Source organism: Dromaius novaehollandiae, chromosome 13 (genome assembly GCF_036370855.1).
Source record: "Dromaius novaehollandiae isolate bDroNov1 chromosome 13, bDroNov1.hap1, whole genome shotgun sequence".
Classification (NCBI taxonomy): domain Eukaryota; kingdom Metazoa; phylum Chordata; class Aves; order Casuariiformes; family Dromaiidae; genus Dromaius; species Dromaius novaehollandiae.
The window spans coordinates 16,603,308-16,891,665 of NC_088110.1; the positions used below are offsets into that span (position 1 = coordinate 16,603,308).

At 36.6% G+C, this 288,358-nt stretch overlaps 1 protein-coding gene across 1 annotated transcript; it reads left to right on the plus strand.

Annotated features, from left to right (window-relative positions):
• The first annotated feature begins 63,999 nt into the window (after nucleotides 1-63,999).
• CDH8 (cadherin 8) lies at nucleotides 64,000-216,075 on the plus strand. The gene is made up of 13 exons (XM_064519721.1): nucleotides 64,000-64,423; nucleotides 79,064-79,154; nucleotides 79,248-79,510; nucleotides 119,234-119,528; nucleotides 133,208-133,327; nucleotides 148,245-148,412; nucleotides 152,603-152,790; nucleotides 155,560-155,813; nucleotides 163,046-163,182; nucleotides 181,139-181,260; nucleotides 188,075-188,192; nucleotides 212,651-212,902; nucleotides 214,107-216,075. Exons 2-13 carry the CDS (start codon nucleotides 79,073-79,075, stop codon nucleotides 214,598-214,600), a joined length of 2,493 nt encoding a protein of 830 aa, XP_064375791.1. The 5' UTR covers nucleotides 64,000-64,423; nucleotides 79,064-79,072; the 3' UTR covers nucleotides 214,601-216,075.
• Nucleotides 216,076-288,358: the final 72,283 nt, after the last annotated feature.

A 288,358-nucleotide genomic window follows, 5' to 3' on the forward strand; every position in this document is an offset into this window, starting at 1 on the left:
GCTGCCGTTTGTTATGGAAATATTCAAGAAGCTAGTTCTTTTATTATTCAGTGAAGTAAAGTCTTGGAGTCAGCATCAGAGAAGATTTTTCCTGTTTTTTTTGTACTCTTGCAATTTCCAGATAAGAAATTACTGCAGTGCTATCTGTCTCCAGTAAGGTGAACTATTAACATGTAAGAGACAGCTTGCTTTTGTGCCCTGTTAAACTGGTCTTAGCTTCATTAAGAAGAGATACGGTGTGGAAAACACTATTCTGGATAAGACAATTTTGTAAGGAATGACTAGGGTGTCAAGACTTTTGCTTGTTTGCTTTTTTTAAAACGCAGTACTGTAGCTTCAATGAAAAACAACAGCACAGCATTACAGAAATTTATACTCATGTTGCATTCAAGTTTTACAAAATAAGATTGATTATATTATCTAGTGATTGCTATTGCAGATGTAAATTTTGCCATTGGCGTGCATCTGAAGCAGCATTTTGTTAACATCTCTTAGAAGAATATCAGAAACCCAGAGGGTATTCCTGACCAGCCTTATCTGGCCTGCACAAGCCTATGGGCACAGCATATTCTCAGGTGTCTTGTTCCCCGTTAGATCAGGGAAGCGTCTGGAGCATGTTATTACTCCTGTCCCTGGGGTAAGGGGACAGAGTGAGGGTGCAGCTGGCATCTGCATCTTGATCCAGGAACTGGTTCTCAGAGTTCAGAATAGCTCTGAAATGCAGTGCGTCTCACTGGCCCTTATTATACTCTGCAAAGGAGTACTCTGCCACTGACCCTGCCTGCAGATGGACTGGCAGTAGGAAAGGAAAGTCATTACAATCTCTCTGGGCTCAGTAGTAGGGCCTCAAAGGAGGAGCCACATTCTTTATTTGAATACAGGATCTGTTTTCCCTAGCACTGGCCCTTCAACTTTCTGGCTTCAGCTGCCAGTAGGATTTCTTCATTTTATATATATATCTGTACACACACACACACACACACACACACACACACACACACACACACAGAAATATTGCCTGATATGCATGCATTGAAGACCACAGAGAGAATTCATGGCTTCACTCACCCCCTGGCAGACCTCCCATTGGCTTTGAGGAGCTGGGATGTCACCCCAGAAATGTAGAGGTCCCACCCTGTAGTTTATTTTTACTTGTGTGTTTTGCCTCATTAATCAATAATAAGAAATGCTGTAGCATCAAAGGTGGAACACCAAAAAACACCCTTTGCTCTCAGATCAGAGCCTCAGACATTTTGTTCAAATGTGTAACAAAGAGCAATGCAAAGTAGTCTGCTTCCGATTTTTATAGACGGCCTTAGAAGAAGCATGCAAAATGCCTTTGAGCCTATCCACACTTTTCAGGCTGAGCTGGCCATGGTAAAATATACAGCATGAAGAATATTCATCTGAAACAGACTCCATTAAGATTACCTATTTGTCTGAAATACATGCTGTTAATGTTATCCCCCAGTGCTGTACACAGCTGTTTTGTATTTTTAATCAGAGAATATAAGATTATGATAGTAATTATGACATTAAACCTTTAAAATTAATGTATTTATTTCAGCTTGTATAATAAAATAAATAGATGTTTTCTTTAATTCACAGCAGAATCAAAACTTACTGTGTAAACAATCTGGGATACACCCTTATGCTTTGGGTCTTCCTCCTCCTCCCCCCCACCCGCTTACTTTAGTATAAAAAATACCAAGCTTTAATGTTCTTCTTTGGGATCTGTCAACCTCCATTCCACCCACACATCCAGCAGAAGCTCAAAACAGCAAACAAATTAGATTTGGGTTTAAAAAAAAAAGCTTTAAAAGCCCCACTGGAGTGCAGCACAGCTATGGAATAATTTATGGAGGAGGGAGGAGATATAATGCTCTTCAGACGTATTCGAGTAGCTAATTATTAGTTGTCCATAAAACTCAAAAACACTTTTCATTTGAAGTTATTTTGTTTTATGAAGTTATATATTTAAATAATATCAAAAGTAGCACTTAACATTTTTTTCTTGACAGTATTTAATATCTTAATGTTTGTGTACTAATCAAAAGTTAGAAATAGTGAAACTGCACTAGTTCCCTACAGAATAACATTACCACCATCAGACATTTATCTATACTTAATGCTGGACAAATAGAGAAGGGCTGCTATGTTTCTATTTCTTCCCTAAAGGACAGCCATTTTAAACATTTATTCTCCACCACCCACTCATTTCCTTGCTGTATTCATAGCAAAAAACATTTCCTGCTTCCTATCATCCCTATGTTCAAACTAATTAGCACCAATAGGCTGCATACCATAAGCCCTCAAAAGAAGTAAAAAATACAGTATCTCTTACATCTCAGCTAAAAGAATATCAAACCATAATTATTTAAGAGAAGAAGGTAGGGAAAAACACCTTTTTGTTTTTATCTAAGTAGCCATCCCAGAAGAACCTCATAAACGGTAAAAAACAGGTTTCCTGGGAAATGGATGTGTAATTTTTGTGACCTGTTCTTAATTCCCACTTAGCAATTGCTCTCACAAATACTAATTAGTCACCTTATTAGTGCAATTGTCTGCCTTCTTCATAAAGTTATGGTAAGTGTACCTGTTAACTAGGCACATAAACAACTGTATTTTTGTCATATCATATACAATTCAAAGAATATTTTACTTAAATCTTAGTATGTAGCTAGTTATATGTGCATTAGTTGGGTATGTACTTCAGCTGAGGTGAGACTCACAGCTGGTGTAGATTAATAGAGCTGCATTAAGTTATGCCAGCCTGCACTTGCAGGGGTTTTGCTGTTGTGAGGGATGAAAGTGGTGTGGTGGGCTTTGGTTCCAGATAGATCGTTTGGTTTTACTGGGTGCTTTTCTCAGTCAAGCTACCTTCTGAGCACAGGTATGTTTAAAGTAATCTTTATTTGTTTATTTAGTAATGATGTGCTAGAGATAGCAGCACAATGTTATTTCTCATGGAAGCATTTGATGTCTTGGAATAATATGGGGAAGCTGAAAGTTCCTCTGGTTTTTGATATGTGAAATCTAAGTGTTTAGAGCTTACAGGCTTTAGTGATTACAGCTTGTGGGCTAAAGAGGAAAAAAAATGTCTTTCAGCCATATGCAACTGCAGTAATTTCAGTCTGTGTTGAAGCTGGTCTTTATTGGTGAAAATCGGATTAATTGGGAGAATAGGGTTTGTTTCATATGAAATACTTCATGCTTTTGTAAACTGGCAGATTTTTAAATTAAGAGGTGCTTGAAAGCAATATTTTATTGCTGTGGTTTTTAAGGGCTCTTTCCTTGGTAATGTTTTAAAATGAATGCTGACTTCACCTTGATACCCAAAGGTAGAAAGAGCATCTGGGTTTCAGAAGTAAGTAGCTGTGGCAAAACTCTATTACATAATTTTTCACTCGAGGAGGTGTCATGGTTGGCCTTAGAATGCTATGATTTAAATTTATATTTGCTTGTTTTCAGACTAGAACTTACTTTTTTGAAGATTTTTGGGGGACTAAAATGATCTCCATATGATTCTTTCATTTAGCAGTCTTTAATTTTGATTAATAATGCTGTTCTCCACAAAGCATGTGTCGCCTTCTCCCCTCTCCCATTTTCTTATCAGTGACCTTAGTTGTGTCACAACATCACTATGTTGTTGTTGTGGACTTCCACACACACTTATATACAGCATGGCACATAAAGGTTAATGAGAGTAAGTTCATTAAATTAATCTCAGTAATTAGCAGACTCACTGCTTACTTCTCAGATGTCTCATTTGTGACACAATCTTGGCAACAGGCTTCCATTAGAAGCAACACTCGCATTGAAAAAGCCCATTTAAGAGAAAAGCAGCCTTATCTTCATTAGAACTAAATTGTTGAATTTAAAATCTATTGATGATACTTACTGACATAGAAACACTTTTTCACTTAGAAAAATTAACTAATAAGAAGAAAGTATATTAAAATACCTTTTATTTCTACGCACGTGTGTCTAAAATGATTTTTGGACCCATGATTCATAAGAATACATCTGTCAATTTTACAGCAAAAATTGAGAGCATGGCTTGATAGCTACATTCTAAAAATCCAAAAGCAAATGCTTAACAGGCCTTTTGATGCCATCCTGATCTTAGTTTAATATTTGTGTTCAGTATAAAATAAAAACATCAGTAAGAACAAGGTGAAACTCTTAGAGGCATATGCAAAGAAGAGATGATGGCTCTATTACACTAGCATGCTAATCTTAACAGTTAAGGACTGATTGGGAAGATTTTGAATATGCTTCTGTTTTTATTTGTATCTCATTGACTTTAGCAAAGTTATTTGATTTCTTTATATTGCTATATCTGAAAGTTGAATTGGGGCTATTGAGGTTTTATTGCTGTTTTATTATTATACCTAAAAGGTTTTATGCCTGAGATAGGTTTTATTCTTTGTTAGAATTAACTGTGTACTGATGCAGAAGGAAAGAAAAAAAAATCAGCCCCTCTTTTCTTTCTCTTACTAAAAATTAAAGTACAGAATTTAGATTTTTGAAATGAGCAAGTTTTGCAATGGACAACTAGTTCTCAGTTTTTATTTAAAACAGTAAAGAGAATGTGTGCCAAGAGGAAAGTATGCTATTTCCACTCTGTGCAGGACAAGAGAACCAAAACCTTCACACAATGTTTGGCTAGTTTTAGTTCCTATAATCCCTGGAGGCAGTAGTTCAGATAAGCTTTCACCATTAGGAACTCAAATCCCACGTCAGCATTGGAGCTCAGTTTTGTGGGAGGGTGTTATGACGTTTGGCTTTGGAAGCTGCGGTAACAGCGCTGGGTTAGGAGCCTGGCTCCCTGCACCAGGCCCAGGGGCAGTTAGCTGCTTCCTAAGGACAGTCCGTAAACGCTAGGCACGGAGCACAAAGCAGTCGCTAGCCGAGGGCAGCAGCAATATGAGCTCTGTCTTCCGGAGCCTGAATTAGACTCAAACAAGAGCTGCAGCTTTCTACCAAAAGCCTAAAAAACACCTGAAAGAAGTGAGTGCCATTAAATGTGTGTATATATATACACCTCTATGTGTGTGTGTATATATATGTACATACTTACATACACATGTATATATACACGTATATATAATTTTAATTAGAGATATCTCATCTTTTATACAATACCGTATTTTATGTAATATTGTATTGGTTAGTCCAATTGCTGATAAGGTGGAATTCTTGCTGCTAAATTTTAATTCCTTGCACTGAAGACATTCAAATACATGTTTTCTAACCTATAGGCCCTGTATGTAACTGCCTGGGCTACCCTTAACATCTCTTTTTGAAAATGCGTGACTGTAGCAATTACACAAGTTCATGGAAGAAGAAAGCAGTAGGGATTATGTGTATGTGAACTGTGGTAGCACTCTTGGAGGAGTTAATCATGCAGAGGCGTAGGGTGCCCTTTCCAGGGCCTCAGGCATGAAGAGCTGTTGTGATCACAGTTTAAAAAGTTTAAAACTTTGCATTGTTAAAAAGAATTAATCTTCAGTTTAAAATAACCTTTTCAAAAATTAGATTTCTAAATATAAGCTGTTTGACCAATTGCCCAGTTTCAAAATGAGTGCTACTTTAATTGCAGAGTCTGCAAGAGTGAGAATGTTTGTCTGGTTTTTTTTTAGAATGGCAGAGAAGAAAGTGATGACGATATCTATTGCACATGTGAATTTATTTTTAATTTTGCTGATGGGTGACTGATTAAGTGTTTTGATTGTCCTAGCATTCTTGTAATTAGTTCTTTTTATACAGGCATTTGTCCATTGACTAGATTCACAGCTCTTTTAGGCAGGTGACCTAGGCAGACATCTTCAGAAGTGACTGTATCTGTCTGGATTTTCAACAGTTTTATGGGTTCACAAGTCAGTGGAGTGTATCTGAAGGGAAATAATATTTTTCTTTTTTCTTTAATCCTGATTTAATTCAACCTTGCCACAGATGCTGCTGCTTATGATGATCTAATTCAAACTAGGATGCTTGGTTCTAATACAGGCTATTTTTCCATTTAAAGATCCACAGGAGGAGATGCTCTGAGGCAGGGAAAGTAACAGTAAGATTAGGCTGAAAGCATATTTCAGGCTATTTAAAAAAAAAAAAAAATTGTCTGGGGAAAGATTGTCTCCTGAGATAGATTAAAATTATCTCAATAAAAAATAACAAAAGCATTTAGCTAGAATGTCGTCTTTCTTCCCAAACAAAAGCCTGTTGGTAAGAACGTTCCAGTGTGTAGAGCATCCCAACCTGAATTGCTCTTGCTCCCTGGAGCCGTTACTCTGTGAGAATTCTGAATATGGTGAAAGCTGATGTGTTACGAGATCTTCTGATACTCACATCTGTTTGCCTCTTTCTATGGTTTTTGATATCACTAGTTGAGAAGTGTCATACTATGCTGATTTTCCTCGTTTAGCAGCAATTAGAATGTTCTGAATGTGTTTGTATTTGTAATTTTACATCATTGACTTCGGGGAAAATTGTTTATTTTTTATGTTTGAGTAACTGAGATGAAACCTGTGTTCTTGGGGGGGGGGGGGGGTTTAGCCAGTTCTAGGCAGAATCTAGAGATGAGAAAATGCTTGTAAGTTCCTGATTTCTAGTTGAAGTAAAAAATAGTTAACATGAATAAGCCTAGAAAAAAAATCAGGAAAAGTCAGTAGTATCTGAAGTCTTATCACTCCAGTACTAGAAATTTAATATGAGGTTTACGCAGAAGATTTCCAGGTGACTTTTCAGACTGAAGAGATGTAGAATTGAACTTGAACATTCTTAGAATAATAAATGAGTATGTATCAAAAGCTAGATTGTTAAAATAAATATGTTTCGTTCTCAGTGTTAAGTGAGGAAGTAGCCTAAGGGACAATAGAAAGCATAATACTTAGGGTTTTTTTGAAATATTTTTTTGTACCAAATTTGAATTGAATGTTGGAAAAGAATAAAAGAGACTATAGTACTTCTAGGAAAAGTGAAAAGTACCTACTGTGGGTAGTTGAATTCTTTTTTGAAAGGACTGCTTGTGGATTAAGATATGAAGTGTTGTAAGCGGAGTCCTTAGTGCTTTGCATTAACAACCTACAGCTGCATTTACCATTAACTGGATTATTGTCAAAGGAATAAAGAAAAATTAGCTATGCACAAAGGCAATACAAGGTGAACCTTGCTGCCAACAAGTAAAGCTAGGTAGAAGTATAAACTTGCCAAAATACTTCTGTAATTAAAATGCAAGAATTATTTGTCAGTATATAGGCCATATGGAATTCTGCAGTTAATGACACTGTTTATACTGAAATAAAAGAATGGGTTTAAGAGGCTAGTATTTAAGAAAGCAGAACAATTCTGCACTTAATATTGTATGTATTCAGGAAACCTGCTCTGAGAAGGGAATACTTTGCGTTTCCCTTTTTACCATATTTGTTGTGAACATTATGTCCATAGAACTGGTATTAGTAAATGTTGATAACTTTCTTTTAAATAGAAGAATGAAATTAAGAACAGCCTTTTAATCTAGATGATCAGTAAAGAATAAGTAATAAAATCATATTTAGAATAGGCCATTTATTCTATAATGATTCTGCAACAAATAAAAGAATGCTTTTTTGTGAGGTCATACTTTTCTTGAGTGAAATTTGGGAAACTGTTTAAATCCACATCTTTCCACTTAGAAATCTGCATCATCACTTTTCATAGTGGTTATCCTTCTGTGAAGTTCATACTTTATGTAAGGTTCCCAAGCAGTTTTGCAACTCTCACCCACAGTCAAGTGGCAGTTCTTGTAGTCTATATGAAAGGTAGCAAATGTAGAGACTACAGAATAACTTTTTTGATAATCAGTCATAATTCTGAACAAAGTTAAAAAAAAAAAAAAAAAAAAAAAAGATCTTAATGTGATTCATTTTCTGCTATAAAGAAAAAATGAAATGCATTTTCAGGACAAAACCATTATTTACTGAAATAATTGTGCCCTGTCAGCTGAAGTATTATTCATCATCATTATTCATCCAAAATAAGCATGTGTTTAATAAACCTGAAATACAACTTTTTTTTTTTAAACACATGCATTATTACTGGACTTCAGAGAGACTTTGGAACACAGCTAAGTGTTCTCTGAAGGTTCCACTATAGTATAGATTAGGTAGTAACTGTCAGCATTGATGTAATAACCTAAAGCATCTTTATATAAAGTTTTTCAGTGGCATTAAAACAATTTTGATACTGAGGCAAAAGAAAGAATGAAACTGTACAAATGATAGCGTTTTCTCAGTAAATTGTCAGGTAGTTTTTAACTTTTCCATTAGCAGAGTCATAAATATTCCTGGAAGTTGCTTAAGATGTGAAGAAAAATATTCAGCAAAGTCTGTGTCCTGTTTTATTGAAACAAACAAACAATTTTTCCATTACTTTCCCAAGAGATCTTAAGCTTCTAGATTCTGAAGTCTTTCTGTGAAGTGGGAGTTATGGCTCATGGGCACATGTTGAGCAGAGATAGTTGTCCCTGCCATGCTTGGTACTTGCCCGCTGGTAGCAAATGCAAAAAAAACTTGATGTGGATCAAGTCTTTCACTTCAGACGAAGCTAATTTGATTTGCTGTATACTTGATACAGGCTAAGAGCATATACGCGGACAGTTATTATACCTGAGATGATGCAGAATAACTTACTCAGATACCTTGAGCGCTTCTCAGTGCTGTATGATCTGGCTTTTCTTTTATCATGTGATCCACTAGTCTCCAAATTTTAAGTCATTTCATTGATGGCTAAATGGAAAGAAAGTAGATGACAGATCTTGATGGGACTTTATATTTCTTATGGGAAAGTTCTGAGTACTAGCTCAGTGTGCAGTACTGGTCAAAAAAGTCTTTAGGAAAGAAATGGAGAACCTGTTTTGGGTATAGTGTAGAGTTAAACTTTTGGAATAAGTCATGAAGCTTTCATACACTCATCTTGGAAAGAAAAGGTCCAGAACAAAGAGTAGGCATGGTGAAAAGTATTGGATGGTCTCCCTGCACAGAGTTTCTGGAGAGACACCCATTACTGGGACTGCAGAGTTTCTTTCTAAGGAATAAATTCCTGCTCATCAACTGCTCTTACGCTGTTTGTTTTCCAAAATATGCCTCCATACTTCTTGCATTTTTCACAGTGCCACAAATCCTAAATCCTCATGCTTTTTGTGCAGTGACAAAGTCGCACAAATCTACAGGGAGTTCTACTTTTCTTAAGTTAATACTACAAAGCAAAATCCTTGTGCTTCCAAAAGTAATGCAATCGAAAAGTTCATTATTTACATCATTCTGCAATTGTCCTTGCTCCTTTAAAGGAAGAAAATGTTTATAACACCACTGAAGTGTCTTCCTGGCCTTTGTATGTTCTGTTGTCTCTTGAATCCTCAGATTCTCAGCTGCCTACAAGATAGAATAATGTTGCAATGTTTCGCAGCTGAACTTTGAAAAATATTAATTCATGATTCAGATTGTATGTGTGTGTGGATACTGAAACCATGATGATCAAACCATTTTGTTTACTTACTGTTATCCTGGAACATATGTTGAGACAAGTCTAGTTGTTGGTTTAGTCTTCTGTTCCCCTGGTCCCCAACAGATTCAGATAAAACATGAAAGGCGAAATAGTGCCAAAGAGAAAATGATGAAAAGCCTGAATTTCTCCTGATTTTTGTAATTTCTTTCTGTGCTGAATTTCAGGTTGAGCGATGTTGTAATAACCTTTCATCCTTTCTGAGTGCTGAAACAAGATCACCATTTTATGCTGTCATAAAGCCTTTTTTTTTTTTTTTAAAAGGCAAATCTTTCAACACATTTGAGAAAGGGGAGCAGAACAAAACATACAAACTATTGCCAGAGTTATAAATGGATTTACCTGCCAAAACAAATCTGATGACAAAATTGAAGTAGTCAAAGAGACAAGAAGCATAAGAAACAGTGCAAAGCTGTCTCAAATGTAGTTTGAGTTATATTTAGTGGGAGGTGGGAGAAGGAGAAAGCTGTTGGTTTCTGATATTTTGGTAAATTTCCCATGAATGGAACAGTTTCCACTAAGTATCATAATGGGCTGTTGATGAGATGGGGACAAAATGAGCAGACTGTTTTTTCTATGCGTATTTTCAAATTTGTGGTTTTTTTAATCTACTTAGGAGTGATTGAGTTCATGGTTTTGATTTCCACCCTCTGTACAGGCTTTGAATCTCAAAACAATTTTCTGTAGATATTATGAGGAATTCAGAGTAATTTACCTTGTGGCTCAGCCTTGAAATAAGAATGCTCCTGTGATTTACTGACCTTTACCTTACACCTCAGTACTGCAGCAGTCCCCTCCCCTGCCCCCCATCTTGCTTCATGTCTCTTTTGGCAAGGTGAAGAGGGTTCCACAGTGCTTCTACAAAGACACTTAGATTGTAGCATATTTTCTTTTTCCAATAATGTATCATGTATGTTTATATTTTTATAGGAGATAAGATGTGTAGAGAAAATATTGTTTATTTCTGGAATTAGAGCATGGACAAACTGAATGACTGAAAAGAAACTGAGATATCATATCAAAGTACTGTCAATTCCTTCTCTTTTTGACTGAATTGTTTGCTTTGAGAGATGATGCTTCCCTGCAGAGTGCAGTGCCTTTCTCCAGGTCTGAATTTTTTGAGGAAAACATGGAGTGGTTTTTTGCCTTTACCTTATTATACATGAACACACAGGTGATAACTAGTTTTTCCTTGAATTCAGTTTAAGTATGGTATCTTTTGTAAGGAGCCTTGAGTGGATGTTTTTTGGTGCATTTGGGATGTTAGAAGTTGTATAATGTCGAAGACGCGTTGTTGCGGTGGCATTGCTTGTATCTTTGCCTGGTGACTGCACTTCTCCCTGCAGAAGGCATTTCAGTTCCAGGTGCTTCAGCACCCTGATACTTCAGGTTTGTTTCAAAGTCGGCTCGCACTGTTTGCACACTTCTGCCTTCTTTGGCTGGCAGTTGTTTAAAAATTAATGTTTGGTCAGTTTGTCTGTGATGTTCCCATAGTTGCATGTTGACAGTCTCAAGTAGTTTCTTCATCCTAACCAAAATGCTTACTGCTTGCATGTGAAAGGAATTGACTGTTCTTCCCCAGTAGGGGAGAAGAGTAAATGGAGAAATTGAGGCTAACTTTTATTCATCAGACAAGTATTACAGAAGTTTCCTGCGTTCTTTACAGTACTTTACTGCCACGTTGCACTGTGTAAAATAGGAGCCCCTGATAGTTATCACAGTGGAAACTGTCAGCACAGTGATTTTGCCAAAAAAGAATGGTTATTTATATATAAGTTTTGCATCAGAAAACAAAGTTAGCTCGGTGCAGAAGAATGAATTATCTGCTGCTTGGAAATACCTATTTTTGGAGGATACCTGTATGTACATCTCTAATAGTATATGTGAAGCTGATTAGTTGGACATTGCAAATTTTTAATAATGGTAAAGCTGTTCATGGGTGAAATTCTCTTTCTTCAAGGTGTTTCTCTGCCAAGGAATTAATGGTTTCACTTTGCTGGAATATGATTCCTCTAGCCTCTTATGAAATGGATGAATGTGAGGAGGGACGTTCAAACAAGTGCATTCCTGACCTGCCAAAATGTGAGCTTTAAGCAAAGCATGCCTGTTTACTGACAGGCAAAGCAGAAGCTTTCATCTAGAATCTTGCACCTCCTTTACTCAGTACAACTGTACAAACTCTGCAAGTTATTTTTAAGTCTGCATAGGAAACAGGTGGGACAAGTTCACCATAGTTTTGATAAACTCAAATTTAAAAAAGATGCATGTGAAATGGTATTCTGTCTGATACAGTAGGAGACAAGTCTGGGAAATGGAAAACAAGCATTAGTAGGTGCAGAAGCTTCCGGTGTGTTGTTTTATTTTATTTCATTTTTAAATGCAACATGTCTGTTTTTCTGATGATTTTATCACTTGGCTCTTGAATACAGTAATTCTCAAAGGACTAATCTTTCCTCCTACACTGCTGATGTAAGGATGTGCTGTATTCGATGATCAACAATAGTATACTCCAGAAAGTCTTTTAAGCCAGAAGTGCTTGGAGGAAACGGATCTTGTAACAGTAGGAAATAAATACATTTTTTCATATTAGTGGAACATATATATTTGTGTTAGATAAATACACCACTACACAGCTTTTGTTTAGTTTGCTTACCTGTATGACTTCAGGGATCATATCTGTATTTTTATACCAGTCGAAGCTTTGAAGTCTATTCAAAACAGATAGTTACAATATTAACAGGAAAAAAAATCAAATAATATTAACATTCATATTTGTTTGTTGAAAGTAGATATGATCTGGAGAATACTTCCTGGATGATTGCTTTAAGCAGGAAGAACAAGAAAGCAGAAAGTTGAAATGCCACGTAACACTGATTTGGAGCACTGTAACATAGTTAAAGTGAATAGAAATGCAACAAATGAAAATGAAGTGGCATAATTAACAGGTGCAAATTGTATATACAGTTTCACAAGCTTTGATAAAGACAATATTTTGACCGAGTTTGGATATATTTACAGCAGTGTGCAAGGCAATTTACAGAAGCAAAGAGAGAGGGTTGAGTTCCATAACAGTCCAGCAGCAGTCTCCTATCAGTCCAACAGCAACGATAAATCAAATTTGCTGAAAGTTAGGGGCTACTGCAACAAATTTTTAGGAGTCTGAAACCAAAGACTGCAGTCTGGGAACTGCTCATTAGATGGGTGATGTTTCGAGGATTGGGCACCTTGACATGGGATATGTTGTGTGGATATGCAACAACCAGGTAGACAGAGCAGCAGGCAGCTGGATGAACTGGCCAAGAAGGGTTGCTGAGCACAGAGATGCAGGCAGACCATGTTTCAAATTGTGTTTTAGGACTGAAGGTGGCATCATGGGCTACAGGGAAGATAAGAGGCATTTTGGTTGTGCAACATAGTGGTTGTCTTTTACTGTGTTCCATTCTCCATTTTTGGGGCAGTGTCAATATTCCACAAAAAGGCCCTGGGATCCAGGACTCTATCTCAAGTTATTGCTTGTGCTGTCTAGGAAAGTGGAGACTTCTGAAGTTTAGCATAAAACAAAGGGGAGATGGCGCACACAGCTTATTTGCACTGCAAAAAAATACATGGGGGGTGGAATTTGCAGATTTTAAGTGCTTAAATCCTACCAATGTCCCGCTTTCGATATTAATGATGCCTGTGCAAATGTTTGAGATAGCACTGTAATTCCTAGGATGCAAATGGTAGTCTCAAGGAATAGGTTTCATAAAGCACTGGGAAATTGCTTTGCATATGTTCAGCAGAGTAGTACGTAACAGAAGCATCACTTTAGGAATCGTGTACTTTCAACTTGAGATGGCGAAATACCTCATACATAACAGGTCTTCATTGTCTATAATAGTTGATGCTTGAAAATTCCGTATGTATTCTCTTAGATCTTGTCATAAATATTATCTTTTTATTAATCTGTCATAGAAATGTTACAATGTAAACTGTATTGAATTTACAGTATTGTCAGTCTGGATTCTGTAAGTGGGTTGCATTAAAAATAGGTAGATTCTGGCTCTGTCTAAGCTTGAGAAAAAGGAGGGTGTATAGTCCTCTTCTGAAATAAGGCCTCAGTAATATTCTCTTAATTTAGCTGAGCTTGATCAAATGTCTCACCGTCAGACTTAGCTGCTCTCAAGTAAATGCCTGCTTATGATGCCTTCATGGGATTTTATAGGAAGTTGACATCAAAAAGCACAGGCTTTTAGCAAGACAACTTCACCTCTCCTCTGTAGTACATAAGTAATCACACTGTTCACATCCATGAAAAGTAATTAAATATGAAAACATGAGAGGTTCCAGTCACTACTGATAAAATTGTCTTTCATAATTCTGATGATTATGGCTGAAATTTTTATTCTTGGGTAGTTAATTTTAATGTTTCTGAAGTGGATAGCAAAACACTGTTAAATGTGCATACCAGGCTGCATTCTTGTTCCTTAGAAAAGAAACAAAATCTAAAGGACAGTAAAATGAAACAAAATATCTGTACATTGTTGTTGGATTATATTGTAAGAATTCAATATGCCAATGAGTGATACTCAAGTCCTATATTCCCAGTTAAGGTTAGATATAGCAAGGCAACTGTTAAAATGTATAAAAATGCATAAGAAATTATCTTTGAATTTTTACTTATTATATGTGCCAGCAAATGAAGTAGAGAAGTGCTGCCATTAGTATCCAATTCCGCTGAAGTTTAGAACGAGAACCATTTTTTTAAAGAGTAAATACACACAGAAGATCTAGAGAGGATTTGTTTTGCTAAGAAGGTAAGAGGCATGAGAGACGAGATGTAGTCCAGAAAGGGAATGGGCTTGGAACTGATGTAAAGTAATAAGACTGATATGAAAGTCTAAGGAAAATCTTTCATTTTGGAAGATAAAAAAGCATTACGAAGATTTCAAAGACCTAGAGTGCTACTGAACTAGGATCTGGTGAAAGAGTATTGTGAAGTATTAAGCATTTGAAATGTTTTGTTCATATGGGAATTCATTTGAAATTATTGTTGATTTTTATTATGCAGTTCATGTTAATGGATATTTGACTCTAAGGTTGATTATTAATGAAGGACAAATGAAATCTATGCTTAATGTTATGCCATAGCATATCACCTTGAAACTTTTTTTAATTGTAAAAATTCAGTAGGGTCAGACTTGATCTGTGTTTTGATTGAAAGCTGTGAGATGCATGAAGTAGTGCTGGTGACAGGCCCCAGGACAGTGTAATAACAGTTCATGTCACCTTTAGAGAGCCTAAACTACTGCAGCCTTTTATGATCTCTTATTATTTTAAGATGGAAAAAAAATCGGAAGGTGTGGTGACAGGCCAGGCGATAAAACCTGCATAATGCTTTCCATAACTAAACGGTTTCTCACAGTCTTACTAGGTGGAGTGTGTGTGGGGTGTGTGTGTGTTTGGTGTGGTGGTGGTGGTTTTTGTTTTTGTGTGTGTTTTTTTAAACTATTCTATAAATGCTAAATTACTGTTTTCTCTCTTCCCATGACCTTCAAATGGAAATTTCCTTCAGGGTTAAAGGCCTGTTTCTGAATTATTTTAGAATGGTCCAGAAATACTCATTGGAGGTGGTGAGGAATTTTGTGTGTCACATGTCTATGTGGAGGGTGGAGTTCCTTGTTAGGTTTTTTTCAGTAGAAAAACACTGATTTGTCAAAATTGAAGTATTTCACTAAACGTGAAACTTTAGATCAGATCTAGGGGTGGACTTTTGTCATCAGAACCAAATTAAAAAAAAAAAAGCCTTCTGTATTTCCTTCCCCACTCCCAAAACATTGACCTTGATAGCTGTTGTCAGTAACCTAGCAGTCAGGGTTGCTCCTGGGCTTTCGCAAGCGTTCATGCAAAATGGGATCCCAGCAGGCTCCAGAATGGGTGTCTGGCCATGTCTGCAGCTGGTACAGTAATGTGGACTGATGGAAGTAAACCTGTAGAGCCTGAGAGTTGTAGCCGAGGAGGAGGACCTGACATCCACCGTATGTGCTTTTCAGGCTTTTTTTATTAGCAGTAGTCTGGCTCCATAGAAGAGTATGTTTGCCGTTGGAGTGCCACACTGCCACGCTGTGGTTATTTGGGAGATAGTTGACAAGTGAGGAAACTCATCTGTGGACCCCTAAAACTAGAGTATGGGGCTTTCATCCCAGTTAATGCCTCACCAAGGTGAAGCGGGTTTGCATAAGGCTGATAGTCATGCTGACACCCCCACAGGCATTTGTCTTTTCTCTTTGGCTGTGTTATGCTTCATTGACTCCAGCACTCATCTTTGAAATACTTTCATGTTCTTATGAGTAACATGCTTTGAAGTAACTGGAGAGGGCTATCATGGGAACCAATGTAAATATTCAGTCATTTTGCTTTTTGTCCTTGTTCTCAAAATTTTCCAAAACAAAATGAAGTTCAATATCCTTCTTTTTTAATTCAGGATTCAGGTGTAACCTGTATGTTCAGTATTATCTGATATTTGTTAAAAAGGCTTTAAGCTCGTTGTTCAAAAGCATATCAGCCATCAAGGCTGAATAGATTCCCTTAGGGGACCTTCATAGCTCTCTTACTCTAAAAAGTCCCTCTTGGATCTCAGCTGTCTCTTCAGTTGAGGTGCTTGAGAGATGAAAAACCTACATGTAATCAATGAAATAAGCGGAAAAGAATTTTTTGTTTGTTTTAAAGGGTCTCCCTCAAGTATCTGTGGCCCAACACAGGGAGTAGTCAGCCTGTGGGTGTTAAGCAGCATGTAGGTGGTGACCAGCTCCAGGGGAGTCTGGAGGCCGTGCCCCGTCCCCGGCGGGCAGTGGGCGCCGAGGCAGGCATGGCCCTGTCGCCGCTGCGGCTGGGCACCCCGCGCAGCCTCAGCTTTCGTGGCATGGCGCAGTCGGCACGGAGACCACCTTCGGCACCACCTGCACGGAGACCACCTTCCGCACCACCTGAGCGCAGGGATCCCTGGCTCCGGGGCTGTGTCATGCAGGGGGCGGGCACTGGCCCTAGGAGGATGTTTTTCTGCAACGTGGCTAGTGGATGAAGAAGCCTCGTCACATCTGAGCCAAAACAAAACAAAAGGAGCAAACTTTTGAAACGTACCCTTTAGCGAGGGCACTGTAATTAGTCTTTAGTCCCATTTGAATCTGGGAGGGGTTCTCTTGAGCATGTCTTAACTGCTGATTTATCTCATCAGCAGGAAAAGTACTCAAGCAATTATCAATCTATTTAAGCTTCTGTATCTCAAAACCGATTTCTTCAACTACAGCTCGGAAGTAGTGCCAAGCAAGTACAGACCATTAAATTGTTATATTATTTAGCTCTGTCTTACAGGGCTGAGGGATGCTAATCATATAAATTGCAAATCTTTTGAATGCAGGCAATTTGCAGCTGGCTAAAGGCATAGAGAACAAAAGGAACAGGCAGGGTAATGCAGTGGCTATAGCGGAACTAGAAGGAGAAATCGTGAGGCCTAATTCACTCTTCTCCACTTTAAAGCACATTAGAACATATTCGTTAATGGTACCAGGTCTCAATATCAATCTTGCAGGAATCGGGGAGATCGGTTTAAATGCTCAAATTCATTGGAAACTTAAAAATTTTTAATTAACAAATGAATGTTCTTTTCTATGATGGGATACTACTGAAGCCTGTAGAGATGAGACATGTAGATTAAGCACCTTGAGTGTAATGAAGATTATAGGGATCTTGTGCAGTTACCATTACACATCAGTGTTTTTACATGGTGTCATCTTTTTCCTGTTCCTTGCTAGCAGCAGCACATACGTGATCTGACACTTTAACCATGTGCATTGTTCACATTATATCACATTAATAAGGTCAGCACACCTGAGGTAGAACTAGCTACTGCTCAGCTTTTCCCCTCTCTGCTCTAGCATGTGTCATCACTGAGGCTCTGCAGGTCACTGTGCTGATATCTCTGGGCTTTCCGCTGGCAGATGGTTGGGTTGCAAGTGTGAGGTCTCAATCTCATTTCTTTTTTATTTTTTTTCTTCCTTTGGTATATCTTTAGTTCTGAAGAGTTTGTTAAATCTGAGTACAGCATGTATAATTTTCTCATTAAATCAATGGACAAGGTCATTATATGTTAAAAGGAGGAAATAACTAGTTCACACATGTTATCTTCACAAAAATATGAGCTGAGCAATTCTGCACTGACCTTTCAATATCATTCAAAATTAAATTCCGTATGTACTCTACTACTATATTCCATTCTGATGCTACTATGTTGTTAGAATAGCTTTTGGAGGAAAAACAACTAAAAATAGCTATTCCTTTGTAGCTGTTGGATTGTGTTTGCTTGTCACACTTTTTTTTTGGCCTGTATTTAGCTGCTTAATTAAATGATCATATGATGTTTTTAACCATATTGACATCAAATAGTTGCTTATTGGAATTAAAGTTGCTGTGGATTTTGTGTGTATTGCTGTCTCCATAAATGCAGGCCTTGATATGCTTAAGAGTAAAAATGGAAGGACTTGCATCTTTACGTGCTGTAGAAAAGACATTAATATAGATTTATAATTAAAAAATGAATTGGTCTGTTTCAGTGGCAGGAAGAGACATCTGCAGGATGTAATTCAGAACACAAAACCTTGCTACAGAGGTTCTGTAGGGATACAAACTACGAGTATACATGTATTAGAGAAATTAATATTAGAGTGATTTAAGCATGGAGAAACAGAATAATAACTTTATTTTAGGGCCTCAGTTTTCACATCTGTGAGTGTGCTTAATTGTTTTATTGTAATGCTTTAAGTGTAGTGGATGACAAATACAAATCTCTAGAATATTTCCTTATTAGAGTTTCACCTGAAGCTGTCACAGAAGCATTTATCTTTGCTACTGGCAATGTTCTGTACTAGCTAACTTCTTATGAAAATGCATGTATATACTACAAAGAAAAATGAGTACTTCGAGGAAAGCCTTGTCTGTTGTTCTGTGTTCAGGACCTAGCACCGCTGGCTTTTAATCTTTGCTATGGCTTTGGAAGTCATTAGAGCATAGTTGATTGATAAGATTGAAAGGTAGAGCAAGAGTTATTTGATGGAAAGTAATATTTTCAATGCTGGCTATTGCCTTCTGTAACTGAATTTGGAATCCCTTAAGTTTGTCATTTTACAACATGTACATGTTTGATCACAGCAAATTCTTTCCCAAGAGCAAGAATTGTGTGAGAATTATAACTACTTTCTGATGTAAAATTATGATCTGAATAGGTGTGTAGAGTTTTCTAAGCTTTCTTTTGTAAGTTTTCAATATTGAAGAGGAGGGAATTCTAATAAAATATAATTTTCTAGTCATGAAAATGAAGTATTGAGGCTGGGGACTCTGAACAAATGGATGTTATTTTATTGAAGCATCCGATTTGTATTGGCTGAGGCCTGATCTGATGATAAAATTGGATCTGGATAAAGTGTTTCATCTTAATGCAGGTTGTCTTTCAAACTCAGGTTTGCACAGGAGGAAAATAAAACTTTTCCAAGGTTGAGGACAAAATATTAAACAGCAATAGCCAGAACATTCAAAAGCCAAGGGTGCCTCTGCCGAGATGTAGAAGCTCTCATGTTCAGTCAGTTCTGCTCTGTACATGATTAATGTCCTGACCTTCCTATTTATTAGTCTAGGGTATCTCCATATCTTTTGGGTTTTGACCAGAGAACTTTTCCAGTCTATTGCCGAAACCGGTCTCTTCTCAGTCTTTCATGTGTTCCGACTAAAAATAACTTAGTTGAGCTAGTCAGGAATTTGGCTGTTTCAAATATAGCCCAATAGGGTGACTTGCCAGAGGAGAAGGAGCACAATGGAATCGTTTCCGTTTGAAGTCGAGTTCATCCCGTTGCTTTTAAGATAAGAAATTCCTGAACTGAGAAGGCAAATACAACTTCCACTTTAAGAAAGGACACTGGGAAAGGTCAAAACAATTTAAAAGAGATTTGCCTCTTCAAATAAGGCAAGTAGTTATGTTGTTTTAAAAAAGGAAATGAAATCTTCATTGTGGAGGACTTATTCATGTAAAACAGATTAAAATATGCATTCATAATATGTAAATATAGAGTCAATTAACATGAGGTTTTTTTACAGTATAAATGATTGTAACCTGCCAGTGTCCTCTGGGACGACTTTGAAACTGAAATGCTGCTTCTCTATAGTCCCAGTTAACAGAAATCAAAAAACAGTAAACATAGAGCAGTGTGTTGCCAAGTGAGCAATGTCTGAACAGGACAGTGTAATTTTCAGCAGATGAGCAGAATTTACCAGGAATAGATAGGCTTGAGAGTCCACAAAGCACTGTATGCTTTCCCGGACCAATTCCAGTAGGCAACAGAAAGTGTAAAATTCAGGAAGAGGATTAAAATCTGTGTGCATCTGGACTCTCTCCTGTCTGTTTTGCCTCTTATTTAGTCAGCTGCGCTTGTATAGAGTCAGGACAAGGCAGGTAGAAAAATATGGAGGCACTTGCTCCCACTTTCAGTTTCATCTTTTCTTTGGCCCTTGAAAGGCTTCATCAAAGGACGGTTTGAGTCTGTCGGGAGCTGAAGGAGGTCTTGGTGTGCCCGTTCAGGCCAGGCGGCAGCTTCGCCCCCCAGGGCTCTGCCAGGGCCCTGCCAAGGGGCAGAGGGACAAGGGGTCAAGTTCTTACTAGCTCTCGCCATTGCTGCAGTTCTCTATAGACCTGATGATGTCGGGAGTAATCAAGTCATAATAAACAGATAGCAGGTTATTTATACATCACATCATGCGGGTGGAAGTCTGACTTTTTTTTCTTTTCTTCCTTTAACAGTTTGAATAATTATTCTGTAACTAAATTATACCATGTAATATAAGCATTTAAGTGGCCATGCTTTGCTCCCATCTTTAGAATTTAGCCTTCTGGAAATCTCCATATATGACAACTGAGTCTTTACCACACATATAGATATATAATACAACTAAGGCATCTGACCATTTTTACATGATGTATGCTCGTATACAACTTTCTGTTCATATGCAAAATGAAAATTAGAGATTATGATCTTTGAAATATTCATCACTGCATCTTTAATTGCATTAATTCAAGGTGCAAATAGCTTGCATGTTTCTGGTACTACAGAGGCTGGCTCAACTGAATATGAAACTCTTAAAATTAAGTAGATTGCTGAGGGTTTTGCGCATTTGCAATATTCAGCATTTGAAAGCAGTTTCTGCTGAAAGTCTGTCTACTTAAAATTCAAGCACTCTGCAACTAAGGAACTCCAAAAAGAGGTAATGAACCATAAATTATTGCCGTTAGATATTTAATACTCAATCAGTATGTGCTCTCTCATGCATATCCCACTGGCATTGCATTTATTCTGACAGTGTGGTACTGGTTCAATTACTTTGCTCATTTACAATAAAAGATTAATGAAAAGAGGTATATTTTAGTTCACAGAGATTAATTGCATCCCTTACTTTCCCTACACTGGAAATATTCAACCCATAATCCTGATAGCTTTTTCGTCAACAAGTACATGGAAAATTAATAGACTTTCTTCTGCTGGAATCCTCAGTGGGCTTGCAGATACAAACATCCAGGGAAAAGCTGACTGAAAGTTGGCTTTCTGGTACGGAGGAATTAATTTACCTTCTCTCCCTCTCTCTCTTTCTCTTTCCTTCTGTCTTTAATCCACTGTGATGACACTTTGAATTAGCCAGAATAAAAATGCCTGTGCGGTAAGGATTTGAGACCAGCATGCTTTTTGTCTGGTGTAGTCCAGCTGATAAACCGTGTATTCTCTACTGAGGTGCAGCCAAAGGCTGCTGGTCATTGTGAGGGTGGCTAGACCTTTCAAGCACTTCCTAGTGTGTTACTGCCTTACAAATTTAACAGCTTTTGTATCTGCAGAGTATATGCTAAGGTTGCTAATAAAGATTTATCGTTAATCTTGCTACTAATATAGTTTATATTTGTTTAAAATTGTGAAGAAGTGGGTTTTCACATGGTTAATGACTGAACAGCCTCTTAGGCATTTTAGTTTGGAGTTCTTACTCCACTGAGCAAAGATGACAGGAAAAAAAAATCAGCAGAAAGGCTCATCATATTTCTTGTTGACATGTGGGCAGAAGGAAGAAGGCCTTATACTGCTTTATTTTGTAGGAGTTTTATCTACCTTAACAAGTAAGCTAATCTAAGAAAAAGGCAATAAAAGGGCAGTAATTACAATATCGGGACAAAACTAACCAGTGGCAGTGGGCTTATATAAGTATGAAGCTAGAGGCATACAGTCGACAAAACCTTACTGCAGATGTTGAGCACTGGATGTTTGCAGCTGGAGTTGGCTTTGGCTTTGCCTCTACAGCCCATTTGTGATCTCTGGGATCCCAGTAGAGCCAGGCTGATCTCCTGCTGTGGCTTTGGGTTCAGCTTAGATCAGCCTCCAGAAGTTCAGAATTTATCCCAGCTTTCCAGACCTGGTGAGCCTACAAAACCAGAAGGGAAATCTGATGAAAATAATCTTTCTGGCAATATTTTGACAGTTCTGGTTCTGTTCCCTACTGGAAACTATTAGTGAAAAAAGAAATCACATTTCAATATTTTAGACCTTACACGTTTGCTTTGGGCATAAAAATAGATGAAAGCTTTGCGTATGTGTCTGGTAGATGCACTTATCTTACGTAACTTGTTTGCCTCTTCATGATCACACAGTTAAAGCTCTTAGAACTAGCTTTGAAAATGTATCCTGGATATTCTTCCCCAAATCTACTGTAAAACATGTAACAGCTGTCTTAAACTTTATATCCAGCTCAACCTAAAAATGCAATTTTAAGTATTAAGATTTTTTTAAAATCTACTGTTTTCCATCTCATTAAGGACTGATGCCTCATTATTAATTCAGGGTGAGCCTTGCTGACTTTGAAAGCAGAATGAAAACTGAACTGCCTTATGACTAGGTGAACTATTTATGGGCAGTTCAGACCTTAGTCTGGAGAAGCTTGACTTCAGGGAGTCTCCAGGTCCTCTGTGGTAGTTATACGAGCGAGATTTCTCTCTTGTGGGCTAAACAAAGACTTGGATAAAATACTTAGGCTTGATTGCTTGTATCTGAGAAATGAAGACTTTAGAGGCCTGTTTAATCCATCTGTCTGTGTCTTTTTCTTCAAGTCACTTTCACAAGTCACTACTGTGACTTCAAGCCACAGTAAAATAGCACAGTATGAGGGATTCTGAGCTCCAAGCTTGAGAAAGAGGGCATATATCAAAACCATCTGCACAAATTTTGAGGAACTGTTTGGACAGGATTGCTTAATGTACTAAGCTCTCACTGTGTGATGCTGCTGTTCATTTTACTTATCTTAGGTTTTAGATGTTGGAAATGGTTTCACTGGGCAAAACTGGATTTCTCTGGCAGCTCTTCAGGATAAACAAGATTTACCTCTTAACTTGTTTTTAGTTAGTGTTTGCTGGTAGCTACCTCTGACTTAAAAAAAACCAAAAAAAACAAAAAAACAAAAAAACCAAAAAAAACCAAAACAAAACAAACAAAAAAAAACCCTGCAGCAAAACACTATTGCTGTGTATAATTCATTTCTGTGTGAAACTTGCACTCCGGTTACTTCTGTCTGCCTAATTTCTTTGAATGCTGGATGATTCTATATTTGATTTGATTGGATTTTTTTTATTTGATAATACAGTAACATACTTTAGAGCTTCCTATAATTACTTGGAAGATATAACTTCTTTCTATGTAAATTATATGCCTGTAATTAAAAGAAGATCAGGGGTATCTGTCCATAGCCTGAGTTGCTCTGTGTGTAGCCTGTAAGACTGTGAAACAGGTGGGTTTAAATTCCCCGCAGCACAGACCAGAGCTGAGCTTCGGTACTGTTGATAAGGGGCGAGGTGTGAGCTACTGAGTCCCGTGTGACAGCAGACACTGCAGGAAGGAAAGGGGTTCATGGTAGGTTTTTTCATGACATTTTTAATTTTCTTGAAAAATGGATCGGAAATAGTCTCCTACCTCTTGGTCTGTAGGACAGTCTGAGGAAATGTCCCGATCAAACTCTCTTTTTGTGGGCTTCTCTGATATCAACCAGTGATGAGATTACCCACAGCAATATCCTCTCAGTGAAAGTTCAGTTTGTTCAGCTGTCACTGCTTGCTGGCAGCGGGGTGGCTGCAACGCTTACAGGGCATAGGGATCGTGTGTCTCTGCCCATAACTCTTCCATTTTTGTTCTTCTACTGGATCTTCCTCAGTCTAATTGCCCAGCTTGTTATTAAACTTATGGATGAATATTTGTAAACTTACGCTTGTTTCACACCACAGAAGGACTTGATGTTGGTCTGTAACTCCAAAATGAAATTACTGTTCACAAAAAGTGCTGCTGAGAGAGACCACTTTAAGTATTGCAATTCAGTAATGCTTCTCCAGGTACCCCAGGTTCTGAACCAATTCATTTAGTGTGGTATTAAAAGATGAGAGCAAAGAACTTGAGGGTGAAATATTCTTTTTTTGGTGTGTAATTGCATTTAGTAGTCCTTATGTCACTTCGTCTGCATTTTTTCTGCCTCATCTCAGAGAACACATCATAAAGTCTAATATTTTAAATCTCTGAGCATCTCTTCAAACAAAACTCTACTGTAAAACTATTATTCCTTCATACTTAATCCTAACTAACCCTTAATCTAAAATTTGAGACAAATAGTTTTCTACAAGGCTCATTGTCTAAATCAGAGCATTTCTTTAAAGAGTGGTTTCCCCCTGCCCCGTCCCAGTCAGAGCAGGACCTACCAAGGGAGATAAGAGGAACACTGGTCCCTGTTCTGCTTCACTGAAATAAGATATGTGGTCATTTTGCTTCCAGGACCTGTATACACACATAGGTGTGTATGTATGCATAGGTGTGTATGTAGAGAGCATCGGCTTGTTGTTTAGTTAAAAATCAGATTATACAGATATTGATACTTTATCTCAGCAATAACACGAACAAAAACAAAGCAAAGAGACAAATGATGATGAATCTTGGGGGGGTGGGGGGAATCTGCCAGCATATCTTAAATCAAGCAAGTTAAAAGTAATACGGGTGAAGAAACATGGCCTGATCTGTTGAATACTTGTGACCTGCAGTGCTGACTCAGACTATACAGGCTTGTATAATCCTTCTCTTTTGCGGGGGAAGAAAATCACACTATTTCTTAACAATGCAATCAAATATCCAGTGCAACTGCTCGTCCTTTAGGAAGGTAAGATGAGATTCATTTTAGTCATTTTACTTCTTAACTAAACCTTACCGAAGCTTAGTGTTTTAAATAACCTTATTTATTAATGTACTATTTTAAGAAAGAGCAACTCTGTGAAAGACTGCTTGTTAGGAGTAAAAGGCAGAAAACCATCACTGTGAATTAAGAACCACCCTTAGATACAAATATTAATGTATTCTCAGAACCATGATTCTTTAACAACAATCTCTCCCTGGAGCCAAATAGGGAAGGTAGAAGAAAAAGGCTGCTTGAATGTATCTATATTGAATATATTCTGATATTCTTCTGAGTCAATCAGTTACTCATTTTTCTCCCTCCCTATCTTGATACTGCTTAACTCCATTACAATACAAGGACTATTTAAGTTTATAGAAGGGTTTATATGATTGAGTGAACTGAATTGGATGCTCAGGAAATTGGATGCTCAGGAAATTCCCTCTACCTCTGTATACTGTGAGTCAAGAGGGAACAGCAGTCAGTTTGAGTTCTAAAGCTTAAAATTACATATGCATTATGAATTATATAGGGAGGAAAAAAGGCCTAGAAGCATAAAATACAATGTAGGTGAAGTTAGGTGTCTATTGAAAACCTTATTGCATGTCTTTGATTAGCTTCTACTTGGAGTTCTCAATTACTCAGAATTGTTGTTGCTTTATAGGAGTTTTCCAAGTTTTTGCAAAGACCTGAAAATGCTTTCAGGCTTGCTCAAAAAAAAAAAAAAAAAAAAAAAAAGCTTCAATATGTGAGAAGGGCTTGTTTCTAAGCTAGTTCTCGTTTAATTCCAGATATTGACGATAGGAGATAGGTGGTATTCTGCCAACTGGTTATGATCTATCGGGCATGCTCAGAGAATGATGGTCATCCTAACTGAATCATATTCTTCACAAAATACAACTCCTTCTTAAAATGTCTGTCTTCAGTTTTCCTACTGTCCTTATCTACTCACTTTATAAAGTCTGTTTGAATTTTGTCTCTGGATATGTGCTTGTGGGATGCTAAGTAATAGAGTTCCCTTATGCGTGACTGTAATATGAACAATGAGCTTCCTCAAACTCAATGATCTCCAGAGCAGTACAAGATTTTTAGTCACATCACCCAGTAAATGTAGTGGACTAAAAGTCAGTCAATAATGAAAGATATATGGAGTACTACATATAGCACAGAGATTTCCTCATTGCATCTTGGCAGCCAGTACTATAGCTTTTTATAGTAAAATTGATTAGTATTCAGAAGATTCATAGATGTACAAGTCGCATCATTAAATTGATTCCCTTTTGCATGTTTTCAAATCCAATACATTCAAATCTTTTTATCTTCAGAGATTTTCTTGTGTTCAGTTTCTTCTTTCTGAAGCAAAAGATGGAGTTTCATTACCTGAATCTTCTGTATCAAAAATGCTACTGGCAAAACAATATCTACTGAAATTGGGGTATTACACTCTATTTTGTGCATTGCCTGTTAATGGTGAAGCTGTGGAAAAAATGATTTGAAAAAGCTAACACAAGCCAAAAAAAAAAAAAATCTGCCCAGTAATGTTTGTAGATGAGCTACATTACTATAAAAAATATCACCAAACAAGTTTTTATTGGTAATTAGCTTGAAAAGTATGGAGTATATGGGGGAAGAAGGAAGATTAGGGATCAATCATTTTTGCCTTTTAGCACAAATCATTTCATATTCGACAGCCTATTTGAAGAAGTGAACAAAGCTCAGGAGCGTTTATTAGCTGAACTCTCTGAAAAAAATGACCACTGAGTTCATATAGCTGGGACATACTGTTCACGATAGTAGTAATTCTGTTTTGTGGTATATGTTTGATCTCATCAAAAGAGATATCATTATTTAGGTCTAATGAACTACTTTTCCTCCTTACAAGTACCGCAGTAGCATTCTTGAAGAACTTGTTTAGAAACTATCTGTTGTCAAAGGAGGAAGAGGCAGGTGGTTTATTCATCCTTCATGATGAAGCTAGGACAGTATGTTTTAAAGGGTAACGGTATCGCTACTGACGCATGGCTCTCTTAAGCAAATGAAGGGTCAGAAGCCTTCAGAGTACTGCTGTGATTCTAATCAAGAATCCAAGATTTGTGACTAACCTTAACAGTAACTGTTACACTTGCTAATTTGTTCAAACTTTACTTTTACTATTAGAAAAACAGGCAAGAAATCAAGTTGAAAGAAAACATTGCACAAATGCTATTTGAGCAGTATTTACACATTCACAAATAATGTGTTTCTTCATAATGAAATGCATCTCAGTTAGTCTTGAATTCTTGTTGTGTGCTACAGCTGGTGCAGTTCCATTCAGTACTGTGCATCTGCCTCAAAACCACAAAGCCTGGGTGGGGGTAAAAAGTAAACAGCTGTATTAGAAATGGGAAAGGAGATGCAGCTGACCCATCTGAGGCAAGAGTGACAAGTCAAAATTTAGTTTCAGTAAATGAATGTGGATCATAGTTTTCATCATCCAGCTAGATTTATATTGTATTTTCTTTAAATCAAACTCTCTCAAAGATGAAAATAACCAAGCTGGTATAAATTAATGCAACTTTGTCAGTCTTTGAGACATCACAGTTTGTATGTCAGAGGTGTGGTGCACAATGCTTGAATCCTTTTTAACTGCAGGATTATAGTAGCTGATTTTTGGACTTTGAAGTGATTGAGTAGGTGTCCATGAATATATTTGTATCTGGGAAGGAAATAGAGACTGATGGTAGTCTGCACTGGTGAAACATGGGATAGGACAAGTAGAAAAGAGGGATGATGACTTCAAGGAGGCTACCTCACATTACGTGTCTACATTACTGTGTAGGCTTCCTCACTCTATGGGGGATTATATCAGTTTGTTTCTTCCAGGAGGGAAGAGCACCAAAATACATAAAGACCCTAAAAGTAGATCCTCACTTCTAGCATACTTTATGCTGATACTGTTCTTACTGTGTCTGACAATCTGAAGCACAGAAGATACACTCATGAGCATAACTGATATATCAATGTCGTCAATAGTTTGTTGTTGGAATAAAAAAAAAAAAAAGGGAAAAGGGAGGGGTGGGGGAGCCTGTTTGTGTTTTACGTGTTTTGCTTTTGCAGTTAAGACCAATGTTGGTCTGCTGCAAAGCTGACTTGAATAATATTATCTTTGAAAGAAATATAGACTAAATGAAACAGTTTACTGTAAATCCATGGATTTTGTGACATTTATTTCAATATTGTTATAAGGGGTTCTGGTGGGTGAACAGGACAGGAAAGCAAAAATGTTAGGGCTTTTTCTGTTTGGTCTTTGATGGAACATTATTTCATTTAATATCAGACTTTTAAATACACATCAGGTCTTTGCACTTGGTCTCATTTCACAGGAATTCTCCCAATTTAGTTTTTCCCCCACACTGAACATTTTGTTGATTGATCTTGTCATCACCTAAGTGTGGAAAGGAGAAGCTTTTAGAAGGTTCCTCATTTCTTCCTCCGGAGGAGATCTGCACCATGCCTTCTGCTCCTTGAGATGACTCCTATGGGGAAAAAAAAAGAATTCGCCAAAGTAGGACCCATGCCCATTTGCTTTGATGTGACTTTGAGAAGGAGTTAACTGCCAAAGATTCAAAAGGTTCCTATATGAAAGAGGAGGAGGAAAAACTCCCAGGAGATCTAGTATTTTTCTAGAAAAGCAAAAAATGTAAACCAGAGAGGTGGGTCATTGGTGTGGAATGGATGGTGTGCATCTGACAAAATGCATCAATAGGACATAGCAGCCAGATTCAGACCCAGAGAGAAGCAAAAAAAAATCTGTGAAAGCTAATGACATTATTGACAAACTTAGCAAATGTATTTCGGAATAAGTCTTGGTGTGAATACAACTGAAATGACCGATTGATGCATTTGTAATCCTTGAACCTGTCTGTTTTATTCTCTTCCAAGCACTCTAGCAATTTGTGTTCTCTGAATTGTTTTTTCTTCTCTGTCTCACTATAGGGTTCTCTATTCAGAGTAGAAAATGAAAGAGGGGAAAAAGAAAACTGAACAATTTCACAAGAAATTTATTGCAGATAGCAATTTAGAGGACTCATTATCCCAGCGTGAGGATAATACAGTAGGATCCTAAGACAGCCAATATAATACAAATGCAGCAAATATATTCAGCGATTGAATGCACAATATCATGTTTCTCTGTTCAGATTAATAAAGATCCTAACTCATTTTGCTGTAATAGACTGTATTAAGTAAATATTAAGTTATAACTGCTAATTAGTATCCAGCTATTGAAAACGCAGCAAATATAGTGTGCACACACAGAAGATTAGTTCCAACTGGTAGAAATTCTTAAGTTGCTGGTTAGTGGTGAATGGTATAAGTAATGTATGGGGAGAAGTCTCTGAATACCAAAAAGGTGAAAAATGCTTGTAAGAACTTTCCATACAAGTCCAGTTATAAAAGAAAAATACCCTGCTGGGTTGGTGAAGGTCATTTTTAAAGTTTTAGTATTTTTAAGACTGGTGCAAACCAAAGAAGTAGGCTGTTTCAGCATGGTCAGTTCTATTCCCACTGTTTTCTTATGATTGCAGTGGCTTTAACATATGCTGTTTTCTGATAGATTCTTCCTTTCCTCTCCACTAAACCTTTTTTTGAAATGCAAAGACAGTCTTATAAATTGAGTTAACAGAGCTGGTCAAAACCCAGTAAAAACAGCAATTTTGCTGAAAGTATTCTGACTGGCTATAAAAATCAATAATACTTCAGGCACTGCATTTAGATATATGTTCATCTCTGTGGTATATCTCAGCTTCAGCTTTTGACTCTGTAGGAGGTATGTGCTGTGGAGGTGAAAGTCATGCAATAAACTCCGGTGTCATGAAATAAATTCTATTGATCAACCAGCTTTGACAGTCTAACCTTTGCTCTGCCCATGAATGCAGGAGCAGTGATTTTAATTTGTAAGGGTGAAGTGATATAAATAAGGGTGTGGGAGAGGCCCTGAGGAGGCTGCTCAGGGCTGTTAAGGCCTGTTGGTGCACTCACTTGGGCCCCGACAGTAGCTGAATTAAACGTACCGGTTTTGTGTATGAAACCATTTCTTCCCTCTTAGTTCTATTCTGGAAGTATTTAAGACTTTTACTCCTTGCCAATTCCTGTACAGCACAACTCCGGTTGTAAAATGCTCAGGTCCTACAATAAAAGCTTAGCAGCTTTGCTCGGTTTCATTTTCTGCATCAGAATAAGAAGTGAAGGGGCACTGGCAGTTGGAGCATGGGAATGCTTCAGAGAGCTGGTTGCTGCTTTGCCTCCAGCTGGGCGTTAGCCAGAAGTTCTGGCTCTGGCCTGCATGTTACAGTGGTATCATTGCGTCAGAGTTTGGACTTTCCAGAGTTGTGGTTAAACCCAGATGTTGCATGCCTATCTCAAAAGATCAGTAAGTTCATTTTTGCCCAAGAGGCCAAGTACAGTCAGGTATGTCACTACCTGTTCTGTTCTTCGGTAAAATGTTCTCAGAAACGTAATACTTGTCCTGTTTACTGTACTGAGCAGTATATTAAAAAGAGCTCACGTTCCTTTCTGTGCTCTATTTTTTATGTATTCTAATTTCAACTGGACTTGAGATACAGAATCCATAAATCACTTTCATCTCTTAATTGTATATTCACTTCAACCATTATAATATAAAATGTTTTTCCTGTTGCAGTTGCATCTTTTGTAGTGTTATTTTCCCTTCCTTCCCTGCCAACCCAGCTTTGGCACCAGGTGTCCTTCGTGCAACTTTGCTGTCTTTGCTGCCTCTTAAATCTACCTTCTTACCTTGGGGGTACTCTAGCAAGCAAAGCAAATCTCTTCATCTCTAGGTTCCATGACTCACTGTGCTGCAGCTAGGCATGCCTGGTATTCCTTTTCTGAACCCTTTCTTGTTTCTTAACCACGCTAATAGCACAAAAACATGGGCATTTACTGCCTCCTAAGCAAGGGGGGGGGGAGGGGGGGACCGCCTACATATCTAATTTTAGGCTTCTGGTGAACAATGGCTATAAAAACTGCTACTGCTCACTCAAGGATTTTACCTCCGTTCTCTTAAAAGCTATATCCATGTAACTGTTTTCTTAAACTTGCTTTTTGACTGACCTTTTCCAGTCTGTGAATGGCCTGGAGTGGATAAGAATGGATGCGTTAGCAACACAGAGCAGAACTGTAGAAATGCAGTCTGACATCACGTACTACTGCACTGAATAATTTAAAACTGACAAGGTAGACAAAAAAGAGTATGTTCTTATTCAGTAATAGATGGGCTTAATCTTTCTTCTGTCTAGACAACAAACTGTGTCTCATAATTAGTTATGTTAACTACTTGCCAGAGTCACTTTGTGCCATGCAAAGACCCTGTAAACCTTTACTAAATGGAGCTATTGCGATACGCTGTTAGAGAGAATTCCTGGAATGCATTTACTGTTGTGCTGCCAACACATTCAAGAAAAGTCGTTCAATACTTCTGTGCCTCTCTTTACCCATTCATAAAACTAGTGTCCATAGAAAGCGTTCTCCAGCGCTAACCCTATTTTGTATGAATATATTTTTATAAATTCACTGAAATGACTTGTCATGTGAATGGAGCTATGTGGAGTTGCATCCAAGAGACCAGCTCTCTTCTCTACTATCAAAATGCAAAGTTAAGCTTTTTGGATGAAATTAAAAAAAAAAAAAAAAAAAAAAAAAAAAAAAAAGCCTTGTGTTTCAGAACAACAGGGAAAGAAAAAATGCAGTGCATACTGCAGTGCACTGGACTTGCTAAGTCCTTTTCCTGAAACCACAGTATGTGCTAAGTAAAGAAGGAAAACTTATAACTGGTACCAAGTCAGGCGCTTCAACATGCGTGTTGGACCTCTTTGTGCATAACACAAATATTGGAAAACTTGCTGTTGTTACTACACTGTTGCAAAATTGAGCATCCGACTTTCATTGAATTTCCACATAGTGATGACTTCAGGAGTAATTTACTAACTTTAAAATATTTTCCAGGTAGTCTTTGGACATCATCCCTTTAATTACAAAAGACAGCTGTTATTAATAGCCTTGGAGACTGCCTTATTTGCTTTCAAATCTAGGTACATGTACAATTAAACTTCTGCTGTGTTTCACTGTATTCTGGATAGGATCAGTGACCATTATGCGTTACAAGGCTTACAGAGCTGTGATAATGAAGCACATTTGTGCTGAAAATCCATACTTCAAGGGAGTATTAAAGCTCATTAATTTCATTAGCTGAATGTATCTTTTTAACGTAACCTTAAATCTTGTAGCACCATGGAAGAGTATTGTAACACTGCAGCGTGGACCAATTTGTTTAATAACTGTGACTTCATAGCAAATAAACATTTTCACATGATTAGTCTAATAGTATGCTAAGGCAGGATTTTCTTTCGAAGTTTAGCATTTTCTCTTTTGCATATTTCTTAACTGCATTTGGTGGTGACACATTATATATTCCACATCATTAGGAACTAGCAGAGTCTCAAGAAATGTCATTGCTTGGTACAGAACCAGTGAAGCCAGGAGTTATTCAGAACAGGCTCAAAGCACAAGCAAAATAGGTTGCAGTTTAGGATGGGAGACAGTATTTGCTCATGTATGAAGAGGTTGGAGTTGGCTGCTTCCAGCTCAGCTCTTCCACTGTTACTGCTCCTCCCAGCATCCGCTGTTGCCTCCACCACAGTTATGAATTAGAAAAAATCAGTCTTTTGGGGCTGCTGCTCTGATCGTACATCTTTCTTCCAAGGTCTCTTCCTTTTACTGTCTGAACGGAGAGGAGGCCATAGCTCTTGCCACTTCTCCCTTTGGGAGCTGGGAAGGATACACAGTGTGAGGGGGAGACGAAAGAAAAGCTGTTTCTTTTGCAGAGGTGGTGGTAGGGACTTGAAGGTGGACAGCTGTAGGATAGAAAGCAAAGGGATAGACATGCTGACATGGCTGAAACTGCCAACAGTCAGGATCTGAGAAAGGGTCAGTCCTCTTTACTAAGATCTGATAAGCTGCATAAAATCCTGTTTGCCCACTTCATTCAAAATCCCCATTGAATTTGTTGAAGCTTAGAAACAAACAAAAGCCCCCATTCTTATTCACCTCTACCTTGAATTATATCTTTTTAAATATCTCAGCTGGGATATTAAGGCAGCCTTCTCGTTATGCCGGTAGCAGGGGCCATTTATACAAGACCTGGTGGGGCTGGCAGGTGACATGCAAGTCCTTCCTGTTTGGGTCAGCTTTAACTGTGCCCCGATGGCTGTTCTAAAATTATGTAAGTCCTTCCTCTTGGCAATGCCCCCCTTCAGCTTGTGTGTGGCGGGTTTTGGGGTTTTTTGGGGTTTTTTTGTTTTTTATTGACCCACTTCCAAGCTGGTACAATAGACATGTAACCGGATTGCGGTGGTAAAGCCCCTGCGCGGTTTGCTAGGGTGTCTGACTGGCTGTGCAGCGACCAGGCTGTAACACCTCCGAGTCACAGCAGCACGGCAGTTGGCACTCCTGCAGCGTGTTGTCTCCGTGGTTAGGCGGTTGCCTGTTAGGCTTTGATTATCTTTTCAAGTGTTTCATGGCAACGGGGAAGGATAGTAACAAAGCACTCTGGAGAAAGAGGTGCTGGTGTCCCCTCCAGAAAGAACTGGGGCCCTCGCTTCAGGCCTGTGCTGTGTGAGCTCCGGCGTTTGCTTCAGCATCCCACTGGAACTAGTATTATCGTCAAAAAAAAATAAGTAAATGATATTACGATTTAAGCCAAGTCAATCTCCTAGAGATTTTATGGCTTTGGCCAGATAAACATTTCTATTACTTCACCGCCATTCCAAAAATAATCATTTTTTCTAAAATAACATGCTGTTGGTAGTATTAAATGCTGTTACTAAGGACCGAAAATGGTCAAATATCCGTTCTTAGACAATGTGCTGTGTTGTAACCCCATTTTCCTGACTCTGTTTTTGCTCTTCTTTAATGCAAATAAGATTAGTGTTGTCCGCCTTCAATTTAAGGGATCTAAAACCAACTACATAGCTACCAGTATTTATTAGGATTTGCTGTCTTTGTTGCTTCCATTAGTAATTGATCTTTATCTATGTTAAGAGTTGGAGGGGGGGGAACCTGCTGAAGTCATAACAGATTAGTTGGAACATAATGTAATGCATATCTTAAAATGATAGCATAGTGGAAAGGATTAGTGCTTTGCTTGTTAGTCAGAGAGCTCTACTGTATCCCCTTAATCAGAATTACTAAAATTGTACATCTCCAAGTAAACATACTGTCTATTAACCCATTACTTTTCTAGAATTCCCTAATTTGTTTTCACATTTAAGAAAGCAATTTGAATAAAGATTTGATTATTATAATGATCATAAAATCATTCATCATAAAATTGGTTTGGCTAGTGTTCATTATAAACCTCATTCCAAAGCTCCCATTTGTCTGCACTGGTACTTTTCTTTACAGTCTAAATTTTGGTTCACTTAAGATTTTTGTTCACCCAGGACTTGCCTGGCCTTATCACTGTGTACTGATATCTCTAACTGATCATTCTCTCTGTTAACTTGGCTGTTGAGTGCAGTGCGTTTCCATAGGTGTCCCTTTCCTGTGTTGCATAGTCATTATTTTTTCTTCATAGGCCGAAGATGCCTTAGGAAAATCAGGGGAGCTTGGATGTTGCAGCTGTTCCTGAAGCAGGATAAAGCTTTTTGTGATGGGGGAGGAGAAGTTTAAAGCAGGATTCCAAACTTAAGCCAAAAGACTTTCAAATAATGGCAATATGTTTTTCCATGTAAAACTGTTGTTTATTCTGTCCGAAGAGAGCAAGTGAGCAACTAATAGTGAAACTGCTGCATATATTTTTTTCCTGAGTGCTGATTGCTCCCAGCTCTCTGCATTTGCTCTACACACAGCTCAGCATCAGTTGCAGAAAGGGCAGAGATCTCGACACGCGCGTAAGAATGCAGTAAGTGGAAGCCAGAATTGTGATCGGTGAGGGGAGACTTGATACAAAACTAGAATACTAACTGCTGGAGATAACTTGCTGTTCTGAAATTCAGTTTCCTTCCCTAATTGCTACAATGTGGCATAAAATGTTTTGTCTAAAAATTGTCTCCTGGATGAGCAAGGTCTGTACTTCAGTACTTTTTACTTGAACTGAATTGTTTACCAGCCTTTAGTTCTTTTTTTCCCCTCGCTTCCCCCCCCCCCCCCCACCCCAAAACCATATCTGGCTGAATTTGTCTGTTGCTCAAAATGCAGCGTCTTCCCTGATTTACAGCCAAGAGAAATCCTCAACCAGAAAGCAATTGTTGTTAATTAGTATCACAATGTCTTAAAGACAAGAGTTGAGTCTTTTAATTTTGCAAAGTTGATTTTATTTTAATGTCCTTGCAGACTGCTTCCTCAGTGAAGTTTAGTAATGTTAATGACAGTAAAGTCATTTGCAATTACTGAGACACAGCTTTGGTTAAGACAAGCTTACAGGAGAACTGAGTTAGAAACTAGTGATCCTCTCTTTACTTAGTTGTTTTCAGTAATGTGATTTAGTTGGAGGGTGTGTATATGAGACATTTGAGTGGCATGTTCAGATGTTTACCTGTTATGAAATCAATCATCTCAATTTTCTGTCATAGTTATACTTGTGTTACGAACTCTTGGGCTGGGCTCTCTGCTAGAGTTAACTTGCTTTTACCTCATTGGACCTGGGAAATGCATACTAGTTATACCCCTTCCAAAGTGACTTTCAAGGATCACTACTCTGAAGAGAATTTCTCCTGAAAGTCTTGATGTGTTTTGGACACCCACTTGGTAGAAGAGGGATCATGCACCACCTGCCCCCGTGTGTTTTCTAAATTTCTTATTTTTTTGTGAGAATGTAGCAGCAGTTCCATTAAAATGTTTCCAGTTCCAGAATTTTTGTTCTGAGTAGACTGCGTTTTTTTAAGAGGAAAAAAAAGTTAGTTTAAAACACAATGCAGCATATGCTGCATTGGATTATTATTATTTTTAAAATGCATAAACCTTTCCCAACTGCAGAATGAAAAGATAGGTTTCAGAACACTGTAGATATTTCAAAATAACATACTGTTAACTTGGTGGAAAATGCTAGAAGTAATGTCTGTATTCATTAGGGTGGGGGACCAAATAAAAACCACTGGAAAAAAGAGGGAGGTATTGGCAACCTTAATGCAAGGTGTTGCTAACATGCTACCCATGATTACACTGTTTGCCTTATGATGCTGAAATGAAAACAATGTGTAGTTGCATAATATCTTGCTGACTTGCTAATCGCTTTGTGTCTTCAATTAAGTGTTACTTATTAGATCCTACTTTTGGTCTTTTCAGTATTATCTGTTTAAACAAACCGTCCTAAATATAATTCTTTATTTCAAGACTGTGAAGCAGAAGCAGGCTGGATTATTTTATTAAGGCTTAATTGTTGCACCATGTTCCTGCAGCTGGCCACAAGTGTGCATGCAATCATATGATAACATGCATTGTATGATAAATTACTTATCATTGGTTTCTGAATGCTGCAGTTGCTCTCTGTCTAAACCCAAATCACTACTTAGCCATGGTGTCATGTAAGATAGGAGATTAAACAGTGATGTTGATGTGAAAAGCTAAAGGGCTCATGCGATTTTAAAGAAATCTAATTTTTTTTTTGTCTGTTTCTGACCTATGACTCTGTGTTCTGCAATAGTGACCTTATTCTTCAGTTTGAGGAATAAAAAGATTGTCCTTAGTGGTACTTCCAGAGGTTAAGGTACATCTAGAGGTTAAGGTACTATGAGTATCACGCATGTACTGAAAGTTAATTCATCACCTGAGGTGTCTTACCCCTTCTCTAGCAATGCTTTGGCTTCTACTCTGGCTCATTGCTCACTTTTAGAAGTCTGTTTCCTATCTGTTTCCCCTAACCACTGGCTGGGGGGGGGGGGGGGGGGGCACTTCTCCTTTGCCTTAAGCAGCATTTGGTACTTTGTAGCTCTACAGTAACTTCTTTCTTAGTAACGCTTATTTAAAAATTAGCAATACCAGCTGCCCTGAGACAGCGTATAGTCCTCCTTCTTTCCCCTTGTAATCTGAGAAGTCAAATAAAATAAAATGGCTGTGTTTCAAGGGCATTATCATTTGAGGAATAGTATGTAATTTAGTGGGGTTTTTTAAATGTTGTTAGATGTCAAGGCAGCTTGTATTTATAATTTAGTTAATTAACAAAGATTTCCATGTTGTAACAGTATGACACCCACTAAGCAGCAGTAAACATATTGCAATTTGAAACTTAATGTTTTCTGTTAAGGTTCTGTACAATTCCTCAAAATTAACAGAAATACAGAGAAAAATGAAAAGATGAATTGAGGGTAATCTTCAAAGTTACTAATATAGATATATTTAATAGCTTGCATGAGTCTTTTGTTTGTAAAATAAATTTGCGTAAATTTATTGCTAAATTCAACATTGATCCTGAAGCCATAAAGCTGCATATGGCCCTGCATATGCATATGGAGCCTGTGCTCCCATTGGTAAATTTAAGCACTTTTGGTGAAGTTGGTTTAATCCGTACTGGAGCAAGGAACTCGTAGTCAGGTCGAGGTGGCGTTGAACAGCTATCCCGAGAAGACCGATGCTTCTTTCTTTAGTACCCTGCCTGTATCCTTGTTGCAGAAGCCTGTCTTGTTTGCAGAGCCTTGGGAAAGGTAAACACGCTACATTGTATCTCAAAAAATAAATGATTTCCTTTTGTTTTTGTTACTATGTAGGGTTTGGAGCACAGTGCATTGTCTTTCTATAGTTCAGTAGTATTTTACACTGTATACCTCAGCCATCCTGCTGCTGCCATTAAAAAACAAACCCCAGAACCCCACACTGTGTTGTCTCTGAATGCTGCGCTGATACCAGATCATAGCAGTTGGGTACGTTGGCCTTAATTACTACATTCTGGAACAGGTATTTATAGGATGGAGCCCTAAAGCAGGAAAAGCAAGTTCTGGACACTGGACACAGGTCATGCAAAGTGATAAGAGGTCACTGGATATTAAAACAAAAATGGACGGGCTCTTAAGAGGGAAAAAAAGTCCAAAAGCTTAATGATTAAAAAAAGTAGTATGAAGAGATTTCAAGGTTATCATGATCTCTCAAGCATCTTGAAACAATATTGTTTTATGGGTTTTTTTCTTTGAATTAGTTGCTGATCAGATCCCTTCTCTTTTTATCTTTCCAAAGGTCTAGCAAGGCCTTTAAAATCATTTGGTCTCAACTATTCTGTATTGTATAAATATTTGAAGACATGAAATCCTGTGGGCACTGCAATAATTATACAAATTATAATGCTAATCCTTGGTATCAATAGTGCCTTTGGAGAAAATAGCATTATATACTTTATTCCCAGAGAATAATAACAATATTAATGCAGCACTGACACTTGGCAGCACTGCTTCCCCAGCCTATGTTCACTTGGCAATTGGAATTGCAAAGAAGCGTAGAAAGCACATATTTCTGGCTGTGGTTCTGCTTCTAGAGTGGCAGAAAGAATTTGGCATTTAATGATATGCAAAGTGTTGTTCCTGTTTGATTGTAGTATACTATATATGCCTTGGAGCGTGACTTAAAGTAATTTAACAACTGGAATAACAGGCATTTGGGAAGAAACTAATTTCATATGAAGGCAGATCACAGGCACTAGGCTTGTTCATAAAAATGTTACCTTGTCATGCTATATGAAGTCGGATATCAAGCTAGCAAGATGATGATGTGAGGGGCAACATTCCTCAGTGCAGACTGGATGAGATCCACTTGACAAAATAACATAATTAGTGAAATGTAAATATTGTAGCTAACCTGCTTTACAGACCCATAAAGATGGGTGAAATAACTTTCTTAAACCTTTTGAGGCTTTTACATTATGCAAAGGAGTCCACACTGACACACTTAAACAAAAAAAAAAAAGCCCCCCCAAAAAAAAACAAAAAAAAAAACCCAGGAAAACAAGAAAACTTTACTCATAAGCCCAATATAACAAGATCATTGGCCTTAATATGGTGTTACAATGCATGGTACAGGTTCTGCACTACTACATGGCTGCCCATCATTGTATGTTTGCTCTATGTTTTATTGACTTGGAGAAGGAAATATATCATTTGAAGTGAGAAATGATTTTGGTTTTGGAGTCTAGTTGCTTCTCAGCCATTTTGCTGGTAGACTTGTCAAATTGAATAAGCATCAATAACTGTCGTCCACAGCTACTGGAAGCTTAGCTGAAGCTGTCGTTGTGTTCAAGTAGTTCAGAGTGAATCTGGAAGGGCGGAAATAAAGAAAAGGGGGGAAGGGGGGGGAGTAGTAGCAGCTTCTGTTACTGTCTCTCAACTGCTCTGTGCCACAGCTGAATGCAGAGAGCTGAAGCCCTGCTGTTTAGCTTCCATCTCTACATTAGCTGAATGGAGGATTGAGTGTGGAGGAGATCTGGGTTTTGGGAAGGTCACAGATTTTCTTTGCTTTCCAGTCTTCCTTCAACTATCCTGACTAATTTTTCTGCCAGTAAGAGAACGAGGAGGAAACGGGAAGTGGTACAGTGTGTGCCACAGAAGAGCTGGGCAAAAAGGGGTGACTGTGTGGGTAAGAGCGTGGAAGTGCTGTCCTTGATGTTGTCATGAATGTGGCTATGGGCTAAAATATGTGGTGGTTTTTGACACTTTCAGCACTAATTACAGGAGATCCCAAATTTCCCTTTAGGTAGGGGGTGTGAACCCCAATTCTCAATCTGTCGTATTCCACAAGGTTGTCACAAGACCTTTTTGAAGTAAAACTGAGGTTAAAATTATTTTTAGAATAGAAATGATTTGCGCTTCTGTAGTAGCTTTCATCCAGGACAGTATTGCTTTACCAGCTGTAATGTAGTAAGCCTCATGACAGAGTTGCGCAGTAAGGAAAGGATATAGTTTTTTCTCTTTGTACTGTGATGGAAATGACGTAGCAAAAATTGCAAAGTCAAACCTTCCGAAGAAGGGAAAACCAATTTTTTTCTTCACTACATTTTTTTTAATTCTTCCTCTTGTTCATGTGTCTTATGATATAGCTCTAAATAATTATATAAAATACATTTCTGAAGTTTCATGTGCATCCTTATTGAATGCATAGGATAATATAAAATAAGGTAGAAATATTTTAGGAAAAATCAGTATAACACAGCCTTCAGTCTCTTGGACTTTACAATTCTTTGGTATGTTATATGTTTATATGCAATATGAGTGTTGTATGACTGCTGTATGTGGAGACGTGGAGATGCTTTTACTGTAGCACAAGAAAAAAGACTTGACATGACATGCAGTCATGAAGTGTCAACTCATTATACCCTTAAGCTGGATCTCAGGAAGTCACATCCCATTTCTGTGTCCAGGTAATAGCTGCTATTTCTCTCTTGCTATGATTATTGTATGGTAGAATGTCTTGCTTCTGGGGGAAAAAAAAAAACAAATAAAAAACCCTAAGAATACTATTTGAGTCAATGGAGAAATGCAGAATTCAGACTGAAAGTGATATCTCTTGCCATTTCTGTTACATTTAAGACTCTAAAGTATTTGACATGGCAATCTGACGGATGCAGTAAGAGCCGGACATTATATGCTATTCTGAATTTTGTTACAGTTGCCATTTTTGGTGACTATTAACTAAGTTGTGTGTGTGACACCTCTCCTGGAGCATTAGAATTCAATAGCATAATGAAATTCATGGTAGAACATGCCAATGCTCATTTGAGACCTGTTTATCATATTCCCTTCAGTTAAATAAAAAAGATAATTTAGGAAATGTTTTAGGTGAAATTATAGATTAGTGTTCTACTCATTCATGCTTAAAATAGAGTTCCGTTTCAGCTGTAGTGACCAATACATTTTTATATTTTAGTTTTTCTTTTTTCCCTTATTCTTGAAGATTATTGTATATCAGTAAACGATCCTTTTTTCTGCATTTTACCAGCTAATTTCTGATCAAAGGAATATGAAAACCTAAACATCAAAGGTGCTTCTTAAGGATTTACAAATCTCTCCTTTCTTCAGTGTCAGAAAATGGGGCTGCTGTTTTGAGGATACTGCATTGTATCTGTCTGGAAAAATAATCTTCAGTCACTTAAACAATATCAGATCTACTGGTAATTTTCATCCTTGTATATTATATTAGCTTTTCCATTTCTTCAGCAGAGCCATCTGGATGATAGGCTGCAATAAAGGAGTGCATTGAATATAATTATAGTAATTCAGACAAAAAAAAAGTGTTATTTCACCAAAAATTAACATTGTTAAGAATTCTAGTATGACTTTGAATTACCAAAAGAAGCAGTGAAATGGACTAGACTAAAAGCATATCGGAACAAGTGCAGCAGAAAAATCCATAAAAAGAAGGAAATGAATAGAATTCAAGCACTGATGTTTGACTTCTTTGTTCATCTCCCCTCTTACTAGCAATAACTGAGCATGTTAGCATCCATGTTTTTGTAGCAAAATTTTGCAGGATACTTTTGTTTTTAACTTGAGCTGCAGGCCTTTTGTGTACACTACTGCTCCTTTGTTCAGAAACTCTACTGTTGTGGGAAAATCTGGACATACAGTTTTGATAAATGTACCAGTATTTGTGTAAACCTGAAGGAGAGAGTATGGCAAGAGAGTATGACTCTGTGTGCAGTTCGACTCTTAAAGGAAGCCTGCAGTTGTGCATGTATGTTAAAATAATAAATAGGTGAAGTTCTCAAAACTGACATGGTCCTACTAAGGAAAAAGCTAAATGAGAAAACAGCCTGCCTGAATCCTAGGGTTAGTGTCTGTGGTATATATGTGCAGTCTTTATTAGAGTCTCAGAAGGATCTCAATAATGTTTTCAGGCAGCTGGTTTTCAAGAGAGATTCTTCTCTCAAGGTGAAAAATCCCCTAAATCCTGTGCTCTCTGCCAAACGTATTGTGTTGTGATGCTTTGCTAGCACGTTTTGCCACAGCACTGCATCTCTGAGTGCATATCTGATCAAAAATCTACCATCCATGTAACAAAGATGGGTATAAAACGGGGGGGTCTACCATCCATGTAACAAAGATGGGTATAAAACGGGGGGGGGGGGGGGGGGGCAGAATTCCACCTATTTCACAGGTCAGGTAAGATCTTGAAGTCTGTAAAAACTCTCCAAAGGCTTCTGATCTCATCTCTCTTTCTTTTAAAGCTTAAGGGTGGCCTATAGACTAGCTTTGACTTTTCTGCTCTTTTTGAACTCTCTCCTTGCTCACTTTCCACTGGATCCAGCCTGTCCTCTTTCCTCTGTTATTAACTATTACTGTTCTTTTCTATGATTCTTCCTCTCTCACCTAATCCATGGAATTTCCACTTCTCCTTCCCCTTTGACTTTTCCTCAAGGGATTCTTTCTTCCTCTCTCCTGCCGTGGTAGGATGTGACAAATACCTTTACACTGGCATGGGAAAGAGTGAAGTTAGCCCCTGGCATTTTGGCGTAGCTTGGTGCTTGTATACTTACGGCTGTTAGGCAGTAGTACATTTGTGCTGCCTGTACATGCAGTAGTTAAGATAACGTTCTCCTGAATGGAGCTAAACCGAAATTATGACAGGTCATCACTCTGTACTCATGGAAGAATAAATAATAAAGGAGGATAAAGCAGTAATGGGAAGTGGCCAGGAAGATGATCTGCAGCCAGCGCAAACTGGGTAGGGACTTGGGATGGATTGTGATCCAGCTGTGTCAGATGCTGGCAAAGAGTTTGTAGTTCCTGGGTTTCTGAATGAAAGCACAGGCTGACTTAACTGTGCCAGGTACAGATTTTTAGGAGTGCTAGGGCCTCCCCCTTATCACCCCGTGGAACAGCACTGACTTCTGCATGAAGGGGCTACATAGCTCTACTGTTATGATTGGTATTGCTGTAGAAATTGGTGTCAAAAGCCCCCCATTGATCTGTATGGGAAATCAGCTGGACTTGCTCCAAGTGCTTTTGAAGCTCCTACTGTTTTTCCCTGAGATACAGTATGATGATTTATCCACTCTATTCTAAAGGGCAATTTCAATCGCTAATGGATGCCATCGGTATTTTTAAATGAGGCACATTTTAAAATGTAGAAATAGCTTTGAGAATAATTCCTGGTAAAGTAAACATGAGCGTTGGCTTTTTGTTGCTGTGCAGAAAAATAGTTTTGCTTGGGGTCGATACGAGATTGAAAAGTGTGGTTAATAATAAAAGCTGAAGTGGGAGTTGCTTTAATAATGGGATTGTCATGTGCAAGCCTATAAAATAAATAGTAATTATCACATTTGAGAAACTACTCTGTTAGAATTTGTGTTGCTCTTGACAGCTTCATCTGTACATCAAGCCTTTCTAGTTTATGAACTTTCTAGTTCTTAATGAGCAAAAAAGTGAAACAGAATTTCTTACTCTGATAGAAGGTGTTGATTTCAACAGAACCTAAATAAATACAGATAATAGAGCCAGTATAGAAGACTGCAGAATTATTTTTTTCATGAATGTGTTTTGATGTTACAAAACAAGATAAAAAACATATGAGTATAATTCTATTTAAATTTTTCTTCCACCTTAATATCATATATGCTGAAGGAGGTGGATTTTACATATAGTCCAAATTGAAGCAGTATTATGAACAGGACTGAATTCAGAATAAAATTCAGTGGTTTTGTGAAGAAATGTCAATGTCCTGTGTTTGTGAATCCAGAAATTTTAACATATCAAATCTTGAGGAGATGGTGTTTCTGGTGGTTTTTTTCATTGGCTGTCCCTCCCTTGTTTCCATGTAAAAGCCAAATTCAGAAGTAAACAGCAGAAAATAAGTTGCGCTGCAATCATGCTACACTGTCCCTTGAAAGAGTTCTGTCATGTTTTTCTTTTTGTTCTCTTATGTAGGGCAATAAATTAGTTACTGTAAGCAAGACTATTTTGTGATATTGTGGGGCAATGTGTAAAATGGGTGTAGGGCTTCTGATTTTCATTGGTTAGCAAATCCAAGTCAGTATGTCAGTGTTGAGGAAATATATTTTCAGTAAAAGTAACTTATTTCAGTGTGCTGACTTCATTCACAGTGATGTTAATGGCAAAGCTATTGATTTCGACATGAGCAGGACTTCAGACCTCTTTACAGTTCTATCTGGATTTGGCCTTGTGTTCATAGGCAAGATTTGATGCAGAGGAAGGAAGGGAGACATCAGGGCAAATAATGTTCTCATTTAAAAAAAAAAAAAAAAAAAAAAAAAAAAAAAAAAAAAAAAAAAACCTCAAGGGAGTAGCACTAATCAGTAGAAGTGGTACTAATTCACTGTTTTAACTTAGAATAATTCTTCAGTCTGAACCCACTTCGGTCTGCAGTAAACCGGGGAATTTTGGATGGGAAATGTGGGATTTCTATGAGGAACATCCCTGGCCTGGTGGCTGTGCAGTCTTTGTAGACTCCCACCCACGAGGGGGCAGGACGATCTCAATTTACTGCTCAGATTATTATGTAAAGTGGAAGCAGCAGGGTTTCATTCCAAAATCTGTTTGTCATCCAGCTTCAGCACAAATTTAAGTAACCTAATCACAGCAACACCCCAGCAATCATGACGTTGGTACTGCCTGCAAGAGTTGCTGAAATGCTGCATGTCACCATCTAGCTTCAAGCGTGTCTGAGTCTCTGACAGGGCCTGGAGTTGCTTGGGCAGTGCTTGGGTAATAGTATTGCAAAAGACACTTTGCAGTTCCTTAGCAATCTCATTACAGCCCAAGGTGCTGCTGCAGCAGCGATCCTTTCTGGATAAGGATAATGTTTGAGCTAAACTTCTAGTGGAGACCTGAAAAGTGAGAGACGCTTTATTTAAGCAGCCAGGGTGTAAGCTGCCAGTATGTCAGGGCTGTGGCACTATGCACCTGTAATCTGCTACACCCCAGCCATCCCTTTGCTACCACGATATGGCTGCTGGCTCCTGCTTCAAAGCCAGTGAGGTGTTGTCAGGCATGTACATGCCTGGGAACACGGCACTGCATGTTAACCATGCTGAGAAGGGAGGGGTCGGTGTAGATGGCACGAGGATCTTTAAAACCTCAGGTACACGTTGTAGGCACAGTAGTCAAGCAGTAGATTTCTATAGAAAGTATTTCTGTTTGAAGTATACAATCCACTAGATAGAAGCTAGGGAATCTACTCCACGCAGTTGTGCTTTGCTGTTCGGAGAGCAATCGGGTGCCTGTCCGCCTTTTGGTACCTGATCCCCATGGCCACTGGCTTGTTTTGTCTTCTTCTTGGCCCCGCTGTGCCTGTCCTGCACTGGAACGTAGTCTCACTTCCAAGGTGCATTTCACAGTCCGTGATACAACTGGCTTATCCCACACAGGCAAGGAGTGAAGGGCTGGTGCCTTCAGGAAGCATTTCTTTCTTTGTGGTGGAAGTTGTCCTTGTGATGACAATACCCAAGAAAAAGCAGGAGGGTAAAGGTAGCGCAGGTTACACATAAGGAATAACTGTAGGAGACTGCACCGTGCAAGCTTGGAAGAGACAATGATGTGGGACAAATAACTTCACCAATGGACTGATTTAATGGGATTGTTTTGGCTTTTCGTCTTCATGGCCCTTTCCAATTGCAAGCTTATTAACATTATAGGGAGCTAAGTATAAAGGTAGAAATGCAAAGGGAAAAAAGGAGAACTCAACTGTGTTTTGAAAAGGAAAAACAAGATAACAGAATGAATGCTAGGCAAATACTCCAAGTGAATTATAGTGTTCTGGCTTTTGTCTGAGTTCAACTCTTGCTTTCAGAAAATCTTCATAAATGCAGAATTCTCACTTAATTGTGGGGTGTGAGAAGGCCAGAATTTGTGTTCATTTTGTGCTGGTTCATGGCTGCACACAAGTCCCTACCTCTTAGTCATTCAATAAAATCTCTGCAACTGGATCACAAAATGGGGAAACTTGGGCACAGGCAGTAGCAAATATTGTGCTAAAGGAAGAGAGGGGCTTGTATTTGAACTATGCAACTACAGGTAGCATGGATGCATCTTAATTTGGATGCAAAAGATACACTTGAGCTATAAAAATATTTTTTTAAAAAAAAAAGGCCCGCTCACAAAGCGCAGATTTGTTCCAACACAGATTGTTGTCTTTAACAACATGAATGCTCAGTGGGTGATCTTCCTGTAAAACTCAAAATAGAGCAAATGCTTTAAAGAGTGAGTTTAGCTTCTCCCATATTACAGTGGTGTTCAGTGTCTCCGAACAGTCACTGCTCTCTCTGCCGAGATCTCTGTTCTGAAGGACAGAGTCTGATAGCCCTAATTACAGTGAGAAGACACTTGCTTTCCAAATGTCTTTTCAGCTGTTCCAAATCATGAAAATAGTGTTTGCGTTTGTTTTCAGTTAATGTAGTGACTACTCTTTGCTTTACTTTTTAGATAAGAAATGATCGTCAGTTATGTTATAGTTCTACAGTAAATTTCAGCAGAACTCGAACAGAGGAGACATCTGATAGTTTGCATTTGAAGTAGAAATGCTAGTTTTTGCATTTAAAATTAATATTCATAGATGTAAGTCTTATTTACCAATATCCTGCTGTGATGAGAATAACATTAATATACTACATAACTTCAACTTTGCTAGATTTCCATTTTGTAATTACATTTTTTTTTTCCACCTGAATTTTTCTGTCCCTCAATGAGAGAATGCTTTATATTATACAGTGGAGTTTAAAAAGCCCAAACTGATCTGGATTTGTGATGCATAATTTCTAGTCATTTTTATGTATATTAATGCTAAATCATTTTCTTCATTTCCATAAATGACCCACACAACATGCCAAACTTTCCACAGTTTAAACAGTCCTAGATTTCGATGAATAAAATTGATAGGTATGGGATGAACAAAAGAATACTGTTGACACATAATATAAGGCTTGATCAAAAGTTATGAACTTGTCAGATGTTCTGCCAAAAATGGATTATTTTTTAAAAGTTTGAAATATGGCTGAAATGTATGCTAGGCATTATTCAAAGCCTTTAATTTTTAATATTGATGCCTTTAGGCAAGTGATAATCATAGGTTTTAGTTTCCTGTAGAATTGGACAGAAGTAAAAAATGCTTTGTATAATTTAATATGAAAAAAACATCAGAGAAATTACAGATAAATTTATTTCCTTGTGAGTATAGGTTGTCTAATCTGACATAAATTGATATTAATGCATTACGTAAAATCAGATTTTTCCTAGACCTGTGCTATTTTGCCATTTCCTTGAAGTTCACATTTTTAGAAATACCTACATGCAATTTTTGGTAATACACAAACTAGTATTTTTGTGTAGTTAAACCTTCTCCCATAATTTTTTGTTGACTTCTTAATAGAGTTTTGTTATCCTGTATTCACTTGAGCTTGTTGAGATCACTCTGGATTTTGCATAGATTTTAGGCATGTTGTCTATACTACTTTTGTTCTTCCAGTTAACAGTAAAACTCGGCACCTGTTACATGTGTCCCGTCTGTGATACAGATCATTTTGCTACATGTATTTTTGGTATAGCTTTTTGAGTTCTTTGCAGTATGTGTATATTCTAGTTTCCTTTATCAAGGGATAATAAAGTACAAGTCAGTAAAACCCTCCTGCAAAAATCCTCAGATGTCTTCCATCGTATTCACTTCCTAACAAACCTGAATTCGTCAGAAGAAAGCTGTCCAGCTTTTCCCTGTCCAGCAAAGACAACCTTCGCCATAATGCGTCCAGCGGGCCTCACTGAGTGACAGTGAGCGTCTGATTTCCTGGTGGTTGGCTGAGTAATCTCTGCTTGCTCTGATGTGTTCTGCAGACAGGTGGCCTTAAGGTGTCGTGGATCTGAGCTTAGGGGTCTTGGTCAGCAATAGATTATTCTGGAGACTAAATCCCTAAGCATGAGGATTCATAGGTTCAGGGAGGCCCTTGCATGTCAGGGTTTTTGTTCTCCTAGTCACACTCCCTACAGCTAGGCATGTCAGGACTTCTATGCTCCGGAAGCTGTGAATTGTCCCAAAGAGGTCATCTTCCAGTAGCCTTGGAGAAGCCCTACTGGAGCAGGGATTTGTAGGTGTAGGACTCCTCAAATTTTGCAAGGGGTCTGGAATGCCCAAATACTCCAGTCAAAGTTCAGGCTCTCAACTTTGTTTTTGTGTTGTGGCTCAGGAACTTGGTAGCGCTCAGACTGGCTTTTGGAGCATAGCGCAAACAAGTCATGCGGACTGACCCAGGATGGAAACATCAGAGTATATAAACTTTCTGGTTCACTGGCACAGGGCTGATCAGGCGGCAGAAAAAAATAACTGACAAGAGACTCTGGAAGACCTGAGGCCCCTGGTGCATGCCTCCACAGGGCCTTAGGAATGCCAGAGCAGCTAAATGAAGCTGATCTTTGGGACTTAACAAAATACTAATTTCACTCAACAGCTTGAAGGGTTCCAGAAACACTAAATTCCAAAGACATATAATGAAACTTTTCATAAAAAATATTTTCTGTAGAATAAGTTTGGCCAGCTTGACTCTGCCTTACCTCAGAGCAGCTTATTCTCTCTGCAGCTGCCCAGAAGTCTTAGTATTTTCTGACTTTTTTGTTAATTGTTCTTTTAATAATTGTGAAAGCATGTTTAGAATGCTTAAGTGTCAATCATAATAGCTCTATGGACTTTAACTTACATTATTTGATAATCTGACACAGATTTCTACCAAGCGAAACATCTTCCTGTTAAATATTTCTTTGGTTGGACTAAGAGCATATAAGGATCCGGCTACCTCCCTGGTGTAGAGGCAGCAAAGAACAGGTTATGTCTAGTTGTAAGTAAAAGCTAATGTTTTGCATTTTAACAGGGAAGGAAATGAACAGTGGCAGTAAAAACACATCTGCCAGAGCAGAGCCTAGTGGCAAAAGCTACCTCTTGTTAGTGTGATGACAGTGTCCAGATGTCACACAGTTAGGGGTATTTGCTATAATCTTTTTGAAGTAGGAACACCTGTGACCGTCAAAAGTAATAAATATTAGATAATAAAATGCATTCCTGGTAGGTGTACTGTATAACCGACATAGTCACTGATAGATCAATCAACTTTCTCACACTTTCCTTCAAGGCACTTGCTTCTCTCTGCGTATTCCTACTTATACAGTACTTTTCCCAGGCTGAAACTCTTGCTCTATTTCCCCCCCCCCCTCAGCTATTACTACATATAATGTATGTTATATCTTGGTTTTCCATTTCTTCTGGCTTTCAAAATTTTAGACTGAGATTTTGCAGGCCTGAAATTTAAGTGTCTCAGACTTGAGATTTAACTGCTGGGAATTTGAGGTCTTTTTCTAGTGCTGCACATGACTTGGTGTCTGCTGGGTGTTGCTCCATTATAAATGAGGAGATTATATACAGTGGACACATTGCCATGAACTATGCTTAAGCATAAAAATTTGAAGTATCATCCTGTGGTCTTTATTTTCCTCAGTTTCAGTGAATTTGAAAGAGCTGTATGCTTCTGAGGAAAAACAGATTCTGTGACATGCTTGAGTTTATTAATTTGAACTCAAAATATTGATTCATCTAAAGCAAAAACAGGCAGCACCCCTACCACCAACACTGCCAACCCAAAGTCATTTGTTTGCAATGGAACATAAAAGCTGACCACTTATGTTATCCCTCCTTCTAGGCAGTCTTTGGGTGCCACTCCTAACTTCAGTATGGCTTGCGTCCTCTGTACAACTTTCAAGGTGCTGGCAACTCCTCTTTCTGTAAACAACACAGAGGGATGGTAGACGATTATCGTATCGACATGGAATAAGAAAGTTGTCTTCTGTAACTGCCCTGCTTTCAAATGCACAAATGTGTTTGTGCATTTCAAAGTCCAAAAGGATATTAAAATATCCTCTGAGTATCTGCTTTAAAAAAGACAGATGCAATTCTGCATTTCAGGAAAAAAATGATTACACTTGCTTTTAGTTTTTTGGATAAATCAAATTGCATAGGCAAGTCCTTGCTATATCAAAATCCACTGTTTCTATTCAATGCATCAGTACTGACCTCTGTAGTTTGTGTGTGATTTGTTTTTTGTTGTTTCTTAGTCTTACTTCTCAAGGGGATTCTGCCTCCACTACTTTGGCTGTATTCCAAGTTTGGATGACAATTCCAAGGTTAAAATTTGGGTTTTTTGCATGCAGAGACAGGGAAGATCAATCCTAATCTATAGAGAGACTGAATCACAAATGCCAAAGTGCAAAGGCTTGACCCTCAGAAGTGCTGAGCACTCTATGCTCGTAGACTACTGTGTGGTATTCAGCATCTTGAGGGATTACTATACTTTGCCCTGAGAACTGATTTTAGTCCTTTATTCTGCTTTTGTACCAGAGGATCTTCCAGTTTAAAGTGGCTAGTGGCATTCCCTAACTCTTTTGCTCCTGCAAGTTAAAATATTCAAGGCTTACAAATCATCATCTTTTTTCTTTTTTCCTTAGATTGTTTTCTACAGATCCTTTTCTCCCTTGCACTCTGTGATCCTTTGTTTTCAATGTTTGCTCAGAAATGTAAGAAACCAGGCTACCTGAATGATTAGTTCAGTCAGCAGCATCCATTCTTTAGGAACTAACCTTTGATCTTTGCTGATAGACTTAAGATAAAGCTGAATAATGAAAGGCACTGGTGTCTTACTGTTGGCAACAACAGCAAAGAGAAACAAAAAGATTGTTTCAGGTCTTTCTTCTTCCACATTAAACCTGAGGATCTCTTCTTATCGTCATGAAAATAGAGGTATTCCCCCTGATGCTTTGTGACCTTTAGCAGTACCAAAAGGAAGCTCAGTACCAGTGACGGGGAGGGGGGAGATGTCTGCAGACTTCAGAGCCTGACTGAAAACATCCAAGCACAGCACTCCTCCGGGATGACTGAAATCCTATTTTTGGAGAAGATAACATCATAACCTTTTAATTTTCTTTTCTATTTTTTTCATGGTGACAGATTGACAAGCCTTGAGAATGAAGTTCTCTATTCATAGCACAGGTTCAGCATGGGCAGCAGCAGGGATTTTCTCATGTTGCCCTGCCAGTGTTTCTCAAACCTGACCTCAAGAGGCTGCTCCTGAGACTGAGGAGTTCAGCCATCAGTCCAGTCTAGTCCTTGCTGTCTTTACTGAGACTGTCAAGATGACTGATGCTCAGCGCTAGTGCAAAAGTGGTTTTGCAAAGTGAATGGCTCTCCACCAGAAATTGCACTGATCACATTGATCACTATGCAGCTGACTTGTTTATAGTTTTCAGTTCCTAACAACCATCATATTTCCTATCCCCCCATGAAATCTTTCCCCTTTGTCTCCAACCTCTTGTGCTCTTAACCACTGCTCACACTTCAGATGGTGTAGTTAAAAGCTTGAGTCTGCTCTTGTGAAAAATTATTTTAACTGTTACTAGTATGGTAAAAGAAACAGACAAGGAAATGTGGAATTAGATTGGAAGCTGTGTTGTTTATGTAACATATATTTACTGCATACAGCAGTCTGTAACACAGGTTAAGAGAAAGACATGCCAAAGATTAATCTTTGAGTTTATCTTTTTCCCTTTGATAGATAATTCCCCTTTCCTAAATCCTTTTGCACAGAGTGTTGCTGTTAGTATCACCTGTATTTGCTGTGCGTGTAAGATGTCCCTTTATTTTGTGCCATGAAGATTAGTCATGCATTTACCAGAATTGCTGCTTCTGAGTGACAATAAATGAATTTTGGGCCCTTGCAGCAGGTGTATAAGAGAATGTACTAAAAGAAGATGATTTTGCTGCCCCTACTGCTACTTGCATGGATTTTTACCCACTAACTCTGAGAATGAATAGCAATAAAGAATCTCCTGAACTAAGCTAGGATAATATCTAATAATTTCCTGAATGGGCAAAGAAAGTTTAGGGTGACCTTAGAGGGTCTTACTATCTCAACTTTAATGATATTATGAAATATTATTTTATATTAATTTAGAACTCACAACTTCAGAATATTCTAGGGGCCTCCACTCTCTGCACACGCAAACCTGCTAAGACAGAGTACCTTTCTAGGCTAGAAAGAGCCATCGTTCAGTAATGCACAGTACTTATCAAAGACATCACAGTTCCAAAGGTATCATTAATGCTAATATGGAATAGAGTGCACTGCAGCTTTTAATACCTCATCTGAAAGAAAACCACACAGTAAATCGCACTTTGTCTAGCTGAGGAGGAGGAAGGGATGCATCCACTGTAAGATTTCTCAAGGATGAGCACAATTTATATCTGTTCAGACAGTGTTACTTGAGTTTATATTTGCTTATGGATCACTCCAGTTATTCCTTTAGGAAATAAAGCATTATACTGTCAGTCTTCAAAAATATGTATTGTTAACATTAGCTTTACTTTGCATTAAACATTTAAATTATATATGAGACAAGTCAGGGTGAGGGTGTGCACTGAACTGTATCTTGGAGACTAAAAGTCTGTCTGAAGGCACTTTAACAGAGAGCTTTGTGTGAAAAACCATACGCCCATCCAAACACGTCTGGACTGAACTAGTAAGCAAGTGATATATCCTGTCTTCCTCCCAGTGACGGCAGTGCAAGCAGACTTTTCAGAAGTGATCCTACAACATACTGAGCATGTGCAAACCTCTACAATATAAGCAGTCCATATATACATGTGTATACTTCCCCCTATATACTTGTGCCTACGTATATTAGTTATGAGGCTAGTTTTGGGGAGGAAAGAGCACTTAAGGCATGTTGCTGACAACTTTCCATGTACCTTGAGGTCAAATAGAAAGGCAGCATTGCCATGGAAAAGTACTTTTGACTCAGGGGTTCCAGCATTGCTTTGTGTGCTGGCAGGATGTTCCCATTTTCTTTGTCAGCTTAACCACCGTAGGGAGATATGGCAGTGGACACTTCTAGACTATACATACCACCAGATATCATGAAAATTTCACCTGGGAGTGTGTTTCAGCAGCCACACAGCTGATATGCAGTTGGCCTGGAATTTTCAGCCTTCTCAACTGTGCTGGTTCGCATGCGTGCTTGGGAAAGCTGCTTTACCTTGTGCTTCACAGATTGTTTGGCCCATAACATATATTTTATTTGTTGTTTGTTTTACAGATTAGGCTTTTTAATTGTAGGCTTACCGTCGTCACTCTCACTCTTCTGTACCTTGTCAGGTGGTAACAAATGCTTTATTCTGGAAAATTTTAAGGTTTGTTAAAAATATAACACTAGTGGAGGTTCACTTGGTATTTCTGCTGCCTCTTGAGCCTTAGCTAGATGAGGTAGCAGTATATGATGCTGCTGAAAAACTTACTTTTCTGCAACTATTCCAAATAATTTGATACGATATTTCCAGGAAGCAGTTTACTATAGAAAGGTACTAAAGTTAAAGCTCAGTGCTTGTTTGCTTTTTACCATTATGTTTTACTTGCACGCTCAAAGGAGAAGAACACTTTAACAGTGTGACTGTTGGGTATACATAATGGAATGTGTTTGTACCTGTTTATATTGGCAGTATCATGCATTTTAATTAGAAGACTTTACATCTCCACTGCACTCTTAGCTGCCAAACAAAAATCTTAGTTTCAGGTGACAGTTGTCCAATGTGTAACCAAGCAAACCAGACTCAGTCCAATCTTTCTGTCGATAACTCAGGAATATTCTTTTACTAACAGTTGATTCATATGATTCTTTAATATTCTGCACAGTATTTGCACTGCATAATGGCAGTACTTCTGCAAGCAACCTTATACATCTGTCTACTAGAGAATAACATTTCTGTAATTACAGTATGGGTGATGACGGATAGATGAGTGGAAAATGGTGAGGGATAGTGGGAAGACAATCATAGCAACAAAACAATCTACAGAAGACAAGTGAAAAGAATATTACAAAAATGAAGAAACAAAGGATTTTTAAGGAAGAAATCAAAAACAGTATTACTGTGGTAAACAGAAAGAATGACTTAGCTGAAAGCATAATAGCTATGTGGATAGGGCATCATATTTATGTACTTGCAAAGGAAGAGAAATTCCACTAAAGGATCATTAAATTGTAGCCCCTCTGTGCTAACTCTGAAATGCTGATGAGTTAGATTTGTTGGTGTTTGCAGCTGATTTTAATCAGTGTTTCTGCAAGTATACGAAACAATTTTTCAGTGAAAAGTGGAGACATGCAGGCTATCTGGGTGTATGGTATACAGCAAAGGCAGAAAGAACAGTCACAGTATGCTGAAGAGACATGCATTTTATTTTGAGGTGCCATAGGTATAAGGAGACATCAAAAGCTTCGGAAATTTCTTCCTGGCTGAAGTGTATTGTGAGTTGAATTTTTGGCTGGCATTTGGCTTGAGTCAGAGGCTTTCCACCCTACCTCTCTGATTTCTCTCCTTGTAGAACAGCAGTACAAATCTACAGAAAATAAGCTGAGATAAATCAAGGCAAAGAAAAGAATTTGTGATATGGCCAAGGGATGATCGGGTGGACAGGCATTCTTTGCAAAGCTTGTACCCACCGGTCCTTTGTAAGTAAACTGACCCTTTCTCTTGCTAGCAAGATACTGACTTTCCTGAAGATTTCCTGATAGCTTTGAATTGTTCTTGCACCCATGTTCTGTCAGTCACAGAAGGGAGGACTGGTCAGTGCAGGAACAGAAGCCGATGATTGAACCCTGTCCCCTACCGTTTGCATAGGGTTAGATGTTAAATGGTGTGCTAGAAACGTGGATGGCAAAGAGCTTTATTCATTGTAGCCTAACTTACGTCATTACCATGATGTAGCCAAGCTAGTCCTAGAGAAAGGAAGGAGTAACTGAATAAAGAATTTCAGCAAAGATACAGCCCTTGCAGGCAGGGAGTTGAGGCTCATGGAAGCACGGCTTGTTCTGTCCTGAAGGTTGACCTTGACTTGAAGAGGTAACATATGGCTCCCTTCTCACTTTATCTGTAATTGCATGGCTATCAAAAAGGTTGCTAAGAGGGTTGCTAACCCTTTGCTGTTTTTTGTTCATATCTTAAAGGGTTTTTACGAAAGCAATAAATAAAAAAGAAATATGTTAAACAAAAACAACATTTATTAGAAGACATAGTTTTAAATATTTAATGATATAATTAAGTCTTATTAATGTAATGGTCTTTATTCTTCAGCTTAAAAATTCACAAGGTTAATTTCTCTTTCATCTTTATTATGCAATGTTGCCACAGTTATTTTTTATATATTCATATAAATATTTGATGAATATTAGAGAATTTAATTTAAATAAAAATATGGGCCGCCTTTTACCACAGTGTTACTCCTATCTTAAGCTGAAATTAGTGAAATAGTACAATAGTGAATCAGGCCCTACTATTTCTTTAGTTATGCCACAGTTGGCTCTTAGACATCAGCAGTTTGTGATGAACACTGCTTTTACTATTGTCTTTTTACTTCAAAGGGCTTACAAGAATCTGAGAATCAACAAAAATAAAAGAACCAGTGGTCAGATCATTTTCATGTTTCCTGTGGAGGGACATATTTGCAGCTCCTCATTCTCAGATACTTGTTGTTTTATTTACTTGGTTTTACTATTATTTAACAATAAATGCCACCTTTCAAAGTTCTAAAATGACTGTAGAATACCTATTTCAGGAAGTATTTACTTGATCTACTAAATTACTGGCATTAAAACTAGCTCTTTTCAGTAAAATGATTCTTTCTCTGTGCTTTGCAGTTTTAGCTACTTACTGAAAAAGAAAAGTACTTCAGTCCAGGGGATTTAAATGATTTATATTCTCCTTCATTAGTGATATTTGTTACACATGCACTAGAAAATATTTTTTTCCGGGAAATGGATGTTTTATTTTACCACAGCATTATCTCTTAATCTTTTTAAGATCAGTCTGCCAAACAATGATGTCAGCAGTCATTGGAAAAAAAAATCATTTTATGGGCAATAATTGACTTACCTTCTTAATTCTATAAAGAAACAAAACAAAATCTCTGGAGAAAATACTTGATAAAATAAGTATGTGCTTCTAATCTGTGACCATGTACAGAATGGAAAAATCAAATACTATATGGACTAGCAGCCAAATTTGGACTTGTATTGTCATTAGATTTGGGTTCATGTGGCATGCAAAATTACTCTTCTGGGAGTTTCTTCAGGTGGTATATGCTGAAACTTGAAGCTTGTGCTACTTTTTTCCTTTTGCTGCTATCAATAACTGTAGCTACCTTTTAGTTTGTGTACCTGCCATCATTGACTCCTCCTCATGGACCTAAGATACACTATTCCTACTCTAGTTAAGGCACCTCCATGAAGAGTTGATCTAAACTTAGAGATTTCCCATTTCGAAAGGAAGTAACACAAAATACTGTCAATTTTTAAAACCTATCCAATTTATGGTAAGGAAATACATCCTTGCCACTGAATGGCTTTTTATGGCTATTTCCTTTCCTTATGGTATGCAAGTAGTAGGTGTTGCAGGTAGATTATACTACTGCTGTAGTAGCAGTTTACCTATATATTTCCATGTTGTAATGATGAGGGCTGAATACAGCCTGGATAGGTTTACTCAAGTCTGATGTAATGAATTCAGTTCACAGAATGGTTGAGGTTGGAAGGGACCTCTGGAGATCATCTGCCTCCCCTTCCGTAAGCAGGGTCATCCAGAGCAGGTTGCCCAAGACTGTGTCCAGTCAGGTTTTGAATACTTCCAAGGATGGAGACTCCACCACCTCCCTGGGCAACCTGTTCCAGGGCTTAGGCACCCTTACACCCTAAAAAGTTTTGGTTTTGTTCCGTTTTTTTTCTTCCTTGCATTCAGAGGAATTTCCCATGTTTCAGTCTGTGCCCATTGACTCTTGTCCTGTCACTGGGCACCACTGAGAAGAATCTGGTTTCAAATTCTTTTCCACCCTGCTGTCAGATATTTATACACGTTGATAAGATTTCCCCCGCCCAGGCCTTCTCTTCTCCAGGCTGAATGATTCCACCTCTCTCCGCCTTTCTTCATATGAGAGATGTTCCATGCCTTCAGTGGGAAGGGACTCCCAGTTTATTTTCCCAGACCACCATAAGACCCATCTAGCCCCTAAAGACAAGTACAGGCCTAGCATACATGCTAAAGTTTGAGACCATCTTTTCTGGTACTGTTGCTGGAATACATCTAGTTGCTTGCTGTGTCACTGCCATCAATGCTGCCCAGGTGCAGTGTCGCTATTAAGATAGATTAAAAGAGGCTCTAAGTGTTTAAAAACTGAGTACTGTGTTGCTTAGCCTTCTAGTCATTTAGCCTTGTATGCATGTCAAAACCGTGTTGATAGGTGCTCCCTATGGAATGCATGAAGAATAGTTACTAAAAATGATATTCAAAAGCGCCAGCGTGCTAAGCAGGGAACAGTCTGAGCTAGCACACAGGAAACAGTGGGGGCAGCTCCTCTCAGCACTTTGAAACCACAGCCCCAGAACTTTAACTCAGATGCAGGGAAGATAACTCCTTCCCCTTATAGGAAGCTCTACTGATGCTACAACTTACAAGATTCAATTCCCTCACCTTGTGGCATATCCCTATTACATGTGAGTGTTACATCTCTCCTGGGATCCACCCATCCTTTTTACATTAGCTCTCAGTTAGAAGTCCATTAAAAATTTGTTTTATTTGGAGAGTATGCTTAAGCTTGCTGTTATCATGGAATTTTGTGGTAAATCCTGCTTGAAAGTGAGTATTTGGCACGGAAGTAAAACCACAGCAAAATGAGGAATGAAAGAGAAAAGTCTTACTTGGTTCTCCCTAAATCTTAACTCATTTGTGTAGTGGAGAACTCAAGTGCTAGTCTGCTTTTTAAATACAGGTGATCCATTTAGAAATACCTTTAAACAATGTACTCTTGCAAGTAAACTCTGTTTTTTGTTCTTGCTGCAAGTACCAGCTGCACCTGGTAACTTTTCCCTTCCAGACTCTCATCTCCCAACTTCTGCTCTCTCCTGTTCCCCCCCTTCTTCACCTCTTGTCAGGCATCCTTCTCTGTCCTGCTGATGTGGCAGTTAAACAGCTAAAACTGGCTACATGCATTGTTTTCTGCAGTGAAAAAGAATTGTACATACTTCCTGTCACTGACTGACATGACACAACTTGTCCAGCCAAGTAACTTCAGTATTTTGAGCAAGCACATCAGCGTAACAGAAGGACAGAGCAATGCTGCTGTTAAGGAGAGATGAGAGCATATAGAACTTTTGTTACATATGTGCATCAGTAACTTTTTGTTTAGATTCATATAGAATTACTTATATTCTAACCTGGTAATAAAAATACTTCAGTTATGGCATTATTCAACCACTTGCTAATAAAAGTGGGATACATGTATCTATGTAAAAGACTATTTCTATTTTTCACAAATCACAGGGTATTAGAGAATGCCTTTTGCCTGGGACACCTAAAAATAACTTTCAAAGCTAGGATTATTGGTGAATGCTCACCACTTTAAAAAAAAAAAAAAAAAGAAAAAAAAGAAAAAAAAAGAAATCTCTCTATCTATATATATCATAGAACCTGACTTTAGGTGTTTGTGTGTTAAATCTTGCTCTAGGGTTGTATTTTGCTGATTAGTAAGTTAATTTCCTTTTGGAGATAGCGAGGACTTAAGTTGTTTTGATTCTGATAATGCTGTAAACTGGGCAGAATGGTCAAGAAATTATTGGGCTGTATTTCACAAATATCTGTGAGAATAAAAACTTGACAGCAAAGGGAATGATTTGATTTTATGTAGAGCAGAGAATTCATTTATATGTGCACAATTAATGCAGTGAACATTGAGTTTCTCTTTCCTCTGAGAAGAAAAGCAGTGTTATACATTACTTTGGGATTTAGAGAGGCTGTTAAGAAAAAAAAAATTTTAAGATTTTTAACTTGCTTAGTTACTGCACACTAGAGGGCACTTGAAGTAGAGCAAAAAATATTTCCATTGCTACTACAACTGATCCAGTCACCTGTATATGCAAGGCATATTGGAAACTAAGTGCAAAAGATTAGCTTTTCAAATTATATCCAGAACATTAGTGTACAAAAAAATAACTGTTGATTGCCTTGCTTGATATAACTTTCTTTTGTCTTTATCTTTGCATTTGTACAAAACAAATATCTGTTTTCCTAATAGTCAACATGACAGCAACTAATCAAAATTGCAAACAGTACCTAAGGTATAATAAAACTTGATAATGTGGTGTTATTTTTATGCACTTTGTAATATCATTGGCGCATATGGTGCACAAATTAGTAGTTGGGGTTTTTATACTTTAAAATCTCTAGACAGTGAAGGGGGCCCAGAACTAGTTATGTTTTATTTTACTAAATGGAGTAATTTGGGGAAGGGAAAAGTGTTTGAGGGCTCCAAGGCCCCAGTGCTGCTATTATATTAAACCTTTGCTTCTATTTGACATTCCATGGGCTGGAAATGGAATTCACATGGATATAAGGATGTGACTGTCCAATCAAGGCAAAAGTAACTTAGTCAAAATCAATGCATTCTTTCTTCTCATGTGTTCAGTAACAAGGGAATGGATTTTGATTAGAAGCCTTTGACAGAAGGCCATACTGCCAAAAGAATACCTTTAGGTTACTGAGAATCACTTTTGTTACTTATGGATGCTGTTGTTCTATGGTCTGTTCTTTGAGGCTTTTCAGGCTTTCTGTTGTAGTGTTGGATATTGAATTTGAACCATTTTTTGATCTCTATAAAAACAGAAAATACCTGGCCATCTTGAAAATACAGTTCTCTGCAAACTTCTCACCTAAGTTTCTTGGACTGTTTTTAGCTTTGCTTGTTTAAATGAAGCCATGAATTTCTATCAGTACCAAAAAAACCCCCCAAAAAACAAAAGAAACAACCCCACAAACCATATACCTTACCTCATGAGCCATTTGTGTCTTTTCTTTTGTTTCAATCTATAGTATCAGTTGTAAGCATTATGTAATGGAACTTTTCAAAGTTACAGATGTCTTCAGCAACTTCCCAAACCCTAGGGAACATTGCTTCTCATGATAACCAACTTGTGATAGCTGTATACAAGCAGGTTTTAAAGGTTTTAAGAAGGTGATAAGAAACTTTGTTCTAAAGGTAATTATGTTTTTGTACTGGCCTAGTGAACTGACAAAAGCACATATTTTATTCAGAAACATTCTGGACTTGTTTCTTCTTGGTTTATAGAGTGTAAATTCTGGTCTTTCAAAGCAAATGAAACTTGGGAAAAATCCCTCACACAACTTGAGCAGAAAGTACAGACTAGGTAGAGCATTCTGATATTGCCTGAGAAAATAGTCTCTATGTAAGACTAACAGAATAATGGTAGGATGCGCCACTATTCTGTATACTTGCTTTAGTAGCTTTCAGATCAGTTACTAATTTTATATTATTGTTATTACTTTGAAGTGGCACACTAGTAGAAATTTGTGTAAGTTGTTGCTTGCAGTAATTTCAAAATCTACCTTAATGAAGTAATTCACATTGGACTCATTAACTTCAGAAATTGTGTCCTACATAGTATACTAAAACCTACACTTCACTACTGATACTTTGAGGGAAGTATCTTGCTACTAGATGATCTGATGGAATAAAATCTGAATATATGAAATTAACACATTGGTTTCTTTCCCAAGCATGCTTCCTTTCACTCTGCTCTGCTCACCCTCTTCAAGTTCCTGACTTTTGAATTGTTATTTAAATGAGATGATGCTAAGTATTTAGATCAACAGCAGCCCTTGTAAGCCTCTGTTGTGATCGAGTTGCCCCTTAAAAGCTCATTTCAAGTCATTTTTAATTTTTAAGTGGTAAGGGCTGAGTGCTCTGTCTCCAGAAAACGGTTTATTACACTGCTTGTAATACTGAGAAACAAAGAATGTATGATAGATAATCATATATGATAATTGTTTTTGCAAAAATAGAAAAGGGTGAGAAGATGCTTGTACTCCATTACATTCCACATGGTTTTAGAAGGTAGCCAGATATTTCCTGTCTGTATGTGAAAAGTCCTATTAGGTTTGCAACCTTTCTCACTCCTAAGAGCAAAATAGTACAAAACCAGATTACCAGTTTCTCTTCCAAGCAGAGGTAGGGTGGTGGAGTGGTTTTTGGGCCCCCCCCCCCATTAGTCACAGTCAGTCAAAACTCTGGATTTCTATAAGTTTCTATGTGAAATTTTCTGGTACAAAGATGCAATAAAAATTACAGTAGTTTATTCATGATGCACTTGGTCACATTTTGCACCTGACTTTTTTTCTTCCTTCACTACAGTTATTAAACTAAAAATCTTTGTCCCATTTCAACTGGAATTAGAGCTTTTTGCTTACAAAATGAAATGGCCGTTCAGGAGATAAACACATATATTATGAGGAAGATGGTTCCTTTTAAAATACTTGAGAGGAAACAATTTTTAGCCAGCATACTCAACAGCGCTATATGATATTAATAGGAATGAATTAGTTTGGATAGGATGTAGAAAACTGGAAATATTCCTCTGCTGTTCCAAGATTATTTTTAAATTAAATATGAAGCCACAGTCTTTCCTGTAGAGACTTGCTCCATCTGAAAGGCTCTCCAGAAAGGGAATCCATGGGTGACATAATCCATTTTAACAAGACAGATACCCTCCTCTCACACCAGTTTTTGAAGATCAAAGAGCAGAGCATTGGCCCCATTAATTCCCAACTGCAACACAGGTCACTTATCACAATTGGCAGAAGGCAAAGGCTAAAATCAAAACTAAAACTAAAACTAAACTTTTAAGTTGTACTTGGAGATACACCTCTAAACATCATTAACACCAGGTTCAGGGCAGCACAACATAACTTTAAAGGTACCATTAGCTTTCCTGCTACACACAACTTTACTACCTGTTTAAAGCACAGACAAAAGGGGTCTAACCCACTCTCATTAGTCAAAATTTTTATTTGTGGTTGCTTCCTTCAGTTATTTTTCAATAGAAATGAAAACATATGGTGTGCAAGTACTTTTATGTAAGCTTACAAAATTAATACCCAGGAGCTGTCATTAATACCCAGGAGTAAAGACAGACTAAACATCCTCATCTTTCATTGTGACACCATCTATGTTCTCATAGTGTCGTTCAGTTGGTGGAAGGCTGGGGGAGAAAAATACCCTTTGTGTCAATGCAACTCCACATAAAGGGAAGCCACGTTTCTGATGTTATCTATTGCACTGCAAAGTGTTTTGTATTTCCCTTGAGGCTCTCTGCCTGCTTCGTCAAATAAATATTGTATAAAATATCCATACTTCTTCAAGGGATCACCCTGGGCTCACAGCTTGGAAACTAAATGTTAAGGCTGAGGGAAGCAAAGGAATACGATATTTAGGTGTCCCTTCATTGCCCTTGAAAAAGTCAAAATTCCAGGTGTGTTTTTCTACCTGCTGATGAGGTTGAGGCTTTTCAGAATGAAACACTTGTGCAAGGAGGAATGCACCTGTACCTGAAATCACTTGCTAGGGAATATTGCATTTTATTAAAACAAAAACTGACGCACATCAAACTTGCAAAGCTCCAGAAGAGCACATCTGCATTCTCTTGTGCACACACACGCTATCAGTATGGAAGAGAAGACTAACAATCATGAAACTACATTATCTATTCCTTCTGTACAGACAAATATCAGGGTCCATTATCTTTCTTCTATAATTGTAGACAGGTCTTGAAGACATCTTACTTTTTGCTTAAGGTTAAACTCAGTCCTAAGATCTGAAAAATCTTTTAAGATGACCAGCCATTAAGAACAGTTAATGCAGAACTAGAAGGCAACAAACCAGCATTAGTGATACAAAACCACTCTGTCTTAAACGTGACAAAAGATACCTGGCCAGGAAAAGTCACAGAACTGTACTGGAGTTCAGTGTACTTGCTTCCCAAACAGTATCAGTTAAGTATTGAAATGACCTCTGTTTTAAGAGTCACAGTCTGTATCTGTATTTTGAGCGCTCTGCACAATTCTTAGTAAATGTTGAAGGACTTGAAAAAAATAGGCCGTGTCAACATTTAGAACCATGATATATGTAATTATTAAATGGAAAGCACTTCATGTGTTAACAGATAATACATACATGCAGTATAGAAAGGAAAACCAAAACTCCATTGAGATCCATAAGAGATCACTTTCATTTTCCTAGCCTTTGGTATACTGCTGGCGGAGGAACGGGGGAGACCTCGAGGCAGGTGCTGCGCTGTTGGCCCTACCTCCCTCAAAAGGGATGAGCCACCTTCAGCTCTTTAAAGCAGCAGCTGCTGAGGATGCTCAATGCGCGCTGCCTCTTAGCCCCTTTCCAGCACCTTAGGAGACAGGGCTTTGTACGGCACCATCACAGTCAGTCACAAAAAGGAATTGCAAACTACGCGTTGGACATCAACTTACTGTAGCACACTTGCCCTTCAGCCATCTCTTGCTGCGCAGAGAGGTCCTGGCTGTGCTTTGCGTCTGTCCTAGTTCAGGCTTTTACTCTAACCCTTGGTTGCCACCCCCGGCTTGGAGGGGTGCAGGAGGGACCCGCAGTGCCTGCAGTTACCCGCATCCTTTCCTGGGGGTGGGGAAAGATTTTTTAAATCATTCTCTCCCAGGGTCCGGCTGTCTCTCCTGAAGGGTTTCTTCACGGAGATGAGTAGCCGCTTATTAGTTTTCCCCCCCCCCCCCCCGCCCGCTCCATCTTGCCCGCCCGCCCCGCTCCGCGCGCCGCCATCCCGCGGCGCTCCCCGTGCCGCACCCCGACCCCTGCTGCCCGCCTCCCCCTGCGGCAGGAGTCGCCTGAGGGGCTCCCCCACCCCAGGGGCAACGGCCGCCGCGCCCGCGCGCCCTTCCCGCCTCAGCCCTGCTGCCCGCGCGCCCTTCCCGCCTCAGCCCTGCTGCCCTCCGCGCCCTTCCCGCCTCAGCCCTGCTGCCCTCCGCGCCCCTCCGGGCACCCGCCAGCCCCGCGGTGCTGCTCGGCCGCCCCAGCCGCCGCCTCCCTGGTGGCCCCTCGCCTCGCGGCTCCCCTCCGCCCGCCCCCCGGGTGCCGCCTCGGCGCCCGCCCCCGCGGCCTCCCCGCGCGCCCGAGGGAAATGCCCCGGCCCGGAGTTGGCGGTGCGGGCGCCCGCCGCGGCTCCCGGGCAGCGAGCGGCTCCGCCGTCTGTGGAAAAGTTGTGTGCTTACCGGGCTGGAGCGGGGGGAGGGAGGTGGGAAGGGGGGGGACCCAAAACTGCTTACATGAATTTCCAAGCGCTAGACCTGCCTCCGAGATCAGCCCAATAAGAGCTGTCAGGGGAGGCTCCCGGCTCACTTTTCCACATCACTTCACAGTTACATTTGGCAGGCAGGCACGTTGGAGCGCTCAGACCCGGAATTAGTGGATTTATTTGGAATATCCCTGCTTTCCTGGAGATGTGCTGCTGCCGATGATATGTGCAAAGGGAGAAATTAGTAACTACACTTTAGCATGCAGGCACAGAAACCTGAGAAGCTAAATAACCAGCATCTCCTCTAGCATCAGCAGCCTGAAAAAGCATGAAAAGAAAATCTGGAGAATCCTGTCTATTCACAGGGACTGGCTAATATTTTTTACCTCACCCTCTTAATCCGTTTGTGAAGTGGCTGTTAGCAAGCTGTTTCCTTGGTCCTTGGAAGAGTGAGTATTCATTTTATTCATATTATTTATGTCTCACTAGTAGAGGCTTTCTGTAGGTTTCTTTTTGACTTAGTGTCTGTCTGTTTTTTGCAAGGTGCACTGTGTGAGTGGCTTCCTTATTAATAGATAAGCTATGAGGCTGAACTGTAGTGGCTCATTAAGTCAGATCTTTTGAAATTTCTGATAATGAAAATGTCATGGGATGGTAGTTAGGATCTTTTTCTTTTTTCTTTTTTTCCCCTTGGGAGGAGGGGTGGTGCTGTGGCTATTTCCCCCCTCCCCCCCCCCCCCCCCCGATCTTTTTTCTTTCGTTTTAAAGGATTAGAAGGACTTTGAATCACAGAGGACTGCTTCTGAGGCTGGAGAATCTGTTTCTTCTCCTTGTTTTCCTATTTAGTACAATAAATCTCTGGGCTATTTCACTGTGTTGAATAGATGCAGGGCTGCATTCATGCATTGAAATAGATTGCAGTTTTCGTGCTGAGAATAAAAATCACCCACCAGCCAGATATGTAGATGAGGGAGGAGGAGGCTGGAAGAGCCACGAGGGGGGTGAATCCCCCCCAATCTATCACCACCGTTCCCCCCACCTCCCAAAGCTTTGCGCCTCCAAATAAATAAATAAATGGAAATGGTACGATAGCTTCCTTGCCTACTTTCAGAAGGGAAAGTATCCCAGAAATGCTGCTCTTTCTCTTAGAGCTGAGATCAGAATGATTCTTTAACTGTGAGTAGCCAAGAGTCCTCCCTGTCCCACAAGTTGCTTTCCTTCCCTTTCCTTGGTTGACTAAATAGATAACGCAGCCAGCTAAAACTTCCAAGAAGGAGAAAGCCCTTTGGCTCCAGTTGCATGTTACTTGCATCATTACCAAGGCTCCTAGACGAGAAAGGCAGGAGTCTGTCGACCCCTAAAGCTGGCTGTTCCATGAAACGCTTCAACTCCTGTTGGAGGAAGGCTAGAGGAATAACATGTCCTTACGTTCTGCTTGGTGGTAGTATCTGCTGGGTAGGAGCATGCCAGGCGGGAGACCCGAGCTGTCAGACAGCATCCCTGCTAGACAGTATCAGACCGGTAAGGATACTGTGCTTGCCTGGGGAGCTGGGGAGGCACTGGATCAGTGTACAGCCCTGCAAAGCTTCAGAGCAGAAAAGCTATGGCAGTTTCTCTGTGGATATTATAGAAGAGATTCACTCAAATCCTTATTTAGGCACTGCCTACCGCCATGGAGGTGACACCACTTAACATACACAGGAATTCCTTTGTGGTTTGTTGCTGCTCAGTCGTGTCGTGAATCTCTCCCAGTTTAAACAGTGTGCATTTAGTACCAGACCAAATGGAATGGAATCTATCCAAACTGGCAGATAACTTCCATTATACGAACCTGTTCTTGTTGCCAACAGGTATCAAACTCCATATCCTCACTTCTCCCTCCCTCTTCCTCTCTTTCACACATGCAGAAACGCACACACTGTCTTTCACACAAGCAGCTCTGTCTTCCCTTCCTCTGAGTGTGGGAATAAATACTTGTACAACTTTCATAAAGGCTGACACTTTTAAACAGCCAACTTGATGAGCACATAAACCGCTAGCCATTTGTCTCTGAGTATCACAGCCAGATGTTTTTTGGGGCTGCTGATTGTAAGAAATCAAGTAACATTAACTGTTTATTGTTTCAAATCTACCACATTAGTGCTTAATAGAAGGGAAGTTAACAGCTGCTCACTTCAGTTTCAATTAAAGAATATAGCTGATAACTACCAAAGCTATAGATAAAGAATCCTCTCAACTTCACTCATCTTTTGTAAGTTCTTGAAGAGTTTCTTTGCAATAAGGATAAAGAGAAATATGCAATACTTTTGTATGACTGCTATCATTCTCTACATTCAATGCCAGATTGTTATGAACAAAAGGATATTTCAGAGTTGAATTCTCAGTAAATAAATAAAGAATACATTCAGAAGACTGAAAAAATACCCAGTGTATGTTTTATCTGTCTGAAATAAAATGATAAAGTGGCTGAAAGCAGTTAGTATTTTGCATACTTGTGAAATTATCAAACTTACACTCATAAGATATGATAATATCAAAAAACAAAAGCTCTCTGTAGCATCACCTCCTGGCCTAATTGTATGAGCATTTGCAACAGAAAAACTCTAGGAAGGGAACTGATTATTATGTAATATTCTAGTCTAAGGTTTTCATCCATTCAGCCTTATTGTTCTACCTTGCTGAAAGCAGAATGAGCACAACCTTCTGCTATCTTCTTACTAGGGTTGCTGTTTATTAACTCTCCATTCTTTTTGTAGAACTTGCAATATCTTGGCTTTAAAGAACTTCAGTTCATGTGACCATTTGTAAGCTGAGGGCCTTCAGTGTCCTCGGAGGTTCAGGCATTTCCTGAAAGTAATTTCTTAAGATATGTAGATGAATAATTTGTTAACTGAATAGGCTGCTAGCCAAAAAAGTAACTTTGGACATTTTTTACATTATTAAATAATTTCGAAAAAGTATATGTGCTTTTTAATAAATACAGCTGGTTTTAATAAGAAGTATCCTTATATAGGACTTCTACTTTTTTTCTACTTCCAAAAAAAAAGAAAGGCTTTTCATTTCCGAGATGGAACCCTCCTTCGACAGTCACTTCGTACTTTTTAAGTATACTCGTTCCCATCAACTTCTGTTACTGAAGCCCAAAACAGAGTTGTAAATGGGGCAGTGGTCCCACAGTCAGCTTTAAATTGACTTACTGTGTCATTTGTAACATCTGAAATTTTTCCAGTGATATTCCACCTTTACCAAATTAATAGATTAAATTACTTCTGGATATTTTATTGGTATTACTGTCAGTATATGCAGCAATATTCTTAGACTGGAAAAAGTATATTTAAACTCTGATCTCCAGTACATGGAAATACTACAAGTATGGAGATGTAGTTTTTTTAGGTCTATTGCCCCTAGAAGTACTTTCTCACTTTTTTTATTTTATTTTTTTTTTATCATGCATTTGCAGATTTCATCTTTTAAAATGTTGTTTCCACAAGACCTGAGTGCCCTACAGAGTTTAGCTGGGACTTTCTCAGCCAGTTATTGGAATTAGGGGCCCGGCCCCTACCCACTTGACCCTTGATACATACAGATAATTTCATTTCCAAAAACTGAGAGACTTTGAAGGAAAAAAATACTGAGCTCTAAATTTCTGTGAACAGGAAAGAGATGTAAATGCATATCGTAAGCTCTTGATGCTGCAGATCTCTAAGTGATTATGAATACTCTGTAACTGAAAACAACTGCTGATGCTACATAATATAAACAGGTATTTTTTTACAGCATATCCAACAATCATTAAGATATTGTATACATCAGCAATATTCCTTTTGTGATCTGTTTTCCATTATGACAGCACTAGAGCCTGGCCTTTTGGTTATACTATTAATAATGACAATTGTGTGTTTACAGTATAGACCTGGTTTACATCTTCATTCCTGAAAATTATGAAAGAATCCTTGAACCCTGAGTTTAAAATAATACAAACCAAATTCCATCAGTGGGAGGGAAATGCTAAGGCATTTTGAGCTTGGAACATTTTAAGCATCGTTGCTACCATAAGATCGCATCAATAGAATTAAATTAGATGATAGAAACTCAACATTTTTCTTAGTGTTGTTGCCATAGAAAAGGTGGTTCACTTTATAGCTTTCTGAACATAACTGTTTGAGCAGTAGATAGAAATAGAACAAAATAAAATACATTTCAGTGAGAGATTTCAAATATTTATTTATTTTCCCTCAGATAGACCCCATATGCCTTTTGTTCTGGAATCTCTTCAGCATGTTTCAGCATTTTGCCAACCAAGTAAATAACATCAACACAGTGGCATTTCAACTATTAATACAATTTTGTTCCCAAAACATACTGGGGAGTGGTAGTATCTGGAGTGGTACATTTAATGGAAAAGAGATGGAAAGATGAGTTCTGAACCAGTTTAGTACCAGTAGATAGAATTTAAAGCATCTGACACTAGACAAGAGACTGATTGCTGCTTGCCTTAATCGTGAGAGTAGTCTTTATCCATCATTTGCAGTGATAATACTCACAGCATTGATTCTCCAAGGTTTTGAGTATGGTATGTCTTGTGGAATTGAGGATGATCGGCACCTTGGCTTGGACTTTGAATTAGTAATGTGAACCGATCTTAGACCAGAATATGCAAAACCTTCCCTGAGAAGTGTCTACTGTACCCTGTGGTGCCTAAATCATAGACGAGCTAAGAAAGCTGTTTCTCAGTGTGTCTTGCTCAGGTCTCTGCAGCCAGATGTGGGAGCTTAAAATATTATGAAAGCAGTCACTCTTGGCTGTCATTAGTTCACAGCTTCAACTTTCTAATTTGATGTACATTCATTCCAAATACCTTACTCACAGGAATCAATGTTAACCAAATTTAAGGAACTCAGATAACCATTTAAGTCCATTTCCTTTACAGTCACTGATTAATCATATTTATAAAAATCACTATACTATCAAAACCATATACATGTACACACACTAAATGTATATTAATTCAGAGGTAGTGCTATTCATTATTTGGGTTTTGCAAACGAGCAATATTTCACACATGAATCCCTCTTACGGACTGAAGATAGCAGCCATTCTTCTCTTTTAAACAACAAGATCATCAGAACTTTTCATGTCATTGAAATTTAGATTAAATTCTATATTGCAGTATGTGGGCTTTGTTTTTTGTGCTTTTCCAAAAGTCAGTTAAAAAAAAGCACTTGGCAACTGCAAAAGTAGTAAGTTTCAGGACATGTTGCAGGTTCCCAGTTCTTTTCAAACAACTCGTTAAATTTGATGACAAAACTGCTATTAACTTCAGTGATGCAAAATTAGAGATCTTCTTTTCCAATTTCATATATTTCATCAAAAACTTGAGTAGGCTTACTGCAGCAGTAGTGTATGAAGCTGGAAAAGTCCAGTTATGTTCACTTTTTTCCCTTTGTAAAGGTGTTTTTATCTACACACACATTTATGTCTATGGCTGGAAAATTTATACAGCTTTCATTAAGTTATGATCAGTCATGGCTTTATATTTTTAGTTTAATCAGATTGCATGTCAGGAAGTTTGTGTGCTTTTCCCGAATTACTGTATTTTGCTTAATTATGTAAAGGATATCTGACATTCTTTAAAAAAAAAAAAAGAAAGAGAATGGAAGATCTGTTGTATATCAAAAAAAGACTGAGAAAGAAGCCCAGAAAGCAAGATATTTATGTCCTCCATTAATATTTAAACATTTTTCAGCAAGTACAGGATAAGCACATCCCAGCTGCTGAAACTCTCATGATAAACGATGCCCTAGGCAGAGCATGGTTAACACCTAATTCTCAGTCACAGGCCAATCTGTTTGCCTTTTTATGAGCTCTCTTCATGTTGTGCACAACTTGCTTTTTTCTCTTCCCTTTAAAAGTGATATAGGTCTTCAAATTATGTAATACACCCTCATAAAAATGAGCATTGGTTTGAGAGATGAGATTGGCGTGAGCTGAAGCTATTAAATCTGTAGGTGATGCAGTTCTATTTTAGTCAAAGGGAAATCGCTTTAATCAGTGGACTGTAGAGAATAAAAATGACTTCAGTTAATTTCTTCCTCTTACTGTAGAATGAAAACAATGCAGATCTGACTGGTTTTGTCATATTTAAGGCTTTGGATCACCTTGTGTGTTCAAACTTATTTTGACTTTCTTCCCTCTCCGTTTTGAGCTGGAATCATGAGTTTCTCAGCAAGACCGTGTGAAGTGAACTGATATTCTGGGACGGATCAATGGGGTATCTGACTCCCGTACACGCAAAACCAACCCTTTTTCTTTTTTCTTAAGTACAACAATTTGAAAGAGAAGATTGTAGGTATCTTTCGCTCTACTTTAGATCTGTAATGGTTGTATTGTCATTTTAATGCCAATTTTTGGTATCAGCTGTCATGAGAAAACTATTATAAAAACTCATTTCATTGGAGAGGAAATGCAATGAAACAAGTCATATTACTTCAGTGCAAACTATCTGGAAGTGCTAAGAGCAATACAATTGTTTTTAGTTTTTGTTTTTTTTAATAAACTCTGGTCCTGTGAAGTATTGAGCACTTCTGCAAAGAGTGATACTTTTATATATTGAGTGATACCAAGTATCGGAGCCTTGGCAGCTTTAAAGTTGCTCACATTGATTTTGCTATCAAAATATAATAAAAATATCCCCAAATATCCCCAATAATAAATTTTATATATATTCTTACACGGCTTAAACAAATATAACTTAGTCAATAACCATGACATCACAAGGCTGTGATAATCTCTTATTAAAAAAAAAAAAAAAACAGGATTTCCTAAAGGTAAATATTTGACAGAAAAGTATAAACAAGTTTTAGATAGTCACTAACATAAAACAGACTTTGTAGATAGGGTATCATATTAAGCAATCAAATAAAGAGTAACGGACAACTTGTTACAATATTATTGTTTGGTTAAAGAAGATGTTCTTAAATGTGATAGGCATATCATTTTCTCGTTATCTGAAAGCATTATTCAAGTTGTGAAATGACCTGTTTCCTGTAGCAGTCTCATCTCTACTTCAGAACACCAGTCATAGTGTTTTGTAGGTAAGGGAGAAGAGTAAGGAAACTGAGGAAGAGGAATTTGTATCTGAAAAAGCTTTTCTAACCCTTCCTTCACTTTTCTGTCTAAAACATACCCCAAAACTGAAGTAACTCACTTTTGCTAAAGATAATCTTAGAGGTGGCTGAATAAATCCCCCATTCAATAGTAAGGTCTCTATACTGAAGAGACTACTGCAGTTCTGTATGTGCCTGTGTGTATCTACATGTCTGTATTACCTGGGCCTAAATGTGTGAATTCCAGCTGCTGTGTGTCAAATGCAATGACTGATGAACACTGTGCTTAAAACACCCTCTTAGCATTTTACACAAGCACAAGAGCGCACATAACCTAAAGAACTGTTCAGATGTCTTTAACTATAAAGAGCTGCAATGCATGACTAAGCTTAAAAATTAAGGTGCCATATCTTTGCTCGTTGAATTGCTGTTAGGACAGAACACCTAAGACAAAAAAAAAAAAAAGAAGAAAAAAAAGGCAGCATCTGTTGCCATTGTTGCTGAAACAAGTATTCTTTAGATAAGTGCCTTTGACTCTCCAAGCAATCATAAGCAAATGGCCACGCACGATATATAACAATAAACTTGGACAATTGGTTTTCACTTGTATTGGCAGGATTTTCCTATGCACATTTCTGACACCACCAAGTATCCCTCAAGTTTATGTTGCCCTGCTGCAATAGCACAGAGTTAGCGTAACATTTCCTATCTTATTTTCCTTCCTTTGAAGTTTTAGGTGCTTAGCCAAAGGAAAGACTGTGTGGATAATGCTTTTCTGTGTTACGGTAACTCCAGGTGACATAACAGTCCCTTAAAATCACTGTTAGCCAGTGGAATTTAGAGCAGCTACAAAGTATAATTACGATTTGAGGCCATGACTAGAAGGTGCGTGGCCCAGAATCTGGCTTGCTGACTCTCTGCCATTTTCAACCCCTTTCCACTGTGCTGTGGCGTGCGCTGCTCACAGTCAGGATCATTAAATGTTCCCTTTCTGACTGAGAACACGCTCAGAAAAACATATCTGACTGCAGCCTGGCTGCAGCTGAGCCAGTGGAAGAGGTTTCCGTCCCTAAAATCTCCCAGCATCAATGAACATAGCTGCATCAGAGAGCTGTGGTTATACGTTAGCATTCCATCAGAGTTTTATTAAGTAATTTCTCCATCCCTAATTGCTTGCTCCCCCTTCTTTTCCAGAAGTTAGTCTCCACTCAGTTTTGTTGATTCAGCTGTTTGTGTGGCTGCTCTCTAAAGCAGATAGCCAAACTTCATATGTTCTTTGGCAGCACAGCTGTTTTCAAAACTTTCTGTCCCTGCCCTCTAGTTTATGGGCTCTTCAGTTGTGCTGATGCAACTGCTTGTGTGGCTGTGGTGTAAACTGGATCAGTGAAATGAACTTTGCTAAAAAATTAAAGAAAAAGACTTCTTGAAACTGTTTTTTGTTGTAATTTAAGCCACCACGTTTCACTGGTCTGGCTCACAATGCTGCCTCACAAATAGCACAACTGAGGGGTCAGTAAACAGTAGTGAAGAAAGGAATTGGGAAGGGAGAAGAATGACTGGAAACATGCAGCTGGGATGTTGGGGGTGGGAGCAAGAACCTCTTAAATTAAATTTGTTGTTGATGGAAGAATAACATGAGCAATGGCCTAACCCAGCTCTGTCAAAATGATTTGGTTTAAAAAACACCTTACTATTAAAAGAGTTTAAGTTAACGAGATCATTTTGACAGAACTGGGTTAGGGAGTGACTACACATACAGTTATGCTGGCAGATAAGAGAGGCAGTAAAGTCTAGCCAGGGCATGCGATGAGTTAGCAGTGGGCACTGTAAAGACGATCTTAACTACTGCCATAACAGTACATCTGATTGCAGCCTCAGCGTTTACTCATCTCACAGTAAGATGGAGAATTGTTTTTTTTTTTTATTATTATTTGCATATGAGGGTAGTTTTCACACAGACGAGTAATCCACTGAAAAATAATTGTTATTGTTTATGTCAAGAAGTACTCATTCCTTTACAGCAGAAGCACGCTGATGTAGCTTTATCCAAATCAAGTACAGGTACAATGTAATGAATACATGGAAACAGGATGAGTATGTAGCAAAGTTGGGGGGGGGTGAAGAAGACATGGTTATTTGTTAGTTATGGTGTCTTGATAGTTCTATTCTGATGGACTTTTGCTTTTGTTCTGCTTTAATGGCAAATTAAAATTCTTATTGCAGTTCTCTTATGAATAAGAATTATTCCTACAAGTAAGACTGGAGTGCTAAGGCCTTATGTTTTTACTGTTGAAAACTTAAGGCTTTGCTGTGCTGCCAAAAGAGGATCAATGAAGGAAAGATAATTGTGCTTCCCACGGTGGGAAGGCTTTGCATCATGTCGCTGCTATTGATGGAAAAGGACCCTGTCTGAATCCTTGAGAAATGGGACTAGGAAGCGTAAGTGGTAATGCAGCCAATACCTGCAGTGGTAAAAGTAAACCTAAAGAAAAATTGAGCTTAAAGAACAGGAAGAGCAGTGTGAAGCCAAAAAAACAAGAATGATATTCTAGCTACTGTGGGGGAAAAAAAGCAGGAAGGAAAGAAATGCTAAGAAGAAGAAGAAGAAAAACCTAATATGAACAATAACGCAGAATACACTTAGATGTTAACAAAGGAGATACTGAGGTACAAAATACCTGCATAGGCCATAAAAATGAATCCCAGGTTTGTAGCACTTTAGACAGGGGAAATCCAATACCTGATCATGAGCTGCGGTAAACTTGTGATAGTGTAAAGAGAAAACCAAGTGTTGCTTGGTACATTTTAAATGAAGGAAGTTAGAGGATATAAATTTTTGTTGAGGGCACCTGATTAAGCTTCTTCTTGTATTCTCTTAACCTATACGAAAATCATTATCCACAGCTCTAACTGCTTTGCAGGAATAAAAATCTTTATTTCTGTCAGAAATTAAATTAAATTCATTCTTCTGGACACAAAAGCCCATGTGGATCCGATGGAATTTCAAGGGTCCAAAGCATGCAAAAGGCAAAGGCTATGTTCCTCATGCTGTACGGTGCTAGCTGGAACTCTCTAGTTAATTGATAAATAAACACCTTTCATCAATTATTCTAGGCTGCTTCTGTTGTAAGGTGTATTTGCTTATAATAAATCAGCATGCTAAAGGTAGAGATTATGAACAAAACGATCTGAAAGATTTTTAATGGAACTCCATTGCCCTTATATCACATTTACCTCATCATATTGTTGCAGTTTGAAATCAGCCTTCTGAATGCATTTAATGTCCAGAAATGATGCAAAAACTCATTTTAGATGAAGATGTCTAACATTTGTCTGGCATCTCTAGTGTAGTTTATTTAAGTAAATCAATGCTTCAAGTTTTTTTTTTTTTTTTTTTTTTTAACATAATTAACAACAGTTGTCTAGGAACTGTTAAAATCACCCCAATGAAATAGTGATGCCAGAAAGGTTTAGCTATTGTTTGTGATCACTATGAATGATAAGGTAAATGCAAAATGAAATAAAGAATTAGTTGTCTTCAAAATCTTAAGAGAACCCTGTATATGTTGCTTATGTGAAGAAACACTAGACTGGCTGTAAAATCTCTTAAACTGAGATCGTGGTGTAAATCAATGCACCAGCACTGTAATAAAGTAGTTTACTTCACCAGATAGATATTCTGTGGTTTGAAATCTAAAAATAAATTGATTTTTAAAGCTTTTTATGATCTTACTTTGCTGCTTTTCAGCAAGCAGTTTATATATTAAGCTACTTTTATACATTTTATTAATCTTTATAAGAAATCTACTGCATTGTAGTGTCCATCTTTAAAGCTACAAGATGATTCTAAAATTACTGTAATGAAATTAATTAAGATATGCTAGCCACTATAAAGCTGTCAAGAATAGGTTATGCAAAATGAGAACTACTGTCATCATTTAGTATACCTTTTGTAACTAACTACTGGCATGCTTAATTGCCTGCACAAAGCAGAGTCAACTTGTACAAGTAACCTACATAGATTTTGATTCCAAAAGAAGTTGCAATGTGTATTATATTAATTTCTGAAGTTGGTATGTCAGAGCATTATTTGTTATGTGTTATATATGTTAGGTCATAAACTTCTACTTCATTGTAGTCTCTTTTTTGGCTTGTACTTGTACAAAGCCTCTCTAACACTAGGCAACGAAGTTCATGAGTGATACTCCAAGATGCATTCTTCTGTTACAGTAGTAGAATAATATCTGTCCAAAAGTGTATCACTGCATACAGTAAGTGGAAAAAGGACTGCTTAGCTTTATCTGTACTTCTCTGTGGGTTATATATGGAGGACCAAATTTACAAAAACAGCCTTATGTTTCTGAAATGTAATTATCTAAATCTCTGCTATCTGCAGCAGTGTCACATTTTCTTTCATCTATTTTTTACATGAAAAAAGTCTTCATATTTCAAATATCACTTTCCCCGCTCAGGGTTACATAGAGAACGAATGCTGTTTTGTAAACCTATGCCTGAGGAAAAGCTTTTCTAGATTAGAGTTGTATGTATAGTCATATATATCATACACTATATAGGGAAATCACTTAGAAGAACAGTGTGGTTTTGTTAAAGAAAACAACCCAGAGACATTTGAACACCTGAAAATTCAAAGTCAAAATTATGCTTTTATCAGCACAACCAAATCCTTGTGAAAGATGGAAATACAGTCTTTAAGGGCCATGTGCTGATCCTCTCCTGGTTGCTTAGCAAAAGACAATTCTGGCTTTACTGGAATAACTTTTCTGTCATTCCATGCTCACCACCCACTTAGGCCCTTGCATAATGTAAGAAAGGAGAATGCACTGTGCCTCACCTGCTAGTCTTTCTTGACTGACAAATGTCACTTTACACATAGCTATTTTAGTGCAGTTATAGTAGCCTTATTCAGGAACTGTATCAGTTGCTCCTGGACACTTAATCCAGAGGATTATAATTTGACTAGCAGGAATTTTTTGATTTTTGTATTAGTCAATGTGAAAATTGCAGGGCCAAGCATTTTACAATGCTGTCTTTTGGTTCCCGATCACATACATGGTGTTTTCAACCCAGGAATGGGGAAGAAAATTCATTTATACATTTGGTAAAAGACCTTGGGACAGTGCAATCTCCATGCATTGCACAAAATAATGGCCAGCGTTCAGTGATAGAGCAGTGAATCCCAAATGAGACTCTCTTTCTCAAATAAATCTTAAAGGGCTCCAGCAGTCTGTTTTTAACTGTAGAAATACTTATCCAGCTCTACTGTTATTCACTCATCATATTCCCCTGAAGTACATGGATACATGCAAAAGCCCAGTCAGATTTTTTCTTTACTGCGCATTGCCTAACACTTGCCTCACTTTTCTATTGGTACTAGAGAATCTCTTGCACATTTATGTTCATGGTCCTTGCATTACTGTCAGATTTACTGGATTATTTCCTTGAGCAAGGTTTAATGACATGTGGTTTGTGCGTTAATATTATTTTTTGTGTGCTTTTGGCTTTTGTTTGCCTGAAAGTATTGCAAATAGGAAGCTACTATGAGGATGGTCCAATCAGTGTGATTCATGATACGTTAGTGGTAGTGGATCGGAACTAAATTTGATTGCAGTAAGTGAAGAGTGATGGGTAGGAAGTTTGGAGGAGGAACTGGGGAGGGATACACTGAAATGAACTTAATGCTTGCCAAGGATTCAGAGGGGCGGTCTGAAAAACAAATATCCTGTTCTTACTTCAAACAAAAATGTTTCTGTGAGCATCATAGTGTGTTATTTCATATGTTTCCTCTCTTCTAGAAGAGAGTCTGTGTAGGTTAATTAGGAGTTGTTTTCAAATAGACTTTTGAATGTGAAAAGTGTTTTGCTTTATTATTATCATTTGGTCCTGAAAGTAACAAAAACTACCAATTTGAGCTCAAAGAGTAAGAAAATCAATCATGGCCTACTTGGAGTCATTTTAAGACTTTTTTTGGACAAAGATATAACTCACTGGTCAGTGTTTAGGCCTCCGCTGTGATCCAAGATCACTTTGGATATAAACACTGAAAACTCTGTTTATGCCCCCAGTTTTGAATATAATTCTCAGTATTGAGTGAAGATGGTAGTAATTAATCTGTTTTGTTTGCTTTTTGCTCCATTTAAGGAGTCAGAAAAATCTCCCAGACAGACAGACAGACCCGTGTGCACACACACAAAATCCATATGCACATATAAACTGATCCCATACAAACAGTTTATTGTTTTCATTTAAAGTTTGTCTGCTTCTCTCTCTTGATACCTTCTGCCTCCACACATGCCCTGGGAAATTTAGCTTTTTAACACTTGCCAGAAAATGTCAGCAGTAGCTTCCTTGTAATTTCCTCCCTGGACCAAAGAGGGTTTGCAGAGTCTGACTTGGCAGACCCTTCCCATTGAGCAATTTGATGGTTTCCTCTTGCTCCTTTTCTCTTCTCTGGGATTGAGAGAATGGTGAGAGACTGAAGACCTCCCTTGCTTCCCTCACATTTCTCCCAAAATCTCATTGCAAGACCGCATTGTATTCTGATTTCTTTCTTTCTCTCTCACTCAGCAGTGGGACCTAAGCCGCATTTCCAAGCCACACAGTTAGTTCTTTAATGGGTATTCACTCCATTCTTGATGCATTGTCAAAGCATTGCGCTATTAGCTTACTGTTCTTCCATGCTACCTGAGAGATTGAGGTTTAGTTTGGTAACAGCTCTTTTCCACTTTTAACAAGACAAGTTTCTCCGTTTCAGATTTTAATGCAACAGATTTCACAGCTGCTTTGGCAATTACTGAAGTTTAAAAAGAATTGGCTTTTTTTACATTGTTTGCTTTTAAAAGAAACAGCTGGCTTATTGGTCTTATTCGCATTTTCAAATATTTCTGTCTGCGATTGTGTCTGAAACTTAAAGAAAAAGTGAACAACAAGATTTACATGCAACACTAGGAACTCATTTTAAAGGGGGAAAAAGAAAAGCCTAATACACAGTGTAAGTCTGTAGGTAGGCAATTCTACCTATCTTCCATATAGTGGTTTCTCACAAGATTGTTTGGATGTGAATCAGTCAATGAAAATGTATCAGGAACCTTTTTACAAAACTCCAGTCTCATTAGAGTATCTGCATTGTAGCCCTCCTCCTTGAGTTATGTCCCATTTGTCTTTTTAAGTAATCTATGGCCGCATTTTTGCCAATCAGTGTGGCATTAGCAAGTCCTACTATATTAACTTGTCCCTTTCAGAGAATATTTATGTTGAGATGAAACCTGATGTGGATCTAATGCATGAAAGGGTGGGTGGAGAAAGGAAGACAAAATGCTCTTAAAATGTCCACCAGGGAAAACATCACTGAAATCAGATCTGACTGTGTGTTTTCTCTGGAAGCGGGAGAGTGGTCTGGTAGGGGATTGTGGATTTCAGGGAGGACCTACCAGCCCTGCTGCTCTGGTGGGTTTTGAAGGTTTTGCTGAGCTCTATGCTGCTGCAGCTAGGTGATTGCTGATACAAGGAAGTACTACTGGAGCTTTATAAATTTACTAAGAGTTAATCTATCTTTCTTATGGAGGAAAGGAGGGTATGTCTGTATGCAAGAACATTATTTTATTTGACTTTTCATTATTTGATATGCTAAGCATTTGTAGTTGATTGGCATAGAAAGTATAGGCTAGAAAGAAGGCCAAGAGCTTCGTCAGGCCCCAGGACAAACTACAAATAAAATCTTTTCCTGGAGAGTGCATAATCATTTATCTGGGTCTTCCCTGCTCCTCACTATTGCGGGCCTTGAAGGAATTCACAGAATCACTTAATTTTTGTTTTTAAACCCAAATAACGTACACTAAGATTACATAATACAAATAGAAAACATAATGTGGCTTGTTTATGATGTAAAAGTAAATAAGATCTTTCAGCACACTTTTCCAAGCTCTGTACTCGCTAACGTGACCTTTTTTTTTTTCACCTCACCAGGAATCTTTAATGACTGGAAAACTCAATGGATCATGTTTTTATAATCTAAGCTATTTTTATGTTGACTGTGCTGTAAACACATGGAGGAGCTGTAAGTAAATGTTCTGTACTGCATGATGAATTGGATTGCTACAGTCTGGAGGAAAGCAAAATAATAATTTCATTTCTGTGGTGATTTGCATAGCTTGTGGTACAATGCCAGAAAGACTAACGGAAATGCTTATGGATACATGGACTCCATTAATAATATTATGGATTACTCTCCTTCCTTCCATTTATATGGCTCCGATGAATCAATCTCAAATACTACCAAGTGGATCCAGTACAGAACTAAAGAGGCTAACTGAAGAACAGAGAGTTTTGAACCGTTCCAAGAGAGGCTGGGTTTGGAATCAAATGTTTGTATTAGAAGAATTTTCTGGACCTGAACCAATACTAGTTGGCCGGGTAAGGCAAGATATGTTTTTTCTCTGAATGCAAATTTATAGCATGTGAAGGTCTTCAGTCATTTGGATTCTTCTAAGATGTTCAAATTTGAGATGCTGTGTTATTCTGAAGTTCCTCTCTAATGTCCATAAATCTGTGCTTTAAATACATATCATTCTAAGGATTTGATTTTCTAGTTAAGTACAGTGGAAAACTATTGGAAAGGCTGGGGACTTCAGGGAATGAGATAATCTGTCTAAACTTGCTATTTACTAAAATTACCCATATTCCATTTTTACAACAAAAATATAGGAGCATGTACACATCCACATTCTAATATCATTAGTCACCACACTTTTTCAGCTGAAGACTCCTCACCAAAGTAGCTCTTGTAAAATGTTCCTGTTAACTTTCATTCAAAATGGTTGTTATGCTTATAGGTCATTTTCCATCTCCAGTCTGATTGCGCATAAATTTTTTATGCTCCAAGAATTTGTAAAAATAAATAAATAAATGAAAATACATTGATGGAAAGTGTGGTGCATTTACAGCAAATTTCAAGTTGCTAGTCTGTTTATTTTTAGGGAGGTCCTGATATATATGCATGTAAATAACATTATTGCCAGAGTATTTTGTAGTCTACTTTCAAAGTTAGGAAGATGAAAAGAGCACAGGGAAAATTATCATGTTTTTACATGTGTTCTAGCTTGTCTTTTGCCTTACCCTTTGATTCTTGCCAGGCATTAGCTTATTTTGTAGCTCTGTATTACCCTGAACCGGTGAATCAGACTTGTACTTTCTCTGAAAAGAGATCATTTGTCATCTGCATTCATCAGGAAACCTGCTTAGTAAAGAAGTAACTTCTTCTAAATGTATGTTTGACCTAAAGTGAGTAGTCAGAAATACAATGCATGTTCATCACTGGATTTCAGTTCCCTCTGAGTAATCAGGTATGTTATTGTCATATTTCTTAGGTATTAAAATTGTGTAAAAAAATTGAGAACAGATACCATGGATGTCATTTCGTCTCATGATAACTTTGGAAATTCCCTGGGTAAATGAATAGTATATAGTATAATGGCAGGAGTGGCAATGACTATACCTGTTACTGAAGAGAATGCAGATATAGTGTAAGTTTGATCATTTTAATAGATTAATGTAAAAACAGTTTTCCCCAGATTCTTTCCTAAATTTTCCTTAATTTAACCACTTTCCAATCTTCAGGATCAGATGGTATAATGAGTTTTAGATCCAGTGACTTTTGGGAGCTATGTTAATTTCCATTTATATCAGATATTATATATCTGTTTACATTTTTTTTTCTGTGGTCAGTAACATGTCTCAGTTTCAGAGGGATAGCAACAAGCTTGTTTCAGATCTTAAAATACTTTCTCCGATCTGCTATTTTCTGCATGTTTTGGTCAAATCTTTAAAATGATTTTTAGCTGCTTTTGGCTGGGGCCTTGTAGTTGGTACTTTGTAGTGCTTTGATTTTCCGAGTGAATTCAAGTCTTAATATTTCTACAATATCCATTTGTTTGTGGGTATAATATGCTGAATTCTTCAAATCATTAGTGAATGGAAAGGGATGGGTTAAACTAAGACAAATCAATGAAGACATTACCCCATCTTCTGCTGACATTTTGAACAGAATTAGCTAGTGTAAAATGCTGTGACAATCTATTTGCTGAGACTGCTGCATAATTAAAACACTGTATGATATAGATGGAAAAGAGTGAAAACTAAAATTTGCTCCCACAGAGAGAAATCTTTGGTTTATTCCTGAACTCGGGCTTAAAGTATTCCCGTAACTCTTGTCTGTGTTTATCACTGTCCCCAGAAAATCATCCTTATTTTTGACTTATTTTCCTTTTCTGAGGTTCCTGAGTACTATGGGTGCTTTCAAACTCTGCTGTAGTCATCAGGAATAGAGGTGCTCCACATCTTTCAGAGCTGCTCCTAATCCTTCCTGACTTTAAAGCAGCAACTCCCTCTTTTATGGTTCTTGGCAATCCTTACTCTCAAAACATCAAGGTGTGCAGAATGTCACAAGGAAAATGCTCTCCTCCTTCACAAAGCTGGGATAAGACATTTTTGTTCTCTGTCATCCTCATTGGTTTCTTATCCATTGCAATTTAAAAATAACCTCCTTTTCAGAACTCACAGTAGATTTGCACTATCTCTTAGCTAGTTCCTCCTCATCTCTTTTCTACTTGAATTCTTCCTCCAACCTTTCCATTTTGCCCCCTGCCAATGGCTTTTGCACAGCTGGGGTATCTCCTACATTCTGTGGCTTTATCAAGTATTTTTCTGCCATATGACATATGACTTACCCTGATTTTTTTTTTCCTGGCCATACTTTGGGTGAATGGCACTCTGTAAAATATCTTATAGCAAATTACTGTAGAGAGGCTTAATATAGTGGAGAGAATGACAGCACACACGTATGCCACTTGATTTGCTGCATTTTCTGGGTACAGATGTTCTTTTGTGTCATGGGCAGTGTGGTTCCTACGTTCTTTTTACATGTTTAAAGTAGAAGCATAATCTCCAAACGAATACAGTATTTGACAGCTCAATGACTTCAAAGGGAATGTTCTTGAAACAAATCTAATTACATGGATTTTGGTTCTGTTTTTTGTCTGTTTTTACACTGTTGTAGGGTGTACGCTGTACTTTTCTCAGAGTAGTATATAATTTGTACAAACATAATTAGGCGCTCTAGTTAGTAAATACAAAAATAAGTTTTTGCACTAGCAAAAATAAAGCAGAAGTTGATGTGTGTTTTGAAATATACTGTTAAAGCCCACTGAAAACTCAGCCCCAAAGAATTGCTCAGGATAATATTGATTCTTAAATAATGTTTCATGTTAGTGGGTGGAAAGGCACTAAACAGCAGCATGTAATTCTAATGGCATTCAAAAATGTATAGCAGCAAAATAAAGCTGAAAGACAAAATTAGTTAAAATATGTACCAACAGAATACCAATAAAAACCTAAATATAGAGACTTCACATTTTTCCTGTTAGAAAGATCTCATAACAAAGTTTCCAAAATGCTGAAAAAACTTTAGCAGGGCAGAATTTGCAGGGACAGGTAATATTTTTTTAGGCTAACCAGTATTTTCAGGGGAAACAGCTTCTAGGTGTAAAAATCCTTCTTCAGAAGTGTTACGGTACAACTGCACAGTCTTCAAAGACACTTACTCACTTCTGTTCTGCACCAATATATGTTAATAGCTTCATGCCCAGTGTATTCTTTCTAGCAAATGAAATAATCTGGGATGAGACTAATAGGAGGATTTAATGTGACTTCTTTCATAAAGCAAAGTGGTTTTCTTCAATGTCTTGAGTAAAGGATGAGAGAAAATCTTCTGCTTTTAATCTTGGACTTCTTTCAATGAATTTGAACAAGATGCGCTTTTAATGTCAATTTTGTCATTAGATTCAGTAGGAGCAAGCTCAAACTATTAAAATAAGCAGCTCTGAATTCACACATCTGCAAAAAAAAGTATGAGTACGTATCTCAGGATGATTTCAGGATAAATGAGGTTTGTCTATAAAATGCTACAAAAATTCTTGTTTTCCTTTTTTTGTCCATGATATTTTTATTGTATTTTGGCTCATGATCTCATAATAAATTCCATATTGTTTTAAGCTGTACATGTAGAAATATGTATGTACTTTTCTAGAAACCTACAAAGTATCCTTTTTCATGTTCATGTGACATACTAAATGAGCCTAGTTTTGTTCACAATACAGAAATGTAGATTTACAAATATCCTTTTATATTTTTATTTTTTGCTTCATCCATAATAATAGGTGGTAGGTACCTTCCAAAGCTGCTGTATCTACTTTAGAAGACCCTATATACTGCATATTGCTGTCAGCAGTTTGCAGGCCTCTCAGTGGCTGACAACCTCATTCAACTGTAGAGCGGTATGTCTTGTGACACTGCACGTTGTCCCTGTGGACTTGATTAGTTAGAGAGAACTTTTACTTGATATACACTGCTGCATGTTCTTAGTCTCCTCGGCATGTGTTTGCAGCACCATGGCAGATGTGCTATGAAATCTGTGGTGAAGCAAATGCCACTGTACTTTCACTGGAGACAGCAGCCGAATTCACAATGAAATAGACAATATAGTTAAGAAACATTAGGAAACTGGATTTGGGGCATATAAGGAGACTCCTTTTTAATGTAACCTATAAAGTGCTATTTCTGATGTGTTAAATGGGATAGGACCCGGTCTAATATACATTTTCAGTAAAAAACTGGGATAGTTAATATGTTGTCATTTATAAATGCAGTGCACAGAGAGAACATAAAAGAGCATGAAGATGACAAAATTTTTCAATTTTTCTTATTCTCTGACTGACCGCTACATGAATCGGTAATTAAGCCCAGACACAAAAGAACACTAACAGTCCTTCAGATTGGTGCTTTTTGGTGGTATCACTCCTCCTGGAGTACCCTCCCACTTCTCCCAGAAACTTCTCCAGACTTTTTTCAAGTTACCTCTTCCCAGTCCCAAAGTCGTATTTTGCTGTGACATTCTCTGTGATGAGAGATCTGTAAAACGGGCTCACCAGGGAGGAGCAGCCCTTGTGTCGCCTGCACCTCGTGAGCAGGTTGCACAGGGCTGCTGTGCCAGGCCTGGTGGCGTGTGGCTGGTGGAAGGGCTGCAGCAGTTGCTCTGAAAATCCAGGAAGGGGGAGGAAGCAAACCAGAGGGAGTTACTGAGCCTTGGAAGGAATGTGGCCAGTTCAACGTTCTCCTGCCTTGCAGTCCCAGGTAGTCATTTTTTATTTGTGACCATGGAGCTCTTCTTCCTTTCTTCTGTCTTACGTGGTATGCATCTTTTGACTCTTACATGCAAATTCTTATAGGCGGCTTCTGGGATCAAGGAGCTTGGCAACTCCTGCCCTAGAGACTGATGAGGATTTTTGCCTTGCTAAGTGGGGCTTAGGATCAGGCCTTTAGAGGATAAGTAATTTTCCTGTAGGAGGAGCAGTAGAGAGCTATGATGTTTTCACAGTTTGGTGCTTCAGGCTGCGCTACTGTAAAAACTGAACCTGCAAATGCAGAGAGCGCTTATAAATAGCTTCAAGCTGTATGTTCTGCAAAATACATGCTTTATGCAGTCTTTGATTTCACTGCCAACATACATTTTATCTCTTAACAAGGAAATGGTAGAATCTTACGGGTTTAGATTTACAAATAGTTCTGTGAAGTCTGAGGGATACATATATGCAAACTAAACAAGGTTTTCATTAAACAAATACTTTCCGCATGTTTTCTTTATTCCTGTATCGAGCTTGTGACTATAATGGCTGCCTGAAAATATTGTTCTACTCAGTGATAAAAACAGAATCGTATGTAATTCTAAGGATCTCATTACTTTAGGGATGAATTGTGTACTGTTTCCCTAAATAGAAGAAATCATTGTGAAATACAGGTGTAGTAAAGCCATTTTTCAGTTTTCATAGAATGTTATATCATCCTATGTTCATGCATTGTTAAAGTTTTCACACTGAAAACTATAGACCTGAGAATTCCATGTTACACACTTTCCTTCTATTTTCCTTCTGTTTTTTACCATCTATGATTTAAATATGTGCCATAAAATACTCAAGATTTGAAATATTGCAAAGTCAACATTGCTTTCTGAACCCTAGATTTTTGTTGTTGTTTTGTAACTGTAATTATATACTATTTTTCCTACTTATGTTTAATAAACTCCCAGAAGCTGATATGTATCATTCATTTTCCTATTGTATTTTTAACAGAAATTACTAATTGCCCCTGCCTTTTGCATGCTTCTGAAGGAGAAGAGATGACTGTGTACTTCACAGAGTGTCCCTGTTTGCATGGCCTAAATCCTGCTTTGTCAGCAGGAGTATAAGTAGCTCTGAAAAAAGCTCTTCATAATTAAGTATTGCTGAAAAGCCAATAAATATAGTATACAACATTTTATATAGGCTTGATAAAAGTAGTGTTTTTAAATAAATATTCCCAAGTCTGCACAGGTTTCATTTGTTTCTTTTAACTAGGTACAAGCTCAAAGAAGTTTTTTTCCTGGAATGCAGCAAATTTAAACAAGTACAAACAGTTTGATTAAAGTGAGCTAACAGCATTTGTATTTTTTTAATACAATGTAAAAATCATTTAACTGATAGCTTATTCTGCTAATAAACAAGAGTATACCTATCTTCAGAATCTCAGATTACATTTCTGTGTGTTTCTGGGAGTATCACTGAGAAGGTTTGAATACTTTCATGATCCCTCATCTCCAGTCTGGGGATATGATATAAACATAATTTAAGTAGGGTTACAATATAGAACATCTGCATATCAGCTATTAGAACTGGCCTGATGATAACTTTAAAGAGACATTTCGTCAGATAGGAGAATTGATGGTGCTTGCCTTCTCCATTTCTGCTTCATGCTGTTAAGCAGTAGACTAAGAATGTGGCACATACTAGTATGGGCCACTACTGTGAAAACCCTGAAGATAATGCATTATAATGCCAGGTTGCTTATGAAGCCTGCATAGGAAAGTTTCAAGCCACAAAACACCAGCCGCCTTCTGAGCCATCTGTATTTTCTTTACTGAAGTGGGAACACTTCTCTGATGTGACTGGCATCTTAAATTTTAGATTGCTTAAACAATAAGTGTGGAATAACATACAAGAGTTTTAAAAAAAGAATGGTATATACAATGGATATGATTACACTCTGTCTGCTTAGGCATTTGTATCTCTTGATGCTACTTTAACATTATTGTAATTCAGGTTTCCTTGTAACATTTTTCTAAAGCCACATGGATTTCTACTCTTCTGAAAAAAAAAGTAGATAAAATTGAGAATTCTTTTTCTTCGTGAAGAATTAGAAGTTTGCGTACTTTTTCTCAGTATGTTGATCTAAACAGTTTGTTTTTCTCTCAATGAGTTGAAATGTTTTCCGAGTATGCATGCAAAATATCAAAGTGACAGTATGAAAAATTAAGTAGAGCCTTCTACGTGATCATCTACAGATGCACGAAGTTTGTTTGGGCTTCTGAACATTGCTTTTGCAAATGGCTTTCAGTTTTTACCAGTAGGGACCGTCTGGTGCTGTCAGGGTGCCTGAATTCCATTTGTCCATGTAGCTACGAACTAGCGCCTGTTGCGATGGTGTGTTTCTTTCCTAAAAGCGCCTGTCCTTTCTGAATGTGACAAACACTTTCTGTAGGCCACTGAGAAGCCATCAGATGGTAGTGACCTTCCGTAAGTGACAGGACACAGATTTTAGACCAGTAAGGTGGAAGGGTGTGTGTATTGTTATCAGGTCCTGATACTATGTTCTTCAATTTGCGGAGATTCATGTGTAGGATGCATGTAATCAAGGCCTTAAGAAACGATTTATCCATTAAAATGAGAAATACTTTGGGACTAATTCCCTTAATATGTGCAGACTTCCAGATAAAACTCTGGAGCTGAAGGGGTGATACCTCTTGAGCTGAATTACTTTTGAGAAAGGCCAGCTTTTTAGCTCATGCACAATTCTGCATTTTTTGGATGCAGTAAATACACATTCACAGTAATCGCAAGAAAAATCAGTCTGCATGTGAAAATAACAGGAAATGGTTTGCATAGATTTAATTTCTTGAAAGTTCTGTTTACAAAGTTTTTCTCTAGTAAAGAGAGAGAAGAAGAAGAGGAGGAGGAATGCCTTTTGCGTGCAACAGACCCAAGGACTTCACAGCTGAGGGTTTTGTTTGTTTTTGACGAAGCCAGGGATGCTGAGGCTGTGCAGGTTAATCTTTGGATGCGACGCAGTCAGCTTCATTACAGAAATAACTTACTGCAGCAAGTATTTTAAGCAGTGTTTAAAGGTAACTGTTACTTAAAAACAATGTGGGGCGCATGGCACTGAAAATAAATATAGACCCATTTCCTAAAGATATTTATGCAAATATTTATGTATCTGAGTAGCCTCTTTATGACCCCTGAGGAACACCTGTAGTAATACAGAGTAATATATAACTTTTTCCTGAGCACTATTAGTGTAAAGCTTCCCCTTCCATAATTTCTTTCAAAGCCTTTGTTTTACAGCAGTCATGCCAGCAGCTAAGAAAAAGTAAGCGTAGCCCTCCCTGGAGACTATCAATGCCATTCCTGAATTAGCAGGAGGAATCATTAGGAGCAACATAAGAAGTCCCTTTTCTTGTTTCAGGGTCTGAGCTCGATAACTGTCACACACCCAGCCCCTGGTGAATAGAAGCAAAGCTGAGAGTGAGCGTTTCGACTTGATATGCTGTGCGTTGCTGTTAGATCGCCTCAATGAGGGGAAAGGTAGTGAAATAAAAGACTGACTCAGAGAGGATCATTGGAGGCAGGGAGCCCAGTTGTAGGCAGAACCAGCCAAAATTATTTCTTAGCCGTTCGGAGTGCCCTGGTCATCTGCTGGTTTAAATCCAGAAACTATTTCATCTAATTTTCTTTTCCCTTGCTGAGAGAGCTACTTACATAGAATAGGGGTATTGTTACCAAATGAGGAGAGAGAAATTTTAGTATACTGGTGGTGGGTATCCACAATTGAAATACACTGAGGATTAGGGAAGCCTGCTACGGATGCCGGGAGTGGGGAATTAGACCAAACCATAGTGGTTTATATCACCTTGTTTTCTGAGATTGGCAGGCTACAAGCATCATTAAGAACTGTGAAATGTTATACACTTGATCTAAGAAATCAGGGTATTAAACTGAATGGGGAAAAATATTTTTGGATTAATTTGGGTTAATCTGCAACATAAAGCATGCTGATCCTGTATGCTAGAGCATGATGCAAAATGCCCAAAACCTGATATTTCTCAGCTAAGAACTTGATGAAAATCTAACATTGTTGCAGAATAAGTTTTCTAAATATAATTACCAACATATTTACTATTCCCTTTTCACTTTCTCTCCTTTTTTTTGGAAGCATCTGTTTTGTAGGCAACCTGCTGTCTAATTATTATGCAGTATGATGCATTTAATGCAGACCATTGGCACAGTCTGCAATTTCTATTGTTGTCTTGTCATACGGACAAGAAAATACAATGTCCAGAGGCAAAATGTTTGTGTTTCTTCCTTCATACAACATCATCTGAAACAAGACTTAATACCAACACAATATTTCAAATTTATTAGTTTATTTCTGCTAATTAATTGGTCTTGATTATTTTATTGGATATCCCACATGCTTGCTAGAAGATGAGGTGAACTGAGAGCAGGTGTTGATCTAAATATACAAGGACTTAAACTTACTTTTTATTGAGTTTTCATATGAATAAACAGATGTTACCTAAATCATTTAAAGCATATACCAAGATTTCAGCTGGCAGGAAAAGGTGCACAAACAGAATTGAGCTTTAAGCCAGGGGGATTTTTTAGGGAATCTTAGCATGGACTTTGTTCTTGTTTTATGGATTCTTACAAACATTGTACATACCCCCAAAGCACTTGTGGGGGCATTTCTGTAAAGTGAGCTACAGCATATGAGAAATGGTACACCTAGTGTAACAATAAATATGAAAGCTGTTATTGCTGCCGTTTATATAACAGAAGCCCTGGCTGAATTTTTTGTTCTACAGACGTTTTGTAGGAGACAATGCCTGCCTCAGAGATGTTACTGTCTAAATAGGATATACAGGCTGCAACCGAGGAAGAAAACACAAACGCAGAAAGTGTAGGGAGGTGATTTAAAATGTCTGCAATCATGCCTCAAGTCCATGGCAGAGCTGTGGGTAGAACCTAAGCTTTGTAATTCTCTAACTAGTACTTTCAGTAGACTGTGCTGTCTCCCACTAACCAATAATGGTATCACAGTGTGTCAAGGCCTAATATTATTCAGAAGTCTAAGAAACCATGTAATTACTTTTCATGTGCATGGCACATCCATGTGAGATGTGTACTATACAATTTATTAACAATTCAAATGCAATATAATAACAAATATGCGTACACTTAAATGTATTGCACATAAGGTTTACTGTCACTGTGGAATTATCATATCTTAAAAATAAAGAAAAAAATGTCTGAAACCCTAAAATGTTAGGCAGAATTAGGCTTCTAGCTCCCCATGAAAGGCAACTGCACTGATCATCCCATTAAATAATCATTCTGTAATTGATCTAAATTCTGCCCCTCCAGAAGACCAGCACCTAGTTACTGCAAATTCCTGATAAGCAAGAGGAATGCTAGAAATTCAGTAGTACATATGCTTAAAGAAAAATTTGGAGCTTTTTGTGAGTAAATGTTTCTGTCTCAATCAAATACATTGTGCGTAAAAACTGTAATATGCAGTTCTCTGTGGGACAAAGTCTGACAGAAAATAAAGCAAAATTTTGCTCCGGTGCTCAGGCTGGAAGTCCAGCCCTGAGCCAACAGGTTTACTACAGTGCTTGGAATGAGTTATTTAAATTTTTGTTTTATACTTAATATATTCTTTTCTCTGCCACTTAACTTTTAAGTTCCTTGTCCTTATTATGTCCTGTAATATGTTATGTTATAGAGCCTGAATTTCTGCTTTGTTGAAGTTTTGTTGAAGCTTTAGGATACTGCTTTAGGATACTGCTTTTAGATGATAATTTTGGGGGGGGGTCCAGCCTTCCAAATAACTTATGTTGCTTCAGATGCAATAGGTCAAATTCAATTCAAATTCTGTTAGGAAAGTCACTAGGGACTAGGTCTGTATTTCTCAATCCAGTTAATGCAGAGCCTTATATACAGTTTATACCGTGTCTGCGAGGGCAGGGAGATGAAAGAAAAAGCAAAGATGACTCTACTGAGATAAAACCTGATGTGCATGTGTTGTGTGTATGCCCAAGTTGGCATGTGTATCTAAGAGAGTGTTAGGAGGATTGCTGTTAAAAAGAGGGAATGACAATAATCAGTAGTGCATGTGTTTCATTAGTGAAACTGCTGCTCTTTCTTTACTAAAGTGAGCATAGGAGGGTAAGAAAACCATAGCACTCACACAGCTTTCTGTCCATATAGATTCACCCCTGTAATTTTGATGCCCTTTGTCATTCTTTTAGGAATACTGTTAACCTCTTCTGTGCTGACTGTAATGTCATACTTGATGCAGCAGTATTGTGAGTTGAAATTGCAGAAGAAATGCACCAAAGATAATTTTGCATGGCATGTAAAGTTCTGCTTTGTAGCAGGAAAAGAGCTGCAGCTACGTAAAATCCTCTTTTTTTTTAATCTTCCCTGTTGCTCATGCCTGTATTGTATTTTATGTGGGAGCTTAAATAGTCATTGCTAGGACTTCTCAGAAATAATTGAGTTATCATTTCTTTCATAGGAGAATCAAAAAGTGATAATGAGACATACTTTAATTTCTAGAAGCGAAGGGTTTTTTTTTTTTTTTTTTATCATTCTCTACCTTACCTACCTAGCATTAGTATGGGTTCTTGTGGATATGCAGCTCTGCTCACTAGGAATGTGTGAAATGAAATAATTTAAATGAAGGAATGTCTATCCGGTGTATTTCTAAATCTCTGTTCTTTTCAATTGACTCTTAATAGGAAAAATGTCTTATTAAGCTTGTTTTTAGAGGCATAAAGTTTTTTGGCTGTCCAATAAAAGCTGATATACTTTCATTTACAGGAATTAATGATGGACTATTTAAGTAGGAAAGATATTCTTGAATGTATCACACATATGATGTATCACAAAATCATGCGCAGCTTTGTCCTTGATACTCTTCTGGCCTTTTATTATGAAGAGCAGGAAGAACAGTCAATAATCACGTATTAATGTTTTTCTCTTTCCTTTATTGTGGCTTTAGGTACATTACACTCTCAGTAATTATCTCATTCATAATCCTCTAACACAAGTAATATTTTCTGCATCTCGTGAAGCGTAATTGGAAAATATTTTCTTTGTATGCAGACTATTTCTATTCCCTCTTTAATATAACTTTACCCAAGAGTACCTTGCCTAGGAAAAATGAGCAAGCATAATTTTATACAGGTAATCAAATCTCTCAAATGTTGGCACATTTTCCTTAATCTCCATGGGACCAAAAGTTAACCTTCAAATAGACCTAGGCATTAAGAGAAAATTTCAGGACACAATTAGAACTCAAATAAGCTTGTAGGAGGAAACTTGAACAGAAATGCTACTTTGAGTTATTAGTACTGTATTTCTTCTGCAGCATATTCTATTCGATTAATACAGAACTGCAAGGGAATATATATATGTAAGTCTGAGTGTATGCGTGTATGATTGTGTGTGTGTGTGTGTGTATATTTATATATGCAGATAAAGAAATGTCTAATATTATTTAAACACTGGCTCATAGCAGGAGCTAACTGACTTTTAAAATAATTCTTTATTTTTTCAATATTTTTCACTTAAGGCTCAAAACCACATCTTGATAGAGGTTTTTATCTTATTATGTTGAGCAAAAGTAATGTATAGGAAAAGAAAGAAATCAGCACATTTTTAGAATCATCTTGGTTGCAATACACTGTAGAACAGTTAATTTATTCTAAGCCTTCTGACATAAATCTTGTTGAAGTGGGAGACAATGAAAGCCATGCTGACTTGTAGATTGGAAACTAAGGACTGGTTTTAGGCAAAGCATATCTGTTAAAGAGACAATTTCAAGACTAGCATACGCTAGACCCACAAAGAAACCTTCCAGTCTCCTTTTTTTTTTTTTTTTTTTCGTGGAGTTGAACATTCTCATTTCTATTTTCACTCATTTCAATATCAAAGACTCTTGTGAATACTGAACCCAGAGAAAGAGTGAAGAGGTGTGAATATGACCCTCAAGCTGTAAACAAATTACCAGGGTGCTCTGGTGGTGTGGGACCCACCAAAGTAGCTGACATTTTCACCATATTCATTTTAAAGGAGCCACTAGATCTTTCACAATGAATAAGACTATTTTTTCTGTTGCAGTTTAAAAGCTGGCTTGACCTCAGTTGTATCTTTGAAGGTAATACTGGGTTTATGTTAGTCATTAAGAATTGCATAGGGTGAATATGCTTGTTGTCCAAGACCAATTTGAGGATTATTTTTAATCCCATTTTCAGATGACTGGATTATTCCATCGCTATCATCTGATAACTGAGGTCAGAATTTGGCTTTCTATGTTGTTATGCCAAGATCTTCTTTTGCAATCCTATGAAAATAACCACTGAGTTCTCACAATTATAATACTTGAGTTATAAGATTATTTGCTTAGTGAGCTGTTTGCTAACCATTCTTTCGATTCACTGTGGAAACATTGTTAAAAATGGGATATTCAGCAATATGCTTTTAAAATTTGGTCCAAGTATTATTAAAAAAAAAAAGGGACCAGCATAAAAAGCCCTAAAAAAGATCTCAATACAAAAGTTACATTTTTAGCCTGAGTTTAAAGAGTGATGGAGATGAGGTAATTTAATCGTTTTGATAATCTGTTAAATTCAGTTGCTAGCTGATCAAACTCAAATCACTTGTGTCTGTCTGGAATTTCATCCCACACGGGAAGTATCTCTAATTTACAGTCAATGTGGGTCCTTTCCTGAAATTAGACTAATAGCTCAGGCCAATATTTCTTTTCTGGAAGTGAAAGCCTTCATTCAAGAGGCTTTGATATTCTGAGGTGGGCTATTCTTGAAGTTCTGCACTTCGCACACAAAATTATTTATCATCAGACAAAATAAAGAACAGGGATAAAGAGAAGTGATATAAATTAGAGTGAGGGAATTAAGAGGGCTGAAAGCCACTGTTCAGTTCTCTGATCTTGTGGGGAGAAGATTTTCGAATTCCTGCCTAGCCTATGTGAGTAAAATGTGGGATAAGGAAATTTTCATCGTTTTCTGTGTTCTGTGAAAGTTAGCTTTATGACTCCATAAATTAGGCCCTCTGTGAGAGGGTTTGTATATTTTTTCACCTAAGTGAGGTACAAGGCTAAAATATATGCAGACAGAGGGCTGTCAGCTTTTGCAGCCACCTGGGAAAAAGCATTTAGTTGTTTCAGGGCTAGAGATACAGTTTAGGTTGTGTTGTCTAAAACTGCTGCTAGATATCCAAGTCGCTTTGTGAGTCAGAAACCTTGGGCTGGTGTCTCTATTAGCGCTAGATAATTGACCTGAAATTGACCTGGCGGGTAATTGACCTGAGAGCTGCTTAAGAAATAAAATTTTCTAATCCTCTGATACCACTTCTTCTTTATAGGTGATACGACCTCTAACATTCCTTACTTTTCTCTCCATGTTCTTTAAACCACACTTCAGTCTATTTTATGTCGAGTTCTTTTGAATATTGTTCAGTGTTTCATTTGCTCTTGTGAAGCTTTGAGCATGCCTGCAAATCAGGCCCTCCAGGCGAGAGAGAGTGTATTTGTACATCTTGTCAAGTCTTAGGGCTTGATAATACATTTAGTTTTAAAAATAGAATTTAAAGAATAATGAAAAACCAGCCTTAGAGTACAGACGTTCTGGATGCTACAGCAGTAAAGTCAGAGGTGTGGAGTGCTCACTTACGTGTGTGAGAATATATGCCATGCCATCTTTCTCAAGAGATTCCCTACAAACTTGTACAAACACACTGTATGATTTGCTGATACAGAAATGGTACTATCGGTCTTTTTCTAGTTATTTCCTGCTTCACTCCTACCCAAAATAAACTTCTTCAAACTTCATTTTAATATATTTGACATTTTTATTGTGTTTGGGTCTTTTTCCTGTTAACGAGTATCTTTCTGAGCTTCCTCTTATTCACTGGGTCAGCTTCAAAAGATTCATGAAATTAATGGCAGTATTTCTACTGTAAAAATATGCACCCTTCTTCCTTATCTTTGCTTATTTTTCTCTATCTTTTTTTTCCTTTATGCCGATAAGGAATCTGAAGTCTCAGAGATGTTTAAAGATTCTTCTCCTTATATTTACTTTTGATTTGTCCAAGTATAGTATATCTATGCTAATCTCATGTGGAATAGTATTATCATTAGAAATGGTTGGGCAGTGATAAGAAAGGGTGTGGGAACAACAAAAAAGAAGAGTTCAAAGAAATTAATTTTTATTTTTTACTGAAAGCTATTTTGAACAAATTGTCCAGCTGGTCATTGTTACCGTTTAAGATACTAATCAACCTTACAAGTTTATGGGACTTGTACTGTTGGGAATAAGAATTTCTGAAAATTTCTTTCTTTCTAAATTTAAGAGAATAGCATTTGAGATGAATAGAGGCTACGTGCTATTTTATTTATTTTGCTTGAAAAGATCTCTTGTTCTTGAAATGCTGTCTGAGTTTGGTGAAGCATTTGCATTACAACACATTTTTTTATAAAGTACTTTTACTTAGCCATGCATGTCTGTAGCAGGGAACTTGCTGCTTCTGTTTCTCTTAGAGTTCATCTTAATTCATTATGTTGAACTCATGTAGCATAAAAATGCGATGCACTTCACTGAAAAACTGGGAATATATACTCAGAAATACACAGTTGTATGTACTCTGAGATGAGACAGTCACTCTCAGTATCTGTATTGGCTTTTCAAACAGCAATAAAGGAAACACTGTAATAGTAACTGAACACTTGTGACTTGGCAAACTCCCTCCTGCAGTTTGAAACTGGAATATGAATGGACACCATGGGAGACTGGCCCATTTCTGATGAAAACAGTTTTTAACAGCATGAATTTATGAATCTACTCAGTGCAAATGAGAGTTTATTATGCTGAGAGTCTAAAAATGATGCTTCATTTATTAAATTAATACAAAAATTGTATTCAGATACTGTTAGAGAGTCTTGTTAGAACTTCTTGAATCTCAGAGCTGAGGCGAAACCCATTGACTTTGATTATGGGAGGCAGCAGTGAAAACAGAGGACAAGCAGCCAAAGATTTCCCATTCTTTCTTTTCATGATTGAAAGGAATGTGTATTTAAACAGTGCCTATCAAAATTTTCCAATTCATGCACTGGAGAAGAAGATACTTGCCCATCTTTGAAAATACTGAGCTCATTTAATGAAAGCTTTTTGTAATTATTTTGCCCTATGAAATTCTTTTGGCCTTTCAAGACTGTTCTTCCACAGCATAGGTCAGCTACACCCGGTTGCTACAAAATTGGAAACAATGGCTTGTACTGAAGTAGAATCTGAAGTACCTTTGAATTTACACTGGTACAGTAGAGATAAATTTGCCTGAAATTGGTGTTATGATACCTCGTCACGCATAATTCTAAGGCTTATTGCCAGATTTTGATATCCACTCTGCCAGCTGTACTGTGCACTGCCCAACTCATTCAAACCATATGTCTTGAGCAAACAATCAGCAAAGTGTTTTTAAAGCTCTGAAAAGTACCACATTAGCAGTAAGTCAACCAGATGCATGAACTGCAGTATTAATTTGGATAAAAACTTACCCCTCCAAAACTGATGTTTTGACTATTTTGTTCTAAAAATATGTCTTAAATATAATGTGTGCATTTGCATTTAGGGTTATAGCAACAATTTTATACTATCTGCAAAATATTACTGACATTCTATTTAGACTTTTAAAGTTTCCCTGGAGACAGAGAAGTCCATTACTGGTCTCTCTGTAGCTTGAAAGGAAACTGTCATTCATAGAGCCACCCTAAAGCCTTTGGAGCACATTTTCTATGTATTCTCGAAAGAGTCATGGTCAGAGTAGACTGTTCGTTCTCGTGCCATTAACAAAACGAAAAATGTATGTATTGTTTTTTCTTCTGTGGAGGGATTTGGCTGATGCTCAGCCTGTCTGAATCACTATCCTCTGGCTATTTGCGAGATCATGTCGAGAATTCAGTGGCAATGATAGTCATATAAACTTGAAGCTGTGTGAGCTGTATGAGTTCTGAGTTCTGTGAAGCTCTGCCTTGTCTCTACACCTTCTGTACCTTTTTTTTTTCACATGTCCTTAGGAAAATACGTTCTCTCATGCTTACATTCATGCAGCTATGGATCATTATTATCTGCATATTAATAATAACAGGTGAATATGAAAATAAGGAGATAACTGCCATTATGACTGGTAGAAAAACACACCTTCTCAACTATGATCATATTTTAGAATCCAGATGATTATTATTTTGGATTCAATTTTTGGAAGATTTAAAAAGAAGAAGCAAGGCATATTCATAACATTTTTATCAGTATCTCTGAGTTAAAATGAAATATTTTGCCCCAAGCAGTCTTAGCTAAATAAAAAGGGGTGGCAAGGATATTGTGAATGAAGCATTTTCATTGCCTCTTCCTACCTACATAGCTTTCTGCTGTCCAGCCTTTGAAATATGCTATCAAAAGAAACTAGTGTTACAATAGCATAGAATGGTAATTCATCCTACTGGGGTTAGTTGCAAGTTCTTTATATACAGTTAGGCCAAGGTAAGGCATAATTAGGCAAGGAAATTCAATCTACTTCTGCATTAGTCAGACTAATATTACTATTATTAATATCATGCTGCAATGTTAGAAACAATATTTCAATATTAGGGTAGTAAAAAGCCTGACAGGCTGTTGTTGTTATCTTAATCTGTTGACTAATGGGCAAGAAGTCCCACTGCACATACAAACAAATGACAAGAAGATAGTTACCACCCAGAAATGCTTAGAGCGTATGCAACAGATGTAACGTACCATTATCCATCCTTTGTCGCTGTAGGTCTGTATCACATCACAGACCTATAATTTCTTTATAAATAGTGATATGGTTCAAGTCCATTGACTCAGATTCCAGTTTTCTTTGACCTTCCATTCCAGGTCAGCCCAGATGGAATGTGCCCCGGGTCAGTGCAAGATGTTCTAAATAACTGTTCTGCACTGTTCCGAACTGCACTGTTCTAAATAACTAAAAAATACTAATGTTCCTTCTCACCCTTGCAGAAGTTTTGGCTAATTGCTGTCCTTCAAATTCTGGTCCTCAGGATTAATGATTCCAAGCATGTAGTTTAAGACAATGGCGGAAACCTGGAGCTTTACACTTTCCACTTGCTGTGGAAGTGGCTGAAAATCGAAAGATGTTTTGCAAGATCTTAGCTGTAGGTATGGAGTCTTAGGACTTTAGGTCTCTGGAAAAATACTAACTGATATGAATATGAGTTCACAAAGTTCACTTCAAAGTTGGGATACGTATGTTGTGGAAGTATTCCTCCAGTGTTAAACTGATACTACTCTGGATGAGAGCCAACAGGCCCTCAACTTGCTTTTAAAAAACTGACTCTGGAAAGCTTTTCAGAGACTACATCTGTATTTCTAATTTGCACCTTGAAGGATGAAATTGACTGGAGAGATGGTGAGAATGAATAAATTGATTCACAGTAGGTTGACAACTCCCTGTGTCTCGCTTTCTGTGAAACATCTGCGGGTGATACCACCACAAAATTTGACTGCTGGCTTGCAAGCTGGCCTACTAGCAATACATGATTAAAAACCTGTTATTCAGATACGTGCAACTGAATTCATGGCACTGTTTTCCAGATTACTTTGTGTGACTTTGAATAGGTGATAGCAGGGCTGGAGCAGAGCAAGGGAAGACCTGCTTCTTCAACAAATGTCATCTCTGCTCTGCTGCTTCTTATTGATATGCAAGTGGAACAATGCAGCAGAAACTCATGCCCAGGACTTAAAAGTAATAATTTATTCAGAAAATATTTTTCTTATTTAAAAGTAATTCTCTTGTGAATTTTTTTACAGCTTTAAGGGGAAAAATAATGAGGACTAAGTTCTAGCAACTGTTACAGGATAAAATTTCTACAAGCAAATCGTTAGATGCATTCATTTGTAAATATCAGTGGTGACAATGACAAGTTATATAGACTGCAGTTCTTCTCTTTTTGTCATGTGCAGTAATAATTTATTATTTGATTAATCATATAAGACAGTACAGAATTTAAGTTCACCAAGAAAAAGATTCTCAGTGTTTATGAATGTGCTGTAATTTTATCAGCTGTAAAAATTATAAACTCAGTAGAAATCTTCAGTTTCTAAAATGCAATGCATATACACTGAATATAGCTGATGTATAAAATAGAATGGTAGACCTGTGAATCAAATGCTCTTGCACATCATATATTAACTAAAGATTTTCCTAATTTGTTTATATTATAGACGAAGCATATTCACCTTCATGCCTTTTTATTCTATGATGAAGATGCATAATGTACTCTCTCAGAAAGCATCCCTATGTTGAGCACACTTAATAAGTAGAACTGTACTATTTGGCTTTCATCCTGAGAATTGTCCAATTTCATGCAAAGATGAAATGAGACAAGAGACTCAGATGTCCTGGCAGTCTATGCTTAGTGCTTAAGAATGAAATAATTAAATATATGAAACTCTTAACTACTATCTCTTTACAAAGGAAAACATAAAATTATGTAATTATGCAATATTGGGATTTAAATTTATTCAGCCCTTGTAGAATCTGCCTGTGGGTTTTTTTGATTCTTTTGTTTGTTTGCTTTGGGCTTTTTTAGCCCAAATGGACTTTGTTGTAGATTTATTATGAGGAACAATTTGCTGTATCACAGCTGGCCATCAGTGAGACATTGTAGACTTAATTCCATAGATGGCCTTCAGTCAGGCCTTGTCTGATTCATTCTTAGATAAACAGTGCCAGAACACATACTTGCTTACTGAAACAATGCATTTTATATGTATTTGTATTTGTGTGTGAGAGCATGCTGTAGGTTTATTTTTTCAGGGTAAAGGGAAGGACTATTAACCACAAACTCTAGAGCCTCTGATTTTATAATTAGAAATCAATTGGGCAAAGCCTAGTTTTGCATATGTGACCTCTTCCCATAACTGTATCTCAGTATGGCTTTTTGCTGAAATGATTTGCTTAACAATTTTACATTAACAGCTAATCTGTTTGCAAAATCAGTTTGAAATACTAAATTACCTGTGTGCTTCTGGTGGCCACATAGAAAAAGTTTAACCAACATGGAATTATGTGATTTGTAATTTCCATTTTAATCCCATTGTTTATTAGTTTTAATTAAAAGCTGTCACAAAACTTGTTGCCACTGCAGAATAGCATTGACTTTGGTAAGGGCACAGCAGGGCCAATTACATTTGGAGTTTATATTCTTCATTTGTGTCCACAAGGAAGGTAAAATGAAGCTGAACTATGATATGGTAGCCAGATTGCTAAAAGACATTTGCTTAACTGATCTGGCCACTATGGGCCATTATGATGGTGTAGATTCATTTCTGTCCTGATTTCCCTGGTATTTGGGACTCCTCAGGTGGCACAGATGTAGTACTTCCTATTCTACTTATTTTCTGGTATTGCGCACAGAAAGCATCTCTTAAAAGAAGGTATCTGACCAGTGTGTCTCATTCTAATGTGTTGACCATTCAAACAACAAATGATGTCTTCCCGGATAATAAACTACTATTTGTAGCATTTCACATTTGGTATTGCTTTTAGGTTGCTACAATAGGGAGGATTTAACACAGGGTAATGCCACTGTTACTCTTACTCCAGCAAGACAGCCAAACTACCTTAGACAAATAAATGTAACAATGAGGTAATGTATGAAATACGTTGCTCTTCTGTTCGGGTTAATTTTGTGTTAGGAATAGAAAGCTCTTTCCATGTTAGAGATAAAATTTCTAGTGAATAACTCAATAAAATTGTTCAGGATTTTTAAGTCAATAATAGTTTTATTTTGGTTGTAACAACATATATTCTGGAGGAGAGGGAGCAAAGAAATACTTGTTCTAGTTTTCTTGTGTCTTTTTAGCTGGTACCTAATTATCTATGCCAGCTGATTGTTTACTATCCTTCAATAATACCATCTTAAACTGTGCAAGCCTAGCTGAGATTTGTGGTGTCATAGGGCTGAACTGAACTGGATCTAAGTAACTGCAGATGTGGATGATTTCATCTTTATCAGCTTATCTAAGCTTTTGCACTTAAAGGCTTCTGTCAGTTCAAAGCACAGATGTTGCTTGGTTGAAGAGAGTCAAAATATGGTTGCACTCCTTGGCCTTTCAAAAATAATGCTGACTTAATTCAGACTCATATACTACAGATCTTGTAGAAGTTTAGATAAGCATCAAGTAAAAATTCCATTCCATTTTTAGAATACAAGAAATGCCAGAAAGAAAAATGAAACATATCAAAGCTCTTGAAGCTTAACTTTGTTTTTAGAAAATAGGCTTTTTCTTTCCATGTGAATAAATTTACTTTGAGTTCTTCCCACATCCCCTTGCTTAAAATAAAGAAATTGCTAAATTTTGGTTGGTATTTTGGTATCAGAGAGCAACTTTGTCAATAAAGGCATTCATGAAGATTCTTAGAATGGAACGAGGGATTTGTGTTCAGTGCAGGCATAGCCAAAAATTTACTACTGCATAACAGAATGAGGTATCTAAGTACATTTTCTGCATTTGAAGCGATGGGAGAGCCTACTAATGTAGCACATTTGAAAACTGCTTTTTTTTCTTTGGGCTTTGTTCTGGTTTTATCTCAGGTTTTGATATTTTGTAATTCAGCAAGGCATCACAGTGAATTCAGAGTAGAGCTGGTATCCTTTCTTCATTGCACCTTTGGAAGGGCAGAAAAATGGAATGTTTCACAAATGTTTTGATTCAGATTGTTTCAGAAAGAGCCTCAAAAATTAAGACCTTTTTATTCTGACTTTTTGCAGAAAATATTTTCATATATATTTACATTTAACATTTAACTTAATTTTTAAAGAAAGAAGTTACTGAAATCATTCCAAATTGAAATGAAAATAGGAACTTGGAATTTCACAGGGTATATGTGCTCAAGGAAATTTAAAATGAAACAAACCATTTGATCTCAAGTATTTTTCTTTTGACTCTTGAACAACATTAATTTGATATCTAAATATTTTTTTCTCCATTTTCTGAAGCTACCAGGGACACAAAGCAATTCATAATAATGTACTTCTCATCAATCTTTTACTTTTCACTGTTCTTCAGTGAACAAAATAACCATCTGAAATCATGTTAGATTAAAACAATTCATAAATGTCTTTAACACCCTGTTTCACTGTTTGTTCCCCTTTTGTCACTTTGTTTTTCTCAGAGGTGCTTTTTCATTATTTATTTTTCTCCCTAAGGCATGAGATTACTACGATGCTTATATAATAAACACGTGGGACTTCGTTAATATAATGGTGGGAGTGACTTGCTTTGCTACCTGCAGCTTCAGTGTACCCTAGTAAAGACTGGAGATTTCCAGAAGCCAGAGCAAACTCAGTCTGATTCATTTTCTAGCAAAATATATTCAGAGCACTAACAGGATGGAGTGTGCACAAGAATGATTGGGTTTGAGCGTCAAAACTGTTATTCCAAAGTCCTTTGGCCAAGTTAGGAACTCTGTAGAATAAGCAGGAAGAAATCAGTAAGAAGAGACTATGTGGAACAACTAAGAGGAGATCTGATCTAATCATATCCCAGTCCATCAGCTTTCAGACATACTTACGTGTTGACTTTTTGCCTTGGGTCAAGGCTACCAGGCTCCTGTTTGATATTTGCTATTTATGAAAAACTGGCCTTCCTCATAGCAATATCCTAAAAAAGTTGAGGGCAAGTTTTGAAAATATTATTTCCTGATCCCTGCTAAAGTAAGCAGTTGGATCCCCTGTAGTATATGTGGATTCTCGGACTGTGCTGATCAGAGCAGATGAAAAAGGCCAAGTCCAAGGGACTGCCTGTGGGGCCTTATAGCTCAATCAAACGGCACCAGTGGTGACCCTGTCTGAGAGATCATTCATCTAGAATGGCCCCTGTCATCTTTTCCGCTGGTGCAGATAGTTTGCACGTCCTAGTCAACTGAGTAGTTGTTAAAAATTTTAGATGGCTACTAGACAAAGCAGCAGGATATTCCTTTATGCACAGCACCCCAAATAAAGTAAAGAAAAGGCAAAGTATGCTAGGAGAAAAAGGGGGAGAAAGAGTGAACATGGAGAGGGAGGTTTGATTGAACATCTGAGGCTTTGACACAGTGGGATGACCCTGTCACTTCTCTGTGTCGGAGTACCGTCATTTGTGCTAGTAGCAAGAATTAATTGGGACTGGCCGTTTCAGAGGTAGATATCTGCAGTGCCTTGCACCTCCATCTTCTTGTGGACCACAGCAGCATGGGTATGTGATTAGTGGAGATTGTTTATTGAGGGAAAAGTATTGTCTTTGCATGTGAGACTCCTTTGTGTTTTATGTGGAATATAATATAATATAATATAATATTAGGAATATAATGTTCCCAATTAGGAATATAATAATAATTGGGAATATAATATTCCCAATGGGAATGAGAGGAAACTAATTTAGGAGAATGTAGTGTGTGGATATTTATCATCCTCTAATATAGTTCAATGACGTTCATTACAAACTACTAAAAAGTTTAAATAATCTTAAAGGTCCTTCTAAATCCTATGCAAGTTAAGAAGTACTCTCCGTGGGTATTATAAAAATGGATTTTACTCCAGTCTTAGCTTACCCTGCTGTGGTTACTTATTCAAAATGTACTGGCAGCTCAGTAGCTGAGAGAGATAGCTGATAGAGATGATCGCACCCTTTATCACTGAAGAACAATCCCTACTTTTGTTGGTTGAGATATACTAATCAGAAATATCTTGATCTATGTGATTCTAAAGCACAACCTAAGATCTAATTTTACGTATATTCATATGTACTAGATGAAGGCCAACAACAGCTGCTTAGCCCTTGTTAATTTGAAGTATTTAAAGCATTCAATAAAATGGGTGTTTGCTGTCCATCCCTGAGCAGAACGTCAATTCTTGTTTATAACATTATAAAGTTAAAAACAAAGGCCAATAATTGTTTCCAGCAGGCTTGTTTGCATTATTTCTGCATAGTAATTACATGAACAATAGAGATTCTATACCTAAGAGCAAAATATATGTTGATCTGTATATGCTGAAGTATAATCGCAGCAAATACATTTTAATGTATGTTTGTGATGCTAGTGAAGTTAAGGCACAACGGAAAGCCATCTTAGTATCTACAGAATGAGTGATAGCATAAAACACCATAACATTAAGATATACCTGGTTCTAATAAGGGAAATAAAGTATGATAAAGGGAATTAAATTGCATCATTTTTGCTGGAAGAAAAGGTTTAATTGGAGGATTTGTGTGGTTTTGCTTTTAAAGCAGATAAGAATTGAATTCTCCTAGATCTCCTAAAACTTTTATTTTTATTCAAAAAATATAGATAAAAGACATATGCATATTTTGGGTCTGGCTTCTTAGTGGTCTTGAGCAGCTGTCCATAGGACCTTTGGAAACTCAGTTTATTTTGAAAATTTTGCCTCCTTATTTCTGTGACTCTATTTCCCCATAAGTAGAATGGGAAGAAAAACTCATTTTTGCTTCTCAAAGGTGTGGCGGGACTAATTTAACTACTGTTGTAATATGCTCAGATTGTGAAGTAATGTACATGATCTGAGTGTATTAATATTCAGATGATGGTAACAATACCTTAATTGTGGAATGACAATTAAAGGGTTATGTCTGTTTTGTGCAAGGCTCCAAATGAATTGCTGGTGTCTGGGATGCGTGATCAGTCTCAGCAGTGTGCCCTGGGGCTGAATGACATGGCCGGTTTGATGATGACTCTTTGCTATCAATATAAAGTGCCAGTTCTAGAAGAGAATCAGGCCAGAAGAGAGCTTTAGCCATAGGGAGTGAGAAGAAATGAGCTTGGCAGTAAGATACCAGGCAGAATAAATCAGGTTTGGGAGTATTCTTAGCAAAGAAATACACTTGCTTTTGGACATAACAAGATCCAAATCAGGTATTACTTAAGAAAAAAAACAAACTCAGAGGCTTTCTATTGTTCTCATGTTCTGTATCTATTCATTTAGTTCTCATCTGCGACCAAAGAACCTATTGAAATCTATGTTATCTTTGGAAACAACTTGTGGCCCACCTTTCAGGAATGTTTTCCTTGCTTTCAACCAGTTGCTGTGCTTTAATTTTTTCTCATGCAGATTGCTTGGAAGAGCTTCTTCCCTTCAAGCAACTCCCTCATCCTTTTTGATGGTGAGAGACTGTTTCTCCAGTGCTTCTCCACACAGGCTTAAAATTTCAGTTACTGTCAAATCACATCTATTCTGCCTTGTCACCCCACCTCCCTTTATATTTGTAAATGAACAGTGGAGGAAAGAAAAAGTCTTTAGCAAATTTAAAACTCTCCAGGTAACCCTTAAAGTGAATATTATCACAAGCATACATGGATCATTGGGTTTTTTTTTTCCTCCTTGCTTTATATATTCATAAGGCTGTGGTTTGTTTGTCTTACATGATAAAAAAAAAAATCTTGTAATCAATAAACTGGCATCTGGAAATTAAATATTTCCAGCTTTGTTTTCTGTGTGAGGTTTAAATTGCCTAACATTCATGTAACTTTACTTGGTTTTTAGGAGCCTTATGCTGGGTATTTACATCCTGTTTCTTCCCTGCTTTCTTTTATTTACTGTAGGTATTCCTATTTCTTGGTTGTTTTCATCCTCCACACTGGCTGATATTTGGTTTTTGTCTTTCACTATTTCTGTCCTTTTGGAACTGTATCTCAGCAGATGAAGGAAAGCAGAAATAGGTGGATTTTTTTTTCTTGTGACAATACAGCATGCTTTAGATGGAGGCTTTTTTCAGCCTTTTCGCATTTTCTCTGTTATCTGTAACCTTTTCTGCACAACCTCATTCTTTTTTATTGGTGAAGGGCAGTTGTCAGACTTTTAACTAGTTAGCTCATATTGTTTTTTGTTCTTTTGGTTTTTTTTTAAATATAATACGTAAAGTATAAGTACACTCTATATGTACAACTTCTCCACTACCTTCCATTCTGTCTTAAGAATATACATTCTGCTCAGGTCTAGAAGATGGTATTGATGTTAACTGTTAGAATTGAAGTGAGCAGGAACTGACCATGTTGACAAACAGTCTGTAAAGATTTAAAGTTACAGGTGAAGTGTAAGAAATCCATGTTTTTCAAAGATCAAGAAATAGAGCTCTATCTTTAAATGCAAGTTTTAATTACAGTCCCCGTGAATGGTGACTCATCTTTAAAGGACTGTTCATGAGCTATTCATAACTGTTGACAAACATAAGGATTTTTCAGTCCTTCTGGATTCTTTCACAGACCTGAAACTGTTTGTTAAACCTGTATATCAATAATATATGAAACAAAAGAAGAATCTATAGCTCTCTCAGGGACGCTGCTTTCTATTCTATCATAGGAAATGTGAGTGTTGCATTCTCTTGAAATTGCTGTGTATTTTATCTTTGTCAGGAAGAGATTGCTTGGGTTCTGTGCTGGTAAGAAGGACAGGGTTATATTCAGGCTAATTATTCTTTCTTGAAAATAATATTTGAGCCACTGTATCATACTTTCTCATAGTACATAGTGAAAAAGAAAAGGAGACTGGAGAACCCATGGGGTTTCCCTGTTTAGCTGCCTTGCTAACATGTTGCTGTATAATCAGAAGCAGTTATGCACCACATTGAAGAAGATTATGGCTTCCAGCGTTCTCCTCTTGTGGGCTTCTGTCTTTTTCTGAGAAAAGCTACCTATTAGTGGAGCTGGCACAGCTGAGACAGGGAACTATGGTACAGCTGATAAGCACATACAAACTCAGAAACCATTTGTGGTCAGTAATGAGACATCTAATGTGGCTGCAAATTCTAGGTATGGGGGGGAAAAAAAAAAGGTTTGGTTTAATCATGCTGTGATTGTGATTTTGACTGCCTGTGATCCCAATTTGTGTCAAAAAAGAAGAGCTGTATTTGATAAGCCAAGACACGTTTGTTATCTGTATCATTTTTTTGTGTCAGAATATCTGTAACAGAACTGAGTAAGAGTGCATTTATGCTGCTAATATTTTGCTGAAGAACATCGTGCAGCAGAATGTCTTTTCAGTTAACTTTGCCATCAATGTCCATTTACATACCCAATGATCCCATCTCCCTAGGCAAACAGAATAGTCTATTTCCTATATTCTGAGTAAATGTGAAAAGGCAGCTTTACTGACTTGATAAATAATCTCAAATATTTTACTTTACTTCAAGGTCCTGCTATTTTCAAGACTTTATTATCTCATAGTCAGATAATTGTTAATCTCATTATTTATCCAGTTTGTATTAAAGTCAGTTACAACTGTTTTATTAGTATTAGAAAAGTATAAATAATAAACTTGTAGGCTAGTGATAATTATGAATTTAATTGAACTTCCAATAAATGATGGAGTCATAAAATGAATAAATAGTTAGACAGCAGATATAACATGCCATGAAATCTCACCTGCTGAAAATACAGCATATGTTATTTAAAGGTGGCCAGGTAAATTCAGATTAATTTTTATTGGAATTTGTTGATTTGCAAAATCAGAATATTGGGCAGTGATTTAATTGAAGTTCTTGTAGAATATCACCAACCTGCAGGAGATGAGGGTTTTGGTGTCTTTGGTGCTCGAATGTCAAGCCAAGAAACGTGTCTCAGGCACTGGTCAAGCAGTGCTTCCCAGCTGTGTAATTTCTGGATCAACCACTGGGAAGACTGCCCCAAAACTAGGACTCAGTTCCCTTTTGTAGAAAGTTTAGAAACATTTAGTTCTCATTGTTATTTAGAATACAACCTGTTTTGGGTATGAAAATACAACAGTGTTCCCTCATCTTTCACTGTGCAGAGTTCATGGCATTGTCTGTTATTAAGAATCCTCAGTACTTGAAATAATATAAATTTGGTTTTAGTTGCAACTTCTGATCCGTGACAGTTAAGGTCAGCCTTCTTCATGTCAAGTGTCTGCCTCAGACTTTCATTGTATGTAAGCCTTATGGCTCTGCAGCTAGTAGTAGATATGGACAGATCTGGAGAAAGAGCTTGAGACTAACAAGGGAAAGACAAGGGTGTGAGCTAATTGGGAATAGGGACTTTGGAGAAGAACCCACCGTGAGGAAGGTGAGATTGAGACACCGTGGGGATGGGCAATCCGAATGTTTACACAGGAGAAACAAGTGAAGGAAACAATGAAAAAAGGAGTGGAATTGGCTGGAAAAGAAGGCTGAAGACAAAAAACTAAGATACTGGGAACTTGGGAAGCTAATCAAATGACTGAGGATGAGTGTGGCAGTCACTGGGAGCTGGATGGAAAGGATGAAGGTGAGGTAGGTGGAGTGGACACCCCACTAGGAGGTTCTGGACATTGTAGACAGGACTGAATGAAGAGGGTGAATAGCAGAGGTTACACCCATTTAGCGTGAGATGAAATTGTGCAATGGAGGCAGCACTGAGATAGAAAGAGGAGTGGGACGTGGAGACAAAGATGAGGGTGAGAAAATGATAGGGAAAGGCAATTCTTGTGATATCACTCTCTGTTGTGTAGCATGGAAAGTGACCTGAGTTACCAGAACTTTGTCAGTCTGATGCTGACAGGGAGCACTGCTGGCCACATGTTTAGCTGTGGTCCACTGAGAGGAAGATGATATTTCTAGTCTAATAACATTCCTTGCCACTGGCTCGACAGTAGCTTCATAATGTAAAAATCAAGTTTTACAAATTGAAATTATTCAGCTGAAATTATTAAATAATATTGCTAATAGTAAGCATCCTTTTAATTTCCTTGTCTGAGTTCCTAGTACATAAAACAAGGATAATCATACTCATCTCTGCCATATAGTTAACATTGTGAAAAAGAATGTGTCCATGTCTATAGCATGTTCTGACACCAGAGTAATGAGCACCAGAGAAAATCCACAAGGATATTAACAATTCTGTCTTGGAGCAAGGCTTGTGTTTTAGGTAGTAAAAGTACAGGGCCATGCTTTGACCAATGAGGAGAAAAAAAATATTGAAAAGCTGCCTATTAAATGAGAACTCTATTCTGTGTGCAGGAAGACCTAGAGGTGTCTTTCTTTTTATATCTCTATATATGTTCGGGTACAGAGTCCAGTGTGCCTTGAAATTTGAGAGAGAAAGAGAGTGCTATTGAGTTCCTGGGTTGTAAATCGGTTCCTGAAACCATTCGTATGCAAATAAATAATTTCCTTTTAGGACTAGAAATTTATTTGAGAATTCACCTTATTTTACCATGTGTTTAAGCCGTACTGAATCTGAAGGTAGTAATTGTAGGAATTAGGCCGTGTCTGAGAAGCTGGTTACTAAAATGATGTATTCTGGATTCATCCTTCCTTGTCTGTCTTTCTGAGGCAGGGAGGAGGAGCAAGCCCGTTGACGTTCTGCCCTCAGCAGAGGACAGTGGAATAAACTCAGTGAAGGTTAGGTCTGTATGCAGCACAGTACAACGGAGGCCTAGTGTCAACAAGGACCTGTATGTGTTATTGTAATACAAGTAATTAGTAATCATTATTTATAGATGAATACTGACTCTGCTGTTATCAGCTGCCCAGGTAAGCAGCTGTCGTGGGCCTCTGGATTTTGTTAAGTATTTTCAGATGAATTTTGGGAATATACATAAGATGGTCAGATTTTGAGCCATTCTTTTATCTTTGTATCATTTGGATCATTTAAAAGCTTCAGTTCTACATTTTGTACCTCTTTCTCAGCTTTTTAAAGTTTTTTTTTCCTTCTACTGTGCCCTTTTAAGAGGTACCTGAACCTGTTTTCTTAGACAAACTTCAGTGCAGATCTTGGAGATCTTCAGAGATCTCCCTTACACAGCTGTGTCTCTCCTTTGGTTTGCCTTTTGTGGGCATTGTGTTCTCGGGTGGGCTGCGTGACAGCCAATTCCTTGAAGCTGGGGAATCCATATATGATTTGGAAAGAGCTCCTGAGAAACCATGATATGCTCCTTTGCCTCTTAACTTCAGTCTGTGGTATACTGCAAGTCTTTGGCATTCACAACACCAAAAGAGAGGAGTGCAGGATAGCTGGTCACCTGTCCTTCTAGCAAGAATGCCCCTTTAGGGAGACTTAAAGGACAGCTGAGTGAGGAGAGGACCATATGGCTTTTTGGCTGTTCTGTGCGCATAGAGTGATATAAGCACTACCAAGCTTGTGTGGGTAGAGAAATCCAACAGTGATTCAACCATCATTAAATTAGTACAGATGTCTCCTGCAGCCTCCCACAGTAGTCTTCACCATGAGCTCAGACAATTTGGATAAAGGTCTAGACTAAATCATTGCTAAGTCTATATTGATTCTGGCTGTTTTGAGATTGACATATGTTACACACAGCTTTTGTGATACTGATTTGTACAAAATTTGTCTGTATTTGAGTTGGGCAAAAGTTTCTTTTGTGAGGATATATGGGACAGTGACCTCTGATTTTGGATGTTTTGAATTACAGACAGGCTAGCTTCTTACAGTAAATGGCATAAATACTCCAAACAGTGTCCACACTTACAATCAGAGCATTGCTATTTTTTATGCGGGGAAAACAGGTCAGGTATCTGATGTGCCAAAAAAGTGGTAACTGTCACAGAGACTTTTGTCTCCATATGTATTGAGAAGGGGACTGCAGGACTCGATACTACTTCCTAGAGAATCAGGATTAACGTATTAGTGAATATCAAACCCTGCCAGACTGGGCACACTTGTTTATTCCTGCATGTTTAATATTGTGTTTTTGGAAGGGTTTGTGTTCTTCCCCTCTCTGTCAGTTCTTCCAGAAAAGCATTAGTAATTACAGAAGCTATGATCTATCTCTGTTGGTTTGCAAAATATTTCAAATGTAATGGTATTGCAAAATGATTGTATTATGAGAGACATAACCTTTGCAAGTCAGTCTGTAAGAAATTCACAGGAATGCATGGCTTAGTAAAAATGCATGGGAAATTACATTAGGAAGCTTTGAAAGCCACACAAATGATGTGGCTAATAATTTCTTGTGAAACTGCATGAAATCATAATAACTGATTTCAGCCAGGTTCTCCTGAATAACATAAAATTCTGCACCAGTTATCCGTGATAAACATCTAACTGCAAGAAAATGGGGAAAAATAATGAAATTATCCTCATGTTATATCTATTTAGTTCTGATGTATGATGTTGTGATGTTAGTATCTAACTACAAATGTGCATCTTCAAAGAACTTATGTTTAGTTTATTAATTTGCTTTATTATAGCATTTCTTTGTGTTTATTTTCACATTTCAGTTAAATTGATAATTGTTTTTTATACGAAAAAAATTATTTACTGTACCCATTTGCGCAGTTCACAGTTTAGTGTAAATACGCTCAAAAATCAGTTATACTGTCACACGCAAGCAGAGTTTGTATGAGAATCAATATTTAAGTATTCGCTGTTTAATTTTTCAGTTCTATTCTTTTCCCTGATGAAGCAGGTACCTTCCCAACAGTTTTCAATTTTAGCTCAAAGCTGGCTGGCTGCATAGCTGATGTTTATGTTTTTAAACTCTTGATGTGTTTGACAGCCAATTGCTAGAAAAGAGCTTCTATTTGGACTGCCAGCTTTATACATTATGTGGTTTTAGACAGAGCACTCTCTTTCTTATGTTCAGACGCTGAAGTATGCAGAGCAGTCACCTGAAGTTTGAAAAATTGCCTGCATAAAACTGCACCTTTATGCTTTCAGGTTTTGTAATGTTATTCTGTGTAATGGAGTACATTCTACATGGATTGGAAATTCTGGGATTAAGAAGGAAAACAGGTTAAATATACTATCTCTGGGATACTCCTAATCTTTGTGTGCAAAGCATGTTCAGAAGCCAGGGTGGTGAAAGCAGCTGAAAGCAGAGCATTTAAGAATTGTAAAATCATGACAGCTTAAATATGTTTAAATAAATAGAAACATCCTGGCACCTTTGACCAAGCTGGCCTATTGTATTTTTTTCTGCTTCTGCTGATCTAGGCTATAGCTTGTCTAGTTTGACAGATTTAGTAAGCAGCCTTCAAATTACTGCTGTGGGTATGCAATGATTAACTTTTTTATTCCTCTTCTGCAATCCTAAAAGTATGTATTATGAGATATTGCTCTGACATTCACTTGAGAAAATCATTTGAAAAACACAAAGAGGTCTTAGCGCTCAAGTACCATGTACTGTGTGCCTGAGAATGAAGCCTAGCAAGTTATAATAAGCTTTTAAAGAGGAAAGGAAAAATACAGCTCCAACAACACAGAAGAAAAGCTCAGAACAGTGTGAATAACAAGATGATGATTAAGGGAACAAAAGGGAAGGATGTGGTATATAGGAACTGCCCAGCTTCTAGCTAGCACCTTGAATGGGATGTTCCCACCGCTTAGGTTGGTTCCCACCATTTTTTTGCTACAGCCTTCCCCATCTTTTGTCTGTATTGAGGAAGGAGGAGCAAGATAGGCTCTGCTGCCGGTAGGAATTGTCAACCAGAATGGGAACAGCCTTCTGAAGCTGTGTTTGGAGATCTCGCACAATCTTAAAGATACCAGAAACTGGTTCATTTCCAGGACTGACAAGGTTGGGAAGGAAGTAAATGGCTCTACTGCTATTGCATTGAGATGGGAAGAGAGAGAGGTGTGCAGGAGGCACTGTTAATTAGAATGCATGAAGCTTGACCCCGAACAGTGGGAGATTAGAGAGAGAGCTTATTTTTTCCCATAAAGACACAAAAGAGGGAATATGTTTTACATGACTGAAAACTCTGGCTTTGCATGCAATTTTTGAGGCTCTCTATACCCACTTTTTAGCCCCCCTGTGGTGAACCACAGTGCACTGTAGATGAAATAATAGAGAAGTAAACGAGAGAGGAAAGGATGGCTATCAGGCAGTGTGACACAACTGCACCGAACACTTGCAACTATTAGAAATGTTGGGTTAAAAAATTAAGACCCTTTTACAGGAGGGGTGTCTGCTGCAACACAAGAAAGGAACAGCAGACAGGGCTCAGAAATAGTTGCATGAACTCCAAGCTAGGCAGAAAGCCAGCTACAAAAAGGTGCCAACCATCTGAGGCCACTTTACACAGGACAGTCGGGCATTAAATAGCTGCAGAAAGCAATGGCAAAAGGCAGTAGTGGAACTGCACTGGGACGCAGGTCATATGTGGTGGCTGCGTTCTCAGGACAGAAGGGGAGACAGATGGTATCCCCAAATGGAAAGGGCCAAGGCTAGAATTAGGAATACAGAAAGCCTCAGCTATCATCTGGCCTAACGTAAGGATTCAGAAGAAATAAGGTGTGTGAGAAATACAGAAAAATCAACCCAAAACCATGTGCTGAAATGATGATAGCAAAGAGTAGAAACAAACTACCCTGTGTTTGTTGCTGCCACAGACCCTGAAGGTGAACACATGGCTGTGGATTTGGGGAAGAGTTTGCATGCCAAGCAAATGTGAATCAGCACCTCTCTGTATAACTATTCTAACTATTATAAGTATTAAAAATGGAATACTGTGATTAGCTGGAGATAACTGTAGAGAGCTTTTTTGGAATATTTTAGGTAGTCCTACAGTCTGGATATTTTTTCCTACTTCAGATCTATTTGAGACTGAAATTGGGCTTATCTGTTCCTTCGTTCTCCCATCTGTAAAAACGAGGATAACTTTCTTTTTCCTCCCAAGGTGCTGGGTGAATATATACATTAGCAGCAAGAAATTCAGATAAGCTGGTGATGCAGGTGATACGTGAGAGAAGTGCAGAAAGGACCAGTGGTGGTCTCACTAGGCAGGACTTCGATCAAGATTCAGCCAGTTTCCTGATCTATTTTCTTGAATCAGTAGGTCATCATCAGTAAACTAGAACAAAGAGATTCTTAGATCCCAATCTTGTCTCCACTTTTTAAACAACAGTTCACTCTGTTGTATTATACAATGAAACTGAAAGGTAAGCAATGAAAAGCAGTTTGTGCGCAGTTGTAGTGTAAATATAAACAGAGACAAAACTAGCAAATCAAGTAAAATAAAAAGACAGTGGCAAAGAATAAACCAGAAAACAAAAGAAGCCATCTGGAATCAAAAATAGTGAAAACGACACGGTAGGAAACTGAGGCAAGCAAAAGCAGAGGTTACACTCTTAAATGAAAGTATTAGGGATATTATTGCTTTAATTCTCTTTTGAATATGGTTATGAAACTGCAGCTGAAAAGCATCAACAGTAATGTCTTTTGACAGTTACTCTAGAGGCTTCAAGTTACATGATCCTCATATCTTAAATGAGACCTTTGTCATCCATGGACATGTCTCTGTTCTTTCTGAAAGTGTTCAGAATACTGACATTATGTCAGGTATATCAAGTGTGCGCCCCGGTTTGTTATTACCCTGAATAATAATGCAGTATTTCTGGTTTTCCTCTACCTCGTTTTGCAACTATAATTCTCATTACCAAAGATGGGATCAGCCTATCCATGAAGAAAATGATGGATTCTATTAAACTGAAATTATGCTCACTTTATTAATTCCACATTGTGTACAAATGAATTGAACCTATCTATAATAGTTTAATTATGAATGATTTTTTATACTCTGGGTCATCAATGAATGTGCTCATTTTCTGTTGTGTGTCACAGCTCATCAACAACAAACACAAAAACCTTCCATAAAACGTAATGATTTTTGTATCATTTAGGGAAGGAAACAAAAAAGACCAAAAGGTTACCTGCAGAAAGGAACACATGATGAGTAAGGTGCATTACAGTTATTAAAAGCAGTTATGTATATAAATGATTGCAAAAGCCACTGAAATCTTTCCAAACTCTTACAGAATGAGCTAGAGCTTCTTAGAACCTATGGGATTTAGAAAAGAGTTCTAAAAGCTAAAACTCATGTCTCTAAGTTCATTAAATGGGGTCTGCCTCATAAATAAGGAATTTCTGTTGCATAGGAAAAAAATAGGAAAAGTCGAAGCATTAGGGTAGCGTATGTATGTGTGTGTTGTGTGTGTGTCTGTGTAACATCAGGTGAAAATGTCAGTGGTTCACTAGTTAATCCTTTAAGAAAGATTCCAAAGTTAAGAACATTCCTTCATAGAAGAATGATACAAAGTTTTAAAGGCATGTTATGGCTTTTCCCTTGAAACAAGTAAGGGGTAATTCTCTTGTAATTATACAAGGATGAATTAATTACTTTCCAACTAACTCAAATAAAAACTTGAATACATAATGCCTTTTGTTCTCTTCTTAATTAGAAATGTCTGTGAGTATTTTCATGATACATAGATTTTCCTCCTCTTGTGAGTTATTGGTAAATTTATACTTTTTGACTAAATATCAGGAAATCGGGGTTACAAATCCTCCCTCTGATAATCTAACTCATTATGGGCTAATCTGTATCAAGTTGTACATCAACAACACAGTTGGAGAGGGAGGAAAGTGCCCAATCCTACTACAAAGGCCAGTCAACAAGTTTCTGCTAATTCTGGATGTGGACCAGACCTGGAGTGCGTTGTGCACTTTTTCCCTGATGGTGAGCCTCTGGCTTGAATTTGCAAGTCAGTGTGCTGAGCGCATCATCATTTTGCCCATCGTTTGGCGAGGTAGCTGGTTGAGAGCAGGTGAGACAGTCACCATCTGCAGAAGAAACTCATATATTTCTCTGTGCACCAGGAATTACTTAAGAGCTTCGTAAACCTAGCTTGGAACTTGTGCTGTGTTGGTCTATACATGAAGTCCTTGGCTACATACATACAACCAAGTATCTTTGAAGAAAACATAGTTAAAAATGTAAAGAATGAGCATCTGTAGAGTAGAAGAATTTAATATGAATAACATGCTCATGTATTTGTTTTTTATTGCAGAGTAGTGCTTTTAAATCTGCAGAACAGAGAGGTTCTTTGAATAAGTTTCATCTCTGCAGTTTCTCTTGCATTGATTGTAATTATGCATGTTTGTAATGTATGTACGTGGGAGACTATAAATATATGCTATATATTTGAATAGTGTGTTGGCAACACTTCTAGATATGCATTCATTATTACTGAAAATAATGTTAGTTTTGTGGTAGTACACTGTGTGCTATTAGCATTAATCCTGGCTTTGTTGATCATCATCTGTATTATAACACAGAATAGCCAGGGAATTAATAATGATTAGAAAGTCCGGTGTTTTGAGAGTTCATTTTGCGTGAAGTTCATTTTTTTTAGGAGAGGGCCTGTGCTGAGGCTACAGGAGAGCTGTTAGTAGGGTATTAATACAGAGCATCTGCATCACCATTAAAACTAGGAGAAGATCCAGAGCCTCTCTTGTTGCCATAAATCCATGCACAAATTGGGTGATGGGGTTGCATCTGCTACTTTAAGGGAGGGGGATGTTTGTGTGTCCCACAGGGAAGGCATTGATGGAGGAAGAAGATGATTTCACTTCCTTCGAAGTCTCGTTAACTGAATCTCATGTAAAAGAATTGAGTCTGACTCACTGAACATAAGTTTTCTAGTAAATGTGCATTCCTCTTAGTTCTGGTACCATATCAAGTACTAGGACATATGGACTAGCTATTGATGTTTCCTCTGTTAAATAGAAATTCCTGTTATATTTCTAAATATCATTCCGAAAAATAGGTCATCTTTCAAACACAGACGCAATGAATAAAGCTACAGGTGTGGAAAGCAGTTTCACATTTGCAACATTTGTGAGGCGTTTTCAGCAGAAACTGATATTCATTTATCATATTCATTATGGCTCTCTATCATTCACCTAGACCCTATATAATTATGTGTTTAATGATCTTTAACCTTCACATGAACACAGCTTGCTGAAGCTTGACGATTGCTTCAAATTATCATTCACATCTTGTAGAAGAGAGTAAATGTTACTTGGAAAAAAATACTGTGCTTTCTGGCTTAGAATTTCACTTCAGTTCTGTGATTTGTCATTGTAAGTAGATGTGGGTGTTTTAATCCTAAATCAAAATAATGAAATGATTTCAAAAAATTGACTCTTCCATAGGTCATTTATTATAATATTTTGATATTAAAGTGTAAGAACTTTGATGTCTAGAAAAGACATCTTAATATATCACTGTAAAGAGTACATATGATTTCAGTAAATGCCATAGTTATAGTTTGTTTTTATTAAACAGCTAAGATTACTATCATTTTTGGCACCATTAATCTTGGGGTAAAAAATTGGTCTTCTACAAATCATACTCAGTTTCAACTTTAAGGTTATAAAATGCTTCTGGCACTTCCACTTTTTGTTTAATATTTAGTCTGTCATTTTATAGTGTTTCAAATAGCAATGTCTTTTTTTTTTTTTTCTGTTGATACATAGGAGTTTAACCATTTCTTCTGGTAAGTTAATACTAATCACAGACTCATTTTCATTCTAACTGTTAGCAAAGCAATGCAGAGATTTTATAGGTCTCCCTTCATTTATCCCACTTCTGATTTAGGGACCGTAACTTTTTGTTGTGTAATACAAATAAGTCTTACGCTGGAGAGTATACTGATAGCCTCTCCTACTTATTACCACATAGCAAGTTGGAGAGTCTTTGTACATTCTTAAACCGATGTGCAGAATCTCCAGTTTATCCAGCCAGTGCCCACTTAGAAATTCAGAATATACTTTTTCACCGTAAGTGTTTGTGTACTTCAGTGAACTGGAGATGTTCCCAATTGCTTTGTTGAGCTGTGAGTGTCCAGACAATGTTATGATACGACATCATTGTAATTCAACTAAGAATATTCTGCCAAAACACTCATGTGCAGTGTTAATAGCATATATATTTTATTCAGGGATCAAACAGATGCTTAAAGTATAAGCAATCTGTTTAAAACAGACAGATTCTGGACTGATCTTGACAGGTTCTGGGACCCTGGAAATAAATGTTTACACTACGGATACATCCTGACACTTAGACAAAGTAGAAACCTACTCTGAAAGAGAATAATCTTTAAGACAAAAGAAAAGTTGTGTTAATAATACTTTGCAGACAAAACTGCAGGATCAACCAACATGAGAGTGCTGTCAAACTTAAATTATGGAGATTATTCTCAGGTAAAAGCTAATGGCAACTACAAAAGGAAAAGAAATAGCAGACCAAGGTTTTGGGAAGAGGACTCAGATGTCACTTGAAGTCTATGTGTGCGTTTATGTGAGTTAGGCAGGAAGAGTGAACTGGTTTGAGTCCATTTGTATTCACATGCAATTAAACTGCTTTTTTAAAAATGTTAAAATGATGGTGTGGTAATAATGTGTTGCCCAGCAAAACACAGGGGATGAAGTCACATGTCTTATAGGCAGTGGGAGTGCCAGTATTACTGCAGAGCAGAGAATGCACTGATGACCCTGGGTTTTGTTCAGTGCCTTTTTGTGTCCAAAGCACTTGGAAAGAAAATAATATCTGCGAAAGTCTCTTGTTGCCCAAATCCAAAACACTGGGTAAATACTGGATCGACTGGAAAATCAGACCTAACTACAGTTGTCCATTGTGCTCATTGCAGTAATTTGAGATTCCTTTTCATAAGGTGCTGTTAAAGAGTTGTCTAAGCTCTTACTTCTGAACAGTTAATTTGCAGATACAACTGTATATGACCAGTTATCTGTGAAAGAACCTGCACAGCCTTCCTATGGTAGGACATAAAACCTACTTGGGACATGGCTGTAGCTAGTGCTATGAGACTTTTTTCCCCACCTGTTTTAATATACTAACACTAGTTCTTGTATCAAAGGACAATGCTGCCAGGCCTTAGCACCGCTGCTATGAATCAAAGCACAAAATGCATAACCAGCAACAATGTCTGTTGAGCTGTATGCACAAAAATCAGCAAACAGGACCAAGTCTAGTAGTAGTTGTTGCAAGGCAAACAGGTTGTACATGTCCATCTTTCGTGAGGTAAAGATAAATAATAAAAAATGCAAGTTGCAATTTTAATGATGTTCTCATTGAATGGGTTAGACATAGTAATAAATATACTGCACTTACTGTTATTACTGTATGCTTAATCTTTGATTATCCTATATTTTTGAATGTATTGACATCAATGCATTTTGTCCACCAATTGGTGCACTTGCCCTTGCAAATTAAAAGTTATTGGAGAAAACCTGGTATTTAGGAGGTGGCTCTGAGCCCACAGAAAATCAATGGAAGTCTTTTGTTTGCCTCCAGTGTTCTTCAGTTCAGGTTTTTAATTAACAACAACAAAAAAAAGTAAAGAAAACCTGTTTTTCCTACACTGTTTCAGGTTATTATAATCCTATATTGTTATTTTTAGAAGAACCAAGTACCATCTAGATATTATATTTTCTAATGCAGGATGGAGAAATTGGGAAGATTTGTGTAAGGGTTTTTCTCATCCATTTGGAAGCTCACTTTAACAAAGTATCCATTCAGGGGTAATACTTTTAGAATAGAGATCATACAACCTTTTAAGTTCAGTTAACAGTGGAGTTGTGATACAGTTCTAAAATTTTGGGAATGCTGTCAGTTAAAACTTTTATATAGATGCTAGTGTTCAGTCATTTTCAGTCACCTGAAAAGGAGTTGAAAGTAATACCTAAGTATAAGCAACTAGATTAGAATATATATTATTGTTAATCCTCCATTTACCCTTTGATCTAATAGGTTAAGGACATTTTGTGCTCATTCACTTTGATTGATAATAGTTCTGAAGACACATTTCAGAACAGGGATTTAAAATATATATAACAGCTGCTTTTTAAATAGAAAGTCTAATTATGCCTATGATTACATTCACTTTTGATTAGTATGCATACAAATCTCTACTCTCCTTGTGTATTCAAGCTGAGATATGGATCACTGGAGCTAAAATTCAAGTACAAAAGAACAGCTCGAGAGGATGTATGGTTAGACCAATGGAAAAAAAATCTGGGTTTAATTTCTGTCTCTAAAATGCTTATTTTTTCTTTTAGCTACACACGGACTTGGATCCTGGCAGCAGCAAAATCAAGTATATCCTATCAGGAGATGGAGCTGGAACAATCTTTGTGATCAATGACAAGACTGGAGACATTCATGCAATGAAAAGGCTTGACCGTGAGGAAAAAGCTGAGTACACTCTAACTGCTCAAGCAGTCGATAGGGACACAAATAAACCTCTGGAGCCTCCTTCAGAATTCATTATTAAGGTTCAAGACATCAATGACAACGCCCCCGAGTTTGTTGATGGTCCATATCATGCCACAGTTCCAGAAATGTCTGTTGTAGGTATGTATGTCTAAACATACAACAAACTTTTCATTACTTATCCTTTAAAATAGGCCAGTATGCCACTGAGTTGTTGATGAATAATAAGATATTTATTATGTTGTTAGTGCTAATTTGCATATTTTCAAATCTCTTCTTGGGCAAGGCTTTCATCTGTAGCACAATAGTAGAGTCCCTTAGTAGTAAGAAAATGACTAACAGATATACTAATGTGTCTTTCTTTGTCCAACAACACTTTAATGGGCTAAATTTATATTCCCCTTATGATGCTGTAGTTAGAGAATTGTTATTCAGAAGGATTTATCAAGATTTGTTCCAACATGACACTCTAATCCTATTGATATTTTGTTGATGTTTAATTATCTGTGTATTTTCATACACAGATGTAGCACTTTGCAGTATGTTGATACATACTTATTTATTTTCCTCTAACTGCAACTGTAATAAGGAAGAACCATTGAAATGAAAGATGCTGTGTCTAGGAATTGATGGTTATACTCTAGAGTGGACTTAACCAATTACCCATGTGATTTGCAGGGAAGATGGAAGGTGAAAAGAGAGAAAACTACGGTGAAAGATGATAAAAAGGGAAATTAAGTGTCTGACAGGGGAAGAAAGAAAGACAGTGTTAGGAAATAGTCTTTTTAATAAATTTTACTTATACTTATTCATTTTGTTGGATCATCGTGAGTCCATTTCCTGATGGACTAATACATTGGTTTCATTTTTGCAGTTAGTTCCTTGTTCTGTATTTGCAAATGTGCAGGTATGTACCTATACTGGTACATATTTATGTACACAGCCCCTCATCCCCTACAGATACGTATCTATTTAGTGCAGATCTTTAGCTATCACTAAAGTAGAAGGGAAGTAAACCCATCAAACCAATAGAATCAATTTCTCATAAACATTCAGTATAAGCAAAAACATCAAAATCTGGCCATAAAATGTAGAATAAATTCTGGTGTTTTCTAGTATTAAGTTGAACATGTGTTTTTCAGCAATTTGTCTACATCTGTCAAAGCAAGATAATTGGAGCAGTGCCAAGCCACTTAGCTTACTTGGCAACAAAGCAGCACCCTATCAAAAAGTTTCAAAAATGCTCTTATTGTAGCTAAGAAGAGGAGGAATATGAGGAGCAGAACCATTCTCTTACTGATATTCAGTGCCAGGTCCCTTTCAGATGTAAACATGGTGTGTCGACTAGACCGTGATAGTTGAGGTTGCATTTTTTTTTAATCAACTCTTCTCCTCCAGATTTTTGTATCTTGGTTGCATTGAATTCTTGTGCTGAAACTGATATGTGAATTTACAAGCCTGCATGTCGGTTCTTTTACCAAAATACAGGTTTAATACATTAAGTTGCTTTTAATTATACAGCAGCACGAACATAATGTGGACCTGGTTTTAGATGATATTTTTGCCAAGCTCTAGGCAAGAAAATGGCTTAATTAAGTTAGAAAGAAGGAGGGAGTAGGAAAAGAAAGGAGGGAAATCCTTGAACCACTTGTGAAATGATGCAGTTCTTTACTTTTACGTATTCCTATGCTGCCTGGAAAAATTTGGTCCAAAATCAGTTTATTTTAACACCACAAAAATGGGTAGAAATATGTCATACGTTACTTCAGAGGCCTTCTATTTAGTACCTTTATTACCAAAACTGTACAAGTTTTGTACCTCTGTGTCTTATGATCCCTAATCCTTGCATGTTTTTTATATGGTATTCTTGGAGGCTTAGGTTTTCAAGTTATTTCTCTGAAGAAGTGCAAGCATATACTACTGTTCTTTCCTTGCAAAACAAAACCTAATTCTGAGCTACCACCCCAAAAGTCATAGCATGTATCCCATTGCATTACCTGTGTAATGAATGACCGTAAAATCAGTGCAGCATGTACAATCAAGTCTCCCTCTTAATCTCTGATGGAACAAAAATTCAAGGCTGACAAGCTGACGATGCGAATGTTACCTCTTTACCCACTTTGCTCTTACTATTTTCTTCTGCCTTCCTTCTTTAACCCACTGGTAGCAACATCAAGAACTGTGCTAAATGATGAATTGTGAATGATTTCAACTTTTTTTAGGTTTCATTAGTCCTCTTAAAATTACTTTAACTCCTCTTTAAGGTTTATAAGGAAGCCTTTCCTCCTTTCAGAGTTCAAGGAATTTCCTTGCCACACTATATGTATGCCACTTCCATTATCCACTTACTTAATTCCCCCTAAAGAGATCTCCACCTACTGCTAATTTCAGCCTTGACATTTCTGCAACACAGTCATTAATAGGCAGTGTTCTTATTCAGGATAACACAAAGTTCTGCTAAACCTCATCTTTCCTCAAAATGCTGTAACAATTCTGAATGCTCTGAAACAGAAGGGGAACTTGTATGCTATATATATAATACTTATGTAATGAGGATGCAGTACAAGGCATTTTATTTTTGGACCTCTCTGGAAAGCAGCACATAAAATACAGATGAACGCATTAACCTTTCAGAATCCTGTAACATAACTGTTGAGGTTCTTGCACAATGCAGTTTTTCTAATAGATGATACATTCTACATAATATAGCACATACTGGTCTTACATTTCTTGCTGCAGGAGATGTATTATATAAATATGTGGGTGATACTTTTGCATCACTGTCTAGAACATGAATGATACACCATGGGGATGTGAAAACCGCAGTGTACATGCAAACCTTCTGTGTGCAGCATGTATGTATGTGGGCATAAGGAGATTATCACACACATACATGGCCATAAGCCAACTTGTTTGATTTTTATGTTATATATCAGTGATATCTGGAAAATCCTACTTCCCTAGTAAGATAATAGAGAAGGATTTAAAGGGCTTTCCTCCCACTGCTTGGTGCAAAGACGATTAGCATTACAGTGTGTTATCTCTGGTAGGAATGCTGTTCACTTTTCAGCTGTCTTCACAGAACACACACCCACGCACGTACTGAGTGGTGTGTATAGTTACTGTGTTCAGAGTTATTTTGAAATAATGTATTTTTCTCTTTGAGGAGAGAAGACCACATTGCAGAAAAAGTTTTGAGGCTTAACTTGAATTTTCCCTTATTTCATCTCCATTTTTCCTTTCTTCTTTTTTTATAGTAATTTCTATATAACGTACATTAGTAAGCCTTGTCCCGCAACTCCAAAATGATGAATTTGGTTGTGAAAGCTGATGATGCATATGAGGAATGTCCTCTTTGCAGAAATGGAACATTTTAATCTTTTAATTCTGATCCTAATTTTCTTAAGGAATCAAAGATCAAAACATGGAATTTCTGGAATCACTTAATTGTAGTGGTACTGCATTTCACAAATGGAAAATAATTTGTCTGTAAAAGCTTGGTTTTAGATGTAAAGGAACATGCTGGCAATGAAACTCAGTTAAAAACCTTCTTAGGAAGAGATTCAGCTAAGCTTCTAGGAAAAAGAACCCAGTGACTCATTTCTTTTAAATTTTTTCAATGAATTCTGTATATATGCCTGTAATGATGATAGCATAACATATGGATGAATGAGTAATTTTGAAAAATAAGATCCACTAGGGTAAATGGAACTGGTCCTGAAGCTTGTTTTTTAAAAATAGCTGAGTGTGTTCAGTTTCTGTGTTGCCTTCTCAGCTACTCACAGGTTCATGAATTCCCTGGAAGCAGGCTGTAGAGGTGGCAATGCAAGCAAAAGTGGGTATCATCTCCCAACAGTATATATTCAGGATTTTTTTTTTCAGGAGAGGAATGAGGAGCTGGATTTCTTCATTCTGTTCTCAGTGCAGCCCAGAGTGTTTAGACAGCTAGCGTCATGTTGAAAGACAGAGGAAGACAGAAGTAGAGTGACAAACATGATGAAATAAAAAAGGGCACAGATGGAAAAAGAACAAAAGCAGTAGGGGAAGAGAATTCTCTCATAGTTGGCCTGGATTCAGATAAGCAGCCAAACTTTATATCAATTTTCAGAAGTAATCTCCAGATATTAAAATTTCCCTGTTGCCTAGTCATAACCACTGTTTCCCCCCAGGAAAATACGTGGAGTGGAATTCGATCTGCCATTGCTCTAGAAGTGCTTTGCCTTTAGTATCTTATAATATTAACAAAGTGAAAAAGCTCAGAATAATGCTTTGGTTTTTAAACACTTCCATGAAAACTATTTATGGGGGAAAAGGTCTACATTGGAAAAGGTTTAGGCTTTCAGTTGAGTCAGAATATCAGTTTTCAATTTTGGCACAAAAAGCATCTACAAAAGCAATGTCTTCCTTTGGAGCAAAATTTGCCCTTGGTTGCACCACTGTAAATAAGAAGTCATTCAGTCATTTGCTTTTTCCACAACAACATAACAGCCTTATAAATACAGCCACGTATATTGAAGCACACCATACACAGTGCAGTTTTTCTTTCCAGTGCTCGCAAAGATACTAATTCTCCTCCATTGACAAATTGTTTGCAAAAGGACAAAATCTGCTGGATATGAAATCAACATGCAATGTCTGATATAAATAATGATAAAATAAGTTGATAAATTGGAAAGTTGTAATAAAAAGCTGAGATGAAGCGTTATCAAAATCCACCACACTCATGCTCTTTTTCTTCTTTATATTCATTGATTTTTAAGGCACTGTGCATGACTGTTAAATCAATGATAGTTTGTCACAAAATTGTAGAGTAAAAGGAGTATGTTACTGGGGTCAAATACAAATTAGCCCAAAGGGTAAATGCAAAGGGAGTGCAAAAGCTAAGGAAAGAAGTAGCAGATGTTGTAAAATATGGCAACAATGTAACAGCTGTTAGAAAATGTATATCATAATGTTGTCTTGTTCCTCTACTTGTTCATCTTGTGCATAATCAACTTCATGAACTGTGGTGCCGAAGAGCGTTCTACATGAGGAATTTATTTAGGGAGCTCGTGTGTGTTTAAATCTTTTCTGTACGTTCTGTGTGACTGAGAGAAGGTTCCAAAAGCAAAGTCGTAAGTAACCTTCAGTAATTGATTAGGATATATTCACTACCAAGACAGTGTTGTCCCTAATTTGACTTGTTATTGAGGCTTGGGAGAATATGTTGCTAAGTTTGTTTTTATTTTTGCCCTTTCCATTTCTCATGAGATCTGATTGAATATGTCATTAGCTTTTTATTGTTTTTAAATGATCATTATGAGCTTGAGGACCACAGATGTAGTTATGCTATTGTTCTTTAGAGATTTATAATCTGACCCTTTAGTTTTACCAACCATGATTTCTTAGACAACCTTTTTTCTGTCTGTTAATGGTCATGAATTTGTCACAATTTTTTTTTCTGCACTTACATATTTCCTTGTCTTGAAAGGTACATCGTGCAAACGACACGTAGTGAACGTAAGGCCATTTGGATCAGAATTGAAGTCATAGTTCTTTCTGGAGTCCCATATAGAGGAATACTTCTTTGTATGGTGGTCCTGATTCATAGGATGAGGAAAGAAAGAAAGACAGAGCTGTATGTTGATCATACGACGCCAAAGCAGAGAGAATTTTGACAGTCTTAGTTGCATGCTTCTCTAGTCCTATATAATTTCCAAGAATCTGTCCCATAATCATTTTTTCAGGCGATTCTTGTCTCCAGATAGTCACAAACAGTTTGTTCCCAGTATTCTGATTCTGAAATTCTGTTTTTGTGGTTGCTTGCATTTGTACCTATCAATCACATGGTAGTATTTCTGTGCCATGACTATATGAAAATCAGTCTTTGACTCAGGTTTCTGATATGTTCCCTTTTGGCTGTAAATTTAAGGCCACTCTTAAGAAAGCTTTTTCACAATTTCCCCAAATTTCAAATTATGAAAAAAAAAAAAAAAAGGTTTAAAATGGTGGGGGTTTTTTTATTATTTTGTATTCTTGAAGACATGCCATTTCATTTTTCCAGCAGCTGTGCTTGTGATACGTGCCATTTTCTGGCCAGTGGATAATACCTAGCTGGAAACCAGACAGATGGGCTGAAGTAGACCAGTAGAGATTTCTGCCAGACGGAGGCTCTGTGAAATGCCCCAGCACTACAGACTGGAACGTAGTCTCTGTTTTCCAGTTGTGGGAAATGTAGACAAGCTCTAATCATGAGAGACATTGTTCTAGGTCAGAAAATTAAATTCACTGTGGTAATACATACTCATAGGAACTTACATTAGTATAATTTGTATCATTCTATTAACACAAAAGATGTAGGCTTAGAAGGCTGGGGACCAGTGCTCTTCAAACTCTGTTAATTGACATGGGTCTGTGTTAGATGTCTTTTTGAGGGACACATTTGACATTTGGGAAAGTGAGATTCAGATCCAATTCAGAATACATTTTTTTCTGGCACTGGTCATTTCCCCCTCCCGCCCCCCAAATTGGTACCTCTGTGTTTGTTTAGTTGCCGAATCTGCAGCTCTTACTGTTTCTTCATGAATACAGACAAGCAGTTGCCTGGGGAGCTGATGTCAATACGGCTTTCTCGTGAATCAGCCTATAGGGTACTGACGGGCATCTGATCCAACTGTACCCTCTCCCTGGGGCCCAAATGCTCTCTGCAGCCGTATGCTTGCTCCACAGAGGCCTGCGGGGGCAATATTTCAGAGTCTACTCTCACAATCTGGATTACAGTTGCTGGCATTATTGGCTTCCCTCTACCAAACAAAGCAAGCAGATCATCAAAGCTGCAAGATTATACCAACTGTCTTCTGTTTTCATAACAGAGAGTTATAAATGAAAGATTTTCTTCTGTACAGGGCTACTTTATTACTCGCTTATATTTTTATAATATCTACCTGAGCATAACCTGAAACTTCCTTTGAAGTCAACAAGCATTACGGTATTTTTTTTCTCTGCTTGGAAATATATTGTACAGTGATCATCCAATTTTACTGTCTTTGCCTGGGGACCTCACAGAATGAATGCTGATGAAATAGTCAATTGATTAGAGACAAGCAGTCTTTCAAAGAGTCCTGAACAAAAGAACAGCTATTTCCCACATCTCTCACAAATATCAATTAATATTCCATAGTGAAGGTGATATCTAAAGGGAGAATTAAAAAAAACATGGAAAGAAAACATAACTCTTTAAGGCAAACATAAAATCTGTTTTACCCTTCTACTGTTGCCTGTGATGTTCCAGACTGTATTCTAATCCTAACAAACAGTCACCCAGGGGAATTTATAAAGGAATACCTGCAGGCTCTCTAATGGCACCATTTTATAAGTTGTAGCAAGAAAGAACTGCCAACCTTAAAACTGAAAAGACAGTGCCCTTCTTATTACATTCGCATGAACTAAATCCAAGCAGTAGGTAATATTGGCAAGGACGATTGCTGAAGAGCTACCTGTATCACTAGATCTACATATATATTTTCTGTGTTGAACATTTTTTGTTTCCAAGAGATCGTATTAAAAAGGAAGTATCAGAGTTCTGAAACAATTAGTTTATGCACAAAAAATTATAAAATATGCAGCTTATTATGTTTCACAGCCACACTTCCTATGGTCCTCATTATACAGTTGTAACATGCCAAAGGCTGCCAGCTTGCTCCATTGTCTGTGTGCTGCACAGAAGGCAGCTTTCTCCTGTGCATAGCAAGCACCTTGCAAAGTTCTGCAGTAATACATTCGCATACAATGTATTTTTTCCATTTGCCACACATGACAAAAAGTCCTTAGAATGACACGTGAACAATTTAAAAACAGTGTTGTGTTACACGTTGTAGGATATTCAATGGTTCAAAGACTTTGACTCATACACACGTTGCATGATATTAACATTTTTGAAACATTTCATTTGTTTTCTAAACCATCTACTCTAAAAATTGTATTAGGATATTTGTAACATTTGGAAGAAGCAACTCAGATTCCTCTCCTACTTATATGGAGCTACACCTGAGGTTTGTATCCCAGAGGTATGTGCATGAAAAGTGTAAGGTTTCCTGACGGAAACTATTTCTTGCATTTTCCTGCATGGTAGTTCATACTTTATCTTAGTGGTAATTTCCTACTGTTGACTAAACTGCTGCTGTTTGATTCTTTGAGACCCCTTCCAAAAATCAGATTTTTCAGATGTTAAAGCTTTTTTTTTTTTTTTAAAGACTTACCAGTTCTTTGGGGCAGCATCTGTTATTTTCTGTGGGCCTGTAGAATCAGAGGGTTCTCAAATCTCTGTTTTTTGGTGCATTTCAGTGATATGAAATATTACTACTATACTATACTACTACTATATAAAACAAATAAACAAAACAAAAGCAAGTAATGCTTTATTACTCAAATTTTTTAGATTTGTTTTGAAATGAGTGAATATGAAATATATCAATTCCAGAGTGATTCTTTCAGAAAGTGTAAATGAATGTAAGTGAAAACAGAACTCCTGCAAGGTTTGCACTCGTCTGGTATGTTGGTGTGCCAGGCGACTTGTTTGAAGTTCGTGGCAGGTTGGTATTATAGGCTGTATGGCCGATTTTGAGTACATACGCATAAGAGGGTAGTCATATGGACCATCTTCTTCCACTGAATAGAGCAGAAGCCTAGTGCAACTAGTTATCTTGTTTAGCCAGCTGAGCCTAAAACTGAATCGTGTGAATAACCTCTTTTTCTCCTTCCTCACCTTAATCATCATAAACAAGATCATGACAGCATCACAGTATTTTACTACTTAAAGTCAGATAAATTACAGCTGGGAAAGACAAATTACCCTATTAGTTAATCTTCCTGTCTTTCTAGGGTTTTCCCTTAGAATACATTATCTAGCATCCTGTGCAATGGAGTGAGCTCTTCAGTGAGGAGGATTCTGTTATTTCCCTTGGGGAGCTATTCCTCGTTGTATGATTTCTCATTGTAAGGAAGCTTTTGTTGTTGTTTTTAAACTGCTTGCAGAAGATTAATTGAAGCCTTATGTCTATCAATGTGTTTATGTCATCCTCATCACCCACATATCTGTGTCATATATGTGAAGTACACAAATTTTCCTTCTTGTTTCTTCCTCTCTAGGAGTGGCTGTATACAGGACTCTACTATAGGTATAGTAGAATATATCCTTGCTGCTTCTGTCTCTAGCAAGTCAAGCACAGGTTGCTCATCTTCCCTTTTGCGAACTATTCTGACGCATATGTCTATCCCTCACCACCACTTATGGTGTCATCTTTTGCTTCCCCTAAGCTTCTGTCGCTGTAAGGTGTCCAGTGGACAGTTAAAAAGCAAATACCTTTCTGTTTTCTCACATGCTCTCCTTTAAGTGTGGGAAGGTCTTCCAAGAAATCCACACAAGGCCTCAGTCATCTGTTCTGGAAGCAATTTCAAAGCAATCCTTAGAACTCTTCTTTTCTGTGGTACCTACAATACCACTTGACAACAACTAGGCCAGGCTGTGGCACCACTCTGTGCTGACAGCGTTGCTTCCCGTGGTGGTTAACCCCCTCTCTTCATTTCCTTGGCTTTCTTCAGGTGTCTGTCTGCATTTGTCTGTTTTCTGTTACTTGGCTTGTAGACTCTTTGCGGAGAAGATTTTCATGTGTCGTGAGATCTAATCCATGTATTGGGCTTTTAGAGCTTTGGAAATATAGTAACTATTAATAATAAGAAGAATATATTCAAGTGGAAGGTAGGAGTGAAATAAGATATAATCTGCGAAACACCGAAACAATCATACAACATACACATGTATGTGAGTTTTTGCACAGTCTGTTTCAAGTACTTGTGCATCTGAATACACAAATATATATCTACATATGCAGCAAACTATATGCAGCAATTTAAAATACCAGTCTTAATAGTCTACCTGTATTTTAAAGGTTTTTGCAGTTATTGTGTTCTGAAGTGTGTCACACAGATTTCTATTCCGTATACCTACTGTGTATTTGGCTACTGAAATCTCTGATAGTTTTTGTGTTTAGAGATGGTCTTATGTAGAATAATATAGGACAATGAAGCTTAAAACTATGTTTTTACCTTTTAAAATTTCAGCAACAATGAAAAACAAATAAGAATATGTTTCTTCAGCTTTGAGGCCGTGATAATTTACATGTCAAGAAGTTATACAGGTTTTTATGAGATTATTGCAGTTTTATTCAATAAAAAATAGTTACCATGACAACAACTGTCATGCTACCTGTGAGATTATAGCAAAGAAGGACAGTGAAAAAAAGGCTTCATTTTGGAAAGAATGCTTATCTGACCTACTGAATACAAACAATACTTTGCTTTGACCGCTGCACAGCTACTATCAGCCAAACTCAAAATCTAGCTGGAGATTTTGAAGCATGGTGATCCTCTTAGAAAAACAAAACAGTTGGTAAATAATGGTAGGTCTTTTTAATGCAAATGCACCCTTAATACCCTGTCAGATTGGTAATCAGATGTCCTAAATGAAATGGAGATTTCAGTCTGTCAAGATCTGGGAGGAGTGAGGGAGAAAGAATGGGTGAGACTGAAAAAGGGCACCAGAAGAGCAAAGAAAACAGAAGTCTCGGGGGAAATGAGGAAACATAGTCCCACTAGGTTGCATTATGGTCACATTTTTTATTTTTACCAGCCATTACAATCTTTCAGAAAAATGGTTGCTTCATTGAATATGGATTCATGTAAATTGCAGGCACTGACTATGTGTTACGTCCCCTAGAACATGCAGGGTTTATTTTTTTTCAGTCCACGCGTTTCACTGCCACACCAAAAAATCTTTGCTTTCCTACTCCCTGTGGCAGCATATGCATTTTTCTTTCTGACTAATGTGCAGAATGTGTACTCTGACTTGCACATAAAAACACAGCCAAAACAACAGAAAAACACTAGCTGAGCACACACATCTTATTTTTATGAAGGCTTTTAATCTTAGCGTGCCAGCAAACACAGGCTTTCTTACCTAGCCATATAAAAATACTTTTACTGTTAATTGTGTCTCTGATTGTTAGGCTGTTGCAAAGAGAAACTATGAAACCTGACACTAACAGAGTAAAACAATCAGCAATGGTTAATAGCTAAATCACATTAGAAGTGTTCATTAATTAAAATCTGTTGAATCTCTTTGCAGTCCATATTTAATCACAGGGTCATTAGCATTGCAGAAATGTACCTCAGAAAAAATGCAGAAAGTTTTTAAATGAACTTAAAATTCGCCTCATCTATCTAAAAATGGTTTTGTATTACATATGGCAATATTAGGTACATAAAGAAAAAATGAAACGGTGATTATGTTGTTGGGACAGATTATATAAAACTGCTATATTATTGTAATTAGGACAACAGTGACTTGGACTATAATGGTGGCTTTCTTGTAGAAATGGCACCATTTCAAATTTATAGTCTCTAGCTAAATGAGTTTGTTGTAGCATTGACAAAGAAACAAACACATGCCAAATGCAGTCAAAATTAAACACAAACAGAAACCTTGGCTGTTTATTTGCTGGATAGAACCCAGAACAGTATTTTTCAAAGAGCATATACTTAATAAGTGCTCCTTCCTGGATTCAAACTGCTTTTTCAATGCAAAGTTTTTATCTTTAAAACTTTAAGCACATTATGCATGTAAAAATATTTATATACATATAGTTTGTAACCGTAGCATCTGTGGTGGAGTAAAATCCTGCTAAAATATTGATAATCCAAAGCTCTAATCCAAAGCATGGAGAGTTCTGCTGCATTAGGGAGACTGCCTAAATAATAGCCACTGTGGCTGTGAGTTTCTTTTATCTGGAGGGCTTTTCACAGTCAGGAATTTGTCAGTTCTTCAAGGCTTTTGTTCATGCTTAGCTGAAAAAAAATCAAAGATTTGGGTCCATCACTTCTGGGGGTGGTGGGATAGGTTGTTAGGTTCTTCTGGACCCTTGGTTAGCACCTTGCACTGGGATCAGAGCAGCACTGAGATAGCAACGTCTTCTGCAGCTGCAGAGAGGAACAAGTTTGCTCCTTTAGTTCCATATTGTTGCCAGTATGAACATGTTAATGTGGCATATTTCACATCTACAGAAGACTGAACATGAGTTACAGTGTAAAACAAAAAACTCAAATGACAGGTGATAAAATTCAAAGTATGTAGAAACTTAACTATATAATTTCAATAGTAGAAATAATTTCTTTAAACTCTGTTTCATGATTATTTACCCCTATTATAAACAATTTTCATCAATAAGGTTGCTGGGAGTACGTTACTAAATCTGAGAGACCTTCTCAGAACTATATATGATGGTCTGAAATGAGTGTAGACTGGCAGTGCGAGAAATTGGTTCTGGGAGCTGGGAGAGTATCTTATCCTTCCCTCCTCTTCATTAGTTTTATTAGGTGAGATTATAGTTACACTACAAGTGATCTCTCAGGAAAAGAAAAAGAAGGGTATGCCATTTCTTGCCTCCTTGCCGTCTACAAACGGTGACTGGGAATACTGAAAAACTTCCACTCCCCTGAGTGAGGTGTTATCCATGCCCTCAGACACTCCAAAATCCTGCCGGCTCCATATCCTCCTTGATTCTGGAAGTGGCAAGGTATGAAAGCCTGAGATGGAAGCTATGTAGTGAGATGCAAATTATCTCTAAATATGCAAATATTCCTCCAAATAATTTGCATGTACTGTAATGCACAAAGCTGCCTAAAGCCATGGCAGCAGTGTGCCTCCCCTACACTCCCATATGGAGAAAGAATAAAAGACATTGCAATGCAAGGAAAGGACAAAGGGATCTCCTCCCCCTTCAGTTTACTGTCCCTGTCCTGAACAAGGTGTAATTTGGATTCAGCAGCACAAAGTGTGAGAAGGAAGAGGAGGCTATTTTTATTGGCACACCTAGACAGGAGGAGTATTTTGGTGGGTGCTGTAATTCTTTTCCTTTCTAAACATCTCTGCTCATGAGAAACATAATTCAGCCCTTAACCTCTCCTACTCTTGCTTTCTCTCCCTCTATAGATATTGTCTTTACTGTTAGCCTAATTAATGTAATCATTATATTTTAAAATGTCAGTAGTCTCTGCGGCAAGGTTAACCTACTGAATTTTATTTGATTTTGCTTATTACATAAACAGAATGTGCTGTGTTGCCCCAGAAGTAAAATGGGCAATTTTTTCAATTTTTTCTTTTTCTTCGGATAGACTGTGGAATGTATAACTCTGGCTAGACCACGGACCCCTCAGTGGCAGAGACTCATTTCAGAGACAATAGATGTTGCCCTGACTCTGTCACTCTGCCCACATCAAACCATTATTATGGCTGGAAGCCAAGGGAAGAAAAAAAGAATCCTTTTTATTATTGCTTTTCTATGCAATTGCTGTAACTTGGCAAGGTTCTTTCAAATGTGACTTTGCAAATCTTAAATGCAACATATTATATTGTATTATTAACCTTGTATTTCATATCCCTTTGATATGAATCCTTTGCAAATGCTTGAAGTCTACACAGATCTATCAGGTAGCTTTAAATGCATTCTACAAAGAAATATTAAATAATACAGCTACTAAAAAGTTCTTTCTTTACCCAGAAATTTGGTCTGCTGGCATATATCATCTTGAAGGAAAATGTTTTGTTTCATAAAAGTAATATTTTAAGTTATTACTGCTGATTTTTCCTCGTATTAAAGTCATAAACCTCACTAATTTTGTTAGAATTTCCATAAAATTATTTTTGGTTTCCAATTATTTATAAATAACAATTGTGTAAATTTCTAGTAAGAGTTTAAATATTAATTATATATATTCTTTTTATTTAGGCACCTTTGTTACTAAAGTAACAGCTACAGATGCAGATGATCCAGTTTATGGAAATAGTGCTAAGCTGGTTTATAGCATTCTGGAAGGACAGCCTTACTTTTCCATTGAGCCACATACAGGTAGGTGACCCTGAATTACAAATCTCTGGGTTATATTTACACAAGTGACTGCACCTCTTACATATTTCATATCGTATCTTCAACAGGGAGCATAAATAGGTATCTTTCAGCATAACTGAGTTATAATGCACGTCTCATTTGTATCCCATCAGAAGCTGATCATGAAAAGACAAAGAAAAATCTGTATTACCAATAATGCAAGTGATGGTGACACTAGTATTACAGAAATTGCTGAAGCAAAACTGAAGGTAGTGGAAGTGCTGTGTGATTTACAACTGATTAGGGATTGAAAGAATTGGCTGGATGAATTTAATGAACATAATACAGTTTTCAATATGAGACTAGTATATCCAGTTAAAGAATGTACAGCTTAGCTTGGAAATTTTAGTGAATATATTGTGTGTTTTCATTAAAAATGGTTTTTCTTTCTTGATTGAAAAGATTTAGGGAAAGAAAGAAACTGATACAGAGTGGTAGTAGGAAGTTTTATTAGCATGCATTGAAGATGTCTTTATTTCTCTCTGGCTTTAAAGCCTTGAGTGAATCATCTGAAAGAAGTGCCAATAAATCCATTCCCTCTTTGTTTGTTATACGTATGTTGTAATTGCAGCAAATTCATTTAGTTATGTTTGAGAAGAGTTTTTTCAAATGATTTGGTATTATTTTTATATTCTTTTACCTGTTACTAGAAGCTGCTTTTAATCACTGAAAGTTGTGATCTCCTAAGGAGAAGAAAAGTATAATTCATTCTAAAATACACTAAAATCACCTGAATTTATGCTGCCATAAAGGAGTAAAGTGTGAGTAAAACATCTCACACTCATGCAGATTAACAAAATTATGAAAGAAATGCTAGGAGAAATTATTGAAGGATGTTTCTGACAACAACCAAACTTAGTGTCTTAAGTTTTCTGACCAACATTAAACAATTCTTTTAGGTTTGGTGAGGTTGCATGGGAAGAATTATTTCATTTGCCCAGAAATGCCTTAATTTGCAGGGACTTTAGATAAAGAGTATATATGGATAAGTGAGATCACTCCATTAAAGTATTTTCCTCTGGTTGAAGGAAGGCTGTCTGAGTATAAAAGCAGTCCCTGGAATGTGATTCATTATTTAATGTATGCTTCGTATAAAAACCTGAGATCTACAAGAAGTAGTTCTAACAGCACAATGGAAAACACAGTAGCTTTCTTCAAAAATAAGCATGTCAAGTGGGTTATCGTTGGAGCCCCTCACTTCATGCTGGCTTATTTCTTACAGGTCATATCTGTGAATAGATTCCTGACCATCAAGTAACAGAATATACAATTTGGTTTTCCTTTATATTACAAATGATAGTGTGCAGTAATGAGTTGAGTTAGCTCTATTGGTTCTGCAATGTTTGCAGCATCTGGTATGAACTCCTCTTCAGATGCAGGAATCTTACAAAAAGAAAACAATTCAGTGTTGCTGAGGAGGAAATACCCTAAGAGTAATGGAATAAAATGCAATAAACAAATTCTTAGTTTGAGTATCAGGAAAAAATAACCAGAGTGATACCTTTAAGACTGTAAAATCATTTTTTAAGGAAAGCAGTGGAGTTACACTAACTGAGAATACTTGAACTTAAATTGAGTAAACCACTAGAAAATATGCCGTATAAAATACGACATTAATCAGAGGATAGGTTAGATGTAGGCTCTTTCTGTCACCGTTTTCTTGGTTTCTACAAGGGAAGCTCATGAAGTACATACTTACAGTCCTTTAGCTGCTATCATAAGCTTTCACATAGGAGCTGAGAAGTGTATCCTTCAACTAGAGAGAAGATTTTTCACTTCTTTCACACAAAATAGCCTTAAAGAAAATACTCCAAACCTAAAAAAGCTGTTTAATTTGACTCAGGTTTATTATTTGTATTGCGTTAAAATCTTATGCTTAATCCAATGAAATAACCATCACCTAGGAAAGTGATTTCCATTATCATGAAAGCCAGAGAAAACTCCAAAGGTTTTTGGTGAACCTGAAAATCATAATTTTTCTCCTGTTTCACTAGCATTAAATTCCCCCTTCTACCTTCATTTCTAGTTATCAATATTCCTTTGAGTAGCAGTTCAGTTAGCATGAAAATGACATATTAGTTTCTAAAGAGAATTTAATCATAAAGAATTCAACTGTGGCTTTGCCACAGTTCCTGAATATGTGGCTTCATATTATGGAGCTGCTTCTGAATGAATAAGTGGTTTCTGATTCCCCCTTTTTCTAGAACTGTGTGGGACACAGATTACATTCTTCTCTAAAGCAATAGAGCTGAATGGATTTGCCTACTGGGGCTGTCCTGTCTTTCTGTGCCAGCTATATGTAGTGGCCCTCATCTGTAGTGTAACTACAGTACTACTTGTATGTACCACAGAATAGTTTAAGCCTACTCTAAGTTTACAATATGCAGTTTTTTCTATGATTATCAGATGGTTCTATCCATTATTCATAATACTTGATATTTTCAAATTTGCTGAATTTGTTCTTGTCTTTGTTCTTCATTCACTTAGAGAAACTTATTAGCCATCTTAAGTGTCAAATCATATAGAGCCCTCCAGCATAGATTTGTTTTCTAGAATATGTAAACTAGAGACATACATAAATCTAATAATTAAGCAAACCAGATACAAGTATTCCTATAGAAACTGCAGCCATATATTATACAGGGTGAAAAAGATTGTTGTGAATCATCTTAAGAGAAGTGTTGATTTCAGAAAAATGTAAAGTATGCAGCAGATTTTCTTGGTAATACAAGAATTTTGGAACAAAGGTATGATAATGTTTATTACATACCACAGAGAGTTTTTTGGATTGCTACATGCAGCCTCAAAAAGCCGATAGTAATATATTAAGATAGCTACAATTTTCTGGTAGCTTGTGGCATTGCATATTTCACTTTTTAGAGGTAGTGATACATAAAACATGCACACTAGTTTAGTAGGTTTATAAATTGAATAGTTTGGTTGTGAACACAAACAGAGAGAGTGGAAAATGCATTTCAATGAAAGAAAATGTCCAAAGCAAATAGAAACAATGTCAATGATTTATTTATTTATTTATTTATTTATTTATCCAATCTTAGCAATGTGAGCCATCACGCCTAATATTTTTTTCCTACTAACTAGAAAAACACATTATTAACACATTTGTATTTAGTACTTAGGAATGGGGAAGTACTTAGTGGGGAACTTTAAGTTAAGTACTTTAGTACTTAACTGATAAAATTAAGTACTTTAGTACTTAGTGGGGAAGATGTTCAAATACTGTGGTGGCAGTCTGCAAGCTAAATCAGAAGAGCTACTTAGAATAATTTCTTGTCAAAAACAAAAGAAAAATGAAGGTGATCCTCCAAGTAGGTTAGTGCTTTTTCTCTATAGTTACATTGTCATATGCCCTTGCTAAATGGAAAGTATTTCCAATGTGTTTGAAACTGAATTGATGCTGAACACAAATATTACATCTAGAATTGTGTTTTTCCCCAGATGGTATCACTGTTTTAAGGAACAGAATATGTTAAAGGGGTCCCCTTTAAAATGTTTATTTTCCTTCAATCATAGGCGAGTATCAAAGGTTTAGGTTCAGCTCTTTAGAGCTAGGTGACTGGCCTTTTATTAACTTTGCTTTTTAAAAATTCAGGACAGATTTAGAGCTGAGCAGCTAGCAGCAGCAGTTTTCAGCAAATTTTCCTATCTTAACATTAACTGTGTTTAGTCCTTCTCTGAACCACATTCTTAGTTGCAACTAGGATGTTACTCTCAACCTACTTGTTGAAACAATTCTGTAATGCTAGATGCACAGAAATAAGTATTGGTAAGTGACCTATAAAACAATAATTTTCCATTACCTGAGATGAAAAATGCATATATGTAGAGTACTTCTGTAGTTCTAGTTTGCAACTTCTGTTGTATGAGTTATAGGTACATGAAAGAAGGTAATTCAGAAGTTATTTTTCATTCAGTGCTGTGAATATGGCTTGGAGTAAATGGGTTTTTTTGATGATTTGTTCCAGATATAGTTATTTTTCCCTTTCCATAGGTGAATTTTAATGGGATTGCTGGTTTATTGATAGAGAGTAAAAATAAATAATACATTATAAAAATGCAGATTCGGATTTTCTGTGGGAGGTTCAACATATAATAAGATGACATCAGATTAGTAATGTAGCTTACAGTGGACTAAAATATATTCCATAAATCATTATTGTTACATCTGACTGACTGATGTCAGATTTGCTGACTAGTCATGTGTGTATTATTTATAAAGGTATAGAAGTTGTATGTATTCTCTCACAATCCAAATACTGACAATCAAAATGCTGGGGGAAGGGATTTCTTAAGGCTGCTAAAAGTAGCTAAAGTACAGTTCTCACTTTTAAGATTTTTCAAGGATATTAAATCACGACTGTCAGCTTTGAATAAGATTATCATAATGGAACATAATATGAAGTGACACTGCATTCTGCAATATAGGAATGGTAGAGAAAATACATTTTCAGCTGTGTCTGACTTATTTACATTTCATATGAACTTACGTAAAAAATATCATTCCTACACATAGCTGAAATACAGTTACATGGGCAAAACGAGTTAGCCAAGTATCTTACCCTACTGGAAAACTCATTCTATTATTCAAACATAAACCCTTACCATATGTGTATAAAAATTGATTTTTAAAGCTGCGATCTTGGATAAGGTCACTGGATACAATGGCCAAACTTTGATTCAATAAATCCGAGATGAAAACAGAAAAGTCAGAAGATGTAGAAAACTTAGCACTGCTCTAACAGAATGTGGATATTTCCATGGAGAGTGAATAATTGATTTTTTTTCCTATACCTACATAAAAATAGTTTTCAGCATTAATTTCCAGGTGAAATTGCATGTGCTTTATTCAACAGAGCTCTAAATGATCTGGTATTTGGCCTCCTCTGGACCGCACTGTTGCGTCTGAGATACCTTGTGGTTCTGAAATCAGAACATAAATGAGTAGGCTTAGGAAGGATGAAAATGGCACTCAGCAGAAGGCAGTCCTGAATCTTCTCTTTTAATTTACAGTCTTTATTCTCCTCCTTCATCTAGATGTTGAAATATAGCACAGCAGAATAAAAACAAATATGATAACAGGATGAATGACAGCAACCTTTGAATTACAGACAGTTCTGTGATGTTGCAGACTATTTCTTATATCTAGTTGTTAATGCCCAGCTTATTAGTAATCCTGCCCATCAATAACTACTCAAACTGTCCTCAGAATATTATATGTTGTACTGATGAGACCCATCATCATAAAAAAGACTACTGAAATACTGAAGAAAGTTCAAAGCAGGATAGTTAAGGTGAGAGAGACCAAAGAATATGACATATAATGAGAGATTGATTGAACTTAATTTGTATAAACTACATAAGAGGTGATTAAAGGAGGATATGAAATCACTATACAAATATTTGAGAGGTGTTACTAAAAGAGAGGCACAGGGACTGTTTCTGTAATTACTCATGATAAAATGACAAAGTAACATTTTCAAATTAGAGAGAGAGATGGGAAAGCAGAGTTTTAATACAAGAAGTAATAGGCAACTGTAAGGGGAAAGGAACGAGCTTCTTAGGAAAAGAACCAAGTCATGTTCAACAGAGTCTTTCTAAACAGTTCAGTTTCTAAATAATTTAGATTTAAACCCTGGTGGGATTAGTGTAGGAAAGAGCGTATTCTACTTTAGTCAGAGCCTGGATTGAACTACTGCCTTCTAGCTCATTCTATCAACTACTGTTGCTGTGATTTAGTTGCAGATAACTAATTTTTAACTGAAATAATTTTAAGAGGTATGAACTGGGATGGGTGTACATTCTTGTGTCAAGTGCATGTGTACTTGTCAGTGGTGTGTGCAAGTGAGGAGTGTGAACTCTAGCTTTGCTTCCATTCATTCTCCTAAGCAAGAGTGCAAGTGGGTGCAGTAGCACACAGAGGGGTAGGTTCGTGCAGCATGGATAGCAATATCATTGCTACTGGTGAAGCAGAACAGGCTGCAGCACGTGTAGGAACCTCTGGAGTTCATACTCAGTCACTTCTGTTACATACCTTCAGCTCTGCCTTGACAGCACTTGGTGCAATCTGGATAAGACTAAAAGACTCAAGTTAACATGTGATACGTTCACATTTTCAGTTTTCTCTGTAGACTCACCTTTATAATGGACAAAGGAGTAGCATATGCTGTAAAGATGGAGTTAAAAACTACTTAGGACAAGTGTCTATTAGTACTTAGCTGGGTAAAAACTGAACTTCATACATCAGGAATGGCTGTTAAATCTGCAACGCAGTGATGAGATATCAGTACTAGATCATTTCAGTCCTGGTTGTTCTGGAAAATTACAAAAATGAAAATACAAATATTTGGCTATGGGCTGAGTTAAAGCAGAGCAGAAGCGTGTACACTGTATTTTCCAAATCTCAATATAACTAGGTTACATAACTAAAGAAGCATTTTTCGTTCACTAAGTAATATACACTGGCAGTAGTATGGGAAGAACTTAAATTTTTCGCCTAGTCTGAAGGGAGAAAGTATAAACAAGTTCTTATTGTATATAATGTTAATGAGAAAATGCTTCCATTGAAGTAACCATTTCATCATATCCATATGGGGCCGTCTTTCAAAACGTGAGCATCTGTGTGCATTTTTGGTTGCAAGAAGAAAAAACTTTAGTTTGGAAAAGCTAGGCGCAATGCTGGAAATATAATGTATCTACAAACTTGTTTAAACCTTATCTTGTTATGCCATACTAAGTATACTCTGCAACCTTAGGAGTTGCGTTCAAACATTGACAATTTTTGATATCAACAGGCTGTGATGAGTATAGATTTCCATATGTATCGTGAGGACGCAACATCCATAGCTATCAATCCCTCTAGGTAGACATGGATACCTCTCGATCTCTAGAGGCATCATGTCCTGTTGCTTTCCACACCTCCTTCTAGGGATCAATGGGACGAGGTCTCAATAATTATGGGTACCTGTCGATATCGATTCCTGCCGATAGCCATCGATACGTGTCGTTCTCAACAGGCATCTCTGGTTTTAGGTCTGGGACCGATTTTTCTCTTGGTAGGCATCGGAGGGTATCGACAGGGATTGCTCTCGGTAGCATGGGGCATCGATGTCCATCAAATTCCAGACCTATCAAGGGTATTTGATATATCAATAGGGATAACGAATCGAGGGTGTGTGTCATATGTCGGAGGGGGGCCTAATAATTTGTGGTGGGTGGGTAATAAGTGGCTGGAGGGCATAATAAATTGCAGGAGGTGTAATATTTTGGAAGGGGGTATCTCAATGGGCCTCGATATTTATTGATATTGAGAGGTGCAAATATTATGGATAAGGGCTGTAGGATTGCGTCCTTCTATAGCAGCAAGAGCTGTCTTTTCGGAATAAGGAAAAGAAGTTTGAAATCAGTGTTGTGATGTTTTCAAACAGTTATAAAGATCTGTAGTTGGTAAGGATGAGTGACTTACGATGAAGACAGGCATTGAACAGCGTTATTTCTGCTTCTAAAATTTTTCTAATAATAATAGCAACAATAAAGCTGATACTGTGTGCTTCTTGCGTTTTTTTAGCAATATCTGTATTTTTTTAGAAAACTGGTGATACAGTTAGGGGTTAACCATTTTCCTTATGTTGAGCAGGAAAACAGGGGCTACATATCTGTGTTAAATAATGGTGTGCTTCAACAGACAGAGGTAGAGAGAGGAATTTAAACTACAGAGCTAGATTTGGAAAACATTTCAAAAAGCATCCAGAGTTACTTTCCCCACAGTGTCCAGTGTAATTATAGCTATTAGGAGATCATTAAAAATACAATCCTAAGGAAGCAGGTTTATAAATGCAGTGCAAAATGCTTATTTACTGCATTCCTTCTCACTTGGTGTGAGGGCGATCCCTCCTGTATGCCTGTGAAATCTTGTTGCCAGGGAAAAAAGGCATGGCTGGTAAGTATAGGTGAAAGCTTTTTCCCGTACAATAAAACCCAGAGAGAAGTTCATCTGAATTAAAAGACAGTATTGTAATAGATGTTATAAAATAAAATCTTATTAGATATTCTTCAGGAACAATACATGTTGTGAAATGTAGGTGGTCTTTATGTACAATGGGAAACTTGCAAAATCTACTTGAAAATGAAAGCATGGGAAGAAAGCATGGAAGTAATAAAGGCTGAAAAATAAGATATAATAGACCGTAGGTTATACGAGAAACAAGAGATTTAATACAACATTATTTGACCTTCATCTCTTTGTTTGACAGAGAGGCAGGCACTGTCGTCTTCCCTATAAACTTTTAAAAAATAAACCTGGTGATAAAGCATGCACGTTGTTGCCTTCTTTCTTAAGAGCACAAAAATGGCAAAGAATCACTCCAGATATACTTATGTAACATTGTATTTAATTCTGCTAGTGATTATTTTTACTGCAGCTAATGGCTTTTATTTGAAATATATCTACATCTGAGTGTTCAGATGTTCCTATAATTGATAATTTTTTATAAAGTTTGCCAGTCTAGATAGAGGCTGCAGATCTTTTTCCTTATTAAAATAAAAATTCAGAAGCATTAAAACTAAGTAAGAAGTGGGGATATATGATAATAACTTGTATTAAAATGATTATGATTTTTATGAAGGGTAAATTGAATTAAGAGATAGTGAATTAATATGCCTGTACCAGCTCTTCAGAGGATTAGACTTTCTTTAATTTTCAAGAAAGTTTGTAGCAATCTATTCCTTTTTTTATGAATTATGGTGCAGGTTTTCCAGAGGTCTCCAAGTGATCATTTGTTGTAATGTGCTGCTAAAGCATCACTGAAATCAATGCACTTCATGGGGATACAAAGAATGCACCTTGTGGCTCTCCAAGGAAATTACAAGATTGACTTTACAGGAGGGTGGGCCCTAAATGACTGTTATATTTAATAAGAATCTCCACCAAGATTTTAGCACTGAAGGTAGATCGAAGCAATTACTTAGCTCTTCCAGATTGAAGAAGGGGAAGTTCCAAAGCATGCAAGCTGAAATAGTAGGAAGTCTTCATCAAAACGTGCGAGATGAATGAGATCCTTAAGAAAGGTTTGTCAGGGTCAAATTCCACTTTTGCATAGTGCTTGCTTGGTTTTGTTCTGTGTTCTCAATTACTATGTGTAGTTTTATAATGTTACCGTAAAGAGATCCTTAAAAAAATGGAGAGGAAAATGATAAGTGAAAAACAAATCTTCATTCCTGTTGTCCTACTTGCTTGTCTTCTTCCTCTGCGCTGGCTGCAGCCTATGACACATTGCTCCTTTTCCCCTGATCTTTTTCAGCGTGAGACAGTGTATATTCTTCCAAATAGGTTTTTGAAAGTAGTCCACAGGGGTGCATTTTAACCGATTCAAGTTGTGAGGCAGATTGTGCAAATTGCTCAGTGTGTGCGTTTAGGACCACTGTAAAAGTAAATCCCATTCTGCAGCTGTTTTATTTGCTATTGAGCAGTGTGACACCAATAGCTGTTTAGGAAAAGCAACTCAGCTTAAAAGAAAAGAAAGGAACATCCAGTATAAGAGGTAGTTTCATTGTTTGAAGAGAGATCTTTCTCCTTGATTTCTTCACTTTCCACCCCATTTCCTCAGGTTTCCAGTTTCAGTCAGAGCCTATTAGCCAAATTATGATGCGGGTATCTGTTCACTGGTTGTACTACAAGTCCATTGAGGGTTTTCAGAGGACTAAGATTTGCTGAAATATTTTATCCTGAGTTAGAATACATAGAGATGCTGCCTTTTGTTAGACTGTATGGATGGAAGGGACCTGAAGTGAATATGTAGTGAGTACCCTTGCCCCAAAACGAGATCAGCTCTACCTCACCTCATTCTTGACAAGATGTTTGTCTAACCTGTTCTTAAAAACTTCTGGTAATGGAAATGCTGTAAATTCTACAGGCAGCCTTCTCTTTCTGCACTTACTTATCTTTCCTGTTAAAAAGATATTCCCCTACTGTTTAACCTAAATCTCTCTTGCTGCAATTTAAACCTATTTTGTGGTTCACGTTTGAGGCCTATTTTTTTTCTCTTATCCCCAGTCAAAATGGAGATTAGCCCCCAGTAATTTTTACCTACTTAGCTGCAAAGTCTTCTCTCAAACTTCCATAAACTCCATAAACCAAATATTTCCTTGTAGACTTTCAGCTGTTATACTTGCTGCTTTGGACAGTCCTGATCAGTTCCAATATGGAAAACTGGACACACAATTCCAGCTCCAGCCTTACCGGTATGAGTGGAGTGAAAGGATTAGTTTATGGTTCTTACATTTAACGTGCTAACTAATCTCCAGATTATCTCCAGAAAATATTTGAGCATTTTTAACAGCTCGTTTTGACTCCACATTCCCTTCTGTCTTGTGAGTCATCACTTCTCTTGTAATTGTGAAGTTAATTTTCACCCCCACAAAATACTTTTCTACTTGCCAACTGAGCTGCACCCTCCTTTTTTAGACTGTCCAATTTGCCAAGATTGATTTGAACTCTAATCCTGTTCTTCCACTACTTGCAATTGTTTCCAACTTTGTGTCATCTGAAAGGCTTGATACGTTCTTCCTGTCCTCCATCATTCAGAAAATACTGAATGATGCTAGAAGCAAAGCAAACCCTATGAACCACTTCATCCATCTCTCCACTTTGACAGTAAGCCATTGATAACTGTTCTGAATACAATTTTCCAACAAGCATTTACCTGCCCTACATTAGTTTACGATAATTCCCATCCCTAGCTTTTAAACTGCTCTCCTGTTTGGCACATATCATTTGCATCCATCACAGCATGCTGAAAGTGATTATGTTTTTATTCTCAATTTTGTTTCTGGCTGAATTGAAGTAGAATAGGTTGAATACTCCATGAGTTAATATTTTGTGTGCTGGATGCGTATTAGCATTTGGTGAGCCTGAATTGACTTCTAAAAGTAGTCTGAAAGTTTCAGTATTTCCTGAGTCCAGCCTGAGAACTGATGAATAAAACAAAAGGACAAATAAATATCCTTCAGCAAATTAAAGTGAAATTCTCTACACATAACACTCTCCGTCTGTCTTGGTCTTCATTACATTACTTTTTCAGATGGGCATGGAGGCTTTTTGTGTTTATTAATTTGGTTTGTAAGAGATATTGTTGTTTCTGTCTTTTTACTGGCCTCTGTTCTAAAGATACTGAACATAGAAGTACTGGTGGTAAAAATAAACTTGTAATTCAGTTGTATTTGATGTTTAAAAACCTTCAGATCCTATAATAGTAATTAAAACAGTAAACTATTTTTCTTTCTATCTCTTTATCTTGTTCAGAATTGAAACTTGACTTTGTCTTTGACTTTTAGCCCCCAGCAAATGGTTTATGGGCTGAGACAGCACGTAGGAATATGTATAAAACTGTTGAAGTAACAGGATGTGTTAGCATCTTTACATGGAAAAAAAAACAGAAATTTATCCCTTAAAATTGGAAACTGTAATTCTAATTAAGATTTTTGTTTAGTCTTCCCCACCTCTTTCAAACCAGAGACAAGAGGTGGAGTGTTTCATACATTAAGAGACAAATTAAAATACATGTGGAAATGCCTGGGAAAAATCATCACTTTATTGAAACAATTCACTTATCTCAAACAGTAGCATGAAACAAAATGTGTTATCTTACACAAGGCATCTGTAGGTCTGGCATAACTGTGTAAACTAGGATAAAAAAAAAAAAAAGAACTACCTGCCAAAATAATAGTCAAAAAAAAGTTTTAGCAGGCTTAGTTCAAAATCCATGAAAATAGATGAAAAGAATAGTTTTTAATGATCTTTGGATCAGTTCTATTATTGAAAAAAATTTAATGTGGACCAAACTCTGATACCCTTCTGTATTAGCACTCTTTTTATGAGTCATCTTATTTATAGCAGTAGAGTTATTTGCAAAATGCATCATTATTAATCACGATTAGTAAACCAGTCAGACCAGACCAGTCAGTCACAACTTTAAACTGCTTTTAGAAAAAAATATCATTTAGTCTCCATAGCCAGGCTGCTATGAGAGAAAATGGCCCCATTCTTTCAAAAAAACTGTTTTGTATGTAGCACCTCTGAGAAATGTTTATCTTCTGAATTTTGATGTTCCTTATCTTCATTCAAAATACGAACTCCTAAAGAAGTATGTTCTTCAATGTTTTGAAAAATAATTTATGTCCCTTCCATAGATGATATAGAAGAACAGTGAAATTACGTGAAAGTTATTTCAAGGATGCTTCATTAGTTTTACAACCACCAGATTACATTATATTTGTCAGCTCCCTGAGGCACAACCCCTTCTAGGGGTTGAGTTGGCTAAGCTGAAGAGTTTAGCTGACTGAGTCCAAGACCAGCTGCTTCACCGGTAAGAGCTGTTGTGAAGAAAGCTGGAAGAGAGAGCTGCCCTCCTGTCCCTTGGGAGCTGCTTTTAGGTTGTACTGCTGGCTCCCGCCTGTGCTGCGCAGCAGCTATGTCTGGTCTGGTCTTGTTCTTCCTCAGTTTGGACCCGGACCCACTGGCTCAGCTTCCTGGCTTGCCTTTGGAGCTGCCTCGTCTCTACGGACTTGCTAGGTGGTCACTGTATTGTGTCTGACCCCACCACTGCCTCTGGACCTGATCCTGACCCTGACTTGCCTCTCTACACCCTGGCTCCTTGTTGGTGAAGTCACCGCTCCCACCTGCCTTATTACTGCACTCTGCTCTCGACTCACCTTTCCTTGCAGAGCAGCCAACCCTTGCTGCTCCCTGACACTATTAATCATTTCCTAATCCCACTTACAACATGCTGGGATGAAAAATCACTGATGTCTATTGAGTTCCTTGGGAAGAAGAGATCATTTTGGCTTGGTGGTAACATAAGACATAAGACAGAGCTTTCTTTTTCGTCCAGACTTATATTCTGTAAAATTTTCAAATATGAAAGACAATAACTCGTAATATTTTAGGGAAATTACAAAAATACAGGTTACAAGACTGCCATTACGTTATGTTTAGTGGTTCACATAGCAAAAGTATGACTTTATTCAAAGTGTCTTACGCCGCCTTGTTCTTAACTTTGTTCTGTACTCAGACAAGAAGAGAAGGTCTGGTCAGCTTCTCAGTATTATAATCTTAAAGAAAAATGGGTTCTAAATTCTACTTAAATTCATCTGTAATAATGAAAGAGACTAGGAACATTCTTTATTCACCATAAAGACATGAATTAGATAAACTTGGTGATTCAGCCAAAGAGCATCTTTTTTAAGGACCTCACTGTTATTTAATAGGAACTAAATGATGTGCAAGAAAAGGACCTATTTGAAGTCTACATGGCTGCATGAGTCCTAATGAAGAAATCAAAATTCATAGATTTTATTTGAAATAAATATTGATTGACATCCAGCAAAATCCTGGCAATTTTTAACAAAAAGCATATAAATACAGAGTGAGAGCTAATGAAATGTATGATCCAGCACACAAACAGGTATTTATGATCCAGAGTGTGAACTGGGTCGTTCTACTAAACGTGCAAATCTTAATGAATGTGCAATATGATATAAAATTCTTACTTTTTTTTTCAGTGACTTCCAAAGACTTGGTAGTTACTGTCCATGTCTGCACATAAACAGTGTCCTTCAGCTCCATAAGTACAGACCCCTGCAAAGAGACGCTCTTCTTTATGCCTCATAAGAACCCTCAAGCACCATGGTTTAAAAAAAACAGTGCAGTGGTGGATTTGATTTCCCTTGGCACTCTTACACTTCACTTACCACTAAGAGAATTCAGTAACTTGAACTTTGTGCTCTCTTTTTACGGACAGATGATTTTGCTAAAAATATGATTCAAAAACAGGATTAAAAGAAAAAAGGCTATATTTCAATTTAACATTTAGGGATGTTTTCCAGATGTAGAAGGTTTTGTTGGACTTCTTTAGTTTTTTTATTATTATTATTATGGTGGACATTACTAGACTGTGATGAACATGAGCTAAATTTACCATTAAATGTTTGCTATTGCACTTTCCGTACTGAATGCTGTGAATATAATAGCACCTTAGGGATGGACAAGTATTGGAAAGAAAGAAATTTTATTATTTATTCTGTTAGATACCCATGAAATTTATAGGAGCTTGCAATGGATTTGGCCCCATATCTTTAACTGGACTGTCCCTTACAGAAGACTTTCTACTAGCCCACTGACATTTTTATTTTGATACACTGCAGATCATTTTACTAATAGTTTTCCATTAAAAAAAGGCTTCTAAACTAATGAAGTAGGTGATAGCAACCTGCTGAGACTGTTGTCCAGCAAAGTGCCCTACTGGAGTAGGAGCAATGAAGTGACTAGGAATTGTTTGCGTTATTGATGACTAGATTCTGAAAGACAAGCTGTCATTCTCAAGTAGATGTTTAGGCACTTGATTTAGGACTTTCAGGAACATCTGTAGCCTGCATTATATACAAGATCAGATTAAATAATGATTTGGGTTTTAAAATATTTGAAAAAATTAGTATGACAAGTACAGTTAACAGTGTTTGCAGATTGTGTCTACCATGAGGCCATCTTCCCTTTTTAATTCTGTGGGAAAACAATTGATTTCTGCGAGGGATAGGACAGAAGCCAAGTTGTTTATCAAGAAAAAAAATTGTAAAAATGTATCACAGGTATGGTTAATTCTCATTTTTGACTGCAATGTCATTGCACTTTTAATTAAATCAAGGTAGGTCTCTGAGACCTCTAATATATTTTTCTGAAAATCTCAAATTCTTCTTTATCCTTGGTTCTAAGAGGCAACTCAAGTGGACATTTATCTGTATGAATTTGGATCTGTACCTGACTACCCCTTTCTCTCCTCCCCCCCCCCTCCCCCCCCCCGCAATGTAGCTATAATTAAAACAGCTCTTCCCAACATGGACAGAGAAGCCAAAGAAGAGTACTTTGTGGTCATCCAAGCAAAGGACATGGGAGGACATATGGGTGGACTCTCTGGAACTACGACAGTGACGATTACACTCACTGATGTTAATGACAATCCTCCGAAGTTTGCACAGAGTAAGTGGCATTATGTGTATGTATTCCCCTATCTAAGAAAGTAGTATAGCTCTCTTTTTAATCATCTTACTGCCTGGGTTTGTGATGTAATTTAAAAATACATAGCTGCTGCTAGAGAAAGATTAATACTCCTCTGCCTGATTAAGAGCTTTGGGAAAGAGGCTGTTATGTCCACATCAGTGTACACACGTCTGTCTTCCCTGTGACCCCCCTTACATCCACACAAAAGGGCTTGAGGATTTTTTCATTTGTTTGGGTGATTTTGCTTTCCCTTGCATTGTTTCTGAGTGTTAGTTTTAGTTGCTTTTGTATGCAATTCCTTCTCAGATGCAGACAAGTGACACCACTGCTCAAAGACATATGTAATTGATAAAAGAAATAAAGGTTTGAATAATTAAGTATGAGTGAAGAAAATAAAGAAAATAAATCTGAGTCTAGTTAACTGTTGATCTTTAATTCAAAACCCATATTTACTACAGTGGTTCCAATGGATATCTTGCTGGGCTAGGTTAAAATGATTTGGTATCCTTCTGAGCTTCTCTACAAGCTTCATAGTCTATTATTTCAAACATGAAGACAGAAAGGAGAGGGATGAAGGAAGAACATAATGACTGGATCAATTTTATTTGGAACAGGTGCATTCTAATGCAGTAGTAGAAACTTGTTTTTTTACCCAGCTTGTTCTGAAAAACTGAAGTCGTAAAATAATAAGAGTCTATTTTGGGGTCGGAGAGTGTTCATATCTAGACTTTGTATCATCTTTACTCTTTGATAAGCATGGTTTTTAAAGAGTTTTACTATGCACCGAGGGTAAAATTAATTCTTTTTCACATATGCATCACTTAAGGTCTACTTTTGCCCTATTTTGAAGACACAAAGAGTGAAATGATTTTGTACTACTACCCAGCATGTGGTAAATATTCCCCAATAGAAGAATTATAAAGTAAATAAGCAGAGGTAAGAGCTTATTTGCAAAAAATGCATCTTATTAGCTCATCTTAGTAAGGTTTTTAACAGATAAGCACTCCATGCACAGTAAGAGATTTTCTTTCATTATAAAATACAATGAAATGCATAACCTCTTGACTTCATATCACACTGCACTACTTGCACTTGTGCAGTAAGGATTCTCAATACAGGATGACAATTCCCTTAACAATGTAAACATCTATAGATGAGACTCCTGGCTGAACCATATCACCATAATGCAGAGGGACATTTCTTTTATGCATGCGATGTACAGTAGCTCTAAATCTCTGACTACAGATCTACTTTTGCCAGCTTACCTGGCTTTTGTACTTGTATCAGCACTTCCTTTGTCAAAAAGCCTTTGCCTGCCAGTAGGAACAAGCTGATGGTGTCTGTCTGGGCCGTAGGAGACAGGTAAGCAGATCAGAAAATCAGCAACACAACTGGTACTAATTGGTATATTTGCTGGAGGTCTCAGCAGGAAGCCCAAGGAGTGAATACATACGAAGATGTAACTGTACTTTTACTGTGCAGATTACTCATATCTGTTCTCCCCTAGATGGGATACAGTGATATGTTGACTGGATAGCATGAGGAAGACTGGGTCACAAATCCTTGAAATATTTTTTGATATGTGGAAAATTGATTAGACTAATTAGACTAATTTCCTTCAACAAAGAGTGAGTTGCTGTCTTTGAGGCAACTTTGTATATAACCTTGTTATATCCAGTGCACTCCAGCACAGCATTCATCCTAACATCTTGTCATAACCATCCTGCTCTAACACTATTATGCAACTTCATTAGAAAAAAATTGCGTGTAATATATATTTATATTATCTCTATATTGCATTTAATGAGGCTGTGCCATAGTAAATATTGTAACTGGATACTGTTACAAATTCTGCATTTTAAAAAAAAGTGTTCATAGCATGCTGCATAACGTTAGAGATTAATCATGATTCTAAACTTATACAATAGTTGCCCCAGTCTTTAACATTTTTTACACTGCTAGAACACAATGTGTGTTTGTCTGGGAAGGAAAATAAGAAAGGATCAAACTTACGATAGAGCCTAACCAGAAGAAATAGAAATTCATAAGATGTAATACATGCTGCTTTCACAATAAATTGTAATGAACTCAGAAAGCAGTGTGTTTTATCGGTTTATTGTTTCCAGGCAGGACAGAAATGTATATTTATGGTTAGATTTCAAAGAGTGTTAGCTTCCTGGGTTTTAGAAATGAAAAAGATGAACTTTCACTACTTCTGTGATCTCTCTGAAATCATTTTAGAGGTATTTTATAAGTCATTGAAGTTTTTAACCCAGCAGTTTACGATAGGATTATATTGAAAAGAACTGTGCATGACTGTGAAAACTTAGGTTTTTCAAAGATGTTTAATGTAGATTTTTGGTCAGCTCTGAACTATGACATCTTGACAAGCCAATTCATAATTCTCAAGAGCAGTTTTTATAAAAGAGTCAGCTGCATCATAATAAAAACATTTTTACAGTATTTTGTAAACTATCTTAATAAATCTGAGAGAAAAATACCAATCTAAAAACGCAATCAACTGTGTCTGGAGAGTCAAACCACAAAGTGTGGACAGCAGTATAAATTATGAGCCCATAATTTAGTCTCTCGAGGCATTTGATTGCTTTGGCTGCTCATTGTTTGTAAGCCATTATGAGTATCCTTGAGGAATCTTGATGATCTCCAAATTATCTCTAATAATTTAGCCTGGAAACATTAAAGGAAAAAAAAAAGTAAATTATAAGTAAAACTGCTATTACATTTTGTGTTCCATGGAAATGTCACTTTATAAGATAAAACTAGAAACATAGAAATTAATACAATCAAAAGAGAACAACTTCTGTACAGAATCTTGGCTGTATAATGAAGAGGAAAAGCATCTTTCAAAGAAGTTATTTCATTTTGGGGCAGACTATATGTATAGTTAATGTATGTATTTGCAAACTCTTCATGCTTTCATTCCTTCATACTTTCAACCATGGGCACTGAAATCAGCCTGCAAATAGTTACAGCAGCTATTTCAGAACATTTTGTTTTTAGACAAATACTGGCTGTATATTACAATAAAAATTGCATATTGTCTTAGAAGAACCATGAAGAAAGGAAACAAGTCCAGAACCTTTATCAAAGAATATTTATATCATTTTATAAGTCTCATCTGCTCAGCTTTAGTTCTTTTTTGACTCCTTTAACTACTAAATAGTACTGCAGTTGCTTAGCTCAAGTATTATCCGTAGCTTCAATATTTGTAAATTACCTAGAGATAATAAAAACAGGCACTCTTTAAAGGTTTTTTTGATGTAAAGCATATATGTGTCTTCTGTTTTTCAGAGTATTGCTAATGACTGAGAGGTATAATAGCAAAATGGATTTTTTTTCTTAATAAACTGCTTACCTAAAATAAGATACTGCAATTTCTAAATAGATTTTTGACACATTTTAGGTCAGAAGTTATGAAGCAAGTATTACAAAAAATAAAAATGCTGAGAATTGGAATACCACTTTTTAGTGGATGGTTTGTTGTGTGGTTAGACAACAAAATAATAAATACAGTAATGATTACTATGAAAAGTTATTGCTTCCTTTAAGATATAAATTGTGGGAGTTTCCTCAGATGTTTCTTGATTAGTTTCTTACCACAAAAGGGGGGTGGGAGGGGTTAAAAAACAAAACAAAACCCCCAAACAATTAGATTCTGTCCAGATCAAATTAAAAGGCAAGGATTACAGTTAAAAGATCAGTAAAGATCTGAGATTTTAAAAGGCGTGTTTTTAGTATCTGATGGTTTGCTGCAGGTAAAAACCAAAGTTTCATTACTGGATTTTATCAAAAATAGACTGCAAGTCTGTAAATAAAAAGGTAAGTTCAACAGCGTCTTGCAGTGGATTACACATTGCATATTTTCTGTGTTGAAAGTAGCTTAATATTTTATGTTTGGCAGCAGTGAGCATCCCTGCAAGCAGGAGACACGTTAATACTGTAACGGAAAAGAGTATTTGCATACAGTATACTGAGTATTCCCATGTATGGAGCACATTTTGCTGTTTTCAGTAGATAGCTTGTGTAAATGTGGTTTGTATCAGTCGCACGTTTGAAGAGTTTGCTTTGGAGAAGTACAAACAAATGAAGAAAACACAAGAGAAACTGGAATCGGATGTAATGTTTAGTCTTTTCCTCTTATTTGTAAGGTCTGTATCACTTCTCAGTAATGGAAGATGTTGCTCTTGGTGAACCGATAGGAAGGGTGAAGGCAAATGACCTGGATATTGGAGAAAATGCTAAGTCATCCTATGATATTATTGAAGGAGATGGAATGGATATATTTGAAATTACTACAGATGTCCAAACTCAGGACGGCATTATTAGAGTGAGAAAGGTAAATGCTATCTCTATAAAATTGTTTCTTTATTGCTCACACAGCTGCCCAAGCAGACTGTACTCTGAGGGACCATGCTGGATTTCAAGAGATTCTTTTACCTGTGGGTGTGGTGTCGAGGCCGTGGGTTTACAGATCGGGAGATTTATTAGCCATGCCTCTCCAAATCGCCACTTAGGAGACTCCCTAAGTATTTTCTGTGCTGGGAATGCATTAGTCGTCTTGTCTGCGCTTTCTGAGTCCCTCCACTGCTTCAAACGCTCAAATGATACAGTTTTTGCCTCCTTGATTCAGAAGGGGAAAGAGTGGATTGGGATTTGCTCTCTTGGTGGTATAAACTTTCATAAAACCTTGGCTGACTATTCATGAAATGCCTTTTCTCTATTATTTGACTTGCTGTATAGCTGGTCAAATATTGTTCAGAGCGAGAGAGAGGGGAAAAAAAGCGCATTTTCATAGCTTATTATTTAAATTACCTGATGTGTAAGAGACTAAATTTTCTACCTTTTCGCATGTTGAACACTCCTTGCTCAATGAATAGTGATTTCAGTGAACCTTATCAAGGACATCCGTACTGTTTCAAATGAGTAGAAGTGGCAAATTCAGGCCCTAAAGGAGCCTGAGCTTGGTTGCCTTTTTAGTGCTTGTGCAGTCTTGATGTATGCAAGAAGAGGTATTTACACGTCTGCAACAGAAGGGTCATCTGGGTATATACAGAGAAGTGGGGGCAGACAGAGCTTCCAGAACAAAATTTGGATGGCAAGTCAATGAAACATTAATTACAAACTTAATTTGCATTATTTTCTGGGGAAGAAGAATACAGACTCTCATGCTGTGTTCCAAAAAGGGTTATGAATATAACTTACAACAGTATGTTATGGAGGGTTTTAAAAATGTAGGATAGAGCACTCTAAAAGATTCTTTAGAAATAAACAGCTGTAAATATGGTAACATGACATTCTAGTGAAAAAAGAACCCAATGAGCACAGGTAGTTCATACACAACTTATACCTGTGATTAAAGAGGTCGGACAAAAATACCTGTCAGAAGTTATATTTTCTGTTTCTCAGTGAGCATGTCAGCACTGTAGAAGTAAAATAAAATTATGTATCTATCTGTGTATAGATTTGTTTTTCCTAAAGAGGAAAATATGATATAAGCCCCTGATGTTCTTTACTTTTATTTATTATATGCTGTGACCTCCTCTGTAAACTAAAGCAATTAGCCTTTTGCCCCGGTTCCCTTGCCCATATTTCATAACTCAGTCTCTAGCATAATGTTGTTTCATATATTCATTTTGAGAGCAATAATCATTTTGGTTCTCCTACAGTAAAAGATATATGTCAGGTACAGTTCACCAGTATATTTTCTCTAGCATAAATTCCTGGGTTTTAGACAATGTAGAGTAAATTTTCAATATGATATTCTGATTAAGCATGACTAGTTCTATTGGGGTGCTGCCACTTTTGTGAGGCATATGAAAAGCACTTGAAAAAATGATATAGGAGGTATGATTAACAAATTGTGAATATGCTGATTTATAAATAACCATTCATAATTACAAAAGCTTACTAATTTAAGAGCTGCTAAAGAAGCAAGGTTTTCTCATGTTTACTAGAATTTGTGAGAAAGAGCAAATCCCATTAGAGCTTGATTTATACCTGAAAAAATCAACAAAATTTGGAAGTATACAGATTGAAATCTTTGACAGACTTCTTGAAAGAGTTTTCTAATTCCTATTTGTGTTCTAGCTGGTATTTGCATTGCAGATTCAGTTTCTATGTCTTTTCTTTTTATCCCTGGGACATTGTAATGCAAATCTTAATATCTTTCCAAAGCTTGGCAATTTGCATCTTTGAAATGTGAATCATTGTGAGACACAAGAGAATTATATTGTGAATATACTCATGTGCTTCAAGTCACAAACTTGAGTCTCCTATAATGAAAAAATCTAATATTTGAAAGTGTCATGGATTTGAGTTTTATTCTGTAGTTCATTCCTTTAAATCCACTGTGTTTTCATCTTTTGTATTTTAATATGAAGCTGTAAAATAGTAAAAACAATGGTGACATGGCAGGTATATTGGTGGAGAAAAGTAATCGGATTCGTGTTTCTCTCTTTGAAAAAAAAAATAAGATATAGAAATAGGAATTGCTGCAATTGTAAGAAATTCCTGAGAGATATCTACCTCATTTACCCCTATAAACAGAAATGCAGAGTTATCTGAAGTGCAATAATATTGAAGTACTTTCTTATATGATTAGCTCTAAATTTTTCCACATAATGTCTCTTATGTCCAACAAATAAAAATTGCTACTTCTTTTCGTTTCTCACACTGTTCTCGAAATAATAAAATATTTACTCCTTGTGGAGCTAGTATATATACATTTTTTTCTTATCTCCAGCTAACAGAGCACTGATTAAGTGCATGATTAGTATGCAGGTCACGTCATCACCAATGAATTGGTACTATTTATCTGATAGGAAATTGTAACGGTGTAATTCATGAGCGAATATTTTTGTAAGTTTCTTGTGAAAAGCAAGAAAACAAAACAAAGAGTTCTGGTTTCTCTAAGGCTGGATAACAAACAGATATCAATATATACCTAGAAAATTTACAGGTTGAATTTCTGGAAGTGGGAAGTGATTGCATTACAACTCACTGAATGTGCTTAAAGGCACATAACTTTCATCCATCAGCATTATATTCATTTGTTCTTGCTCTGTGGCCATTAGTAAAAGGCATTTATCTTTGTCATTCTTAACAGCCACTGGACTTTGAGACCAAGAAATCCTATACTCTGAAGGTAGAAGCAGCCAACGTTCATATTGATCCTCGCTTCATCAGTGGAGGACCATTCAAGGATACAGCAACAGTAAAAATTGTAGTAGAGGACGCTGATGAGCCACCAGTCTTTTCATCACCTACTTATCTACTGGAAGTGCATGAAAATGCTGCTATTAACTCTGTGATTGGTCAGGTGACTGCTCATGACCCTGATGTGTCTTCCAGTCCTATAAGGTAGTGCTGCTTTAAAGCTATCATTTAAAAAGCTGCTGGCAGATTACTAAGCATATTTTCCATACATTATATGTATGATTTTATTATCACTCTGCGTTGCTTCTATAAAAATCCTCGTATAGGATTTCTTTGCTTTATGATGTTAGATTTATCAGTTGAGATCATTTTCATAATCACAGAACTACTCCTTGCCACATCAGTAATCTTATCAAACAGTAATAATGCAAAAAAATAAGAAATAGGGCATAAGAAGTCTGACAGGGTTGGATCATCAATGTTTATTTCTGCATTTATTTTAAATAATCTGCTAGTTTCCACACTAACAGTCCTGAGTTTGTTCCATGTAGTTGTAAGAGTGTAAGATCATATTTTATATTCCTTTGGCTAAACCTATCCTTGGTTTTATGCTAGGAAATGAGAGATTATTATGCCCATATGGCTTTTGCATCTTCAATTTACACTATTTTCCCTTTTGATCTAGCTTGAACTGAACCAAACCCATTGTCCGAGTTTTAGCAGATCAGTATGTTTTCCGTCTCATGTTGATGTACACAGATCTCCCCCCACTTTGTTAACAGCTAATATGATATGATCTGACTGTTCCCAAAACATATTTTGCTACGTATAGTACTGCCATCTAAAAGCATTATGAAAGCAAACACCAAAAAATCAAACAAAGGTATATTTGGAGAGAATCCATTTAATAGTAATCGCCATAGTACTTTACCAGTCGTATTAGTATAGTATGTAAGCTCCTCAAGCAGTCTTCAGCATTGTAAGGATGATGCTAGCTTTTGTAATCTGTCACTTGAGCCCATTTTCTTATCATCATTATTTACATTATCTTATGACAGAGCCAGACTTTAATCCTTTATTTAGTGGGGCTGTGTGTTGCATATCATGTTTTATGATCTTCAGAATTAGAAATTCAGAATTTCTAAAGTGTTTGGAAATATTAGAACTGGTATATGCATGGAGTCTGTAATTTCTAAATCATCCTTTCGAATCTAGCTAAGTTTAGTGTTAACTTTCACAGATTCATATATGTACTTCCATAATTGATTAGTATAGACTTGATGCTACTGCGCACAACCCAGCCAATGTTTACAGGCACCCATTTTATTTTCTTACCAGAGAAGCTCTCAGGAAGATCAAATATGATAATGTCTTGATCAGAGAAATGGCAAATTCATGCAGTATTCTGTATGGAATAGTTCCCTAGGTTAAAAAATTATTAAATAAACAGGAAAAAAAGGGTGACACTGAATGCACCCAGCTTGACCTATTACAGTTTAAGCTCTGCTTCCACTGCTGATTTTATTGCTGCTGTCCACTGAATCTGTGAAACAGGTCTTGCACAGCCACTCCGAAGACAGGGTCTTCTAAAAGGCATGGTGACACCAGCCCTGGTGACAGCAAGATGAGTTTCTTCCATTTACCCGAGCTCTTAATTGTTTTTTCTTCAACCTAACTGTAGTTCCTAGCATCTGCCCTGTTCTGCTCCCTTCTTGCCTAACTTTGTGTGTCCTTTGCTCCTCTGCCTCATGACTGTGTCCCTTTTGTTCCGTGTCTCAATCTGGCCTCAACTCCGCTTCAGTCGTACCTTGGCTCTTTTGCCAGTCTTTCTCTGGTTCCTTGGACTTCCTTTCTCGTCCTGCCTCAAACTCCTATTCTAATAATTTAGCCCAATTATCATCCTATCTATGTTCTAAAATTGAGCCCCTTCATTCTCTCTAAGCTCCCAAATTGAGATGAGTAAAATCTTTACCTCTTCTCCGCTTTTGCATCATTGTGCGTATCATTTTCAAATTTTTAGAAGCAAAAATATTTTATGTGAAAACTGAATTAGAATGTTAGTATTGTATCCAGTCATAAAGAAAAAATTGATCTACATGAAACAAGACAGGGCAAAAGTAATTACTTTAAAACAAAAATGTCTTACAAAATAGTATAATTTATTTCCTTAAAATATTATATGCAGTACATTAGAAGGCTTATCTTTGAATTTTTCCAAGATATTGGCTTGATAACGAATTGAGGTAAATACAGACCATAATTTTGTATGCAACTTGATGATTTTTTCTTGTTTAACACACATTAATTTGGCTTTATGTAGGATAGCTCTGGAAAGTTTCAGAATGCCTTTTTTGCATAAAAATATTTTAAGGAAAAAATGAGTTTTCAAGTTATCAATTTTTACTATTACACTAGCAGGAATATTCAGCAGAGATAAAGAGAGAGCAGAAATGTGGTTATTTTCTTTCCAGTTCCGAACAAAATTTGAAAGTGGCAGATTCTCTGACAAAAAAATTCTGAAATGTTATTTTGTTTAATTAGAATGTTTCATTTTGATTGTGCCTTTCAAATGTTTATTCTGTCATTATATCACATATATGATGTAAATTATGTGTATATGATCTATAATGCACTTTTAAAAATACAGAAAAACAAGTTAAAACACTTGAAAGGCAAATTAAAATACTTTGTTCTAAAAATATTGGAGTGTTATAATACTACCTGGCCATTTTTTTTTAGTTTATTTTTTCTTTAAACTGCATTTTAGGAAGGAACAAATAACTGCATTTCAAGGAAATTATATTTATCAAAAGATATCTGTTCTAAATGTTTTGGTTGTCAGAGCTTTTTTGTATATTGGTTGCAAAAACCTTAACAACACAAATAAAAATATGAATCACCTCACCTGCTACCAGTGCTGCATGTGCTGCATGTTAGAGCTGTATACACTCAGGCGCAGTAAACTAATAAATGAAATAATATATGGATGTCTCTGAACCTGAAATTATGCTGATAATTGAGTCACAAGACAAGAAAAAAAGAGTTTAGGGAAACTAATATAGAAAAGAGCCTGGGAAGAACAGACTCTTCTCCTATATTATCTTTTCAAAAAAAAAAAAAAATCATTTCCATCCAATACAGCAGTCATCTCTTTTTTACACCTGCTTGGAAGAGATGAAACACATCATCTGATCTTTCCATCAGTTCATCTAAAATGCATAAACCAATCAGAGATGTACGAGCAGGGGCATAGATGGGTTACCAGTCTGGTTCTGAATGTTCCCATCTTACGGAAATCGCTTAATAAGGATATTAAGCAATACCTCCTGTCAAATACAGGCTTTTAGCACTGGTTTTTGTTCTGAAATTTCCATGTCAGGCAAAGATCTTTAAAACTTAGACAATTTTAGATGGATGAGGCTAAAGGATATGTTGAATGGTGTTTTTCTTATTGTTGATGATTATCCATAATTTTGGAAGAACAAAGGAACTAGTGTCTTTGAACGGGTAAGCGATAATGTGAAATTCAGCAGAATTATGTCTTTCTTATCCTTTTTTTCCAATGAATGTGAACTATCTCTTCATATCAATTCTTAAGTGAGTACAGATATATGTCTTTCCTAATGCAGTGGTTTTTTGATAAGCAGCAAAAATTCTTTTTTCTCTTTATTTGCTATTCTGCGTTGCATATTACTTAAGGAACTGGCTGACTTTTAACCCTGATGGCAAGACAATTTACAAATTTTGCTAACAATTTTAAACCTGGTCAGTAGTTGGTCCGTTGTATCCTGATTGTTTTACAGGTGTATATCAGTGTTCCAAGCTCACATCTTACCGTGTGTATTTCTCTTGAGAAAGGGACCCAGTGAATTCAGCTGAGCTAGTTGTAAACCCCTACTGTAGTTCAGAAAGGGTGACACATTCTGGCTTATAGCAATTAGACTTGTAAGGTCTTTTATCTATTTTCATAAAAGAATATTAATTCCAGTAGTACTTATTTCATATTTCTGTTGTTATTTTATAACCATTTGCTATTTATTTGCAGTAAATTATCTTGGATAAAGCTTGATCCAAATGCACAGCAAAAAGCATGAGTAATAAACTTTCTTCCTATACTGTCTCTGCCCGCCAGTAAAATCACTGCCCTTCAGTGGGGGACGTAAGCTTCACTATGGCAGACTTCCCCCATTCAAACCTGGGGAGATTTCATCTCTGGCAGCAGTGGATCATTTTCTTAATTCACAGCAGGCCTTAAAAACCTAAATACAATATTTTCTGCCTCCCTAACAGTGCAGCTGTTTATCTCAGACAGCAAGTAACATGTCCTGTCCGCCTGGTATTATTAAACAATGGTGATTTGCCATTGATGGAGTATCAGTGTAGTGATTCAGATCTCAGCATGTGAAGCAAAAAAGGGTTTCTGCTCTTACTTACATTGGTGCAAATCAAGAATAGATCAAATTAAGCCCTAATATCAATAAGGTGAGAGGAGTGAATAAGAATCATTTAATGTTTTGTGTTAAAGTGCTGTGGGGTTGTTCCTATATTTGCCATAGCAGACCAATAAACTAATGAAACTTTCCCAATAACCTGTGCTGATTTTTTGGCAATTTCAAAAGATGCTATTTCCCAAGATATTCTTTTGTCATTTTTAGGGAAATGTACATCTTATGTACGGCTTACGGTTCTGACCATGCATTCCCATTAAAAAGAGTTAGAATACTGTTATCATGACAAGGAAACTTCAAGTACACTATCAGTTTTCCCAGGTTTATGACATTGCAGATTTTATGTTTTACTTTTTACCAAATATTTATCAAATTAAAATCAGGAGAGAGTTTTACCTTTTTGTACTCTCATAAACCCATGTAACTTCTTAAAACTGTTTCATTTTGAATGCTGTTTTTGTGTTGTGAATAAATACTGCTGGGATGAGATGAAATGTAATACAATAAACTCACAGGTGTTACAGTTCTGCTTTAATAACTTTAGAAAATATACTGCAGGAAAACTGTGAATGGAAGGTGATTGGTAGGGGGATTGATCCTTAGGGAAAAATTCTCTCTTATCTCAGTGGAATTTGTGTCAAGTTCAGGTCTGCTAAGCATTAAATACTATATAAGCATTTCGTATTTTATTTAGTTTGTGGACTGTAAGAATTTTATAAAAGTTTGATACCAGATGTTTGATAGAGTCATTTCTGTATCCTTACATAAGCTTCAAACAGCTATAGACTAATACATTAAAAGATAGGTTAGTTTTAAGTAGTGGCATCTTTAAAAAGTTATTTTGATCACTCTTTGTCTTATTTTCTTGAAATCTTAGACCTATGGAAGCCTGTAAGATATTTTTCCACTAACTTCACTAGCAGTAATTACTTCTAAAATTTTAATGGGAAAGGGAGACATTAAAATAAGGTGAAGATACATTTTCAAATGTGATTGCCTAAAGTTAGGCACCTACAGCTTTATTTTTCCATACAAGTGACCTGATTTTCACAAATGCTGAGTGTAGTGCAGTTCCTATTAAACCATTGAGAACTAAGTATGTTGAGCTCACTAGAAAATCAGTTTACTTAAATGTCCAAATATAGAAGTATGTGCCTAGCTTTAGACATAAATATTTGAAATTTGACTTCATATTTTTTTATGGTACTCTTTTTAACCAAATTACTGATTTTCAGGTGAGTAAAACTAGCTCCATTCGGAGTTTAAAAGAAGAAAACTTTAATATTTAGGAAAGCAAAGGTGTTTTCACTCTTAAGTTCATTAGTTGCTAAGTATCTTAGCAATGTGACCATGCTAACCTTGGCATTAACAATAAATACAGTCTTTAAACATTTAAATTGTAAGATTTTCATAACTTATCTAATATACATTCTCTTTGAACTAATTTTTGAAAGTGAGTTGTGTCTTACTGCAGGTATTGAACAAGTAATCTAATTGCAACATAGCTTTCATTCTAAGTATGAACAAAATATCTGACACTGAAATGAAAAAAGATGAATAATATGATGCTAACCTTTGAAATCAGATCCTAATACTGCATCTATTGAAATGATGTTATGCTGGAGTGAGTTTGAGTTAATCAGGATATGTTTACTCTGCTTTTTATAGAGTCATTGTGACATATAAAGGACCTTCAGAATCTGAACTTTTTTTCAAAATGTCTTATTATAAAGCATGAAGCAGAATGAAATAACTGATTTTGAAATAACCATGCCCTTGTGACTGTAGCAAAGTATGTTTGTGCTCTTGTATCACTGAATTTAGCAGCCTATTTGCAAAAAATAGAAGTGTAATGGGAAACTGATAGTTTGAGTCACTTTTCTGACCACAATATAACGTAATCCAGTCTGACACTGTATCCTAACTCTCCCTGTTATCCTAGATATAATGCAGAACAGATGAAAAAATTGTCAGTCCATGCTGGTAGATTCTGTAATGCACAGACACAGAGGCCTTAAAAGGCTCTTATATAAATCCACAATTAGGATTCAGCAGGACTCCTTTAAGCCAATTTTTGTTGAACTTTATCAATAGTTTAGTGATAAACTCTCTTATTTTGTACCTTTTCCTGTCCAAAAAACCAGAAGGCCTCATTTTGTGATTTATTTCTTTTAGAAATAATACATTAATAAAGTAACTCTCTGAAAATGGAGAAACATAAAAGCTTTCCTGGAGATCCTGTTCTGAGGTTTAAATCATCATCCTGCTTAATGCACCTTTGGAGCAGTCTAGTGCAAGTCTTTCGTGTTGTCAAGCTAGCTCTGTTTAGGCTGCATAATTTACCTGGATATTCTCATTTGCAAACTTTGACTACCTGTCAGATGAAAGTTGTTTTGTTCAAAATCAGTGATGTCAATCCATAAAATAGTCAATCCTTCTGTGTTTGAAGTGTTTTACAGGTAAATGGTGATTCATTAACTGCCTTCTGCCCATGTAGCTGCTTGAAACATAACCAAATAATGTGTTTGTTTAATAGTCTATGCTTCATTAATCTGAAATTTATTAGTAAAATAATGTTATTCAGTCCTTTTTATAATAACCATGAAGCCCACCATTTTTGTGTGCTTAATATGTTACTGTTGAAACTATCAGCAGTTACTGTGAAATACCATATAAACTGTCTAATAAATGTGATGGATTGTGTAATTAACTCTTGATCAGCAGCATTTTTCAAAGATGTTACCCAGTGAACCTGGGGGCAGTTTATGACCTTCATACTGGTTTTACAGCTAATTACTCCTTGGACAATAATTATTAAGCTTTTTTAGTCTCAGTTTGTCATTTTGTCTTATAAATTACTATGCTATTGAGCTTCTCAATCCATTTGGCTTTAAAACTGCAGTTCTCAGAGGGTTGCATAAATTGTCTTATGATTGTGTGGATCACACCGACTTCTTAAAGTAGATTACAGGGATGTCTATTTTGTAGGTTTTCCATCGATCGGCATACTGACCTTGAGAGACAGTTCAACATTAACGCAGAAGATGGGAAAATAACTTTGGCAACACCACTCGACAGAGAAACAAATATGTGGCACAACATAACTATTGTAGCTACTGAAACTAGTAAGTATTTGTGTATACTTACTGCTAGTGCTGTTGGTTTTATAACTAATATTTACTGTGTGTGCTGTGGAAACTATGTAACTCGGGAGAAAGTAAGACATATTGGATTTTTAAATTACAAATCTCGTGAAAGAAAAGTGTTATTTTTGCTTGAAGGTCTTTCTATATTTTTTCTTAAAAACCACATTTTTTCAGTGAATAAAGTAGCATAGAGTTTGAAGAGATACAAGAGTACATTTGTAGAGGAAATACAGGGTAAATGGAGAAAAAACTGACAGAGTTATAAGAAAGGGGTAAAACTTTGCTATTGCGGAAGTAAATTGTAGGCCAAACCCAAAAGTTCTTAATGCTGAATGTTCTTTCGTTTCACTCCCATAAATGGTTAAACACTTGGGTAATGTTGCGTGAAAGTAGTCTCGTTTGATATATATGAAGAAATTTACTCATATACAGCTATAGACAAGAACAGGGAGTACTGGGATCTACAGAACTAGTTAGATGTGTGACTGATCTGTACACCTATGTTATTTGGAGCCAGGAAAGTCATCCTGTCTGGGGATATGGATCTTAGATTTTAACCACCTGAAATTCTTGATTAATTCAGAAATGAGGCTGAATAGGGTGGTGGCAGGTTCTCATGAGAGAATGTAATTTATTATTAATATTAGCACTATATTTTAGACTAAAAATTTGACATAAACGTATTGTAGCAAAAAAACACAGCATAAGAAAGTAGGACTGTAACCCCTTAATGAAAAAAATTGTGTTTTTCCATTGTCTTTTTCTTAACTGAAACATAAACTAAAAAAATGTTTCTGCTAAGGTATCTGTTCTGCAATCAATGTGTATGCATAATTTCCATAAGTGCATATACATTCTGCATGTTGTTGTAATAATATTTGTCTTCAAAGCTTGATGAACAGTGCTGCTAATTCTTGCGTACAGAAAGTAGTATATCACTGCTTGCTCTTTCTGCGGAATATCTTTTTAAATATATAGTTTTATGATATAGAACTTTTAATGCTGAGTTTCATAACACTGTAGTTATGAACATGTCAATGAATTGGAGAACAAAGGACACTTATTTGGCCCATTTTTGTTGTTTAATATTTTTCTGTGGTACTTGAATTTAAGAACAAACATGTTAGGAATCTGTGAGGGGTAACTGCAATGCATGCATAAATGAGGAAGATAGAACTGAGTATAAACTAAGCCCTCCACTTACAACCACTGTAACTATAAACATATTCCTATGACCTACTGTAATAATTTGTGTATGTCATTGCCAGTAGTGCTTGCCCTGTTAATTACTATCAAATCTTGGAGGCAAACACTGCTTTGATAAATTAGCAAGAATACTTTCCACTGGCATGAGAGCCAGCCCTGACACAGGGAGTCAAAGTACATGAGGAAAGTAAGCAAGCTCTGGTTTCATAGGGTATTTTTGCCAAGGATAATATTAAGCCAGTTAATAATTTAACTGTTTCTAAAGGAGAAAGGTATAAAAATCTCCCTTCAAATGTCCTCAAGACATCATTATCATGAACTTTACCAATAGCATGAAAAGGGATATCATTAGTTTGTGATCTGAAACTTCAGACATTAGAATAGTAAGACATAATGGGAAGTAATTATACATTTTGTTTCCTCCAGAAAGCCTAAAAAGACAGAAATAAAAAGAATTTTTCAAGAAACTCCTCCAGTTGACTGTTTTGATCTCACTTATTTGAGTGCGTACCAGAGCAAAGCTAGCGGAAGTACACTTTCGTGGGCCACATCAGAATCAAGTCTGCCTGTTCCTTCTTGAGATTTTTAAAATATAATTATACGTCAGAATTTTTTAAGAATCAGCCTTGTCATTAGACTTCATGGGAGCCTCAGCATCTATCACTGTTGTAAAATTGCCTTTTATCAGACTGGCTATGAAAATAATAATGCCAATCTTTTTCTAAGCATTTGGGTTCCTGCTGATGTTTTTTTAGCATTCCCAATATAATTATTTGACATTTACATAAAACAAAAGCTGAATTTCATAAAATACTATATTTGTTTATTTGAGAGAAATTATCTTTAGAATTCCTAATGAAGAAACTAAATGTGTTCAGAGAATTGTCAAGTAGGATAAAATGGGCATTTTTAGATTTTGTTCCAACATAGTAATAAGCAAGATAGCTGTTATAAAATAACAGAAATCTGTTGGAGGCAGTGAACTACCTCAGATGCAAGCAGCAAATAAAAACACAAACTACGTCATCACTATGCTTTTCTGAGATAATATTAATGGACTGCTGATCTTTCACATAAAAATAAATGTTAGCATCATTCATACAAGCAGAGTGTGAGACTGAGATGAACAGTAAAGGGGCATTTTCTCTTTCTCATCTAGCTGCTTTCCAGGCTCAGTTGAGGGCTCACCTCTATTCATATGGGGTGATGATCAGCCCATTTCATTGCCATTGCACGCACTTACTAACAACAGGCCATGATACTGCTTTTTGTTCTTTGTTCTTGATTCTCAGCATGGTAGATCTTGAAGGTACCCTCATTTATCAACATTTTCATAAATAGATAAACATGAAGTTTTGCCAAACATCAACACTGTTTTGAAATGCTCTGTGCTAGTAAGTTACCTGCACCTGAAATTATGCATTAAGCCCAAATTATTTTTGGCAATTTTCTGCTGGCACAATGACAGAGCTATTCTGACCTCAGAACTGTAGTGTAGTAAGAATGTATGATTGACTTACAGGCATTTCTTTTGGTGCATCTTCTTTTGTGTGCACAAAGGCTAATCACATCTGACCTCACCTTTAGTGGTAATTTTCCGGGACTAGATTGGTCAGGCCGAACTGAGCATAACTTGTGCATTTCCACCTGGCTTGAGGATAAAAATATTTAGACTCAGCCTGGCTGATTTTTTTGAAGGAAATCTGCTTTGGAGTGTAGATGGATAATGTTAAACATACTACCACTTTTGAATTTTTCTGAGTGCCCCAAAAGGTGGACCTAACCTTTTCGAGTCCAGCAAAATTAGGAGAAACATGAAAGTATGAGCTAGTGGTGACTGTGATTCTTTCCTGTAAGTCCTTAACAGGCAAAAGACCAGTTTGTTTTTCTAGATGTTCTTCTAGATGTGTTTCTAAATGTTCTTCTAGAGAAGAACATTTCCTAATCATAGGAAAGCATCTATCTAGTCCTAATTCAGAATAAATTCACACTATGTGTGACAAATGGTATTACCATCATATTTTGGCACCTGTGCAAAGTGAGACATTTTAGAGGCCAGTGTTTCCATCCTTTCACTTTCCCATCGCCAGCAGACTCCATCCAACCTCTATAAAGAGGTTTCCAGCTGTTACTTCTCACTTTATGAATCATCACAGATCTGCATCACCTTCCTGGGTGGCTAAACTAGCCAGACAGACTTAGGAAAAGTTGCTTTGACTGGCTGTCCCTCAGAGAGTTGCCTGGATTGTTGTACTGCCTTCTTTCTCTGGTTCTGAAAATATGTAGACAGGTTGCATATATTTGTATACCTCTTGTTTGAAATCACACTAACTATATTGCATACTGGTTGCATACCCCCTACAGATGGTTCCCTAAATATTTCATCAATTTGGATCTTTTTTTGGCTACTGAAGATAAAACGATACAGAGAGCTACTGGTGAAAAAGACTGGACTGAAAGTGATTAATGTGGTATAGGTGATATTTGTGTGAAATTTTCAGTATTTCAGATTTAGCTATATGTTTTCCATGAATTTAGTGAAAAATGATAAATTCCTTACGCAGCTTTGATCCTCCCAACCCCTACTCTTAAATCTGATCACCTTCCATTCCTTTTGTGTGGCATTTTTTCCTATTGTATGTTTTTTATACTTCTTTTTTGTATATTCAAAATAATTTTTGCTTTGTCGTTCAGTTTTTTCCTGCCTGGTCATGTAGTGGCTTCACTATGCTGATGGACACAGATTTTTAAGAGCGTATTACAAAGAATGTTGTTGACCTCTCTGAAAGACCACTGTGAAATACAAGCTTAGGATGCACAGAAGAAATTCATGCATTAACTCACATGGCAAGAGGAATATTGAAAGTTACTATCCCTATTAATTGCTTCTTTAATTTTCTCTCCATGTTCCCATGTATCCAAGTTTACTCTAATGAGTGAGTCAGGAGCAGGAACATCTAGGTGATTACAGTCTAGAGGATGCAAGCTCTTTGGCCAAATGACCTTTTTCTGAAAACATGCCTTTTGCTCTGTGGATGTAAAAGGTGAATTTTTTTTCCTGTTACTGACTCTGGACTTTAAATACTGGACTAATGAGATTTCTCATTGTTTTGTTGTATAGTGAAGACCTATGTGACGGAGGTCTAAAGAGCTTAAAACTGTATGCCGTGGTTCAGAGGTTTATTTTAACTAGATGGTTGAGAGAATGGGGGTGGATATCGCCTTGCTGTGAAAGTCAGGGTTGATTATGCTGTTCATATGTTTGGGCTCTCTGGAGCCAAGCCCTGAACAGGAAAAGAATTTGAGGGCATATGCATATTCTCCAGGAGGCTGAAGTGTAGTGTAATAAGAATGAATGATTAACTTACAGACATTTCTTTTGGTGCGTCTTTTTTTGTGTGCACAAAGGCTCATCACATCTTTGGTTCTTGCTACCTTTTTGAAATGGAATTTTCTGACGTTCTGTTAAATCTAGTAAAGTCAAAAACCTTATAGTCATATGTAAGCCTATTCATCTGAACACACAAATGCATTTTTTATTTTGTATAAGGTGCAATTACAGCTGTAACTACTGTTCACATTGACATGCTTGTGTTGCTTGTGTTAACTGGTTAGCAATTTTGCTGGGCAGTGAAGCAGAGCAGAGTTCAGCCTGGGCTAACCTCCTCAGTATTCTCTCAGTTTCTTGGACACGTTTTACAGTACTTACGAGTTGTGTTGTCAGTGCTACTCAGCTACTAAAAGAAAACGAGATAGCCATGGTTTGTTTATCAGAACATTTTTGCTACAGTTTGCACAGATTCTGAACAGAATTCAGTCTGATTATTCAAGCTGTTGGAATGTCATACCGCTGGAAGCCATATAACAATTAAACTCTTATCATCTTTCTACCTCCAGCTCCATGATTTCCTCCTTCTATCTTCTAATGGGAATAACAGCCACATTGGAGATATTTCCTCAGTGTCCTAATAATGTGTCTCATTAATACTAAGGAAATGCCCTATGTTTCAGTCATTGCTGGTTAACTGATGTAATAAGAGTAATGATAAATGGAGAACTAATGTAGTTTGAAACCAAAGTAAAGACTTATGTCAGAGAAGCAGTTATAACTTCGGCAAGAAAGAAGTGTATTTGTCACATAATTTAACTGCACATCATTCCTCTAACTTAAATATGAATATGCTGGCATTTGCATACTCATCTCTCATAAGCTGTAGCTGTGGTCTGCTTGAAGTATAAGATTCTAGTGAATTCTTTAAAAAAAATTTGTACGTTATAATGCATCCATTCATTATTAACAATGCCTATCTGGAGTTCTCTTAACAAAAGTGAGGTAATCCTTTTCTCAAGAAAGTGTATTATGTTGTAAAAATTCATTGAATGATACAGATTTCAACAAGAAAAGCTTCTAAAAACATTCTAGTTTGCAGCTTGTGAGATCTGTGAAGAACACCACCAACGAATGTTGGAAAACGTGACTCATAAACTGTGAAGTCAGTTAAATGATGATCCCTGTAAAGTGCCCAAGTTTGTTTGTTTTTTTTTTTACCTAACACTGAGGGGCTACTCAAGATTTACGTTTTCTTCCTGCCCTTCTTACGACCACATACTGCACTGGATTCCTCAGAGAGCAGCTTTCAAGTCAAATCTCAGTTAGGGCTTGTGAGCTACACTACCATTAGCATATTCAAGTATAGAGAGGTTCTTTTAAAATTAGCATAGACTCGAGTTTATTCAGACTTACTGGCATATGTAGAGGTGAAGTATGAATCTGTTCCTCTGTTGGAACAGGTTACAGGAAGGCTTTTCCAGAACGTCTTGTCCCTCTTCAGACTCCCTGTGGATTACAGACGTGAGAGTCTCCATCCCTCCAGGCAACAGATCAGTCAGCAAAGGGATTCCAAAGCCAGCACTGGATTGTATGGGAGAAGATATCTCTGTTAGCCTGAAGCAGTGCTCTTAGCCAAGTTTTAAATCTCTGAATGGAATTCAGAGTTTTTAATGGAATTTCTGTTATCTTATTCTCTGAGAAGTATAGTCATGGAGCTATTATTTTGATTTTGATTGACTACTTTATCAAATGATTCCTGAAATTCAGCGTCATTTGCCAAACAAAAAGCACACCAGTATCTAGTTAAACCAAAGGAGAGGAAAAAAAAAAATGCTTGGCGAAGTAGCAGAACCACCACAACTAGTAGAAATTCTGGTGAATCATTAGTCAAAGCAGTAGATGAAAATATAGACAAGATCTTGAAATGAAAGTGGTGATTTGACCACAATAAATATTTTCCAGGCATAGAGCGTAGGAATCTCAAGGACAAAGCTACGGGCTATGTCTGACAAAGGTAATTACCCATACCAACTGCATTCTTTAGAAATGAAGAAGTATGAGGCAATTTTATCACCTAATGGGGAAGGGCACAAAGCCAGAAAGACTCTTTATGGTTTACCAAGGATCTAAATACAATAATTGAATCATCATCCAGCACATGCTCTACTAAACTTATCTATATTGTATATTATTTTAAAAAATACAAGGACATTAATTAAAATGGAAGAGAGACATAATTAGTCTTCAGAATAAGCATTCAGCTATGATGTACCTTTTAGAGCCATGAATACCTCTGGTCATGATTTTCATTTATTTAATTTTATTTAGTCTTTTATTGTAAAAATGGCTATAGGCATTATTAGCAATAATTCAAACAGTTTAGAGCTACTTTGGTGCATCCTATAATTACCTTTAATTTAGGGCTGAGTAAAATTAAGTAAAGTTTTAGAAAGAGAAGGAAATAAACCTTTATGGAGATTTAAACAAGAGAAGCTGAGGAATATTAACCTTTTTCGCTTGACCCTTTTTTCTCTGGCTTAGTGGAAGTCGCACTAGATAATCCATCATTTTTGCACTACCGGAATTTGGTAAGGTAGTTTTTATTCATTTTCACATAAATACCGGGTTATACAGAAAGAACTCCATAGGTTCTAATGGATCATAGAGCATCTGCCATTGGTCCGTGGAGAGCTGGTGTACCACACACAGCTGCTTTGCAGCTCTTAGCTGTTAAAGTGCATTCAGGCATATCACAAACTTTCCCATTATTGTTTTTCACAGCTCATGAATGGCAAGAGATGTCATCCACAGGGATAATAGTGTGGGAGTGACCATATTATGAAAAAATATGAATGGGAAAGGAGTGTACTTATGAAACGATCTCTCTATAAAATGGCCTCAATAGTTTAGGAGCTGGCATAAAAATTCAGGTATGAGAAGCTGAATAGAAGTCGGTAACCTCTGATTTCAGAGGAAAAATCTGAAAGAGAACCATGAATATGAAAAGGATCTGAGTAATTAACTGAAAACAAATACGTCAGAAAAATCCGCTGTAGGAGATAATAAACATAATTATGGCAAAGAAAAAGAGAGCGATTTGCATCAACAGTCTAACTTCTCTTATCTCTGGTTTCAGAGCATAATAAAGCCAGGGTAGACATTTTCAGTCTAGATTTCCAAATGTAGATTTCAGAAAAAGATGGTGGAATTTGACAATACTGCTCAAAGCTTACACTGCAAAAGGTTAGGAAACTAGACAGTGTTTTAGAAGAGAATAAGGTTTTCCAGGGCACAAAACAGATAAGGATTCAAGTAAGGAATAAAAGAGTCATTAGCGAAAATGTATTTGAGTAATTTATGTGAAGTATCTCTGTCAATTACTTTGAGAAAACTGGAGGAATGTTTAAACTGACAATATACACATTATATTAGCAAAACAAGTGCATTGTTAAGCTGAACAGCTAACAATTGGTCATCTGCACTTCGAATATTTGAATTAAAATTTCTGAAGAAAATATGATTCATCTTAAAAATACTACATAGTATTCATCTAGTTTGATAAGAGTAGGCTTATTACTTCTAAGCAGAATATGACTCTGTGCAAAATCTCCAGCATTTTTTCTATAAGGCTGAAGCATGACAGTAGGTCAGAGTAGAGGTTTGTAACTGAATATCATTTTAGTTTACTGGAAGCACATTTATAAGCACAATTGTTTCTAGAGTAAAGACTACTCAGAGTAGTAGCATGCTTTGAGTTTCTAGTAAAGTTGCTGGATAGCACAGAATGACAGTATTTTCAAGTTGAAAGACAGAGGGAAAAGATTTATTAAAGGTATGTACTGATACGCTTCAGAGTGGGTTTTGGTTTTGGTTTTCTTACTGCTTTAGGTACCTAGGTAGGAACTGTTTGATGCTAAACTCTTAGACTCTGATTCAAATCCAGTATATATAGAAATTTTTCTTAGCCATGAAGGAAATCTAAGATCTATACAACAGCACTACTAAGAAAATCAGTCGCAGAAAGAAATATGAGCTCTAAAAATGACGAAATTTAAATAATCTTTTGTAATAAATTATGATTTAGTGAAAAGCTGTATTAAAGCATTCCAATATTTTGTCTAGCAGTAAGAAAAAGATGGAGGTTTCTTATGAGCAATTAATTATTTTACTTCAATCATGAAATAATTTAAAATAAAAAATTCAAAATATTCCAGACATCTTTTCCTCAATCAATCTGCTTATTGTTATTTTTATTGCTGCTAGTCATTATAAAATTTCAAAGCTAATAAGATGTTGCGTCTGTGAGTCAATATTTTATAACATTTTAATATGCATGATGTATTAGCATATTAACAATGTAATTGCTCTAAAGTGTGGGCCAGATTCCTGACTGCGATGCTTCAGTTTTATGCTAGTGCAGCTCCCTTGGTGTTTAATCCCAACATTTGTTGTGTCTTAAACTTCTATTCCCTTTTTCTTCCTGACCATTCAATGGCTTCCTTTTTGAGCCAGATACTTTTCAGTCATATAATGGCACCACATTATTTTCTGGAAATTTTTCTCAACATCATATTTAGAAATGAAAACCTGTTACTTCCTCACAATGATTAATGCATTATCCATTGCCTCACTAGGTTTGTGGTGCTGTGATCTACAAGAAGTAATAATCTAGTAGCGTTTCTATCCCACTGTTATTAATGTTAATCCAGATAATAAAGGTAGAAGAAATATGGCTGTTTTCTGTGGTTCCCTGTTTTTCTAACTTTTTTTTTCCTTCTTATCAGTAGCTGCCACAAGGAAGTGAAAAAATTTTTCAACAGCTTTTAGTAGACTCTGCCTTTTGCTAGCATGATGGGTCTACAGAAGAGCCCTTCCTAGCTGCAGATGCTTCCAGAGATTACAGTTGCTGTTAGATTTGTTATTGCTTATTCTTTAAGTTAGGGGTTTTTTTGCATTAAATGAACATGATTTTTTTTATTTGTATTGATTTAGAAAAAAATAACTGTATAATTTCAAACATTTCTATCTTGCTTTTCTTTATAGTATATGTCTACTAATAGTTGCTGATACTTAAACCACGTTTGTAATTTTTGCGCTAATAACACTTCACCACTTCATGTAGTTGGTTTACTGAGGGTGACATAACTGCATACCCCAGCCTGACTTGCCTCATCCTTAGACAAAAATAAGGCTCAATAACACAATACCATATTAGCAATACAGGTTCTTTTCTTCCAGCATTTGTTTCAGCTTAGTCTCTGGATAGATGTGTGGGTGGAAGGGTGTTAGCAGCACACATTTTTTTCCTAAAGAATTTACTTAAGATCCGTGATGAAAACAGCATCGTTTTCATTGTCATAAAGCTGACACAACTATAGCAGGTTGCAATAGAACCCGCTCAAGCAGCTATACTAATAATTTATTTTGAATTATGTATCTGTTTACTCATATTGATGTGTCACATATATCTTGATTATGTGTCACTATGAATATAAAGCTCACCGTGGTCAAAATTAGATATGCAGAAGAACAGTCTCTAAGGACATACTGTTTGCATCCAGCGCTTCTGACAAGAGACAAGTACCCATAATTGCTACTTAAATATTGAAAAGGTGCTGCAGTTTCTGATTAGGATGCCCCTTTTAAATCTCTTTTCAAGCTTTATCCCATCCCTTTGCTCCCACTTCTTTAATACCCTCCCTTCTCTTCCCTTGTGCATATCCCGTGCTGTCTAACTGCTCTTGTAGGCATGATGTAGGTTACATGTAGCGAACACTCATGTGTTACCTGCTACATCTAGTTGCTGGTGTATCTTCTAGCATTTTATTTGTGGAGTCTGTGAAAATGAATAGGAAGTGGTGACACTGAAGCAGAATTTTCAAAAGAATTTATTTTCATTAAGAGGTGATCAGCATGCAAAGTGATTTAAAATAAACAGCAACCTACAAGTGTGGGCTTTTTCTTTGTTTTTTGGCCTAGGCTTGGCAATCTCCTCCAGCTTTAAGGTGGATATGAATTAGTTTCAGTATCCTCTGCTTCCTTAAGGACAAAATTAGAGCTCACTTACAGTACCTGGTTCTCAGGAGATAACTTTTCCTCTCTTATCCTGCATGGCCAAATTTAACAGATCAGTGTCTTTTGATTTTCTCTTCTAACCAGGGTTATGGTAGAAGACATCCTCTTCACAGCTGTAAACGAAGTTTGAGGGGATGCTTTGCTTTTCCAGTCTAGTTTTGCCTTCCCAAGCCCTTTAGATCTATCTCTGTGCATTCAAACAAGATAATATCATGCATATACAGCAAGGAGAGTATGATACTTCTGAAAAAAATTACAAACATTTCCCAGTTTTGAAATGGATCTTTCAATTCACAGAGGATCAGAGGTAATTACAGAGTAACTATTTGTTAGGCTACTGAGTAACTGCATAGCTTAATGGTATGAAAAATGACAGAGAGGTTGTATTTGAATGTCACATTACACTCTGCCCTCAGACACGCAAAATGGGAGCTAATTCCATCAATGTGTATTGTGTCTATATGAGGAGAATACGCTAATTTTTAGAAAATATATATGTCTATGGTTTGATTATCAAGTTTTACAAATCAGTATTGATCCTTTGAATTTAACAGGTTCTGGGTTTTCTAACTTAAATTACATTTAATTTTTTAATTTTTAATTATTTAAAAGGTAGGAAATAGATAATGTGATATTAAGGACAAGAGCTAGATAAAACTTACAGAGCAGGGGAGAGAATTAACTTCATTAGGATCTGAATCAGGCCTTGAAGTGAAGGTACATACAAACATAGTCTGCTTACATTACTTTGCTACTACAGTGGCAAGCAAAGACGGCAGCACAGGGTTGGTGGAATGTCAGTGATGAAAAAAAGAACTGTTTGGTCTTTTTGCCAGCCTGTCTCATTTTTCTGCAAACTTCAGGCAACTAATCCCTATTTCTTATTAGTTCTGGGCTGTATTCAACAATCTTTGTCTGATATGCACTAAGCAAAAATAAATGATAAATGAAAATGATAGTGGATGAAGACTTTATCTGAATGAGGCCTAAAGATTATGGCTTTATTTAATTAACATTTTTTGGCATAGATTGTGCGTCTAGCACTGAAACTTTACTTTCTTTTTTTTCCTTTTTTGTTAGCAGCAAAATTAAAGTATAACCTGTCCTTTTATGCTAAGCCATAGATCTTATATATTCATCAAAGGAAGGTAGATGGCCTTAGTCACCTCCTAAGAGATGGAGGTGCTGAACTTCGGAAACCTTTTAATTACAAATTCAGGTTTGAAGTCAGTGACTTTAAAATATAGTCCGTCCTCAATTTCCCCTGCTCTGCACCCTCCTTCCAGAGTACCCAGTCTAAACACACTCCTCATATCACACCTGCTTAGCCAGGATGTATGATTCCCCCTGATTTATCCAGACCTGTGGAAGTATGTGTTTTGCAAGAGTCTGGCATTTTTTTCATGGTGATGAGAAGTAGAAAAATGGACAAAAATGAAGGAGGTGGAAAATTTTGAGCAAGTCTTTGGTTAAACTTTTGGCAACCTATCAATAACGAAATAAATACAGAATGTAACATAAGTTTGTTCTTGACTTGTTCATCTTACATCTGGAGACCCTAATAAAATAAACTGAAAGATCTACTGAGAGCAGACAATACTTTTCATCTCCCTTATTATTTTTCTCCTAAAGAATGACTTGAAAACTTGAGAAATATGTTTCACATCTTTTTTTTTTTTCCTCCCTGCTACATACATGCGCACACACACTTTCTGCAAAATGTACTCCTCTAATATATTCCAGTGTACTGGAATAAATATAAACAGAACATTAATTTTGAGTTTGTTTCTTGCCTTAGCAACTTGTATAGAAGTTTTTCTGCTATGCACTGATATGTTTATATTATTTTATAGTAATTCTACAACTCTCAGTATTTTCTCATCCTTTAAACATTTAAGGGTTTTTTTGGTCTAAATAGTCATACTCTAGTACTTTTTTTTTAATGTTTAATAATGTTTAATGTTTAATGTTAATGATACTTTAATATCATTTGGATTTTTTTAGTTTGACTGCTTAGATTGTACTCTAACTCAGAAATAGCTTATGGTCTGTTACTTTTAACAGAAATGTTGTCATTTAGTGATGTCTTTCCCTTACAATTTCAGTGTCATTTTCAGGTACTCAGGCTCTCTTGAATCAGGTCATTACACAACACTTCAGATAAATGAACACAGCATTTGCTGCAGCATGTGATTTCTGTAGTTAAACTTCAAGATAAAATTTCAGCTTCAAAATAACATCTCTGTTTATCAAGAACTTGAATATAGATTTCTCAGTTTTCTGTGGCAAAAGAATTGTTGTATGCTATAGTGTTATATAGGTAAAGGATTGCACAAGGAAAATACCAATGTAAAATCTAACAGGAGAAATAAGCTTATATGGGTTATCGTCCTAAAATCATCAGATAAAACCATGAAAAAGGCATGGGAAATGGATCTGTTAAAATACAACTTCATACATTTGAAATAGGAGAGTTGTGAAATAAGTGCTGTTGTTTTTATTAAGTCAGTGATTCAGATTTTGTTTTGATTTCTCTGTTAGAACTAGGACTTCTATTTCTAATTTAAATTATTATATTAGAAATTTCATTGAATCAGAGAAGCATGAAATAGCCATTTCCAAACCATATGATGATAATAATAAAAGATGTGTTATTTTTCAGGATTCTATGTTTTATTCAGGTATTTTTAGTTAAAATGCAAGACAGTTTGTGACTTTTTAAAGAGAATCTTGATGTGATTTCAGATGATTGAATTAACTAGGGGAACTAAATGAACTGAACTGGATTTCTTTGTGTTAAAGGAAGGCTGAAATTACATTTTTTGCGGCAAATAATAGCCTTTCTTAAATACCTCTGCCTTTTAAGACTGGTGGTGTGTGTTTGTGTCAAGGAAAAACAGCAGAGAAGTGTTTTAAGTCTTTATGGGGGCTGAATAACTGCCTTATGTTCTGTCACCGTGCCATGAGACCAAAAATTTGATTTATAAGTGCTAGTTACTCCAAGTATTACTTGCTGCATCCAGTAACAGTGTTAACACTACTTAATGCTTTGCATTAGAAATTTCTAATGATAAACATGCATGCACGAACACATATGTCTCAAATACACAGTTATTTTCTTAGGAAGGAAGAAATATGCTGATCACAGTAAGAAATGGCACAGGTATGTCACCTGCAGAAGGTCAGGTTTGGAGATACTTGATCATGGAATTTTTTCTTTGCTTTTGGTTGTCTTATCTGACTGGACCTTTTGTATCAAACTCCACAAACTTTTTTAACCCGGAGCAAGTTTCAATGGGTATGTTGCCCAAGGATGAGTACAGTATTTCAAGCATGTAAAATTCACATAGCATCTTGAGAACTGAGGAGTAAAGCAGAAAATAAGAGCTTTCCACGTGCTTATACATCTTGTAAACCTTTTAATCTGCATTTCTAAACTCAGCTGAACTTTCCATTATTTTCAGGTTTACTTATTGCTGATTAATTCCACTAGTTGTTTTTCCATTGAGTCATCTTTTCCTGATATCTTTCTACGTTTTTCCTTTCTTTTTTTGCATAGTTCTCATCTACTGAAAAGTACTGGGTCTTAGAACTTGGGTGGTAGTGGAGACTTGAGCAGAGACATAAAAGCGCTGTACTTTCAGGAAATTATTTACATAGTTTGCATATAACTTTGGTTCTTAAAGCTACATGCTGGACTGTGGCAGTGGTGTCCACAGATCACCAGCTGAACATACTCAAACTGAAAACAAAGACCTTATAAAAGCAGCCTTACTTTGAAAGAGCTTTGGTTGCCTACAACTAGTGGAAATTATTTAATATTACATCTCAATATGCTAAACCAAGCCATTGCTTCCTAAGTGACAGTCCTAGTGATGTGCTTGCATTGCGAGACTCAAGCTAGGTCCTTTTAAGCTGTGAATCACCATGAATACAAGTGATAAAGTTTTCACAAATTAAGATGGTTCCTTAGAGATAGGATTCACACTATTTTATTCACGATCACATTATTTTCAAGAGAGCAGTAATACTTGCAGAACTTCACTCCTTTTTATGATTTTTCCTAAAGTAATTGACTGGAACTTAAGCATCCATTCCTTCTATCTACCTGATACATGCAAGAAGCAGATTCAGTCTAACTTAATTCTATTGGTTGCATGGTTAATTGCAAAAAAAAAAAAAAAAAAAAAAAAAAAAAGAAAGAAAGAAAGAAAGAGAGAGAGAGAGAGAAATTCAGTTTTGTCACTATTTTAGAAAGAACTGACTCTCCATTCATACAAACAAGGAAGAGTTTTGAACATTGAGTACTAATCAGTATGAAGGCCAACCAATTGGATGGCAGGGAGTTATCCTTCCCCTTCCTCGTTCGTCACTGGGGACTGCTAGGTGCAAGTCTGAGAGGGAAGAACCATCTGCAGAGGTGAGCAGGGAGAGCAGATCTCATAGGAGGGTGACATTGGCAGGAGTCAGGGACTAAGAGGCAGTTCAGAAACTGGATGTGCTTTCAACAGCTGGTTTAGCTGAATGAAACTAAAATTTTAGCACAGTTGCCTATGCAAAAGTAACATTTTGTGCAGTCATATAGCAGAGTGGATCCACTTCAAGTGCTTTCTACTTTGTTCAGGGAAATAAAATGTTCAAGGGTATTCAGCACTGCTACCAGAGACAGACTTAAATTTGAGAGGGTCATGCTCCATGTACATGTTTTACCTTTGAGTAGATAGCAGACATTAAAAGTATCAAAATGGGAAGATGAAATTATTTTATATCTTCAGTGTCTTCGTTCTCAAGTAAATCTGTATTTGCTTAGTGAGAATTCATTAATTTGTTTTAGTGGGGATGCTTACAGTGATTTTTATTTATGGGAAAAACACTTAGCATAAGTGAAAATTCATTGGAAAGTTTGCAGTGACAAAATAATAATGCAGTGTATTCAGTGTGGTGGGCAATAGAAGCAGTAGATAAAATTCCCTGTTCGTGTCTCTCTCTTTCTCAACAATATATTTCATTGTAGTCGCAACAACCCAAATAGGCAGTAGATAGCCCCTTGTTTGGAGATTTCCAAGCCAGTTGGGTCTCTCTTGTATTTAGTAAATTAATTTTTTAAATGAATTCTCATCAAGTTTCTAATTATAATATCTTTAAATTTAATGTTTGTATTTCTGATGAAAGCCAAACATTTTGGGGGCAGTCACAAGGGACATGAATAATTTCTTTAGAAGCTTATCTAATTAATTACATTCCTCTGTAATGTCTTTAAAATTTGAACTGCCATCATTTCATTAATTTAGATAAAAGTAAATCTTTAGTGTTTAAATGTGACACTAGTGCTGAGAATTCTGATAAACTGGAGCATTCATTGTCTATATTTTTATCAAGTTAAGATTAAAAATATGTTTTAAATGTTTGGCATTTATGCTTTGCCTATCAATTTTTACTTAATTTCAAATACGTTATTAATTCATGGTGTAAGTGTTCAGCTCACCTGTTAATAAGTAGGGTCATATGCCATGTCGTGGAATTGACATAAATACTGCTCTTACAATATTTTGGTGGGGATTTCTTTCTATTCTGTAACACATTTAATTCCAAACTAAGCCTTTTGACTACTTGAAGTGGGAAGCATTTAGGGTCTGATATCTTATAATCTTCCATATCCTATACAAGTAGAATTTGAGTATTTTGAGCTATCCACCTGCCACAAAGCCTTTGTTTATAGCACTAGTACTTCTAGTGATAGCATGGCTTTGACTCTTTTGAAATAGGTATTTTTATGTAATTTCAAATTATAGTTAGAGCAGTTGAATTTATACAAATTTAGATTTACAGATAGAGCCCTATAGATTACAGTCATCTTTAACACGCAAGAAAAAAAAGAAAGGTGCAATTGTCGCAACACATTTAACTCTCTGGAAACCACATATAACACACAGTGTAAACTGTAGAGATGATTAAAGGAAGAATCACCAGTTGTAGGCTGCCATCATTTGCTACCTGCCACATCACTGGCCTCCAGCCCGCTGGTGGAGCATGGCCTGCCTCTCTCATTTTGATGTTTGCTGTTAGAGGCGCGCTGAATACTGGGCAATAGGAACTGCCGTCCGGCCCGCCAGAATTTTGAGGGTTGCCTTCTCCTAAGCCAATTCTGTATTGCCAGAGATCAAAGCCCTCATGGACTGCTGAGTGCTGTGGACAGCTGTTAAGCTGTGACAGCAAAAATACATAAGTTGATACCCTGACTTAATGCAGCAGCTTTCTTGGCTGCAGTAATAATTTAGGCAAAAGCAGGCAGTTCAATTACAAGTCACCTGAGTTCAGTTCACATAGTGTGCAATTCTTCAAATTGTTCATGACATAAATGAGATAATATGGTTGTAAAATAATACTCATTAATAGATGGATTTTGAAACAAGCATTGGGTTGCTCGTAGAAGTATGCATGAGCTATAGAATGGGGACTGTTCAGTCAGCTGATCACCTCAGTTTAAATAGAGTTCATGTATTTTCTGTTTGGGGAAAAGAATCATAAAATCTAAAATATTTATGAATGGTCTCTTAAAATGAATTAAATATACTGAATTAAGGAAAGACACTAGAAACAGACTATGAAATTTATACAAAGTAGAAGGCAAATTGTTGCTTTAGCTTTTCTTTCCTTATAGCTTAACAAGGTTATTCTACTCTCTACAGTGATAAACTCCTTTATGCAAAATAGCTTTATATTACAAATGGTGAGGCTTTATTTCAATGAACTAAGAAATTCACAGGACATATTTCTGTTCAGATAAAAAAGAATCAGACTGCTTTAATAATCCAAAATAATATCTAGTTTTACCTATGTCAATCTACAGACCATCTTTATCACAATTTCAGTCTCAACATTAATTGTATTTGCAATGAAGAAGTAATAGATGCGCAGTCAGAACAACTAATAGAGTAAAATGGTCTGTGCCCTGCCAAAGACAAACAAAGAAATAAATCTATGTTGTTTACTGCCTTCCCTTTTCTGTGTATAATGGACTTTATCAATAAAACAATACAAACTTCATCAAAGAAAAATCTTACCAATTTAGTCCAAGAAAGGTCTTCATTGAGCTAATCTCCAACAAATGCTGTTTGCAATAGGGATTTATTTATTCTTTTCAACCATAAAATACTGGCCATCCTTCTTTATCTCATGCTCCAACTCTACTATTCATTACAGATGAGGCAACCCAATTAAGCAAAGACAGAGGATAGGAAGAATATGTTTTCTATTTCAGCATGTATGTATCAGTCTCAAATTAAATATGCTTACCTTTTATGCTATGATTTTTTCTCTTAGGGAACCACAGTCAAGTGTCCCGGGTGCCTGTTGCTATCAAAGTTCTTGATGTAAATGACAACGCTCCTGAATTTGCATCAGAGCATGAAGCCTTTTTATGTGAGAATGGGAAGCCTGGACAAGTAAATATCTCCATGTTTTCAATGTTGTGTAATTTGGTGTGTGGGAATGGGGTGCAATTTATTCCTGTCATTTTATCTTACCTTTATTTCCAAAATATGTGTCTATGAACAACTTTAAGACATCTTTCATTTAAGATAAATCTATGATCATATTCTCTGTTATGTCTCTCTCTATATACACATACTTTTTTTTTTACAGGACAGATTTTAAAGCAAAGGTAGGTATCTTGGGACCAAATCCAGAAAAATGCTGGGTATCTGCATACTCCGATTGTCTCTACTCTTTTTGATCGAGTTCATCACTTCATAGTACTTTAATTCTTTGGTACCAGGTAGTTTAGTACTATGTAGTACTTTAGTTCATGTACATTGATAAGAGAAACTATAATCCAACCTGAATCTCAGTCCAGGCATTGGACTATATTGCAACTGGCCCAAAGCATAATTTAGGAGAAACAATTGAAACAATAAACTCATTTTCTCCTATCCATGTCTCAGTTATAATATCTAACTATCTAGTTCTTACTCACTTTTCTATGATAATTGAGAAAAACCAAGAAAGCAAAACTGAAAGACATAACTGAGGTTGAAAGTGTCTAAAGAGGGATGGAGCGTTGGAGAATTTAGGTTCCAGGTTTTCATTATATCTCAGAGAATAGGTGACCTGACAGATTATTTCTGTCTTTATTTGGTGAAATAAGAAGGTTGGGAAGGAACTTAGGCATGGCTTTATAAGGTCAAATAAATACAGCTATATTTCAGAAGCAAGATGTACCCTGTATAGCCTTTTTCAAAGAAAAGAAACAAATCAACCTTTTAAAAGGTATGTATAATGAAGGACAAATGTACAGAATTAGGAAAGAATACCTCATATGCTGTATAAATTACAAGATAAAGATTCAACAACATTTACAGACTTCCAGAAAGTAACGCAGTGTAACTCAGATTTATATTTTGTCCAGCTGAAGAAATACTGTATGTTACAACAATTCATTGTTTTTCAACTTTCTAATTTATTTCTAGATTGTGACGTTTTATTTAAATAAAGAGCAGCTGACAGCTTGACACTAGACTTGATAATCCAACTTTTCCTGTGTCTCATGTGGATGTTTGGCATTACATTCACTATTTGTCAAAGTAGGTTACCTGACAATAGAGTCAGAAATTATTTTCTTTTAGTAGTGCTAAATGACAACCTATGTAGTTGCGTATGACAACCAATCTCTGCCAAGATCAGATTGTTAGAGAAGATTTATGATTTGACTTTCTAGCACCCTTTTTGTTTATTAAAAAGGTGTCAAAAATGTGTCACTTAAGAAATGAGAATTCTCTCTAACAACTGAAGAGAAGATTATTGAAATATGCCCTTACGGACAGACTTTTCCCAGCAGAGTTATGTTACTGTTGGTATTTAAGTTCTTTTTAGCTCTGAGTGGATTTCTGTTTATCTCAGGGTGGATTTCAGGTGCTAAGTAGTTGTTTAGTATGAAATATTATATTTGAAAGAGTACACCTTTATCCAGGGCTCAGTAAGTTTCCCTGAAATGAGAAAGATATGTTACATACTGTTTTCAGAATGTCCCTCTCTTGGTATTCTTATCAAAATTCAAGTGGTTGAGAAATAGTGAAAAGTGTTCACACCATTTTCATTTTGGAATGAAAAAACAGATGAAATCGTTGATAGTCAGCTGCTAGAAAAGGCTTTTATTTAAGCACTTATGGAAATCTTCTGTTAAACTGTATGCTGTTCTTCATGTTGTTATCACCTCTTGTGCTCTTGATCTGTTGGCAGATGTCACTCATGAGCATGAATCCTTGTATGAACTTTACAGATAGTTTGGCTGCCATCATAGCTAGAGGTGGCATTGATCCTGCAATTTATTCTGTGTTTTAGACAAATAATTTTATTGAGATAATAAGTATCCACCAGTCAGAGCAACCACAAAGATCAAATTAAAATTGTCATTCAGAAATTATATGCTCCTGTAAATACCTTAGTATGTATACTACCTGATTGTTTTGTTATGCTCATTATTCTATATTCCAATTTTGGAAGTAATCATATTAGTCAAGATGTAGAATTCAAAAAAATGATTGAAATATGTGTCAGCCCTGAAATAGCTAATATGAGAAAGACACTACCATTTTACATAGTAGCAAACCCGTAGTTTGGCTAGTTCTCCAAAGTTTAAATGTGAATATTACATATGCAGAAAAGGTGCGATTGTTTTATGATACTTCACTATATTTACATTTGCCGTTCAACTTAAATACAACTTCAAATTGAATTTGAATCAGCATAAGGGAAATAATTACATCTGAACCTTTTACAAAACCTTATTTGCAGTCCCTAAATATATTGACTGAACCATCTATTACAGTTCAGTTTCCCTAGTGTTCTATTTTCGGTTCTGATATAATTGCGAGTGGCAAGTGCAGCTGCTGGTGATGTGACAGAATGTATTAAAAACTGTTGATGTATAACATTGCCAGATGTATTTTCTTTGCTTTAACCTACCTCTAACAGTAGAATACTAACCTTACAGCTAGTAGGAGAGGAAAGAGAGGGAAGGAGGAAATGTATACGTGCATGCATATATTAATGTACTCCTTGCACATTTTTACACACAACAGAAAGTTGCCAGAAATGTTTATTTATCAGTTTTAGGAAGAAAATAGAGTTGATTGTACTATTATAGTCTTTCTAAATGAAACATAAACCAGCCTGTGCCTTTCTATATTATTCCTTATCTTGCCATAACATTCATGGTTTCTCTCTTCATAGCTGTACAGTTGTTCTCCAGACCAGCTAAATGCTCCTCCCCTACTCCTAGAACAGAACATCGGTATTGCTGAGGAAGGGAAATTTCTCGCCTGCTGTTCCCCATCCCATACCCAGGCTTTCCGGGGGAGTGCTGTTTGCTCAGGCCAAAATAAAACCATTTTCAAGTAACTGAATAGTGTACATGATTATGTACCAGTGCTCAAGCCTATGTTTAAAATACAGCAATATAAAACTGAATACAATGTTCCGTGAATCCCTCACAATTTGTCTCTATTTTGTTTAGTTCTCCTAATAGAATAGATTGGCTCTTTCTGAAGGAATAAATCTACGGATAGCTCTTTGTCGTTCTGAAGAGTGGAAACTCATGCAAATGGCAGAGTGCAGGTTCTGGCAATAAAAGGCTGGCTCTAGCTGAAAAGGCAAAGTAAAAACTGTACAGTGATGAGTCTACTGCTCATAGCATTATGAGTCTGCAAAGTAATTTAAAAATAGATGTGAACACCAGTAGAGCTGCAAAAGTTTTTTCAAAGGTGGAAGAACTGTTTTAATAAAAGTAGGAAACAGTTTGCTAATTATAAGGAGCCATTCTAAGTCAGGCCAATAAGTTGTTTACAGGCAAAGACTTTTAAGCAGTATTGTATATTAAAATCACACAAAGATAGTTATGATATATCATAAGAACTTTGTTTCGCTATTCATCCTTCTACATTATTAATTATGGTTATACTGGCAACCTTTTGTAAATATGATTTTGGGCACATGTGGCTTTGTAGAAATGCAATACAAACCTGCAGAATATAATGCCGAATTGTCCTCTGGGATCATTTAACTATTAAGTTAAAACCAGAGCTTCCTGTTAAGCAAAACATGCAGATTTACGGTTGTGAGCTCTTGTGATAGGGAAGGTAAGTCAACCTTGGGAGTTTCTCTAGCATGTTGTGAACCACAAGTGAAGAGTTAGAGAATTACTTCAATAGAGTCTTCCACTACATAATCACTTAACAGTGAGCAATATGGCATGCTCATTAGCATAGTAATAAAAGTGCAGTAATGAAAATTATTGGACTTTTCTCACCCCTATGGAGTAAAAGATACAGCACTTTGTGGTTATTTTCTTTTTTTAAAAAAGCCTATTTTAATGCAAACACACAAAGAAATAGGGTACAGTTGCTATGGGAACACTAACTCTTAATTCCTTGATGTGTGTATGCAGTAGAACAACTGTAGTATTTCACTAAGCCTGTCTTTTGCATATAATTTTCTGTGCATTTTTAAGGAGTGATTTAGTAAACAATGAGGGCAGTGGATGGAAAGAATTGTAATACAAGAAAGACTTCTATAGGACATTAAGACTACCTATCTGTAGTTCCTGAACAGCAACAAAAAAGACTTAGAATATGCTCAGTTTCTATTTCTTGAAAATTTCTGATCTAGGTAGTCTCCTAAGCTTATTTCATGTAATTTCTGTGAGCTGAAAACCGATGGCACTTATGCTCTTGGCTGCTGGCTTTCAGGTATATTAATTGAAAACCTGGAGAGAGTGAAGTGAGTTTTTAGAGTCCACTGTCCTACATAATGCTGGAAAAAATTAACAGGTATATAGCCAGTACAGATTAAATTGCATAACCATCTGATAAACTGCATCTATTATGTGCATTTGACCTTGCAGACTTCACTGTGCCCATTATCCTTTTTCCCTATTGCTTCTACCTTCTGCATTCTAACAGTGTTTGAGAAAGGGAACAATCATAAAATATATGTGCCTAAAAATACTTGTTTGTAATTCCATTCTAAATTGCACTTACCTAAGATCCAGAATTAATAATATCTAGTCCAGCCCTGGGCCAGATGCAAATGGATAGGTCAGTACCTTCTGCCTCTGCAAAGAGAAAGCTTGTAATGTTCCTTGTCAGTAAGTGGGTCTGTCTTTGCAATGGAACAGACAACATCCGTTTACACATTTTTCAACTGTATACCTCTTTTCATAATGTTTAGCTGTCTGGGTTCAATTATGAAGCTATTAAATTGGAGATCTAATTCCTTAAGCAAAAGCTATGTTAGGCTTTTTTTTTTTTTTTTTTTTTTTTTTTTTTTTTGCCATCTCCTGGCTTGAAATAATGGCAATCAAGATTGCCACTTTGATGGATGCAGTAATCCAAAAATCGATCTAATTTATGTAATACTTAAACTATCTAAAACTTTTTCCAGTAGATTTTTGGTAGTAAATCTGACCTAACCAGAATATATAAATATATTAGGCAAGGAATTGTATCAAATTCCTTCCTACGACAGCTTAAAAATTACTTATGCCTGTATCAAAACCTGTTCAAACATCTTTCTAGATATAAAATTTCAAATATTTATATTTTGATGCTGTTCCATGTGGTTATCTAGTAAGATTTTATTCTTTCTTTGACTCTCCAAGAACATAGAAGAAAGAATGCGATAAAGAATATTATCATATATGTAACATATACATATTGGTAGTCTGTCCTCCCTTGCAGTACAACCAGTATAAAATATTAGTTATTAGCATTGTGTTAGGGAAGCATTGAAAATTTAAAGTAATCCTCAATGAATCTAGACAGTATCAGGCACTGTTTCCTTTTTTTATTCTACCCTTTAAAAATGAAATTTATAATGATTCCTAATTGGAATTTAATTGTCCGAGAAATTATTGGTCAGTTGCTTTAGGGATTACAAAAATAAATATATAAGACAAAAATGTTATTGACTTCATTGGACATAGGAAAGTTCAATAATTCTCATTAAATGCCTAATAAACCTTATCTAGTATGAGCTAACTACTGCTGAAATTCAGCTCTGAGTGCTGGATCTGGATCCACAGTTGCCTTAGTTTCTACTTCTCCGGAAAATGCTTGGAATCAAGTGCAATAAATCTTTCCTGCTTATTTTAAAATGATGTCTCACCCTTTTGTATCCCTTTTGCAGCTCTTTGTGTTTAAGATGATCAGCTGCAGTATCATTCTGAGTAATCACAGAGTAGTTGGGGCTGGAACCTGTGGAGATCAGCTAGTCCAACCTCCCTGCTCAAGGAGGGTCAGCTAGAGTAGGTATCCCAGGACCATGTCCAGTCGGGTTTTGAGTATCTCCGAGGATGGAGACTCCACAGTCTCTCTGGGCAACGTGTTCCAGTGCTCGGTCACCCTCACCATGTAAAAGTGTTTTCTAATGTTCAAGCGGAATTTCCTGTATTTCAGTCTGTGACCATTGCTTTTTATCCTCTCACTGGGCACCACTGAGACGAGTCTGGCTCCGTCGTCTTTACACTCTCCCATCAGATATTTATAAACATCTGTTTGATGTAAGTGAAATACTCTGCAGATACTATAGATGATCATACAAATCACATGAGGTGCTTCATACAAAGTTATTCAGATAATCCTAATCTGGCTATCCAAACAGTTTTTCCTCTTCTAGCCTTAGTAGCCTGCATTCTTTTGGGAAACAAGCAACATTGGTTAATGATGATATGTTAAACGATCCTATGTTCCTTAGGACAGGAATGACTGAGGTTTTATTTAATTAAGGTTAGACTATTAGGCATATAAAATTTCACACCAGAAGTTAATTTTTTAAAATATATTTATTCAGCTAAGGAAAAAGAGGTGGTGGAGGAAAGGAAAAAGATTAATTATACATTTTGGTCCAGTGAGGAGTGTGGCTGTAGGAATCAGACTACTGTAGGCATCATGAGTGTTTCTAAAGCAGTATTTTACCGGATGCTCTAAGATGGTTACTTTAGGGCAGCCAGTAAAAAACTGCTGCTGATTTAGCCAAGTAAAATATTCTCTGCCTCTTTGTTCTGGAGGAAGGTTAAATGGGACAGATCCAGTTCCTGTTCCCAGAACTTTCAATGTAGGGTCTGTAAAGGCCTTGCAAGATTGTAAATTAGCATTGTTAATCTGACACACGGAAAAGTAAGAATTTGTGCTATAAAATGGAATGTTGTTTTCCATACTCTATGCCAGGAATGTGTGTATTTAACAGGAGCTTTCTCTGTTGTAGGTAATTCAGATCGTCAGTGCCATTGACAAAGATGATCCTAAAAATGGGCATTATTTCCTATATAGTCTTCTTCCTGAAATGGTCAACAATCCAAATTTCACCATCAAGAAAAATGAAGGTAAATATGAAATGTATGTAATGTGTAGCTGAATAGCTTTGTTTTGTACTGCCTTGTTGACTTCTAGTTACTTTACCAATTTGTCCCTTGAACATTACAATGTAGTTTATCTGTTTAATGGTACCCTTATTACATCTGTTAAGCTAATTCCAGTATCTTCACAGTAGACAAGAATGAAGTGAAATGAATACTGAATTTAGATGTAGAAGACAGTTCACTGGCTTACATAAAACTTGCATTGATGGATTTAATGCCTTTTGTATTTCTGTTAATTTTGAAATTCCAAAGAGATACACTATAAAATGAAAATCTGAAATTCTATCAAATGGAAATCTGAAATGTTGATCCAACACTGACTAGATATAGATGGGAGCATCAAATTAATTATCTACTAAATCCCCGGATGGAAACACATTTTTAGCCTGTTTGTTGTGTGTATAAAGGTCCCAATGTATTTCAGTTAAACATTTTTACAAGAAAGAGAAATCTGCTAGATCAGCAAAGCCTGGAAAGGCACTTTGTACCATTATGCTTAAGAGCAATTCTGGAAGGGCATAGTATCATTTGGTAATACTATAGAAACAGAATTTCATTCATGATGAGAAAAAAAAGACTAATTTTATTATTGTTGAGCTATAAATTTAAACTGATCCTTTTTCTTGGCATACATATACTTGAAGGTCATGGGAGAAAGAGCTGGGAATAATCACAAAAATGCTATAAATTGTGCCATATATATTTGTACTTACTTGTATATTCAGCAAAGTCTTTTTGTTTTTTGTTTTTTTAATACAGCATTATTCCTATCAGGAATTTTAGCAAAGTTCATTTTCTTATTTCCTGTATTTGAAATGATAATAAAGGAAATCACTAGTTAGTCTATTAATGACAGGAAGATATTTATGTGTGAGGTGTGTGTGCATGAGTGTAAAAGTAATGTATGAATTGTCAAAAATAAACAGAAAATGCTATTTTTATTTATTCTAGCTGTTCCAATGAAGAAGAATGATGACACCACTTTGTTAAATGATATTATAAAAAGCTAAATTCTTAAACCTGTTTGAATATATCATGGTTTTCCTCTTCAGTTAGATATATTTTCTTTTATAGCATTCACTCTAAGTATGTATCTGCCTATATCTGTACTTCTATGCAGGAAATGAGTCATTATATGTTTTCTGCACTTACAGTGGAACATAAAAAAACCCCTCAAATTCTGTTTCATAATCAGCAGTACTGTAACGCAAATTGAGTTAAGCATCCTAAATGTGAGATGGTTTGCTTTGAACAGCGTGACAAAGTAAACAAAGGTCTTAACATTTCTCTTTGTGTTTAAATACTTAGCTCATATCACTAATTAGCCTTGTCTCTCCAGTCTGTTACCCATTTAAGACCCACTCTTACTCTCAATTACAGCCAATGGCAAAATATCTCCTGATCTGAGTGGGAGTAATGAACCTTCCTGTATAACATGTTTTGGAAAAATAAGTCCAATTTTGTTACAACTCAGTTTTACACGGATAAATTTTAATGCATGGGAATCAGTTAAATGTTTAAATCCTTTCAAAGCAATCAGCTGAAATGCCTTTGGACGTAAAAATCCACTTGAATGGACTCTTCAGATTTAAGCTTTCACTATCAAAAAATAAAATTATAACTATACATACCATCTTTTTTTTTTTTTAATCAAAACTGCTAACCAAAGAATGTAGTCCATGTGCTACATGGACTCCAATACGATCTCCCATGTGAAGCAAATATTCCTGTCAAAGCCAATATCAGAGTATAATTTGATTGAGGTGAGGTTTCATGTCATAGAAACACTATAAATCTTTATTCAGTTACACTACTTAAACACTAAACTTGACCATGACTTTGTCCTTCATATATCTGCAAGATAAGCATGAGTAATTATTCTTGCTGAACTCCAGTGTTCCTAAAAAAACCAAAACTCAGAAGTCAAACTCATAGTCAAATTACTAATGCAGGTCTGGGTTGACCTAAAATCAGTTTGGTATGGTTTATTAAAAGCGGAAGAAAATGCCTATAATAAGCTCTGCTCTCGTTTCTGGAGGGATGTGTTTCTGAGGCTCAGATCAGTTCTGAGGCACTTAGGCTTGGAAATGGACCATTTCCTCATACTGGTGGGCAGAATCCTCAACAGCTTCCTGACTTGACCACAGCCTCACCTTCCTCCCATAGCCTTGGTCCTGACGCTAAAACAATATTTGTTTGGCAACAAATTCCTCAAAGCAGGAGAGATGGCTATGATGGCTGCTGAAGAAATGTTACCATCTTATGGGTCTTAAAAATGGATTCCATTATCTCAGGAAACCTAATATAGAAATCCAATCTTTTATTTGATAAAGTAAGTGTGGGGAGGTTTCTTTATTTAATGATTTTTCAACTGTTGCCTTTCTCCAAAATTCTATCAAGTGCAGAGGGAAACAAAACAACCCTTATTTTAGAGCTTTTCTGAAATGATCTTATTGTTTTGGGTTCTTCTTTTGTGCTGTAGGTAGCACTGTGGCATTTGGCAATTACTTTTGTACTTCAGGAAGTAATAACCTTTTTTGATCTCATCTGTTGGCACTAGCATTCAAACAATGCAATTTGGCATCTGCTGTGGGGAGAAAGCTGTGAAGTTCTGTTTCTGTCCCTCATACTAAAGGATACATATGACGCATATACCTTCTCCTGCTATATGGAACATATGCATAAGCATGAATTTGAGTTTGTTGCCTATGGGCTAATGCTTTTTTAAAAAACTTTCCAGATTGCCCTATGGCAAGTTCACATTATACTTCAGTGATTAACTGTTCTGCCCAAACATACTACAAATCTTCTGATAGGATACTTGTTATTGACAAATATTTTTAGTTGACTGACACAAGTTCATTAGAAACCAAAGAAAACCCCACTTCTCCTAAGGTTATAATGGGTTTTACAGAAATTGTCCTGTGATCTGTAGCAGAATCTGTTCCTTGGAAAGATTTACAGGCACTCTAACAAGGCTTTTATCTGTTGGTCTGATAAATTTGCATATTTACAATCCCTTCTGCAGACAGGATGTCCTAAAATAACCTGTAGAGGCTCTACTGCCTTTCTGATGGCTTGACTAAAAATGTAATCTTAAATGTCATCATACATCTCACCAAATCTCTCTAGATCATCTCTCAGCAATCTTTATTTCTCATATCTTCTGATCTGTTCTTTCTGTTCTTTTCCCAGATCAAATGTCTGCTACTGAGTAGTTTTTCTTAGGCTTTGTGTAAAACAATCCTACTATCTTGAACTGTAATGCAAGGAAAGCCTCATGCATAAACTTTTATCTCTTCACAAGACAAATAATAAAATTGCATAGCAAAAGTATAGTAAGTTCATGCAACAGTAGAAAGCATATAATGTTTTCTATATCACTCCAGGTGACTAAACCTGTGAGTCCATGATGGATCAAATCCTTGATTACAGAAACTCATATAGACTGATTGGCTGATCGTTTTTCACCTGTCATTGTGCTGAGTCTCTGGATAGAAGCAGGAATGGGAAAAATTAAAATAAATGCTTTGTGTAGTGTTTCTGACAAACTTCAAACCAAAAAGAATCAAAGCACTCAGATGAAAATGTCTTATATTTAGACAGAATTTGATACACTCTCTTTTGAATCCTGTTTTGAATGTTTTAGAATCCTTAGCTGAATGAGGTTAACCCTTCAAAAAGTCTGTAGGATCTACAGCATAACAGAAAGCTGACAGGAATTTAGAGGACTGGTAAGGATTTTGTACCTTCATGGCATCAGTAAATTGAAATGAGATCTCTGTAAATGGAATTATCATTTGCTTATAGTCTTTTCTCAGGTGAGTGGTCTTCACAAAACATTATCTGAAATGTAACACTAGTAAATGGATTGTCTCCTTCGTTCCAAGCAATACACTCACAGCATTACACATTTTCAACACTGAAGTCCCGCCGTTCTTATGGTTTCCTTAGTATGTTCAACTGAGAACAGAATTTTGTGATAAAAAGCAGTTTTCACAGATGTAAACATTCTGATGCTGCAAATGCAATTTTTGCTTTCAAAAACTAGCAAACACAGGTTTGCCATTAAGTAGTCAGGCTTCCTATTTTTCCCAAAAGATTTTTCCATTGTGTTTCCATTTTTCTCATGCAAAATTGTTTCCGAACGTACTAAACACTGAATCAAATGTTCTGTCGTGCCTTTGGATGCAACTACTCTTCTGACAAGATGTGATATTCGATACCTCTAACGAGGGCTCATATACTAGAAGCAGTCAAAGGGTTGTTTGGAGCATGGGCAGACCTTAATGTTAGGGTTAAAAGGACCATCATAATGGTATACATTCCTATTCCTCCAGAAGTCCTGTAGCCTCATAAGAAACCAGCCTGTCCCCTTCCCCATGATGTTCATGTCTATCTGGTGATTTGAGCTCTTAATTTGAGCCAAAGTGAATTTGGCATAGTTAATAGGTATTTTTTATTTCTTTTTAAGTTGAAGCATTATATATACTTGAACAATGAACTTCTATTGGTTCTCTATAACAAACTTAATATTTATTTTTAGTCATGCATAGTCTATTATGCCTATGATACCTATAATAGTTCCAAGAATGTTCATGTTTAAATGTTCATTTTCTTTGTTCTTTGCATCTAGCAAGTTTAATCTGTCACTTATGTCCTCACTGTGCTGCTTTGAAAGTAGTAGGCAATGTGCCATATATTTAAAAGGAAATAGCCTGGTATTATAATCACTCCAGTCATTAACTGGATTCCATGCCTTTGTATACTGTTGCACATCTTATTCAAAATTTGTTGTTTCTTATCACCTCCTTACCATCTATAAACCAAGGTTTCTAAACTATTTAGAAATAGCTGGAGAAAAGAATACCTGCAACCTCTCATTTTGGTGTCCTAAATAAGAAAACTAAAAGCAAATGACCAGAACTGCTTAATTAAAGAAAGCACTTCCCTGTCAATCAGTGGTTTCTAATACAACAAAACCTAGATTCGTTCACATTTTCTCCCTGAAAATACTTTTTAGCAGCATCTGTCAAATACCTACCTGGAAGATGTCTTTTTTGTTCCTACAATAGTAACTCTTGTGTGCTAAAATGAGTTTCTTCCCTTGAATTAGTTTCATTTTGCATTTCTCAATAAGTGTCTCTGGCATTGTCTCAGCTGCCAGCTAAAGCTCCCCTGTGTTTTTGATTGACTTTTCTTTCCAAATATGTGTCTTGAAGAGTTAAGAGGTGGTACTGTTATTTCAGTGCTCTCCTTCAACTTCGCCCAGTTTCAAAGTTAACCCATCACTAAACCCATCATTTCTTGATGAAAATACAATAAACATTCAGAATAGCAGCACTCACGTGGTCCCTTGGATATAAGCTATAAATCCTCTTACTCTTTTGCAGCTTCATGCAGTTTTACAAGAGCCTCCGGAAACTTTGTGGCCCAGCTGCCATCCATGCCAGAGGGACTTTCACAATAGCAGTTCTGCAGGGAAGCACATGTTTATACACTTCTAATATGTTTAACTATCATCCTCATTTTTTTATACATAGGTAATTAGACATTTGCATGGTTTTTCTAAGTACATTTGTAAAATGTATGAAATCACATCTTTGTTAGTGTTTTTCTTAAAAAGTAAAATTAAGAGATATGATCAGAGATGTGTTCTACATCCTATAAGCAAGTATTTTTCTACTATGTCTGCAGTATTAGTGGCACGGAGTAGCATGTAGGAGACTGCATCTAAAATAGTAAAAGAATATGATGCTTAATCTGGGAACCATTATTGATCAGAGAATCTCCTAATAGGCATAGTTTTGTCACCTGAAATCACAGGGAATACTTATATAGCTAGGCGCATTCAATGTGAAAGTAGCAGAGTTAAAAATAAATTACGCCTATGTATTAAAAAACAACAAAGACAAACTAACCTATAATCTGGCACTTCTGTGCCAGAATCTGTCAGCCACAGACACACGTCTTGTATCTCCAGGAGCATTCAAAGTGTGAAAAAACCACGTGTGTGTGTGTGTGTGTGTGTGTGTGTGTGTGTACTATCAATATTTTTCTCAGCATGGAAATAAAATGAGTTTAAATAGCAACTATCAATATTTTTTATAGAAAGGGGATAATAGAAATACCTGAGATTGTTATTATTTTTATGAAATGATATCGTTAATAATGAAATGGTTAATATATAATTATTGAAAGATTTTATGTGGCATGGTTGAAAGATTTTTTTCAATGAGCTCTTTTTTTTTTTACATTTTATTGTAAATTATGATTTACAGAAGTTAAAACAAGAAAGCTTAAATAAGATGTTTTGCCCAGGCTGAGTACAAAGGTCTCAGTTTTATCAAAACAAATTGTTTGGTAGTTAAGGACTTAGCCCCATGAAACACTTTCGTTCTGCAGATGCAGACTACTCTCATGTGAAATTGTATTTCAGAAACCTCCTAATTATATTTCAGACACATAATTGCCTTTCTTACTTGAAAAACAATATGTGATTTATAGGCCTGAACTACTGCATTCTATTTCTGATGCACAAGTTAGACTGCACAGCTGGGTCCAAGCCCCTTTCTAAGAATAATGTCTCAAGTGTATCTCAGTCTGTGTGCTGGAAAACAAGGAAGAATTAGGATCAGGCTGTGTGGTGATAACGCTATGCCACCTTACCTCTGTCACTGTTGGAGCAGGCAGGCAGGGATATAGGCCTGAGAAAGGAAAACACAGATTCTAGCTTCCAATCCATTAATACACAAAATGTGGTGTTCAGCCAGTGCAAATGCTTTTCCTGGAGCAAGTATATGTGCCTTACGTGATGACATTTGTGAGACCCTGAAATCATTCATTTTTATAAGGGGCAGAGGAAATGCAGTTCCTTATTTATTATACTCAAGTTCCTTCATCCTTAGTCCTTCGACAATTGCCCTGAGTGAAACTGCTTTGGACCAGAAGCTATGTTAGACCATTCTTTGTAGGAAAAGTAATCAATTTCCTTATTTACATATCTGACAGAATTCTAAGATATAATGTCATCCTGTGAAGTAATAGCCTATGTCTAAGGACTCAAAAAGACAAGCCTTTCTGCTAATGATAGAGTGATAAGCAACATCAGGTGGGTATCAGTGCTATAAATCTTTAGAATATTCCCAAAATCTAGAAGACTGGTAGAATTTCCAGTTAATATAGTATTACCAAGGGACGTCAGTACATTCCAGTAACACTCAAAAGTTCTGTCTTGCTAGGCATTGAATCCATTTCCAATTTCCATTGTATGATTTCCTATTGCAGTTGAAGCAATATATTCACCTCTTCTATACCAACTTACAGTCCTAGTAAGCTTTTCCATGGTGCAATAGTGTTATTCCCATCCACTCTGAGACCACCGGTGAAAATATTTTCTCTATATATATCTTTCATGTCTGGTAGCTTTCTGCTATTGGCTATTTTCTGTTATTCCCTGTTCTGTTATTCCTTGATGTTGAATAACACCTGAGTGCTATTTGAAACAAGTGCTCTGGCATAGAAGGATGTTTTGTTATTCTCTGAAGTGAAGATTTCATTAATTTAGATGGGAGACCAGCATTTTTCCTCCCTCTGTCCTTTGTATGCCACTTCCTTCACTGACATCTGATTCTGCTGTCTTTCCCATCTTTCTTCTTGCATGTAGACCACTTCTTTTTCTGGACTCCTTTCTAATTAGAGCCACAGAACAGGTGAAGACTAAGTGCAACACCTCTGCAAACATACTTTTTAGCCCTGTCTGGATGATTTACTCCTTCTTAAAATTATTATGTGCTTTCCACCACTTCTGTAGGCTGAAGAGATGAATTCTTCTTGCTGCACATAGCTGCTCTAGCTGAAACTGAATGTCAGAAAAATAGAATCAACTCTTCGAAGTATAACTCAGCTACCAACTTCCTCCACGCTTCGACCATTCTGTCTATTCTGTCCATCTGAAACCTTATTCACTCCTCTCCTGTATTCAGGATGCAGGGCTCCAGACAGTCTCTCTCTTCTCCGTCCTAAGCCCGATGTGATCCATCAAGTCTTCATTCAACTGGACAGGCCAACCTGATGAATGAACCACCAAGGAGGGGGCCATCTGGTAAGCCAATTGTCCTCTTTTAGGCATCTTTTGGCTCTTCTTCAGCTCTGCTGTGTTCCCCACCATGTCTGTACTTTTTACAGCTTTGTAGCTGGGAAAATGTTTCTCCTGGAGCATTTCCGTTCCAAATGCTATTTAACCTTTCAGTCTTGTTTTAATCTATCTATCTCTGTTATGATGACTTCTTTCCAACCCTCACAAATATAATCTTACAGAAAACTGCAGAAGAGTTGTATATGCAGATTGGAAAAGAAGACTCATTTCCACAGCATCATATCCTTGTAGAGAAAGCTTGTTTTTATCATGTAAATCAATCACAATTACATAGTTATTTCAGGAAATTTATGTAAACATGACCCAACTCAAAGCAACACAAAATGTGAGGGATGAAATACAGGATAATACTATATATATACAGCATGCCGTTATGCCTACATGGCCAAAGAGACTTTTACTTTATTTTTCATAATTTATTAGTTGTGCTGTTAGCAACATAATGTTGACAAGGCGTCAATTATCTTTCATTTTATAAATCAAGCTAATTAAGAACCAGATGCAATCTGAGTGAAAAAGATCTGAGGTCAGTGTTTGTGCACCATATGTATGACAGTGCTTACTTATGATGAGGAGATGGATTGGACAGCTGTGAATTTTTGTGCTATAGGAGTTTTATCATGCCCAGATAGTGTAACATACTTATCTCTTTTTTTCTAGTTTATCTCATTAATTTCTCAATAAAAGTGCAGAAAAGTGAGTAACACCGACATTACTTTAAAATAATAAGGAAAGGATACAAGGTCATGAAAACAAAACAGAAAAAGAAAAGAATTTGGTCAGTAAATTACCATGAAATGATAATATGGAACACGGATGAAAGAAGTGATAGAGATAAGAACAAATTAAATTTTCAATATGACTTAATTTCAGAAAAATAATGGGGAAAAATAATATTAAATCAGGGTCTCAAAACTGAACTGCTCAGCAGACAGAAGAGACTTCTTGGCCTTGTTCTTACTGAGAACTAAAGTTCTGCATTAAGTATTATTAGGACAATAGTAAGATCCACAGTATCATCTCTCTGAAATTTTTCTTTTCTTCCCCAGAAACATTGTTCCAATAGCCCTTTACTTTTCAAAGTCTCCCTAAATTCTTTAAAAACATAAGTCATTGAAGCCCAACAGCAACCATGACAATTATATGAGAGGACTTCAAAAATACTGAATAGTAGTATTTGCTTCTATTCCTATCTTTGTCTACTTATCTTTTAAAATGGCCAGTGTTGTAGTCAAACATGGCAGCAAAAGCACATCTATTTTTCAAAACATTTTTGCATGTAAAAACTGAAATTAAATTTCAGGTTTTGAATGAAATTAAATGATAGCAACCATGTGGACAGCAGTAACTTGCTCTTTCCATCTCACAAGTCATTTCAGTGTTTTAAAATGTTTTGGTTATGTATGCAGATTAGTAAGCTAATTATTATTTGGTCACATTAAAAATTGTTCTAATGTACATTTTGCTTTAATCTTAGCAGAATGAACCAAATTCTCATCATAGACAGAGAGATCAGCTTTCATAAGTTCATAGGTCTTAAAGCAGCAGGAGTTAGAGGAGAAGTCTGCATAATTTGCTCATCACTATCATTTGTTATGTTTGCTAGACTTACTAGGTTCTCTGGATGACATAGTATTTCTTCTGCCACCTGACAGTTTGTATTGGAAATGTAAGGTGATTATAAAACAGGAATATCTTTCCCACCAAAAAAGATCACAGTATCTGCTGAACAGGAGATTTAAAATTTCTAAAATGTGTTGCATCATGTAGAACTCAGACTGTGGGATTAAAAGAATAAAACTATTTCCCTGCTGCCTTTTCATGCCATATATTGTTAGGAACATGTATATGAGAAAAATGGCTCTCTTGCTTTCTGGGTGAGGGAGTGGGGGGTTTTTTTATTATTATTTTTATTTGTTTTTAATAACCAAGTTCCAAAATATCCAGATTTTTAAGCAGCTATCTTCTGAATATATGTTGTTTGGAGACTACCACCAGACTACAATTTCTGGTTTCATATTTGGAACTAATTTCTCAAAGTTTTTTGCAAGAAATAATTCCTGTGTTGGAAGCGTTCATGGACAACACACTGACTACCTTTGGTTTCTTGTAAATGGGATTAATTCACTGAGTAGGAGGAATAATGTCCTAGAGCTGAAGGTTCTGCTAGGGCCTCTGCCCATCCACTGTCTGGTCATCGTACCTGACAGAGATGTATGGCATCTTAATATGTCCTTATTTGTTTTCACCTCACTGTTAGGTTTGGTTTCATTTTTGTTTTGAACATTGGGATTGTCTCTCTAAGTAGCTAATTGATAATTACGGCATAAGACCATTTTTCTTCCTTGTTTTGCATCTTGTAAATTTATTGGTTGTTCTGGTAATAGACTGTTTCTTTGTTTTATCATGCTCTGAATGAAGGCAGTTGGGGGGAATAACAATTAATTTATTATTCCCCCACTTGTGCCTCTTCCTTTTGTCAGTTAATGAAAACTAGCTAGTATTCCCATAGTAAAATTACAGTTGCAGTAAAGATTAAAAAAATACCCCATTCTTCTACTAGAGGAAGAATCTAAAAAAGGTTAAAAAAGAAAGACAAAGCAGGAATCATCACTTATTAGCTATTAAAAATTTCTTCTTCTATTTGGTAAAATTCTCCTTTTATCAGTCTGGGATGTAATAAATCCGCCACAGAACAGGTCCAAAGTATACAGACAATATGCACCTGGTTCCTCCCTTAAGAGAGAATGCATTCATTTTTCGCACAGCCTAAAGGCTTGTCTACATAAACTATTGCACAACTATCATTATAGTGTGAATTAAAAAGACAAAGATCATGTTCCAGTTTGCATCCTGTTTTGAGCCAATTACACAAGTGGTGTGCAGGAAGGAAGTAATTATTATTAGAATCACAGTCATTCTTCATCGGTGACCATTGTATCGAATATTATGTGAACTCTGTATCTGTATATTCTCCTGAAACTGTGTGGTGTGGTCAGACATATTCCATACCTTTCAGTTCCTCCTTACTCCTTTTAGGGAGTTTCTGTCATTCAAGAAAGGGCTGGATTTCGCTGGCAAGAGCAAATGTAGCAGTAGTAGCCTGCAGGTAGTCTGAAGTGTCTGTTACCCCAAACTTTTTTTTTAATCGTTTTAATCACAGCTTCTTATAGCAAACTTTAAAGAGTAATGGAAACAAAGCCCCCTGGCTTTTATTCTGCTTTTCTTTTTGTACAGCTTATGATGTTTTCCCATCAACCTATGATTTTGTAACTTGTATGGGTGGCCTTGTTGTAAAATGAGTCACGTTGTTGCCTTCATTTAATTCTGTCTAATTAGGACTGTATTCTGTTTGGCAAAAATCCAGTAATTATTTACACATTTAAATAATTATTAGTATTTAATATTTGTATAATAAATGTGGCTAGAAGACATTCCATTCAGGGGCCAGAAACGAGGCAAAGTACATGACATTCCTCAATGCAAAAATCTTACAGACTGAGCCAAATGCAAACAAATATGTTGACCTGTCTAGAGCCTGGGGACAAAGGTTAGTTTAAATGATAGGATGTGGGTACTTGGTGATAAGTGCTGATTACAGTGGGAGTGAAGATGGGCCCCTGTCTGCAGTGAGGTAATTAGCCAGCTTGTAAATAGAACAACTTGAGGAAAAGGATCAGATGTCTGCTTGACAGTGTTAAAGAGGGAGAGCTAGTGGAGATCCTTGGAAAGTAACATAGATGCTCAGTCAGATCAGTGTGAATCAGCTGAGCTGTCATAGTGGTCTGCCCACGTTAAGGTAGCAAAGTCAGATTACCCTAACTTGACCTGAACTTCTTTGTGGACTCAAGTAAGTCAACTTCAGTTTCGCTATAGGCTAAGGCCTGTATACATTCCCACAGAGTTACTGTTACAGTACAGTAATTTTTCATGCATCTCATTCTCTAAAAGAGGTAAGTCAGGAATTGTCTTATGTTTAGAATTTTGAAAGGAGTTTGGTATTGCAGTCATAAACTTTAGAAGGAGCATCAGTAATCACTGAATGCCAGAAGATAGTATTCTGCAGAATGCTGGACCATCTTGAACATGAACACTCACTTTTTTCTTTTTTTCTTTTTAGAATGAAATAAATGTCCTAACAGTTTTATATTCCTTTCATAAAAAACACATCGAACTTCTTGGCTCTGTCTGTGTTTTCTTACAAAACTTTCATTCAGTCTAACCTAAAATAAAAGCTAAAATTGAGGTTATAGGAAGTCATAAGAAACAAGATTAAAATGTTTCATGTAGCCCTTTTGAACTCACCACTTCTTAAACTCACTTAACTCTGTCATGTAGCTTTCTATAACATTTTAATCCGTTATATATGACCCTTCTGTAAATTATACAGCGCTCACCCCAATAAAGATTTAGCCCTGTGATCTAAGAGCACTCTACAGGAGTGATCGTTTTGTGGTTAAGGAACTGTACTGGAGTTCAGAATAGTTTTCTATTGCTTGGTTAGAGGTTTCCTGTATGATTTTGGACAAGTCATTTAATCACTGTGCCTGTCATTGTGCCATGCATACACTGCAGATATTCTTTTAAAACGCTCATCTGATACTCACATATGACATTGATGGCACCTATTAGCAGCTCCCTATGGATCACTAAAGACTGTGATTTTTGAAAGTGCATTAGGGTGTCTCTTTGGGTTCTTTTGATACTCCCAGTTAGAAAATATGCAGAAGTGCTTCTGCAGCTCAATCAAGGAAATGGCAGAGACCAGTCTAATGACAGCCTGTAGCTGAAGCATTGTTGTATCTTTGATACGAGCGGTAATGCTAAACACAGAGGAAGGGAGCTGGGACTGGATTCTGTACGTCTTCTGTATGATCTTTATCAATCCTACGATGTTGCTACTTTTGTCTTTGTACTACCATTTTCTATTTTTAAATGAGAAAAGTAATTTTTTATAACAAATCAACTTTCTCATATTTTATGCTTGTCTTTTGCTAACATACAAGACCAAAAGAAGTATTTGCTAAAAAATATATGGAGTTGTATGGCACTGCATCTAGCAAGAGCACTTGCTTCAAAACTTTTTATGAAGAACTTAGCTTTTTCTAGATTCAAATAATCTTTCTTGATCTTTTTTCTCTTCTTTTTTCCAATAAAGAAAATTATATCTTTCTGAGAGTACCTATTGCTTTCTGCTCTCTTTTTTGACTATTTCAGTTTTCTTTCATGATCATGTCTATTTTTTTCCTATTAAGATATATGCTGCTTTGCCACTACAATTGTCTAGTCTCTTGTTATACTGTTACTTGATCATATTTTTATTGCAGCTTTTGCCTACACACTTCATTTGTGCTATGCCAGGCTCTTCATCCATGGATTAGAAGATAACAGGGAATAATTTCATTATGATATGCAAGCTGCTCCCTTGGCATAGAGATGGATTCCATGTTTGTGTCTTATAAGTCCTCAGCTTGATATGGAGAGAATGAATAAATGAAAAAGATGTCTTCTTTTTTGTTGCACGTTTTAATTCTGACTGCCAAATGTTTATATATTACTTGCAAAGCTCTGGTATATCTTTTGAACCAGTGCTATAAATTAGTTTCCAGATCTATAGTATTCACCAATATTAGCATTGATTTTGAAAAATCTCTACAGCTGTGAGGCAGAATTCAGATGCTGACATCTTTCCCTGGCTGCTGCTTCTTTCCAAGTTAAATACTTTTTGTGAAACAAAGCATACCATTTATGCAAAGTTAGAGTCTTTCAGTACATACGAGTCTTAAAATTTAAAGGCATATGCATGCGTTTTGTTGTACAACTGATTTCATTCTCAGAAATCCAACTGTATGCAAGCTTGGGATTTCTGGCTCTGTCCGGTTATTTGTATGGAATGCTTATATGGTGTGCATAAATGTTCCAGACAGTATCTGGAATGTTTCGTTTGAAAATCGAATACAATATATTCTGCTCTGCGTACAGGAAATTGTTTTTTTCACTGACTGAAATTCTTTCCTTGGATGCATTTTGCTGTGTCCTACATATCCAATGACCATTACTCTTCACCATAGGAGAAGTCCTAAATGAGAGGTGTGCAGATAATAAGGCATTATGTGTGTACTTTGGATGTAAGATGGATATAAATTGCTACTATTAATGGTCTGATGATAACAAATTGCTATTGTTATATGTAATCTGCATATGAGAATGTCTTCAAAAAGTCGTTATTGGATTGCCTGTGTGCCTAGAAGCAATCTTATACCATAACACTTCAGTCTTTCAAATTATAAAAAAAGCTAATATAACTCTCAATGACATTTACCAAAAATATGTAACAGTACTTTTCTGCAGTTCTCTCACACAAATTATTCTCAATGAAGTGGAGTTTTGTGCATGTAAGAACTGCAGGATCTGGCACTTTTTGAAAGCAAAGGCACATTTTTTTTTAAATGACACCAGCTCAAGAAAATATTAAATCATAATTTTTATTCTTCTTTTTTTATTTAAAATATCTTACCTAATCTAAGTCACATTTAACTTTCAATACTCTTTGGCAGAGAGTACACATTCTAAATTTCTTCTCATAACAAGTCATTATGACAGAATTATAAACCCCTGAAAATTGGGGTTTTGTAATGAAAGTGCTGAGAAGACCTGTATTATACCAGTACAAATAGGCAGCACTCCAATAAATGCTGGTCAGTTTTTTCCAGTCAGGTGATTGCTTTCTGCCACTGTATTTCAGAGTGAACGTTATAAAAAGTAATAGCATAATGGAACTACACTGGCATGACCTGAATTTGGCTCTCTAGCGAACAGAACTCCAATGTGGTTGATAGGTTTGATTTAGACTTAGTTTTAAAGGACTGTTATATGTTCTATTGGTAAAATTGTTCTGAATTCTTGTTGTGTGCAGTTATGTGTTCCATACAATATTGGTACAGGAAAAAATAATGATCATTGCATTGAGAAGTAAATGTTAACTTGCTTTGTGTGAAACTTAAATGCCAAAATCACATCACATTTTAAAACCAGAAATGTTCACGTTTAACTGTTATTTTTATTACTGTGGAATTCATAGTTAAAATACTAGAAAGCAAGATTCATTTCAAACATCTGTGATTGTCTTCATTTTCATGGAGGTCTTGAACTTCTCCAAAACCTAGAAGCAAACCAGTAAGTGAGATGAAAGATATGGGTGAAGTGAGGAAGCTGAAGAACATAGGATGGAATTCTTGGAACTCTCCAATCACCTACCAAAAAGCATGATAAATTTCACTGAACCTGCCTAAGATTTCGCTTTACACATAACAACCCCAAATCAATGTAATATGTAGCAGTATAAATCTCATGGAGTCTGAAGGCTTAGATACCTATCTTACACTGATTTCACCTCCTGGAACTGCACATGTAAGTAATCAGTCAGAGAAACAGAAAGAATCCTTTAAGCCTAAAGAGGAATGCAGATGGAAAAGCCTTGGGACATTTTGGCTTTTTTATTTATCCTTAAAGCATCTTGCTGGAATTTGGTTTCATAACACGGTAATGGAAAGGTCTTGATTCAAATGCAAACTATGGCCATTATTTTATCAAAGCATTATAAAGCAGTGTTACTTTCTGAAACTTTTTAGTTAAATTAACAAGATAATAGAATTAACTACAATATGGAGATTTCAAAAATGATCCATCAGTCTATGCAAATTGCTGTGTTAATAATGTATTTTTAATGCTGAGCACATTTGACAGCCATTTCATCTCTCTAAACTAGAGCTTGGCAACCTGCATTAATTCTTATACTTTACAGATGTAACATTCAATGCACATGCCATGTAGTGATGTGATCCAAATAAAGTAAAGCATGTCAAAGCAATGTGATTATTAGTAAACAGGTTTGTGGCTGGCCTGTTGAGTACAGCAGAGAGGCCAGTGCTGATTTAATGTATCTTTCATTTTCACTGGCCTCATTTTGTTTCAGATTATTGGGGTGTCAATTATAACTGGTACCAGGGGACTCAGAGGAGATAAATGGGTATAAAATCAGAGTGGGTGAGATTAAAATCAGGGATGTTGGGTATAGTTCAGTGAGAACTGTGGTAACTGTGTAGCATAAACAGAACTGGAGCCCAAAGTTTCATTTTTCACCTGTCATTAGTATCTATAAATTAAAAAGAGATTTTACATCCTTATTATTTCTCTACCCTGTTAATAATAAAAACAGTATTATTTCAGACCTAATCCATGCTTCTACATTAAAATTGCATCAGCAGGGAATTTCTATCCTTCCTTCAATGGGTTATAAAAATATATATATATAAAAAATATAACAGTTGGTGCTAGACTGGAAGTGACCATATAGATATGTTTGCTTATAGTTCTGCTGGACTAAAGGTCAAAGGAAAGTTTGAGAATACTTAAGAGACAATTATCTAAAGTTCAGACTTTTCCAAAGGAATAGAACTAGAAATTATACAGACAATTACCTAAAGTTCACATTTTGAAAGGAAAAAGGTAGGAAGAAATGCCTATTCCATTACACTGCTGTTATTTTTTTAATTACTTCAAGAATTTATTTACTACAAGTTCTGCATCAGAGTAGTATTAATGTGATTATTTCTCTTTTTCAAGGAATTTTAACATATGCAAGTGGTAAGAAGATACCTTAAAATACTATGTTGATCATGATTTGAAATTCTCAGCAGCACTTTTTATTTCTGTACAGGAAACGTGTTTAGTTCTTTTATCCAAAAGTTGATTCAACAGTTAAATTCTGTCATAAGCTAGTAGTATTTAGGTCAACTGGTAAAGCAAAAAAATTCAGAGATATAAAATACGTGAAATTTTCCAATTTACCTCCTCATCGATATATTTTCTCCCATATAATATTTTTTTCCTGTGTTCTTATCAGTGTTTTAAAGGATTCCAAAATGTCCAGGTCTCTAGAAAAATAAAAACCTTCAGGAATTTACTCATGAGTCATAGGCACATTTTGTGAATTGCTTTGCAGTAGTAGCTATATTATATATAAGTATGACACATGACTTACTTACTATGGTGCAAATGAGAGAGTTTGATCAACCAAGTGAATTTTTATACCACAATTTTTTTTCTTCTTTTGAACTGGGTGTTTACTATCAAATCGATAGCAGTCATTCATTCTCTTTTTCTAAGACACATCACAAATTTTCAGCATTCATGAAAAGCAGGTCAGTTTGAAATACCTGTTAATGCTTCAGTGCCCCTATGGTCTGGTTATAAATCAGACAAAATATACTATAAAAATGGCATCTTTTATTTTCAGATTATTTTATGAGCCGTCTACGGGAATAGGGCACTTACGCATTTACCATAATGATTACGCAAAGGGTCATCTTCCTTGAATACTGTTGTTCACCAGGAACTTGTTTTGTTTATTTTGAGATACTCTGTCCTCAAGAAAGATCCTCAAGTAAGTATGTTTAACATATTATACATGACATAGAGTTGTATATATACAAGCATACATACATGTAGGCATTCCCATAAAACTGTACGTCGAATGTGTCTATTCATCCACATTGAAAATACTGAGTTTAATCAGGAAACAAAATTGTTATACTAATGAACAAATAGATCATCTTTTCACTTGCTAATATGATTGGCAAATGCGTAACATGCAAAATCAGAATCATTCCCTTTTAAACAGGTATATGCTCTCTTTAAGACTTAGTGTTGCAGACTAATGTAGAAACAAAAGCACCTGCTTAGATAAAGAAATCTTTCAAAGCATTTTAAATGGCACTCTTCTAGAAGCAACAAACTGATGCTTCTAACTTGTACTCTAGTGTAGTCTGAGACATACAGATCAGTTCTGCAGTACTGGGCCAGTCCTATAAATTGTGTGTTCCTTTACAACGGTGAACATGGAGGAGGGTATGGTTTGAGTTTCCTCTGCTGTTCTTTACATTAGACGAGAAAGCAGGCTGTGAATATTCTATTCCACTCCATTTGTCAGAATCAGAATTAAAAAATTTCTCAGTCAACAGTCTTGTTTATAGAGGAATCTCACATGTGGGACTAGGAGTAGTGAATGGTTGGGAGTGTATTGCTGAAATACTATCAGCACTTTTCTAGGGCATTTGCAATTGACTACTAAATATATAGCTAGCATTTCTTTGAATGCAATACATCCTGGTTCCTCTGCCTCTGCTGTCGTAGTTTCCACCCAAACATTTATGATAATAACTTAATTACTTGATTATTTCAAGTTTTTTTGTGAAAATATATGCCATTTATGAACTCAGAAAGGAAATGAATGAACTGTCCTTGTCTTTTTGTTTTTAAAAAAATACAGGCTGTATCTTAGTAAGGATATTCTTGCTGCTCTTCTATTTATGCCAAAGGACTCTTAGTATTACAGAGAAACTGTTTTTTAGACTAAAAAATGTACACAAATGTACACAAAGCCCCCTTTAGATAATGACTTCAGAAAATAGTTTCAAACATAGCGCTAATAAACATAAAGAAACATATACGTCTGTGGTTCCAGGACTTCCAGCTGTAAAGTTTCCAATTAAAATTATTTCTTTCTTCACATAAGTAACATCCAGCATAGATAACAATTTCTGCCAGAAAGTCCTTAATACCATTAATGATTTGATCTTTCTGAGAGCATTATAAAAGGGATAGAAAAAGAAAGACAGAAAAAGAGCTTTGTAGGTGTAAGGTTACGCAGCAGGGAAGTCCACTGATCTGAAAACATTAGAGAGATCATCAGGGAATTAAAGAATTGCAGCGATGTGCACAGAAAAAATGACGTTTGAATGTAAAGTGGCTGCTTCTGTTTTTATTTTTGTTCTGTCATTTTATTGTCAAACTTAAAATTGCAGCATACATATCTTATACAAAGTGGAAGATGACTCCTGCCTGTTATTTTCATGTCCAAAGGTTGATGTTGATGCCACTAAGGTCACTTATGTTCACCAAATACAAAAATTGCTTTGTATTTAAAGTACTTCGTTTACTTTCTCTTAAAATCTTTCGTCCAAGAGTCCTGCGAGATCAGGGATCTTGAGTACAGTTGGGAATCTGCAGGAAACCCTTGGCCCTGTGTTAAGCCTGTCCTCAGTTGTGCTTATTCAAATCATTTTTGTCTAGAAATCATACTGAACACCTTGTTAAGACCTGCAGCATTATCATTATTTGTTCCAGCTGTGAGGGAGATACTCCCATAACAGTGTATTTGATGGTTGTTTGGCAAATCTGCTTGTAGACAAATAGAAACAAACTGAAGAGAAAAAAAGTGCTCATTGGACTGGTTTTGAATGAAGATTTGGGGAAACAAGAAGTTGCAGTTAGTTCTTACTTTATTATGGTAGTGCCTCTAAGAACTGGAATAAATAAGAGTGCTTCACAGTTTTGTCCTCTAACTGCTCATAAGTTTTTAACTTCTATCCTTTTGGCAGAAGTACTCCCCGATAAAGATCAACTCCAGCTTCTAAACTTTGTATTTCCTTTGTAGAACACTAATAAAAATAATTCAGCTATTCCAGAAAGTGAATAAAACCAACTTCAAAACAGAAATAAAAATTTAAGACATGAGTCTCCATAAATTATGGCAAACTGTGAATTAGGAGAATGAAATGTTATGCCAGAATGATTCTCTAACCAAACTAGCTCAGAGTGTGATCCACAGGTCTGTTGTGGTGTCCTGGTCATCTTTTCTGTGTATCAACTGCAAACTTAAGAAACTGAGTCATCCGCTTATCTAAATGACTGATTTTATGTTTAAAAAATGGTTAAAATGGACCCCCGATCTAAATTTTAAATATGTGTTCCTGGAGCTGTCCTTACAGTGATGTAAAACTTTGTGAGGAGTTAAGGCAATTGTTAAGATCACTTGTCTCACATCATTCCTTAAGCTTTCAGGACAGAATGCAGCTCCTCGTCTATCCCATGTATTTGGTACATCATCAGTGAAATGGCATTTAATAGGACTCTGGCATTTCAATGAACGTCATCAATCCCTTCTCTTCATGGAAGGGTAAAGAATTCAGGGAGGCTTGTTTTGATATTGTGACTACAAAGAATATCAGAGGACTCCCTGAATATACCCCAGTGACCCGAGGTAAAGACTCAGTGTCTCTCTTTGCCTGTAGCAGAGAGCTTTATTGACAGAGAGGGGTTCCTTGCTTCCTCATGTAATTTTCCTTGTTTTGCTAAAAGTAACATGAATAAACAAATAACCTGAACAGTGCTATAGTGAAAAACCAGCAGGTTAATTGGAAAGATGGAGGGAAAGTGATCAGCCCCTTTCCTGCTGAGCACCTGCTGCCAAGTTAATTCATGCAGCAGCACTGGAGGTTGTTCCTGGAGGAGATTCCTGCTATTTTGCCAGGTCCAGATGCTTTAAGGAGAGTATCCACAGAGAGAAAAAAGTCAATCAGATAAATTTTTAGTGCTAATCAGATGCTATGATTTATTTTCAAGTTTAGGAGCCCACTAAATAGGGAGTCATTTTTCTTCACTTAGGAGTCACACCTCCAGCAACACCAAAGGATATTTCTTTTAGGAGACGGCAAAAAAGGGGAAGGAATTTGTCACTAAACAAAATTCCCAAGGCAAAAGTGAGCCGTTTCCATCCATTGGCAAACCAATTCTGTCATTTCATTTTGCTTTTCCTGTTGGCAACTTCTGATTGCCAGTTTCTTCCTGGGCACAACAAATTGAACCTTAGTCTAACACAACAGTTTTTAACAAAACAAACCTTGGTAAAACAGAAAGTTTATTCTCTTTTCTCTTCTGCTTGTCTTGTGGCTTTTCTTACATGATACTAATGCTAAAAGACAGTTCAACTTCTATTACACTTAAATAGTTCAGATAAACATTGTCTCAGATATCTTGATTTGCTTGTCTTTTTCACCTCTGTGCTGGAATTGATAGCCATTACCAAGTAGCCTCTAACTCACAGAGTAGCTTCACTGATTAGCAGAAATGGGTCCTTTATCTTCTCCAACCCACCTCCTTCCTCTTGTTTTCTTCCGCCCTCTTTTTGTGTCTTCATACTGTTCTTTTTTTGTTTTGTTTCGTTTTAGACTCTGACTCTGGTTTATTAGAATTTTTTTTTTTTAACCAGGCAGAATAGCAGTGTTTAGGTGTCAGAGAGATGGAAGGGATCTGAAGCTGCCACGACCCACAGCGGTTTCTTTTTTCCACTCCTTCCTAAAGTGCATGCTGTACCTTTCCTGCATATCTGTAAAGGGCAGAGATGCTAGGGCTCAGCAGATCAATCTTGCCTTCCAGTTTGGACAGAGAACGCCTGTAGCAGGGTAATAGGAAAGAACTGTCTGTATTAGGATAGATTCTAGGCCACAAGAAGCTACTGAATGATACAACATTAAGAGTGTCTGGAGCTCCAAATAAGTGACTACAGAGGTAACATTATCCTGAATGGGACTTGTCTCAAAAACACAGAAAGCTAGAAATTGAGCCCCACATAATTTTTTCCCCTTTGAAAACTTAAAGCGAAGGATTATAGATACAATGTATGCTTAGATATTTTTAACTGTCATTAGAAATGTATAATTTTGCATGAGAAATAGATAAATGGACAGAGAGAGAGAGAGTGAGTGTGTGTGTGTGTGTGTGTGTTTGAAATCGGAGGGAGCGCGGCAGTGCTGAGAAGGAAAGGGAAGCTCTCAGAGAAAAATGTACCTTGTACACCTACAATAGATGTGATGGCCTCTCTTATTTTGGTAAAACAGTACATACTTAAGTTCAGGAAAACTTAGCAACAATATTTTACTAACAGAATATTTGCCCTTTTTCCTTCTAGTTCAGCTAGAGAGCAAGTATGACACTGGAAGTGAGTTTATTTGCTATGTGTATATTTAAACCTCTGACACATTTAACCAGCAAGGACTGCAATTTTTGCTTCATTCTAAAGGTGTGCTAATTGTTGACTTAATACACACTTGCTTTTTCCACTGCATCACAGTGGCACAGATAATACTGCGTATAATCCAGGATTTTGATCCTGTCTGAGTTGTCAGAATTCTTAAGAGCTCATACCTGAAATTTATTTTTAATAAACACATATGCTTCCTTTAATTTTAAAAAGGGCATGAGAAAGGACTAGACTATTTATTTAACTCCAGGGTGCCATCAGTTTTCATGCGGCTGTTTCTAACTTGAATAGATAGAAACCCTGGATTTCTAGAAAGAAGAATCGTAAGAAGAATCCTTTCTGTTCTGCAAAGGTATTATGAAGTAATCGTATTAATATTGCTTTATAAAGTAGCTGATTTTTTAGGTGAAGAGTATCTTTACAGTATTAGCTTCCATATATTTCCCCTCTTCCCTTCTGCATCTTTCTCTGTTTTTGTACTTCATAGACTGCAAGCTGCTTGAAGCATACATTGTCTTCTTTTATGCTGGGGTAGTGATATGCTGCACAAATACCATGAGCTGCCAGAAGTGCTCCTGGCAATTATAGACAGTTGGTACAAATTAAACATCTCCTAAGCTATTTCTTGTTTTCAGGCAAGTACCTGACCAGTACCGAGATCAAAGGAGATACAAAGCTTTCCTACAGTCACTATATGTATATGCACACACATATTGTCACACACACCAGCTCCATGATTTTCAGTTTCATCTCAAGATAGGGTCTTTGTTTTATCTGTCATATGAACATTGCCTCTCTTTGAACTCTTTCTTTCCCTGCATGCCAGATAACTCCCACTAACTTCCTTCCATGAAATGTCACTTAGTGACTGCATTAGTCCATTTCATAACATAAAGTATCAGGAGACTTACTTTTGTTCATGATATTTCAGGAGCATTTACTTTGGTAATACAGAAGGGAGGTTAATGAAAGGAACTTCAGTCTAACCCTGCTACTCCCAAGTATGATGCACAACTTTATTTTTCAATTGTTATTATGTTCTTCAGTAACACATACAAATTCCTATTCTATGTGCCTTTGAGAATCATTTTGTTAGCTTATAATGTTATTTTTGCTGAAGGAACACAAGAAAACAAACTAGTAGAAATCAACATGCACTCTTAGTATATAACTCAGAATACTGAATTGATTTTCTAATTCCATTTTTATTTCATGGAATAAAGCATTTAAAAGCTAAATATTTGTTTATGTAAATAAATTAAAGTGTCTTTCATATTTGACATGCTCTCGTACTGTGGTTTATACCTGAGCGTTCTGGCACATACAAGATCATTGATATTTGAAAAGAATATATTGTTACATGGCTAAAATCTATAGTTACCTAAAGGCACTAGAAAATCTCAGGCATTCAGTCAGGAATTTGATTGAGAAATTATTTGTACATTAAATGACTGACTTAGTTCTTACAACTATGCAGAATAGAATTTATACAATTACTCTAAATAAAATCAACTCTACTCTTACAGCAGTTGCTTACAGTGATCAATTACAGTTAATAGTATTTAAATATCACAGATACCACATTGTACTTAAGTATTCAAGGAGTTATAGTTTAATCATTTTAATGGTGAATTGAGAACTTCGTGACTATGAGAAGTTTAACTGTGTATGAGGAAAAAGGAGAGAACAAAAAGGCCTGGTAGTCAGCATGCCTGCCTGTGTTTCTAAAGTTAAGTACCTGGATAAATCTGCAAAGGTAAGAATATCCTGGACTCACTTGCTCTGGCTGTCTCATAGGAAACACATTCTGTTTTGTTTTGTTTTATTTTCATCAAGTTATTAAGGCCTACTAAACATTCAGATCATTGAAAATTAGGCCTGCAACTCTTAATATGCTCAGCCTTTATATTACCTATTAATAAAAAAGAAGAATCTTTTATTGCAGTGGAATATTGCACAATTTGTGCTTATAATACATGGAAAATTTGCTTTAATTGATGAACATGCTTTATTAAGTTTGGGTTATTCTGACAATTTCTCTTGTATTGGCTGAATTTTTATGACTGTGTGACTTGAGAAAATCAGTGATGAATTATGGTGGGAAGAGATTGACAGCTATTGGGATGTATGCAGGGAAGAATGTGGGGGGGGGGTGCTATTCAGTTATGAGCATATTGCATGACACAAGAAAATGCGTATGTTACACCCATTCATTTGGGCCAGAGGAAAAGCGGAAGGATTTCTCCATCATGTGCTGCCAGGCTAATGAGTATAATACAGTGTGCATGTGTTTGGTTAGAGGTTTTCTGAACTCATTAAGAAAAAACTGTGTTTTAGCAGTTATTTTAAGTGCTAAAACAATGCAAATTTTCTCTTTTCCAGATAATACTCTCAGCATTTTGGCAAAGCATAGTGGATTCAGCCGGCAGAAGCAAGAAGTATATTTATTGCCAATCATAATAAGTGATAGTGGAAATCCTCCCATGAGCAGCACTAGCACCCTCACTATTCGAGTCTGTGGTTGCAGCAGTGATGGTATTGTCCAGTCCTGTAATGCTGAAGCATATGTACTTCCCATTGGACTCAGTATGGGAGCCCTAATTGCAATATTAGCATGCATCATTTTGCTACTAGGTGTGTATTCATTTCACAGCCTGCAGTTCAAAATATTTCTGATTCATAAATGGCTGTAAGTAAGCAAAGAAGTCACATAGAAGGAAATGCATTCTAGAAAATTATTATCAGTTTGGATATGTGTAATGTGCCTTGGTACTGAAAGACATCAGGACTGGGTCCCTATTGTACTAAGAACCGAAAAAACATATAAAGCAAAGTCCCTGTCCGAAAGAGTCTTACATATTAGTTACATAATTAAAAGGTTGAATTATGAAACCAAAAATCAGGTACGCTGAGTAGCAAGGTGAGCAGAGTATATACTGCAGATGATGAAAAATGGATTATTTGTTATGTGTTATTTCTTCTAAGATTTGTATGAGTTTATTCCAGATTGTAATGGCTTAAGGGATATTGCACTTTTACAAGATAAGCAGCACTGTATATTTTAATAAAACATACAAAAATCAGTATATGACATCAAGCAAGCAAGGGAGAGAACAGTGAATGAAGAGCCCTATTTCTGTGCCTTGCAGCTTCACTTTGTAACTGAGATTTACATCAGTAACTGAAATTTCAGCATTAAGCTGCAAAAACAACAACTGTAACCAATTTAGTGCTTTTTGTGCATCTGTCCATGATTCTGAGGCTGACGTAATCTGTCCTCTTTCTTTTTCCCTTACAGTTTCAGTTGCTTTTCTGTTAGATAGTTTGAATCTTTAGCAGCATATAAAAAAAAGATACCATTTTCCTTCTGTCCTTGGGTCTATGTTTTCGGAAAAACACCCTCTAATTCTGAAAAAAAATCCATGTGTAGATCATTACTACTACAAAGTGTAGATGATTATAGACTACTGTTCAGTGAATGATAGCGACTTGACTTCACCTAGGTCTGTAACTCTTAGAAAAGGAAAATAAATGGTTTGTCTAAATTTGAGGCTCAAAACTGGAGGTATTCAGAACATTATTACTTAAATAAAATTGAACTTCAAATGTAAATATGAGCTGATAACAGAAAACTAGAGGATGAACCAGAGCTTCTGAGTAAATTTTCATCACTCAAGTGGTGTGTGGTTAAAGTTTTAGATCTTTCAGCTTTTCACTATGCTTCATTACTCTTACTTTAACAAAAAAACCTACCTCTCACCTTCCACAAATGTGCTTAATATGTAATGCTTTGATTAGAAATTTTTCACCTAATCAGCCTATGATGCTTTCTTTGCAGTCATTGTGGTGCTGTTTGTAACACTGCGAAGACATAAGAATGAGCCTCTAATTATCAAAGATGATGAAGATGTGAGGGAAAATATTATTCGCTATGATGATGAAGGAGGTGGTGAAGAAGATACAGAAGCCTTTGATATTGCAACTTTGCAAAATCCTGATGGAATTAATGGATTTTTGCCTCGTAAGGATATTAAGCCCGATCTTCAATTTATGCCCAGGCAGGGTCTTGCACCTGTTCCTAATGGTGTTGATGTTGATGAATTTATTAACGTAAGGCTGCATGAAGCTGATAATGATCCTACAGCTCCACCATATGACTCTATCCAGATTTATGGCTATGAAGGAAGAGGCTCAGTGGCTGGTTCCCTTAGCTCATTGGAGTCCTCTGCATCAGACTCAGATCAGAATTTTGACTACCTCAGCGAATGGGGTCCTCGCTTTAAAAGACTCGGAGAACTTTACTCAGTTGGAGAAAGCGACAAAGAAACTTGACAGTGGATTACAAACTTTTTCACTGTTGACTTAACAAACATGTAATATTCTAGGGCCACTGCTGTTAGTTAAAACTACTGTGGCTTTTTGTTTTAGAGGCAAGTTTAGCGCCAGTCATCTATAAAATCAACTACATTGTAATGTTGAACCAAAAAAAAGTATATGTTAGGAGGTTAAGTCTTGTGGAGTGTGAAGTAAAGTATGTGGAGTGTCTAGAAGTCTTTGGATATTTGATATTCACTTGGCCACTCTGAAGATGGAGATTTGGATCTTTGATTATCTTCAGTGAAAAGAATGAAAAGAAAACGGTGCTTTCTTAGGTAATGGACCTGCAGGGATTTTGCTGTTGAACAGTATCTCCTGCCAGTATGTGTAAAGCTAATGGTTTGTTTCTGCATTGCCAACAAAGATCCCACCACAGAAATGTTAAAAAGCAATATCTTGGTCTTCTTAGCAATGCTGAATAGAAATAGCATTGTAAATCCCTACTGACTTCTACTGTGCAGTGACCATACATTGTACATACAGTAATTGTTGGCCACGTAACCACAGACTGATCATCATTAAATATTGTGTCAAGCCTTAAAATATTCACATGTTCTTAATCCATTCCAGTGATGGGTAATAAATCCTACTGATGTGCAGAGATTCAGAGGCGGGGGTACAAAACCTTGCTTTACAAAAAGATTTTTTCTAGAAGAAGGATCGATCCTGCACTTCGTCTTCTGAAAGGAAAAAAAAAAACCTCTGAAAGGGGATGGACTTACATATATGAAAGAATTGCTGATTTTATTGCTAAAGATCAAGTTTATTTGTTCAATTCTTGAAATAAATATTTTATTGATGTCCATTACTGCTTTTATTTATTAAGACTGATAATCTGTAGAGTGAGATTATACAGAAAACTAAATTATATCCATTAGAGTTTTTTTCTATATGTAATGAATGTTTAATACATGTACATTTTGAAACGAAAAATGACAAATTGTTGCAGATTAAAGCAGTAACCTATCCATTTGCAGTAGTTGAACTTTAAGAGAATGCTGGCAGGAATAAAATTTTCCCAGAGAAAATTTTTGACAGTTTTATATCTTCTTCATAAATCTAGTAACTGGTGTTTTTCATACAAGCACAAACAGCTGGAAGTAAACTGGTTCATGTGAATATTTCAACTATTGACTTTTAGAATTCCACACATAACACAGTACAGTAAAAAAAAACATGCTTATAGTTCTCCACTGTATTAGAGCAGGAACCAGTGTGTACATAATTTTACTGCTTATGTTATTAGCATTTCTTTTCTATAATATTCATGGTGATGCACCAGGGCTCTTGCACACAGAGAAAGAAATACACTAGAAGCTGCAAGCATATTCAATTTGTAATGCAAACTTGCCATTTAGAAGTAGCAACTGTATAATAAAACTATGTATTACATGCAAATCATTTTAATTTTCTACTTTGTTTTCATGCTATATTATTGTTTGTTTATTTACTCCATGTATTGTATTCAGAGAAACTCCTGTATTGTTTCCTACTTTGTGAAATATATTTTTATAAATACCTTTCTTGTTACTGCTCTTCTTTCAGTTTTACCTGTACACAACAGAAAAGAATCTCCCTGAATAACTCTATAATCTATTGATGGATGCATTTCCTCCAAAATCATTTATTTAGCAGCCACAATAATGAATACAGTCAAAATAAAAAAGGCATAGATGTTTGAAACAATTTTTGACAATGCATGGAGAATTAGATATGCAGCAGCCTGTGACCACAGGAGTTATGCGTGTGTCCAATTCTCAGTGTGCCATGCTGAAAATTAACCTCATAACATTTCTTTAAAGTATTGTTAATAAAAACAACTTGCTCTTTTAGGATCCTCAGTTATATTTATTCTGCAAACAAAGTGTCTTAACACATCACCCCCCAACTTTGCATGCATTTCAAAATGGAAACATTGACATTTCCTTTAGCTATGGCACAGCTGGTTTTAATGATTGCAGTTTGCAAATAACTAATGCAAAAGCCACTTCTACATGTATCTCAATGGTTTTAATGAAATTAATGAAGTCTCCAATTCATTTAAGTTAGACTGTACTCACAAATTCTGTCTCTGAGTAACTTTATTTAGCAACTTTGGTAATAATATAAATAAAGAGTGAAGTCATCAGAGAACAGAAAAGCAGCAGTCACCAAGGTTTCAGTGAAATCAAATACATTTATCTAGCAGATTGTAGTAACAGCCAAACACATTCTTACTAATCACTTGCACCAAGTGCCGGGGTGCTCTGCATTCTGATCATGCTAAATCTTATAGTAGCATAAATGCAAGAGTCTGATTCGAAATGTAGATGGCACCAATTTCTAGTTTACATCTCAGTCCTGAGAGTAAAAGAAAGTGCTGTGAGATATGGATCTCATTATTGTTTATAGTCACATAAGTGTTTAGGACAAGTAGTTCTGACTTTGAGTTATAGTATACGCTGCAGAGCTTTGCAAAGCTCCTTAGTAGGAAAACTCACAAATGGATAACCTTCTGATTGCCTTTTTGATTGAAAGTTCCATCTGAGACCACGACAGCACATCCAGTAATAAGATTTCTAGAAAAAAAAAAAATCCCATCACTGGCACTGTAGGAGAGGCAAAGCATGACAGAAATCTCATCATTGTCAGTCAAAAAGATATGATAGCCACTACTGGTGAGTATAACTTCAAATTGTGCATTTATATAGGCTTTAAACACAAATATCTACAATGCATAGGGGAGAAAAAATAATTAATTTATGGGATCTGCCAATAGTGACATGCTATTTTTTTTAAGTCGTTGCTACCCCATCAATGGGAAATGATTCATTCTGCAAACAAATCCACTGTAATTTGAATATAAAATTTATAGCACTACATGTTAGAGGGTTAAGTGTTGCTCATTCAGTTTTGCAATACTTGCTCCTTTTTTGACAATGAAATTAATTCTGTGTAAAATTGTTTTGGATAACAACGGTATTTAGGGGATTAGAATCATATTGTCTTATGTTTCACATCTAGATTTAGACATATTAGCAACATTCTTTTTAAGCATGTAATGGTAATTCATCTTTTTCAACAATATTTAATTAGCAATTGACTCATTGTAAGTGACAGGGAAAATGCATTAAATTAGAATTATTAATACTGATAAATTTGAGAATTTAATTAATTCTCAAAATCTTGAACAAGTGGCAAGAGCCTTACAGTACCATTGATTTTGGCTTGCCTTCGCCTAGCTATTTCTCACATTCTTTTTTCAGAACTCCTAATGTAAATCATCCTAGTCATAAACACTGGAATCCTAAATTTTTACCCTGGACATTGACCAGACCAAAAATTCAGCTCAGACATTTCAATATGGAAATACTGTGAAGTGAATGTTCGTTCATTTACTAATTATGCCTGAGATTACTGAAGGTCTTCAACTCTTCTGTCCTTTACAGTGACTGGAAGTAGATGCTATTTCTGTGCTTTGACCTTGAAACCAAATCACAGAAATACATTTCTCACCTGGTATCATTTATACCTTTTTGTCTATGATGTACTTGAAATGTCTATGAAATATGTAAGAGAGAAAAAAGCTAAAGATTTTCATTTAAATCAACGGCTGCTGATCACAGGAGAAACATTTAAAACTATGACAACTCCAAATACCATCAACTATGTCTCAGCTCAGCACTAATAATTCTCTATCTGGAGAACAGACAGAACGTCTGCAAAATAGTATGTTCTACATATCTTTAGTTGTACAGCTCTGCTAGAGTTGGAGCTACTGATTTTAATATAGAGAGAAAAATAAATCAACTAGACTATATGCATGCAGTTGTATGTATCTACATATGTTTGTGGCCTTTTTTTAAGCAGTCTCCATTGTCGGTGAATTCTAGAAATGGATAGACAGGTTTGGAAAGCTGCTCTGAGATTTGTCCAGCCATAGGAAACTTTGCCAGGTACTCTATTTCTGTATCCGATTTTCTTGGGATATAATTTCAGTCTTAGTCTGAGCTATTTGACCATTTGTCTCCATTTCCCTGCCCCTCTCTGCCCCAGTTCACTTATCCCGAGCTGTAATACTGTAAACACAATATTAGGAAGAAAGCTCATTAAGACCGCATAGCTCTTTTTCAGCTCATTTCAGCTGGTGTTGCCTAGAGACTAGAAGCAAGCTGGTAGGGCAGGATAGTAAAGTTCATCAAGCTCTCTTCCTCCTCCCCTTTTACCCTATTTGTGTTTTTTAAAAAACCTGTATGCAAGTGCTTGCTTTTTGGCTGTAGTCATAGTACTGTAATGTTACTTTAAGGAGATCAAGTGCTACGTAAAAAAATAAAATGTGTAATTGGAAAGCAGTTCAAAAATTTACTATAGGAAGATTTATAGTGAACGGTCTGGGCTACTTATACCAAAGGACTACTTTTATATTTAAAAAGATGCAGAAAAATCTGTCTAAAGCAAACCATGGTACTGTACTGTTCAATTAATAGAAAGAATGTACAGTAGCATCAGAGGTGTGCACAAAAATTTCTAATCAAGAAAAATGCAGAAAGGTTACTCAAAAAATTGATTTTCAGATTTGGAGAGTTTTTAGCAGTGGCAGGATGTTCTAGTAAATTGAAGCTTTGTAAAAGAAAAAAAAAGGTGGGAGTATTCACCGATGTGGGAGTATTCACCATTATTAGAGTTTGCTTTCAGAATGTGGTAGGTGTCATTAGCAGACAGAGTATTGATGGAGTGAACAGTGGAAGTTTTCTGTAGTCTATCGTTCTGATAGGTTGGACTCATATTATTTCTACATTTGTACACTATTTGTGCAAGATAATATTCTGGCTTTGCAGAAGATGGAAACCAATTTAGCTTGCTGTATAATTCACTAAGATGGGTTTTGTAATCACACTGCAAAATGAGTCTAGCTGCTCTATTATACAATACTGATACAGGCTTGTGTGCTGCAGAAGTAGTCCTTCTCCAAATAATGTCATAGTATTCTAAATGAGAAAATATAAAAGCACTGACAATGCTTTTTGTGCAACTGCAACTAAGACATCTTCCAAAATGGCTAATAAAGGCAAGCTGAAGCACACAGTTTCTGGCAAAGCCTTGTAAATGTGCTCATCAGCATTGCAACACAACTATGTTTTCTTTCTTTTTTTCTCCTCCTACCCCTCCACATTACCAAAATTAAACCAGTAAAATGAACTAGATGAAAACTTCAGCCTTCTCTTTATAGGGGAAATGTAATAATTTATAAAATTACATTTCGTCTCCTTCCACTATTTCAGATGCTTGCATGAATGAAGTCCATGTGATGATGATATGCAGATAGAATAGAGGGGTGGAAGTTACCTGTTTCATTACACAAATGAAGAAAGCATATACACGATGAGGGTAGTACCCTCTCCTCAAAGTCCTTTTGAAATAAAGATCTTACAGAAGTTCCTCTAAGGAGGAATATATGTGCTACATATATCCAAGGAAAGATCCTTTTTAACGTATCCAAAATAGATCTGTCCTTTGTTCTGTGCACTGAAAAAACTACTGTTTCTCAAATAATTCCTTTATGTCCAATACAAGCATCTCAACTTCCCAATCATCAAATTAACACATGCTAGCCCATATACAGACTCACTCCATAGTGTTTATCAAATACATAGATTTGGTTTTTTGTTGATGTGGCAAGATTCTGATTTGGGAAGTCTGGAATAAGCAGTCAGAGAGACAGAAGGCAGGTAGCATAGGGTTGCAAATAGTTGATAGTAAATTTAATGGCAAAAAGTCAATTCTCTGCTCCTTTTAACAGCTCCCTTTTATATTATAAAATAGGTTTTTTGTTTTATTTGTTTTCTCGTTTCTTCATTAATGGAACTTATACTGACTGCAACATTAACACAGTTCATGCTGCCAAATTTCACAATCTGGCAATTTTAACAATTAATATGAAAACAGAAGATGTGCTTTTTCTTTTTTTTTCTTACTGAAGTATAAATTATATAACTGGATGCAGTGCAAAAGCAATTGAATCACCTTTAGAATATATTACAGCAGTCGCACATTTCTATGCACAGATGTGATCACTTTTGGTCTCATTTTCAAACACACTGGAATACCTGTATTCACATGCAGTTGTTAACAGTTTCCATGCATGGGAATACCTTAATTTCCTGAGACTTTGATGAAGAATAAGCTTCCTTTATGTTATCAAAGAAGTATGTCATGACCCAAACCTATGGACAAGGAAAGAACTGGTTCGATGAAGAATCGAATTTTATATGGACTTGTATTCAAAATGACATGCAAAAGCAGAACCCAGAGCTGAATTTCAAGTCCTGGTCAAGTGTCTTAGCCGTGAGATACTGGAGCTCCACGCCATTTTTAAGGGACAGCCAAGCAGGCAACTGACTGGAGCTAAGTGATGCGGCTATTTGGGCAATATGTATGACCTCCCTTCTCCACACAGCTAGCCAGGCTTGTTGCAGCTGTTAAGCATACAGTTATTTTCCAGGTTACACCAGGCTCCTGCCAAGTAAGTTCTATGGCAAAGTGGTGAAAGTGGCCAAGAGCCTGTCATCTCAGGCAGCCCTGAGCAGGGCAGATGTAGCTTTATAGTCTTTGTACTAATACAGTTTTTGCAGTCTACCAGTCAGCACTGGCTTCCTTTCAATTTTTGCAGTTTCAGCTCTAACTGTTTCAAGCTATAGCAACCCAGTATAACCTGTTGTACCAAATAAAGGCAGGGTATTGTTGAGTAAAATGTCACTGCAACATAGAGCAGGAGATACAATTAATCCTTGCAGAAAAAGGTCAAGTATGATTCATCAAATGCTGTAGGTTTTTAATGGATATTTTCCAACCCCCTTATTCCACATGAAACAGCAGCCATCTATTTTATTGTATAAGATATTCCTTCCTTAAATAAAACATCACAACTGATGAAAAAGGGGCTTTATTTAGACTATCCTAATGACTGCTAGTTCTTTTTTATAACTTACAAAGCCAAACAGAAAATTTTCAGCCCATCATTGCATAGAACCAGCCTAATAACTGACCAGAGCAAGAGACAACATTAGTGACTTCTTTTGGTCCCATCTTCATGACTACTTTCGGATTGTTTAGCCATTCATTATGTTTAGCACTGTGTCTGGTCTTGTCCACATGAGAGCTCATTTGAGAGCTGTTTGACTCAAGCTCTATTAAGAACCCTTTCCTTTCAAGCAGTGTGCTAACAACAGATAGGGACAAAAAGTAATACCTTAAAAATCAGTGACTGCCTTAACAACTGCTTTTCCAGTTTTTCTCTAGTTTCCTTTTCTCTGTATATTTTATCAGTTAAAGATACAAGAAAGAATTAGGTGATTGGTTTTTGGCAACACTACTGTCATGCAAACTGAATCTATTAATCGTGAGAATTTACTTCCATTTGTATTATCATGACAGTCAGATGAACACATGCTGATGTTAAGAGTACTTATCACAAACACACCTTGTAGTTGAGAATGGAAAGAAAAAATAAAAAGACATTTTAAATAAAAGGAAATGATAACATACGTTTTCTTAAATCGTGAGAATGATTCAGTTCAGTTTTAATTTTCATTTCCTACTTAGGAGTTCCAATAATTCTAACAGTTACTTGCACTGAAATTCATGACTGCTGGCTAGCTTTACATGACAAAGGCCTGGATTTAACCCCAAGAAATGCTAAACAAAATGTTCATAATGTGGAACAGAATACACAGATGAAATCCTTTTTCTCCACTCAAGGAACAACATAATGAGAATTCAGGTAAGCTTTTTGATAGAAATATTTTACATTGAAGAACGTGTCTCCATGGCTGAATATTCTTGGGTTTCTCCTACATCATTCAGTTCTTCATTACAAATTAAGCAGTGGCTACAATAAACAGGTTTACAAAGCGCAGGAAAAGTTGTTGGGAAGACAAAGGAGTGTTATGATGTCTTTCTAGCAGTAGCAGGAGAGTTTTATAACGGTGGTGGCAGTTTTTGATAGGCTGAGAACATTGTTTCTTAAATAACTTAAATAGCTCCAGATTTTAGTGTTATGCTGCTAAATGCCTCATCTTAATTTTGCTCACTTTACTCTCTAATTTTTTGTTTTGATAGGAGCCTAGAAAACAACAGGCTGAATAGACATGTTAGGGAGTGGACCTAGGAATCTGCTATATAGACTGGTGGGAAGCAAGCAACCTTTTAAATACTTAGCATCCCAAAAGAGAGCAGGAAGTGTGCAGGGCTTTATACGGTATTATATATTGCTGTAGAGATTTCAGTGGTTAAGGAACAAATAAGAACTGTACCAATGAGTAAAGGGGTAATGAACTGTTTAGCAAGTGCCCACTGTACCAGCTGTGAGTGCTTTAGACTGAGAAGCACTAATTGCCTATTTGTGTTTTGGCATTTGTTTATGATTGCTTTTAAGTGGAAGGTGAAGTACAGAAAAAGGAGTAAGAAAAAAACTGAGGTACCAAGCCAGAACTAACACAGTACATTCTGATCTAACCTGATACCTGACTAGGTAAGTGTATAGCAATTTTTATATATATATTTGTCATAGGAGCCCCAGTGTTTTTCTTTATATTTTGAAAGCTGGAATTGAAATGATGAATGCATGGAAGTGCCTATAGAATAAAGTTTTTATTCATAGCACTAGATGCTTCACATAAGACATTCAAACAAGTTCCTAGAAGTTGTGAAGGGCTAATAATGAAAAAAGGGGTACAGCTGAAGGAAAAAAATTACTGCTGTGAATAGTTCACCTAGCTCAAAGGGTAAAAGCTTCCCCTGTGCAGGGAACTAGAGTGAGACCTATACACCACTTAATTAACACTTAAACCCACAAAATATGGCCCTTAGCACTGCAGTGATTTTCTCTGAGGACATAAATGTAGAGAATAAGCTTCAAACTTGCAGGCTATTGCCATTATGTTGGCAGTATCATACATCACTGTAACTTTCATGCCTGTACCCAATGGCTTTACAGTCCTGTAGTGCAGTGTAAGCTGAAAATGTTCAGAATTGTACCAGTCAGCTGGTGAAAATTCAAATAATATACAAGAGTTGAAAGCGAATGAGCAGCTAAAACATGAGGTGTCACTTATAATCAAATCAGTGTTGCAATCTGAGTCTGAATATAATTGTTTTTATTGTGTATGCCGTAAGCCCCATATCTGATTGAGAATGTACTGATTTCTGGGATGAGTAGCAGAGCAGAGGAGCAATATAAATGAGAATAACAAAATAGCTTTGCTTCCTACCAAATACATTATAAATACAAGAGACAGTATGCATGTGGAGCGTGGGAGAGAGAAAGACAAAGAAATTATCAAAATCTTCCAAAAAAAACAAAAAACAAACAAAAAAAACCCCTGCAGAGATGGACATCTAACATCCTGACATCCAGTCTTTATAAACAGGATCAGAAGTCCAGCTTTTACAGTTCTCAAGCATGTTTATCCTACTGAGTTAACTATTAGGAAACTTATATACCTGCTCAGGTTATTTTTTTTACTGCTCTTATCTGCAATACAAGCAACTTTATTTTTTTCTTGTTATAAAAGGAGTCATCATCAGAGTCACATGATTTGTGTAATAAAAGATGTTGTCTGATCTTCTTGCTATGCCTTAAATAGAATTCCCTATTTCAGATTGCCTCTCACCCAAAGGTGAGAGACAATCAAACATCTTAAAAGACCTTACAGTATTTCTCTCTGATGTTTCAGTATTTCATCTCTTTGATTTGATACTTATATAGCTCCTTTGCTTATTGCAAACTGAAGGAAAGAAATGTAATTTGGGGTGTCTTTTTGTTTTTTAATTTTTTTTAAATCATCCTCACTGATCGATTTCAGAGAAATTATATCGGGTGAAGAAATTGTTTTCTTCAAATGCAGTAGAATTTCACAGCAACAAAGAAACACTGTGTGTGTATGTGTGTGTCTTTTGTTGGTTTGTTTTTTTTTTTGAGGCTGTTTTCCAGAACAGATGGATTTTATTACCTTCTCCACCCCATGCATACACATGCACAAACACACAAGCAAATTTATATTTGTGTTGGGGAAAGAATTACAATGATCCTGATGTTATTAATGCTGATGCTTAAAAGAAGCTAGATAGCATTGGGTTTTTCTTGAAGTAACAGGTTTAAGGCTGAGCTTGATTGGCAATGAATCCTTTTGTGTGATACAATCACTGTGGAAAATGCTGATTGAACCCTGAACAAGTGAATGACTGTCCATGCTGCGCAGCTCTCTAGCAGACATTGAGTATCACAGAAGCATGATGCCAGAGACCCTTGGTTTTTTTTCCCAAAGAATCACAGAAACATTTAGATTGGAAGGGACTTCAGGAGACCTAGAGTAAAACCCCTTGCTCAAAGCAGGGCTAACTTAAAAATTGGACCAGGTTGCTTAGAACTTTCTATAGGTGAATTTTGAAAATATCTAAGGATAGAGGTTCCACAGCCCCTGGGCGTCCGCCCCTGTGCTTTATCTGCTTTCGTGTGAAGATTCTTTCCTTCCGTGCACTCAGAATCGTCTTTGTTGCAAATTGTGGTCACTGACTCTTGTCCTTTCCCTGTGTGCTTTTGGGAAGAGCCTGACTCGGTGTTCTCTGTAACCTCATTTTAAGTAGCTGATGACTGCAGCTAGGTTTCTCATTACCCTTCTCTTTTGCAGGCTAAACAAACCAGCTCTTTCATCCTCCAGTATGGTTTAGGCCCTTTACATTTCACAGACAAAACAATAATTTTTCAAATATATACAGCTAAAAATGATGTGTATTTACCTTTCAAATAAAATTATTAAGAAATAGCTAATCTTATATTTTTGCTATGTATTAGAAAGAACATAAGCCATGGAATTAGCATCTTTAAAGAAATTATATGACAGCTTATTTAACTTAAATTAATAATTTAATGCATAGGCATGAGGAAAGGAGTAAAAATCATGTGGCTCAGAGTACTAGCTGGCATAAATCTATGTGCTGTGTTGAAGCATGAGTCTGTGGAAGCTTCACTGATTTAAACCACTAGATGACTTCAGCATTTAGTTTTATCTTTTAGGCAAAAGTTTTTTTTTTAAAAAAAAAAAAAAATGTATCAAACAAATACCAGCAAAGCATTATGATGTGGATGCCAGCAGCTCTTAAACAGAAATCAAAGAAAGCTCAACTTCTGTGGATCAACTGGCTATATCTATTATTCTCCCAGTATTTGAAAAAGCAAAGTAAGAATCGATTACATAAGAAGTCTAAGGCTACAGCTAAAATAAATGTTTTGGAGATTAGAGAGAGATTGGGAAAGATTCTGAGAAATACCTATAAATCTGGTCCCACACTGATACAGATTTTAGACTTGGCTGGAACTTGTAGTGGCTTCTTTCCCCTTGTATGTCAGGAATGTCTTCCATGGAAACCAGTGTATGAGGGAGGACAGTGCATGGAGGCAGCATGCTGAGCCTTGAATGCATTCCTGGGACGACCTATTAGAGCTTGCCTAGATGAGTTCAGGTTTATCAGAAAGCAGTTTTGCTGTCTCATTAGGAGACCAGAGTCTAACCTTCCTTACTCACTTATTTAGTACTCCCATACTGAGTATATTACTAAGTATGAGTGAAGGCATTAGAATCCAAACCATAAAAAGCCAAGATTAGAAATTAAATATCTAGTCCCTTGTGAGATTAATTCCTCTTGAGACTTAAAAAAAAAAAGACTTCCAGATCTTGTTTTGTAAAAATATGCAATAAGCTTAAAGAAGTTATATGATACTACAAATAACCTGAATTTTTCGAGCAGGAGTTGTCATTGTAATACAGAGATCAATAAAGAGGATTTATATAGTTCCCAAGCAGATGCTTTAGAACAATGGTCAATTTCTCATTACCCTTTACTCTATTCCTGTCTTATTTTATGTGCTGATCTCTCTCAAAAGATTTCTGGCTTATGTCTCTGTGCTTTGCTGATGATGTTCCTGTGGAATGTGTGGCATACCAAACTTTTTATTTAATGGGGGTGGCAAAAAACATTCTCACTCCTTTTTTCCTCTATTGCTTATTTTTAGTTGCTTATATTTTCAATTAAAAAGAAGTCATTCTAAATCCTTGTGGCATGGCATAGAGGAACTGTATGTACACCACATGCTTTGCTGTATGTTTGACTTCTGGGGGAAAAAGTTATTTTTAATCATCACTTAATTCATTTAAAGGGGAATGTCATGTACCAAAATAGCGCCCTTTTCAGGAACTGATACTCTGTTTATGTGTGTCTCTCTGAATGGGACTGAAGATGATTGTTTTAAATGATAAAACCTCTGAAAATAAAATTAATGTGAGATTCAAGCTAGACAGACCTCAGAAATTATCTCATCAATTAAAAAAAAAAAAAAAAAAAAAAAAAAAAAAAAAAAAAAGACCAGTTTGCCCTTATATTGCCTGGGGTTAGTAGAAAGGTAGAAAAGAAAAGAAGGAAAAGAGGAGATCATGGTATTGGACTGGTGAGAGATTGTAATGGAGATTCCCCCCCCCAAATTTTTTTTTTTTTTTTTTGGTTAGTCACAGAAGGTGCCCAAAGCATTAGCCTGGCTATTTGCCTCAATAGTTTAATAGCCACCATTCAAAACACTGTAATAAATTTTTCTTGAGAGTTTGATTCCAACTTCCATCAGGAGCCTAACAAAATTGAAGGGGAGGTATATATTTCTGTATCTCTAATGTACATGATGCAGTTTCCATTACTGTTGTAAATGAGTGCCTCAGGTTTTTTAACAGCTACCCTCACAACACCTCTGTGTAGTAACAATATGCTGTGGATTTAACGTTGCATAGATAGGGGAGCTAAATGGGCCTGCAGAAAATGTGATGAAACGGGAACTGGGACCTAGAATCTATGCATGTCCTGTAAGACCAGGATAGCATTCTTTCCCATTTGTAGTAAAGCAGACTATACAGTGTCTTGAATTAGTAAACAGAATACATTAAACCTGAAGAAAGTAAAAAGGAAAGACCTGATTTCAGTTTATTAACCTTTGATTATACTCTCTTCTAATATACTTGCGATGTTGTCCAGTTACAACTGAAGTGAACAAGGACCTTTCACTGAACCTAATGTCATTGTGACCAACTGATTAATAAATGATTTCTTGCTATTCAGATGAGTGATCTGCCTCATCCCTTAGTAATATTTTTTAAGTGAACCGAACTAGAATTTCTTCTCCAGTTCAAAAGCCTAATCTTTTTTCTTTTTTTTCTTTCTTTTTTTTTTTTGGTCTGTAAATTAATAATTTGCATGTCTCTGCACTTCCATCAGGTACCTAGGAGTAGATATGTAGATATAAGTATGATATGGGAAAGGCATTTCTGAGTAACCCAAATAGGGATGGTAGTCTCAGGAGATGAAAAATGACTCCTGACTGCTTTTTAAACCAAAGGGCTGCTTTGGATAATCATTCAAAAAGCTTTTGAAATGAAGCTTCAAACATTTGAGAATCATCCCTCCCTCATAAAAGGCCTTTTCTGCATCACATCAGTGAGATGAAATGAAGATGAAGGTTGCTCTGTTTAAAATTATTTCTTTCTGACATTAGTTGGAATTCGGCTTTTATTCGCTCTAAAGCAATCTCAGTGGAGATTACGTGGCAAGGGCTGCTGTTCCCATGCTCAGAAACTTTACCTTTCAATGATATGTTTGTATTTCTAGATCTAAGCAGATAGAAATAGGTAGTGATTTGAGCATGCCCTGAATCCAGAATGTACTGTCCACAGGTTATAGAATAAATGTATTTATTATGGGTTAAACAGTCATTCCTGTTCCTGAGGGGGTTGGGACTAGTGGAGAGGATTCTAAAAGTCAGTGATGTTTAGATTAGTCTTGCACTGCATGAAGAGTGAATCTGATGTATCAGGGTACTTTGGCCCTGCTGAGCATATACTCTGAAGCTGATGGGCATACACGGCGAGGAGCTACTCTTCTCACTGAGGTTCTGACTTTGACATGTGGAACTATTGGACAAACAGCCAAGATTATTTCTTTTCATCTGGTTTGCAAGGAGGTAATACAGGGGACCTTATCTTCTGTGTGGAAAGAAGAAAATGGAAGAGTGGGTGCTGTTAAAGGAAATGATAACTCACTCCCTGTAAAACTGGAAGAAAGTTGACAGATTTCTCATTTAAATCCATGAAATACAATACGCCTGACAACCTTGTTACTCTTCCTTTTTATTACAACATAATGACTGTGTCAGGCTGTCAGCTAAATAAACACAGTGGCTGCAACAACCTCTTTCTAGACAATGAGGTTTTTCTTTTGTAACAGTCATGATCCGGAAGGCTTTAAGTAATAACACTGCATAAACTATCAGTCCAGATTCTTGACTTTTTTTTTATATATATACCACTGTGAATCTGCAGTAATTTCAGTGAAGATGTCATGCAGAGCCAGCTGAAGCCAATGAAAGGAATGGTGGGTTTGCCTGCACCCTGCCTCTGAATGTATACTAGTATAAGCTTGCCCACATGTGGCATTGGTCCCTGACAGCATCTGAGTAATGATCCCTGTTAACTTCTTCTTTTTTTTTTTTTTTTTTTTTTTCTTTTTTTTCTTTTATCATGTCTCCCATATTTTATTTGGCCCGTATGATTAAAGGTCCTAGGCAATTCTTCCCTCAGTAGTTTGAGGAAAAACAATAGGCCTGGAGAGAATGGAGAATGTCAACAAATGATGTCCATTTTGCTTTAATATATCTTGTGATGACTATGGATAAAAGGATGAGATAATATATGCTGATAAGCACAGCAGTTCCTTATGTTCTTTAAAAAAAACATTTTCTTTAAAGATATGACAACACTTCCCCCCACACTTATGCATTATTCGTTTACCTAAATATTTCCTCCTCCCTGTTCTCTGTGTTTTGGAAATAACAAAAGTTATCAATGTCCTGGAACTGTGCTGATGTTTCTATGGCAGTTTAGTAATTAGGTCTGTTCACCAGGGGTTGAGATTAGTCCAATAAACTCCTTTGTACAACTCTTTCAGGTAGAGTATTACCCTGTGTTGTGAGCTTATGAATAAAGTACAACTCTTCAAACCAAAGACACTCATTTTTTCACTGATAAACAATACTTAAGTCTTAAATGCCTTTATTGTGTTCTTTTAGGTTTCTCAGTATTAAATTCTGATCTAGAAATCTAAGCTATGACCTGAGAGTGATCCTCAGCAGGGAGCAAGCAATAAGTCTTTAACAGTTTCTACTCTAAAAAGTGCTAACAGCAGGACAGTTTTTGCTCCCAAATGACCAAGGCCAGTATGATTTAACTGTTGGACACTTTTTCTTCAGAAGAAACAGAAAAACAGCTCTGTGAACAGTTCACACTATTTCCACAGCTATTGTACCTCAGCATCTACCAATGGCCCTTCTGCTGAGTTCTTATAAACCAAAGTATCATCTCCCACAGATAGGAATGGGGTGATTAAGATGAGCTCACATCTGTTCATGTGTGTGGCCTGGCACCTATTGCATGGTTCTCCTACCTCGAGTCAATGTGCCTGCACAGCTGGGATATGACACTCATCTTGGTCTGACTCACACTTATATAATGAAATTATATTCATGCAGTTGTTACAAATACAAGAGAAACTTCTATTGTATTTCTGTTTGTACAGAAAAACATACTCCCAACTACAAGTATTGCTATATGCAATGCCACAGGTGCAATGTTTGCTAGGAAGTGGCTTGTATGATTAAGAGCAGATTCAGATATACATGGTACAGAGAACAAAGTGAGGTAGTTCTCATTTAGAATGCTAAAGGGAAACTCTGGCAACATGAAATTTCATGTTGATTTTTGGTACTACAAGGTGCCAAATATACTAAGCCATTGTTTGATTCCTTCTCATTGCACCTTGCCTTTTCTTATATTTAGTAATCAATTACTTCTACACGGTAAGTTGCAAATTCATCAGGGGTCTCCAAAAACATTAATTGAAGACTTTTAAGTATTGTTTGCAGGTGTTTTGTTGAATTACAAGTCTATGTCATAAATACAATGCATAGAAGTTTGTGTTTTCCTAGATAGTATGAACATAATATGTGGTTTCCCATAATAGTATAAATGCGATCTTCAATGTTCATCATTCCAAACAGATATACAGATATTTGATTAAGTAGCAAGTGAATGAAGAGTGGCAGGTATACACGATACTCTCAGTAGAAGAGGAATGAAAACCACTAGCAGTGTTTCATTAAAATTTACAAGTGAAATTTCAGAAATTTGGTCAGTCTTTTTTTTTAATCTTTTTGATACGAAATGCAGTACTTTTTTTTTTTTTTTTTTTTTTTTGTAGGTCAAATGGCAGTGAGAAAGAAACATAGTTTACTTTATTTTGAAAACATACATGTTGAAGGGAGTAACTTTCATCTACTCCTTCACCCCAAAGAAGAGTCAACAAACTGTTGTTGCTTCCTTGGTTCTACAGCAGTGAAAACATGAACTGTGGCAAATGCCAAGGAAATACAAAATATCTCATTCCTTTTTCAGTCTTTCAGCAGTTTTATGCTGAGAGATATAAAGGAGTTTAATGCCACTTAACATCTTCTCATCTCCTTGTCCTCTTCTCTCTCTCTTTTTTTTTTTCTTTTTCTTTTTTTTTTTTTGTTTAGTCCTTTCTTTAGTTTAACCCAAGGACTAAATAAGAATTTTTTTTTCAATTTATTGAGAAAGAAAGAGGATGGAGGAACACAATTCTTCCTGAAGTATCACCACAATAATTGAATAGGACGGCTAGATGTATCAAGTGGTAATGTGAAATGTTGCTTTGACAACCAGAACTGTCAATTAGCTTTAGCTTTGTTGCATGGACAGCATGACATCTCTCTTGCACCAATCTTGGCTTTTAAAAACACAGCAGTAAAGCCTTTGTTCATGCAAAGTCTGAGGTGTATTTTGGGGGGGATTGTGGAATTTTTTTAATGGTTGACCAGGAAAGTCAAAAATCGACCTTTTTAATAGAAAACACTGAACTGGCTTTAAAAAAAAAGCTTGCTGATACAGCTTGTCTTGATGCAGGATTCCAAAGTAAAAAGATAGCTGAATTTATTTGAATACTTGATTCATCTGCATTAGAAACTCACAGGTATAACCAAATCTTTTCTGAAGACTGTTGTAATCCTCACTCTTTTTCCATCTAGCAAACAACCTTTGTTTTTTCTTCCTGCCATTAAAAACAACCTCTCCTCTTCTAGGAAACATATAAACAGGTGAAAATACGATGGAATATGAAGATCTCAAAAAGAGAGCTGATCTGTGACTATGCTCAAAGATAACCAGTGCCAAATAGAATAAAAATATGGCCATCACTTTTTATTCAGAGGAAACAGATGCTCAACCCACATCATTGCCATGGAGACCTTGAATTTCTGAATACTCTGTTGTTGAACCTTTAGAGATGTAAATTGGACATGCAGAGAACATAGTTCTTATTAAGTTTTCAATGTGCATAAATATAAAAATGAGGAATCATCTACCTACATACAGTCTATACTTTTCTTGAGATTGATTTGTGAGTACTAGTGCTAATTTTAGTCTTTTTGTTAGTATACATTACATTTGCTATGAACTAAATGGTAGGGATTGCCCTTTTAAAGTACCTTGAGTTTTCAAATGACTACCTGGAAGTTGGAAGAATGCACAAAGCTATCCTGTTAAAAAGCACTATATTTTTTTCAAGTTCTTTATTGTTTTGTGCTTTTTATATAACAAATGTTGTGGTAAGAACCACATATGAATACCAACAGTATTTCTTGTGGACACACTTTCCTCATTGGATGCAAGAGGCTTACAAATGTACTGAGATAGCTGTCAATATATTTCATGTATCTGAGGTTTTTTTACAGTTCTGTTTACATAACTGACTGTCTGGCTGAGACGCATATAATCATCATGATTATCCCCAATAATGTTCTGAAAATGGTCATAAGTATTGCACACTTTATTTACATTATTTAGTATTACTGGATTAAATCAAATGACTAATTCATGTTCTCTTCTTAAATAGTTCACTTTTAGATATACTGTTAGACATTAACCCACTAATTCATGATTCAAAACACACATTGGCACAAAAGTCTAAAATATTCCATATGCATAAATGCCAACTAAAGTACATGAGCACTAATGATGGATATGAGCAATGAAGTTCAACTCCAGAATTTTCCAAGTAGTTATTTTGTAATGACACATCACCATATATTTAGAATTTTTTTTTTGCTCCTCCTGTTGAAGTAAGTATTGCTAATTTAAGCCAAAGAGGGATCTTGATCTTGTCCCAAGAGCTAACTTTGTTAGTATACTTATTTAATTCTTCCTAACTCCAGTTATTGAGTTGTGTATAGATGAAAGCAAAGAAGCAATGCTGGGAATGATGTAAGGCTACAAGCTAAAATAACTTAAAATAATTCGGAGTTCTTTTGCAAAAATTTTACCCAGTCTTACAGCGCAGAAGAATGAGTTATTCTATGATAGAAATTCAGAAAGTATAAGTCAGCCTAGCATCCTGGTACCTTACCCCCCCCCCCCCCAACACACCTGGTTTTTTTCTTCCGACTACTGGGTACCTAAAATGGCTTAACCTAGGCTAAAAATTTCTACTGTTTAAACTGTTTCAAGTTTACACTACTCTTTCTCTAGTGCATCATATTTAAATTTTGACTAAGCTTCTTCTGGTCCATTCATTATTAAAAATTCAGGCAGCATCAAACTTTGAAATATTAAACAAACAAAACCTTAATACCCCTCCTTACTCCACTTGTCTCACTGGATTTGAACTTGGTTTAATGAAAATAAAACTGAATGTGCTCACTTTTGATACTGTACTTGTTCCCTGGATATTCTGGATACGGTTTTTCAGTGTGTTCATTTCTTCCTAGAGTCCATTTGAGAGCCACACAATTCATTGGCTGACTGCCTTAGTAGCCTTTCAGTCCAAAGAAAAAACAATAGCATAGTTCTCCCAGTAATGTGGATCTATATATTTTTGTTTAATTTATCATCACACTATGTTTTAATGTCCATTTTCAGTTAGATTAAATGAAAATTATATCCTTAAAAGCAAACAATGGGAGATTCTGCCAGTATGACCTTTAGGGTCAATCATCTCATTAGGAGTAAGCTTTTACAACTGCATGTTATTTATAGAAGAGGGATTTACAAGCTGTTAAACTAAACAATAAATTAAATTGTCCATGAGCCATTGTCATGTGATACAGAAATATCCCTTGCGTAACAAGCTGTTGCTTTTTCAATGGGGAGTTTTGGAAAAATTTAATACATTCTATTTGTTGCCAGCATAACCTTTATAGCGAAACAGTCCCTTTTTTATTATGACGGAAAACTGTGCCATCAGTGTAAACTGTTCCAGATGCACAGTGAAAATACAGCAGTCACAATCCACAGGCCTCATTTTAATGAATGCTCACAGGCATCTCTCTCTTCTGCTAATTGTTTTCAATCAAATTTAAAATACCACAAATAGAGTAGCTCAGTAGTGCATTAACAGTCTCCATTAACTAACAGTTCATATTAAATATATTTAAAAAGTAATAATCTGAGATGTTGGCTAAGCTTTAGGAAAGGTTTCCATCTCTGCATTTTGAAAATACTAGCATTGCTTCAAATAACCTGTCAGCCCAAGCATGACGTGATTATAATAAATACGTTTTGACATCGTATGTCTAATGTTCTTTAAAACAGGTAGACCAGATCTCTAGCATGCCTAATGATGCATTCAAGCTTAGGTCCTGATTCACCAAAGCTGTTAAGCACTGGCTAACTGAAGTGTACAAGCAATTCAGTTATTATTACTGATATTGTTCATTCTATGCGTTTTGCTGCAATGTTTCTGCCTTAATCTTTTCAGGCACTTCAGTCTTAAGTATTACTCTTTTCATGAAAATTCTATTAATTGTTCTGTTTTGATTCAAATTATTTATAGTTTTCATAGTTCTAAATCATTGCTCAATTGTGTGTTCCAGCTTACCTCACTTTCTTGCATTCCTTTTTAATACTTTCCTTATGAAAGCAATATAGTCCGGTTCTAATTTCTCACTTTTCCCCTGTTCCAGCACCTCATTTTTTTTTCCTAAAAAACATCTGTATCATGATGATTCCAAAGAAAATTTTCTGTTACTCTGTGCTTTGTGCTTGTTCTGACCTTCTGCTCCTTACACTGTGTATGGGTAAGCAGAGAAATAGCACATTGCTTTCAAGACCTCTGAACTCCTCATAGTCAACTGTTTCTGGAAAAGATATCCAGAATCAGGTGCTTTCTTTAAAAGGTGTGTGTGTGTGGGGGGGGGGAAATCCCACAGCCAAAAAAAAACCCACAGAGAAACTTTTCTGCACTTTAACATTTAGTCTGTATTGCTAGATATTTTAGGAAAAACAACCAACCAACCATGATACCATAAGTGTATGTGAAGCAAAGTTTAATCATAGGAACGAAATGTTATTTATAAAATCTGCATTAAACTATCTGTGCCATACTCCAATCAAGCCAGCAAACCTTAGATAACTTACTTGCTATGGGACCTCAGTCAATGCCAGACTACCTTCACACATACAAAGTCAATAATTTTTGAGAAGTCTGACTCTAAAATTAAATTGTTACCAACATCAGCCTACCTGCTGTCTTTATGTTTAAACTTGTGTTAAACGCAGAAGAAATCTCCTGCAGAATATGCCATCACACAACTATTCTTTTAATTCATCACACCACATCAATGTGAACTGATTTACTTGCAGAGCAAGCTCTTGTCTAGCTGGGGTAATGGCTCTCTAAAGGACTTCAAGTAAAAGAAGGAGGAAAGGAAACCCCTAAATTTGGGTGAAAGGCTTCGATAGCTTAGATTGTACCAGCTTGCTTATCACTGAGCTTATGTCTGTGTCTAAAGAGTACATGCTCAGTGCAGCAGCAGAAGGTGGGAAAGAACAACAGGAACTTTTGCTTGGGTCGTAGATCTTGGACAAGGTATCAGCTGCTGTTTAGCCAGGGAAGATATGCTGCTCCAGCCTGAGTTGTAGCATCAAATTCTGACAGGAGGGGAATTGCTCCCGTGCAATTGGAGCGGGGGGGGGGGGGGGCGGGGAACAAAAAACAGAAAAACCTTCATGCCTCCAACAGGACCTGAGTGCCCTGGGTGCTCAAATAAGCCTAAATGGGTAAGTATGCAAGCAGCTTCTTCTGGACTACCCTACAACAATGTTTCCATTCCACCCTTTTGATGCTTTCAGTAACTTGAAGACGTAGTTGCAGTGGCTGCCTGACAGTTAGCAGGATGGATGTTGCTCAGTTTTACTTCCATTTTGGTAACCAGTTTTTCCTCTTCAGAAATACTATCACACTGATTTAAGGGGTTGACTAGTACTTAATGAAACCTCCATATATTGACTTGATTTTAAATTGTGCTTGACTGTAAATAAAAAGCCACTCTGTTTATCTCCCATGGTACCATCTGGGGTGGAAAAACTGGAACTGTAGCTTATGTCTCATGTAATGCAATTTTCTGGAATACTCCAGCATTCCTATGTGATGCCTTCTATCCTGCCAATCTATTGACAGAAAATAAAAATGCTTGCTTCTGTCTGTAACTTAGCTTACAGACAAGTCTTATTACTGAAGGTAGAGGTCTTGTTACCCAACAACAAAACACAATTAAGTCAGTACACTTAAAGCAAAATCATACCCCCACAGAAGTTGCACAAAGGCAACAGATTATGAGGACCACTAGTTAGGTGAGGAGTCATTGGTTAAGGCGGTGTGGAGGGCTATTTCTAGGCTTCCATGAAAAGCTGAATCTAAGTTCAGACTGGCAAGAGGTCAAGGATGGCATGGAGTTTTCACAGGAAGAAGGGCCTAGCTGATGCATTTAGCACGGAGCAGACAAACACACAAGTTACTATCTTCTCAACAGTGTGTTCATGACACTTAATCAGGTGATAGATAGGAGGTTTCATTTGCTAACATACTGACATGTGAGGGAAATCTTGGGAAATAACCCAGAGTTCCTAACGCCTAGAGAAGCAAAGAGAAAATACCCTTTCCCAGCAGGCTGAACACTAGCTGTGGATGGCTGCCAGCAACTTTCACCCTAGCAGAAAGATTATGTCAGGACCTGTGCCCTGTACTGTGGGTTTCAATTCTGGACAGTTCTCAGGTGAGCTGAATTAAACAGGCTGTTAGTCAGTTAAACTTCAAGCTCAATTTTTTTTTTTTGGTGCATGTCAGAAGAACATACTCTAAATCCTATAGCAAGAGTTCATGTTAAAGGCGGCACTACATTTAATGTCAGTTTAGGACTATTAGAAAACAACTCAGTAGAAAAGAACAAAATGTGAACTACTACTTTATACCTGTGAAAATGTTATAAAACATTGTTCTCCATAATCTAGAATGCGTATATTATGTATACAATATTAAGTTTCAGAAATCCAGTCTTCCAAAGGAAAGACTTCTGTGAGACAATGGGCATAAATGACTGACAACATTGCCCTGTCCCAGGTGATTAATTCAAGTCACTCAGAATCACTTGAGTGACATCCAGTTTCCACTTCTGTTATGACTGTTAAGCCAGTGGTACTGTGAGCTGGTATGTATTTTGTTGCATGCGTCATCAGCAGAATTGCAGCTGGGTCTCACTGTAGAACTTTTATTAGAAAGATGATGTATGAAGCAGAAGGAACACAGCTTGACTTTCAGAGCCCAGACTGAGTTTGCTGCTCCAGCAGTTGGAGAAGTGGGAGAAAGGCTTTTGACATGCAAATTGTGTATCATTTTGGTACAAAGGCAAATGACGGATGATAAATACCATATCCCATTATATACACTTTACACTTTGCAGACGGAACCACACTTTGATATGCACAACCAGGAAAAGGAGTCAAAGGGGGACTATGATAGGGACATAACTGTCTACAAATAATTGAGCAGCAAGAATCCCTGTTGTGTTATTGACAGTGGCTGAGAATGGCATAATAAGGAGCAATAGCGTGAAATTACTGCATAAAAGGAAACATTTAAATCAGACATTAGGGAAAAAAAGTCCTTAACAATGAGGAAAATTAGGCAATAGAAGTACATATCTGCAGAGATATTTAAAACATCACTATGTGGTGTTCCAAAGTGTGATTCCACCTGACAAAATAGTTATAAAAATGGCAGTTTCTTTACCCATTTGATCTCTTTCTGTTTATTCAGTCACATTTACTGATTTTCAGTGACAACAATTTGTTTTTATACCATGCTGTTCTCCTATGGGCACTGACAAGCAATGAAGTGAGAGGAGAATTAGGTGAAGTTTACTAAGGTTCAGCTATAATCAACAGAATTGGTGATCTTTAGAGTAAGTTGACAGTGCCTTTTGAGTTTCTTAAAAAAGATCTTGATGTTTTGATTTCTGGATTAGTTTTGAAATGATAGAAGCAAGCATGTCACCTTAATTGAAAGGCAAAGTTCAGCAATGGCTTTTTTATAGTTATTCTAAGCAGAAGAATCACTTTTTAAAAGTATGCAATAGTCATATTGAGACTTGGTGTAAGAAAATAAAAGAATCAAGGTCTGTAGGAAGAAATAATATCTTTAATTAAAGTTCTGGTATTGCTATGAGTCTATTTTTATAATTCAGCATGGCAGTACCTTTTAGGTCTCAGCCTCATATTTTGATGGTATTTTGCAGGTCACAGTAACAAATGAATTCTGAAGTTTGTAGTAGTATGAACATGCTGAAATGCACAAAAAAAGGATGGTGAAAGTCGACAGCAGTTCTTCTCTGCAAGAAACAACGAAGTTTGTATTCAGGGAGTCTCTTTTGTGTGGAGAACTGTGATAGAGGTTTTTTTTTTTTTTTAATGAAAATATTCTGCAGCCTGGAGAGCAACTCAGTTGCACTGCTAAGATTTCATATGGGTAGGTAGGGGATGTTTGCTTCTCTGTTTTTCTGAGTGCTTTTTTTTTTTTTTAATCTTTGGTTGCTGTAGAAACAGTTTGTTTCACATTTGGGAAATGGAATGGCAAGGAAAGAATGGATGGTATTCTCTCTTAATGCTGGCCATTGGCCATTAGCTGTCTGTAAAGCCTTCTCCTGGAAAATGTCCATTTCAAAATGGAAAAGCTAAATAAGTCCTTATACCAGGCATATTCTTGCAAGGAATTACATATGACTTTCTGCAGCAGGACATATGATAGCATGGGGGGAAAAAACTCCCTGTGGTGCAGGAAACTCCTGTTTCCTGTGTATTTGCTAGAAAATTCTTGTATGAAGTAGGAAGATGTCTTTCAAAATTGGGCAAGTAACTCTTCTGGTTATTAATGAGGCTGTGGTGATCATTATAGGAAGATATACCCTTTACAATATCAAAATCTGCTAGAAAGTATTCTCTGATTTCTTCTCTTTATTTCTCATTCTGTTTGATTTTATTCTTTTGTAAGAAAGTCTTTTGCTTACTTAGTACTTTTTTGGAAAATTCACAGTAGTTTAGAATTTGGAGGCTGCTGAGACTCCTCTCCATTGCTAGTTTGTACTAGATTCTATTATGTGCAGTCAGTACTTGGGGCTTACTTATGAAGCACAAGAAATCCATTATGTGTGGTACGCTACAGCCTTTAGTAGTAGTATATTGTACATGTTTGGCTTAGTTTATTTTATTATTTAGCTTAGTTTATTTTCAGTTAGATCAATATCATCTTTTGGCTTTGGTACTGTTTTCAAGATATTCGCTAGCATTGTGGCTAAGAAAAGAAGCACCAAATCACAATGTATATTCTCCTTGATCACTTAAGATAATTCCAGTTAAATCAGCTTATGTACGCTTTAAGATACCGAATGTCGAAGAATTTTAAGAGGATTCAAGAGTAGAATTACTGAAGATCTGAAATTACACCAGTAATTATGCCAGTTTATACTATATATTAAATACTATATATTAAATTCCAAATACTACACTATATTAAATTCCAATACTATACATTAAACTTGCCAAGATTTTTAACTTTCCTTTTAGGTCATCATTTTGCATTTGTTCATTAGCAGGCTGTAGCTTGCCACTTTTAGATCACTAATGAGATTGCTATTTCAGTTCACTGTGAAGTGAATTGGTACATGTAATATTATGGGGCTTCACAACTGTTGAACTTTGAGGCTTTAGTGAATGTGCTTTATCCTTCCAGAAAAGGGATCTGTCTGTCAGTCTGGAAAGCTCAGTCTGTGTTCTGAGTCAGGTTTCTTTCCATCTCGAGCATTATTACTAGTAATAAAGAGTCGGTTTGCTGAAGTAAGCCTCCAGTGGCACCTGTGTAACCTCTATTGTTTTGAGTGGAATTGTACAGCTATAACTGATCGGAACCGAGCAAACTATTTTGATGATATACTACCAGCAGTACCCTCCAGTTAACTCCAAACTATTTTGGCTCTGCGGGAGAAACAGGAATAAACTTTTGTCACTGATTAGATATGACTGGGTACATATACAGATCAGATTTGTTGAGAAAGAAGGTGCCATTTTATCTTGTCACTTTCCAGAGCAGAGTAATGCTTTAAATAAGACCTGACAGAACACTGTTCTTTCTGGTGTTCGAGCGAACAACTCGATGCATTACTGTGTAACATCACCATTTGTTTGCAGTTCTTCAGCCAGCTTTCAGTCCAGCTGGTATGTATTCAAGTAATTCTGAATTGCTTTTGCAAGACTGTGTAAGACATTCTCTCCGATAGTTTATTATTATAGAGATCTTGAGCCAGATCATCCTTTTAGAAGCTTTTTTAATATATTTTTTTCTATATGGACAGCAGTCCTGAAGCCAATTTACTCAATCTTTGGAGGAGTTCTTCCTACACATGGAATACCCTTGTGGCACACAGAGACTGTAGCATCCTGATCCCTTTTTCATGTTTTTGTCCTTGCCTTCTACTACATCTTCTAGAAAGATCAGTCTGTTTATTTTCCTGTTACAGTCTTGCTTTGTAATACTATCAAAAAACACTAAAAATAACGAGGGCAGGGAAACGGAGGATTTGTTCCCTTTATAAACTCACCCAGTTTCTGGATGGCATTGTGAGGTGGTGTGTAGGCTTTTTGGGTTCAGATCTCAATTCTGCTGCTTTGACAGGAGATCTTGGCAAGATTGTTTTCTCCTTGTGCTTCAGTCTTCTCTTTCCTAAAATAAGGATAACAAAAGGTCAGTTACCTTTGTAAATTATTCTGACATCTCTGGTGAAAAGTTTGAGTTGAAATGATTGTCCTATTTTTATTGAGTATTTTTTATTTCATTTTTAAACCAGGAAGCAGTATTGAAGTTTAAGTTGTGGAACTCAAAAACGTCCCTCCTGAACAAGATGTCTAAAAGATGTCTGCCAAGTTTATTTTTGGGGGCTACTCTTACAGTAGAGTTTGAGTAGCAAAGCTTCATCTTCACTCAGGTCCTTTTTCTGGTAAAAGAGCAGCAGAAAAGAACCCACAGATCCATCCAGCACTGAGCAAGTCTTTTTTTAATGCTTGAGTGGGTCATTGTTCAGTAAGATGACTACAGGTTTCTTGCATTACCGAGAAACAAATAATAGAGTAGATAATTTTTCAGCTTTCTCTTTTTTCTAAAAATGTAATGTCATAACTCCTCCATTTCCATGTTTTCTATTTCCTGTTATTTCTAAAAGAATGAGTCAGAGAAATGGAAACATAGTTGCTGTGAATAATTTAAGAGTGGTCTGAGAATAGCTAACCATTGCTTCTGATGCTGCTGCCTGTGATGGCTACACAATGATAAGATTATTGTAAGCATTGTGGGAGATAGAAAAATGGAAAGGATGCATAATGTCATGTAGTCAGCTTTGCTATTGTAGGATTATTCCTTACATTAGTTTTACTAATGGCCTGTCTGGCTACTTTTAAAAAGTTCAAGGAAATGGATTTCCAGTATTTCTTCAACACTATCCCTATACCTTCTGCTTTCACTAAAAGATTTCTTTTTTTCAATTTCACTCTATTATTCCTATTTCCTGTTCTTGCTGCTACAGATTCTACAGATTAAAATAGATAGTGATCACTCCCTTTCCCTTTCATACCATGTGATGTAAAAGATACACTTCTTATCTGTTGCATATAAAAAACGCATGACAATACAGGTAGAGGATTCCACAGAATTTCATCAAAATTGGTGGATAAACTGAACAAATTTCCTGGCTTTGTTGCTTTCTCATCTGTTCTATCTTTGCTCCATCTTTCATGACAGTAGGTGTGAGTGGGGTGTACCATCCACAGATTGGAGCCACTGCCCATCTAAAACATTTCTGCTTTTCTCTGAAAGTACGATGGCACAATGCTTGTCCCGATATTCTCTAAGTAGCAAGAGAATAGGATAAATTTACTTTTCTGCATCTTCAGTAATCCTCAACAAACCGACTTGATTCAGTAAACATTTGATACTGAGGCTCAAGAAGGGACAGAATCCCATTTACTCCTTCATATCTGCTTTAAGAGGCTAGCACCATAAAAAAACAACTAAAAATGAATTTATTCTAATTTGATTTCTGATTTCACTGTTTCTTGAAATGAAACATTGGCTTTTCCATGAACTAGAATGGGCTGAAGAGTTATTAAGATCAAATTTGATCAGGAGGAGATTGAGGGGAGAAGATACCATTTTCCAAAGGGTAATTTCAGAACATAACTGTAGGGGCAGACAGCGAGGGATTGGACAAGATAGAGTTAAGGAGCCGAAAGCCTTGGGAGGAATAAATAGCAGTATGTAGATAAGGTAGTAGCTGCACGGGATGAGAAGGAGTGATGACAGGAACTTGACCTTCGGGAAAATACCGATCCGGGCTAGAGCTTATATAAAGGGCTTGCTTGCTTGAATAAAGTTGATTATGATCCAGCACATCGGAGTCCGTGAATCAGACCACCACACATAACTGCCATCTAAAAACTAAAATTTCCTGTTTGCTTTTCTCTTGTTAACACTGCCTTCAAAAGTGATTGTAATCCTTAACTCAGAGAAAAGATCTGGAATTACAGATATAAATGGCTCAGGGGTACTTAACACACATGCAGTGCATAATTTTTCTGTGCTGTCTGCCAAAACAGAACAGTGGATATTTCCCATTTCCACTTTAATTAGCTAATTCTATTGTAACTACACAATTACCTATCTAGCAGTATTGCTGAAGCCCTGTTAATTTTCAGAAAAAGTCTGAGAAACAGAGCACTTTCTTACAGTTCTACACAGAGTCCTTTTCTATGGCTCTAAAGTATCCAACTACAGGGATATGAATATGAAAGGACAGGCCACAGTGAACTCCTGGGGTTGTATCACTGCAGAATGATGGAAATCAGATTTTGTGTTTCTCCGAAGGCTGACTTAACTTGGAGTTACTTTCTGGTCCTGTGAAAACTGAGTAGCAGCTTGGAAGTGGCCTAGCCATTTCCTCATTCTTGAATCACATGTTGCCTGATCAAGCCCTACCTTGTAACACTCCACTGGCATATTTTACAAAAAACATCCAGGGTTGAAATTCCTTTAGACTCAGTTCTGTGTTTCTGCTAAAGCTGTACCTGATGTTTTAGCACCACCATGGCTGCTCTGGTAGAAAAAGCAGTTGAGGCAGCTTCTCTGCTGTTTACTCTTTGTGGTCTATTCATCTAATGTCTAATAAGCAAATATAAAACTGGGACCAACACCTTGGAAATCCCTCTAAGCTTCACTTAGAGACCAAGCAATTACAATCCCCTCAAGTGATCTGTACTGTAATGCTGACTACTGCTGATTTTCCTCTAGCTTTTCTAATTTATCCTTCTAATAACTTTGCTCAGATTCAAGTAAGAAAGTTATGACTCCTTAAGGAATTGGTCACTTGTCATTGCTCCTAGGTCCTCCTCCTGGATAAAACGAGTTCCAGAAAGGACACGGAGAGTCACCTACTGTTGATGTTTTCCGACATTTCTATGATTCAGTTGTGTAAGTCAAAGTTTTCCAGTCTGAGTGTTTATCTCTGATTTTGGGGATGTGAGAAGAGTGGTAGAGAAGATGGGATAAAGTACTTATCAAGCAGTTCTGAAAGCAGACTCCCACTTTTGCCATTTTGGGGGGGCACAGAAGACAACCTTTTCCGTAGAAAGTACTAGCATTCTTGTGCATGGACTGCATATTTTCTCCTTTCTCGCCAAGGAGACAGCATTGGATGAATCTTAACATTTGTTTGAATTTTCCTAAATTAAAAAGTGCTTTGCGCCCAAAACACCATAGAGATAAGCCAAGGGAGGGCCAAGATGAAATGAGTCACGGCAGCTGCGATGCTCTTCTAGCAGACCTCTCCCCCAAAACGGGATGACAGGCTGTCATGGAAGGAGAAGGGCTAAGAAACAAGAACCCTCCATACTTCCGTTCTCCTGCAGAACAACACGGCAAGGGGGGTTAGATCCCATGCTTTCCCCCGCCTCCCCCAAATATCTACAGCCTTCACCCTCTCCTGTCTCACCTTTAGGAATCTGGAGGAGTGGAGAGGGAGCAGCTGCAGACCCCACCCTGCCAGCCCTCGTCTCCCAGCTCCCCCCTCCCGCCCTCTCCCCTCACTAAGGGCCCAGTGGGCGCCCGAAGCCGGGAACGCCCCTCGCCGCCCGCGTGCCTGGGAGGGAGGGCGCGAGGCCCGGCCGGGCGGGGAGGCGGCGCGGGACGCAAGGAGGGAGAGGGGAGTTCGAATGCACCAATCGGAATAAAACGGCGGCCCCAGGGTGAGCGGGATTGGCTGAGTCCGGCCAGCGCCGTGCTAGTGTGGGCGAAGTCAGCCTGGCAACTCAGAAGCTTCTGGAAGCTTCGGGGTGGGGAAGCAGCTGTAGCTCCCTCTTCTTGTGCGCGGGGGCTTGGTGCTCGCCGGCGGCTTCGTGCACCCTGCCTGCGCAAGGGTATAGCCAGCTGATTGCCCGACACTGGTATGCTTCTATGTTTTGTTTGTGTTTGTTTTCTCTCTCCTCCTGAATCCTGTGCATTTCTCCCCGTCAGTAACCGCGGAATTGAAAGCGACTGTGGCATGTTCCTGACTAGCTACCGCTTTGTGTGGTGGCAGGGCTGTGAGGAGATGGCTGCTACGGAGCTTACCTGAAAAAAGGTGGGTGCTGCTGGCCCGTCAGTTCCTGGTTTCTTGAGGGGATGTTGTTCTGCTGTTGTGGGTGTCCGTTACCTTCTTTGCTAGCACTGGCCTGCACACGGGGCAGCTTCCTGCTTGTGTTGGTTAGTGTAAGGGATAGGTGATGGTTACGGTTATCAGTATGCCACCATGGTTGCTCTTGCCTGTGTATGTCGTGTTTCATGCTTCATGGTGGAACTGTTGAGAAACTTACTTTTTTTTGGTTATGTTTTAAAAGGATAATATAATGTTAAAAACTTTTGTTAAGGTTATGAAGTCAGGTACTCAAAAATGAAGAGTATTAATATTCAGTTCCTAAGGGAATAATTGCTTGGTCACCAAGAATTGTAGCCTGATTTTCTAAAGAAATGGAGTTTAGACTATTACATGCTTGTCCTACTTTGACTCTAATAATGTTTATGCTGCTTGTGTGTTTTGTTTTTTTTTTTTTTTTTGAGCAAACCTGACATAGTGATAGGAGTTATGTGTTCTGTGTCCCACCCCTCCCCCCCAAATGGTGAGTGTTTGGCCTTTCAACCTTAAGAATATTTAGGTAGTGTGTTTTTTTGTTTGTTTGTTTTTTTGCATAATCCCCAAGCAAAGTTCACAGAACTGTTCAGCCTTGTTGCAGAGGGTTTGGGGGGTGGAACCTTCTCTGCTGGTTATGTTGTGCCAGAGGGAAGGCCCTGTTGCACAGCATGTTAGATAGTGTAGGGCCATTTTCCAGGTTTGTACTGTACCAAAACTCTGAGTCTACTGAATTTGTGTTTTTTTGGATAGATTTAATGTAGGATGAAGGAGAGCTCCACGTTTGAAGGCTTATGGAGGCTGTGTACCTTACTGTGTGAAGTAATAGGCTGTGCATCTTCAGCCATCAAAATATACAGATCTGACACGCTTCTGGTAAATTTCTTAAAGTTTAGACAAGCTGGATAATTTTGTAATTAAAATTCTGCCCATACCTGAATTTGCACAGTTGATTCAACCAATCATATAGCCTGTGGTCCTCATTTGAAATTTATGAGGTCAAAGTTTTACTGCTTTCAATCACCAATTTTCTGTGTTGTGTTATCAGTTTAATTTAAAGCAGGGTAAACAGCAAAAAAAATCGTATATTGAGGGATCATAGCAAGAAGTAAATCAATAGCTTGAAAATGTAGGTAGCTTTTCATAACTCCATACAGCTTCTGTTTTCTGCTCCTCTCTGCTTCCTTGCCTTTTTGAAAGGATAACGATCTGTTTCTTATTTTAGGTAATGCTAATATGGGTAGTTTAAGAAGCGTTGAACTTGGTCAAAACTGACCATCCTGCAATTCAGGTCATTCAGTAATGGAGTAAAAGAGCTCAGAAGTGTTTATACAGGTAGCCTATCTCCTTCATTGAGGATATTAATTTAGGTAATCATTGTGTGGTATGACCAAGAGATTTGAATTTTAGCCTGATATTAGTGAAAATTTACGAAGTAGTTAGTCTGTTAAAGCACAAGTTGTACCTCTGCTCTGCAAAGTCTGTTTTTTATTTTGAAACACTTTATAATATGGTCTAAAATACCTATGTGGTAGCTGGAGAGGGTAGAGAGGAATGTTTTTCAGTTTCATATCCATGGCTATTTCCCCATCCCCCCTTTAAAAAGAGGATAATTTGTTACTTTAACTTCTTTAAAAACTGTTGAGTCATAGGCTCTTTGTTTTGTATTAAAAAGCATTTTCACCTTATTAAAGCACTGAAGTTTTCTTTTTTGAAAGACAGGGGAAAAAGAAAAATGATTATAAAAGTTGAAGCACTTTAAAGCAGTATCTCACTCTTTTCAATCCATCTTTTTTAAATACTTTGATGCTCTGTAATTCCCAGTATATCTATTTTTTATGCTGGGGAAGTGAAGCCTATCCCTTTTTAAAGAATCAGCTGTGAATTTTGGTTTATCTCTGGCTTTTGATGAAATCCTGCCTCTGCCCCAATGTGAATTGGAAATACCTATGGCCACGTCAAGTTAAGCACTTAAGCAGTGTCTTCAGGCTAACATAGCTGCTCTAAGCTTGCCGTGTTTTACTGGCATGCTGTCTTCTGGTTGGCCTCAGAGGTTTGATTTTCATCAGCCTTACCACATTTTCCATGAAGAGTAGGTGTAAAGACGTGGTTCACACTTTCACTGCTGCAGCTGTGGAAAAATGCAAATGACATCAGCTCAGAACCTGTTGAAGTGAATGAACAGATTCCAAAGAGTGACCTTCTGTGTATCATAATGCCCTTTGAAGAGAAGGGAAAGGGTAAATGTGGGGGCAGACAGACAGATCATGTGGCATATGTGCATTGGGAAGAGAAAAAGCAAAGTAGTTAGGATTCTACTTAATAGTTTCTCCCCTTCTATCAGAGAGGGAGTGGCTGGGATGAACTCATAGATGTTAGAGGATTCACTCTTATATGGGATCCTTTCCTATGTTCAGTAATGTTCTGAGCTTTCTGTGAATCTGAGAAAGAATCCAAGTGACATGCTGCAAAACTTTTCCTGGTTGAGTAACTTTAAATGGTTGAGCTTGAGAGACTTAAAAGTGGATGCTGCTATCTTCTATTGTTTCAAAATTAAATACTTTGATATTTTGAAAACAAAAATGCCATATTTTAGGTTAAGCAAATAAAATCAATGTGAAATGAGAAAAAAAAAAATCTTCAAAATGGAAATGCAGAATGGAAAGTTAATTTACAAGATGTTTCTGTCCTTTTGAATATCATGGAGGGAAGACAGAGGCAAAAGAAATTTTGATTTCCTGGTGAGTAACAGTTGTGTTTCTTCAGTTGTGCTACTTGTCTTGAGGCTCATTAAGACTATACAGAAATGGGATATTACTGTCAGAATTCTTACTTTCCTAAGCAGTCCTCATTCTGTGTGGCCCTGATTGATGTTCATGGATATAATGATATCCTTGCCTTACTCTTGGTGCTACTGCCTTTTTGAGGTTCCTATCCCTGCTGTAAGTACTACCTTGCTGATGTAACAGTTAGCAAACTGCAGCCGGCTGTGAAGAAAACAGAAATGGGAAACTGCTTTTTTTTTTTTTTTTTTTTTTTTTTTTTTTTTTAATTGAGCATCCATTAAAATGTCAAAGCAATAGCTCAGCATTATGTTCAGCACAGCCTGCCACTTTGTGTTGGAGCAGTGTATCTGGTTGTATCAAGAAGTACAAATGATCAAGATTGATAGAGGCTTTGTTACATATATCTACCAGAAATGTACTAGCCTGCAGTGAATATCATTGTTTCTTCTGGCTGTGGGTAAGTAATGAATAGGTGAAATGCCTGCTCCTTTGCTTACCAGAGGTGGAAGTATGGGAAATAATGGCTTAAAACAGAGAGCAGAATAAAAAGATGAATATTACTTTTTCACTAAGTGTGGGTAGGCCATCTGTTTTTGGAGGATAAAAAGAGGGCAGTTTGTTAGACAGATGTGTGGCTGTAAAATACTGATTTCTATCTCTATGAAAAAGTCATAACCAGATCCTCTGGAAAACAATGCTGATCAGTGAGTGCATTTTAGAGTAACAGTTAAAGTCTAGCACTGTTCAAAAGCAAGTCATGCTGATCTAGAACTTACAAGTGATTTCTCTGTGAACTAGATTCAATTTACAAATTGTAGTCTAACTTTTATGATGCTTTTAAATTGAGATCTGGATACCTGTTTTTTGAATAACAGCCATTGTTAAAGGAAGATTGATTTGATTTAAGACGATGCTCCTCAGGAAAGAAGGTCTAGAACTCAGGCACTTAAAACATGAAGGCAGGTCTGTTTCAGTGTTGTGTTTTGTTATCTGTAGGGAGAGTGCTGATTTTTAATTTTTCTGTAAATTTAAAGAATGCTCATTCTGTGGTGCCTTTAGAATAGGACTTACTTTTCTGTAGAGATGTCCATCACCACAATACTTCTGAACAAGTGTTTTTTACAGTGCGAGACTTGAGCTTGCTAAAAGTATATAAGGACACTTGTTGTGATATATGTTGCATACCATTGATGAATAGTAACTGCAATGAAACTGATGTGCTGTGAGGAAAAAGTTCTATTAATAGTAATAGAAAGAAACACTTCAGGTCATTGCTTTCCTGTTCCTTCTTGAATGCATCTTCCACATCTTTTGAGATCCCATCTTTTTCATGTTCAGTATAAAATTGGTGTAAGAAAAATGCAGAAAGTTAGGAGAGGTATAATGCATTACAAATGTTTTTCTTATTTGTTTTTCTTTTTAAATTTTCAGTTGGTGAGAAATTATTTTGTGGATTATATGTATTCTGGTCATTTATAAAAATATATGGGAAATCTTACTTTAAAGAATGTGTTTCCTTCAAGGAATTCCTGTTAAATCAATATACCGTATGTTTCTTACAGCAGTGGACAGCTTGCTTAAAAAACAGAGAAACCATTTAAATAAAACACCTTTGAGCAACAATTACTTCCAGCTCAGTTATTTTGCTATTGATTTTTGTGGTTCAGATTCACTAGAAAAGAATTTGATTCATTTAGGGAACAGCAATCGCAGCTGTAAGATTGAGTAATTTAAAGATAAACAAAATGCCCCCACTGTGTAGTATTAAAAAAAAAAAAAAAACTTCCCTGATACCGTGAACAAATTCCAAAGGCATCTGTTCTTTTCCTTCCAGATTTGTTGTTCAGAAAGTATCTAGAGACTTCAGGTATTTTTCTAGTATTAGCAGTATTTCCAGCTAAACCGACAGGGAATCCAGTCCACATCTTTAAACTGTTTTGGGGACACAAGAACTTTAAACTGATGCTTTCTGAATTTGCTGGGTCTATAGTGCACGTGTTGCAAATTGAAGTGTGTGGGACATGTTGGACTTGCTGTTTATGCACAGATAATTTGTATAGGAAATCCTCTGTATTGGATTTGCTACAAATGCTTTACCCAGTGCTTATGCCCATGTTTCTGTCCAGCAGACGTTCTGTTACAGAAATATGGCAGTCTATGCCAAGAGAAATCTTGCATTTGTTTTAGTTAAAATGTTTTCGTGGTTAGTGTTGAAATTTCAACTAAATGTGGTCAGACTCAGGCATCAGGGGTGGTGGAATGAACACTTGCACATTTGGTAAAATTTTGTAGACTAGACTTTTAGACACAAATTAAATTTTACAGCAGCTCTAGCCCTGTGAAATTCTTTTCACGTATTACATAAGCAGAGGCTGTGAGATCCCTACTTTATATCTGTAATTGGTTATATGATGCATTCAAATCATCAGGATCGTTAGGGCCTATCTTACATATTCTTATAAATAACTGTATTTGCTGGTGGGGGAGAACTGTTTGTTTTCAAAACTTCTGAAGTTCTTGAATTGCAAGATGTTTTTTTTAGGTCAGTTGATTATTGACATCTGATAGTCCCATTTCTCAGATGGTGAAATGAAACAAGGTGAGAACAAAGGCTGTGCTATTACAGTGGATGATTAGATTTGCAAACCTAATTATCCCCTTTGGGACTCAGTGCAGACCTAGTGCAACTCAGATTATGACAGCAGATTCTTATTTTCACCTTTCTTCAGTAGATTTCTGACAAGTTTGGTCTTGTGGATGGTTAGGCTTCTGTATAACCATAGGAGAGCTTACCATAGAGGCATCACTGGACTCTTTTCAGTTGGAATAGGACAACTCTTCTGTTTCTCTGTAAGGTTTGTTTTTCCTCCATTATTTTTATTCAGGAAAAAAAATAGATTTAACAGTGTAATTTTTTTTCTTAGCACAGCTGTCATTCAGATCTGACATATTAGGAGTGACTGATATATTATATAGTTACCTACCATTTATGTAAAGTTTGTATTTGCAGATTGAGATTGTGATAAATCAGTCAAAACCAAAGGCACTGCATTTGTGTGATCAAATGAAGCAGCACTGAGGAGTTTTATTCTCTTACCTAGTTTTAGCTTGGTGAACTGATGAATGGCACAGGACATAGGGTATATCTGGGAGTTGCTTATGGACCCAGTGATCCTTAGACAAACTGCGTGTCCTCCAGAAAAATGTGCTTGCTTAATGTCTCCCTGAGGCTGGCAGTGGAGAGGAATAAGGAGTAGGTAGGCTCTAGAGCTTCAGTAGTGAAGACAGTTGATCCAGCTTGAGGTGTTTGCATTAACTGATTGCTACTGAAGTTTCTAAAGCATTAGAGCATATCTGACTTTCCCAGAGAGGGACAGAAAAAAGAGACATTTTTACTGAAATCCAACTCTCAGTGCCTCAAAAATTTACTTCTGGAGTGTTATCTATGTAGACGTCTGTCCTTTTCCTTGGCTGTACTTATGCCTAAATATGTACTTTTATAACCCTAAATCAAACTACATATCAAAACACAGTATCTACCCATCTCTTAATATACTTTGCACTTACCTTCATAACAAGAATATAGTAATGTAAGAATACTTGCAAACAACAGTAGAACTAGAAGAACCTGTTTTTTAAGGGTTTGTATCTTGTGGAATTGCCAAATACTTGCTTATGATCATCCTATCACTAAGCTTTTCTTTTGGGTCTCTATGGTAGGTTTTCCTGTATCTTTAGGTTCCTTAGGAGAAAGCTTAGTTTTCTGTCAACCTGTCTTCCTGTTTCTGTAAAACTTACATGACAGTCACTTACTTGGAACTGCCATCTTAAAAAAATATTTTCGTTGAAATTGGCTAGTAGATTAAGTGATTGGGAGGAAGAAGGGAGTGAGATCTCATAAACCTTCTTTCCACATGAGACTAGGCTAGAAATATCTTCCCCTGAGTATGTGGTGTTCTCACTCCAGTTAGCTACACATTTGCTTCATTGAAAGATCAACAGATGTACCTTACAAATGGCTGTTAGGCAGACATGCTAATTGTCGTTGCCCATAAAGAAATTATTCAGGTAATAACTTACTGAACAGTAAGAATGCATTGTACTGATAATGTACCAGCTGATAAAAGGTAAACAGGTGAAAATGTCACACATTACCAGTGATGCTGCTGTTCAGTTAAGGTGGTTTTAACTGTAATTTAGACCAGTCAGGCATCCAAATGAATAGTACTGTAATTCTGAAAGTTATAAATACATAGTTTGGACAAAAATATAGTTAAGAGAAAAATGCATGCTCTTCTGCAGTGCTATTTGCTGACTTGAAAGTTTGTATCAGCCTTATGACTTGAAGCCCTGGTTTAATTTTTCCTTTTCTTTTTCCCTGTTGTCTTAAAGCCATCTGTAAACAACAAATGGTAAGGAGGAAAAATTGTGGTTAAGATTTCACTGAATGTAACGATTATCGTTGTTCAATTTAAATATTTGTAAGAATTAAGTTGTTGCTATTTTCTTTCAAAGTATTAAGCTGTGAGGGCCCCTTTAAAGATCAGTAAAAATTATGTAATCAGTGTTGTGACAAGGTATGTATTAACAATCTGATAGTCTTCACAGCGTATCCATTCCATTAAAATTAATTCTTGTCCACTTAACTTAAAAATAGCTTTGTGAACTTGCTGCCTGTGGTATTCCTAACAAAATAGAATTAAATGATAAGCTTTATAGTGGAATACACTATTTTTCTTTTGCTCAGAGGTGCATCTTTATCATTAATGACAGTACTTATGGAGTGTCTAATATTGAGTATAAATAAATATGATTGTATATTGGCGGGAAAGAAATTCCACCAAAATGAATTATGGTTCTTACTACGCTACTTTGGATTTTTTATTAATAGGTATGGATATTTGGTGTAAGAGTGGGTTGTCAGAAATGAACGACTTGTCGAAGGGTTTCACACAAAGGCATTTAAGGGAAGTGATGTTGGCATCTTTAGAAGCATCTCTATTCAGTGTTCATCCACATCAAAAGATTTCTTGAATTCTTCCTGCAGCTTGCTGACATCACTCATCTGAAGGAAAAAAAGCATTGCTCACATCTACGTATTTGAAATGGCTTGTGATGAGCTCTTCCACACGCTCTGTATCTCCTAACCAAGTCATGGTTCCTTTTTCTGCCCTGGGTCCTGTGAAGAGTTACAGAATAACAGTCTTTGTTCATTTTAAGATCTTTTGCAATCTTACTGCAAAAGAAAAGGCAAGATAGTTGTAATGCCTGTGTGAAAGGGGACCTTTTGTATGGTTCATACTTCCTTTATTGGCTGTTTTTTCTGTTTCCTGTAGTTGATACTACTATTTTATCTTTCTGATGCAAGAATCACAGTTCTAAACCATCATCTTAGTATCTCTGAATCCCTAATTAATTTTCCTCCACGTACATGTTCACATAGGTGTTAAATGAGGCAGTTAGATAAATGTTTCTTTTGTAATGTTAAACAACTAATGATTTCTCCTCAGGCATTTCCAAAAGTACTATGCTGTTGGCTCCATTGGTGGGAAAAAAAGTTGTGCTAAAATGGAAAAGGAATAAAAATCCATCTGAATTTTTAAAATGTACGTGTATACTTTTTCCTTAAAGTCTTCACATTTTTGTTAATGTTAGTCCCTAAAAGGAAGGTCTCAGTCCTGTAGGAAGCTCTGCGTAACTAGGTGTCTTTACCCCAATTCAAATGTTTTAATGTAATGGAAGCCATTTTATGGGTTCATCTGTGATGAATGTGTCAGGATGAATTTTGGGTTCTTATGTCAATTTTTGTATCGATGCTTAGCAATATTTGAAGTGATACATAAAAAATATGATAGAAGTGTTTCTGAAGTTTGGATGTCTCTGTAGAATACCAGATAAAATTGCTGGCAAGTAGGAGTGTTAATTTAGGACTGACAACTGTGATTAAGATTTCTGTCCTCATTTACAAATTCATGGTGTATTCAGGTCCACGCTTGAGAGTCATATCTTAGACTTTTGTGAAACTTGGCTTAAAACTGCTCATAGTTCTTTTAGAACAGTCTGTAAGAAGTTCTGGGTCTCTGTCTGGGGAAGCTTCTCTCCATATATGCCATTGAACTTGCATTCAGTGGCTTTATGTTCTGCAGGAACTATAGTAGCGTACTACAAGTACAGATTTGAAAAGCTTACTAGCATTATAAACAGTTAGTTAATGTTTGCTGTGTGGTTTGTCATTAGTTTTCTGCTACTAAGGCAACCGTCTTTTTCCTGAAGAGTGAAGAATTGATTGTCAATGTTTTCTAAGATTAAAAAATAATAGTAATTAAAAAAAAAAATCTTGCTTTGAACATTGCCCCAATCTGCTTCCTTAAGAATTTCAAGCAAGCACTAGAATGCACAAAAACATCATAGTTTTTGAAAACAATGAATGGAACAATCTCAGCTATAGCACCTTAGGAGAGCAGGTGATGTAAATTGAGTAGTCAGTAGTAGGAAACAGACAAATACTTTTCTTTTTAAAAAGTCAGTGGTGTTTGCCTCGTGTCCTTTTTAAAATGTAATTAATTTAAAATGTGTGTTCCTACTGGTCTTATCCTTAAGGGTGGAGTGTATATCTTGAATGTTATTTAACACTTTTCATCCCCATAGTGTCTAACAGTTATTAGCAGTGTCGTTCAGTGAGCCCTTCAGATAAATAATTGTTAAGTTTCAGTAATATTATGGTAATTGCCACCTTGGATGTAGAGCTTGGTTTTTACTTGTAAATGTTTTAAATATGAGGGCCATGATTTTCCCGTAGCCTTGTTTGATGTATAGTTGCACTGTAGCACAGTGATAAAGCCAGAAAACTTTTTTTTTTTTTTTTTTTTTTTTAACTGTAACATCAGTTCCTTTGTGTTTATCCAAACAGTCCAGAACTGTAATGCTGAGGGAGTTTGGTTGGGTATCTCATAGCAACAGTGCCTGAAGAATCTCCATTCAGCTATCTTCTGTGATTTGGATCAGACTTTGTACCTTGTTATTGGAAGCAGAAAATAAAGTTAAATAAAAAAAGGAGTTTTAAGTTTCTACAGTATTTATTATATATGGCATAAAAATTGTTGAATACTGAACACAGTTGTAGATTTGTCTTTTTTTCAATTTCAGTTCAACAGTTTCCAGAATTCTTCTAGGCTTCAAGAACACTTTGTGTGTGTATATATGTGTGTGTATACATATATATATGACATCTTAAACATTTTAATGCTCTGTGGTGAATACTGTACACTTGCCTTTACATTTTTGAAGGGAGCGTGCAGTTTTACTTGCATGCCTCTGCTCTTAGTTGGAAGTTAAGCGAAATTACCATGCCAGTCTTTTGAAACATGCCAAAAATTTTAGCAGATTTAGAGTTCTGTCGCTTACTCAGTTATTAGCATTTGCTACGTTTTATCTGTGTGAAAACTGATGTGATGCTTAGTTTATTACCTCTGAGCATTTAAGCCTTCTTTTTCAGTATTTAGATACAGTCCTCCTGTGTGGAAAAAAATAGGATAGAGACCTCTACAGGTGAGCAGTGTGGGAAAATAAATATTTCTGATATGAAATGAAAGCTGTTTCATATATGAACAGACGATTATGAAGAGCTGCCCAAATATAGTCTGTCCAGGTACATTTCAGTTCAAATGTTTTAATACTCTGTGTATTATAACATTGGTTACAACAGAATCTAATTAGTCAGAGCCTGGAAGTAAAGGTTTGGAAACTGCTCTTTTATCTTTTGTTCATTCAAAGGAGTACTGAAGACTGCCAATTTCTAAAGCTGCTATTTTGGAACAAAATAGAACAAGGTAACCCTGATTACATCCATAGTACAGATGCTAGAAAAAGGTTAAATAAGGCAGCCTTATTTGTGGCTCACTTACCCTTTTTTAAAAAAACATACACTAAAGAGGTACATGTATAGTGATTGGTGAATAAATAAGTCCTACCCATCTTGTTATTCTTCAACTTTTAAAATTTGATAACAGCAAACATAGAGGTAAATTACTGCAGTATTTAGGAATTACAAATATTAAATGTCATCAGTAGGCAGATGTGAGAATAGAGCTGATGATTGCAATATGAATTCCTTTCAATAGAGTTAGGGGAAACAGAGCATAGAAATGTGATAAAATATGCAGCAAACTTCTACACTGCTGCCATAGAAAGAGCATGTGAAGAGCATAGAAAGAGCAGGTATATTACATCAGATGAGTATTTCACTTGTGAATAGGAGAAAGATGGCCCAATTGTTACAAATTTCAGCAATATTATTGAGAAAATTTTTCTGTATTGGATGAAGAAGAGTACAAAATAATTTCCCTTCCACTTGCTGGTAATGATCTGATAAGTGAAATTTAAAGTCAATTCTTTCAGTGAATGAACATTTTAAAATAGTTTGTTGAAGGAATATATTGGTTTATAGGATGATGCTTTGCTTGTGGTGTGATGGTCTAAGGATGTAGGCAAGACCAAGACTTGCGGTAACTTCTGTTGGACCAGGTGCTAGTTTGAAAAGCTAAGGGAGTTTTAAAGCACATAAACCCTTCCTGAAATCTGAAAAAAGAACAGCAGATTTTAAAGCTAAGTACAAGCGGAGAGCTATTGCTGAGTTTGCCTTGGCTTTACAGAAAATTTCTCCATATCCAGGATGAAGTTAAATAATACCCCTAGTATCTAGTAGCCTTAATGCCTAAATATGCAGTAAGAGACTTGAGCTCAGTGCCTATATAGGCTTCATTTTTTAACCAGAAGAAACTTAAAGAAAGGTTAAATTTTGTTTTGATGTGCAGCAAGGGAGGAAGGAGAAGGTGTTTTTTCAGACTGTTCTGGTTAATAGTCATAGATACAAATTCTCAGGAGGAATAGTAGGATAGCTAAAGCTAAAATAATAGTCATTGAATCAGCTTCTAAAGTATTTAAGGTTTGGAAATTCATCTTACGTTTTTGTTACTGGTAGAAAAGTGTCAGGCGAGTTTTCCTGTTTGAGGTCAGAATGAGTACATTTATAATTTGGACAGACTGAAAAAACAAAATGGTGAAATACTTTTAGAACCGGTTACTTATAATTTCAGGTTGCTTAATATATAAATTTAGTGCTCTTTAAGATAAGAAATGACCGGGCTTGAAAATAATTGACTGTTTTCTTTGCAGTTACTTGTAAAATCAAGCACTCTTGTTTAGTCATAGGATACTTCCTCTGAAATGAGACAGAAACTATTGTAAGAGTAGGGATCAAAGGGAAAATAAAAAAGAGATAGTGATTTGCTTTCTAGTGACATGACAAACAATATTCTGTGACCCTTCTGTGTGTCAGGTTGACATTGTTTTTGAATGTACAGTACTGTGAGGTCAAACCCATCCTTGATGACTGCTTAAATAATGATTTAAGAGAACACCAAGAAGACTTTCTTTGGCACTGATTTTTTGAATATTTCATTCAAGCAAGGACAAAATTGGAATATTTCTTTTTCCTGCACCGTGGCTTGCTCTTATTAATTCTGCGGTTGGTCCCTGCATAGAATTCACGTTGATGTCAGTGGGCTTTCTGTGCTAAGAATTGACAATGCAGATTTCTGAGACTGGATTAAAGAATAGGTATCTGGCCCAGATTCTAACAGCCTAGCTTCAACCTAAATCCTGCACCTCCTGCTCTTACTGTCTTGTGTTTGCTTTAGAAATAACTAGTCAATTGTAATAGTAGCCTAACTTTTACTCTGCTGTTACAATATTTTGTGTCTACCAGGTAAAGAAATACAGACTTCGGGTGAAATGCCCTGCAGTGTAATCCTGTGGCTTTTGATGAATCTGCTTGTCTGTGCTATGTAAGGTTTTTATATTTTCTGTCATTGAAGAGAGTTTGAGTGAATTTTCAGAAATACTTAGTATGGCAGTTGACGCCTTGATTTTGAGATGTTATTAATTATGGCTGATATCTGTTCCTGTACAGAGCGCTGTTTAATTTAGTAGAGTTCTATGTAGATGGTCTTGCCAGTGTGGTTTTTATGGCAAATAGCCTTTTGTGCAGTTTTAATCTGTGTAGTTATTGGGTCATTTTTAGCCAGAGGCTTTCAAAACCTTAAAACATCCAGCTTCCATTGGAGCTACCTTATTCCCAGTTACAGGCTCTTTGTGTCTTTGAAAACTACTTTCTTGGTTGCTTTCTTAGTTGCATGTAAGATCTTGTATAGCTGATGTACTACCTAATTTCAGTGTTCAAGAGCCAGATTGGAACTCCCCTGTTTAAAAGGTGGCCATCTCTTCAGATGCTAGCAATATTTTCTAAATAATTGTAGTAGTTAAGCTGCAAGTACAATGTAATTAAGTAGAAATGTTGTTGCATAGCACAGAATCTAGCACATGGGCAAAGCTCAATTTCTGAGAGAGGAGGAGAGACAGCATGAAATGCAGAGCTATTTAATTAAGTAGGAAAGGCTTACAGCCCTCCCATTTTGAAAAACAGAACAGTATGGTATTGTTGAAACTTTAATACCCAATGCTTCTTAAAGCCAGAGGTGACTAACCTTCTTTAAATCTTCTTCAGAAGCAATCAGATAGAGACTGCACTTTTTCATGGAAGCAGTTTCTTCCACAAAGCAAGCAAGCTTTATAAATCTGCTAAGCCTTATAAAATCTGTTATTACTTGTGTCCTTTATACTGTGGGTGTTTTAGCTTTTTAAGTGATATTATCACTTTAATTAAAAACTTATCAAAGTCTACCTCTTACACACAGAACCAATTCAGAAATTCAAAACAGAAGCATCTTACAGTGAAAACCAGATGCTGAAAATTGTATCAATTTTCAGGTATGTTGAGTATATAAAAGAAAAGAAACAAAACACGACTCCCCTATGCATTTAATTAACTGGATATCAGAGCACATTGCAGAACTGCAAAGTTTCTTTGACCTCTGTGGGAGTGAAAGCAAGTAATCCCTTTGAAGCAAGTGAGCTTTGGTTTCTGTACTTATACTTCTTGTCTGGTAATCTCAGCCTTTTTCATAGAAGGTGATAATAATTATGGGCTGACATGATGCAAAAGTCATCGAAGCCTACAGAAGCATTTATCAGCACTTCTGAGGACTTTGGGTCAAATTCTCTTTGGCGCCTGAGGTCCTGTAACACCTAATCTTGTGAGGGAGTATTCTCTGTGAGGATTAGTTCTCTTATGTTTAGAGAAAGCACAAGAAGTAATGGGTGTTTGCTCCTAAGCAGATAGTGCCTGGAAAACTAAGAGCTTCTTGTACCAAAATACTTTCTCTGTTCCTTTAATAAGGAACTTAGTTATGTTTGAGTTTTAAAAATAACAGTTCATACTGTGTTTTTCATCTCTTTGAACTTGTATCCTTTGGACAGATGCTGCAGTGTAGGCTTGCTCATTAGGCTGGAAGAGCTTGCCCGGGGGTCATAGGCTATCTGCACCAGGACAGAGTAGTGTAGAAGCTTTATTAATAGGGGAGCAGTACATCTGCTGTTTTCTAGAAGTGTCCATTTAGGACAAGGTTGTCACTGTTTTACATGTTGTCAAGTCTCAGTGGATGTTAAGGGGAAGAGCACCTGTATTGTCAATTCTAGCATTCCAAAGAAGATCACTTTCTGAAGGAATGGATTTGATAAATACAGTTCACAAAGTTTGATTCAGCAATGAAATACACTTTTTTGTGGTCGGGGGTGTTGATGTGACCTTTCTGGGCCTTGGATTCCAAGGAAAGCTGGAGCCAAGTTGTCACTCCCAGTTATTTTTAATTTCTAAGTCTATACCTGAAACAAGGCGCTCAGCCTGGCATGGCCTGAGGTTAAATTTACTGTAGAGATATCCCATCTATGTGGGTGTTTATAGCCAGTCTGAAATCACAATTATGTAAATTTTTCAAAGGGGAATATTACATCTCATTGTAGTAGTTTCTCAAGCTTTCTTGTAGGGCTGAGTTGTTAACGGTGGAATGATTGTATTGTTGTTTCACTGTATCATTGCAATGATTGCTTGCACTGTGTATTTAGTCTGCAAAGAAGAGGAATGGAAGAGGAGAGAGAGGGATAATGTTGGGGGCAAGAATAGTAGAGAAATAGAGCATTAATTTAAAATGAATTAACTTAATGTTATCCTGTATTTTTCTAAAAATAATTAAATCCTTTCGCTAGCAAAACACAAGTGAAGTTCTGAAGCAAATGTTCAAATTATTTGGGAGTTGTTTTATATTGACTCAGATTGTACATCTGATCACTCTGTGTTTTCACTGTTGTCCCCTCCTCCTCCCAGTTTTGTAGATTAACCAAAAGTCCTGATAGACTGAAGTTAATAGGCGTTTTTTTCATGACTGTTTTCATACTAGGGTTAAAGCCCAAAGTCTGTCTCTGTGGCTTAAAAGAATTTTTTTGTCTTTAGAACAGAAGACAACTAATAAACACTATTAGTTTGGTCCAGCTTAGTCAGCTAGGTGCACAGTATAGAGGTATGTTGATGTTAGACTAAGTGATACATTTTGTGACATTTAAATAAGATCTGTGGAAAGCCTGTTTTGTCTAAACCTCTTCAAAACAGTATGTTGGTTACCACTGTACTGGCCAGTCCCATTGTTGTTGATGGTAGTAGTGGAACTACAACTGACTTCATCAGGGTCACAATGTGTTCTAGATTATAGCAGTGTGATTTTTTTTTTTTTGTGTGGATTGCAAATAATTTTGTCTAATGTGTGTTTCTTCATTCTTATGTAAGGCATCATTAAAAAAAAAAGACATGCTTATCGTAACTGCCAATTGTACTGTTGAACAGTAGAGCAATCAGTTTTATCCAGAGCGTTCCTGATGTCAGTAGAAAGACTTACAAACTTTTGATCTATTTCTAAATGAAACAGTTACAGAAGAACTCAAACACTATTCAAAATGAACATCTGACTACTTTGTATCTGTTGATGTGATTGTTCTGAAGAGCATTTTAGGGGCTTTAGGACACCCTAGTTTGGCATGAATATGCCAGTCCTCTTTAACAAGACAGCGGGACAGCATACTTAAGCTTGCTGCTTCAGTAGCCATGTGTATTTTCACAACAGCGCATGTGCATATTTTTGGTCAATGGTATGGATGGTACACCCACAGTCCCTCAGCAATTATCTGAAAATATCTTCTGGTGTTAGTATGTCACTATATATAATCTTATAGCATGCTAAAATCTACTGAAAACATATTTACATGTGTACCCTTTAGAGTTTATTAATAATGGATTGATGTGCATACATGTTTATACAGTATATGTAAGTGTATTGTTCCAAGGACTGAAGTTAGGTTTCTAAGTTCCTGCTTTGGTTTTCCTATATGAAAGGATCATAATCATTACTATTTATTATCACAAAGAGTATGTAGGCAGCATGAAGAAATACATATTAAAACCTCTTTCCCTTACTCTTACGTGGCTTTGAAGTTTAAAATCATGAGATAGCTTTGTTTATTCTAATAACTGAAGATTCCTTCTTGAGCCATGTTTTTTTTGTTTTTTTAGCTTTAATGGCAGTAGTTAAAACACCATATGGATAATGCATACGTTTTAGTTCTTGCAGACCAAGCAACTACCTCTATATAGATATCATAGGCATGCAGTTGTTTAGAAGCAAATCCTATATTGTTGAGGATGACTTTTTCTTTTCTTTCTTTTTTTCTTCTTTCCTTCTTTTCACTTAGGAAGTTGGTAGGTAAAAATGTATGCTTTCCTGGTTAGATTTAAAATTGGAGTGCCTAGAAGTCTATACATGGAATGTATAGAATCACTAATCTATTTTAAGAGATGAATTACTGTGAAAGAGGATATCTTTTCTCTTGACATTTAAAAAAAATATTGATTTTTGCAGAACCTTTATTATCACCAGTTGTAATAGTAGGTGGAAACAATGTAATGGGTTCATGTAGTATTAATGCACTAATGGATACTGTATGCTGTATTCATGTTTGCTTTCAAGATTCTTCAGTGTTTTGTTTTTAATGGACTAAAGTATATAGTATCCCAGAGTAGCTTAAAAGTTGCTGTTAAAATTGCTGCTGCAGTTGTGAGGCATGATGTTAAACTGGACTACTCTTTTACTGCAGTGAGGGAAAGTTGTAGCATATTTGAAAATCTTCTTTGCCTTTGAAGAATACTAACTCACTGATGTGCTTTCAAAAATATCTTCTATATTTGGGCAAATCCTGTATAACTTTTTGTTCAGTAAATATTTGTTAATACCAACATTTGATCAGTGACTCGAATTGTGTATGTTCAACAAGACTGTTCTTGTAGAATTGGAAGGCAGGGCACAAAATTCTGTTTTATAAGATTGCAACACTGACTGCTCCCAGATGATTTCCAGCCTAACTGTTGCTCCTGATTATGTCTGGGAATCTGAGGTAAGTCTGCTTTTCTTTGGTTATTCCTAGGAAATTCTAAGAATTCAAAGGATAAATTTTTACACAAGAAGTACAGCTATGCATCTACAACTTATTTATTTTTACCACCTGCATTTTCAATGCTTTCACACCCACCTATTTCCCTTGCTAGCCTAACTTTAACCTTTCACTGGATACATTATTTGGAACAATTTGGATGTTATTGGTGAAGATTCCAATGTTTTCAGATTTGTAACACAGGGTTGTCCCCAGCTGGTATCCTCATATTGAACTTTCATTGTTGTTTGCTGTTCTGAAGATGTCCTTTCTTTTGCTATGTGTTGTTTTAAAATAAGCACGTAGTGTTCTCTGAGTGAATGGATGGCAAAGGGAGAAGAAAGGATTTCCCTAATGGTTCAACGAGAGCACTTAGTAAATAATTTATCATCGTCAAGTGCCAGCGTTATCTGAAACTTGACAGGTCTTTCTTTTATGGTTCAGTAGTGTCTGTGATGACCTGCTGCACACATTGGCCATCTTTCAATGTTGTAAATTCATTCTGGTGTCATCCAGCCACTCTTGCTTTATAAAGTGTAAGAAGTAGTGGAATAATGTGTGTGCTGATATTAATGAAGTATATGTTAGTAAATGTGTTTGTGTTCAAAATATTTATAAGCCCTAAAATACTTGTTTTTTCCTTATACATATAGTATTTGAATTTGTAACAAGACATCTTGTTTTATGCTGACCGTAACAAAGTGACTTTACTTATTGATTGACATTATCAAGCAGTCAGGCAAACACTGTAGCAGGTAGAATTACCTTCTTGTGTTGATGTCTGCCAGAACTTAACAGAGAAAGTGATGTCCTTTCTCCTAGTGAGAGCTAATATGCAGGAAGGTAATGGGTTTTAAAAATGCTGCAAGCTAATGGTGTGAGATCAATATCACTGCTACTACAGGTGAAACGCTCCTACGTATATTATTAAGACCATCTTCAAAATTAAATTAGTTGAAGGGCTTTAGAATGTTAGAGGATTCAGTATTTACCTTAACAGTAAAATACTAATAGACCTGAATTTGGTGGAATAATATGAATGTTTTTCTTCTAACTTAGGAATGTGAAAACTTATTTTAGGAAAATATAGGTGAATGTAACAGCTCCAGACGTATATTGGTTCAGTCTGCTTTTGATATTAGGTAATGTTTGAGATTTAGGGAAAGTAAAAATAGCAGATATTGGAGCTAGACAATTTTGCAAGGATTACATGTATGCCTATGTGTGTATTTGTCTGATGGTAGGAGAATGAGCAAGATAATCCTATGTCAATGTACTAGCAATATAGACATAATCCTGATATCAAGGGTATATGTTTCTAGTTAGGCCTCAGATGCACTGCAGGGTGGTTAAGGCCTCAGATATTTTGCAAGACCTATTTTAATATTAATGTATCTATGTGAATCTCTGGTTACATGTGTTAAGTACAAAGCATACAACAGAATTTCTCTGACTTGCCATGAATCTTTTTTTATTCTACATCTCAAGAGTGTTCTCATCTGCCCTGCAGCTTGTCTTGTCAGGTTTTAATCTAGCTCATAGTATCTTGGGTAATTCAATCATTTATTTAGAAATGGGGTTCAGACAAGTTGTGGGAGCACAGTTTTAACATCAGTGGTTTCCCAAGGCAAATAGGGAGAAGTTTATAACTTGAGGTAGTTAACATAAAAATAGAATCTGCTGACTTGTTAGATGCTTATTGGTGAAGCAGGCTGCATAAAACAAGATTGAGGTTACCTAAAATGTAATGGGACAAAAACAGATTATATGTAAACTGAATCCTTTTCAGGATGTAGGGGTGGAGGTGAGCTCTAACTGGAAAGGTATTACAAATCCCTAAATATTAATTACAATAAGAAGCTACCTCTGAAGTTACTATTCAGAACAGTAAAACAATTGTATTGAAATTTATTATTCAGTATCCAGCTGTGAACAACCGTGGAAATAACGTATAACAGTTTTGTGTTATCATTGCAGCTATATTATGTATGTTTTCCTAACTGTACTTTGAGATTCTCTGAGCAGTTTGCAGAGATTTTTCTCTGTGGCGAGTGAGAGCTATTCAGCTTTAGCATGCTCAGACTAACACGTGGAGAAGGAAATGCTGTGGCATAAGTACACAGTCTATTTTCTAGTCCTGGACAGATGGGTGAAATCATCATTCCCTAGAGATTTAGCTTGGTGACTAGATCACTTGTCACAGTAAATATATTCAGTGTTCTATAACATTGGCACAGTCTAACATGAACAAATATCAATGCAGAAAAGTAATCCTAGTTAGGATTTTTCAAACGCTTTCTTGATTGCAGTGGTATGTTCAAACGCATGCAAAAATGTGAATTCTACATGGAATATCAGGGGCAAAAATAATTCTCATGAAAAACTACGTGTAAATATTGTCATAAGGTGGGGAGCACATGAAGTTCATCCTGCTCAAACCCGTGTTTGGCTTGGCTTTACCATATTGTCTGTCAGTGATTTTTTTTTTTTTTTTTTTTTTTTATGCTGCTCTGCTTAATGCCAGTTGGAAAACAGAAAAACTGTTCCATTTCTCTTGAGAAAATGAGTAATCATTTTTGCCACATTTGTATATATGCATGTGCCCACATACATACATATATACAAAGTATAAAATATATGTATAAATGCCTGTCTTTATTTGTATCTGTGTATATTAAAAATACTTTCCAAGTATTCAGACCACAGCAACCTGAAGAATTTATATTAAAAATGGGAGGGGAGTTATAGTGTAAAATACAAACTTTTTTACTTTCATGGGCATGTTAATGTGCATAAATTTAAATATGTTGTAAATACTTCAGTAGTTTAAAGCATGACACTTACAAGATCATTCACGGGAACTTAATTCCTGGAATTTTTAGGCAAGAAAAGAGATTAGGTGTTTTGTATGTTTGCACTAATTATGAGCATTGTTACCAATATTGTTTTTTGGAAAAGCGTATTGTATTTCATCCAATATCCCTGATTCTGTCTTATCTTTTAATGTATGTTTGTAAATGCATGAATTGTAACTGAATTACATTGTGTACTTGTGCTTTATTCCTACTAAATCCAGATTGTTGTACTGTAATAGGAACACATTTTCCTTCATTCTCTGCCTTTTTGTTTCCCCCCTTCCCTGACGTTATATTAAAATCTATGTAGGCATTTGGTGACTGCCTAATATTGCACAAAGGAAGATTGGCAGCTCAAGCAGACTTGATTCTCCTTTTCACAGTGGTTCTGTTGGATGTTTAAGTACAAACTGCTTTGTCACAGTGATCTCTGTTTGCTTTGGGGATTTCCTCCCATGGAGTAGTAAGAATGCTGAAAAAACAAAAACATTGCCAACAGTTCTTAAGAGGCAGAGGCTTTTTGTCTCTAATGAAGAATCAGAGGTTGTAAAGTTTACTGGCTTGCATGCAGAATCACCGGAAGAGCCCCCAAATCTTTGAGAAGTTGGTGAACTCTAAAGAAAGAAGAACTTTCAGCAAGTGTCAACTGTCTGATGGGCATGTGAATATACTTGCAGTTACCATATGTCTAAATATGACTGTATGGGTGAAGTCTGTGAAAGGTGCATAATACAGTTTGTGATAAAGAGGGCTTAATGGTGGTTGAAGGATATGTGATGCTGTGATGAAAATGGAAAGCTACAGAAGAGTGGATTTACTGAATTAAAACATGTTTCAGGGCACTGTTAACAAATGTATTCCACTACAGTTCAAAGTGGCGTGCATCAAAGCAGGTTTAACAGTGCTACTGGTGTCTGTGTTGAGCACAAGCAAACTTGGATGTCAATGCAGAAAAATGTTGAAATAATCTGTTCAGCTGACACTTTTTTTCATAATTTGGTTCTAAAAAGTGAAGGGTTATTTAAAGGTGGTAACTCACTGTTTTCTATGTAGCTTTAGATTAGGTCTTTATAACTAAGATGAATATGAACTGTGAACACATCCACCTAAAGATCAGTTTGACTCTCCTTCAAGCTACATTTATCTCAAGCTCTTGAAAACCTAAAAGATTCTGTCTGAAAGTTAGGCTAAAAGTCCTCAACTCTACAATATATTCAGCAGGCTTGCTCTGTTTTTAATAACATCCATTACCATATATGTACACATAGACAATATTGGACATGTACTTTTTTTATGTTCAGTTAATTTAAATATTACTCAAAATACTTTTGTTCTCTGTTATCAGACTGAGTACCACACAGACATATACTAGTTGTTACTATTTTACAAATAACAGAATTGGACACAGACATAATAGACTTCAAAATTTTAATGGCATTTAGATACCTAGCAATTTCAGGTAGGCATCATGTGATTTGCTTGTTAGAAATCTCGCTGAATCCTGTTGATTTTAGTGGGAGATATGTGCTTCAGGTGCAGTTTTGCAAGACAGTTCAGTTGATTAGTGACTATTCATTGTTAAAAGATGCTGGCTTCCCATCTCCCATGTTTCCTTTGTGCCACACTCAGTGTTTTTCTGACCTTGTGATGAGCCACGTCAAAGAGCTAAGCTGATGGGGAGTAAACTCTGTAGAAACATAGTTAGTTTTTTTGCTAGCTTCTCTCTGAACTGTTGCAGTATGAAGTCAGAGGAGTATTGGTCGTGAGGCATGGGATGTGATTGTAGCGTGTAGGCAGTGATGGAGAGTAACTTTGCATCTTCTGGCATCAAGTAATCATTGGATTGCTTGGCTGTCATGTGAAGCTGCATCCTGAGGTGTATCTGAAATTCTGCTATCCACATATTTAAGTATTGAAGTGACTAGAAAGCATGGTGCCAAGTTATTTCTGGAAGATTACAGGAAACGTTTGTGCCATGCCAGGAGACCTGAATGTGGTATTCTGAAACCTAGGGTGATCAACTCTAACTTTTAGTATAGCAGTTTCATCATGGTTCTTATACTGCTGTTTTACCTTTTATTCATTTTCAATATGTTTTTTGTCTAACTACCCTGTGCTTGTTTTTGAGTTGCTACCCTGTTTCTCGTGGTTACAAAGCTATTTGTGAATGAGAAAAATGTATTCTGATAAATGCAACTGAAATGTATTTTAGTTTTTTTTAATTTTTCTTTGACTTCTTTGCAAAGTTTCAGTATAACAAAGCAGTTAACACTGTATTTAACAAGTTCTCGGATACATGTGTTAATTTTGTTGGAAGTTAGAAGCTAGCTGCTTAAGTGTGTCTTGCTTTTTTTGTTTTGTTTAAACACATCTGTACCATAAACATATCTTGCTATGAACATGTTTACCTGGTGGCACTTTATCTCATATTTGCAGAAAGAATGTTTCCTTGAATTCAGAATTTCTAACTGTGCCACAAAGGCAAATAATATTGCAGTTCCAGGTCTGTTTAAGTTAAAGATCTCATAATTCCAAAAATCATTGCCTTGTTTTTGTACAGCTAGAATTTTCTTTTTGTAAATATCTTCCAGTAAGTGAGCTGTAAAGGCTTATTTGTGAAGTGTTAAGTGTGGGGAGAACACACCACCTTTGGTAAGTGTTGTATTTCAGACTTTCAGGGTTACTGGCTGATGATAGCCTTGCACTTATTTTTTCCTTACGCTTAAAAATACTTTACTTGCACTTGAAATTTTCAGAACCTCAGATTTAATTCTTTGGCAAATAGATGCAACAAAACATTTTCTGTCACTTCAGAAGAAGATGGTTGCTTATGGTTCACCTGTCTTCTAGTCCTCGTGCAGCTTTGTGCAACTGAATCTTGAGTCTCCTTGTGTTATGTTGGAACATAATTTACATTCTGTCAGCAATTATACACAAAGGATGCTGAAAATAAGGAAGTGGCTACAAGGCCACAGCTCCTTTTTACTGGTGTATCAGCAGCAAGAAGGTTGGGAGACAAGTGTTTATGTAAGCTGAAGGTGGTGTTTACCCTCCTCAGTGGTGTTTTTGATTGTTCTAGTTCAGGTTCAATAAGGGGTCTTGTCTGTTATTTCAAAATGATAATTACTGACCACATCAGTGAATAGCGTGCGATTTGCAAATTCAGTGTCATATATCTTAATTGCCTGAATAGAACAGAGGGCAGCCACTGATTCTCCTCCACAGTAGTGGTCATCAAGCCTATGGGCTCTGATGATCACTGTAAGTGTGTGAATAGTTTCTTATTTTCCATCTGGATCAAGACTGTAGACAATCTCAGTCTTACTGTTTTGCAGTGGTATTGGTAAGATCTCCAGTAATCAAGTCAAACTTTTGCCTAAAGTTAATACACTTGTGACAGCGTGCCCAATTTGAGAAGATATGCAGTATGAAAAGTTCCATTTAAGTCTAGTTTAAAATGTTTGGTGGAATTGCATATTGGCTTTGTCATGTTCTGCTGCTCTAAAACAGTGAAATGGCTGTGCTAACTTAAAAATGGATGCATCTCTTAACAGAAGATAAAAAATAAGTGATTTCATCCTCACAGAATGTTATAAATTTTGTACTAGTTGACATGGAGCAATTCTGCTGTAACTTACTACTGTTCAAGCATCTCAGAAAGATGCTCAAGATTGGATTACTCCAAAAATTGCTTGTTGCCAGAATAACATGTCAGTTTGAATTCAACATGCAGTACCCAAGAAAATGTAACACAGACATCCAAATCATTCTATTGGTACTTCTGAAAGGAATATAAGGTATATTTTCAAAGTCAGTCATATATATTAGACATGTATTTTATGGGTGTACTAGCTGATATTTGGACTTTCCTAGGGACAGTGTGATTTGTTGTTTCATTGTGGCATCTACTTGAAAAATAAACTTTTAAAGAAATAGTAGGTTAAAGGGAACTCATTGGGGTAAATATAAAGCATCTAATTGCTGTGTATTGCTTGAATTCATATGGTAAATTAATTCCATGAAATTTCTAATGTGAAGTGCAAGAATAAGATGATGGTCTGCTGCAGTAGTAGTTTTGAAACTGTCATATTCAAAAAATAGTGATTGGATATTTAGAACTAGAACATTTTTCTAGAAATAACTTCATTAAACTGAAGCAAAATTTTGTTGTTATGAATTCCACACATTAAAGTTAAGAACCTGATCCTAAGAAGCTTTCCTATACAGACTCCTCTTAAATTTCATTGCAAGTATGAAGTCTTTCAATAGATCAGTGGAACACAGCATATAAAGATAATTAAGTGGATAGTACTGGGACAGAGGAATAACTCTGAATGGTGCTGTTCCAGAGCTGAGTTCACTGAAGCTTGTAATATCACGTACTACTCTGTGTAGTTTAGTTTCTAAGGCTCTGATGTACAGAGGTACAGGTTTATCTATAGCTGTACCTGAAGAGTCATATCGAAGAAATATAAAAGGTCTGAACCTCCAGACCTCCTCATCTCTATCCTGTAATTTCCTCCTGCTTTCATCACTTCAAAGGAGAGAGAAAGGGTGAATGAACAGTACTACAGCCCCAAAGTAAAATTTTGGCAAGTAGTGCTTTAATGTGAAAATTTAATTTAATTTCTTTGTTTATTGCAGTGTTTTTGTCATTTCAGAATTCTCTGGAGTTACAGTTGGTATTTCAGAAATAAATTCATTTCAATTTATTAGCTTAAATTTCTCTATTCATGAAAGGTGGAACTGGTTTCAGGATTTATCTAAGCACATTTCCAGTTCTTATAGAGTCTTTGGATAAAAAACATTCCCTAAGAAGCTATTTATTACCAGGAATTAATAAGTATGCTGTAAATTAACTGTCAGCCAGCATAACAGGCCAGCTTAAAGCAGTCTTTTCCATCGTTTACAGTAAGTCCTTAATATAAAATAGCCAGCTAGGTAAATGGAGTGTTGTTCCTGGAAATAAAGTATCTTTTCAAGATTCCAGCAATTATACTTAATATTTTAAATGAGAAAATAACAAAAAAATGCATATAAGATGACTGTGGTAGTAGTACTGGTCATCAGATGTGTTCTTGGTTACTCTAATTATGTAATTGTAATGGCTGTCTAGAAATACAAGAAGATACTGTTTTCAAATAAATACTACCGATTCTTGTCAATCATTTTCACCAGAAACCAGATGGGGTTGATACTGATTTCTGTGCTATTAATAATCATCATTGTATCCCTTGGCCCTTATATAGCACTCCCCCACCTGGTCTTTAAATTCTGTGATTATCCTCATTTCACAAACAATAATAAGAAACAGAGAAGTGGAGTAGCTTGTCATTGAGGTCATTTGTAGAACCAGGAATTGGACTATGGTCTCTTGAAGTCCTGTGTCTGCACCTGCTAGGTTATTCTGATGTCAGTGACATTTTGATCTTGAAAGAGTAGAAGTGCTTATACTTTCAGATTCTGTTTCCACTGTCTTTCATGTGGACAAAATTTATGTCATACCTACGAAATACTGTAGTTCAATGTGAAAACTTCCCAAAATACAAAGGATTGCAGACTATGGAAAGTCAAAGCACTTGTAGCATTTCAAAAGTTACTACTATTTCACTGAAGAATCATGGAAAATTCAGTGAGCTAAACTCGCTATGTGATTATAGTTCAATGGACGCAGACTTGGATTCAGATGTGTTATATGGGAGAAGAACATAGGATGAGAAAAAGATCAGAAAATTAAAAGGATTAAATGTGGAGATCAAGATTGTCTAGGGCTAAGGAGACATCTGTGTGCCTGTGAAGTAAGGACAAAACTAAGCATTACAAGGGACTTGCATTGCCTTTTTGCGTGTGATGTGTCATTATGTCCCTGAGAAAGAGTAAAGCAGAGTTTGGTGCCTGAGGAATTCTTCTAATAGGGCACCTTTTTTTTTTTCTTCCTTCATTTTTTTCTCCTCTTAATTGGTTTTCAACACAGGATCCTGCATTTGAGGAGCACTGTGTTTATGATGTCCTTCCAAAAGAGGGCAGGCTCTTCCTTGGGGTTACAGAATGAGAATACATAGCCCTTGCAATACCCAGCCCTGACAGCCAGCTGACCAGCCCCTGAGGGAAGGAAAAGCTGGTGGAGGTAATATCCTTGGCTGGTCTAGCTAGGTGTGAGATGAGGTTGGGGCTTTGATTAAGTATTTTATTGTGCATTGCAAAGTGATCTCCTTTATAAAGGCTTTTTTTTTTTTTAATTAGAAGAGTTTTATTATGTTTTCATGGCATGCAGTTTGCTTTTTGAGGGGTTGCCAGGATTAGGGTAGAATGATGCAGTATAATTAGAGACCAATCTATAATTACATAACAGTAAACAGAACTGCAGTTTTAGCTGCTGTGTGTATGGTAGCTCAAAGGGTGTAAGTAATTGTTTTTGTAAGTAGCATGCATTCGTGACGTAAACTCTGATTTTGAAATCAAGTTTGTAAGAACAGGTTCTAGTACTTGTGTGAAACCCAGTTAAAACCAGTGGGGCTGACGCAAGGATCCTCATATGTAAATCTGATGCAGGATAAATCTGAAACAGTGCTTGTACTTGTCCTTTTTTGTCAGATAAGCCTCAGCTGTGGCTACTTTTCAAAATATGTAAGCAAGATAAAAAATAACTACTGATTTTGAAAATGATTTTTAATGTTTTAATGGAAGTGGTATTATTAGGAAAAATAAATACAAGAAGAATTTATATATGTATGACTTATCTTATGTGGAGTCTTAATATAATTGAATTACGTTAAGACTTATTCTGGATGGATGCAGCGGGCAAATCCTTTGTTCAAAGCAAGAAGCATGTTTGGAAATCCCAGAGAATACATTTTGTTGCTGGAAAAGGTCGTATTCTAACTTGGGAATTACAGGCCTTCTGATACCAATTAATTTTTTTTTTTCTTTTTAATGTTTAGGACAAGCACTGTAGTTACACACTCTGTAAATCTTCCTGGACTCATTGGTGACCGTTGCCTGATACACTTGCATAGGAATCCTACTTCAGTCAAGACTAGATACTAATAATACGCTGCAGCTGCTTCTAGCTACATGCTGCTTTCACTACAGCTGGGAACAACTGAATTTCTCAGCAAGCAATGATTAGCATTTTGATCTTGACAAGCACTTTGCTGTCTGAATACCAATGTCTGAATGATTGTTTTTGCCAAGCAAGGCGTAAACAGCTATTGCATATATACTTGTAGTTAGCTTCTGCTTACCAGAAACACTTGATCAAATACTTGCACACTAGATTTTTTTAAAATTGTATTAGAAGTAATTTCCTCTGATTTATAGTTCTACAAAAGCCTAGTTTTATGTGTCTTAAGTATGCTCAGTCAACTAATTCAAGTATGAAATGATAGAAGTCTGAAAGAGCATTTAGTGTCAGGAGTCATGATCTAATATGTTGGTGGTTCACACCAGTGCTCCTAGCTACATGCAAATTGACAGTATTCAAGTGTAACCAGACAGCATTTATAGTCTACAGATTAGCATAGCCTGAGAAAAATCCAATTATCCTTTCCTTGGTTGTTTGCCTTCGTTATATTTTTGTTTCAGGGTAACTTTTTTGTTAAAAATTTAGAATTACTTATAGAACTAATATCAGTTTTATAAATAGTGGATGATGATCTGAATCACCAGACATATGAGAAAATGCCCTTTGTCCATCTTTTCAATAAAGGAAATGTCTAATGGATGAAGCCCAAGTACCAAGGACTAGGGGAACAGAAGTTAAGCACTGCTGTGTATGTATGTTTTGCTGCAAATTAAGGTTGAGCCAAGGCCATCTTATGCACCTGGTTCTGTTGGAGCTGTCAGAGGAAAGCCTCCTGTCCTCCACTCAGGAACAGAACAACTGTAGAAAGCTATCTTGTGGACAGCTGAAAAAAATAGAGATGCAGGTTTGTCTGCTCAGGCCCTAGTGGTCTTTCTGTATGTTCAGAGGTGCTGCTGAAGTGAATATGTAGCAACATGTGACTAAAGCCCCTTATCAAAACATGCATTATATTCAGTTACATGGTTGAGAATTGTTCACAAGAAACAAGCAAGCAGTGATTTTTTTTTTTCCTTTGAAGCTCAGCCAAGGTTACACAGCTGTGCTTCACAGAATTGGGCTAGGTATGAGAGACAGTTGATACTCATGACACTGAATCCTGGATTGCAGTCCGGAAACCTGCAAACATACATGATGCTGCATCTTTTCTTCACAGAGACTTCACAGAGTAATACAAAGTCAATGTTTGCAAGGAGTTTTGAGACATTTTCGTAGGACATCATAGTTAAAATACTACAATTAAAGAACGCCAAACAATTAATATTAACTGCTTGAATCTGTGGAAAATTCTGTACAAGCATACCTAAGCAGCACAGAATTAATTTAATTTATAGAAATTATCATAAAAGTTCAGTAAATTGTGCATCAAGTTAAGATCCTACTCGCTATTAGATTTTTAGATTTTATGAGTCAGCAGCTTTATAACTGTAACCATCTGAATTTCAAATGGTAAATGTATTTTTAATGCAGCTCCAGAATGCATAAGAAATTATAAAAGGTCACCCTTGTGAAAAATTTAGAAAGAGCTATGCATTTGTAATTTGATATATGTAACAATCTGTTATGCACATCAGGTATATATAGTGCATTTTATTGTGTAAAACATAGCACAAGCTTTATTTTCTTCCATCTTTTTGTAAACAATGTCACTGAGTCACAGTTGCATTTCAAAGGCAAAGGCTGGGTTTTTGTGTTTGTTTATTTTAGAAATTCCAAATTTAAAGATACAGTTTCTCACAGATGTATATGAGGCCAAGCCTTACTTCAGGCACAGCTTAGGAACTGTGCATCATCTTTGTTCAACTGATAGGCTTATATGGTGTTAGTTAAAGAGCGTGGTCAAGAGTTTGGCCTCTCAGCCAGAAAGGTCATTTATTAGAAAGAGGCAGTCTGCCTAACATTTTCTGCCTGTCCAGTGATCTGTCATACCAATAGCTAGAATTTTAGTATTACAACTACAATTAGTATTTGTGCACATTAGCATTAGGATGTTTGCATTTTTCTATGAAGTAATTTGTCTATAAACATTATGAATCCTGTTTAAGGAATAGAAAATCTGACCCCTAAATCCTTTCTTAATAGAGAGGTCTATCTTAAGTGTTGATTTCTAAAAGTAGATCACATAACATTGTCTTAGCATAAATATGCCACCTTTCTGCTTTGAAATTAAGAAGAAGTTTAAATTCCTTTTGTTTCCTAAGCAGCCACCCATGTTTTGAACTTTGTAATGTTCTTATACAATAGATTTGCAGTAAGATTGTGTTTTGAAATGTAGATTGAGTTAGAGTATCTTCTGGAAATATGACTTCATGAAATAACATCATCAAAGAAAACAGCCCAGAAAATTACTTTGACAAGAGAAAACTTTTAACTTACTTGAACGAATAAAGTATGCAGTATGAAAAATCAAAAGCTGCTCCGACAGTGGTTTTGTCATGAAGTATTCCTCCAGTGGATGTGTAAGCAAAGCAGCTCTGGGACCAAAAGGTCATCTAAAGTGTGTGTAAGGGAAGGTTTATGCCAGGTAGCTATTTATACATATATATGTATGTGTATGTATATGTATACACACGTATTACATGTGTACACACACGTATGTAATCATATCTATGAAATGTATGCATACATACACTATATATAAAATATGTGAAAAAGAAAGTGTCATGTATGCTTCAAAACTGAATACTGATTCAGAGCTGGGGAAATTAGCAGAATTAACAGTATATTGAAAAGCAACATGGTATATTGAAAAGCTTCACTATATTGAAAAGCTTGGATGCCCATACTGAAGGCTACTGAATGAGCAGATGAAAGGTATGCCCTTAAAATGTATTTAGATGTTACCCTTTTGAATGTGCAGGTTGACATAGGGCCAGGTAATAAATCTTGCCAGAAACAGTGTAGAGAGATGACACACTTGCTCCTGAAAAGCATCACCGTCCACTAAAAATTCTATATAGCATTAAAGGCACTGCTTGTGTTGGGCTGGGTAAATGCTTCCGGTGGTAATGAAGAACAGTCAGTTATGCTATCTATAATAAAAAATGAGTTAGCCTCCATAGGCAGAAATTGGCTTTATAAATCCACCCAAAGTAGCATAGTATTTCTCCTGTTGTCAGACAGTATTGTCAAAAGACTGGGCACAGAAAGACAAAAAGCAAGAATTTCCGAACGAGAAAAAGGTTTTGGATCAACAGTTAACGATAAAACTGAGATACAGCCAGCTGTTAAAAAGATGTGCTCTCAAATACTAAATTGCATTGTGTGTGTACATGTTGGCATTAACTATCAACACCAGCTTCAGAAATTAAGGATACTGAGGCAAAAACTACAAAGCTGACTTTCTGTTCGGAGGACTTTAAACAGCAAACAGTGAAAAGAGTGAGGCAGTGTAGAAGATAATTAGAGCTAAGTAATCATGCTGAAGAAGAAACAAACAAGTTTTTTTTTTTTTTTCCTTTAAGTGTTGAGATGAATTGGGGAGTAGTTCAGACAAAAGTTCTTGTTAGAAATTTTTGGGGAGTCCTATTTAAAAAAAAAAAAAGGAGGGGGGAGGGGGTTAATGAAAGCTGTAAAATTCAAAGAGTTTGTTGTGTAGGCCACTTGACCTCTTTGGTGATATGAAGGAAGATGAAGGGATAAGAGGAACCAAGACCTAAAGGCTCTCACTGGGAGTCACTAGCATTCGGGGGGGAAAATGCCCTTGGCAGGAAGAAATTGGGGGAAATCTTGAGTACTAGGAAGTGGAGAAGTTTGTAAGGATATTCATAGTATTAGGCAGGCTATAGAGGTATGAACTGTGAACAAGGTTAATATAGTTATGTACTGTCCAGTTGTCACTGTTCAGTTGTATGAATTAGAAACTGGAAAAAATCCAAATAAAAGTTAATTACAGTAGAACCACAGTTTGAGCAGTTGATAATGAGTATCCGTATACAAAAAAAGTACTTCCCTTCCAGATTTCCTATGTAAAGAATCTTAATATGTTTTTCAGCAATCAGAGCATACCCTAGGTATGTATGAATACCTTATTGTAAGTAAACATTCGCTCAGGATTGTGTTATCGATGGCATTTTTCTGTCACTCTTCAGTCTGGTGGACTAGATCATTGTAGAGATTTTTCTTCTCTTGTGGGTTGATTTATGATTTAATTAGTAATCAACGTAAATGTTAGGTAAAGAAGAATACAAGTTTTTCTTTAACCCTTGTATAAGCACAGTCATTTTTTTTCACGTAGACATAAATATTCATTTTCTTTAAATGCTTAGGAGTATTTAAGAACTGACTTGTGATCAGTGTTTAGAACCAGAGATGAGCTATTTGAGAACAGAACTAATCAAGGGCATCTTTATGAACAGGTGAGAGTGATATGCAGTTAACCCAACTTCAGAGCATTTTAAGCCTTTGGTCACTTTTAGTTTTGTAATATTTATTACTGTTGCTGTTTTTTCAAAATGTTTTTAATTGATTTAGTTACATGAATTACTGGGCTTGAAGAAAGCTCAGCACAGGATGGCGATACTGCTTTTAATAAGTACAAATAGCATATAGGTAGCAGGTTTATATTATAACAGTCACTGGTGGTTCTCTCTGTCTTACTGCTGAGTTACTGTGGGAAATGAGCTGCACTGTTGTATCAGAAAGGGCAAGGAGTATTACTCTGCTAGTTTCTTTTCCTCCCTTTGCTCACCTAAGCTGAAAAAAGTTTTCAAAATGGAGCCCCCCTCAGCTATCTGTAATGGAAAATTGACCCTAGTCACTAATTATGAGCAGTAAAGCTAGCTGGTACTGCTTGAAATATTTTGTACGCAGAGATGCCCATCAGTTGCATTTAGACCAGCAGATTGTGCATTGATCTTCTTTCCTAATATGCCTGGTGTTTAAAATCATAGACCATGATTATTTGGATCATTTATCAAAGCAACCACACAAGGAATGGAATGGTTACATGTGGATGAACTAAGTGCCTTAGTTTTCCAGACATTGTTTCTTCAATTATTCTACATGATGAGCAGGAAGCATGTGGAAAAAAATGGCAGGGCACAATTTAGACCAGAGGAGTTGCTCTACTTTGAGGAAAAGAAGTAGTCATTATTCTGTTTAAGAAGCTGCCTATTTAAAAGTGTAGTAGACTACTTCTAAGCAGTGAGGCCTGATTTTTGAGGAAAAGTTCTTTATGGGAATTCCCTTGAAGACATCCCCCAAATCTTTGAAAATATTCCTGTAAAATGCTGCAAAGATTTTCCTCTAAGAAAATGTTATTCAGCTGTTTTGATTCTAAACTAAAATACAGGGAAACTTGTTTCTGGAGAATCTTTGCTCTCTTGCTCTAATGCTGGGTATGCAAATCTGTGGTAGCAGGCAGAGCATGAAGAAGCAAGTCCTGAAGCGTAAGTGTTCAGATAAGGAGTACTTAATGAGACATAAGTTAATTCTATGAATGTATAAATTCATGGCTGAAATTATTAGATCTGACAGGAAAAGAACCTTGAAATATGAAATGGTGATGGCTTGCCAAATTTCCAGTTTAAAAAAAAAAAACCAACTTCTGAGTATATGTACATCTATACAGGCTGTCTAGGCATTTCATATATGTTTATCCTGCAAAAGTAGGAAGCTTAATTCCATTACAAGAAAATACCATCTTCAGCTTGAGATACTAAGTAATCAATCTCCATGTTTTTCTTGTGGTACAATGAACATCAATGATCATTACAAATATCAATGCTTTAAGTCATTTCTTTGTTTCTGCAGATGATGAATGCCAGCTGTTGACAGAGGAGTGTGGAAGAAGTGAAAAGGGATTGTTCTTTGTGTCTGTGAGATAAATAACTGCTGGGTGATTAAAGAGGGCTTTTCTTTCATGAGTCCTATTTGCTGTTTTTCTAAAATAGGTAAAAATAGTCTGTAAACAAACAAATATGTAACTTTCTGATTAGAGCTCTGCAAAGTCTTCCATTCCCCTTCATACAAGATATAAGTCCTTTTCCGAGGGGCTGAAAGGCTCACAAAGAAGGAAGATTCTGTTTGGAAACTTTAGGATTCACACCTAGGTCAGGAGTGAATTGTGAGATTGTGGGACTAAATTGATCCATGTTTGTTGAGGTAGATCTTTTAATCTTTAATTTCACTGATACGAGTGAGGCAATTCACTCTGAGTTATGTAAACATTTTGATCATTGATTAGGTTACAGCCTAAAATGAATAATAGTGTGCACATGCAAAATCGTAAACATTTATATGGATGAAAGCTCAGCTCTTCTTAAAAATTCACAAATCCTACAAAACCTACAAATTTGCGTCCTTTTGAATATTTCCAGTAGATAATGGTAATAAAGCCAATAGTTCACTTCATGGAGAGTGCGAAGTGAAAGATTAGAATAGCAAAAGTAATATTTATACAAATATTAACTAGGTGCCTGAGTGCCAACTGGCCTTGCAGAGCTCTGAAGTCCTTTTCTCCTTGTTTCACTGCATAATTACTTGATATCAATAAGAGATTAAGATCACAGGACATTAACCTTAAACAGAGATACTTTCCAGATTTCAAGGGGGCAGGAGGCGAGCAGTGAAAGAGAAGCCTTCCATTATGAATGGAATTGTGGAATGAATCTTCTGGCCTAGTCTGCCATGTGTTGTCTGCATCTTGATAGTGATGGAGTGAAATCTCTGCTGTTCTTAGTCTGACGTTATTGGAACAGTCATGTTATCTTACTTTGGTCTGAATGCATAACTAAAACTGTTCAAACCAAATAAAAAAAATAATCCTCTTCCCCCCTCTCCCATCCCTCTACTCGCTCATGTTGTCTATATTACATCAATGTCCACAATCCTAATAGGCTAGCTTTACCAGGATCGCAGCATCGAGAGCACCTGATGCCGAAGACATTTTTAACATGTTATTGAACAGATGTGATGAGTAGATTTGAGGAGATGTCTTCAGTTTAAGCATGACCATAAGTGGCAAGAGTGTAGTTCAAATGCTATGTCAAATTTGTAGAGCTCTTTGAACATATAAAAAGTTGTGCAACTGCTGCATATTAATTACTCTTTTCTCATGTTTTGCTTTTAGCTTGCAGAATAGCCTTCTGAAGGGAGTAGTGTAAGATTCATTGTTGGAGATGGTTAAAACCAGATTCTGCAGTACTGGAAAATACAGCTTGAGTTTTTGTAATCTTACAGATGCTGAGGGATGAAATCCAAAATTGACAGCCAGGAAGCTTTTTCTGTCCATTACTTCTGTAGTGACTGGCTGGGAAAAATATCCAGAAAGCTGTAGATCTTTTCATGTTTTGATTCTCTCAGGATTTTCTACTTTTCACCTGTCTCTTTTTTCCTTTTTTTTTTTTTTTTTTTTTCCCCCCCTTCTGCTTTTTTCATAAGAGTTTAGCGAATAACTCTAAGGGTACAGGGAGATCTAAGGCACTTCTGGATTTGATTATGATCCTTCATGCCACACTACCCCAAGAAAATACCTTACTGGTATCCAAATACATTCTTGCTGACTTTTTGACATAGAACTCTTGTTTACTTCTTTTAATATACCAGTTGAGGTATGGAGAAGCAGCACTTACCAAAAAATTCTGAACACTACCCTGTCCCTCCCCCTGTCCCCCCCCTCCCCCCCCCCCCCAAGATAGCTAGGTGTTCACTTCAAAAATATGTATGTAAGGGGGGGGGGAAAAAAAAGGTAATTGGTTGCAAGAGCAAATGTCATACAATGCACAGATAAGCATCTGTTAGTAAAAGCTATTTTAAGTAGACTGTCTTAACTGAGCAGTCAAACACAGCGCATTCATCTGATGTCCAGCTTGTTAAATCTTGTTGGCATGTTCTAACAGGCACACAGCAAGTTGAACGGACTGTATGAAATGCTGTTGTTGCTAAAATAATCATGGATTAATCACATAGGAACTCAGTTATCTCCCATATTTCATAAATTTCTGCCTTATATCATAAATTCATGAATAGTTGATAGGATGAGCATGCTTCATTGAAATAACTAATTACAAATGATGTGATTTATTGAACTTACTTTGCTGGAAATTTAATAGAAATATCTACTCCAAAGCAATTCAAACACAAAGTGTGTATTTGCATTTTTAAAATCCCATCCAATATAATAAATTTTCTGCTTTAATTGCACATTAACCTTTGAGAAATTACACTTCTGGAAAAGCTTCCCACTGGAATATGTAGTTTCCAAATTCAGTGATGGTACGTTTGCAGGTAAGTGTGTTAGGGAAAAAGCATAATCTACATTTATGATCACCCTAGACACAGAGACTTCTTGGTCTGTAGGCAATTGCCTAAGGCTTCAACTCCTAGTAAAAGTTCTTGTAGGCTAAATTACGTGACAATGCATATCATCCATTTATGAGCAGGGAGGAGAAGGCCTTAACCGTTGCCTGGGGCCTTGATAAGTCTTAAATTTCCTTTGCCAGGAGGAAGCTCCCTTATTTCTGACTTTGTCTAAGATTTTTTTATATATGGCTTAAAAAAAGTCATTACATTCTAAATAAAAAGCACGTGAACAATGCAAAGTACTGAACCTTTTGCAGTCTCTAACAAGGAAAACTTGAAAGTCTTATGACCAGCACCTAAAATTCTGCTGCTGTCAGCCATGAGGTTAATGCTGTCTGGTAGCTGATTTTTCCTAATAGGGTAAAAGATATGAACAAATATCAGGAGATCTATGAGGATATATGTTCATAGACCAACATGTCTTGCTCTGACTCTGAGCTGGAGAGAGCTCGTATCTTTTTAGCCTGCATAAAAAGTAGTATGGGTTTAATTTTGATGCCTTCTTTATCCTGTACTTGCCCTTGAGGGTCTAAAAGGTCTCTGACTTCTATAATCCTGTTCAATTGAGGATTTAAATTGTTAGAAAATCTTTCCTTTAAATCTGGACTTCGTGGTTGGGGGAAGGCCTTTTTAAAAAATACTTTTCTTGTTTTATTTTTTCCAACAGGATACAGAGATATACCACTCTTCATTAAATTTAATGGTAGATCTCCTGTTTATTGCAGTGATGTACAGATGATGCTTATTATGAAATATGCCATCACTGTTACCAGATTTAAGTATTTTAATTCTTCCTTCTCTGTGGAACCAAATTGTGATTCTGCTTGCATGTACCAGCACAGTGCGCAGATTTTGGGGAACCAACAGTGTTTCTCGCAGAAGCAGACTACTTCTCTTACAGAGAAAAAGCATGTTCAAGGCATAGTTTCCTTTCTGCAAAATTACTGTAATTTTTAAGGAATTACTTGTGAGGCTTCCAGGTAAGCTGGTCTGCTTCTTCCAGCTTACAGGTAGTTGTGTGTGCACAGGTTAATTTTAGCCTTTCAGTGCTTTGCAAATTTGAATTTATATTTACAGCACTGGTCAGGAAGTTGCTAAGCATTCATGTTTTTATTCCCAACTTAAAAAAGAAAATATGTAGAATACATACTGGACTTGAATGCAAGAGAGTTAACATTTGAACTGGGCTTAAAATGCAAGAGTCTTCCCTTCTTAGTTCGCTGTGTTAAATGGCCCTCAAGCTGCTGAGTAAATGTATTGGCTCAGATGAAAGGAGGAAAGGTGAACCTATAGTGGCAAGAACAGCTGCTCTGGGTCTGATACTGGCTAGAATCCCCCTAGCCATGGAAAAAAAACCAGTGAGTATTTCAGGGCCAAAACATAGTGCTTACAAAATGCTTGTCTAACATGGCACTGAAAGATTCTGTGTTTTTTCCTCTGTTAATCTTCTGATTTTGAGACTGTCATAACAAAATTGGCTAAGAATTACAGATCTTGATTCTGGGATATGACCAGAATATTCAATCTTACTAAAAAAAGTTTAGAGTTCTGAATCTTATGCCTGCAGAGAGAGGCTTAAACATGTGGAGCATTAGTGTGGTGTGGGTTTTTTTTGTTTTGTTTTGTTTTTTTTTTTGGCGGAAGTTAAGTCTTGTGAGAGTAATTTACTAGTGCTAATCTCAGTCCTTTCTCAGAAAGTGAAAGATGGATTACAATACCAGAAACAAATGTAATGCACCAACTAAAGAACCTGCGAGTGTGCAGTGCAACTGTTACGAAATGTAAATATATTGAAGAATAGTTGTAAAGAAATTAAATCCTATATGATTGTTGATAGAAAGCGCACCTGTTGAGGTAAAATACAAAGATAAATCTACTTGCCATGTAATTAATTCAAATTTGTTGAATCAGGAAGTGTATGACCATATTTCTGTTGTTATCTTAGACTTATGAGGACTGCTTTACAATGTGGTTAATGTATGGGGTTAATTAACGTTTAACCATATATCTAAAAAAAATGTTAAACGCTATCTAATCAATTTGCTGTAGATTGCTATTAAATAAATACTAAATCTCACAGAAAATGTTTAGGTGTGTAAGTCAAAGTGCTGTTCAGGTTTAGTGTTAAAGAATGATACATACTTTTTAGTAATTTAAACACAGTCAGACAACACCATTTACACTTAGATAATCAGACTTGTGAAAATTGGTTTTCTATTCTTCTGAGGTAGTGTCAAAACTGTGTGGCTGCTTAAGTAAAACCAGTCTGGAAGGGACATAGTGTTTTGTTCAACAGTTACTACCAGTGCACATCTGGGAGTCTACTGCTGCAAACTCTTTAACCTTTAGCGGCAGAATCACCTGATTTGCTTGGTAATTTAACTTTATATAGCTTGACCTTTCACATTCTTGAAAAATCTCCTTTAAAATTTTTTCTTGCAGTTGAGGAGAGTGTCTTTGAGATGGTGCTATCTTCTGAAACATTTCAGACTTATTTCCTATTTGTATGAAGCAAAGATTTTTTTTCCTAACCTTTGAGCAAAATTTTTTACACTCTTCACTACCCTGTATCACATGTAGAAGTCCCAGTCTTTCTCTTGTGGGACAGATTCAGACCAGATATCTGAGTAAAGATACGTGCTTTGCAGAGTAAACTGGAAAGAAAAAAGTAACGTTCAGAGTAGGTGAGTTGTTTCATACACCATTCAGAGCTGAAAAAATGCCTTTTTTTTTTGATTGCATTTTTAATGCAGCTATTGCTGCGTGTTCCAAAGATAAGATTCATCAGTTTCAGAAACCTCCTAAAGTGATGCTGTGAACAACTTCATACTATTTTGAACTGTTCCTTTTCCCACAAAGTCATTGTACTTCTGGTTGTTTCAAAGTTCTTTGGTAGCACTGTTGTGGCTCATAAAGAATTCCTTTTGAGAAGAATTTAATATCAAGGATTTTAGAGGCAGAGCTGTTCCAGGAGCTGTTTAAATTATAATTCCCAACTGTAAATGCAGGAGTACCTTCAAGGAATGTTTGCCATGGTTCAGACAATCACTGTGTTTTGAAACAATCAGTGGGATTTCAATACATGAATTTCATAATTAATACTTACTCTATTTTGTATTTAAATGTTTAGCCTGTAGTTTGAACAGCTTTAATTTGAAGGTAGTTGTGGCAAGTTTTTGCTAAATATTTATGATGATTTGTATGTAATCATTTTGTCCTATAGTTAATCTGTGATATTTATAATATATTTTGCTACTTGCTGTGATCCTGGATATTAGTGCTCAGAAGAACCATGACGATTTTTTTGCGTGTTATTTTTTTTAATCCAGTTGTTATAACCAACTAGACAAGGTGGCAGTTCTAAGAGACATATTTGCTGAAGTGCAAGAGGCTGATTAATAGATGTGGAGATTGAGATTGAATGCAGATTTGAACACTTTACAGATAAGAACCTAAAGATAAGTAAAATGGTCTTGGAAAATCATTGAATGCATTTTAAAGTATAGATTTAAATAGGTTAAATGATGTAAGTCCTGATCGAGAATGAGTTGTAAGTTTTAGTTCTATGAATGAGTTACCATCAAATATGAGTAACCGTCAGCTGACCTACAAGTTCAGGTATATGTTCTCAGTCCAGAGCAAATACAACATAATTTATCTGTATAGCAGACTTTTGATATTTGATTACATTGCCAGTGCTAGGGAAGGCAAAGGTTTTCTTGTATAAGTGATTTGAATTTCGGGAAGAGAAAGGAATGTGAAGGGAAGACAAACGCCTGCATTCAAATCCAAGATTTGAAGTACTAGTGTAACATAAAATACAGATTTGGGATTGGAAAGAGGTTTCTCATCTCCCATAAGGGACCCTGGATTAAAGTCATACTTTCTTTTGTTCAGTGGCTATTCATACACTGCTCTTACAGTGTAATCATGAATGTTGTAATGATTGAGGTATGTTTCTAGTGGAGTAGTAGGCTGCTGTGCATACTTGGTCTGTGGTCCGTTTAAGTTCTCACATCTTCACTTGTGAATTTGCTGGCTGTATAACCAACCTGGGAGGGGCACAATGGGCCTTCCCTGTCTCTTTCTTTGGCATAATTAATGTTTAAGTGGTACATTACAAAAAAAAGAAAAAAAAAAAAAAACCACAAACCTACATAGAGAGAGGTATCATACTTTTCCTGTCACCCCTAGTCCAGAATAACCTGTATCCTGACAGTTAAAGCACACTCTTGGGAACAAAGAAATGTGGGATTTGATCTGCTTTTGCAGTAGGCTTTATGGATATTACACTTCCAAAAGTGTAAGAGACATCAGGGAGTTGCAGTTTTTACCGCAAAGATTGGATTATTTTTCCGAAGATGACATTTCAAGTGTAGGCATTAACATTAGCTAGGTTGCTCCTTAGCTGCAAATAGAGTGCAGGTAGCTCATCATGAGGCTAAGATAAAGGTTAAAACAGGAAGGGCGGGGGAGTGTGTTGGTATGTGAGACTGGAAAATGGTCAGCAGCCATGTCAGAAAGAACAGCCTGTTTCAAGTATGAAGGTACTTGTGGATTGGATAGTTAAAAGCATTTGGCAGAATTAATGAATTCATCATCCCCATTATGGCATGGTCATCACTTACTGCAGAAACCTCAGGATGATGTCTGTTTATCATCTTTAATACGAAATCTGCATATGTACCAAAATGTGGAGTTCATCAAGTAAACTTGTCAGTAGTCAAATAATTCCAATATTTAAGCATCTAATAGAAAACTGAAACTGAAATGGGTTAAAGGGGAAGAAAAGGTGAACCATGGTTTTACAGTAAAACAGAAGGGGTCTCTTGCAGTGTCACTTTAATCCTTCGAGAGAAATGAAGTTTTTTACAAATCTTTGCAGATCGAAATCCAAGACTGAGCTGTTTCTCTCCAAAGAAGATAAGCTATGTGCCCTCTCCCCTGGAAAAAGGTGGTTTCCTTTGGTCTGAAATGCTTTATGCCTTTACTAGGAAGTTTTGTCTCAGAAAAAATTACTCTTAGCCTGGTGAGGGCTGTTCAATAACAGTGTCACTCAGCTACTGGAACGACACATTTTGTTCTGTGTTATTTCTGTGGGGGAAGATGAAGGTGAGCTTCACGTGCATAACTGCTGTACTGTAGGATTACCTGCAAAGCGAGGTGAATGAGTCTTCGACTTTGTTGTCGTGACTATTATAGTAGTTTTATTTGAAGTGGAGTAGCATTAGTAAGGGAGATCAGTGCATCTCAGAGTATAATAGTCTGGTAAATGGCAACCTTACCCAGGACGTGGAAACCTCAGTTGAAGATTTTGCTGTGAATTAGGCAGAACTTGAACTTGAATGTTTGGATTGAGAGCTGAACTAAAACCAATCACCAGTCACTCCTTATAGAACTGCAAATAACTTATGTGCATTATTTCCCAAAATATTCATTCCATCCTATGAAAGTGTTGGGACAACGTTCATTAAGGTAATGAAGGAAGCCTTTTGAAAAGGAAACACAAGAATAAATGAAAGATGTCTGGCAGACTGTATGTGACTGAATTCAGAAGACAGATACTTTGGATGATAAGGATTTTTTTTAAAGCACTGGATTGTGCTTTCCCTCTTTGCCCTTTGTCAAAGAAGGGCCTCTTTTGCTTGGCACTGGACAACAGCACCTTCCACACTTGCTTTTACAGCTTCGTAGGTAGTAATCTCAGTCTTGATCTTTCTTTGTTTGCAGTTACCTCAAAAGTAGTGTATGACTCCAGTTTGAGTTGCCTCTGTGAAAGCTCTTTACCCAGTATCAGTTGCTGGAGTCTATTGTAAATGCTGGACAAGACCTCTTCTACAGGTCACTAGAGCACCTTGTCTAGAGAGCTCCAGCACTGTCTGAGTAGGATTCTTTTCCAGAACTACTTACTTCTTTTAGTACCTGTACACTGCCTGGAGACTAGCTGCAATTCAGTGTTAGCAGAGTTTCAAGGCATAATGTTACACAGACTTCCTTGTTTCTCTAATAATGTGGGACAGACTTGTGTTGCGGTCTTGCTTTTGGCAACCTCTTTTGTGAGACTAGTAATGAACAAAATCTGAGAATGAATCTCTGAATAGAGAAGGATGTTCGTGTGTATAATACCTCTGTCTGGTGTTTTTTCCTCAGGCAGTAAGTAGATAAATAATTTTATAACAGTAATTTTAATGTTTTGTATGCTGCATAATAAAAGGTGTGTTTTCACAGAAGTGGAAAGTGGGAGTTGGCGTGCTAGAGCAGTTTCTTTCCATTCACTGGTATTTAAAGGAACTTCTGGTAGCACAGCAGTATGTGCTGGGCCACTGCGTCACAGAAGTATTTCAACAGTAGTGTTACGTATGTGTTATGCTTTGTTGTTTACCATGTAGATACAGTTATTGGCTTACCGTTGCCTGTACCTGATGAGTGGGCTCTACTGTTTTGTGGTTTTTTTTTTTTTTTTTCCTTTTTAAGATACATATTGTTGCAGTGAGAACCACAAACACAGTTTTGCTTTGTCAGTGGCTTGTTGCATTGTAGGTAATCTATTTCTGGTGGTAAAAGAAATTGGTGTCAACAGTTTATCATTAAAGGCTTGTTTTGTGTGCAAAAATTTATTTATGTTTAAATGTTTTCCTTATTTTAGAGAAATAATAAAATATATACTTAAACTTAATTTTAATGTAAATACTGACAGTATGTCATAATTAACTACCAGTACTTCATGCCCTTATTTACAGAGTCCTGGGTTGCAGCAAAATTTTTGTTCTCCCTTTTTGGAGGTGTGTGTGAAAACACAGTACTACATAATCATTATACAAAGACAGTGCCTTTGAGCTAAGTAGACTGTAGAAATTAGATCATATCACCTGAAATAGTTAAATTTTCAGTTGTTCTCTGAGTATTGTTTTTTTTTTCTTCCTCCCCCTCCTCCCCCTTTTTATTTCCTCAACAAGTAAAAAGCTGACAGGACAGAGAACTAACTTCTGACAAATCATTAGAAGGGTGTCTTCTACTGGTGTAATTACATATGTGCTGCAGTTAGGAATCTTGCATTAACAAAGGTGAACAAAATGAGTTGAAATGAATCAAAAGTAGCATTGAAATTTTTTGAAAATTATTTTAAAAGCATTAATACTTTTTTTTCTTCCAAATAAATTTGCTGCCTTTTTGGAGTTGTTTGATGGAGCAGTTTGGCAATGAAGAAGTATAACCATGTTTATAACAAAATACAGTTATGCTTAACTGCTTAAAGTGCAGGGAAAGAGAAAGCTTTCACTAAGCATGTTAGGAGTACGCTCAGGATTTGTACATGAAAACTAAATCCTCAATTGCTAAAATCACTACTGTGCAGACAGCTAACTTATGTTCTCACCCATACATATTTTAAAATATTGAGAGTATAGATTTTCTGTAGTACTTTCCTCTTACCTCACTTTTTTCCTTTCTCAAGGGTTGTCATTTGTTTCTTACTTTTCTCTTGCTCATGTTGTGCCAATTTCTCTTTTGACCTATTTTCAGACAAGCTTTCCATCCTTCTTTTCAATCTCTCAACTCTACTGCTAGGTGTCATCCTCTTTGTCCTCCTCATATGCAACTGTAGTGCTTTTGGTTTCTTAATGGTATGTGGACTTTTAAGTACACTATTACACAGTGGTGTGAAGCAATGAAGGGATCATGATGGAACAAAAATAAAAGGCAATGTTAGTAAAAGGCAAGAGCTGAATAAATCACAATACTGAAAGAAGGACTGCAAAAAACTGAGAAATGGTCCTGTCTGATTTGGGAGTGTGCAGTGTCATTTGTTGTTGCTGGTAAAATATATACGACTTTTAACTAGTTTGTTACTATTAATGGCATGCTGCTTAGCGGGCTTGCCCTGGCTCTGGTAAGTTGTATGGGGGAATGCATGTGTAGAAAGAGGTGAATTCTTGATCTCATTTGAAATGCCTGCCATTTCTAATGAACATTTTGGTCTGACTTAAGCCAGAAGGAAGGTGTAATGTTCCTCCAGTTTCATATACCAGATTTTTCCCACCCACGCTCAGAATAAGTGTGCATGCGCTCTGTAGACAGTTATGA

Bases quoted from the DNA above. Each gene is read 5' to 3' on its own strand.
- CDH8 (XM_064519721.1), top strand. From the start codon at position 79,073: ATGACTGGAAAACTCAATGGATCATGTTTTTATAATCTAAGCTATTTT. The intron at 119,529-133,207 runs GTATGTATGTCT...CTTTTTATTTAG, and splicing joins TCCAGAAATGTCTGTTGTAG to GCACCTTTGTTACTAAAGTA. The intron at 133,328-148,244 runs GTAGGTGACCCT...CCCGCAATGTAG, and splicing joins TTCCATTGAGCCACATACAG to CTATAATTAAAACAGCTCTT.